Source organism: Trichosurus vulpecula, chromosome 9, assembly GCF_011100635.1.
Source record: "Trichosurus vulpecula isolate mTriVul1 chromosome 9, mTriVul1.pri, whole genome shotgun sequence".
In the NCBI taxonomy this organism is placed as follows: Eukaryota; Metazoa; Chordata; class Mammalia; order Diprotodontia; family Phalangeridae; genus Trichosurus; species Trichosurus vulpecula.
Window position 1 is genome coordinate 122,979,005 of NC_050581.1, and position 243,793 is coordinate 123,222,797.

The 243,793-nt window shown below is 43.7% G+C and overlaps 3 protein-coding genes across 4 annotated transcripts; 2 read left to right on the forward strand and 1 right to left on the reverse strand.

The window, feature by feature from the left end:
• Positions 1-24,341: 24,341 nt before the first annotated feature.
• Positions 24,342-186,767, forward strand: DNAH1 (dynein axonemal heavy chain 1). The gene is made up of 77 exons (XM_036738850.1): positions 24,342-24,500; positions 28,291-28,363; positions 36,873-37,047; positions 37,767-37,923; positions 39,759-39,891; positions 44,819-44,980; positions 45,664-45,916; positions 46,479-46,636; positions 49,110-49,321; positions 52,351-52,649; positions 56,447-56,597; positions 57,542-57,735; positions 60,495-60,720; positions 66,025-66,144; positions 67,995-68,077; positions 68,367-68,508; positions 69,323-69,478; positions 72,076-72,274; positions 74,162-74,415; positions 74,930-75,142; positions 92,766-92,930; positions 93,478-93,599; positions 94,206-94,311; positions 95,184-95,363; positions 96,186-96,326; positions 97,219-97,382; positions 98,784-98,897; positions 100,012-100,200; positions 102,877-102,982; positions 103,475-103,588; positions 104,375-104,524; positions 106,731-106,817; positions 107,025-107,211; positions 109,015-109,106; positions 109,814-109,968; positions 110,237-110,414; positions 111,194-111,388; positions 112,028-112,147; positions 119,999-120,157; positions 120,990-121,097; positions 122,478-122,618; positions 122,769-122,929; positions 124,149-124,306; positions 124,418-124,591; positions 125,192-125,230; positions 126,518-126,696; positions 132,434-132,664; positions 134,348-134,544; positions 136,334-136,469; positions 137,072-137,280; positions 138,701-138,866; positions 139,701-139,892; positions 146,342-146,452; positions 146,586-146,771; positions 148,737-148,928; positions 166,157-166,324; positions 166,712-166,903; positions 167,876-168,007; positions 168,775-168,900; positions 169,221-169,340; positions 171,279-171,428; positions 171,966-172,126; positions 173,465-173,690; positions 173,800-173,995; positions 174,339-174,490; positions 177,365-177,561; positions 178,286-178,430; positions 178,894-179,052; positions 179,210-179,341; positions 179,486-179,656; positions 180,063-180,242; positions 180,973-181,149; positions 182,221-182,391; positions 183,062-183,192; positions 183,971-184,322; positions 185,541-185,775; positions 186,594-186,767. The coding sequence occupies exons 1-77, from the start codon at positions 24,342-24,344 to the stop codon at positions 186,713-186,715; spliced, it is 12,618 nt and encodes a 4,205-aa protein (XP_036594745.1). The 3' UTR covers positions 186,716-186,767.
• A 590-nt stretch (positions 186,768-187,357) lies between these two features.
• On the reverse strand, positions 187,358-201,868 carry BAP1 (BRCA1 associated protein 1). Of its 2 annotated transcripts, none has more exons than XM_036738876.1 (17): positions 201,660-201,868; positions 200,141-200,170; positions 199,253-199,307; positions 198,324-198,456; positions 197,853-197,972; positions 197,386-197,447; positions 197,160-197,302; positions 196,676-196,754; positions 196,196-196,319; positions 195,494-195,641; positions 192,794-192,978; positions 192,140-192,273; positions 191,141-191,619; positions 190,841-190,998; positions 190,507-190,599; positions 190,346-190,418; positions 187,358-189,771 (listed from the first exon to the last, which is right to left on the reverse strand). In XM_036738876.1, the coding sequence occupies exons 1-17, from the start codon at positions 201,694-201,696 to the stop codon at positions 189,638-189,640; spliced, it is 2,187 nt and encodes a 728-aa protein (XP_036594771.1). In that variant the 5' UTR covers positions 201,697-201,868; the 3' UTR covers positions 187,358-189,637. The 2 variants fall into 2 exon arrangements, with proteins under 2 accessions (XP_036594771.1, XP_036594772.1); XM_036738877.1 differs by having other exon boundaries at positions 190,841-190,995; positions 201,660-201,832.
• A 551-nt stretch (positions 201,869-202,419) lies between these two features.
• Positions 202,420-240,555, forward strand: PHF7 (PHD finger protein 7). The gene is given in 11 exon segments (XM_036738817.1): positions 202,420-202,507; positions 207,368-207,577; positions 208,002-208,054; positions 229,886-229,977; positions 230,594-230,719; positions 231,018-231,142; positions 236,925-237,084; positions 237,746-237,852; positions 239,456-239,572; positions 239,906-240,018; positions 240,282-240,555. Coding segments are annotated over 10 exon segments (1,179 nt in total). The 5' UTR covers positions 202,420-202,507; positions 207,368-207,536; the 3' UTR covers positions 240,527-240,555.
• The last annotated feature ends 3,238 nt before the right edge of the window (positions 240,556-243,793 follow it).

The window sequence follows — 243,793 nt, forward strand, 5'->3', positions numbered from 1 at the left end:
TAGGGCCCAGCTGCCTAAAGACAATGGTACATTAAGGCCAGGAACTTCTGAGCCTGACCCTTTGCGGTCCAGAGGACATTTGTTGCTAGGTGTACTTCCAGGCCTCTAGGATGTAAAGGCATCTTAAATCCCAGGCATCTAGGATGTAAAGGCCAAGGCTGAAGATGGATCCAAGTGGGACCAGGACAACCCAGTGACCTCAGGGGGAGGCTGGCTCATTCTTGCCTCCAGTAAACAGACCAGGGAGAGACAAGAAGGATGAAATATGGAGACTGTAAACCATTTACCAAAGGTGTGGTCCAAAGAAACAAACAGAATCAGTTTCCCCCTTAACCAAAGGTTTGTCCGAAGAACAAACAAAATGGTGTTCCCCCTTAACCAAAGGTTTGTCCGAAGAACAAACAAAATGGTGTTCCCCCCTTACCAAAGGTTTGTTCATGAACAAACAGAATGGGGTTCATCTTACCAAAGATTTGAACAAGGAGCAAACAGAATCAGGCTGTACATGTGCTATAACGTGTTTATTTATTCTCATTAAGCCAGAGAATCATGCATTCATGGAGTCAGAAAAATAATTCTGAACTCAGAGGTGTGAAAAAAGATTTTTCTTAGTGTCAACCTGAAAGTTTGGTTAAAAGAGGCAAAAAGCCTAAGCGATATGTAAATTCATATTGTTTATTCCCTTAAAGCTAGCAGAAGCTAGCGAACATGTCCGTACACGGAGACAGAACATAAATTCTGACTGACTGATAAAAGAATGACATTTTAGAACTATCTCAATCTTGTCTATGTACCTCAGATTTATGGTCTCCATATATGTTTAACCATACCAGGAGACAGTAAGTTTCTTAGTTGAATAAGTTATAAATAGAATTAAGACAAGACAATTGACAAAGTAGTTTCAATTGGAAATTATGATCCCAGGATATCTGTGTTTCCCCTGTATAGCATATGTCCCTGGGATACCAAGATAAGAGAAGTCCCACTATTCAAGATAATGTCTGGTTGCAGGCATCCTGTTCTTAATGGTCACAAACAGGAAGAATGCTCCTGATCAGCTTCATCTGGTCTTAAAGTAAATGAATAAAAGGCATTTATTAAGCATTGTACATTACATGCCAAAGTGCTAGTAGGGACCAAATACAAAATGAAGGCAATCCCTGCCTTGAAGGAACTTATATCTCTGAGCAAAATCAATTTGTAAACAGTGATGAGTTGTTGTTTGTCTTTTCTAGTGACATCATGGTTTCTTGACCTGTGAAATAATTGGATTCAAGTGAGGCACAGTTGCCCAAAGTTATTGCTCTCCTAGAATCATCAAAGTCTAGTGGCAAGACAAAAGTCAAAATAGCTGGTCATGTCCCAGGATGAAATGGATGACCTTGGTGTTGAGGGAGTATAGGTTCTGGAAGCCCCCTTGAATTCTCCTTGAATCTTCCCACTTGATGAGGCCTTTGCCTGAGGCCATAAGCCTTTCATTATTGCTAGGCCTGAATCTCTTGTTACTTTTAGCCTAACCTAGCCCTCCATTGTCTGGCTACTTCCCACCCTTGATCTTATCAAAATATCTATGCCCTGTATCTGTTACCCTTAAACTAGCCTCGCCCTCCATTGTCTGTCATCTCCAGGTATCCTTCAGCTATTTCCCACCCTTAATTCCATTCCTGGAGTCTGACCTCTAGTTACCCCACTCCCATAAAGATCCTCCTTAGACTCCTTCTAAAAACCATCCCTAAACCCCTCCTCACATCACCCCAGGACCACCCCTAGATCACTCCCTCAGCCTTTCTGTGTATAAGTCTCATCTTGCCTCCATGAAGGTACTTAGATTCAATCTAGCTCAGATTCATTGTGGGTCAGATTATTCTGGCCAGCTTATCAATACAAGAGATAAAAATGCTCAGGCTCTTTAAGAGTCTACCTAATATGCCAAATCTTTAATAAACTTTGTTTTTCTTCAGCTATAAGAGGGCTTGAGTCGAATTCATACATGCAGGACCTGGCATGTCAGTATTTTGGGGTCCCGAGCACCTGTAAGTCTCACCATATTGTTATACCAGAAGCGAGTGAGACATGCCACAGAGTATAAGTTTTAAGTGGAGAATTTATTTAGCCGGCAGCCATTGGGGCTTCCCAAATCAATGGCAACGTTTGAAGCGAGAGGGTAGTTTATATAGACAATACAGGATTCAGTGCTTAATTATCTCTTGAAGTTTACATATGTTATTTTACAGACTCAGCAAGCCTGTGTTATTTCACTTTTTATGACCATGATACGTTAGAGGAACCTCCTGAATAGATTGTAAATACAACATATCAGATAGTTGACAAAGTGTCAACTTGAATTACAACCCAGGATCTCCTTGTCCAACTTGCCATAACTCTTGAAGCTAGGAAGGCTCAAGATAAGGCAAAAGTCATATAATTCAAGATAATGTCTAGGGCCGAGGCTTCCATCCTTAATGGCCATGGACAGACTGAGGGATGTTTTCAGCTCAGTCTGTTGACTTAAGATAGAGACATCTCTGAGCCCACTCAGCCAGAGGAAGATCATTAGGCATTAGACTTTTCCTGGTAATTAGGTTACATTCCTTAGAAGAGTCTTAGGGGCCCAGGACACTCGCCAAATGGCAGGAACTCAGTCTGTTTTTTCTTATGCAGAATGGGGTTTGCAATTAGGGGCTGGGGGCAGGGTTTTCTCAGCAATAGCTGGCTACTCAGGTATCACAATTTGGTTCCCTGACCTCATCAATGTCTTGGCTGTCTACATGGTCTAGTATCCACTTTCATGGCTGGCCTTTGGAACAAATTGTTCTCATAGCCCCTTCTTTGAGGGGATGGGGTGGGGAATCTTTACATGATTTCAGTAGGTATCTTTCTTACTCACTGATGGGTTTAATGTGTTGATTGCTCAATCTGGTTTAGCCCATCTCCAAGACAGTTTTACCTGGGTGGGGCCACTGCACATGCTACAGTTTCTTGGAGCCTCAAGTGACAGGTATAATTTAAGAAAGTAGGTCAAATTGGCAATTTCAGTTAAGCCAATGACCCCAAGTGAGGGCTGACCTGGTCTTTTAAACTTCCTTCTGATGGGTCTGATAGTACAATCATTTGGATTTCCCCAGGCAAAGGTAACATCATCCTGGCTGGGAAGACATTTTAACGAGGAGGTGGGATGACTCAGCTCCTGCCCCTTCAGAAAAGGGAACCAGTCCTCAGATAATAGGATTAGGCTGCAGACAATGGGAGTAGTGTTTGAGCAGCTTTGATTTAATCCACATGAGTAGTGGGTGAGGTTACAAAGGAACCAGAATTCAGGATTAGTGGGTGGTGAATGAAATTACAAAGGTGGACATTATAAGGATGGGGACTCAACAATAGAATTAAGTACTAAGGGGAGGCAATTATGAGACAAAAGCTTGACATTTAGGTACAGTTCTCTGGGGTGTAAGTGGAGGGTGGAATTCCAAAGATAAGGAATGAGGGAGAGTATTTAACCCAAGCCAGCTTAAGTCATAAAAATGAAATTAAAATCAATTTACAATTATACAATAGCTAATCTAGAGGAGATCTTGCTCCTCCTATTGTTTGCAACGGGCCAGTCCCCAAAGGAGACAGCTTTCTAGAAAAGATTATGACTTCTCTCCCTTTTAGGGAGAACCTAGGTAACAAGGATGTCTTTACTTAATTAATTTGTCCCCTTGGAATTCTTGATCATACCTAATAGACAACTCAATTACCTGAACTGTGGGTGTGTAAGGTAATATTCAATTAGCCAATTAAGCATGCTTAGTAGCCATTTGACCCAGTTTTCTCTTCAAGCCTGACTGTTATCTGGCCAGTTTGGACCAGTTGTCCTGACATCCTTGATCTGTAGCTTCTGCAAAACCACAAACTCTATTCCCATTGGCTGGGGACCCTCATCCTGGTTAATCTTTACTTCTTTGTTTCAGCTAACAATTAATTATTCCGTATGTAAGAAATGGGAGAAGGAGTTTTGTTTCCACAGAACTAAAGGTGTGCTTCCCTGCCCTCCCCCACCCCAGCTTTAGCAGAGACCAGGCCTCAAGGTCGGTCAGGTGAGAGGTCAGAGGCTTGTAAGCATGTGGATACTTTTTGAGAAGGCAGTCTGGGGGATTAGAGAGGCCAAACCCACTTGAACCTGTTCAAGCTTATCTAGGGTCTGGTCTTGGTCAAGAATCCAGGCCTACTGATTTGCATCATTTGCATATGTTAAAGAGGGAAAGTAGGGGAAGTAAAAGAATATAGTTTAATCCTAAACTAAGATAAGGAAAATCTAATTAACTTCACTTTTGCTTCTGTATCCTTATTATCCTATTTATATAAACTGTATAACCTAGGAAAACTATGTAAAAAACAAAGATGGTAAACTAACCATGACTCTAGCAGGAGTGGAGGGAATGGTTACCCCTGCTCCTGCAGCTCTATCGGTGTGAGCGTTCCTATGAGCACTGCACCCGCTCTCCCGGGGAGCGTAATAAAATGCCTTCTTTTGCCCACTCTGGTCCTGAGTTCTTTGGGTGTAAATGGGCAAATCACATGGATTTTCCTAAGGTCAAGCGAAGGGAAGCAACAGGCAGCCGAAGTTCGCCAGGCTTACTCCTGGATCTTGTCTTGGGGTGTCCTGTAAGGGGACATCACATGGGACTTCCGGCCCTGTCTCGGGAGCCTTGTGATCTTACTGCCATCCTAAGGGGCCATCACTTGGGTCTTCCTTAGGGTCTGACCCCTAGGAGGCCCTGTGATCCCCGCAGATTAAGCGGTGGCTACCACTTGGTCTTCCTCTGGGAGTCCTGTGGTCTGTACAGCCTTCCCTAGGGATTATCATAGGGTTCTTCTTCAGGACTTTGGCCCTGCCTAGGAAGTCCAGTGATCCCCAAAACCACGTTTCTCACACGTGGAACTCAAACTCTTCTGTGGAAACCTAACTTTCCCTAACTTTTACCCATCTCTCACATTAGGAAATGTCCACGGTTGGGGGGGCTACACAGAGATGTGGATTTTAGGTCACTGAGTTAACTAGTGATCAGGGTCTGCCACCAATCAATGTCTTGTTTGACAAGATGGATGTAGGGAGTGTAATTATGTCTAAAGTCTAGGAGACACATAATGAGGAGTCCAGGATGCATTATAATGAAGTAGGGAGTTGGTATAGATAGTCTGGTAGGTACCCAATATCTTTATGAGCCAGTACAAAGCCAGTTCAAACTATTGGTTCCTACAGGTGCAGTTTCTCACTGTACCAGGTAGAGAGATAAGTGTTTTGCTGAGGCCCACTCATGGATAATTGCTAGGCATAGTGTCCTTGGGCTGAGGGGAAACTGCCAGGGATAGTGTTTTGAGGCTAGGGAGAAATATGGTCTTAGAATTGGGGTTTGAACACAGGCACCCAAGCACCCATCAGTGACAATCCTATGAGTGTCAGAGCTGACAAGGATCTCAGAGACCTTCATCAATACCAGTCCAGCCTCTTCTGGATCAGGAATCTCCTTTAGAATCTCCTTTACATTGTGAAAAGTGATTTTTAATAATCATTATCTTGGAAATAAAGAACTTCCCCCATCCCCCTTCTTCCAAAGTCCTGACCTTAAGTTCAGTTTTTCTTCAGAAGGACATTACTGATAATGAGATTGCATTGACTCTCCTTATCCTGGTCAAACCCCACCCAAGCTTGCAAGTATTTTAATCTAAGGTGGAGAAGATTTGGTGGAGACCAAGTCTTTTGCCTAGATAGCCCAAATCCTGGGAGTGGTCCGATAGAAGAGGTATTTCCTTTAGCTAGAGATAATTGATGGTGTAATGATTTAAACACTGCTCACCCTAATCCCAAAATGAGCTCAGTTCCAACTTTGGAGCTCCCATGCATATGCATGCTATCTGCTTTGAGAGAAATAAAACTATGGATTACAACCTTTCTTAGACTAAACTCTGAGTAAGGTTGACAATAGATAGTCCCTGATAAAGTTATCTAATTTATGACTGAAGACTTCCAGGGAGGGGGATCTCAACCCAACAATTCATCCCACATATATCTTGTTTGTGTAGAGTTGTGTGTGTGTGTTATCTCTCCCATTAGACTGTGTCCTCCTTGAGGGCAGAAACTGTTTTTTGTCTTTTTTTCTCCACTACTTAGCATGGTATTGTATCTGGCACAGTGTAGGTACTTAATAAACGTTGGTTGACTGGGAGCTGATCATTCTACTTTGTTGATAGATCTCAATGTTAGAAAGTTTATTTTTGAATTGATTATATCAGAATGTCTCTACAATTCCTACCGACTGCTCCTAGTTAGAACTAATTTAATCTCTCACTAGGCATCCCTTCAAGTACTTGAAGACATTTGAAGTTTTCTCTTCTCTCTAGTTGTTGCAAAGAACTGGAAACAAAATGGTGCCCACCAAAATGTGAAGGGCTGAACAAATTGTGTTATATTATTGCAATGAAATTTTATTACACAGTAAGAAATGAGAACTCTTCAAGGTTCAGAGAATTATGAAAAGACTTATGTGAAATGATACAGAGTGAACCGAGCAGAACCAGATCAATTTACATGATGATTGTAATGATAATGAGGAGAAAGACCTCAGAACTTTGAAGGGGTAACCAATTGTAAATTCAAAAGATACTGATGATGTAGCATATCTTGTACCTCTTAGCAGAGATATGATGGATTAAAGGTTAAGAACCAGATAAGAATTTTCCAATACGGCAAATATCTTGATTTTTCCCCCCTCTTTGAACATACATATTTGTTATAAGGGAACGACTTTACTTGGGGAAAGGAGAATGGTTGGGCTGTGATAGATATCGAAGAGGGGTAGAAAAGGCATCAACCAAGCATTTAGTGATTTTAAAAAAATCCCCAGTTCCTTCAACTGATATTTCTGATGGGGTACAGGCTCCAAACAGAGACCTTTTTTTCCTAACCCCTAAAAAGCCCATTTGTCTTTAGGCCCTGGAAGAAACCCCTACCTTGAACTCTCCTTGACTCTTCCCAGTTTGATTCGGTTTTGGCCTAAGGCTATAGCCTCGAATTATCATTAGGTCCAAATCTCTACCGAAACCTTCCCACCCTTGACACTATCCATATCCATGCCTTCAGCTACTTCCCTCCCTTAATCCCATTACCTCACTTTGCCCTCCTTGGACTCCTCCTGAAGACCCTCCCTGAACGCCTCCTCTAGTCACCCCAGATGACCCCTCAATTGATCTGTATTTAAATCCCATCCGGCTTGCAAAAGGCGCTCAGATTCTTTAGGAGTCTAGCCTATGGCGGGGCTGCTGGAGGATCTGGCCAGTGTAGCTGGTCCCTAATAAACTTTGTCTTTTTCTTTGGCTAAGAAGGCTTGAGTCGAATTCTTTCGGTAGGACCCAGTGCGTCAATATTTTGGGGTGTCGAGCACCTCTCAACCTTTAACCTCTTCATTTCTATGGTATGGTCTCTGATGCCTTTTGGATTCTGGTTACCCTCCTCTGTACATAATCCCAGCTTCTCAGTGTTTTAGCTAGAATGTGGCATTCATAATCATTGAGAAACCTGATTAGAAAAGAAGACAGTGGGACCTCCTCCCTCCTCCTGGTTACTATCTATTCTTCTAGTAATGCGGTCTAATAGAAACAGTGATGAGAAGCTTGGAATGAATCTCAGAGACTGTAGGGTCTAATCCCCTCATTTTACAGATGAGTAAACTGAGACCCAGAGAGAAGGACTGGCTCAGGGACCCAGAAGCCAGGCCTTCTGACTCAGTTTCTTTATATCTTAGGTTGGCTTTGCTTAGGTGTGTTACAGCTGGGTCTAAGGTTACTGGGTTATTATTCATTCTTTGTTTTCAAATTGGACCAGTGACATCATAGGCTGATGTCTTGACTTGCCTATAAATTGGATTTAAGTGATTTAGAGTTGCACAAAGATATCAGTCTCACTCTCTCTTCCAGATTCATCCAAGTCCAGGGGCAGGACAAAGGTCAGAATGACTGGTGATGTCCCAGGATGCAGTGGATGACTTTAGCGTCTTCGATGTCTGACCAAACTCTAAGTACTCCACGGTGCCTGCTTCAGTTGCCTTAGACTATAAAAACTGAGGCTCTGAACTTGACCCCCACCCCACCCCCCAAAACACAGAAAACCCAAACCCACTCTCCTAGCTAAGTCAGTGGCATTCCTGCAGTGGAACTTGAAAAGCTCAATTCCCACCCCCCCTTTCTCCTGCCATTACGACCAGTCACAAAAGCCTGGATTGTGAGGAGACAAAGAGATAGGGAAATGAAAGTCCCAGTTGTCTTGGCAACTGTAGTCCAGTCACTGTTGGGCTCTGCAAGGAACCTCAGCTTACTACCCTACTTCCAGGAATTTGGGGGGTGCTTTGTGTTTGTGCCATTGTAATGAGTTCAGAGTGCACTCCAAGAATGTTGGGGTGCCCCCTGAAATGATGAGGAATACACGTGTGGGTTCTATTGTCCTGAAAGAATTCACTTGGACAGTCTCCAAGTTAAAGAAAGGCATTTATTGGGGATGATGCACCTAACCAGGCCTGCTCCCTATGAAGCAGAGCCCCAGGCAGAGCATAGGCAGCAGGCCCTGCTTCCTGTAGAAGGCAAAGGCTGTTATTGGGGGGTTGGGTGTCTGGTTTAAATAACAATTTTATGGAATGGAATAGGGAGAAGGGGGCAAGATAATGGGAGGAACAAGTGTGGCTCCAAAATGCCTGGGATATCAGGTAGTCCAGAGGTACCTTTATCTTACAGATAAGCAAAGAGAATAGGAAAGGGGAGGGGAAGAGTTGTTCTGGAATTGGGGGTGCTTTATGAAAGCACACAGATAAGTCCAAGGTGGGAGGCTTCAATGCATAGTCTTTGATCCCTTTTCTGGCTGGTCACACCCAGCACCTTATCTCATATCTCACATCCTGCATCCTGCTTGCTCCATCTGCCTCAAGCACTCCTTCTACCTCATCAATGGGACCCAAAAATGCTGGGGACAGAGACTCTTAGGGTCAAAACCCTAGCTCTTATGGGGGTAGAATGAGTAGAGTGAGCTAGCCCTTTAGGGCTAGAGGAACACAGAGAGATGGCCTAGTAGATAGGATCTAGGACTTCCCATACCTCCAGCACCTATACCTGCTCTCAACCCCACCTCCCAACAATATCCTCCCTAAAAACATCTCACCTGACCTGTTCCTTGCACAGTAAGCACTATATAAGTGCTTTTCCCTCCCCTCTCTCCCCTTCCCTCCCACCTTTGGACGGATTGGATCAGGGGCCATGCCTAGCTTTGAAAAGAGGTCAGGATCCAGGACCCTCAAAATCCCTCCCGTTCCTACTAGAGGCTTGCATGGGGAAAGGGAAAGGAATAATTCTTTAAGTGCCTGCTATATGCCAGGCACTGTGCTAAGAGCTTCACAAATATTTATCTCACCTTTTGTTCCATTCTCTCTCTCTTTAAAATTTTAAATGTAAACAAAACTTAAAAATGTTTAATTCAGTCACCAGACTACTAGGTTCTACCCAGCTACCTCAGCTGAGGTGGGAGGGGAGGGGGTAGAGGAATATGGTCTGGATGCAAATAAATAAATGCAAAATAAATTCAGGAGGGAGAGAGTGCTAACTATTAGAAGGCCGATGGGAGAAGAGACTTTTCAGGGGAAGCGGTCCTTTCTTGAGGGCTGATCCTTGCAGGAAGCTCCAGATTCTGAGAGGTAGAGCTGAGGACAGAGTGCATTCCAGACTTGTGCCTGAGACCTGGAGGCTGGAGATGGCGTGTTGAATTCAAGGTGCAGTCAGTGTGGCAGGAATTTAGTATGGGCGAAGAGGGAGTAAAATGAGGCCAGAGTTCAGGGGAAATCATTCAGAAACGCAACAATTTAAAAGGTGTTGAAACATGAGGTTGTGTGTATGTTGCATATTCATTCATTCATTCATTCATTCATTCATTCATTCATCACAGACTCTTTGAGGAAGAGACCTCAGGAACCATCTAATCCAACCAGTCTCTGGAATAGAAATCCCCTTTAAAATACCCAGTAAGTAGTTGATGACCTAGCTTTTGCTTGACTGAGGAGTCGGTATTTTATGAAGCATCCCAATACTGTTTTTGGACAGCTCAAATTAATTGTTAAGAAGCTTACATCAAGTCTAACTATACTTCTCTGTAACTTCCCCCAACTGCCCTCTGATGCCGAGCAGACCAGGTCCAATCCCCATTTCCCAGGACATCCCTTCAGATGCTTGAAGGCAATATCCAACTTGATCTGGTAGTTTTAAGGAGGGAAGAAGTATAACTGGGATACTCCAATGTGCAGGGCCTTTGGTTCTTGGCAGTGGGGCAAGATGGAGGGTGAAGACAAGGTTTGGGGCCTCCCATCAGAGGACAAGGCAAGCCACTGAAACTTCTCTACTCCCTCAGCCTCTTCAGCCCAGCAAATTTACATCTTCAACATTTGGAACCCAATTCTTTTCCATCCTCTTCACATATACTACAGTTTCCTTCTCTCTCTCTCTCTCTTACTTTCTTCGTGGGGAAAGGCTGAAGCTGTTCATCCTTCATTTTCAAAGAGGACCAATAACATCATGGAGTGATGTTGAATTGTGCATGAATGTGCATGTGAATGAATTGTGCATCTTGAATTGTGCATGAATGAATTGGACTTAATCGAGGCAGAGTTGCACAAAGTCATCAGCCTCATTCTCTCTTCCAGAGTCATCAAAGTCCAGTCACTGGTGATGTCTTGGGACAAAGTGGATGACGTTGGTGTCTTCGATGTCTGACCAATCGCTAAGCGTTCCATATGCCCACTTCAGCCACCTTCATGGCCTTTGGAACAAACTATTTTCATCTGCCCATTCCACTAGGGGAAAGTCTTCACATGTTTGGTGTAGACACCCCCTTAACTCACTGATGGGTTTGAGGCCTGTGGGTTACCCTCAACTTGGGCTAGCCCTTCTGCCCAGAAGGTTCAATGGAGAGTAGCCACTATGCATGTTGCAGCTTCTTGGAGCCACAGGTTCTTATTCTTATAAGCTTAAAATCCATGAATAAAACATTTACTAAGTGCTTACTGTGAGCTAAGGACTATGCTGGGAATACAAATAGAAAAGTAAGAAATCAATTCCTTATCTAGCTAGGAAATAAAACTTGCATCAGAGAAACTTGCCACAAAAATTAACTACTTCCCTTCTAATCATAGCTATGGGTTTTTGTTTGTTTGTTTTTTGCAAATAAATACATAAAAAAAATAAAAGAAAGGACTAGGAGAAGAGGGAAGAATGAACGAGGTGGGAAGAGAATTAATGAAAAAATGGAAAAGTAAGAAGAGAGGATGAAGGTGGAGTACAGGCAACTTTGTGGCATGAAAGAAGATGAGGGTTCAGGACACTCAGTAATTGGCAAGGCTTGGATGCTGCAGTCAGTAGAGAATGAAGGAGAGAGAAGAGGGAGGTGGGTATCTATGGAACATGAGAACTGGAAGGTACCTTAAAGCATAACGTGGCAGAGCTGGAAGGCATCCTAGAATATGGAATATTGAATTCATTAATTAAAAATAAATGCCTTCAAAATTTAATAAAAATAAAGGCAATCTTTTGTTACTGAATACCTTCTTTCATTTTTGAATGTATCCCTAATCTCTCTGGTAATCAGCAAGCCTTCCCTTGTAAAGAATTTTTAAAAAAGAGAGAGAAAGAAAAATTAGCTCAACAAAAGCAATCAACACATAAGCAAGTCTGACAATGTTAGTAATATTCCATGCCCATAGTCCCCCACCTCTGCAAAGAAGGTAAGAAGGTACATTTTTTTTCCAGGACTAAGCCTGGACTGGATTCATTAGAACAATGCAGTTAGAGCAAATTTATCTTCATCACTTTCCTGTTTCTAGGGAAAAAAAAAATCCTGTTTTTCTCTTTTATTCTCTCCTTTTCTCTCTCTTTTTTCTTCTTCTTTTCTTCTTTCTATTTCTCTCTTCTCCTCTCTCTTTCACTTTCTATTCTTTCCTCTTTTTCCTAGTCTCTTTCATTCCTTCTCTCTTTCTCCCTTTCTTTTCTATCTTTCTCTCCTCCACTCTCACTTTCTCTCTTCTTTCTTTTCTCTCTCCCCCTTCCTCTCCTTTCTCTCTTCTTCTTTCTCCCTTTCTCTCCTCTCTCCCTTTCCTCTCTCTCTCCTCTTTCTTTCTCTCCCTTTCTTTTCTCTCCATCTCTCTCTCTCCCCTACTCTAGAGCCAGAGGCCTACATAGGGCCATACTAGTTTCCATAGCAACATGACTGAAGGTGCCCCATCTTTTAATCACAGATCTATAGATGTCAATCTGGAAGGGACCTTACAGGTTATTTGAATCCAACCTTCTAATTTTACAGATGAGGAAACTGAGGCCTGGAGGAGTTGATTTCCTTGCCCAGGGCCACATGGCTATTGTGTCCTAGATGGGGGTTGAGCTCAGATCTTGACTTCAAATCTGCCATTTTATATACTACAGCCCACCCCCTCCAAATGAAGGTTTTTGAATAGCACTATGAGTCTTCTCTCTTGCAGCTTTCTGGCTCTTTTTCTTCCCCAGTTCCCTGCACCCCCTAAAGCTTCAGGCCTGCTCCCTATTTAGATGTCCAGATGACTTCCTGGTTGAAATCTTACCCATTTTTCCTTTTTTTTTTTTGAGGGGGGAAGGCAGGGCAATTGGGGTTAAGTGACTTGCCCAAGGTCACACAGCTAGTAAGTGTGTCAAATGTCCGAGGCCAGATTTGAACTTAAGTCCTTCTGACTCCAGGGCCGGTGCTCTACTCACTGTGCCACCTAGCTGCCCCTTACCCATTTTTCAAGACTCAGTCCAGGTGCTGCCAACAGGAAAGCTTCCCTGATCCTCTAACAAAGAGTGAGTTTTCCCTGCTCTGCCATGTCTTAATATTTGTACAATTCACCCTCTGCCATCCTTGTATTATTGTTAAATCTGTCCACAACTGATTCCCCCTACCACAGTAGGAAATCCCTTTGAGAGCAGGGACTCTGTTGTAGTCTTCTTGGATTCTCTGCTCCCAACATTAGTTGTTATTTGTTGTTTAGTCATTTTTTAGTCATCTGACTTTTTGTGACTTCTTTGGGGGTTTTCTTGGCAAAGATACTGGAGTGGTTTGCTATTTCCTTCTCCAGTTCATTTTACTGATGGGGAAACTGAGGTCGATAGAGGTTGTCTACTTGAAAGTTTGGTTAAAGGAGGCAAACAGGCTAGGTGATATATAAATTCATATAGTTTATTCCCTTAAAGCTAGTGGATACATGATCATGGAATCAGAAGCATTGCCTGAAACAAGAAAGACAAGGTTTAAGTAACAATCCCAACTCCAGTTTATGATCTCCATATTGTAAGAAAGGAAGTTCTTAGTTGAACAAGACAATTGACAAGGTAGTATTGCTTAGAGATTATGATCACTGTACGCAAATGTCCCTAGAATATCAAGATAAGAGAAACCCCACTGTTCTGGTTGCAGATATCCTGTCATCAACTGGAAAGACACCCCTTGTCAATCTTATCTGGTCTTTGAAATTGCCAACACAGAAAGTGGCATTTTTAGAACAGAGCAAAAGCAGTTTGGATATTTTGGATATTATTGGGGTTCAAATAATCTGAAAGGATTGTCAGGGTTAAGTGACTTGTCCAGGGTCACACAAGTGTCTGAGTTAGGATTTGAACTCAGATCTTTCTGATTCCAGGCCCAGGACTCCATCTGCCTCAAAATCTAGCTCCCCTATATAAGTTCCTTAGCTAACACAAGGAGGTAGGTCTACTCAGCATTGGGGATGGATTGAGGTGAGGAATGCCTAGCCACTTAGTATCCTGGCAGGTCCCAATAGCATCGTCATGGTCTTTGACTACTCATGGGCTCTAGAATATTTGGGTATTTAGCTTCTCAGTGAGGGCAGCAATTGGGAAGACAGAAGTCAAGTCATTAGTCAAATCTATAATTTATTTATTATTTTACTATTTATTTATTTACTTATTAATATTTATTAAGCAGTTACTATGTGCCCTGCAGGGTCCTAAATTCCAGGAATACAAGCAATTTACAAGCAGACAAACAGTCCTTGCCCTCAAAGCATTTACATTCCTAATAGGTAAGACAACTCATAAAAAAATGCTGAAAAGGGGGTGTGTGTGTGTGTGTGTGTGTGTGTGTGTGTGTGTGTGTGTGTAGAGGACTGCAGCCTGAGGAATGAAGTGGAGAGGAATGAAGGTGCTTCAAAATTCAGTCAATGCCTCCTAAAGGCATTTCTTCTCCCCAGTCTAGAGGCATATGCCCTTTCCCACTTGGGCAAACATATTAGCTGCTCCTAATGTTTTCAGATTTAAATTTGATCTTCTTGAGTTAATACTCAAATCCCTCTGAATTTCTGGCTCAAAAGACCAAGCCATTTTGGTATTAATTTCATGATATCATATAATGGTGGTGAAAATGAATAATTTCCTTAAAATAGAAAGGTGAGTCAAATCAGAAAGAAACACTCCCTACACATCACTCAGCGTTTAGGGACTAAACCATGTCACCCTCAGCCACAGGTGTGTTAATAACCTGCCCTTTGGGTGATCATTGTAAGAAATGGGAGGAGGAGTTTTGTTTCCACAGAACTAAAGGTGTGCTTCCCTGCCCTCCCCCACCCCAGCTTTAGCAGAGACCAGGCCTCAAGGTCGGTCAGGTGAGAGGTCAGAGGCTTGTAAGCATGTGCATGCTTTTTGAGAAGGCAGTCTGGGGAATTAGAGAGGCCAAACCCACTTGAACCAGTTCAAGCTTATCTAGGGTCTGGTCTTGGTCAAGAATCCAGGCCTAATGTGCATATGTTAAAGAGGGAAAGTAGGGGAAGTAAAAGAATATAGTTTAATCCTAAACTAAGACAAGGAAAATCTAATTAACTTCACTTTTGCTTCTGTATCCTTATTATCCTATTTATATAAACTGTATAACCTAGGAAAACTATGTAAAAAACAAAGATGGTAAACTAACCATGACTCTAGCAGGAGTGGAGGGAATGGTTACCCCTGCTCCTGCAGCCATATCAGCGTGAGTGTTCCTATGAGCACTGCACCTGCTCTCTTGAGGAGCAAAATAATAATGCCTTCCTCTCCCTACTCTGCTCTTGAGTTCTTTGGGTGTGAATGGGCAAATCACATGGATTTTCCTAAGGTGAAGGGAAGTAACAGGCAGTAGAAGCTTGCCAGGTTTACTTCTGGATCTTGTCTTGGGGTGTTCTGTGATCCCCACTGTGGTGTTAAGAGGGCTACCACTTGGGATTCCTTTGGGGAACCCTGTGGTCTGCATGGTCTTAAGGGGACATCACATGGGACTTCTGGCCCTGTCTCGGGAGCCTTGTGATCTTACTGCCATCCTAAGGGGCTATCACTTGGGTCTTCCTTAGGGTCTGACCCCTAGGAGGCTCTGTGATCCCCACAGATTAAGGGATGGCTACCACTTGGTCTTCCTCTGGGAGTCCTGTGGTCTGTACAGCCTTCCCTAGGGATTATCACAGGGTTCTTCCTCAGGACTTTGGCCCTGCCTAGGAAGTCCAGTGATCCCCAAAACCATGTTTCTCTCACACCATCAAAGGTCCTTTATCTTAATGTCTGTTCGACACATGTGAGCAGGGTCTGCCGCTCCTGCTTTGGAAGGGGTGAAGAATGGGTAAAGCTCCTCTACAGTCACTTCCAAAACTCTGCCTTGCCAGGTGTGAGACAAAGCTCATATCTGTCCAGGCCTAATACCCCATCATCAAAATGGTCATGCTACAGAAGGGAATGGGGAAGGGAAACCTCTTAATGTCTCAAACACCATAAATGAAAAAATGAATGAAATGAAGGAGGAAAGGAAAAGTAAGTCTTTACTACGTGCAAAGTGCTGGTACAAATATAAACAAGCAAGACAGTCCCAGCTTTGTCGCCTCACTCTCTGTGAGACCTTGGACCAGTCACTTGTCTCTGCTGTACTTCAGGTCCCCCTAGTATAAAGAGAAGGCTTAGGGTTGAGGGATGGCAAATCTCCTCCCAGCCCTTAATTGTCCACCAGTGGGCGCTGTAGGAATGCGGAGGAGAGACCCCATCCTTCAACCTCTCCTGCAGCTGAGCCCCGTGTCCAGACACGCGCAGTAACGAAGGGAGATGGTTAGCATCCCGGTTGTGGGAGAAACCAAATGTAAAGGGGGGAGAGTAACCTCTTTTACGGAAGTAATTTATTTTCAGCCACCGCAGACAAGGATAACAAGCAGGAACAATAGTATGAAACAATATTTGTAACTCTCCTGGTTGGAATAGACCTAATTTGGGGTGTCTTTTGGAAGAGCCTCTGCTTGTATAGCGGAGCCCCGCCCCCTACGGACTCTAATGGATCCTCTCCTTAGCAACCGGCGGCCGCGTCTTCCCTTAGAGACAGGCTGAGCCTGACTTGAGCTCCCTCTCTCTTCGGTTGCGGTTGCTTCCCTCGGCTACCCCCGGGACCGAAGCTGTTGCTGAGCTGGTAGGCGTGGGGCGAGCCCCGGTGATTGGTCAGGCAGGCCCGGGCCGCATCTTTTCACTCCACAGTCTTGGGGAGCGGAGTGATTCTGAGGCAGGAGAAGAGGAGGGGAGAGTCTTGGGTGGGTGCCCGGGTTGTCCGGCCCGGAGCAGGGAGGAGGGCGGGCCTGCGGTGGGGGTGGGGGACCCGCGCGGGGGGGAGGAAGGAGAGCCCCTTTAATTCTGCTCGGCCCAGTTCACTCCCCGCCCCCAGCTGAACTTCAGAATTGCTCCTTAACCCAATGACCTTTAATTCAACTCCACTCGCTTCAGTTCGACTCGAAGTGACTGGAATTAATTCAGTAAACATACATTAAGCTCGTACTATGTGCCAGGCACTGTGCTAAGCGCTCAATTACTTCCAGTCACTTCAGGCCAAAGCACTTCATTTCAACACTTCACTTCTCGGGATCCCAGTTTCCTCATAGGTAAACCGAGGGGGGTTGGAGTAGATGAACTGAAGGGTCACTTCTAGCTTTAAGTCTTACGGCTCTTTGAGCCCTTCGGTTTAATTTAACTTTACTTGCCTTCGTTTCTATTTTTTTCCTCTGGTGCCAGGTGTTTCTGGTAAAAATTATTCCTCACATGCCTATATAATGTCCCTCAATTCATTTCCCTGCAGTGGTCCATCCTGCTCACAACCTTGTTACAGAGTAATAGGAATTTAACTCCAGGAGGAGCAGCTGGCCGGGTGTCTGACCTAATAGGTTAATGGGGTAAAGCACTGGCAGTCCAATGCTCTCCCCAATGCTTATTAATGCCACTCAACACCAGAGTGCACTCAGGGTTACTACCAAGCACTTGATGGTTCTCGATGAACTGGCTACCTCATTCTTTGAACTTGACCTCTTTTGTGAGGGACAGCGTTCATCTCTTTGGTTCAGGGTCGTGGTGTCTATGGATTTATTCACTTAAACTCATGGCTGGTTGTGATCCCAGTCATTGGAAAGTTCTTCCCTTCGTGTTGCATTAAAATGACGTTGAGACAAAATACAGCAAACCACAAGAAAGAATGGTTTAGCCATGTACAGTTCTACAAACCTATAAAGGCAAAAGGAACAAAACATAGATATATTAAGATGGCTTATAATGGCAACTGGCCAATGTGGGTTGAGCAAGCCTTAAAACTAGTGTAGATGTTCCCTCTGGGCTTTTTGACACTATTATCTCCTGGTTCTAATCATCCCTTCTCAGTCTTCTTTTCTGGTTCATCTTTCAGATTATGCTCCCTAACCGTGGGTGTTCCTTAAGGCTTTGTCCCCCAATATACTTCTTTCTACTTGCTCTTCTCTGTCAGTGACTTCATCAGCTCCCAGGGGTTCAATTGCCATTTGTGTACCGAAGACTCCTGAATCTGTTGACTATCTGTTTGTCTATCTAGCTATCTCTAACCTCAGTCTCTCTCCCAAGCTCTAATCCCAAATCGCCAGTTGCTTTTTGGACGTTTTAAACTGGATGTCTGCAAGACTTTGTAAGTTCAACATATAGAAAATTGAATTTGTTATTTCTTCCCCAAACACTTGCCCCCCCGCAACTTCTTATTTCCGTGGAAGTCACGACCATTCATTCTTCCAGCCTGCCATGTTCATGACTGTAGTGTTATCCTCCACTCCTTATTCTCCCCCACCACACATATTCAGTCAGTTGCCGAATCATTGTTTTTACTTCTCCCACCTCTCCCATTCTCTCTCAACCTTTTCTACTCACTAGGCTACCTCGGCATTCAGGCCCTCTGAGCTTCTTTCCTACCTTACTGTAGCAGTCTCCTGATTGGTCTCCCTCACTTCAATCCATGCTCCACACTGCTGACAAAGTCATTTCCCTTGAACGCAGGTCTGACCATTTCAGTACCTTATTTGGTAGACTCCAGGGACTTCTTATTGGGTCCAGAATCAAATAGAAGCCCCTCACGACCTTGGCTCAGCCTGTCCTTCCAACCTCGTCACTCCTCCTCTTGTACTCTGTGATTCAGGCAAACTGGACTTTCCTCTGTTCCTCTAAACCCTTCTCTGTGTTTGTGATTTTGCCGGGCTGTCCTCAGTGCCTGGAATGTCCTTTCTCTTTATCTCTGACTCACAGAATCCCCCTCTTCCTCCGAGATGCAGCTGAAGCACTACCTCCTACCTGAATTGTTTCTTGATCCCTTTCACCTGCTCATGGCCTCTTCGAACTACCTTGTATTGAACTGCTTTAAAAAAATTCTCTTTACAGATGTTTGGTAGAAAGACACAAAAAATCTTGTTGCCTTCTCCAATAGAATGTAAGCTCTTTGGAAGCAGGTTTTGCTTCATTTGTTCTACTTGCCTTCTCAGTGCCTGGTGTTGTGCTTGGCTGAATAAAGACTTGTTGATTGATTCTCAGCCGGACTGGGCAGTATGTATGACTCCTTGTTATTTGCTCGTTGTTAACTGAATGGTGGAGCGGTTCTCTGGGGCAGACTAAGCTGTGGAGTCCAAGATGACCATTCCTCTTTCTCCTTCTGTCTTTTTCAAAAATAGTAGGCCAAAATGGAAATGCCCAACCAAGACCCTTGAATTTTCCTGGTGGATATTTCTCAGTCCCTCTAGGCTCCCAAAAGAAGGCACTGAAAGGGTAAAATGGTGAATAGACACAGAACTCTTGATGGGAAAATGGACACTCCATGGCCTGGACTTTTTATAAGAGGAGCCAGAAAGGAGGAGGGGAAGGAGGAGGAGGAGAGAAAACAATTGGGAAAGAAAAAGTGTGCTTAAAATTTTCATCGATATCTTTTGGTTTGTTATCACATTTCTGAATATAGCTCTTTTCTCACTCATCACAAAGCAGCTCTGCTGCCAGTCATCCAAGGACAGATAGGGCGAGGAGGTCTAAAGCTACAAGATGCACATCAGTTAATGGCAAACTCTGGTGAAAGTCTCAACTTTCAGCTCCATTCCTATGATAATCACTTGGTACTTGTGTGGCACAGACCGCTGTTATTCTTTCTGTGGGAATCCCCGTGGGTTTTGGGGATAGGACTACATTAGTCTTCCTGGCTGGCAAAAGTCCTCTGAACTCATATTTGGCTAGCACCAGCTCCAGTGGGCAGTGCCCAACTTGTCGTTTCTCAAAATAGGTCAGTGTAATGTTATCCATCCAAAACTTGAAATCAGTCTCTAGGCTTACAACCTAAAGACATGACTTCAGCTAATTAGTCCAATTTGTGGATGGACTAATGAGTGTAACTGCTCAATAGGGCTTGCATGGATAATACTAGAATTTAGATAGTGCTTTAAGGCTTGTAAAGTGATTTACAAATGTCCCATTTTATCTTCATAACAGTGGGAGGTAAGTCCTTTTATTACCTATCTGCATTTTACAGATGGGGAAATTGAGGCAAACAGATCAAGTGACTCCCCTAGAGGCTAGTAAGAATCTACAGGGGGGAGGAATTTGAACTTAAGTCTTTCTGACTTGAGGACTGGTGCTCTATCCACTGCACCACTTTGCTGCTTTACATGTGAAATTCAAGACCGCAGGGTTTGTATGCACTTGTTTCTCATCCCAGCAGTGTCCAAATGTCGAAAGAGGTTCAGACCAGAATTGCCTCTTCTTTTTTTGCTCCTGTTTTTTTCATAGCCAGGTATTCATGAATGAAACCGTTAAGAGGGCTTGGGATGATAGCATAGTTCTTCATACATTTTTAATAGTAGCTGCCTAATCCTAGAAAAGTCTTTAACTTTCCACTGTTCTTCAGCTGTGGTCAGGTCAGGAGTGCTGTATCTTTTGGGTGCGGATCAATACTCCCTTCTGGACAAGATGAATCCCACATACTTGGCAGAGGCTCTGTGGAACTGGCCCTTGTCAGCTGATAACCTCAGGTCTGCAAGAATTTCTAGCCAAACCCTCACAGTATCTTCATAAACAGGATGACATTATCTGGATACATCAACACCTCAGAGTAGTTCATGTCACCAGCCACCTTGTCCACAAGCCATTTGAAAGTGATAGAGGGTCCAGCAATTCCCTGGAGAATATACCCAAGCTGATGGAATTATGTCGGACAGATGAAGAACACAGGAGGCATAGATTGTCCAGTTTTCTGGGCTTGGAGCCCTACCATGTGGGGAATAGAAGCAGCCTTTTGGATTGGCTTCACTTGTGGATTTGGAACTGGGGGCGCCTTCAAAAGGCCTTAGCTTTGAGGATTGGTGTGCCCTAATGCCAGAGGCTTGAACCCCTTCCTACTGTTAGCCCCCAGTAAGTAGTTACCACCCTATTTCCATTAAACCACTTAACATTAATTAGCTTTTACAAAGGGATATTTAGTGTGAAGATACAGCAACAACAAAAGTATAGTTTCCTCCAGCACCTTGAGGGTATACCTACCCATGTCCCCTTGGTCTTTGGGAAGGTGAGCTCAGTTTTTACCTGTCATTGCATCGGACCCACTAAGTACACATCCATATGTGGCACTGCTGCCTTGTCTCAGCCACTGCTAGGCTGGGTACCCGAGGTCACTCCGTGCTCTCTGGGTCGCTGTTTGTAAAACACAGCTCCCAGACTCCCCAGTGCCTGGAGGCCAGCTCTCCTGATATTCTGAAACTCAAAGATTGGAGCCTCCAGATTAATCTCCACCTAAAATGAAAGAACAAACATCAAGGTGAAGGACTGAAGCCCATCTTAACAAGGCCCTGTCATCTTCAGAGGGAAGAGGCTCAAGGCCTCTTGGATTGTCTCTCGCTGAAAGCAGCTGTGAAGTAGTCAAAACCAAGAGAAGAGGACCATAAGGAGAAACTAGCTGAAGAGAATGAGGCCCCTCAAAGAGGCTGTGGTCCAGCTGGTGGTTGGCAGGTCTGTGCAGGCTCCAAGGCATGTCCTGTACAAGCAGTCAGGACTCTGGAAGCTGGCTCCGCATCTCTTGCATGTGGGCGTTGCCTGTATCTTGGCATGCACAAGTACTAGTAGTCCCTGTTACACCGTCTTGTAGTCATTGCATAGATTGGTTTCCTGCCTCCACTTACCTCACTTTACCCTTGGTTCACATCTTTCCGTGTTTCTCTATATTCACTGTGTTACTTTTTTCCAGTGAAAACAAAAATCAGACTCAAATTTCCTCCCACTTGTGAGGAGGGGGTAGCAGAAAGGCATCCCAAATCTTCCTCTGGTGGAGGCTTGATGAGTGATCCTATCTCAGCGGAGGCCATAGCCTTAGGTGGAAAGCTCTGGGCCCCTCTGCTGGAGGGAGAGAGTGGGCATTTATGGAGATGGCCCATCTTGATAGTGATTGGATACCCCTCTCCATCATGTCCTATTGTAGAAATATAGAGATTAGGATGGGAGAGAGTGGTCTGCTTATCACTGTTGGATTTTCCCTTTGACCCAAGAAAATTATTTGTGCCTGTCGTTCTATACAAAAGCATATAGAGGGAACTTGATTTTTTTCTAAAAAGGGAAGGCATCGATCCATAAAGTTTCACTGTGAATGATTGGACACTATTGACAGATTCATGACTGTACTTCACGAATGTGCCACAGTTGGGGGGGCAGCCAGGAGGCAAAGTGGATAGGGCACTAACCCTGGGGTCAGGAGGACCTGAGTTCAAATCCAGCTGAGACACTTACTACCTATGTAACCCTAGATAAGTCGCTTAACCCCGATTGCCTCAAAAAAAAAAAAGAATGTATAAGTTTCTATGACACTTGACACATCATGCTATAATGTGTGTAGTAACTTGTTTCAGTAGAAAACCTTTTTCTATCCAATGATGGTCTAGGAAGGCTATAATGTAGAAATATAGAAGAGGAAAAATATATCCATTGGATTCTTACAGTCATAGCTTGTGACTGAACCTGTGATTTCATGGGTAGAAGGAAAATTCCCTCCACGAATGCAGGTGTTACAATTATCTCTGCAGTGTGGAGTCTTAGACAGTTTCCTAGAGCAGTGAGTGATGAAGCAACTTGCCCCAGGCCACAGCCAAGATGAGTCAGAGGTGGGGACTTGGGCCCAGGGCTTTTTGCTTCAAGGACAGCTTTCTATTCGCTCCATTTTAGCTTGATCTGGTACTATAGGGGAAAAGGAAATAAGCATTTATTAAGCACCAGTTATGTGTCAGGCGCTGGGCTGCCTTTTCTCAATAGTGTCTCACTTGATCCTCACAACCCTGTGAGGGAGGTGCTATTATTATCCCCCATTTTACAGTCGAGGAAACTGAGGCAGAGGTTAGATGACTCGATCAGGGTCACATAGCTAGTAAGTCCCTGAGGCCAGATTTCAGCTCAGGTCTTCCTAACTCCAGGCCCAACATCCTCTCAACGGCACTACCTTTTAAAAACAGCTAAAAAAGAAAAAAATCTAAAAGTGCCCTGAATGAGCCATAATTGGCAGCTTCTAGGTCCATGGCATTAGAGATTTGTGAGGCCTCATTTCCACTGAATTTCCCTGACCCAGCCAAACACATTACATAGTAAAGAAGTGGACACTTCATTAGACAGAAGGCAAAGTAAGTACCCAGGAGTTAAATACACACACACACACACACACAAACACACTCTGTCCAGAGGGGAGAGAGACTCTTTAGATCACTTAGCACAATACCTGGCACTCAGTAGTCACTTAATAAATGCTCATTGACTGAGTCTAGACTCTAGCAGTCCCCAGCAAGCTCAGCAAAACCCCCTGGGTCAGCTCTGTCTTCTGATCTCTCTCTACTTCCTCTTTAGCTGGAGCTCCTTTAGGTGGGCTTAATATTTTGGTTGGGGTGATTACATTCTTTTAACCTCCTTTCATGTCCAGAAGCCAGAACCAAATTCTCTGGACCTTCACTTAGCTAAGGGGAGGAATGGGATGGAGATGATGACTTCTGTTGTCGTCTGGCAGCTGCATCTTTGCTAGAGCAGTGAAACTCTAGTTCACAGGCAAAAAACTGGCTCAGTTTGGAATGATCCACGTCATTTGAAAACTGCAGTGTATGACTATGAGTCCGTGGCCCCTGTGGTTAGAGGTGGCAGATCTCATTACAGACAGCAGGTGACCTATAAAAGGAATGGGGTGGAGGAGGAGTGGGAAGTGGATGAGGGGATGGTGGAATTCAGCATTTAGCTCTGCCTACCCTGGTCTCTGCAGGCCAGCCAAAACTTCCCCTCATTAAGGAGTCCTTAAGTCTCTGAGAGTAGTCAGGTAATCCTTAGTGATGCTGGAATGAGGAAAAACCAGGGTGAGGCCACCTGGATGTGTGCTAGCGGCCCCTTCCCAAGGTAGTTTCCCGGTTAATTGTATTGTCTAATTCAGTGGCCTTGTTCCACTCCCTCATGCTTCTTCTGGTGCCTGCCCATTTCTAGCAGCACTCAGGGGAAGCCAGCTGCATCTAGAATGTGACCCTTTGAAGACATACTGCATTTTTCCCACTGAAATTTGGTTAGAAACTTCATTTGTTACACCAATTTAAAGGGTTATATGGGCCGATGCTAAGGGCAGTGGCTCCTGAGCAGGAAGCAGGAGAAGACTGCTGAGGCAGAATATGAAGGCATTGGGGTACTGAGGCAGCCTGGGATGGAAGTGAACCTAATGATGACAGTAATAATGATAACAGTATTGAAGCGCTCCGGGGTTTACAGAGCACTCTCTTCCCACAAGGCATGGGGATAGAGTGCAATGCCTGGCACATAGTAGGCGCTTAATAAACATTGATTGATTGATTGAATTTATGAAAGAGGACGCTAACACTCAGAAGGGTCAAGCGATGCTAAGGGCAGAAGAATGACCGGAGGTCTTTTGCTAGAGATCAGTCACCTTGTGGGTTTTCTTCCAGGACCTTTGGCGTCTTCTGTGAGAAGGCAAAATGGACAAACCCGGAAGTGAATATCCCAGGCCCTCCAGATATCCAGATGCTGATGATGATGTGAATTCTCAAATTGACAAGTCCAAGATGTATCCAGTGATTAAAACCCGAGGGTTTTATTCTGATGTTCTTACTCCTGGGACCTTAGATATCTTAGGGGTAAGTATTACCAGCCTTTTTCTTGGCCGTTGCAAGGATCGTGGGCCTTTAAATATCCCATCACTGAGCTTCTCTCTGTTGATTGCAGTGGAGTTCTAGGTCATGTTGGGTGGTTGCCGGCGCTGCTTTGCATTCAGTCTGTGAGACCCACATCCCCTCCACGGCCTCGCAGAGGAGGGATATTGGAGAGTGGGCCTGCCCAGCTGCTTTTTACACTCGAGTTTAGATAAAGTGATGTCATGGAAGTTAGTCTTCTGTTTGTTTGCAGCCTGCATTTCTAGAGCACTTTAAAATGAAAAAACTCTTGGTTTGTCTCTGTTCTCTTAACCCTTCCCTTAGCCTTACAAAAGAAGCAATGCCAGTGATGAGGGTGTCCGGAGAGGAGTCTGCCCTCCCTGCCTGAGATTGCCTAGCTTGTGGGTGGTAGGCCTGGGGCTTGAACCTTGGGTCCATGACTCCAATTGTGCCAAAACCCCATGTGAAAATGGGTTCTTGAGGATTCCCTGAGGCACCAGGAAGAAGGACTGGCATAGGGTCTTTTTGGTAAGCTTAAGTAACAAAGCTAAGAGGGGGAAACAGTAGTTTCCTTCTCTTCCTCCTTCACCTTCCCGTTTGTGTGCTGGGCCTAGTAAAGGAAATAAAAGAAGCACGACACAGTTCCTGCCCTGTTAGGAACTAAGAGTCTATGGGAGCTTAAGAAAAATGCATGCAAGGTCAGATAAAAGGAGAAAATACAGATGTTTGGTGAGGGTGAAGCTGAGCACTGAGCATGTGAGAGATCTGCAGATAGCCAGTGCTAAGAATTGATAGGAGGGACAGGTCCATATTTGCTGGTCTCTGGGAAGCCTTCACAGACTTGAGCTGGCTTGGAAGGAGGGGCGGAAAGGAGGAGGGCTTTCTAGGCAAGGAGAAAGCGTGAACAAAGGTGCAGAGCTAGAAACATGTACAGTGTATTTGAGGGATGGTGAAGAGTAAGGTCTTGCTGGGGGAGGGGTCTACATGCTCAGATTGGATTGTCTAGATTAGACTCTTTGGAGGTTTTTTGAGCAGCGAGTATGGGAATAGCATTTTAGGAAGTCAAATTTGGGAGATTTGGGGTTAGAAGTGGGGGTGCTAGAGGCAGATGATGGGAACTGCCCAGGTCCACCATTTTCTGTTTCTATTCCACAATGCCCATTCCCCTGATTTGATTCTCTCACCCTGTGCTGACACTGGTAAGATTCCATCTTCTTATGTCTAAATTCAGCCATCAGGGAAGTCTGCCTCTAATGACTTCTTAACTTCTAACATCTCTAGGACATAACACATCTGTCAGCTGTTGGGGCCTAGACATAGACTTGGGAGAATAATGGGTTGGGAGACACCCACAGAGACCCAGGAACCTGAGCTCCAGTTACACATTCCACCCTGCTGCCAGCCAGCAAGGAGGTCTTCCTCGCTCTTCCCTGCTGACTTCCTGCTTTCCAGCTTCTCCCGGAAGCCCGGAGCATAGAAGGGTCTTGTAGGCCACCCCTCTAGTGAGTATCTTCCTTTGGGCGTGACTTGCCCTAAGACATCTGCCTTCTCTGGGCCTCAGTCTCCTCTTCTATGAATATGGGGACAGTAGGGCTTAGATGGCCCATCTGGCATGGGCATCCCAAAGGAAGTGCTGATAAAGGATTGTGAGGCGGTGTTATCAGTCCATCGTCAAGGGGTCATTCTTTAGCTTAAGGCTTCGATTCCTGCTGAATGCTAGGGGACCGGGAAAGCCTGGGATAACTTTGGATACCTTATTGGGAAAGAGTTTCTCATCCTTTCCTGAGGAGAGAATTGGGAGTGAGGGAAGAGCAAGACCAGTGCAGAGGGAGGGGAAGGGGAGGAAAGGGGGTCAGTTCTGGGTCTCTCCTTCCAGTTATGTGAATCTGGTCTTCCTCTAGTTCAAGGTTGTTTCAAAAGGAGGGTGAGTCTCAGAGCCAGAAGACCTTGGTTGACACCTAACTCTCACATGTACTGGCTGTGTGACTCTGGGCAAGTCAGTTAAAGTCTGTCAGCCTCAGTATCCTCATCTGCAAAATGGGAATTTATAAGATTTGTACTGGGCAGTTGTGACGGTGACACTATCATACATGTGTATGAGCTGGGGTCAGTCACTTAACCTTTGGGGCCCCAGGAGGGAGGAGAGGAGAGGAGAGGAGAGACGGTTCTCTTTCCCCCTAATTTCTTCCTCCTGGTATACCTGAAAGAGGGTTTGGCATCAATTCTCAGATCTGCTACTCACTCATTGTCACCTAAACCTTGTAAGCCCTCGTTAGCTCATCTTTAGCAGGAGACGATTGAATCTCTATGGTCTGTCTCACATCTAAATTCTATGATGTCATGAGAGATCCAGTAAGATGTTATAAGAAAATGTGAGGAGGGGAGTGAGGAGGAGGGGGAGAGGTCTAGGAGGAAGCAGCACACTGAGAGGTCAGAACAACCAGTAAGGCTTGTTTCTAACTGATGGGGGTTTGGGTTTTTTTTTGGAGGGGGGAGTGGTCTGAAGATCATAGCTCCCACCCTTATTCTCTTTCAATATTTTAAGCAGTTATACTTTTATTTTTTAAATTACCATACTTTTTTTTCATCCCTTCCACCTTTTCCTATCCCCAGAAAAAAAAATACAAAACCCTGGTGACAAATGAGTGCAGTCAGGCCAGTCAAATCCCCCCCACTGGGCGACCTTCACAAATGTTTGTCCCATCCCACATGTTAGTCCATCACCTCTCTGTCATGAGGTGGGCAGCCTTTTTCATCATTAGCTCTTTAGAGTCATGCTCGATCACTATGACATTCAGAGCTCCTGAGCCTTTCAGAATTGTTCGTGTATTACAATACCAACGTTGTATTGTAAATTGTTCTGGTTTTGCTCGCTTCGCTCTGTTACAATTCGTACAAGTCTTCAGGTTTCAATTTGCCATTACATTCTTATTCCATACTTTGTTCATCTATTCCCCAAGTGATTGGCCTTAGTTTCCACTTCTTTGGTACTACAAAAAGGGCTGCTATAAATATTTTTGTACATATAGGCCCATTTCTTCTTTTTAAAAAAGTCTCTGGAATAAATTAGTAAAAAAATTTAAAAATCAGATTGCATGCTGTCTTGGGGAGCGGGTAGGGGAGGGAGGAAAAAAAATTTTAGAACTCAAAATCTTTTCAAGTGAATGTTGAAAACTAAAAAGAAATTAATTAATTAATTAATTTTAAAAAGTCTCTGGGATATAGACCTTATGGTAGAATTGCTAAGTCAAAGGGTATGCACAGCTTGATAACTTTGATAGTTCCAAATTGCTTTCCAGAATGGTGTAATGATTCACAGCTTTGCCAGCAGTGCCCCAGTGTGCCTGTTTTCCCGTAGCCCCTCCTTTTTGTCAACTTTGCCAATCTGCAGGTGTGAGGTGGAACCTCAGAGTTGCCTTAATTTGTACTTCTCTAATTATTAGTGATTTGGAGCATTTTTTTTTCATATGGGTATAAATACTTTTCATATTACTATACTATATATATTGCTTTAGATAATTTCTTTCCTTGAGAACTGCCTGATCGTGAGTAAATAATGATTAAATAATAGATATTATAAGCATAGTCATCCCAGAAGGAACTGTCTGTGGTATTGGAGGCCCAGGGCTTTGGTGGAACAGGCATTCATGAAAGCCTTTTCTTCATGTGTCTGCACTGTAGTTAGTTCTCTGGTCTCTCTGTGGGTCCCATGGGTACCGCACCCCCCCCCCCACCACCCCGTTCTCCAGATGATTCTCAATGTCTTTGATTTCAGGATGTTTGCACCGGGGCCATTGTACACAAGGACCTCCTCCGACAAGCAGACCTTGATCAGTTCACCCCAAATGGTAAGCACTTGTTGCAGGGACTTGATGGTCTCCTGTCTCTGGCATGCTGGGCTGGGGCTGGGACATCAGCAGGGTAGTTCCTCCTACCCAGATTTCCCTGAGCAGAAAGATTTGTTCAAGGCTGTGGCCATACTAGAACTGACGTGGCTGGTGCCTGTGTGCCCCAGGATAGCTCTTGGTGATGAATAACTTCGAGGAACCCAGGGTTGTTTCCCATATGTAGTGATGAGCCTGGCTTCAATTTCTGTCTCTGGAAAAGGAGGAAGTAATCCCCCTGTCTGAACCTTACAAGGGTATGGTGAGGAAGGGGCTTTGTGTACCATGCAGTATGGTCTATGCTGTTGTGATTGTCCTCATGAAGAGGCACCTGCTGGGGCAGGGGGCTTTAATATTCATCTGGATTCACTGATTCATTCACCTTGTCTTCTCAGCAACTCAGTGTCCTGGAGGCTTCCTGACTCTCCCCAGCAGTAAGAGTCTTGGGCAAAGGGAGCCAAGAGTTTGCCCATCCTTGCTGCCTGCAGGGGGCGATGAGCTGCCCCTAGCCCTGCCCCCTTAAATGGCTGCCCGTTGAGTTTGGGGATGGCTTGTGGCTCTAGGGCCCCCTATAACTGCATTCTTAGTTGTCGACCTGGAAGTTTGGTTAAAGAAGGCAAACAAACTAGTTGATAGAAAAATTTATATTACTTATTCATTTATTCCCTTAAAGTTAGCAGACATACATGTATGGCGCCAGACAAAGTCTAACTGCCTGAACAAAGAAATGAGAAGGTTTAAATACAACTTTAGAACAGTCACAATTCAGCATGTTTGTGTTACTCAATTTTATGATCCCCATGAATGTTTAACCATGACACAAGACAAGGATTTTCCTTAATGGAATAGGTTGTAAATACAAGAAGATAAGAGAGTTGACAAGGGTCATTTGAAACTACAACCCAGCGTTTCTGTGTTTTATTTAGCGTTAACATTCCATAACACAGTATATGCCCATAAAATATTAAGCAAGATAGTTTCTTTGGGTTAAGGCTCTCATCCTTAATGGTTAATAGGGGAAAAAATGTTCTTAAGTCAGCTCGATCTGGCCCTGTTGATATAGGAAGAGGCATCCTCTGAGCTTACTCAGAAACAAAGAGGTTGTCTGTTTAAGCTGGTTAATCAGTTCAGTCTCTTCCTCTAGTTAATCAGTTCAGGGTCTGGCCCTTGAAGTTACAAAAAAATGATATTAAATGACATTAAAAGATCATCATTTCCTCCTTTTGGTCAAAGGCAAGCTGAAAGCTTCGCCTATAGACCAAAGAAGATATGGAAAAACAAAAAAAAACTTCTATCTTCCTCAGGAGCACAGTTCTAAAAATCCTTATCTAGGCGGATTCAGGTTCTTTTTCGTCCTGTGATTGGACATGCCCAGAGATGGGGCAGTAATTGCAAACTAATTGTAAACAAGCAGAGGGAGCAAGTTGCAGGGTGGATCAGGTAGGGAGCATAATGGGAAAAATAGAGCAACTGAGTAAATTAAGCTAAAGACATCAAAGATACAGGTGGCAGTTCTTCGTTCAGGTCTGTTCCAGACTCTTGGGGAAAAAGCTGTCTATGTCTGATGTTGTCTTTTTCAGGCTCCTTTGAAAACGGAGGGCAAGGTCTCCTACGGGCTCAGATGTCCACTTGGGAGCAAGGGCAATCTTTAGATGTGACAGAGGGATCAAGGAGTCCGTATCCACAAGTTGGCAGCTATAGAAGTAGTCAGACCTGACAGGGGCTCCCAGAACACATATGATTTTGATAATTGAGAGAAAAACAGCACAACATAGGTCCCAGCCATGCAGGGCTAAGTTCAAACAGTGCAATAAATGGTTCAGTATCCCAGCCACACAGGGCTGAGTTTAAACAAATCCAACAAAGTTTTTCTCACAATTCACAACATTGCACAACTACATTAAGTCAGGTACAGACCAAGCCAAGTAGATGGCTCACAATAGACTGGTATTGAGAGGGGGAAATTTACATGTCACATGTTTTACATTTACACATTAGATAACCAAGAAAACTTAAACATGAACCATACAAAGTAATGCAATCATTATTAACAATGTTAATTAACATTAGGTTCCTTGTATCCCAGTCACCCATTCCCCATGTCCATTTAAGCAGCACTTTTTTTGAATTCCAGATGCCTGATTGTAGTTATCTGGTCCCTAGATATCCTTTCTTTGACAAAAAGGTCTTTTCTTAAGACAGTTCTAAAAGAGAGTTCTGCTTCTCTGGTTCAGATCGAGAAATTCCCAGATAATTCTTGCTTAATATAACTTAGAATAATGACTTAAATTTGGTTCTCCATTTTTGAAGCTTCAGAGTATTTCAGTTTATATTTTATCATCTGCTGTTTCTATCCTTACCTAAATCTTGTACCTGGTATAAGAATCCTTTAAAATGTGGAGGTCCAACCATAAATTGAACTCATCTGCCTTTTAAAATTATCAGACAGATACTTTAATAAAGGAGATATAATTTCACTTTTACTACTATCTTATACAATTTGTGTGCAAAAATCCAAATTTAAGACCTTATTACCAAAACATGATAAATTTTGGAAGTCAATCATATACATCTGTATATAATTCTTAGAGAAATCAATCTGATCCTATTGCTTTTCTCAAAATTTGCTGTCTTTTTTATTAGGCATCTATCACACTACATCTTTGTCTTATTACTTGGCCTAATCATTTCCTCCTTTTGGAGGATGTTATCTCTATATTGTTTTAATTTTTATTATATTGGCCATGAACATAGGTTAAAATTGTAAGCTATACATTCTTTCATTTTCTTTCATAGCAAATTTATATTATCAAGAAGTTTTGTAAGCACAATGCTAAATCTATTAGGTAATAGATGGATATTGGAACATCTCTGAGTTACTATGATTTGATGCAGGGATGAATATCTTACAATTTTAACCTATTTATCTTACAATTTTAACCTATGTTCATGGCCAAATAAAAATTAAAATAATATAGAGATAACATCCTTCAAAATTATCCATCATGGAAATTCAAGCTGTAAATGTGTTTTGGTAAAGATTCTGGATGCTCTTTTCTAGGAATCTGACTATGACAGGGAGGAGAGGTAGAGGAAATTGCTTCTTATTTTAAACATTCTTGCTAAGTAGGCACTAGTTGGGCTGTGTTGGCTGGTCCAGGATGGCGTGGCGGGGAGGGAGAGGGAAAGAGAGGAGCTTAATCACTTAATCACTTGTCTCTGCTCGTGTGCCTCTGCCCTGTGCTGGTCTTTGTGCAAGGACAGCCCTGGTCACTTGGCTCTGCCTTTTTCCCTGGTGATGAGGGCCAGCACTAAGCAGGGGGTGGCAAAAGGCTGAGACATTCTACTCAGATGAGGAGGAAGTAGGAATGGGGGTTTATCCACCACCCGACCCAGGCTCAGTAGATATGTGGCCCGGTGGTTTCACTGCCTTTGTGAGTAGAAGGAAGAGGTCACAGCAGGGAGTCTATTGCTGTGGCCTATGTATCTTCTCCCCATTAACTGAGGCAGCCCAGGTACCCAGAAGGCTATGCGGTATAGGGAAGGGTTTTAGACTTCTTGGGATGTGGGAGGAAGTGAGAGCTTGTGGCTCCAGAGCCCATCAACACCAGTAGGAGGGTCCTTCCTGCCCTGCCTTACATGCTAAGTCAGGTGCTAGAGAGATGCTGTGGACCTCTGGTCTGAACCTTTGAACAGGGGCCTGGCTGGGCCCAAAGGAAAAGGGATGCTGGATTCCAATGTCCTCAGTGGGTGTGGTCTCCTCTCTGCCTCCAGACTCATCTGCCTCCTCCTTTAGTAAGGAAGAACAAGTGATAATCCCAGGGCTACTTTCCCTCCTGCATACTAATGTAGTAAAGATACTCAACGAAAAGGCTTAGGACCCCATATCCCATGGCTTGGGCTAGATGACATCTGTGGTCTCTTCTGTTTCTGGAATTCAGTCCCCTTAGCCACTATATTTAGCTAATTCTCTTTGACTCCTTGTGCTATTTCCAAGTTAGAGTTGATTGGAGGGTGTGATTCCTGCTGCTTGCTTGTCCTGGTGGTGGAGCTCTTCTGGCTCCCTAGTCTCAGCACTTTTGTTAGCTGTCTCTCCCAGTTTTGTGTTTGAAGCAAATCTGATGAATACATGGCCAGTGCCCTCCCTGAAGTCATTGATTAAAAAAAGTTCAACTGCATAGGGCCAAGGACGCATCCCTAGGATACTTCACCAGGGACCTCCACCCACTCATTAATGATTACTCAAATGATATAAAGCTGCCAGTTCTGGATCCACTGGGCTGTGTGCTCACCTCTGCCACTAGGAGCAGAGGAGAGGCTCCATCCAGTGCTTTGCTGAAACCTAGGCTTGCTGCTGGTGGTGCCTACGGCTTTCTCCTGACCAAGGAGATGGTTCTGAATGAACAGGCAGTGGATAGGGCACTGTCTTGGAATCGGGAAGACCTGTGTTCAAATCCTGCCTCAGCCTCTTGTTAGCTTTGGGGCCGTGGGCCAGTGGGCCTCAGTTTCTACATCTGAAGATAGAGATGATAATAGCATATCTCTCCTAGGTTGGTTGTGAGGCCAAATAAGATGATTGTCTGTAAAGCACTCTGTGAACCTGAAAGAACCTTGCACATGGGAATTACTGTTATTACTGCTGCCCTTCCTAAAGGCTCACCATTCCTTGAACAGCACATTCTAGAATTTTGTCAAGAATCACAGTCACACTCATAAGCCTAGAGTTTGTAGACACCCCATTCTTCTTTGTGAAAGTCAGGGGTTTGCCCTTTTCCAATGTGGTGGCAGTGGTTTTGCCTTCTTCATATCCCTACTGCTCAGTCCAGTGCCCCGCACACAGTAAGGGTTTAATAAATGCTTGTTGCCTGCCTGACTGAGAGGCAAAGAGCTGGAATGGACCAGAAGCCTTCGAAGGAGTTCGTTTCCCACCCAGGGTAGTGCTTAATGGGCGGGGAGAGCAGACCCCAAGACAAAGAGGTCTCTCAGACTCAGGCACAAGTCCTTTCTTCCCTCTTTTCTCCATCTCCTCCCTCTCACATCACAGTCATTTCTGGACGTCCTCCTCTCTTCTCCCCTCCTCCCCTCTGTTGGTGTTAAAGACATTTAAGACAAAGCAGAGGCCACCATGACCATCAGGGCTGAGAAGATCATTATATTCTTGGTGATGGAGGTTGATACAGGTTGATCCACCTATTCTGCTTTCTTCTGGTGTTCTTTTCATTGACATGATTGTCACTGAGCCTGGTGTTCTCTGGCTCTTCTTCACTGCATCCATTCACATGGATCAATATGTGGATCAATAAGCATTTATTAAGAGCCTTTTATGTGCTGTCCTCAGGGAGCTTGCTTTCTGTGAGGGGAGACAAAGTGTATACAAACCATGCAAAATAAATACAAGGTAATTGAGGGGTGGAGTGGAAAAGTTACCCAGAAGTGGGAAGATCAGGGGAGGCTACTTGCAGAAGGTGGTGCTTGAGTTCTGAAGGAAATGGGGATTCTGAGAGGTAAAGGTGAGGAGGTACAGCATTCCAGGCTTAGGGACAGATAAGGATAGAGTCATGGGTGTGATGAGCACCTTTCTGGCTACAGGGCAAGGCAGGATGTGGGAAGGGGAGTAATGGATAGTTAGGTTGGAGGGGCTTAATATTAATAGGGGGGTGTAAGATCTTCCCAGCCCATTGATAGTCCTTATGTGGAGCCCATTAAGGGAAGCTTACTTGCTTGCTTGTAGGAAGCCTTACACACCATTTGTTAATAAGCTAATTAGGCAATGAGTCAGGTTGTGATGCTTTCTGGCTCTGAGCCTATTAGCTGAAAGAATATATATTGTGAGAGGTGAGCTTTTGCTTTGGGCGCTTGCTTATGAGAAAGATGTTGTAATTTCCTGGTTGAGACTCTGAGGGGCCATATGTTCAGAGCTCCCCAACTCCTCAGAGGTAAAGGCTTTCTCAATTCAGTGGTGGATGCAAAGCTTTGATTCAGGCAGTAGAGCCCTGTCTGTTGGTCTTTATTTCTATGTAATTTTTCTATGTAATTAAAGAAGATCTTTGACCCCTTTTAAGTTGCTTTCCTTAGTAAAGCAGATCTAAGAGCCTGCACTAGCAGCCATCCTGGGTATGCCAGACTGGTTGCCATTATAAGGCTTTATATAGCATAGAGAGGAGGCTATATTTGATGCTTTAGATAACAGGGAGCCTCTGGAATTTACTGAGTGTGGAAGTGCTATAATTAGATTCACACTTTAGGAAAATCCCTTTGCCAGCTCTGTAGAGGGTGGATTGGAGAGGGCGGAGGCTTGAGGCAAGAAAACCAGATAGGAAGCTATTGCAGTGGCCTAGGTAAGAGGTAATGAGTTCGAGAGTGAGGGCTGTGTGAGTGGAGAGAAACAAGATCTGGCAGTTAACTCAGATGAGGAAGATGAGGAAGACACTGAGGTTGCACACTGAGGTTGGCTGAAACTGTAGTGGTGCTCTTGATAGAAATAGGGCAGTTTGGAGGAGGAGAGTGAGTTCTTTGGGAAAGAGGTCAGTTTTGTTTTAGAGATGTTGAGTGTGAGCCATGGTGGAGGCGGGAGGGGAGCTCAGAGGAGAGATGCAGGCTGGATATATAGATTTGAGTGTTATCTGCATAGAAATAACCATTGAACTCATGGGAGCTGATGAGTTCACTGAAAAAGAGAAAAGGGAAGTATTCAGAGATTTTCTTACCTCTCTGAGCCTATTTCCTCATCTCTACGTAACATTTCCTGTGATAACTGTTCTGCTGTCCAGATGGTATATATTTCTCTGGCATAGACTCTATTTTGGAAATTCCAAAGATGTGGGTAATGTAGGACAGAGTAGCCTCAGGGACTGACTTTGAATGAAATGCTTGAGTTGGCTCTAATGTTGTATTGTGAGGAGAAACATTTAAAAGCAAGTTACCAGGTTTTACAAAAATACCCTAGAAAGATGAAGACATCAGAGATCCTAGAGGCCAGCAGGAAGTCAGAGATGGTACGTGGCTGTGCACTGAGCTGGTGGTGGCCTCTGGAAGAAGATCCTGAGATGGCTGGTGCCAGACCTTGGCGTCTCTGGTGACTAGGCAGCTGAAGCGCTGGACCACAGGTTTTGCCTGGTGAAAGATAAGCCTTGAAGCAAATGCTCTCTCTTTAGAAGTCAAAGTGGATGATAACCATTGACCACCTAGTAAGATGACTAATGGGATAGTGGCTTAACAAGAACCTTTCCCCATGCCACTCCCTTGTGACTTAGAGATGAAGCTTTGATTTCAGGCTCCTGGGTACACTTGAGCCACAGTGATGGCAGGGAGAGGTGAGCTTGAGAAGAGCAGTGGGGAGGTTGGAATATTCAGAAGAGGGTGGATGATTGTAGCCTAGTCAGGCTTCTATCTGCTGTTAATGCAGTGCCTTTCATTTTTGATTTCATTCAGCGTTTGTACTCCAATCTTAATGTGAATGAGGAATTCTTTCAGATGATATGAACTTGGGAAAGATTAAGATACTATGGAATGGGGATGAGGCAAGACAATTTTCATGGGATTAAATCATACCTTTAGATCGTATAGAAACTTGGGCTGATGAACCAAGGTGGCTATAGTCTGAGCATGCTCAATAGGCAGTGAGCAGATTGTTCAAAATTGAAACCTAGTTGCTGCTCATATGGGCATGGTGGAAGGGAATGGGACCATTGTCTAATGGCTGGAATAGCTAGGCACACTCCCCTGCTAGTGGCCCTCCCCTAGAGCTCATGCAAAGGAAGTACGCCTTTAACGTCATCTTTACTCAGTCCAGGGCCAGTGGTTCAGGCTTGGGAGTGGAACAAAATGAGACACTTATAGACCATCTAATGTTTAACAAAAGTAGATTTACTTAACAATAGCATAGAAAGGCTATTCAGTAAGGACTCGGCGTTGACTTTTGGTGGGGTGGTGGGCATGGCCTCCCTGTCTCTGTGTTTGCCATGGTGGCATGCCCAATCAGGAGTATGCATCAGACCTGAAGATCTCTGGGGCTTTGATTCTCAGACCATGAGGAAGCTATGTCATTGTCATGAGCTATGTCCAATGGTATTGGATCTTGAGGAAAGTTTCATTGCCTTTAAGAGAAAAACTAACACAGTCTGTGTGGCAGGGACCTTGGCAGAGGTTGTTCCTACCCTCATGACCTTTATATAGAAAATGAGGGGGGCTGAAACAGATGACCTTTTAAGGTCCCTTTTAGTTCTAAAACTGTGATTTTATAATCTAATGACTTGGGGGGAGAGGGAGTTTTGTATTTAACTGGAATCTAAGCTTTTTTAAGTTAAGCAGAGGTAGGAAACAAGTTTTGCAGTAGCCAGGAAAGATCTGGGACTCTCATGCTCCTCTGTGGAGGTGTCCAGTCTAAGGCCTCCTCTTTCTGGTTTATTGACACTCCATTTCCCAGCCACGGGGCTCAGTCTTCATGTTTAACTCATGCTTTTGTTTTCCCCAGTTACGACCTTCCAGATTCCTGAAGATTTTGAAGACCACTTAACCCAGGAAAGGATTGGGCCTACTACTGAAATCTTGGTGAAGTCAGATTTTCCTCTCAAGGCTTATGAGCCCAAAGTTCAGGTGCCTTTCCAGACCCTTCCTGGCCATTGCCCAAGGAAGATTGAGATAGAAAGGTGACTCCTGGGGCTAGGCACAAAGGGCTATAGAGGTTTGGGGAGGAAGAGGGAGACTGCAGGGAATGGAAAAACACTTTTTTGACCCACAAATATTACTTCAAAATCTGCTCTGATTTTAGTTTTTCAGTTAATCTGAAGGAAAAAGGGGGAGAACTCCATATGCACCCATTTTCTTAAAGAAAAAATCCTCTCGACACCCTATGGCATATATAACCCAAGTTCCCACATTATCCCTGGGAAAGAACTCATCAATAAATACAGGGCATACACTGGACACACCCCAAGATGCTTCAGCTGAGCAAAGTCCTCTTGCTGAGTTTACCAGCATGGATTGGCAAGCATCAAATCTATACAAATGGTTTTTGTTTAAAAAAAATGTCAGCCTCATAATATGGCCAAATTACTTTCATTATTTTAGGGAAAATATCTTGATTTTAGATTAAAAAGAGACTGGGATGAGTGAGTATCTAAAGTTCTGATCACCAGTCCTCAATCTTGTACTCCAGAGATACTCCAAGGGCCCAGTGGACTTGCTGATCCATTTCTAGCCACCTCTGCTTCCCACAGGACTGTATTACTTTGAAAACCCAAAAGGGTTAGCCATAACCCTAGCTGGTCTCCCTTTATGTGCCTTGGAAGGCAGTTGCAATGATGGCCAGCAATCAGTGAACGACTTATGCGGTCAAGTGTCATCTCTTTTATTCTGTCCCATCTAGGAGGAAGCGGCTGTATTTAAAGCTAGACATAAACAAGCTCTTAGCTGCAGAAGGCATAGACTCAAATTTGCTAATGCCCAGACACCCAGATCCCAAGAACATGCAGACCATTGAGCAGAGGAATGACCCTCTCTTCCCTATCTATCTTCCACTACAGGTGAGAAAGCAATACTAATGGCTGAGAAGGGCTTGGTTGGAGGAAGAATTTACCTACTTAGGAAACTATTCTGAGATGATGATGATACAGTAGGCTGGGTGGCTAGAAACCAGGACCTCTAGACCTCTTCAAAAAGGAATATGGCTAGTTAAAGCATTAGCAAGTACTCATGACAGTCGGGGCTTGTAGTTCACAATCTTTCTAATCCCTGATCCTTATGAGATCAAAGACCCCGACACCCCAAGATAGGAGCAGCTAGCTGTGTGACGTACTCCCCAAACTCTCCCAAACTTTAACACTAATTTGAGTTCCCTGACCTTCTAGTGAGAGGAGAACACACACTGTCAGCATAGCAGGAAGTTGTCATAGGAAGAGTTATATATAAATGAGGAAACTCGGAGGCTAAGAGGTTATGTGAACCCCAAGTTCTTGTCTACTCTTTCTATACTCTCGGTGATCTTGTTAGCTGGATTCAAGTTTATCTATGCAGGGGATTGTGTGTACCCAGCCCTTCTCTCCCTCTGTTCTCACAGCACCAATTGCCTGCTGTCTTCACCTCCTCTTCTTGCAGATCAGTTCCAGAATCAGGCAGTCAGGGCACTGTTTGCCACCTCTTGATTGTTCATTCATTCATTCATTCATTCAGTAGACAATACTGAGCGCCTGCTAAGTACAGCGATCTGTGCTTGGCACTAGGGAGATAAAAGTCTGTATTTCAATGGCGCTCTGGCTGGTGGCGGAAATAAGGCATGACACAGATAAGCATAGTACAGGACTTTATTTGGATCATAACTCACTCTGGATGATGGAAGTAATGGCCAAACCTCAAGTTAATCTCCGGAGATGAAGGGAGCTGACAGAGCCTAGTGGCTGCTACGGATTTGTCTGATGGCCGTTAGTAAAATGTGTGCTATACTGTTTGATTTTGAAAAATATACATTAAATTTAGCAAAGCAGCATTAAAATTGCCCTCTTCTGAACTTATTTTTATTTTCTTCTGTGTATTTTTAATGTTTTATTAATGCTTTTTTTCTTTTGAAAATCTCTATTACTTCCCACTAACAATTCTCCCACTACCAGCCCTACCAGCATTTGCCATTTTTATATTTTGTCATTTTTGCCAGGATGGTGTGTGTGAGGTGAAATCTCAGAGTTGTTTTAATTTGTATTTCTCTTATTAATAGTAATCTGGAGATTTTTTTTACGTGGTTGTTGATAGCTGCATTTCTTCTTTTGAAAACTGCTGGCTAATTACCTTTGACCATTTCTTTTGTTCTTATATATCTGTTTCAATTCCTCACATGTCTTGGTTGTAAGTTCTTTATAAGAGATATTTGTTGCAAAAATGTCCCCGTTTAACCGCTTCTCTCCTAATCTTCCCTGTATTGATTTTGCTTGTGCAGAAGCTTTTCAATTTTATGTTATCAGAATTGTTTATTTTATCCTTTTGATTCCCTCTAGCTCTTGTTTAGTTAAGAATTCTTCCCCTAGAAATAGCTCAATAGTTCTTTGAGTTTTTTCTCAGGTGGATTTTGAGCCTGCCTATCAGGTCTAGGATTCTGCTAGCTCTATAAATTTGTCCTGTTTCAGGTACACAATGGAGGGCAGCAGAGGAAGTGTTTGCATCCAGCCATCCATGGCATATAGGGTGGCCTACTGTATGAGTACTGCCCCTCAGATTTCTCTCTTCAGTTAAGCCCTGTTGGGTGGTCAAGAAAGCCTGGCCACATGGTTGTGTTTCCAGGTCATTTCCTCCCCGGTCCTCACTTGTTTCGAGGCCATGAAGGCAGGGGAGATTTCTTGCCCTTATCACCAAGTGTTGGTTTTTCCACTAGGTGTTTGATGATGAAGAGTATGACTGCCGAACCCCTGAGGAGTGGATAGCAATGGGTCTGGAGCCAGGGTGTGAAGACAGAAAACCAGTTCCTGGAAAAGCCCTTTTACCTACAGATGATTTCCTGGGTCATGGTAAGCAACCAGGATGAAACCAGATACCTCGCCAGCCCTTCTGTTCTCTTTGTACTTACTCATGGCCTTGTTAGGAGGCTCAACTAAGATAATGGCTCTAATGCACTTTGCAAATTTTAAGTTGGACTATTAAAGTCAGCTTTATTGTCACCACTGGGCTCTGGGTTGCACTAGGTGTTATATATAGGACCATAGATTCCTGGGTTGTTAGAACGGCAAGGAATCTAAGAGACCCAGATGGTCCAACCTCTCATTTTACAGATAGGGACATGGAGGTAAGAAAGGGGATGTGATCTGCCCAAGGTTACAGGGAGTAGCTTAGACCCTCAGTCTTCTGACTTTGAGAGTTCTTTTTAAGAAACCATTATTCTAGCAAGGTCCACAGTGCTTGTGCTTGTTCTGGGGAAGAAGAAGAGGTCAACAAGACCTCACCCCTGCCTTGATGAAGCTTACTGGCTAGTAAGGAAAAAAAGGCAAGCGTATAAAGTAACTACAATTCAGATTAGAACAAGATTAGTATATAGAAAAATGACAGGCAGGAACATGTTCCCTAAGGGCTGTCAGGACATTGAGGACCATCATGAAACTGTCATGTAAGAGGCCATTGGAAAAATGGCAAACATTTAACCTGGGAAAGAGAAGATGTACGAGAGAAATCAGACCTGTTGTTCTTGGTCTCAGAGGGCAGAAGTAAGAACAATGGGTGGAGCTTTCAGAGAGGCAGATTTTGGCCAAACAATCAGAGCTGTCAGGCAGTGCAGGGGGCTGCCCCAGGGCTTTAGGCATTCTGCCTTGCTGGAGGTCTTCAAGCTGACACATGAGCTGGACTGTGATTAGGCTTGATGACCTGGTCTGATGCCCCAACATTTGCATAGACCGTAGGACGTGTGAATACAACTTAATACTTCCTACATGAACTAAGTGGAAGGCTAAGTCATACCCTTTATCTGCTGGCAAAGGAGTAAGTGTGTTAATAGGATAGTGAAGGGATGGTCATGTCAGTTGTATATATAGTTAGGGTATGGATTTTATTTTTATTTTTAGGCTGAGATTTCATTCTGTTTCCTTCTTAAATTTAACATTAGTATCAAGTTGTTGAAACTTGTATAGATTGTACAGATTGTATATCTTAAACCTTGAAAATAATTATTCAAATGATTTAACTTAATTGTTCCCTATTCTTTGATCCTGGATGTTAGAGCTTAAAGATTTGGTTCTGAGACCACCTTTAGGTACACACACTTTGTGTACTAGCTCTTTTTCAAAGAGCTTGGGCTCACAAATGTTCTTTGGAGTAACTTTGAGCCAGCCTTGGTGATCAGGAATGGGTCCTTTTAAGATGTGTGGATGGATTGAAATGGCTGAGGAAACAAAGGTTCAAGTTTCTGAGCATAACAATTTATTGGCAGGATATGCAGTTATACAACAGATCAGGACTAGGCCTTCTCCACTGGGTGCTGGACCCTGAATACAAAAAGAGACAGATTTTTATTTTTATTGAGAGAGATTTTTATGAAGTAGAAGAAAACAATTAACAGGGTATTAACCAAGATACAAGATTAGGTAATCTGATTTCTAATTGGAAGAAAGATTAGGAACTTTTCCAAGTTGAAAAGGGGAGAGCAAGCAGGTACAATTCCCTGAAATAAGAAAAAGAGGTGTCCTTCCTCACAAGTGTCTGTATTCAATCAAGGGAAAAAGGAAACAGTAATTGACCAGTATGGGGCTAGTTTTCACATAAGACCTGGGTTGCTTGAGAGATATAATTGTGAGAGATATAATTGTATCAATCTTCAGGTCTGTCTGGGTTTCAGATCAGCAGAAGTTAAGGGTCTCTAGGCAACAGGTAGAGGTCTCCCAGGTTGTCAGTCATGCAGGGCTAGGTTCAAACAATGCAATAAAATTTTCTCACAATTCCCACAATTGAATAAAGGTTTCTCACAAGACAGAAATTGGACTAGATCCATAATTGAACAGAAAGAGAGCTAAGCTAGATCCAGAATTGAGTCACAAGATGGAGGCAGTGTGGTTCACTCTAGTTCACAGAGTGGTTCACAGTGTGGTCCATAATTCCCATACTTCTAAGGCAGGACTGCTGAGCTGGCAGAACCACCTACTTGGGAAAAGGTCTTGGAAAGCAAATGTTTTAGCCAAGGGAAGTGAACTCTTTCAAAGACTGCATCTGTAGACCACAGGGCAATGGTGATGCTTTCAGCAAGAGTTTATCTCCCACAATTCTCATTTATCTTGGAAGCAGCCTTGGTCTCTGGAACTAATCACTGGGGTTTTGTATGTCCTCTCAGCAAGACAGCAGTGTGTATGTCTACTTCAACTGGAGGCGCCCTTCTGATGCCTGTAGACCAAGGGTTCTTAGGGTCCATGGAGAAATCTTAGGAGGTCTGTGAACTTGGATGGATTGAAATGGCTGAGAAAACAAAGGTTCAATTTTCACTCATTTCTAAGTGAAGTTTCGCATTTCGTTCATTTATTATTTTTAAGAAACCATTATTTTAGCAAGGTCCACAGACTTCACCAGACAGTCAAAGGGGCCTATGACACAAAAAGGATAAGGACCCGTGCTTTGGAATCCCATGAACTTGGGAGACTCATCAACTCTCCAAACTTGGTTTCTTCTCCAAGTTAAGTATTAGCTCTACCAGGAAATCTTGGGTGCTTTGGGGCCTATTGGTCCACATCTCCAGTTCTGGATAGTTCTCAAGGGGCCTGGAGAAATCTAAGCACTGTCTTCTTATTGACCAACATTCTGCTCCGACTGATCTCTGTCCCGGCCAGTAGCATCTTAGATGCTACGGAAGCAACAGGAGACCGGCAGCGACCCTACAGGCAGCCGTTCCCCCAGATACTCTTGAGTCTTTTCCTCTCTTGGCTCACCAGCAGCCAGACTGGTACCCAAATGGCTGAGGAACAGGTTGGCTGCATGGAAAAAAATTGTATGGAATGACTGACTGGCCATTCTATGAAACAGTCAAAAGGGGACTAGGGCTGATTTGTAGGCCTGCACATGAAAGCTCACCCTGTTGTACGTCCTGCCACTCTTTGTTCCAGAGAACAGATGAGCAAATACATTCATCTACTCTCTCTTGATAGAGAGGTGGATTGGGGCGAGACTATAGAAATGGATGGTTGTGTAGGCTGTCAGTAAAGGTTCTTTAGTCTGCCAGCTTTGCTTAACAATTTTTCTTTATTATTATGGAGGGTTCAGTGTTTGGGGGCATGTTGGTAAATGATCAGTGTAAAAGATAAGACACCAATAAACTTAGGAAAGAAAAATGAAGTGGTTGGAAGAGGTGGCTCTTAGGTTCCTTTGAGATCCACTAGTTTGTGATTCTAACCTGAGGAGGGTTGGGATGGGAGGGAGATTGAGCTCCCTGCTGCTTCAGTTACAAATGAGGAAACTGACCTAGAAAGGGAATGAGACTTACCCAAGTCCATGCTATCAGCAGGAGGTGGGACTTGAACCCAGGGCTTTTTTCATCATACTCTATCTTCTCTGTATCTCTTCTCTCTTTATGACATCCCAGGCTCTAATTCTCGCCCAGCTTATCTCATAGTGAGTTACAGGGTTGTGTTGTGTCTGGAATCTGGTCGAGATAGATGCTGTGATGTGCTGGACTAGGGGCTTTGACTAGGGCTGATGCTAGGACAGGCAGGGACTGGAAGCCTCAGGCAGCTGGTGTGTGGACAGCAGTAGGTAGGGGGCAGTGCCTGGGACGTTAGCTCCTCTAGGAAGAGGGGAGTGAGTGCTCTCTAGCTTGAAGGGAACAGCAGGAAGCTGATTCCAAGGAGACTGGCTGGCTCTGGCCAAAGGGCATGTCAGGGAGCCAATTTTAGACCAGGCAGCCCAAGGCATAGCACAGATACGCAGGTAGGTCTACAGAAGTGTGGCCTTTGTGATCTGAGCACAGAGGCTTACTATCTTCATCCTTCTGAGTGGGGAGAAGCAAGGAGCCAACAACGTGTTGGAAGCCAGTGGCAAAGCTTATCTCACAGTTCTATTGATGATCCTTTGTGTGGGGCCGTCTTCATAACTCCAGAGTACAGTGTTTACTGTTCTCTGTGGAAAGGAGGCCATCAAGCCTGGTGCAGCAGCAAACCTGCCTTTAAAACCGAACAATGACGAATCTCCTATGTCTTATAGTGCCTGCCTAGTGAAAATCCAGGCTTCATTTCTCTGTCTCCTGATCAAGCTATGAAATTTTCCTCAGTCTCTGCTTAACCTGTAGTGACCAATAAAAAATGTGTTCCATGCATAGTGTAGACAAGGACAAACAACCCAGGAGGGTCGAGGAACAGCCTCAGTCAGGTTAAGCTATTTGTCCTTCCCTTTTAGATGACTTGTCCTTTACCTGAACATTCATCGATTAAAAAAAAACATTTCTCAACTGCCTGTTATGCATGAAGCACTTGACAAGGTTGAGGATACAGAGACAGAAATGATATAGTCCCTCCCTGCCCTCAAGTGGCTTATATTCTCCTGGGGGAGACTGCTCGAGGTTCTTTCCTGATGTCGGACTCTATAAAAGAGGAGTGATATGTTCCTCAGTAAATAGGGTTTCCATGTTGTGGGTTCTCCATGGCCCATTTACTTCACTCTAGATGAGCTAATATGCGATGTGTTTTCTTCTCCTCTTCAGAGTTCAGACCAGGTGGTAAAATGGAAACAAGAGCATCCCGTATCTTGTTATCACCTTCCACAACTGTCCCACTGGTGGGGAAAGGCGAGAGAAGGAGAACTGGGTGCTATTTCCCTTCCTTTGCCTCCTTCCTGAGGACTTTGGATGGAAGGTCCCTGCTCCATCCTGTCCCCCAGCCATCCTCACGGCTGTCTCCCAGAGACCAGGCCACCCAGGAGCAGAGATTTCTCTGCCCTGAGCCCAATCTTGGTGGGGGGTCTTTCTCTTTCTAGAGGATCCCAAGAGCCGTCGTCTGACTTATGCATGGAGTCATGTCGGGATTCTGGACTATGACAGCAAGAAGAAGTTGTATTTGGTGCATAAGACAGATAAGAGGGGCCTGATTCGGGATGACCTGGGGAACCCTATCCTGAATGGAGGCATGACTCCAGAAGGTACATATTTGTGGCTTCTTACAGGGCTGATCTTCTAGGCAGATCTGTCTCTTTTCCTGGGCTCAGGAAGAAGATAGCTTTTCCTTTGAACTCCCTAATGTTTCTCCAGCTTTTAGGCAAAGGATCTCTGGGGCACCAGGCCCCTGGCCATAGGTGGAAGGTGGCATCTGAATCCTGATCCCCTGGCAAGTTGTTTTGTGGCTCTTGGGAGCAGGAAGGACCTGGGTGGTCCCCACCCTAGTGGCCTCCTTTTGATTCTTCCGTGCATCCCTACCCTCAAACAAGTCTAGGTCATGTCCATCATCAGTCACTTATAAGCCCTCCTACCTGTATGTGAGTGTGAAGTTTTCAAAGTGCTTTCGCATACATTAACTTGTGGTTCTCACAATAGCCCCATGAGGGTGTCAGGAACAATGAGACAGAGATGGGAAATGATGTGTTCTGAGTCACACGGATGGTTCATGGTAGGGCTGAAGTCAGAGCCCAGGTCTCCACATGGGGGCCAGAGCTTTAGTGGTCTCACTATGACATTGCTTTTCTGAGCAACAGCAAGGGGGTCACTGACTATTCAACCTGGTGGTCTTGAGGCTGAAGACCTAATCCTTAGTTCCTCTTCTTCAGGAATTCTCCCAAGTCCCCAAGGATGTGGTCACACATCCCTCCCATTGTGTGTCTTCCCCCAGGCAGAGCCCTCCTCCTGCCTTGTCAGTACTGGGTGCCCCGGATCCAGTTGCTCTTCTCTGCCGAGGACCCACGTGTGTTTACAAAGCGTGTGGTCTCAGCCAACTTCCTCCGAAAGAAGACCGAGGCACTCCTGCTGTACAACCTGTATGTGGACTGTATGCCCACTGAGGGGCTGAGGATCCTTAGCGAGCAGAGTCTCAACATGATCAAACAGCGGACTATGAGTACCCCCAGGATGCGGAAAGGGACAATGTAAATATCTTCTTCCCTCTGCCCCAGGCGGGGGTGGATTGGGTTCTGGAAACATCCCAGGGCCAGGAGTCACTGTCAAGGATAGGGTGCCTTGAAAGACAGCTGTGTATGGTCAGGGTAATCCTTCCTGGGAAGGGGATCCTCCCCAGGGCTGTGAAGTCTGCACTTAACACATTTTTTAGCACATAGACTTCCAGCCTGACATCATGGATTTGACTGAGCACAGCTTTACAAAGATGGGGAGGGCTGGCAGGCTGGGCCTGGCTTGGCTTGTTTGGAGGAACAGAGAACCAAATCTGGAGCTCAGGACCACACTGTAGCCAGAAAGGAGCTCCCTAGAAGGGAAAGGCAGACTGAATCCACCAAATGTACATCCTCATGTGAGATGCTGAGGCTCGAGTCTCACAGCCTTGGCTTCCAAAGGGAAAGGCAGAAGCATTAACACTTCTTGTTGAGTGCCCCCATCCAGTGCCCCTAGAAGAGCTCCCAAGGCAGTTTTAGGCCAGGCCAGGGGGCAGAGCCCCTCCCCTCACCTTACCACCTTTTCTCTTATATCACACAGGGTCGTGGAACAACTGGCTGCTTTGGCCAAGGAGGCAAACTTGGACTATGAACGGACCATGAACAAGATCAATTTTGACCGGATTGTGGCCTCCAAACCAGAAACATTTTCCTATGTTACTTTACCAGATAAAGTGGAGGAGAAAGTGCCTGAGTACGGTATGGGACTTGATGGATGCTCAGCTGCCAGCAGGCCTCTATATTGATTGGCATCCCTTGAGTCTCATGCTCATTTACCAGGTTCTTCCAGCGGCCCTGGGAATCGAGTTGACACTGCAGTCACATTTCCATCTTTGTTTACTTAGGGGCCATTTCTAATGGTGTAATTCTCATAGCAGCTTCCTCATCCCGTGGCAACCTCCATTGCTTCTCCACAGTCACCCAGGTGGTGCAGGCTCAGGACAAATGGATCTGCAGAGCAGAATTAGGATGCTAGATCATCAAACAGTGCGGGGTGAAAGACCCTCACCAATTAAAAAAAATTAATTTTTAATAAGGAGCCATCTCAGGGTGGGAACAGAAATAAAATTTTATTCAATTCTCACAAGAATAGGGCGTCCTCTGCCAGAACAGATCTAGCAAGGGAGGCAAAGGCACAAGGAACAAAGCACCAATAATTATACCTAATGCAAGAGAATTCCCACCCACTTCTGACCCTTCTCACCCTGGGCTGGGAGGCGGGCTTACAATCTAAGCACAAAAACCTAGACAAAGAACTGGGAAATCAAGGCACAGAAACTCCAATTCCCATTCCCTTAGTTAATGATTACAACTGAGGTGGCATCTATAAATCTGAAGAAGGAGAATAGGATAAGGGGTGGGGGGGGGAATCCTCTCCATTCTTCTACATACTTTTACAGTAAAGGAAAGCAGGTCACAGTGACCCTATTCTTACTTAGCAAATCTTTAAACTAGAACCAGAAGAAAGAACAAAAAGTTTCAGGGTAAAAAAAAAAGAAACTTTCCCAGAGGCTGAGTAGTCAGACTCTCACAGCCTCAGAATTTTCCACTTCCCTATTTCCCTATTTCTTGATTTTTAATCATTTCTAAGTATAGATATGAATAAATATGGATATATATTTATACATATATATTCCCTGCAAAGTCTTCACATTTTATTTTCTCACTACCTCACACAGAACGTATTCAAGAAAAAAGAAAAGTAATTTGTGGGTTGTCCTATGGTGTGGATTATCAATTGTGCCTCTTCTCCCCATCTTGAGCATCCATTCGAGTTGCTGAGAGCCCGTTCTAGACTTATTTGGCAGGTGGAGAAACCAAGTCACAAAACTGTGCATGTGGCAGTTAAGGCCAGACCCAAGACCCCTGCTGCCCGCTCTTTGGTTAGAAACTATTTATCCTTGCTCCCTCTGTGTCAGAGAGGGATTGGGAGACAGAATGCTGGTTTCCACCTGTGTGGTTGTAATATGGCTCAGGATTTGGGGGTGGACCTGAGAGCAGAGCTCAGCTGTGGGCCCCAGGGTCCCTGAATGTTTCTTTCCCAGTCCTTTAAAGGGCTTCTAGGGGCCTCCAAAGAACAACTTTCCCTCCATGGGCCAGTAACTCAATCATCTTAAATAACTTCCCGCCTTGAGAAATCAAGAAAACAAATCCTTGTTACCAACATGTATGGTCAAGCACAACAAAACCTCAGATTTCTCCTACTAGATGTGCCGCCCTCCATAATGGCTCCATTTGCACCCAGACACACATTTGACAAGCACCTGCTGGGTCTAAAGTATGGTCTAGAAAGATTTTCTTTTCATTAATAACTCCTAGAAATCTTCCCCTTCCTCCACCCTCCCCCCATCCTTTTTGAAACTTTAGGAGTTCCTGAAGAGAGGATAACTTGTATTGTTATAGCACTTTGCTCAGGGAGAGAGGAGGTACAAGGATATTTATGCCCATTTTATAGAAAAGGGAGTTGAGACCTGCAGAAGCTGAAGCCCCTAGAAGCTGCCCATAGTCACAACACTAGGAAGTGCTGAAACACAAATGGCCTTATTCTCATTCATTCTTTCTCCCATTAAGCACTTTAATTCTTTGTTGTTGCCTGAAGATTTAGCAGGAGGTCAGTTCTGAAAAGCCAGTAATTCAGGAAGGATGTGGAAGGGAAGCAGGCAGCAGAAACCTGTAAAGACTGGTATAGCCGGGGTGGAAAAGCCTGTTTGTGCCCCATATCCAAGGGTACACAATCTTTACCCCTACCCTTTCTGGCCTGTCAAAAACTGCTACTCAGGCCCTCCCTGCAGCTGGATCATGATGATGGTCCCAGGGGCTCAGATTGGTCTCTGAGCAAGGGTGAGAACCCTATAGGGCCTGCTCTGGTCCTGTATGCTCACTGACTTAGGGAGCAGATCGTTTTGAGGTCTCGCACGTAAGAAGGGCCAAATAAATGTTTATTAAATTGAATTGAACTCTGGGATTCAGTGTTCAGGAGTCTATTGAGAGTATGCTGTTTGCCTTCTCAGTTCTAACTCTTATTCATTTCAGAGAAGATTCAGTTTTCCCTGATTGTCTTTGACTTCCCATCCTTCTAAAGCTAAAATAAGTCTGATCCCAAAGTGCCACCTATGATACTGAGACTCCCTAGGCTACTTCCCTAAGGATCCATCCTCTCTCTTCTCCCCAGGGCGCATTGCTATGCCTGACTATCCCTTCCTGGAACAGAAGGAGGCCTTCACTTTTGTGTCCCTGCTCACCCGGACAGAGGTCATCCTGGCCCTCGGCAAAGTACGGGCTGAGTGTAACAAGGTGACTGCTATGACCCTGTTCCACTACACCCTGTCCAAGTTTGGGCGTCTGGAGGAATTTGAACAGATCCAGTCCCAGATGTTTTCCCAGGTGAGCCAGACAGTCTAAGGAAGTGAATATCAGTGGCAATTCATTCCTCACACATGTGACACACCTGTGTCACCCAGGTTCACAACATACATGTCATCCTTGACTCCTTACTCATTCAGTTTGTTGTCAAATCCTGTGGATTTTATCTTTGTGATATCTCTTGTATATTTGCCCCCTTCTCTCCTTGGACACTGCCTAACCTTGTGTGGGCCCTCATCCCCATACACCTGGACTATTGCAGTAGGTTTTTGGTTGGTCTCTCTGCCTCAAGTCTTTCTCTACTCTAGACCATCTTCCGCTCAGCTAAAAAATTAAAAATTAAAAATTAAAGTATATATCTGACTATGTCACCCTTCTTCCCCCATTCTCCAGCCAGCAAACTCCAGTGGCTTCCTATCACCTCCTTCAGGATCAAATATAAAATTCTGTTTGGCACTCAAAGCCCTTCACAATGTGGCTCTTTCTAGTTGTTTCATATCTCAGACCTTCCACATACTCTGGGATCCAGTGACACCGGCCTCCTGGCTGTTACTCAGATAAGACATTCCATGCCTAGAATTATCTCCCTCTTCATCTCTACCTCCTGGTTTCCTTGGATTCTTTCAAGTTCCAGCTAACATCTCATCTTAATGCTAGTGCCTGCCCTCTGTTGTTCATCTCCAGTATATCCTGTATGTATCTTGTTTGTACGTGGTGGTTTTTCATGTTGTTTCCCCCTATTAGACTGTGAGCCCTCTGAGAGCAGGGACTGGTTTTTTGCCTTTCTTTGTATCCTCAGAGCTTAGCACAGAGCCTAATGTGTGGTAAGTGCTTAATAAATGCTTGTTGATGGACTCTAAGCATACGTGGCTCCTATGCTTATCTCTTTGAACCATGTCTGTTTTCACTGTTGCCTTATCTGAGATCATGAATATTTCTTTTGATTTTAAAAAATTTGTCTGAAGCATAGTAAATCCTACTTTGGCTCCTCCATTTAACTCTGTGAATTCTTATGTTTATGTTTTCCAAATATTTTGTTTTTTCTCCCCAGAACAATTTTTAGTACTTGTTAATTTTTTTTAAAGTTTTGAGTTCCAAATTCTTTCCCTCCCTTCCTCCCCTGTCCTCTCCCTGAGATAGCAACATGATATACTTATACATGTGCAATCATGTAAAACATTGAATGTATTACTTATAAATGTTGCTGAATTCCGCTTTCTAATCCATTCTACTACCTTCCTCTGTTTTATGGGTGAATTCATCTTATTTATATTCACTATTAGGATTGTAAACTTCATAGTTTTTTCTGTCATGGTCTCTTTTATGATTTCTTCTTTTCCTCCTGTATACTATACTACTAAGTTACTAAGTTGTGTGGTTTGGCCTTCATTCTCAAAGAGGTTCCTGACATCAGGGAGATGATGACATGAGTTGCAATTGAATTTGATTTGAGTGAGAGAGGGCTGTACAAGGTCACCAGCCTCAACTTTCTTCTCCAGAGCCATCGGGGTCCAGTGGCCAGATAGAGATCAGGATGCCTGGAGATGGCCTGGAGTGGAGAAAAAGAAGGTTCTGGTCAGCCCTAGCAGTAGACAATTGAAGTGGTCAATTTGTGTTCCTCTGTACCTCCTCTTTTCACTAATCCCACACTCCCAGTTCTGTTTCTTACACTTTCTTTATTTTTCATCCCCATTTTGATTAAACTTCTGAAGATACCATTTGTTTTGCTTCTGACTATTTTTCTACCTTGATATCCCCTTTCCCTGCCCCATCCTTTTTCCCTATGGAGTTTAATGTATTTCTGTACCAAACTCTGTGAACATGCCTTTGTATTTGTGTTTGACTTGACTTTATACAGTTCTTATAAGAATAAGGACATTATTTTATGTCTGCTCCCTTTACTTCTTTTCTCCAAGTTTGTAGACTTTTCTGCTGGTACTTTTTTGCCCCCTTATATGAAATCATAATTTTCTTTTCCTTCTTCCCCATTTCTTCTCTAACATATTCTCTTTTCCCTCCTTCCCCCCATTCTCTTTTAAAACCACAAAATGGAAGAAAAACACATCCAGGTGTTGTATTTGTGTTATTTAATTCTGTGGGATCTTTGAAAACATTGGATTTTCAGGGAACCCTTGCTTCTTCTCTCTCTATTAGAGTGTAAGTATTTCATCACTGTTTAGCTCTTTCCAATTGCTTAAATGTATTTACTTTTCTTGATTTCTCTTGACTCCTGTGTGTGCAAGTCAAAGTTTATTTTTATTAGCACTACTTGAATGTCCTCTATTGTTTAAAGATTCTTTTTTTCCCCCAGTAGTATTTCAAAAAATATTTCAGTGGCATCTCCAGGAGGAGTCCCTCCTCAAGTAGTGTAGTGAACTCTGGGCTATTTAGAGTTAGATTTGAAAAAAAAAGAGTTAGATTTGTTTCTGATTGTTATCTATCTATCTCTCCATCCATTTATCTCTCTCTCTCTCTCTCTCCATCCATTTATCTAACCATCTATCTGTCTGTCTGTATATCCCATTGATCTCTTTTTTGGTAGCTTATATAGGTCTAGTGATTACTAATCAATACAATGTAAGATCTGGAAATGCTATCCCACATTCTTTCCTAGCTTCCCCCCTGCCCCATGATTTCCATAGAAACTCTAGATTTTTTTTTTAGTTCTTTGAAGTGGATTTTGTTGTAATTTTATTTTAGTCTACAAAGTAACCCCCTTTTTTGTTTGTTGAATCAGCATTGTCTGTAGCATTATAGGCACATTATATTGTTATAGCACAAACATAAGCAATGAATATTCCTATAATCATTTAGATCTTCCTTTACTTCTGTAAAGAGTGTTTTGTAATTGTATTTCTACAAGTGTCAATTTGTGTTGGTAATTTGATTACCAGATATTAATTTTGTAGTTATTTTGAATAAGATTTTCCCTCCATCATTTTGTTCTGGTTTTTGTTATTATTATGGGGAAATACTGATGATTTTTGTGGGTTTATTTTGTATCAGGGTTGCTTTCACTTCATCTTGTTTCCTCTGCCTCTTTCCTGCAGGTTCAGATGTTCCTGAAGGACAGCTGGGTCAGTACTCTAAAGGTCGCAATCAGGAGCAGCTTGAGGGACATGAGCAAAGGCTGGTATAACCTCTATGAGACCAACTGGGAAGTGTACCAGATGTCCAAGCTTCACAAGCTGATGGAACTTATCAAGTACACCCTGCAGGACTCCATTCGATTCCTCGTCCAGGACTCTCTGGTCAACTTTACCCAGTTCATCCTGGATGCTTGCTGCAGTGTCCTGAACTGTTCTGAAGACATGGTCTGGGGTCCTGATCTCATCAACAGTCCATACAAGTGAGAAGAGGGAGAGTAGCTCATTGTGTCTGCCTGCTGCCGGCCCAGGGCTAGCGGAGTAGGGGAAGACCTTCGCAAGCGCTATTGATGGTGCCTCAGCCCTGGTGTCCAGAGAAAGGCCCTGAGGTGGGAGTGTGGGAGGAAGAGGCAGCTGTGGTCCAGAGCCCATCGGGTGTGGATGACCTGAGAAAGCACATAAGGCTTCCAAGGGATTGTTAGTAACTGGTAGTCGGCAGTTCAGTACTGTGTGCCTGCTGCCAGAGTCAGGTGCTGGTAGTTCAGAGTGAGATGCGCTAACAAAATCTGGGGAATTGTGGATACCTAACAAGACGTCTCCATCTGGAGCTTTTCATAGTATCTGGTGTACAATGATGTTCTACACCTACACTGAGTTACTAGGGTTGGATTGCTTCTGCTTCTTGGGCTATTGTTCCCATCTTTAGGGACCTTGCTTCTGGTGGGCCTTCAGGGGACATTGGGGTTGCATCTTCAGTTCCTTTACCCCAGGCATTATCTGGGTGGGAAGTCCCCTAGAGCCCTAGATCATGGCCCCTTCTGTACTTTGGAAGTCCTTATTATGTGCCTATAAAGGTGGTGGTGCAGGGGACCTTGGGTAGGGAACCTAGACCCCAGCAGCTGTGAATGCCACACAAATAAGGACTGGTATCAGCTTTGGGGAAGGTACTGGCAGGCATCCTGAGTAGGCAGACAGGAGCAGCATTGCATCCTCAGACTCTCCCCTCCCCTCTTTTTGTGTGTTTGTGTGTGCGTGCATGTGTGTGTATGTGTGTGTGTGTGTGTGTGTAAAGATATTTGTATAATCATAGTGAACACAGGTTGGGGGAAGCCCATGAGTACGTGTGGTCCAGTAGGAAGAACACTGGCTTTGGAAGAATGCTAGATTTTCAGTTGGAAGAACTGTGCTTAAATTGTTGATTAGTAAGCGTGAGACCTTGGACAGCTCACTTTACCTGTCTAGACCTCATTTTGCTCATCTTTAAAATGAAGCAGTCATACTATATTATTGTCTAAAGTGCTTTCACTCCAGAGTAGCAATGTGTGTAGCTCTGCAAGATGATCACAGAAAATAGTCCCAGGGACTTCCTCTCCTTTCTTCTAGGGCTTTCCTGGAAACTCTCTATGCATAGCCTTCAGGGACTTAAGGGTATGTCCCAAGAATCCTGTGGGGATCTGCTCCCTTGTTTGATTGCCCCGCCCTCCCACCCCAGGCCTGTTTCCTTTCAAAAGTGGGTCCTCAGCTCACTCAGTATTGCTCAATAGCTTCTTGGGTTGGTGGGGGATGAGATATTCTCTCGTGATTCCATAAAGCTGAGGAACAAGTCCAGGCCCAGGAGGGGAGAGGTGGAGGTCCTGTATCACTGAGTGGAACAAAAGGCCATTCAAGGCTTGGAATATCTCAGCAGAGTCTTCCCTTTTTCTGTTGAATGAACGAGAAGAAAGCTTTTTGTTGCTGTTTAGTCACGTCCAGCTCTTCATGACCCTGGGGACCACAAGCACACCATTACTGTCCATGGGGTTTTCTTGGCAAAGATACTGGAGTGCTTTGCCATTTCCTTCTCCAGGGGATTAAGGCAAGAAGAGGTTCAGTGACTTGCCCGGAGTCACACAGCTAAGTGTCTGAAGCTAGATTTGAATTTGATTAGTTTTCTTGACTCCAGGCCCCCACTGAGCCACATAGCTGTCTCACAGAAAGCTATCTTATCATTTGATGATGGAATTGGGAATTTCTTAGTACAATTCTGCTATGTGTAGGATAATAAGCACAGGCCCATAGGCCTACAGCCTGTCTGTCGTAACTCAGTGAAATCTGTAACCAGCCTACCTTTCAATGGCTTGGAGCAGAGAAATAAAACTGGCATTGACTTCCCCATGAAAGATTCAGGCTCTGAGAGCGCTGGTTATTCTTAGTGTCTGAATCACAGGAGAAGACTCATGCTTTTAGAAGAGGAGGAACAAAGTATCGTCCAACCAGTCTGGGAGAACAAGGTCAATTCCACACAAACCAAAGGCATTCAAAACGCAGACTGTATCAGCCCCTGTGAAAGGCAACTTGATAGAGCTGCCAACACCCATTGAATTAGTTTTCTGTGCCCGAGGCAGGCTCAGAGAACAAGTCAAATCACCTCGCATTGACTAAGCCTTCTATGTGCCAGGGCATACAAGGAAAGGCAAAAAACAACCACTACTCTAGAGCTCACAATCCAATGGAGGCAACTACATGAAAAAGAACTGTATCCAAACTATAGACACAGGATAAGTTCGGGTAATCCAAGAAGGAAAGACACTAAGATTAAGGAGGACTAAGCAGGACTAGCTTCTTGAAGAAAGTGGAGTTTTCACTGGGATTTACAGGAAACTGGGAGGTAAAGATAAAGAGGGAGAGCACTCCAGGCCTGGGGGACAGCCAGTAAAAATGCCCAGTCAGGTGTTGGAAGGTCCTGGGCAAGGACTAGGAAAGAAAGAGGCCAGTGCTAATGAATAGCAGGGTATATGGAGGGGAGTAAGAAGACTGGAAAAAGAGCAAGGGGCAAGGTGATGAAGAACTTTAAAAGTCAAGCAGAATTTATTTTTGATGGGCTGTACTGCAGAGAGACTAGAGACCACTTGGGCTGTTGGAAAAGTTTAGGTGAAAGGTGTAAGCATAGTGCCTGGCACACAGTAGGCACCTAATGAATGTTTATTGACTATTGAGGTGATAAGGGCCTGCTCCAAGGCAGTGGCAGGGTCAAAGGAAGGAAGGGGCTACACGCAAGAGATGTTATGAAGGTTAAAAAAAAGACAACATGATCTGGCCACAGATTGGATATGGGGATGAGAGAGAAAGGCATAGAGAATGATGCGGAGAGTCTGGATGACTGGGAGGATGGTGGTACCCTTGACAGGAAGAGGGAAGTTTGGAATGGCGGTGGGGGGGGAGGTTTTTGGGAAAAAGTCTAGTTTTAGCCATGTTGAGTTTAAGGTAACTATGAAACGTTCAGTTCAAGATGTCCAGTTAACAGTCGACAGTGTGAGACTGGAGCAAGAGAGCCAAGAGCTCAAGAATTTCAACGAAAGGGATTCTTTCCCAGCCTTGTCAGTCTTAAGAATTTGCTACGTATCCCGCCATTCTTCCATATCCCTGGGAAATTTTCAGGCAGTTATTCAACATTACCTTCTCTTCGTGCAAGTTGTCCCAGACTGGGATAATACATAGGCCACCTGCCTTTTGCTTTGCTGCTTCTCTTTCCTTCTCCAGGCCTGATCTGAAAATGATACCTTTATTTTAGAGGCAGCTGGGTGGTGGGATAGATGGAGTGCTGGTCCTGGATTCGGGAGTTCACAAGCCCGCCTCAGATACTTACTAGGCATGGGACTCTGGATAGGTCACCTAATCTCTGTCTGCCTCAGTTTCTTCTTCTATAAAATTGCGATCATAATAGTACCTACTTCCCAGGGTGTTTGTAAGGTCAAATGAAATTAAATATATTACATGTATATAGCATTATATTTTAACATATATATAAAAATATATAACATTATATGTTAACATATTTTAATTTATAAATGATAAATTATACCTTTTATGTATGTACACATATATATTATTATACCTATACATAATTTAGATTTATATATACATTTAGATACATTTATATTCAATATTTAGATACAAGTATATGCATGTGTGTGTATATATATATGTGTGTGTGTGTGTGTGTGTGTGTGTGTATGTAAAATGTTTTGCCTTCTTTAAAGCACAGTATACGTGTCTGTTGTTTTTATTCTTTTCTCCCTAGGCCCCGAAAGAATCCCCTTTTCATAGTGGACCTGGTTCTGGACAACAGCGGGTCTCACTATAGCACCCCCATGGAGAATTTTATGACATCTTTGCTGAATCTGTTTGACAAGGGCATTCTGGCAACCCACTCCGTACCTCAGCTGGAGAAGGTATGGCTGTTGGTAGCTGGCATGTGGCCAGAGGAAATGGAGTTTGCATGTGTGCGTTGGTATGTATATGTGTTCCAGGGATCAGCTGTGAACTCGGAAGGGCAGCAAAGAATGGTACTGTTAACCTTCTGTTAAGCCACAAGGTTAAGTAAAGATAGTGAGGAAGAAGCCAGTATGTGGGAAAAGATTGTGGGGGGGGGGGGTGCTTGAATTCCCAGAGGCCTTAGGATAGAGACCACAAACAGAGCAGTTCTTCCTGGCGAGGAGAAAGAGACTGGAGAAGAGGATGGATGAGGAAGGTGCAGAGGTGTGTGTGGTTGGAGTTCCCACTGGACCATCTCAGTTTTCTCTGTAAAGTCAGAGGTGAGGACTTCTGCTGAGAGAAAGGGGCCTGAAGCTGATCTTGGGGAGCTTAAGAGAAGGGAGTTTGGAAGGGCTGCTGAGGGATGTGGTGACTGAGTGTCCATTAGGGGCCAACGGGTTGGAGGGAGGTTGTCATTTGGGCGCAGCCCCATCCATCAGTGTCCAGGGGCTTTTCTTTCTTTTCGTATTTGTGGCCCTGAATCAAGAAGTGTATTGGAGAGAGAACCAGCTGTAAAGCCCTTATAGGTTCCTCTTTCTCCACTTGAGGCAGCTTCAACCCTGGAAGAATTCTCTTCTTATGAGGGATCACCTGAGAGGGCAGACCAAGCATGTTGTGTCTGTAGGAGAGGGAGGGACTACATGGTGCGACTCTTCTTTGGGAGCCAGGGCTTATCCTCTCTTGTTTGCAGGAATATTCTGCCTGTCTTTTCCTTCTCCCCTTCCCCTTCCCTCACTTTTCACTGAATCCCCCACTTTCCATTTAGGATGCTAACCTCTCTCTACCTCCCTCCCTCCCTCTCTCTCTCTCTCTCTCTCTCTCTCTCTCTCTCTCTCTCTCTCTCTCTCTCTGTCTCTCTCAGTTTGTGATGGAAGATATTTTTGTCAGCGGTGTCCCTTTGCTGGAGTCTGTGGGGCTGCATGAGCCTCTAGTGGAAGACCTTCGTAAGTCTCTCTCCAATGCCATAGAGAAGGCATTAATACCTCTATCCGCCTATGCCATGGAGTTCAGAAAGCATCTGGATCTGAACAACAAAGATATTCGGACCTTCCTCAGGTACATTAGCAGTTTGGTGTTTGGGGCTGCTGGGCACCGGGTCCTATGGGTCTCCTGGCAGTATAGGCATGTTGTGGAGAGCTCTGGGAGTTATGGGGGTCAGCACATGCTGCTGGAATGTGCATGTCCTTATGTTATCTAAGAAGGTTCATGGTACAGATCAGATGAGATGTATCATGGCATGCCACAGCACTGGCATGCAGGACCAAGTTAATCTTTCCATGGTGCTAATACCTTTGCCATTGCCTATGAAATTATGTAAAATAATGTGTATGGTGAGAAAAATTCTTTCCAGATCCTAGGGCACAGCCTCCTCTGCCTCCATTTGAGGTTTGGTTCTGCCATACAATGCCCATCTGTACTTTTGTAGATCTGAACTTTAGTGTGAGCATTCCCACCAGTCAATCAGGCAATAAACATTTATTAAGCACCTACTATATGTCAGGCACTGTGCTAAGCACTGGGGATACAAAAAGAGGCAAAAGATAATCCATTGCCCTCAAGGGGCTTACAATCTAGTGGGAGAGACAATATGCACACAAATATGTACAAACTGTGTACAGGATAAATAGGAAAAAATTAACAGAGGGAGAGTACTAAAATTAGGAGGGGTCAAGAAAGGCTTCCTGGAGAAGGTGAAATTTTAGCTGGGGCTTGAAGGAAGCCAGGGAAACCAAGCAGTTCCATCCTAGGTAATTCCTGTCCATGTCTTTTCCTCAAGTCCTCAGCAAAGGATTTTTTCAGCACTCTGTAAGCCTTCCTCTAGTTCTGGGGGCACCCACAGGATAATAGAACTTGGAGCTAAAAAGGTACTTAGACTCTAAGCCCTTGATTTAAAAAATACTAATTTATTATTTTTTCTAATTACATGTAAAGATGGTTTCAACATTAATTTTTTATAAGATTTTGAGTTCCAGTTTTTCTCTCCCTCCCTCCATGTGCAATCATGTAAACATATTTCCACATTAGTCACATTGTGAAAGAAGAAACAGAACAAAAGGAAAAAGCCACACAAAAAAGGCGAAAATAGTATGCTTTGATCTGTATTCAGATTCTGTAGTTTTTTCTCTGGATGTGAATAGCATTTTCCATCATGAGTCTTTTGAAACGGTCTTGGACCCTTGTATTGCCAAGAAGAGCTGAGTCAATCATAGTTGATCGTTGCACAGTGTTGCTATTACTGTGTACAAAGTTCTCATGGTTCTGCTCACTTCTGCTCACTTTAGCATCAGTTCATGTAAGTCTTTTCAGGTTTTTCTGAAGTCAGCTTGTTCATCATTTCTTACAGTACAGTAGTATTCCATGACATTCACGTGCCACAACTCGTTCAACCATTTCCCAATTGATGGGCATCCCCTCAATTTCCAATTCTTGGCTACCACAAAGAGAGCTGCTGTAAATATTTTTGTGCATATAGGTCATTTTCCCTTTTCTGTAATCTCTTTGGGATACAGCCATAGAAGCAATATTGCTGGGTCAAAGGGTATGCATAGCTTGATTGCCCTCTGGGCCTAGTTCCAAATTTAAGCCCTTGGTTTTTGAGATGAGTATACTGGGGACCAAAGGGAGGAGGTGACTTGTCCCAGGTCATTTAGGTGAGTCATTAAGGGGCTGAACTGGGATTCAGACCCAGGTCCTAGGACTCCACTGCTCTCCATTCCCTTTGCATGACCATGATTGGAGACCAGCTTAAGGGATGAATTTGTCACCCTCACCAAACTTATAAAAGAATTTGATGGAACTAGCCCTTGTCCACCTTGACATGGGCACAGGTATATGCAGGACACCCAGTACCTGGTAGTGATAGAGATGGGGCAGAAACCATATTATGTCATATTATGTACAGATCTCTGCCCTTAGGAAAGGGGTGAAGGAAAAAGGGGGAGATTGTGCAGAATGGGGTCGGTGATTGGAAGGGTAGCCACAGGGCTTTCCCCAACACTCCAGAAAGGATAAAGGAAGCTCTCATCCATCTGGTTTTCCCACGTCTGCATTTCTTTATAGAGTGATGAGATGAGTAAAGGCTCCAGCAGATAGAAAAGAGAATAGGAAACATCAGGAGTGGCAATTTGGGTCCGATGTCAGTATGGTCGTCCTGGGACCCCTGTGAAGCAAAGTTCCCTCTCCAGCTTAAATTCTGTTTCTAAATGACACCTGCCCAGCATCCACCAATGGATTATGCTTTGTGCCTCTCCTGCTAGCTTTGGTGTGGGAGGGGAACAGATCTTCACCCAGAGGTCTAGAGGAAGCCCTTTCTCCCAGCTCAAAGACCATCTCCTCTTTCCCCACGACCAGTAACAGCCTCTCCCACCTTGGACATTGGAGGTGACATGGTATAGGGAAAAGAAAATGGGTTTGGAGTTACAGAACCTGGACATGGACCTTGAATCATCCAGGATACATTCAACAAGCATTTAACAAGTGCCTGTCCTATGCAAAGCTTCTGATAATTCTGCTGCTCCCTACTTTTGTAATTTTGTCAGCCACTTCACTTCTCCTCTATAAAATCAGGGAGCAGAGATGATCTCTGAAGGTCCCTTCTGGTTTTCAATTTGTTTCATTGTTTTAATAGCACTTTGTATTATAGATATGTGTATTTACATTTTAACCCCACTGCCTTTGATTAGGCTGTAAGCTCAACAAAGCTAGAGACTGTGTCATGGCTAAACTTGCCTAGTACAGTGCTCTGTATAGAGTAGGTGTTTACGAAATGTTTGTAGAATGAGTAAATGAATGACTGTGATGGTACATGTGCCCAGTGACTATGAAAAAGTGTGCCCTCCTGCTGCTGAAGTGAGGGAGGTAGTGATGAGCCACCTTCAGGAAAAGGAGATCCTGGATAACTCTTTGCCTAGCAACATCATCATTGGCCCGTTTTTCATCAACGTGGAAAATACAAAGCAGAACCTCTCCAAGAAACGCAAAGCCCTGGCCACCTCCATGTTGGATATCCTGGCAAAGAACCTACACCAGGAAGTGGACGGTGTGAGTTTAAAATCAGCTCCCTCCCTCCTTCCCTCCACTTCTTCCACCCTATTTCTCCTACCTCCATAGACTTGTTTCAGGAGATAGATGGATATCTTTTTCTATAATGGGGGCTATTGGTCCAATACCTGAGGTAAAGAGTCATAGGAACATGGAATCCTAGCTCTGAAAGGAATAGCTCTAGAACAGGGCTATGATGGAACATGGAGTCTTAGCTCTGGAAGGGATGGCTCTGGAACAGGGCTATGATGGAACATGGAATCTTAGCTCTGGAAGGGATGGCTCTAGAATGGCGATCCAATGATCTTTTGACTTTGGATCTTTTAGCCCCATCCAGACCTGAGCAAAGATATTCTCCCCCGGTCCAGCATTGGCCTGACAACCTCCAATGGTGGGGAGCCCCTACCTCTCAGGGCAGACAGTTTCACTTTTGGGTAGATCTGTTAGAAAATGTTTTCTTACGTGGACCCTAGATCTACCTTTCTGCAATTTGCCCCCATTGCTTCTCATTTTGCTCATTAGACCAACACAGCACAAGCCAAATTCCTCTTCAAGACAGCATCTCGCATCCTTGAAGACAAGCTGCTCCAGGCCCCGACATCTCCTCTTTTTCAGGCTCAGCATCCTTTATTCCTCTACCTGGTCCTGTCATTCCTCTACTCAGGGAACTCCCTCTGTGGGCTCACTGTTGGCTCTAGGATCAAATATAAACTCCTTTGTTGGGCACTGAAAGAGGTTCACAGATTGGCCCTATTCTACCTTCCAAGCGATAAATTACTCCTGCCCTTATGTTCCACCCTCCATCTGAACTGACTACCTTACTGTCCCTCCCTCATGGCATTCCCACCTGCTGGCTCTTTGCCTTTACTCTAGCTGTCCCTCATGCCTGGAACATGCTTCTTCATTACCTCCTCCTCTCAGAATCTCTGGTCTCCTTTGAGACCCTGATCTAGTGTCCCCTTGCCCCAGGACTACCTGTCTTTGGTATGTGTTCTACATGTGTCTGTATGTATGCATATTATCTCCCCCATCAGAATGTAAGCTTCTTGAGGGCATGGACTATTTCCTTCTGGTCTTTGTATCCCTAGTACTTGGCATAGTGCCTAGCACAAAATAGCCAATGAATAAGTGCTTGTTGATTCATGATGAGCGCCTGGTTTTATTGCCACCCTGGGAGCATCATTCTATATACCCTCTAGCTTGTCAGTGTCGTTTGTTAAATGTGCTCCCTCAAACTGAAGGTGGTTCTCCAGATGGGCTCTGACCAGGACAGAGTGTAGTGGAACAATTGCCTCCCTTGTTCTGGATGCAATAACCTCTGTAGTACAGCTTAGAGGCACCTTATTTCTGTTGACTGCCACATCATATTGACTTTGCAATCCCCAAATCAATTAATCAATAAACAAACATTTACTTGGCACCTGTACTTGACACTCTGCTAGGTTCTGGGGAATACATTGGGGGCAATAACATATAGATATATAAACAGATACAAAATAAATCTATACTCAATAAATACATGGTAATTTTTTTTGAGGGAGAGTCCTAACAGGAAGTCAGGAAGGGCTTCTGTAAAGAGGCGCAGTGTGGGAAATGAAGCGTCATGTGTTAGAAACAACACAAAGGCCACTGTGGCTGAATCATAGAGTGTGATAAAGAAAGTATCATAGGAAAAAATTGGAAAGGTAGATTGGGGCCAAGTCATGATGGGCCTTAAAAGCCAGACAAAGGTGTTTGCATTTCATCCTAGAGGCAATAAAGGATCATTGGAGTTTATTGAGTAGGGTCAGACCTGTACGTAAAGAAAATCACTTGAGCAGCTGCATGGAGGATGGATGGGAGTGGGGAGAGACTGGAGGCAAGGGAATGATTGAGGAGTCTATTTCAATAGTCTGTGTAAGAGGTGATGAGTAGGGTGGTGGCTGTGTGAGTAGAGACAAAGACAGATACGAGATGGAGGGGTACAAATGGCAAGATATGGCAGCTGGTTGTATATATGGGGTGAGGCATAGTAAGGAGACAAGGATGATGCTGGGGTTGTGAACCTGGGAGTCTGGAAGGAGGGGAATGCCCTTGACAGAGATGGGAAAATTTGGATTTGGGGGCTTTAAGGGAAAGGACAATGAGTTCCATTTTGTACATGTTGAGTTTGAGATGCTTATGGGACCTCTAGTTTGGAATGTCCAGTAGGCAGTTAGAGATGCATGACAACACTCAAGGAATCATCTAGATAGAAATGTCCAGGAGCTGATGAGGTCACCAAATGGGAAGAGATTGAGGAGGGTTAGAAACAGAACCAAGAGAGCACTATGTCATGGAAGCCCATGAGAGAGGAGAAGGTATCCTCCCACAGGGGAGGATGATCAGCAGTGTTAAATGTTACAGAGAGATCAAGAAGGAGGATGACTGAGAACACACCACTAAATTTGGCCATTAAGAGATCATTCATAACTTTGGAGAGAGTAGTTTCATTTAAGTAATAAAATCAGGGGTCAAATTGCAGAGAGTTGAGAAATGAGAGAAGGGGAAGTGAAGACAATTGAGTGTATACAGCTTCTTATAGAAGTTTGTCTATAAAAGGGAGGAGATATATGATAACAGCTTGATGGCTATAGTGAGGTGGTTTGTTGTTGTTTTTTAAGGACAGGAGTGTGTTTGTTGTGTGTTTGTAGGTAGCAATGAAGGAACCATGGAGAGAAATGGGAGGTATGAGAGAGACAGAAAGGTAGCTAGGTGACATAGTGTTAGAGCACTAGACCTAGAGGCAGGAAGACCTGAGTTCAAATCCAACCCTTGACTCTTAATTGCTATGTGACCATGGGCAAATCACTTAAACTCTGTTTGCCTTAGTTTCTTCATTTTTAAAATGAGGGTCATAATAGCATCTACCTCCCAGGTTTATTGTGAGGTTCATGTGAGATAATATTTGTGAAGTGCTATATAAATAGATGATGATGGGGAGGCGACTATGGGGCAATCTGTTGGAGATGGGCAGAAAGGAGGAATTAGATAAAAGATACACATAGAGGGGTTGGCCCTGGAAAGAAGGGCCATTTCTTCATGAGAGATTGGAGTTGAAGAAGAGAGAATGGGGCATGATGTTATAGGGGTTTTGAGATAGAAAGGGGAGAAGAGGGAGCTCCAGCTGAATATTTTATCAGAACATTCTTTTCTAGATGTTCATTGTCCATCCCTGTAATGTATGTTCTAGGATTTCTTCTAGAACTGGGGTCAAATTCATTAGCCTATAGAGTCTACTTCCTTCCCTTAAAAAATTAGAACATTTGGGGGGCACCTAAATGGTGCATTGAGGAGAGCACTGGCCCTGGAGTCAGGAGGACCTGAGTTCAAATCTGGCCTCAGACACTTGACACACCTACTAGCTGTGTGACCTTGGGCAAGCCACTTAACCCCAATTGCCCTGCCCTTCCCCCCCTCCAAAAAAATTTATAAAAAATTACAACATTTGTCCCTTTCTAGTTGTAGAAAGAGAGTGGCATCTCTCTTGTTTTCCAAGTTCTTTTAAAGATCTCTGGTTGGGGCTCCATAGTCATGCCTGACATTCCTTTGACCACCTGGAGCATAGTTTGCCACAGGGAGCCTGCTCCTTGTTTTGGAGACTCTCCTCCCTTCCTCTTGAGGTTGCAGAGTTACAATGGAGCACCTGTTCATTCTCAAGAATAGCTAAGTGTTCTCTTACTGCCTCCCTACTTCTTTTGGATTTCTTCTTCCTGTTAGCCATTTTTATTTGTACTTTTTAGTCCAACAATTATTCTCTATGGCAGAGAAAACAAAAAGGAAAATAAGAGTTATGTAGGTTTGCCTTCTGTCTGATGTTAACATCTTCCCAACCACCCTGAGAGATCACGTCTTGTAGTGGGTAGAGTGCTAAAGATGACCTGGGTTCAAGTACCATCTCAGACACATCTTAGCTGGGTGACCCTGGGCAAGTCACTTAATCTCTCAAAGCCAACTCAGGCAAGTGACTAAAACTATATATTGCAGAACAGTTGCAGATCTGTATTGGTAGAGGGAGTTTCCTTAGCAAGAAACTTCCTCCTCTGATGAAATTTCCAGTCTGGACAAAGAAAAAAAGCTATCTCAAGTGTGATCTTGTTGATTTCATCTCTTTTCCACAATGTTGGTTTTTAAAAGCCCAATCCTTTATATTGCCCTTAGCACCCTTTATCACGCAGAATTGTTTCTGGAGTAACCCAGAACAGGGATGAGAGCACCTGAGCCATTAGGGAGATTCCAAGCGTCCTGACAAGTGTTTGGGCAGATTGGGGGATAAGAACCTGAAGGAGTCTTCAGTTAATTTTGGCATACCAGGTCAAGAAGGCTAGAAAAGACTTTGAAAAAGTCATCTTGCCGAATTCAGGTTTTCAAATAGATAGGAGTTCTTATCAATTTAATATTCATTCCAGTGATGTAGATTGCTGTGCTGTGTATTTGGACCCTAATCCATGTTCTCCAATTCAGCTTGCCACAAGAGGTCCACCAAGTATATTCTTGAGGTCCCCTCCCATTTTCCTGAGGTTGCAGGTATACTGAACAGAATTATAGAATCCTGAAACGTAGAGTGGAAAGGACTTTTAGAGCATATCTGGGGAGGCTCTTGAAACCAACCTAGTCAACCCCCCTCCTTTTATAAATGAAAAAACAGGCTCAAATGGAAAAGGGATTTGCTCAATTTCACCTAGCAAGTTAGTGGCTGAGCCAGGATTAGGAATCCTAACCACAGGTAGGGCTCCACTTAAAGTGGGCATTCCCTCGTTCATTCGTTCCCCCAACAAACAATTTTTCATCTGCTACATAGTAGTATCCAGTAGCATTGGGTTGTAGGGCTGGGTAGAATCTGCTGAAGACTGTTTAAAGCTCCGCAAAAGGAAAGGCCACGTTCTTCCCTGGATGTTTTGATGATCTAACTACACACTTTCCTAATTGACTGTTTATGGGGATTTATAGATCCCTTATTAATTTGCATTTACTTAATTTTCAGAGATAGAATAAGTTGTTCAGAGAGCATAGAAGGAAGGCTAGTGGTCAAAGGCTGTGACTACAGGGTGTAATGGACAATTTCAAAGCCCAAAGGTTCTATAGGATTAAAATGACTTCCTTCTTTAGCTCAAAAGGGGAGAAGGGAAGTCCTGTGACCCACAAGCTGGTAAGAAGTCCCTTGGAGAAAGTATGGAGGAGGGGGAGGATAGCTCTCTGATTGGGGACTGGCATCTGGACATAATAGCTTTAGACACATTAGAGAGTAATGAGCCTGAGATCTGACTTGGCTTCCCCCTCCTGCAGATTTGTGAAGAGTTCCGGTTCATTAGCCGGAAGATTTATGAGAAGCCTAACAGCATTGAGGAGTTGGCAGAGCTCCGGGAATGGATGAAGGGCATCCCTGAAATGCTGATGGGGCTGGAGGTACTGACCCAACCCCTGAGCCAACAGGGCTGTACTGGAATATCTGAGGTGCTGTATGCCATGGGATTGGACACAGTTATGGATGGGCCTTTGAAGGTGGAAACTTGGCCAAGAATGGCCTAATGTTTGTTTTGAGGTTATTCTGCCCCCAAAATTTCATCTCTAAACCCAAGCTTGACTGGGAACCTGAACAATGTCTTAAGTCTCAAGAAATGGAATGAGCTGCCTGTATCAGAGACTAGTGACCTGAGTGACCTGGGGCTCTGAGAGGTGCTGCAGGAGGGGCAGGCTTATCCTAGGGCAGGGAGGGACTAAAGAGAAGTCCTCATGTCTCCCCTTTCTACCTCCAAAGGGCATATTCCTTACAGCGACTATGGGTCTTGTGGGGTGTGGGGGGAGGTCTTAATACAGGAGGGAATCCCTTGCCTCTTTGCTCTGGGTAGGGTGGAGCAATCTATGGGCCAACCATTCCATGGAAATGCATTGAAGGACTGTTTTAGATAAGATAGCCAGAGCCATCTCTGACTCTACCTGTGAGAGCTGCTTTAATCACAATTTAACACCTCCTGCCATTTCTATCGGGTGCTTTCCTCACTAGACTTCAGTAGAGTGGATGAGGCACATGGTTATTACCTCCATTTTAGGTAACAGGAAACAGAACCTCAGGTAGGCAGTAACTCGTCCAAGGTCGCATAGCTGGGGCTTGAACCCAAGACTCTCTTCTCTGGACGCAGCACTTTCTCTTGTGGGACTATCCCACCCTGTGCTGAGAAATAGGGTGAATGGAGCCCCTGCTGGGCCGGGTACCTGCAAGGTCATGGTTTTGCTCAAAGCGCCCTCTTGTGGCCTAGCTCTTAATCACATGGGAAGAGTTTGCCGTTGGGCTGCCAGTATCAGTGAATACTCCTATAGAGCCACACAATGTTATACAGTCTTTGAATCGCAGAATGCAGAATTTTAGATCCGTAGATCCACCCTGACCTTCCTATAGCCATGCAGGGATAGCTGGCATCCAGGTGGGGAAAGGCAATATTCCTAAGAATACCTAAGAGGTATTCTTTGTTAAGTTTCTGGTTATCACCCTTAATTCATTCACTTTTTTAATGAAAGTGTCTTTTTCCTTTTGTCCTGACCTAACCCATCCACCTTTCTAAAGGGTTTTCCCCAGTCATCTGGAAAGAGCTTTGGAGGAAGATGTCATTTCTTTGTATTCTAGAGAAACTAAAAAAGAGATTGTAAATATGCTTCCACAGAAGGACAGCGACCTGTTAAAAGCTGCACTGAGTGTTAATGGGAGGTCCCCAGCCTCCCAGATCCAGGGCTCTTTCTGCCTTACCACATCGTCTGATTATTATTTGTAGCATTACCCTTAGGGCAGGTTGTGTCTGTATTTAGAAAGACCCCTAGACCTGGACCAGGAGTCTGTAAACTTGGGCTTTAGTTCTGGCTCTGACACTCACTTGCTGCATTATGAGCTCCCTTCCCATAGCTAGAAAATAGGAACAGTAATCGTCCTGTGACCACTGTTTTCCATGTCATCCCCACGATTGCATTCTTCCACAGAATATCCTTCAGGCATTAGGCTGGGAAACACTGCCCATACCGCCAGCTTGTTTTAGTCTGTAAAGCCAGCGGCTCTTCTGGCTACCTTCCTCCTTGCCTGCCCTTTTCTCTCTGACTCTGGACATGGTTATCCAGGCTGTGGACAAGGGCGGAAGCCTCTTTTGGGAGCTGCCGTCCACAGCTCTGTGCCCGGCCCTTAAGGCTGAGTGAGCGTTTCTTAGGAGTGGGGACTTTGCTCTGAGAGTGGCTCAAGCCGATGGGTGCTGTGTTCTTGTTTGTCTCTGCAGGAAAGGATAGTAAAAGTCATGGATGATTACCAGGTCATGGATGACTTCTTTTACAATCTCACCACAGATGATTTCAATGACAAGTGAGTGAGGACTTGGAGCCCCCTCTGCTCGCACCCTCCCCCCTCACTGTGGGCTCTTGGAGCTCGAAGCTGTCTTGGATCCTTCAGACCCGTCCCTTCATCCTGCTCTAAATGAGAAGACTGAGGCCCTAAACGACTTAAGGTCACCTTGCTCATCAGGGGCAAAGCTGGGATTGAAACCTGGGTCCACTTTTGACTCCGAGTCCTGGGCTCTTCTCATTGCCTCCCCGCCTTTTCCTTTGGGACGCCTGCAATCCGAATTTCTATTTCACCCTGCTTCTTCTTTCAGATGGGCCGCGAGTAACTGGCCCCACAAGATCCTGGGGCAGATTGACTTAATTCGGGAAATACACCAAGAGGATGAAGAGAAGTTCCACAAAATTCAGCTTATGGATCAGAACAACTTTTTGGAGAAGCTGGATAGTCTTCAGGTGCTTGTCTGGGCCTCCAGATGCCCCGTGTCCCATGCCCCCTCCTTGACCCTGACATTCCTGCAACCACGCAGGCTTAGCTGCTGGCTCCAGCCAGGTGGCACCAATATGTTTAGAATTACTTTGGTTCCTTACAGTTGAGGGATGGGTTATCCATGCACTTTGTGTACATACTGTCACATAGAAAGATACCCATTCCTTCCATGATAGCATGAGGACGTTTGCCTCCTGCTCCCCCAGCAAACCATGGGGGCCTACAGTTTCTGGGAGTGGTGTACTAAGAGACCCTTAGGCCCAGCCAGGTCTGTGGACCACTCCACTGCCTGGATGTGCCCACAGACAGAAAGTTAGCTCTGTTGCTTGAGGAGCTGAGATTCAGGAAAAGATTTTAGAAAGGACATTGATCAACTAGAATGCCATGTCAGGATCACTTGGAAGAACTCATTTAGTTTGAAGAAGGCAAGATTTAGACCAGCATGAGAACCAGTTTCAAGTATTTTAAAGATTTTCATACGGAAGAGGGATTGACTTGTTCAGGGGAAGAACGAGGAGGAATGGGGGGAAGCTGAAAAGTGGCAGATTCTAGGATAGATTCAGAGAAAAACTTCGTGACAGAATTTTCCCAAAATTGAATGGGCTGCCCTGGGAACAGTGAGTCTTTAAGCACAGGCAGGATGCCCATACGTTGGCCATGTTGTAGTGAGAATTACTTTTTGGGTATGGATTGGACTAGATGGTCCCTTGTGACTTTGAGATTCTGCGACCTTCTGTGGCTCAGAAGCTCTACTTACCATGAGTCTCCTTTTCCCCTTAGTTGGTGGTGGCTGGATTTTCCATTCACACAGAAATTGCACGTGCCCATGAGATAGCCAATGAAGTGAGGAGGGTCAAGAAGCAGCTGAAGGAATGTCAGCAGTTGGCCATGCTCTATAATAATCGAGAGCGGATTTTTGGGATGCCCATCACCAATGTAGGTGACACAGGGGACACAGTCGAGACTCTCCTTCCTACTGCTCATCTCTCTCTACCCTTCCCCCTGCAAAATGCCCTTTAGTAAATGCACATTTCCTTTGATTAAGGATGGAGATACGGGCTCAAAATACTATTTTCTCCTGACCTGCTTTATGAGACATCCTGTGCTCCCTTCTGTGCTATGTTCCTATCATAGGAATGGTTTGTAAATTAATGGAGAGTTTCAGTTTTTCCCTTTTTTTTTTTTGTATTTTCTACTTACATTGTTGTAGTCATTGTATGTATTGTTTTCCTGATTCTGCTTGCTTTATTTTGCATTAGTTTATATAAAATCTATCTTTGACCTCCTTGGGGTGTGTGCAAAAAATATCTGGGAGCCAATCTACCAAGGCACTCTCAAGACCGTATAGACAAAATCGCAAACGCTCTGCAATGGAATGCAGATGGTTTCATTAGGGTGGTATTTCATGCTCAGGACTAGGTACTCCAATATATTACAAATTACATACTGCCTAATTTGTAGATTTAATGCTGTATAATATAAACTGTCATAAAAAATTTTTAAATGAAACTGAATGCTTTAGTAATTATGATGACTGAGTTTGGCCACATAGAAGAGATGTGAGAATGCACACCCCTTCATCCCTTGTAGTAGTGGAGGACTATGGGAGTGAAACAATTACCCAATCAGCCAACAGGCATTTGTTAAGCATTTGCTATTGGCCAAGCTCTATGGTATGGCTTGTGCTAGAGATTCAAAGGCAAAGATGAAACCATTCTTGTCCTCAAGAAACTTTCATCCTATGAGATGGACAATATGTATATACATAAGTGTATACAAAGTAAGTACAAGGTAACTGGGGAATAGAAAGGGTTTCATGTAGAAGGGGTTGGCTGGACAGAGTTTTGAAAGGAAGAGGAATCTAAGAGGTGGAATTGCTTTCCAGGCATGGGAGACAGCCAAGGCAAAGGCACGGAGGTGGGAGACACTGTTGAGTGTGAGAAACAGCAAACGTTTGTTAAGCACCTCCTATGTGCCGGGCACTGTGCTAAGTGCTGGGGATACAAAGCAAGGGAAAAAAACATACTCTGCTTTGAAGGAGTGCACAGTCTGATGGGGGAGACAGTAAGGGAACAAGTATGTACAAACAAGGTGGAGACAGGATGAAATGGGAGAGGGTCAGAGGGAAAGGATTGAGGAGGATGGGGAAAGGCTTCTTGCAGAAGGTGGGACTTTAGCTGAGACTTGGAGGAAGCCAAGGCAGCCAGGAGGCAGAGGTGAAGAGGGGGAGAGAGCCAGGCTTGGAGAACAATCAGGGAACATTTATACTGTTGGGAAATGGAAGGTCTGGGGAGAGGAAGAATAAAGAGACTGGGTCATAGACTGCCTGGAGAGGAGTGAGGTGTAAAAAGAATGGAAAGGTCGGGAGGCACCAGATTACAAAGGGCGGTGATAGGGAGCCACTGGAATCTGTTGAAGAGGGGGGTGATATGGAAGATCAGTTTGATAGCTGAGCAAAGAATGTCCTGGAGTGGGGAGAGACGTGAGGCAAGGAGGTGAAGCAGCATGCCATTATGGCAGTCTAGTTGTGACCAGATGAGGAGCCCCACCAGGGTGTGAGCAGTGTCAGAGGACTGAAGGAGAGTGGGGAGAGAGAAAGGCAGAGTCCTTGGGATCTGACAGGTGATTGCACAAGAATGACCCCTGGGGCTTGGGCCTGGGTGCCTGGGAGGGTGCTGGTGCCCTTAACGGTAATATGGAAGTTGGGAAGAGTGGAGGATTCTGGACTTGTTGAGTTTAAGATATCTACAAGATATAAGAGTTCAAGATGTCCTTTAGACAGCTGGAGATGCGAGAGTGGAGCTCAGGAGAGAGGTTAGGGTGGGACCCAGTGATCTCAGAATCATCTGCATGTTGAGATGATAGCTGAATCCTTGGGGACTGATGAGATCACCCACAAAATAGTATAGAGGGAGAAGAGAAGAAGCTCCAGAATAGAGCCTTGGGAAACACTTGTGGTGAGCCAGCCTGGCGTGGATGGAGCTCCACCAAAGGAGACTGAGAAGGATCAAGCATCCCAACAGGAAGGAGAACCAGGATAGAGCAGTGTCCTTAAAACTCAGAGATATCAAGGAGAAGAGAGTGATCAACAGTGTTAAAGGCTGCAGAGAGGTGAAAAAAGGATTAGCCCTGGGAAAAGGCAATATTATTACAACCTCCCATTTCTCTTTCCTCCTGCTGGAGCAGTAGGCCTTTGTAGGGTCTGTGCCATGTGGAGAATGACATACATTCCAGTTATTTGCTCACCTTCCCCAAACAGGTCGTATGGTCCCAGGGCTTCCTGTGGTGGGCTGCGAACAACTGGGCAGGGTCAAGTGGGGCAATCTGTACATGTCCTTACAGCAGAGAGGTGAAAACAGAAAGTGATGGTGGTCCCTGACTCTCGGTCATCTGGCTGCAGCAATCAGAACCCCTAGAGCCCTGCCCAGGCTGAGCAGAGAGACTTTATGGGCTTTCTCTATAGAAGGAGCCCCTAGGAGCTGTTAAGATGAGGAGTGGGCCCCTGAGAGTATACTGCTTTCTCTCCTTTACAGTATGACAAGCTTTACAAGATGATCAAGGATTTCCAGCCTTACTGTGACCTGTGGACCACAGCTTCTGACTGGTTACGTTCTTCAGAGAGCTGGATGAATGACCCCCTGACTTCCATTGATGCCGAGCAGCTGGAGAAGAGCGTCATTGAGGCCTTCAAGACAATGCACAAGTGTGTGAAGCAGTTCAGAGATGTCCCAGGTAATCCCCGGGCTTGAGACTTCAGGCACACACGATCCTTGTCTTCAGATATCTGAATGAATATAGTAGAGAAGAGGGGCCAGGCTTGGTCTGTGTGGCCGCAGAGGCAGAAGAGAGGACCATGGACAGAATCCTGAGCATGGAGGTCATGAGAGCTGAATCTGGGTCTCAGCTCTGCCAATAATAATAACAATAATAGCTAACGTTTAAGAGCTACGTGCCAGGCTCTGTGCTAAGCAATTTACACACATTATCTTGTTTGATCCTCACAACAGCCCTGGGAGGTAGATGCTGTGACTATCCCTACTTTACAGATGGGAAAACTGAGGCAAATAGAGGTCAAAAGACTTTCCCAGGGTGACTTAGCTAGTCAGTATCTGAGGCTAGATTTGAACACACTGTGTGGGGAGGTTGGTCCCTTTCAGCGCTGAGGGCCCATGTTTCTAGAATCATGGATACTTAAAGCCCCTGTCCCAGGGAAACTGGGTCTGTTAGTGGCGGCACTTCCTTCCCATTCACTCAATCAGAAAGGTTGGTGTTGTCTTTGCCTCTTTGCTTTCCATCAACTGCCTCCACACACATGCAGCCCTGTTGATGCTTCCTTTCCATATCTAGAGTTTTCCTTTTCTCAGTCTCTCTGTGGCGTCCACACTCATGGAGGTCCTCAACTATCATAATGGCCTCTTGATGGATACCCGTTTCCTGTCTCTCCTCTCTACAATCCAACCTTTGCACAGCTGCCATAATAATCATCCCAATGCACAGATCTCCCTATTTCACGCTCTCACCTTTAGTGCTCCCCAAGTAGCTTAATAACAAAGTTGAAATTGGCATTCAAGGCCTTCCATGACCTGGTGCTTCCTACCTTTTAATTGGTTGACCAAAAGGTATTTATTAAGCAAGTACTCAACACATGCCAGGTATGGTGTTCAGCACTAAGAGAGCGCACAGAAAGGTAAAAACAGCCCTGTCCTCCAGGCGCTCCCATTCCAATGAGGGAAACCACATGTGAGCAGCTTGCTCCATCCAAGAGATGCAGGGGAGATGCAAGGTCATCTTGGAGGGAAGGGCACAAGCAGTTGGGAGGACCAAGAATGGTCTCCTGCAGGAGGTGAGCTTTGAGGACAGCCAGTGCCCAGGCTGGACCCCTGGCTGTGAGGAGCAAGAAGCAGGCTGGGGCATGCTCTCATCTCTGCACTCTCCACGTCCATCACACCAGGCTATTTGCCTTTCTGTGAACCCACTCCTCTGAACCTTCGTTCAGCCCTTCCCTACTTCCCTCCCCCGCCTCCTTTTTTTTTTGGAAAACCTGCTTATCCTTTAAGATCCAGTTCAAATGCTGCCTCCTCCATGAAGCCCTCCCTGACCCTCCAAGCACTCTTTCTCTCTAGGATTCTCACAGCACTTTGCTTGTCCTGCTCAGATACACTTCACTAAGCTCTCTGACCATGGCTGTGTGCCTTGTTGTTCTTGTATCCTCCCCGCACAGAGCTGAGTCCCTAAAATGTTGGTGGTTGTAGAATTGCCATCTAAGACACTGCCTCCTGCTTAGGTGGGAATCCGTCCCTCCGGAGACCTCCACATCCTTCTGTGGAGAAGCTCCTGCTGGCCTCCCATGGCCAAGGGCAGACCTGCATAGTCTTTCAGAGACAGACCACTCTCCTTCTCAGGGAGAAGCTGATTAAGAGGGCTCACTCAAGCCTCTGCTGAGGGTCCTCTCAAAGTTGCTCCCTAGGAAAACATGCCTTGGCCAGCAGCCCTCTTTCTGTCACTTAGGTGGAGGGGTGGGCGAGCCCCCTGGGTGGACAGCAGTGTGGTGAGCAGGACTATTGCCCCCAGGGCCTAGCCCCTTCTCCTAACCTCACCTGGTCTCATCTCTCTCTTTAGCCTGCCAGGAAGTAGCCATAGATATCCGGAACCGAATTGATGATTTCAAGCCCTACATCCCTTTGATCCAGGGCCTGCGGAATCCTGGCATGCGGAACCGGCACTGGGAGATTCTCTCTGAGAGCATTAACATTAACGTCAAGCCCAAGGCCAACCTCACCTTCGCTCGGTGTCTGGAAATGAATCTGCAAGATCACATCGAGGCCATTGGCAAAGTCGCAGAGGTGGCTGGCAAAGAGTACGCCATCGAGCAGGTGCGTAGACTGGCCTTGTGCCAACTCCCAGTTACCAAGGTGCTCAGTAACAGGAAGGCCTTCTTGATAATCCAAGCCACCCCATGATAGGAAGGTCTGACTCAGGAGGAAGTCCCTAAAGTACTCAAGCAGTGGGCAGGCTGGCCACTTGGCAGGGGAGTCTTGCACCAAGGAGCAGTTTAGACGAGGTGACCTATAAAGGTCCCTGCCTACTCTGAGGTGGGTAGCCGAGGGTTTGGGAAGAGGTTACAACAACTATGATGTGACAATTCATCAGATGAGGCAAGACTCTGAGGGCCTGATCCCCTGTGAAGGCTATTGTTGGGATGAGATGCTGCTGCCTCTCCTGATAAAGGGCTCTTCTCCTTGGACTGGGGCTCCTGCCTAGAACCAGAACAGCTATGTTTGAAGTCACACGCAAAGGAGGCTGTGTCTGTGATGGACATGCTCCATGTGTGAAGAGATCTGCGTCCTCATGACAGCTTCCACTCAGTTAATGCCTTTCCACTTGTAGGCACTGGACAAAATGGAGAAGGAATGGGTGTCTGTTCTGTTTAATGTGCTGCCGTACAAAGAAACTGAGACATTTATCCTGAAGAGCCCTGATGAGGCTTCTCAGCTCCTCGATGACCACATAGTCATGACCCAGAGCATGTCTTTCTCACCATACAAGAAACCATTTGAGCATAGAATCAACACCTGGGAAACCAAGCTGAAACTAACCCAGGTAAGCCTCCTCCTTGCTTTACTGAGAAAGTCGGGGCCATCCAAAATGAGCTTCCTCTTCTCCAGTTGCCTTCAACCCAAATTACCTCTTCTTCTAGTGGAAACCCTGACCATCCACCTCCTTCCTCCTCCTTTTTTCATCATCTAAGTGGTACAGTGAATGGAGAATAGCCAGGAAGGCCTGAGTTCAAATTCAGCCTCAGACACTTAGAAACTCTGTGACCCTGGGCAAGTAACTTGATTGCTGCCTGGCTTAGTTTTCTTAATTGGAAAATGAGGATAATAATAGCACCTAAAGGAGAAAATATTTATAAAGTGCTTGGCACACAGTAGGTGCTGTAAAAAGAATTATTGCCTTCCTTCCTTCCCTCCCTCCTTCCTTCCCCCCTTCCTTCCCTCCTTCCCCCCTTCCCTTCTTCCCTCCTTCCCTCCCTCCCTCCTTCCTTCCTTCCCTCCTTCCCTCCTTCCCTTCTTCCCTCCTTCTCTCCTTCCCTCCCTTCCTTCCCTCCCTCCCTCCCTCCTTCCTTCCCTCCTTCCTTCCCTCCTTCCCTTCTTCCCTCCTTCCCTCCTTCCTTCCCTCCTTCCCTCCTTCCCCCCTTCCCTTCTTCCCTCCTTCTCTCCTTCCCTCCCTTCCTTCCCTCCCTCCCTCCTTCCTTCCTTCCCTCCTTCCCTTCTTCCCTCCTTCTGTCCTTCCCTCCCTCCCTCCTTCCTTCCTTCCCTCCTTCCCTCCCTTCCTTCCCTCCCTCCTTCCTTCCTTCCCTTCTTCCCTCCTTCCCTTCTTCCCTCCTTCCCTCCTTCCCTCCCTTCCTTCCCTCCTTCCGTCCTTCCCTTCTTCCCTCCTTCTCTCCTTCCCTCCCTTCCTTCCCTCCTTCCCTCCTTCCTTCCTTTCTTCCCTGCTTCCTTCTTCAATAGGCTTCAATGAGAGCCAGTTTTCATTCCCAAATAATAATAATAATAATAGCAACTTATAGCACTTCAAAAATTGTTGTTACAAACTTAGTAATCATTAACATGTAAAGGTAGTGCTGCCTGGTAGCTGGAGAGCCAGCCTCAAAGTCAGGAAGTCTTCAATTCAGGTTCTGCCTCTGAGAGATGCTGACTGTGAGGCTCTGGGTGAGCCCCCTGGCTTCTCTCAACCTTGGTTTCCTCTTCTTGTCAAATGAGGGGGTTGGATGCGATTGCTCCTTTCATTTCTAAATCTTCGATATATCTGAACTTGTTTACTTTTGTCTACATATTTTAAAATTTAATCTTTAATTTTATGGGTGCCCTTCTTTGCATCTCCAGCTTACTTCTCCTCCCCTCCTTTGAATAAGTACGGTCAAGCAAAAATAGGTCAACACATCAACCACGTCTGAAAAGTGGCGCCTCATCTGGTACATTTTCTACATTTTGTGGTGCTTATTGTTCAGATTCACCCATTTTTTACTGTGCTTTGCTTTACTCTTCTCTGATTCCCTCCCTATCTCACATAAATCACCCACAGAAACTATTGTAAGCCTGTTCTTTACTCAAGCCTCCCCTCCCTCCCTCCCCCCACATCTTCTCCTCCTCTTGCCTCTTTCTCCAGAGAAGCCTCCTTCTTGCTTTACTGAGAAAGTCGGGGCCATTCAAAATGAACTTCCTCTTCTCCAGGTGCCTTCAACCCAAATCCCTTGAGATGACTCCCCACTCTCTTCTCCCAGTCTCTGACAAAAATGAATGCTTTATTCCTATTCTAGGACCACAGGATTATAGATTTAAAGACCATCATTTTACAAATGAAGAAACTGAGACCCAGGGAAAATAGGGATTTGCTCAGGGTTGTAGAGAATAAGCATCAGAGGTGGGACTTGACCCCTGTTATTTTTCTTATTTTCTGAACTATTTTTTAAAACTGACCATTTGGAAGTATACAGTTTACTGTGTAATAGTGAATTTAGAAAGCTTGTCTTGACCACTACTCTTAGTAGAAAAGCCTCTAATGTTTCTCTGTTATATATAATGCTAACTCTCAGCCTCAAATGAATATGTATTACTGTGGTAATAAAAATCCTTCTGTTCCATTAAAAAACTGTTTAATATGAGTGTTATATATTATAAAAGGCCCTTTCTATGTCCATTGATATATGACAAAAATAATATTACTTGTTTTCATTGATGCGAATTGTTTACTGTGTTCATAACGTTAAACCATTCTTGCATTCTTAGTTTAAATTCTACTTGATGGATAAATAATTTGGACACACTATTGTATTCTCTTTCCCAGCATTTTATTTAGTATTTTTATATCATTATTGATGGTATTGAATCAGAACTATATTTGTCTTGTTAAATACATTAGAAAGGATGCTCTCTATTTTCAAAAAATAGTTTATATAGTTTAGGGATCATTTGTTCTTTTAATGCTTAATAACATTTACTTGTGAATCTATCTTATCCTGGTGCCTTTTTATGTGGAAGTTTTTTAATGGCCTATTTTAATTTTTTCTTCTGAGTTCTGTTCATTCTGAGTCTGACATATATTCTGAATCCAAATGTGGCAAGGATAAGTAAAAGAAAGAACTGTAGGTCAACATCATTAATAATGATGCAAAAATATTAAATGAAATTTTGGGAAATAGAATATAGCAGCATCTCAAAATGACCAATCAAGTAGAATTAATAGATTTATTAGACATGTGTTTGAATATATATGTATATCTGTAGATAGGCACATAAATACACACGTATATGCACATACATATGTATACACATACATGTATACACACATAAACACATATGGGGGCATGCTTACATCTACAAGAGTACTTGCTTTTTCATTGGTACTAAGAAGTTTCCTCCAGTAGCTCCCTGAGTAGCCATATCTGGGTAAGCCACCAGATGGCACCAACTCTAATCATTTCGCTTCGCCAATGGGACCTAGCTGCTCAATCCTAAAATCCCTTTGTACTTATGCCGGCATCTGCTTGAGAACTATATTGCCTAATTTTTCCTTTCTGTGCCTCAGTTCAGGGTTTTGTCTAGAGATATTAATAATAGTTCAGAAATCTCTCACGATTTGGCCCCCATCCCAATGAAATGGTCATCTTTTTCTCAATTTAATGTGACTCAAAAGAATTACTTACATATAAGTGATAGTGTCTATGGTGCCTCAGATGGATTATTGTGTGCTTTGCTAAAGTAGAATCTAAATGAACAAAGTACAGGGTTGGAGGCCTGGGACAGCAGAGTTGTTCTTGGCTAGAGCATTCCATCTTCCTCCTCCCCCATCAACCATACTAGAGGCATCCAGATCAAATGAGATTTTTTTTTTATTTTCTAATTTATTTAACTGCAAGTTTAACTTTTTAATTTTCCTCTTTTTTCTTGTTAGTATTCATTCAGGGATGTAAAAACTATTTGGGGGATATATGTGTGCCTCCAAGGCTGATTTTTCCTATTCTTTTGGGAATGGTGGTAAAGTCTCTTACTGTCAATGATCTTCTAGCTAATTCCGGACTAGATTTCATACATTTTAATATGTTGTATTTATATTGTTGTTTATTTTTATATATTTTGTTACCGTTTCAGTCATTTTTTTCTTTAACCCAAGCATGCTCAACAAGTCACTTTTTTTCGAGCTGACCTTTATATATAGTATTTTCTTTTTCCCCCATTAGATGTTGAAACAATTTTTTTAACACTGGATTTTTTTAAGTTTTGAGTTTCAGATTCTATTCTTTCCTCTCTCCTTCCCCCCCTCCCCGAGATGGTAAGCAATCAGATATAGGTTATACATGTGCAATCATGTAAAACACTTGTCTATTGGTCATTTTGTACAAGATTCAAATAAAAGAAAAAGAATGAAAGAAAGAAAATGAAAAATAGCATGCTTCAATCTGTATTGAGTAAATATCAGTTCTTTCTCTGGGGGCAGATAATATGCTTCATCATTAGTTCTTTGGGATTATCTTGGATCACTGTATTGCTGAGAAGAGCTAAGTCATTCACAGTTCTTCATCAAACAATATTACTATTACTGTGTACAACATTCTCCTTGTTCACTTCAGTTTTCCAATACCCCTTTCAAAATTTATCATTTCCTTTTTTGTCATATTAGCCAATCTATTAGAGGTGTGAGGGGGTGTATCTCAGAGTTGTTTTAATTTGCATTTCCTTAATCAATACTGATTTAGAGCATTTTTTCATAGAACTATAGATAGCTTTAATTTCTTTGTCTGAAAACTGCCTGTTCATATCCTTTGATCATTTATCAACTGGGGAATGACTCATATTTTTATAAATTTGACTCAGTTCTCTATATATGTGAGAAATAAGGCCTTTATCACAGATACTTGTTGCAAAAAATTTTCCCCCATGTCGGGGGCCGGACGGGATGTGCCCCACTTTGGCACCCCGTACTCCCCGACTACCGCCTATCACTCACCCTGCCCTCGGGTCTTCGGACGTCTCCGGCTCCTCTCGGGGGATGCGAGAGGAGAATCACCAGGCAGAACACCGGAGTCAACACACACACAGCTTTATTGCATGGCGTACCAGAAATCTCACACAAATCCCACTGACCCTCTCTGGGGAGCGCCTTATATTGGGTGTTTCGGGTTGGCTCCTCCCCAGTTCCTCCCCGAGGGTGGAGCTCCTCCAGTAAGAGCCGCCCCGGTACTGACGTGGTGGAAGCCACACGGGCACTGCCGCGTCAGCAGGTCCAGACTCTCTGGCGTCTCACTACCCTCTCGGGGGGCCCAGGCCCCCAGCGCCCCTAACACCCCCAGTTTTCTGCTTTCCTTATAATTTTGATTGCATTGGTTTTGTTTGTCCAGCAGCTTTTAAAGACAACTTTTCCATAATAAAAGCAAGACAATCCTGATAGGTAGTCATCTACAAAAGGGGATAGGCCATTGTGTCTCAGCTCCTCCCTAAGTATTATGATTGGCCCACATTTGAAATGAGTAGATGAGTTACTGAGCATGCATGGTGGTAGCCAAATACTCATTATGAAGGGATAGGATTAGTACTAAGGAGATATAACTAGACCATTCTCCCCTGGGTTCTTCCCTGCTGGCTGGCTGAATGTAGTCAAAGTCACGCATAGTTAAAACATGGGTCATGTGACCACACCAACTGGGAATAGCAGAGGAACCCAGCCAGCACACCAGTCTGGGAGAGAGCTGGGGGAGCGAAATGCAGGAGCAGGAACAGGCCCAGGGTGGAAGTACCAGCTATGGTGGCTATAGAGCCCCAGGCCTCTCAAGCCATGATGGGAGTCTATTGGAGCTACGGGAGACACCAGTGCAGAGCCTGTAGCCATGGGAGCAGCTACCCCAGAGGCCTCTAGCCCATAGCCTAAAGGTTTGAAACTTGCCTTCTTGAACTTCCAGGAGCCATGATAGCCAGGTAAAATGGCTCTCATCCCTCCCTTGAATAATACTACCTCAGGAGAAACAGAGGAGTCAGAAGTGGGGCTTCAGTAGCCTTTTAGTGAGAGAAGTTGGGGAGAGGGCCCTTCTTGTGGTGGCAGAAGGAGACTAGTGCAGGAAGAGAGGTGTCCCAGCAGACCCCACCTCAGCAGAGCAATGAGAATTTACTGAGCCCCAGGGGTGTGGAGCTAGCAAACATCAACACCAGAACCCCAGACTTGCCTTTGCACAGCCAGGGGAAGTGGCAGACACCAGCACAGACAACAGCTGAGACCACTGTGCTGTAGAGCAGTCCCAAGGAAGAGGAGATCTCCAGCAGCCAGACCACACCTCCCCCATACATCACTAAACTAGCACACAAAGCCAGTGAGCAGGCCCACACATCCCATCACAAGAAGCTTGGGACAAAGTCCCCTGAGCCCCAGAAGCACAGATCCACTTAAGAAGCCAGGAGGAATAAAAAAAAATACCATGAAAAAACACACTAAAAAGCCAAAGACCATTGATTCCTATTATGGAGACAGGGAAGATCAAAATACCAATTCAGAAGAGGATAGCATGGATACTATACCCACATCTGAAACCTCAAAGGGAATGTGAACTGGTCTGTAGCCCAAAAAGCATTCCTGGAAGAACTCAAGGAGGACTTAAAAAACCAAATTAGAGAGGTAAAAGAAAAAATGGGAAAAAAGTTCACTGATGAAAACAAATCTTTAAAAAGTAAAATTGGTGAAATGGTTAAGGAGATTCAGAATATAAGTGGAGGAAATGTCTCATCGAAAAATAAAATTGACCAAATGGAAAAGGAGATAGAGAAGCTAAAGGAAGAAAACAACATTAAAAATTAGACATTAAAAATTAGAATCGGGCAAGTAGAAGCTAATGACTCTATGAGACATCAGGAATCAAACAAAATCTAAAGAATGAAAAACAGAAGAAAATGTGAAATATCTGATTGGAAAAACAACTGACCTGGAAAACAGATCCAGGAGAGGCAATCTAAGAATTATTGGTCTACTGGAAAGCCACAATGGAAAAAAGAGCCTGAACAGTATCTTCCAAGAAATCAGCAAGGATAACTGCCCTGGGATCCTAGAGCCAGAGGGTAAAATAGTCATCGAAAGAGTCCACCCATCACCCCCTGAAAGAGATCCCAAATTGAAAACTCCAAGAAATATTATAGGCAAATTCCAGAATTATCAGGTCAAGGAGAAAATACTGCAAGCAGCCAGAAAGAAACAATTCAAATATCATGGAACTACAGTCAGGATCACACCGGATCTTTCAGCTTCTACATTAAGTGACAGGAGAAATTGGAATATGATATTTCATAAAGCAAAGGAGCTTGGACTACAACCAAGGATCAACTACCCAGCAAAGTTGAGCACAATTTTTCAGGCAACGAGATGGACATTCAATGAAGTAAGGGAATTCTGGGCCATCCTGATGAAAAGGCCAGAGCTCACTGGAAAATTTGATCTTCAAATACAAAACTCAAGAGAGATATAAAAAGGTAAACGGGAAAAACCCTTGTTAATCAATAAGGCAAATTATTTACATCCTTATATAGGATTATATTGTTTTATATGTCAATCTTGAGAATAGTGCAGTTATTATGACAATTGAAAGGGATATATATATATAGACTGTGGCTATCAGTATAAAATAACTGATATAGTGATAAAAAACATAATTAAGCGATATAAAAGGATGGTTCTAGGAGAACAGGTAAGGAGGAGGTAGAAAAGGGTAAATTACATCACATGAAGAGGCACAAAAGCATTTTATAATAGAAGGAAAGAAGGGAAGAGAAGAGCAGTATTTGAGCTTTACTCTCATTGGATTTGGTTCAAGAAGGGGATAACATACTCTGATAAGTATAGAAATCAAACTTGTCCTACAGGCAGTAGGAGGGGAAAGGGGAAAGAAAAGGGAGGGGGGTGGTCAAAAGGTAGGGAAGAAGTAGCAAGGGGGAAAAGTATAAGATAAGGGAGGGGAATCAAGAGGGAGGGTAAACTGAGGAAGGTGGCAGTCAAAAGCAAAACTCTGTTGAGGAGTGGAAGGGAGAAGGGAGAAATAAAAGCATAAATGGGGGGAAATAGGATGGAGAAAAAGGACACAGATAGTAATCATAATTGTGAATGTGAATGGGATGAACTCTCCTGTAAAATGGAAGCGGATAGCAGAATGGATTAAAAACCATAATCCTACAATTTGTTGTTTACAAGAAACACATTTGAAACAGAGGGTGGGATACACACAGGATAAAGGTAGAATATATTCTGGTTCAAATAAAGCAAAAAAAAAAACAGGGGTAGCAATCCTAATCTCAGACAAAGCAAAAGCAAAGATAGATCTAATTAAAAGACATAAGGAAGGACACTATATCCTGCTAAAAGGCACCATAGACAATGAAGTAATATCATTATTTAACATATGCACCAAGTGGTATAGCATGCAAATTCTTAGAGGAGAAGTTAAGGGAGCTAGAGGAAGAAATAGACAGCAAAACTATACTAGTGGGGTACCTCAACCTCTCCCTCTCTGAACTTGACAAATCTAACCTTAAAAAAAAAAGAAAGAAGTTGAGGAGGTGAATAGAATTTTAGAAAAGGCAGATATGATAGACCTCTGGAAAAAACTGAATGGGAATAAAAAGGAATATACTTTTTTCTCAGAGGTACATGGCACATACTCAAAAATTGACCATGTACTAGGGCATAAAAACCTCACAATCCAGTGCAGAAAGGCAGAAGTAGTCAAAGCATCCTTTTCAGATCATGTTGCAATAAAAATTATTTGTAATAACAGACCATGGAAAAATAAACTAAAAATTAATTGGAAAGTAAATAATCTAGTCCTAAAGAGTGAGTGGGCCAAAGAACAAATCGTAGAAACAATTAATAACTTCATTCAAGAGAATGACAATAATGAGACAACATACCAAAACTTATGGGATGCAGCAAAATCAGTTCTTAGGGGAAGTTTATATCTCTTAATGTTTGCATGAATGAAATAGATAAAAAGGAGATCAATGAATTGGGCATGCAACTGAAGAAGCTAGAAAAAGAACAAATTGAAAATCCCCAATTAAATAACAAATTAGAAATACTGAAAATCAAAGGAGAGATTAATAAAGTTGAAATCAAGAAAACTATTGAACTAATAAATAAAACTAACAGTTTGTTTTATGAAAAAAAAAACAATAAAATTGATAAACCTTTGGTCAATTTGATTAACAAAAAGAAAGAAGAAAACCAAATTATCAGTATCAAAAATGAAAAGGGTGAATTCACCTCCAATGAAGAGGAAATTAAAACAATAATTAGGAATTATTTTGCCCAATTGTATGCCCATAAATTTGGTAACCTTAGGGAAATGGATGAATATTTACAAAAATATAAGTTGCCCAGGTTAACAGAAGAGGAAGTAAAATACCTAAATAACCCCATCTCAGAAAAGGGAATTGAGCAAACCATCAATGAACTCCCTAGAAAAAAATCTCCAGGGCTAGATGGTTTTACGCATGAATTCTATTAAACTTTTAAAAAACAATTAATTCCCATACTTTATAGACTATTTGGGAAAATAGGTGAAGAAGGAGTCCTACCAAATTCTTTTTTATGACACAAATATGGTACTAATACCCAAACCAGGAAGAGTCAAAACAGAGAAAGAAAATTATAGACTAATTTCTCTAATGAATATTGATGCAAAAATTTAGCAAAAAAATTGCATCAACTTATCATGAGAATAATACACTATGATCACGTAAGATTTATTCCAGGAATGGTTCAATATTAGGAAAACCATTAGCATAATTAATCATATCAATAACAAAACTAGCAGAAAGCACATGATTATCTCTATAGATGGAGAAAAACGTTTTGACAAAATACAACATCCATTCCTATTAAAAACACTAGACAGCATAGGAATAAATGGAGTATTCCTTAAAATTATAAGTAGCACCTACTTAAAACCATCAGCAAGCAAACAAGGATGTCCATTATCACCCCTATTATTCAATTTGGTCCTAGAAATGTTGCCTTTAGCAATAAGAAAAGAAAACGAAATTGAAAGAATAGGCAAAGAAGAAACTAAGTTATCAGTCTTTGCAGATGATATGATGATTTACTTAGAGAATCCTAGAGAATCAAGTAAAAAACTACTTGAAATAATAAAAAACCTTAGCAAAGTTGCAGGATATAAAATAAACCCACATAAATCCGTGGCATTCCTATATGTTACTAACAAAGCCCAACAGCAAGAGATAGAGAAATTCCATTCAAAGTTGCTGTAGACACTATAAAATATTTTGGAGTCTACCTGCCAAGACAAACCCAGGGCCTATATGAACATAATTATGAAACACTTTTCACACAAAGTCAGATCTAAATAAATGGAAAACTATCAGTTGCTCGTGGTTAGGCCAAGCTAATATAATAAATATAATAATATACTAAAAATGACAATTTTACCTAAATTAATTTACTTATTAAGTGCCATATCAATTGAACTACCAAAAATTATTTTACAGAGCTGGATAAAATAATAAGAAAATTCATCTGGAAGAACAAAAGGTCCAGAATATCAAGGGAATTAATGAAAAGAAATGCTACGAAGGTGACCTAGCCATACCAGATATAAAGCAGCAGTCATCAAAACTACTTGGTACTGGCTAAGAAACAGGTTAGGTACACAAGATGTAGTAGTCAATGACTATAGCAGCCTACTCTTTGATAACCCCAAAGAATCCAGCTTCTGGGCTAAGAATTCAGTATTTCACAAAAACTGCTGGGAAAACAGGAAAATGGTAGGGCAGAAACTGGGCATAGACCAATATCTTACACTGTTTACCAAAATAAAGTCAAAATGGGTTCATGATTTAGGAATAAATGCTGATACTATAAGCAACTTGGGAGAACAAGGAATAGTCTATCAGATTTATGGAAAGAAAAGAATTCATGAAACAAGAGAGAGAGCATTAGAAAATGCCAAATGGATAATTTTGATTATGTTAAATTGAAAAGTTTTTGTATAACAAAAGCCAATGCAACAATGATCAGGCAGGAAGCAGAAAATTGGGAGAAAATCTTTACAACTAATGTCTCTGATAAGGTCTCATATCTAAAATATATGGGGAACTGAGCCAAATTTATAGGAATACAAGTCATTCCCCAGTTCAGAAATGGTCAAAGGATATGAACAGGCGGTTTTCAGAGGAAGAAATTAAAGATATCTATAAGCATATTAAAAAATGCTCTAAATCCCTATTGTTTAGAGAAATGCAAATCAAAACAGCTCTTAGGTACCACATCTCTCCTGTCAGATTGGCTAGCATGACAAAACAAGAAAATGATAAATGCTGCAGAGGATGTGGGAGAATTGGAACATCGTTACATTGTTGGAGGAGTTGTGAACAGATCCAGCCATTCTGGAGAGCAATTTGGAACTATGCCCAAATGGTTATAAAAAGGTGCATATCCTTTGACCCAGCAATACCACTTCTAGGGCTGTCTCCCAAAGAGATCACACAAGTGGGAAAGGGACCTGTATGTACAAAAATATTTATAGCAGCTCTTTTTGTGGTAACAAAGAATTGGAAATCAAGGGGATGCCCATCAATTGGGGAATGGCTAAACAAGTTGTGGTATGTGAATATAATGTAATACTATTGTGCTATGAGAAATGGGGAAGATAACGGACTTCATGATAACCTGGAAAGACCTACATGATCTGAAACTGAGTGAGAGGAGCAGAATCAGAAGAACATTGTAAACAACCACAGACATATTGATTCCATGATGATTAACTTTGACGGACTTGGCTCTTCTCAGCAACACAAAGTTCAAAGACAGCTCCAAAGGACTCATGATGGAAAAAGCTATTTACATCCAGAGAAAGAACTATAGAGTCTGAATGTAGATTGAGGCAAACTATTTGCTCTTTTTTTTCTCTTTTTTTTGCTTTTGTTTCTTCTTTCTCATGACTCCTTCCAGTTGTCATAATTCTAATTTAAAACTTGACTATTGTGTAAACAAGTTTAATGTGAAGGCATATGTCAAAGATATATCAGATTCCATGCCATCTTGGGGAGGAGGGGGCAGGGGAGGGAGGGGAAGAAAATCTGGAGCTCAAAAACATGCAGAACTGAGTGTTGTAAACTAAAAATAAAAAAATCTTAATTAAAAAAAACATGGGTCACTTCAGAATGACTGCATTAGTGACTGATCTTGCACAGAAGCATTAAAAGAGCTGAACAAGTGAATTACATCATACTTAAAAGTACCTTTGATAATGAGAGAGTATCAGTATAATAGCTACTAGTATTTAATTGTTAGCATTTATATAGCACTTTGTTGAACACTTGATATATATTAGCTCAGAAGAAGCTATAGATGACTAGAATGAGGAAGAAATTGGTCTTAAATAGTGGCATGAAAAGAATATATTTTGGTGGGGAAAGTTGAAATCATGCATTTTTCCAAATTCACAAAAACTCATCACAATCTAGGGCATAATGCAGTTATAAATTTATCAAGGCATAAATATTCAACACTATATATATGGTTGAAGATAAAATAAATATAGTAATCCACAGAGAAAATGTGATCAAAAGACCCAGGCCTTTATGAAGCCTTAAAAGTGACTTGTTGATCTGAGGTACCACCTCACATACCTATCAGATTGGCTAATATGACAAAAATGGAAAATGATGGATGTTGGAAGGGATGTGGGAAAACTGGGACACTAATGCATTGTTGGTGAAGTTGTGAACTGATCCAACCATTCTGGAGAGCAGTTTGCAACCATGCCCACAGGGCTGTAAAACTGTGCATATCATTTGATCCAATAGTACCCCTGATAGGTTTATATCAAGCAGAGTTGGAATAGCTCAAAAGAAATGCAAGAGGCACAAATTTAGAGAATTCACCCCAAATATTCACATGGACTATTTGTGCCTGATCTGTGGTAGAACATTCTGAGCTCACATTGGTCTGATCAGCCACAGTCAGACACATTGAAACTTGACTCTAGCATAGTGATGTCATTTTGGTCCTCTTTGAGAACAAAGGACAACAGCTAGTATCCCAAAGACATCCAAGGAAAGGAGAAAGGATCTATTTGTACAAAAATTTTTATAGCAGCTATTTTTGTGGTGGCTAAAAATTGGAAATTGAAGGGATGTCCATCAATTGGGGAATGGTTAAACAAGCTGTGGTGTATGATTGTGATAGAATATTATTGTGGTATGAGAAATGACAAGCAGGACGATTTAAGAAAAACCTAGAAAGACTTACATGGACTGATACATAGTGGAGTGAACAGAAACAGGAGAACATTGTACACAGTAATAGCAATAGTAAAACAATGAAGAACTGCGAATGTCTTAGCTCTTCTCAGCAATACAATGATCCAAGACCAATCCCCAAAGGACTAATGATGAAGTATATTACCTGCCTCCAGAAAAAGAACTGATAATTGACTGAATACAGACTGAAGCATACGATTTTTCATTTCATTCTTTTTCTTTTTTCTTTTATTTATTTGATTCTTGTACAAAATGACTAATACAGAAATGTTTTACATGATTGCACATGTATAACCTATATCTAATTGCTTACCATCTCAAGTAGGGGGCAGAGGAAGGAGAGAGGGAGGAATAGAATTTGGAACTCAAAACTTTAAGTGAAAATATTTTTTAAAAAAGCTGCTAGAGATTTGAGGCCCATGTTGATTTCCTCATAAACCATCCTACCAAGGCATTTTAGCCTTGGTGTTTTTTAATAAACTCATTTTAATCTTCTCTTCCCGAGTTTTGCCTCTTTTATTAGGGCAAGGTCCAAACATAGAATTTTCCTTTTAACACTTCCTTTCTTTAATTCTACATTATCTGATATCATAATTTTCAGATTTTCTAGAGTTTGCTGAAGCAGAGTAAATGCCTAAGGAGGCAGTTAGATGGTGCAGTGGATAGAGTACCAGGCCTGGAGTCAGGAAGACTCATCTTCCTGAATTCAAGTCCAGTTCTGTTATGTATATGGAAATGCTCATTTTGGGGGGAAGGGTGTTAAGTTCAGAATGTTCAGTAGTTTTTCAGTCGTGTCTGACTCTTTGTGACCCCTTTTGGGGTTTTCTTGGCAAAGATACAGCAGTAGTTTTCCATTTATTTTTTCAGCTCATTTTTACAAATAAGGAAACTGAGGTAAACAGGGTCAAGTGACTTGCCCAGGGTCACACAGCTAGGAAATATCTGAGGTCAGATTAGAACTCAGGAATTTGAGTCTTCCTGACTCCAGGCCCAGTGCTCTACCCACTGTGCCACCTAGCTGCTCTAAGTTTAAAATAAAAATTATTCATTTAAAAAACCCTATGGGCTATAACTGAGGTTAGACTTGGAAAGATGGACTATTCATCAAAGATATATTTAATGTATATTATATATTTAATATAAATTAAAATTTTAATTTAAAAATTAAAATATATGTTTAATATATATGTTATATATATATTTAATATATATGTTTTAAGTGTGGTTTTATGAATTAAAGAATGTTTATCAAAACCTTGTGAATTCAGTGCCAAATTATATAAAATAAGGAACGGCAGCAAATGCCCATATCACATATTAAAATTTTTTTTAAGATGTAAAAGAAGTTGTAAGGTTCATTGTATAAATCAATAAATTTAATTATTAAAATTTGGTTTATCTTTTACATGCTTTGTTAAATTATTCATTTTGTCAAAAAACAATATAATCTTCCTTATTTCACTAAAATAATTATTTTCCAATGAGAAAGCAATCAAACCACTAAACATAATTCATATCTTTTTCTACTATTAATTTTGTAAGTTTTGTGTTATACAGTTGTTAAGCAAAACAACACCACTATTGTTTTTAGTCCTCTAAATGACTGCATTTAGACAGTAACTGATGACAGTTAGAAAATTGCTATTGAATATAATGCTTACTTGATAGTTCAGCTTTGGCTTTATGTTCTTGTTAATGTTACATGGGAAAAGGTCTTTTAAGGTTTGATCCTTCCTACTATAAACTTCTTTTTAAGAATTTTCTTTTATATTGTGAACTTAAGAGTTATCAACAAATGAAAACATTGTAATACAAGAACAAGAAAAAGGATTGAGAAGAAACTGTTGACTTCTATTATTTATAGCTTTTAAAATGATATATATTAAATTGTATATTTATATAAAATTATATATGTGTGTATATCTATCTATGAACAAGGTAGTAAACAATTGCTCTAAGTTTTGTGTCCCCTTCTGTACTTCAAAGGTTATTTTCCCCCTGTATAATTTTTAAAAGTTTTATTTATCCATATGCATTTTTAAAGGATTAATTTTCTCACCTTAGTCAATAAAGCACCTATCGTGTGCCAGGCATCGTCTTAAGTGCTAGAGATGTAAAGAAAGGTGAAAGACAGTCTTGCTCTCAAGGAGCTCACAGTCTAATGGAGAAGACCACAGGCAAAATATGTACAAATAAACTATTTACAAGATAAATTGGATTAATCAACAGAAGGAAGGAACTAACATTAAAGGGGATCAGGAAAGAGTTCTCATAGAAGGTGAGATTTTAGCTGGGGCTTGAAGGAAGCCGATGAAGGCAAGAGGTGGAGATGAGGAGGGAGAGCATTCCAGGCATGGAGGAGAGCCAGAGATGGTGTGTCTTGGTTATTGATCGAGGGTGGGGGAAGCAGTCTGACATAGTCATACATACTTGTCCTTTAGAATGATAAATTTGATGCTAGACTAGAGTGGAAGGAGGCCAAGCTGCAGACTTGGAGGAGGAGAGGCAGAACAGACAGGGCTTAACCACTGATTGGATATGAGGGTGAGAGGGTGAAGAGCAGAGGATGACCCTCTGCTTTCAAACCTGAGTGACCAGGGGAATTGTGGTGCCCTTGACAGTAATAAGGAAGTTTAGAAGAGGGGAAGCTTTGTAAGGAAAGATGAGTTCATTTAACTTTTTGAGGAAGCTGTTTTGGGAACTGAGTCTTCTCTCTCTTAATTCTAAGTATTCCAGTAGGGCAGCTGAGTGGCACAGTGGATAGAATGCTGGGTCAGGAGTCAGGAAAACCTGAGTTCAAATCCATTCTTAGACACTTACTAGCTGTGGGACCCTGGGAAAGTCACTTAACCCTGTTTGCCTCTGTTTTCTCATTTGTAAAATGAGCTGGAGAAGGAAATGGTAAACCACTTTAGTATCTCTGCCAAGAAGACCCCAAATGGGATCACAAAGAGTAGGATCCAACTGAAATGACTGAATAGCAACAACAAAAATATCCCAGCAACTGTCATTTCTTATTTTGGTAGGAAAATAATGTGTAACTTCAATCTTTTGCAATTTTAAAAATTAAATATTTAATTTAAACCTTACTGGTTAATATCAATTCAACCAAAGTTGCTCAGTAACTATTTTAGTAACTTTTGATGAATAAAGCTTCATAACGACTTTTCTGTCAGTGCCTCAGAGTTTCCATTAGGATTTTTTTTGTCCACTCATTATCATTCACTTCTCCTCTTCTATTCTTCTTGCGCAGTTTTCGACATAACAGTGTTTTTCTTCTCGACTTCTATAAAATCATCTGCTTCCTATTATAGGGATTCTACCCTGTTAGCATCTTGTAGATTCTATTGATTTGCTGTATAATTTTTGTTTTTCAATATTTCTGGTAAATGTGGTTTCTTGAAATATAGTGGTAAGATTATTTTAGACTTTATAGTTTTGGGGAAATGTCATAATTCTTATATTTTCTCTCCTTGAATTATGCTCTAGATCCATCATTTTTTTCTATATATCTTCAAAAAAATCTATTGACAACTGTGTGATATTTGCATTCTTTTTTTGTTGTTTCTACCATTCTGTTCTCTTGTAGAATACTTCTGTTTTTCATTAAATGTGGCATTTTTTGCTTATATCCTCCAGAGAGGTTTCTAAACTGCCAAGTTTCTTCAACATCATCTTGTCTTTGAGATTCCTTAGTTAGTACAATAAGTTCCTTTTTTTAATTCACTTTGTGATATTTTTGCTGATTTCATTTCCACTTTTAATTTCTTCAATGTGTTTATTATTCATTTGTTTTGTTTATAGAACTAGTTTTGGGCTTTTTCAGTACATTTTCTCTCTGGTGTTTTGGCTTTCACTGCTTATAATTTATATCGTTTTTTCAGACTCTCATAACTTTGTTTCTTTGAGTGCTTTTTTCCAAGAACAATTTTATTTTGGGAGATTTGGGTGGTCTCAGCTCTTTTTGTATTTCTTTTGTTATTTTTGATGGGACCATTGAAGAGAGAGGCTCTCTTGTGACTTTCTACTTCTTCATCTCCCTAGAAATCTCCCTTTAATGGCAATACTCTACAGGCATCATTTCATTGGCTCCTCACAAATGATCCCAGGAGGGTCATACAACAACAACAACAAGAGGGAAGGATTTTTCAGGATATTTCTCTTCCATTTCTGAATACAGTGTGCCTATCATCTTTTTAATAAAAGGGCAACAAGATGGCACCGTGGATGGAGTGCTGCGCCTGGAATCAGGAAGGCTCAAATCCCTGAGTTAAACTCTGGCCTCAGAAATCTACCAGCTATGTGACCCTGGGCAAGTCACTTCATCCTGTTTGCCTCAGTTTCCTCATATGTAAAATGAGCTGGAGAAGGAAGCGGCAAACCACTCCAGTATCTCTGCCAAAAAACCCCAAATGGGGTCACAGAGAGTCAGACACAACTGAAAAATGACCGAACAGAAACAACATCATCTTAAAATTATTATCCCCAATTTTTAGTTGAGAAAGCTTAGGGTCAGTAAAGGAAGGTGACTTGTCCGAGGTAACTTGGAAATACTTGATTAGTGAGTGTCAGAGCTGAGAGTGAAACACGTGTCTTTTTTATTCTTAAGTTCTGAGCTAATCAACACAGTTTCCATTCAGTACTTTTGGCAAGGATTTTTAAATAACCAGATGTTCTTTCTCTCTTCTCTCTCTCTCTCTCTCTCTCTCTCTCTCTCTCTCTGTCTCTCTGCATACATGTATATATATGTATATATATATATACACACACACACACATATACATATATATTGTGCTCTCTCTATACACACACACATACATATATATATATGTCTATATATGTGTGTGTATATATATGTATTGCTATTAAAGATTCTCCTGCCCTGATGGCGGATGATTATCTCCTTTCCCTAGGAGGTCCTTGAGGAGTGGCTCAACTGCCAGCGGTCTTGGTTGTACCTAGAGCCCATCTTCAGCTCTGAGGATATCAATAGACAGTTACCAGTGGAAAGTAAGCGCTATCAGACAATGGAGCGGCTCTGGAGGAAAATCATGAAGAACGCCAATGAGAACAGAGAGGTGGGCTTGGTTCATAGGGCACTGGGGATTGTGGATTATCTCCTGGTTCATTGGGAGATGGTGGGGATTGGGGGATGACAGGGGGCAATAGGCAAGCTTCTAGGAGGTGTCCTCTGATCATAGAGTCCAGTAAAGCCTGGGATGAGAAGACATCTCAGAGACCATTTATAACAACTTTCCCGAATGCAGGATACCAGTATTGCCTCTCCAACCAAGATGGAGAAATGAATTTGCAAGGTCATTTGTGCGAAGTCCTCTATGATACCACTGACCTTGTGAGCTCCAGGAGGGCAGAGGCTGAGAGATTCCTGGCTGGACTTTGGATCTCTCTAGTGCTTAGTACTTAATAAGTTGTTATCGAATTCCTCTATTCCTTGCCTCCTGCTCCTGGATGGCAGCCATCTAGCTTTTCCTTGTGCCCCATGGTGGGCCTGTACCTTCTGTCTGGACTCTTTTGTTTACTCGATAATTGAGACCAGTGGCAACCTCTTGCTACAGATTCTGTTCTCTTCTATCTTTCTGCTTTTCATGTGCTTGTGACCTCCAGGTGATTAATGTCTGTGCTGATCAAAGGCTACTGGACACCCTTCGAGACTGTAACAAACTATTAGACCTGGTTCAGAAAGGCCTGAGCGAGTACCTGGAGACCAAGAGAGCTTCTTTTCCCAGGTAAGCCTGGTTCCTTTTCTTCTGGCTTCATTGTTAGGAAACAGCAAAATTTGGAATAAGCAGAATCAGGCTGACCACTATGAATGTCCAGGGCTCAGACAATCAGCTGGTTGGGGTTAGAGTGACCTAAAAATGATCCTTGGGGTGGTTGTGTGGCATTAGGTGTTATAAGCGTGGCATCACCAGTATAGGGCATAGTCACACAGTTGTTCTGGAGAGTCTAGGGCTAGGAAAATAGGAGAAATCCTCTCTGAGGTCTGATTCCCTTCCCTGATGGTGCCTGGTCACCAAAAGCAATTGATCTTTAGGCAAGTCAGAAGAAATCCTTTGGGCATCTTAGATTTGAGGTTTTTGGGTCAAATGTACCAAAAGTTATTGAATGGTTTTCCTGCTTCTATATTTGCTGGAGTCCATCCGCTGCTTCTCTGAAGTCAGCCCTGAGGATCATCAGAACATTTTGGGCCCTTTAAGGCTTCTAACAGGGATCTGTTTTAGAGATCAAAGGTCTAGATAGTGACTTTAGGATCTGTTGTTCGCCCCAAAGGGATCTAAGATGCTGACCCTCTGTGACATTCCCTGTCTCTGCCTCTGCCCCTTCTTTTGCAGATTCTACTTCTTATCTGATGATGAACTGCTGGAGATCCTGTCCCAGACCAAAGACCCCACTGCTGTGCAGCCTCATCTTCGGAAGTGCTTCGAGAACATTGCTCGGGTGATTAGGGCTGGGGCCTTCTTTAGGCAGCCTGAGGCTTCTTATCCTTTATAGCACAAGAGAGCCTGGGAATGGGGCATGTCTCTGTTGAGAAGAAAAGCCAATAGACCTCTCCCCATGTGTCCTTTACACAGTAGTGAGGGTAGCAGAGGGGAGCAGGTGCAATTTGAACTCTGGGCACCTGAACCAAAGAGACAGGAAGGAGCCTGGGTATAATCTTTGGTATTTACAGAGTAAAGAGCCCTCTGGGCCTCCCTGTAGCATGGATGTATGGTACAGTACTGAGATCAAGGGAAAGCCTGGTCATAGGAGGTATACTAGTAAGAAGCAGGAACCGCCCCCCCACACACCCCGCTTTCCACCTTTGTCTCTGTATGAAAAGAGATTCATAGCTGGACCCTGCTCTGTAATTCTCTAATGCATATGTGACTTGGAAGGGATGGCTTTCTCTCTCTGGGCATATTTCTCCATCTGTAAAATGAAAGTTTTGGATAAAATGGGCCCTGAGGACCCTCCAAGTTCTAACATTCCATGGTTTTTTGATCCTGTGATTTTCCTGTTTCTGGCTTTGAGACTAAAAAAGCCTGGGTTCTATTTCCTTTCTGACTGTTGAATGAGGAATTCAGGCTATCAGAACTGGGAAGTCAAGGCCATAGAGCAAAACAGAGCTGAAGATGGCCCCCAGCCAGCATCCCTTGTGGCCAAGCTCTGGTGGCGCAGTGGGCTCCCAAGCTTTGCTTTAGCCCAAGAGAAGCCAGGGACCTTAAGTGTGGGCTGAGCAAGCGTGGTCCCTTAGGCAAGGCTCCCCTGGCCTGGGAATGGGAGAAGCCACCATCCCTCCTCACCTTCTTTTCCCCATCCTGCCCCACCAGTTGCTTTTCCAGGAAGACCTGAAGATCACTCACATGTACTCTGGTGAAGGAGAAGAGGTGGAGCTCTCCTTTTCCATTTACCCCACTGGCAATGTGGAAGACTGGCTCCTGGAGGTGGAACAAAGCATGAAGGCCAGTGTGCACGACTTCATCGAACGGGCAATCCTGGCCTACCCTAATGTGAGCCCCCATCCACCCCGCCATTGCCAGCAAGAGTGCCATCTCCAGTTCAGGGTTTCCTCCTCTGCCTGGGCTGTGCCAGCTGTTTCATCCTTAGAGCTTTCATTGATGGAGGAAGTGGACAGTGGTAGTAATAGTAATAGTCAGAATGATAACAATAATTAGGAGGAGGAGGAGGAGAGCTCCTAGTCTTATGACACTTTGCCATGCTCTTTTCTCCCAACAAACTAGTAAGGCAGGTAGGATGGAGATCTTTATCCCCTTTTTAAAGCTGAGGAAACTTTCCCCTAATAAATGTCAGAGCTGGGGCTCAGACCCAGGGCTTCCAACTCCATGACCATGCCTTTACCACTGCTCCATGATTTTAGAGGTTTCTTGAACACTTCCCTCCAGAATCTGGAATGTTTTTTAAAAAGGAAACTCTAGAAAGTTCCCAGATTGTCAGGGCAGTGTCACGGTACAATGCATTTGGAGTCAGAAGACCAAGGATCGATTTCGGCTTTGCCATTTACTTATTGCCAACATGACTATGGGCAAGACACTTTATCACGCTTGGCCTCCCTCAGTTTCTGCATCTGTAGAATGAGGGGGAGGGTCAATCCTTTCCAGCTTTAAATCAAAAACTGGCTTTCTAAACTTTCAGAGGATGAAAGCTCCCAAACAGTCTCAGGATGAGCCTACTTCTCATGAAGACATGGTGGTGTAAGAGTGAAGTGGTCGGTCACTCAGAAGGATCAATGCAGAGCTCAGAGGGTCTTTTGGGGAGGAGGGCTGGTGCAAAGCCATTGATCCTTGAGTAGACAAAGCATGTTGTTCTTTCAGACCCCGAGGACTGAATGGGTCTTGAATTGGCCGGGCCAGGTGACCATTGCTGGCTGTCAGACTTTCTGGACAAAGGAGGTATCAGAGGCCCTGGAGGCTGGGGACTTAGAAAGCCGACTCTTCTCACAGCTCTCTACTCAGGTAGGAGAGCAGCAGCCCTCCCCTTAGCCTCACACTCTTGGGTAGGACCCTCTTCTCCACTGGCTGTTGTGATGTGTTCCCCCCAGAAACATTGGGAAAGGACCTGCCTGCTCTGTAATGACAGTGGTACTGAGGGCTCGCTCTCTTTGAAAGCAAATATGAGTAGCTATTTGACCTACTTCAATCCAGTTCAGCACACGTTCACGGAGATCCTACTCTATGCAAGGCCTTGTCAGGACTATGGGAGATACAGAGATGAAAGTAGTATACAGACCTGTTCAGAGAGACTTTCTGAAGTAGATCAAGAAGCCACCACAGTGTCTGGCCCAGACTCAGCACTTGATGAAAGCTGGTTGCCATGTACTGGGATGAGAAATGGGTATATGGAGGTCTTTCCAGTTGAGGTCTGAACCTTGGGAAGACTTTGAAATCTCTTTCCATGGAGAATTTTAAGAAAAGGACCATCACCCATGTATCTGAGCAGTGAAGAGGAAGCTAGCCCCTTAAAAGCCTTTTCCTCCCAGCCCCAAATTAGTATTGTCTCATCCACATAGGAGAACACTACATTTCTTTCCAATCTTCCTTCCTTAGCCATCCATTGTCACAAATACAAACCAGTGAAGTTCTTGGCAGGGATTTGGGGAATGCCAAGATGTGCTTACATTTTCCCTTAATTCTATAGTAATAGCACCAGTGGACCAAGCGCCCTGAATGCCTCCTACCCACCTACTTGTCTGTCTGTTGACTCCCTTTTTCTGTCTTCTTCTGCTCCCAACCCTAATTAGCCTGGACGCTCCAGAAATAGAGGTGGGATATATGGCTAGGGTTGGTATTTCTTTGGGAAGCAGGGAAGTAGCTGAGGGACCTCATGTGTCTCCCCTTCCTCCCTCAGCTGCAGGATCTGGTGGCCCTTGTCCGAGGAAAGCTGTCTAGGATACAGAGAGCCATACTGTCAGCGCTAATTGTCATTGAGGTCCACGCTAAGGATGTGGCTGCCAAACTGATAGATGAAAATGTGGTCAGTGTGCATGCCTTTGAGTGGATCTCCCAGCTAAGGTAAATGACTGCCTTTCTCAGCTTGACCAGCTCTTCTTTGTTGTCATGGTGAACTGAGCAGACAAGAGAGAGTTGGTAACAAACCAGCAAACAGGGTGGATACAGGTGGGGAAGGCTGGACCACAGGAGTCAGGGTGTGGCTGAGGGAACAGGTTAGGGGCTGGGCCAGGCAGGAGAAGGGGCTGGTGACAGAGCCAGAGGCAATGGTCAAAGCCAGGTAGGCAGAAACCAAGAAACCAGGGAAACTGAGGGGGCAGGACAAGACAGGGACTGCGCCTGTAATTTCACTAATATAAAGGAACCCACTTTACTAGAGCAGATTGACACCTTCTCTGAAATATAGAGAGATGCCTGGAGCCCTGAGAGGCTTGGTGACTTGCTCAGAGTCACTCTGGTTCTCCTGGCTCTGAGGACAGCTTTCTAGCCACTAGGTTGTGATGCCATCCTTTTTTTAATTTAAAAAAAAATCTCAAAAAAGCTAACAAAACCTGGAAAACCCCAATTTAGCCATACAATGCAGTTACCAATAATAAGTTTATCTTCTTAGTCCTCCCCATCTGACTCTGTTCAGTTACAATAAGTATATAGGTTGTTCTTGCGGTCCTGCTTTCTGTGCCTTGCATTGTGTCATCGAAATCTTGCTGTATTTCTTTGTCTCCCTTGTAAGGGTACTGGTCGTCATACCAACATTTGTTTGGTTACCCCTTGGCTGAAGCTTCTTCCATGCTTTGTACTAGGGCAGAAGCCAGTCTTGGGCATAAGCTGCAATGTAGCCATTCCCCATGTCCATCAGACCCAGACAGCTTCTGCCCTTCTTAGCCTTCAGTGCCAGTCCCAACACAGCTATTTAGGGTTCAGGGGGTCTGTGATGACTGCAATTGGTGTAGTTTGGAGCCCCTGAGACTCTCCACATGGTAACAAAGAATGCTCAACGTGGCCCGAGTAGACCAAAGCTAGAGCGCAGGAGCAGGAGAAGGAGTGAAGGGGCAGGGGCTCCACCCACAGATGACCTAGCCCGGTGCCTCTGCAGCCACCTTGCTCATTACCAGGAGGATCTTTACCCTAGTGAGGAATGAAGGAGGACCAGAAACTCTCAGAGAGAATAGGACCATACTTTACTTCTCTAGATTTCTTCCTGTGGCTCAGAAAAATGTAGTGATGCACCTGAACCATAAAAGTAACTTAGTCCCACTTTGTACCCCTGGTTTGCATAAAAATTGTGGAAATTTACCTAGTATATCATGTCATCTGACTGCCAGCCCTAGTTTACCTGTGCACCCCAAGAAGTCAGATCATTCTGTGATGTTCTCACCCTCGCTCCTTCCCTGAAATAGCCACCCTTCCGCCAAGATGCCCTTTTCCTGCCTCCTGGATCTCAACTCAGTTCTTTTAAATCTCCAGGTACTACTGGACCAAGAACGACTTGTACATCCGTGCAGTCAATGCTGAATTCCTCTATGGCTATGAGTATTTGGGCAATAGTGGGCGCCTGGTGATCACCCCCCTCACAGACAGGTGAAGGAGGCATCTCCTAGCCCTGTGTCGTCTTCCCCAATTCCCCTTGGCAATAACCAACCCGCTGCTTTTGCCGGCTCTTACACTGGATGCTCAGAGGCTTCACATCACTTTATAGAACAACTTCGTTCATAGAAACCTGGCATATAGGGGATACTACTGGCTGAGTTCAGCCAAGACCTAGTGAAGCTTGTGGCTAATAGGATCTGTGGTGCAGATGGAATTCTTTCTAGCTTGGGGAACAGGGAAAAGGAAAAAGCAGAAAAGTCCCAGCTCAGGTTAAGGTCAAGAGCTTGGTGTTCCAAGACAATCAGAAACCAGGCAGACAAATCAGTGGGCAGAAGACAGTAGCCAAAACCAGACATGCACAACGATGCTCAAGAGAGAATCAGCTGGGTGATAATGTCTAGGTTGCAAGCCTCAGGGGATTGGTATCATATGCTAAGACAAGGGGTCACACTAGACAAAGAGTGATTTCAGTTTATGTGTGAGAGTTTTAATTCTAGCCATACAATGCCAGGCTGGGCCTTGTCCTCTAACCTTGACCAGCTCCCATTTAGCACCAGAGTCTCTATGTCATCGCCACCTTCATTGACCTCCGTCAATCTGTGGGACAGTAGATGTCCTCCCCCCAACTTAGAGAGTCTGTGATTCCAAGATTTTGTGTCTTATCTTTCCTGGGCTTCAATTTCCATCCATCTAGTGATGGAGTTGGATCAGATGGTCTCTGGGGATTCAGCCAGTGGGGACCCTCTGTAGTTTCTCTGATGTAGCCTAGCCATGCAGTAGCTGGGAGTGAGCCAGGATAGAGCTTCTGGGAGAGGCGGTGTCTCTGGGGTGGGTGTCTTAAGGAGTAAGAACAATGGATTGGAATCCTAGAGGGAAAGAGCTGGCCCTGCCTAGTGCATTTCACGTAAACTCTGAGTGTTTGCTCCTCCTAGCTGTGTGGCCAGGGGTAAACTGCTCAACTTCTCTAAGAGACAACACTGGTGGCATTTACTTCCCACAGTGGTTGTGAGGAACAGATGAGAAAGGTGGACAACAGACTCTGCAGACCTCAAAGTTCTCCATCCATGTCAGCTATTATTCTTTCTTTCCTCTTTCCTTCATGTAGGTGTTATCTGACTTTGACTGGGGCCTTGCACCTCAAATTTGGGGGTGCTCCTGCTGGCCCGGCAGGGACTGGGAAGACAGAAACAACCAAGGACCTGGGGAAAGCCTTGGCCATCCAGACAGTGGTGTTCAACTGCTCTGACCAGCTTGACTTCATGGCCATGGGCAAGTTCTTCAAAGGTCTTGCTAGGTGAGAGTCCTATTTTGGGGAAGGAATGGGGGTAGCAGCCACATGGGAGGTCTGCCCCTTGGGACTTTGGCCGAGAAGGCCAAGCATTTCTATCCCAACGATGGGGAGCCAGAAACAGCAACCAATGAAGGAACCATTGCAATAGGCAAAGGGAGGGGAGGGGGCGTGGAAAGGAGACTTGTGAAGGCCCTTGGATGTAACATCCTTCACTCTGGGAGCTGCTCCTTGGAAGAGGGATTAGACTAGTCCTGCTGGGCCCCAGAGGGCAGAGCTGGGACCAATGGCTGGAAGTTGTTAGTGCTGTCCAGAAGTGAAAGGGGCTTCCTTGGGAGGGAGTGTGCTCCTCTTGCCCACAGTCTTCAAATAAAGAAAGGCCTGATGACCATTTGCCAGGGTGGTCATAGAGGGGACTCTTCTTTAGATATGGGATGGGCTAGATGGCCTCTGGGATTTTTTTTCCAGTCTGGGATTCTGTCCTTTTGATTGATGTCTGCGATACGTGTGGAAGAGATGGCATGCCAGGTGATTTTTAGTGGTCGTTGGGCTGTTGCCATGGCTGGAGGAAGCTTCCTCCAGCTGGCAGGACTTCCCCTCTTTCCCGGCCCCAGCACACGTGAGAGTGTGGAACCGAAACTGTAGCAGGCCATTGTTCTAGGTGACCGGGCCTTGTGTCTTCCAGGCTCTGTGCTCTGTGTTGAAGCTACAAAGATGGAAAAGACAGTTTCTGACCCCAAGAAACTTATAGTCTGATGAGGAGGAGGACGTGAAGCAGGAGAGGGTGGAATGCGATCAGGCACCACATGGTTGTCTGGTTCTGTCGGAGAGCAGAGTGTGTGAAGGGCCAGACAGCGGGCAGTCAGGCCAATCCTCGGCTCCCCCGTTCGTAGCCGTAGAAGGAAGGTCTGTGAGCAGGGGAGCACAACGGACAGACCTGGGCGTCTTTACGCCACACTCTTTTTTAAGGTTTGCCAAGGGCTTCCTGTGTGCTGTGTCATGTGATCCTCACAGGGTTGTTGCGAGGTAGGTGCTGTTATTATCTCCATTTACAGATGAAGAAACTGAGACTGAGACAAGCTAAATGATTTATCCAGGGCCCCATGGCTAGTGTCTGGGCCAGGATCTGGGTGCAGATCTTCCTGAAGCCAAGGTCCTCCATCCCCTGTGTCCTGGATATATAGGCTTGTATATTTGGATTACTGCTGGGGGCCTTGTGAAGGACAGCTAAGGGCAGTGGACAGAGTGCCAGGCCTGGAATCAAGAAGACCTGAGTTCAAATTTAACCCCAGATACTTAGAACTGGGTGACCCTGGGCAAGTCACTGAACCCTGTTTGCCTCAGTTTTCTTATCTGTAAAGTGAGCTGGAGAAGGAAATGGCAAATCACTTTGTATCTTTGCAAAAAAAAAAAAACAACCCAAATGGGGTCATAAAGAGTCAGACACGATTGAAATGACTGCACAATAAAACGTCTTGTGAGGGTGAACTGGACAGGAGAGAGCAGAGAGACCAATTAGGAAGTTATTACAATAGTCAAGGCCAGAACTGTCCTCTTAGTGAATGCCTTCTAGCAGGCCAGTCCTGCCTCCTTGGGGGTATGGGAAAACTTGGGCCCAGAATCATTTGTCTGCCCTGGTTGGGTCCACAGGGAAGCTCCTGTTCACCTGCCTTTGACCCTGAGTGGAGGCTTCTGGCTCCTTGTCGCTCTCTTCCTGGCCTCACCCAACCACCAGCATGAAGAAGGAGAGAGCCGAGTGCTTAGTTGTGTCTGTGTGCAGACAGAGATAGTGGTGCTGGAAGAGAGAGATGTGCGGATAGACAAGAGAACCGGATTTCTCACCACCCTCTATTTTATAACTAGCACTTCGTTAGCAAGCATAATTAGTTAAAAAGGAAGTCAACAGTCACTCCTCAGGGGCATGTTCTCTCCTTCCCAGCTCTTGCTAGTGTCCTGGGGTCTCTGTCTCCCCCATTCCTCTTCCTTGGTTCTTGCCCCCAGTTGCAAATATTTCTCATCAAAGCTCTGGCCAAAGAGAGAGTTGATAAGGGCTAGAGTTAGAATGATGGCAGAGTGAGCGGAGAGAAAGAAGGAGATTTGGGTAAGGACGAGTTGGCAGGACTTGGCAACTAGTTTGTGGTTGTGGGGGAAGGACCAAGTCCAAGATAACTCCGAGGTTACAAAGCCAAGATGGTATGCAATCTAAAGGTCAAGGGAAGCTGAGGGGCTTGAGCAGGCTTGCTTGAAGATTGGTTTTGGAGAGGAGTTTCAGATATTTACTAGGAAAGTCTTGTTGCAAAACCCTTAGAGACTTGGCAGCAGACCCCATGGCTTCTTCCCCATGCTGGATAGTCAGCAGCAAGAGTTTGGTATCCCAGGCTACATAAGTCAATAACTATAAATCAAGTACCTACTATGTACAGACTGCTGTGTGGCCATTGCGAGGGGTAGGAGGTTACAGTGTGTCTGAGGAGACAGTCTATGGTAAGACCCAGGACAGTGATCTAGGACACATCATTGTGCCTGGATCACTGCGGTCTGGGAGGTGATGGACCTCCCAGCCAAGAGGGAGACCTCTGTTCAGGCTGGTCCTTGCAGTCCGAGCTGAGCCTCAGGTCGGGGCAGGGCACCGGGACTCTGAGTATTGACGCTGCCCACTTACCAGGCTTACTTTCTGCTTAGCTCCGGGGCATGGGCTTGCTTTGACGAATTTAACCGCATCGATGTGGAGGTGCTGTCTGTGGTGGCTCAGCAGATCACAACCATTCAGAAAGCTCAGCAGCAGAGAGTGAGTAGGGCCAGGCGGGGGGAGCTGGCTAGCGGCCTGTAATCCCACGCTGCCCTTCAAGGAGGCCCGACCTTACTGGCATCTTAAGATCTCTTGTCTTTTGGGGGATGTTGGTTACAAACACCTCACTCACGTCCCCAGTGAAAGGGAATTTGGTTCCTCTGCTCATTCTGCAAGCACTAGTGGAGCGGCCAGTATGTCCTGTGCAGAACGGGGGCAGCTGGAACAGCTGGAGGATGTCCTGACTAAAGGGGCTCCTCCGTTTGGATAGCAATGGGTTTGGAGCTTCTGTATTAGCGTGGGAGAAGTGTTTAATGAACCTGAGTATCTCTGAGTATCTCTGTGCTCTTAGGAAGGGGGAGGATGGCTGATGTTAGGTGGCTTGCCAGGCCACAAGGAAGGGCCTATGCACTCCTGGGAGTCTGGTGGCGCTTCTCTGAAGCTGTTCCAAGGCTCCCTTCCCCAGGAAGACTGAGTGTGGTCTTTTTGTAGGTTGATCGATTCATGTTTGAAGGGGTTGAAATACCCCTTGTTCCCTCGTGTGCAGTGTTCATCACTATGAACCCAGGCTATGCTGGACGCACTGAGTTACCTGACAACTTGAAGGTAAGTGTCCTAAATGCTGGCCCAGAAAGGCAGTGTGGACCGGTGGGTCTGGGCTCTAGTCCTTGCTGTGCCACCATCGAGGGGCAGGCCTGCACAAGATACCCGGGGGTGGTGGCTGAGCCATCTGTGGGACGGGTCAAATGCAGACCCATGTTCTTCTGATTATATCATCTCCTCCTCGATAAACTCTGCTGGATCCATGCCACCTCCAGGATCAGCTATAAAGTCCTTTGTTTGGCACTTAAAACTCTTCACACCCTGGCTGCTTCCTTCCTTTCCAGTCTTCCTGCACCTCGCTCCACCCCTCCATACACTCTGTGCCCCAGCAGTCCTGGCCTACCTGCATCTCTTTGCATACAACACTCCACTTCTTATCTCTGGGCCTCTGCCCCAGCTGTCTCCTGGGCCTGACATGCTCTGCCATCCATCCCTGGCTCCCTTCAAGACTCTGTCCAAATGCTACCTTCTCCTCCTCCATTAGGATAGGATCTTTTTGAGCACGGGGACTGTTTTTGCTGTTCTATGCTTAGGACGGTGCCTGGCACACAGTGAGTGCCTAATAAATGCTTGTTGCTTGATTGGTTTGTTTGGGGTGCTTCCCTTAAGTGGCACGCCTTCCATGGTTGGAATGGGCTTTCAGAAAAGTGACGTTTGCAGGCCCAGGTGTAGAATAAGTTTCTTCACCCACCTGTGCTTGTGCTCTGGGACCTGCTGGACAAGAGGGGACACATAGGGCGGGAGGGTCAGCGACCACCATGATGGTGTTCCTCCTTTGTGCTCACTCAGGCTCTCTTCCGACCTGTGGCAATGATGGTTCCAGACTACACCATGATTGCTGAGATCTCTCTCTACTCCTTTGGGTTCAGCGATGCCAAGGTCCTGGCCAAGAAGATCACCACAACATTCAAGCTGTCATCTGAACAGCTTAGCTCCCAGGTGAGGCCCTCCCTCCCTTACCCCCATCTCAGAGTTCACAAGCGTTCTTAAGGAAACCAAGTTGAGCTTGTGTCTGGGTCCAGTTTCACTCCTCAGGCCATAGCTGTCCTGTCCCAGAGAGGATGACATGCACTCCAGAGACTCAGCTTTTCTCTTTCAGGAGGCCAGGCCAGAGTTCAGAGCAGGCAGCACGGTAAGACTCCAGGCAGGCAAGTTATGAGGTGAAGAATATGCTAGTTCCAAATATGTCAGGGTGAGGACAATCAGAGCACAGCCCTTAAAGGGAAAGCCTGATACCCTCTTCTAAAGTGAATCTTGAGCAAAGTAAAGCTCAGTTAAAGGGACAACAACTGCTTTATTTTGTATACAGGTAGGTAAGTCCTAGGTACATGGTTTAAGTTCAAGTAAATTTGATTGCGTTTAACTTGGTGATCAGACTGTGCTCGAATCCCCAGCTGATGTGTCTCTACCTGTTTCCTTTTTCCAATTTTTAAAAGGCAGAACTTTCAACAAACATCACATTATTTCCTGGTATATTTTGCTCCTCTCCTCAATATCCACCTTGCACTGAACTCACACTTGTAAGAAAAAAGAACCAAACAATTTAACGAGCCTAACAGTGTGTGCGATGTTCTGCCCTTGTAGGCTCTGCCCTTTCTACTGAGAGAAAAGATGTGTGTTTCCTCCTCTCTTCCCTGGAACTGCTTACTCTGAGTCTAACTGCCTTTTAACTTTTTCTTCATTTACACTATCATAGTTGTTGTGTATGTTGTTCTCTTGGTTCTCCCTTCTCCATTCTGCATCCCTTCATTGAGGTCTTCCCGTTTTGGTCGTAACTCTTTATATTTATCATTTCTTACAGTGCCACAGTACCCCATCACATTCACAGACCCAACTTGTTCAGCCCTTCCATGATCATTGGGCACCTGCCGACTTTGCTTCTAGTTCTTTTGCTACTACAGCGAATGTTGCTATGAGTACTGGTTTTGTATGGGACCTTTCTTTCGGTCTTTGATTTCTTTGGGTTATGTTCCCAGTGGTGAGATTGCCGGGCCAAAGGGTATAAAGAGTTAAATGACTTATTGTATCATTCCAAATTGTCTTAAGAAATGGCTCCATCAAGTATTTTCATGTGCCTATCTCTCCATAGCCCCTGCAATGTCGATTATTTCCATTTTAAAAATCATCTTTGCTAATTAGATAGCTGTGAGAGGAAACCTCAGAATTCTTTTCATTTGCATTTTTCTGCAAATTATGAGTAATTTAGAACATTTTCCCACATGATTATGAATCACTTGAATTTCTTTTTCTGAAAATTATGTCCTTTGTCCACTTGAATGTTACTTGAGGTTGAATTAAGACCACTTGTTGTGTGTGCTGTAGGAGTATGACATCTCTGCATCTCTAGGAATCCTGAGCCTAGTGATCCCCAAACCTTTGAGCTCAGGCTTCTTCCTGAGCTCCTCTGAGGTCTTTTAGGACCCCAGGTCCAGTTCCACCTATCTATGCTTTGTGACACCATTAGAGTAATACTCAGAGAATAGGACTGTGACCATCTTCTAATGAATGGAGAGAGTCCTCTAGGTGTACTTCTCCAGGATTTTCTGAGATAGGCCAAATACTAGACCGTTAAAGAAGAAAGAAATTAAATTCCAGTTCAACAAACATTTATCAGGAATCTACTACGTGCAGAGCCCCATAGGAAATACTGTATTTAGATAAAACATGGTCCCTGCCCTCATGGAGGTCCCAGTCTAGGAATAAGACACAAAAAATGGACTAGACAGAAACCCCAGGTAGTGGTAATATATGACATGATAAATGAATAAAAGAGCTCTTACACAATGTTGTGTGAAGTCTGAAGGGAGAGCAGGGAAGGCTTCCTAGAGGAGGAGGCAGCAGCATTTAAATTGGGCTTTAAAGGATGGGTAGGAAGTCCTCCTAAAAGCTGACATTTTTCTCATAACCTGTAAGTTAGTCCATGCAAGCACAATTATACCTACTTTACATGTGAGGAAATGGAGACTCCGAGAAGGAAGTGACTTGGCCAAGATCACACATTCCTTACGTGGCAGCATTAAGATTTAAACCCTGGGAAAAGAGGGATTGGCCTAGATGGTCTTCAAAGGATTGGGTCTGTTAGCTTCTTCTTTGACCATAAGATGTCTTCAAGAGTCAACATGATTCCTTCTCCTTGTGGCAACAGGATCATTATGACTTTGGGATGAGAGCTGTGAAGACTGTTATCTCTGCAGCTGGCAATCTGAAGCGGGAGAACCCAACTATGGATGAAGTAAGCATCAGTGATTCAGGATGGGCCCTGACTCAGCCTTCCCCCTCGGAGCTCTCTTCTGTATGGAAGAATTCCTCTGGGGAGACATATCAAGAGAAAGCCAGTCCCCAAAGAACAGAGACAGAACTTTTGCGATCTGGGGCTGCCAGGAGTGGGTGAGCAGGGAAAGGTGCTCCCAGAAGAACTCTGATCTTGGTGTTGTTGCAGGAGCTGATCTGTCTCCGGGCCATCCGGGATGTGAATGTGCCCAAGTTCCTGCAAGATGATCTCAAGCTCTTTTCAGGCATTGTATCTGACTTGTTCCCTAACATCAAGGAGGAGAAGATAGATTATGGTATCTTGGATGAAGCCATTCGCCAGGCCTGCTTCCGGGACAATCTAAAAGATGTAGATGGTGAGTGAACCCTACTGGGGAGGGGCAGGATGGGGTGTAGCTTCCCAGAAGTAGCCATGCTATGCCATTCTTGGGCAGTACAAGATGAGCTAACCCTGAGGCCAAGACATCCCCTAAATCACTTAACTCTAGGTCTGAATATGTGATGAATACTCAGAAGTATCATTGCAAGAATATTCCTTGTATTGTCATCAAACAGTATTACAGTATTCTAGTCATCTGTCAACAAGCACTTATTACATGTTTTCTTTGTGCCAAGCAGTGGGGATACAAAGAAAGGGAAAACCCATGGTGCCTACTCTCAAGAAGCTCACATTCTAATGGGGTGGGCAACATGCAAATAATAACAAACACACAAGATCTATAGAGTGTAAATGAAAGGCAGTCTCAGAGGGAAGGAACTAGTGCCTGGGGACCTGGGGCTGGAGGTGAGGAGGGAAAGCATTGCAGGCATGAGGGACTGCTGGTGAAAAGGCGCTGAGGATCAGCAAGGAGGCCAGTGCAGCCGGATCCAACAGTGCACAGAGGCAGGAAGGCGCCAGGTCGTGAAGGGCTTTAAATGCCAAACAGAGTTTTCTGTGTGATCCTGGAGGTCATAAGGAGCCACTGGGGGTTATGAGTAGGGGAGGTGACATGGCGACGTTTAGGAAGATCCCTCTGGTAGCCGATATGGAGGATGAATTGAAGTGAGGCAGGGAAACTAATGTGAAGGCTTTGGCAGTAGTCCAGGTGAGGGGCCGTGAGGGCCTGCCTGTACAATGGCGTGGGCTATGTGAGCTGGGAGAAGGGGATGTTGTGAGGTTTAAAATGACAAGATTTGACAAGAGCTCGGTTGTGTGAAGTGCGTGCGAGGGGAGTGTTGAGGATGATGCTGAGCTTGTGAGTTGTAGGGGAAGGGGGAAATGACATGTACGTAGACCTACTATGTGCCAGGCTTTACAGTTATGATCTCATTTGATCCTCACAACAACCCTGGGAGGTAGGTGTTATTATTATCCTCATTTTACATATGAGGAAACTGAGGCAAACAGGTGAAGTGACTGGCCCAAAGTGACACAGTCAGTAAATGTCTGAGGTCACATTTGAATTCAGGTCTTCCTCACTCCAGGCTCAGCGCTCTATCCACTGTGCCACCAGATGCCTCAGTTTGCATGCCTGGGAGTCTAGTGGTGCCCTCTGTGTTAGTGGGAAAATTGGGAAGAGGGGAAGATTTAGGGGGAAAGATTAGAAGTTCTGTATTGGAATGTTGGGTTCAAGACACCTATAATATATTCAATTTGAGATACCCAAGAGGTGGTTAGTTTGTAATTCAGGACCAGGAATCAGAAGAGAGATGAGGGGAGATGTGGAAATCAGCTGCATAGAGAGAGAGCGAGGAGCCCGTGGGAACTAATGAGGTCACCAAGTGAGATATTATAGAGGGGGAAGAGAAGGAGACCCAGGACAGAGCCTTGTCCACTGCGATTAGCAGAGTTTATTCAGCCATTTATCAACCATTGGATATTGAGGTTATTTCCAGTTCCATTGACAGATCATCCTATCTGTATTTTTGAACAGCTTCCCCTTTTTGTCTGTACGACAATACTCAGCTTCTGTGTGCAAGGATGACTGGCTGACTTTGACATCATAAGATCAGAGATTTATTGCTGTAGGAGACCTTAGTTTTTATCTTGTCCAATCCCATTAAAAATGACGCGTGAAGTGGTTTGCCCAAAGTCACACAAGTGGCAAATAAGAGAATCAGGAATCAAAGCCACACCCTTTGATTCCAAGTCCAGCTGATCCTTGTCTTCCTTCCTCCAGGCTTTCTAACCAAATGTATCCAACTGTACGAGACCACAGTGGTGCGCCATGGCCTCATGCTTGTGGGGCCTGCTGGCTCTGGGAAGACCAAGGTAAGAATGGTCCCATGACTGAGGCAGGCTACCCTCAGGTCCCCTGGGCTTGGCTGAGAGCCAGGGGAACAGGAAGACCCTGCCCTGGGTTCATCTGCTGTCGTGGTCAGCAGCTCTGACTTCAGAGAGTGTCAGTCATCTCATGTTGTCCTGGAATCACCAACATGTGGTCTTAGCAAGGAGCTGCAAATGGGCTCAGAAACTCTAGCATCTCCCATATTGTTTGTGAGTGTTTTCAGCCTGTTCACCCTCGAGTGAAAAGAAAAAAGCCTTTAAGGGATGGCAGGATGAAGGAACCATTGGAGTTGTTCCCTCTTGCAGATGCTCCTCCAGGGTCAGGGGAAGGGCAGCCCAAGAAATTAAGAGACAGAAAGGACCTAATGGGTCCCCAGCTCCCTGCCGAGATGGGCATACCCACCTTGGCATTGCTTAAGACAAGAGTGGTTTGGAAAGACACAGAGCTGGTGAAGGTTCAGAGAGGGTTGGTTAGTTCTGCCATAGCAGCAGAAGCCAAGTGCTCTTAGAGGTCTTCTACACTAGCTCTGTCACTCTCCTGATGGGGAAACTGAGGCCTCCTGAGAAAGGGACTTGTGTAAAGTCCCCTGAAGAGAGGAGGCAGACTCTTAGGACACAACTCAAGACTCTTTTTCTCATGTACCTTCTGCCTCTTCAGAGTTAGACTTTCTCCTGCATCTCTGTTTCACCAGTGTTACAAGGTCTTGGCAGCTGCGATGACATCCCTGAAAGGCAAGCCTTCCATTAGTGGTGGCATGTATGAAGCTGTCGAGTACTATATCCTCAACCCCAAATCCATCACCATGGGCCAGCTCTATGGGGAATTTGACTTGCTAACGCATGAATGGTAAAGTTCTGTCTCATCAATCCTACTTGGGGTTTGAGGCCCTTTAGAAGGGCAGCTGAGCTCTCTCTGGAATTGTGTTTCCCAGTAAACCAGAGCCCCCTCCTAGCAGCCTGGAGAGCCAGATCTCCTGCCTCCCGCTTCCTAGTTCCTTCACTCCTCCTACCCCCTGCTTTTTCATCATTCAACCATGCCCAGTCATGCAACATCCCATCTTTCCTGACACACATGTACCCTATCCCTTCCTCCCATCCTCCCTTGCTTTCCACAGGACCGATGGGATTTTTGCCTCTCTCATCCGGGGAGGGGCCATTTCCTCCAACACAGACAAGAAATGGTACATGTTTGATGGCCCGGTGGATGCAGTTTGGATCGAGAACATGAACACTGTGCTGGATGACAACAAGAAGCTGTGCCTCAGCTCTGGGGAGATCATCAAGCTCACAGAGGTGCCTTTTTCTTTCAGGCCATGCCGGGAGGAGTCGCTCGCACTGCCTACGTCAGCCCCCTGAGCCTGGGTCCTCTGAGCTGATGCTCACAGAGATCTGCACCTTTGGGCTTCATCTCTGTAGGGCTGGCGCTGGTCCCCAGTGACACATCTTTCTTATGAGCAGTTCTTTCTGTCCTCCCCTCCTTTCCTATCCATGTTCTGTCTTGTCATAGACCCCTGGAGTGGTGCAGCAAGACTAGGGAGCCACATGGTGCCAGCCCCAAACTCAGTGTGGGCCAAGAGGATCCCCTGAGAGTCACTTTGAGAAGAGTATTCTCTATTCATATCCTGGGTAACTCATAGCAGTCTTCAGGCATGGCAAAGTACCCTTAAAGCCGCAACATAGTGAATGGGTATATGAGGGAGATTATTCTACTTTTTAGATAATCCACTTATTTCTGGGCTTCCATATTTCCATAAACTGAAGGGAAGCTGGATTTAACTAGACTGACTCTAAGGTCTCCTCTTCTAGCTCCAAAATCCTATGAACTTCCAAACCAGGCCGACTTCCACCCCAGCACCTTCCTCCATTTCTGATCCAGAGTGGCTATTCTTCTATCATCTTTTTGCCAGCAAGATGGTGGATGCCATCATGAGGCCTCTTCCTTCTTGCTGTACTCATTCGCATTTCTGTCTAAACCGTTTCTGTCAGGGAGCAGAGTCTCACCTTAGAGCTGCTTAGAGCTCTCGGGGAAACCCCACTTGTGACAGAGCTTCTTTTGAATTTGTTGGTTACAGTCCATGACCATGATGTTTGAAGTCCAGGACCTGGCAGTCGCCTCTCCTGCCACTGTGTCCCGCTGTGGTATGGTTTACTTAGAGCCCAGCATCCTAGGAATCATGCCCTTCACTGAATGCTGGCTGAGGAAGATCCCCAGCATCATGATGCCTTTCCGGGAGAAGTTTGAAAGCCTGTTCCAGAGGTTTCTGGAGGTGAGTGAGGGCTCTCAGGACAAAATCAGCCTCTGGACCACCTAGAATGTCTCCTATTTGTTCAGCACCAAACTCTCCAAGAACAGGATACTCCCACTGGCTCTGCTGTCATTCCTCAAACACAACACTACTCCTGACTCTGTAACCCCCATGCCTGGAATGATTTCCCTCCTCATCTCCACCTTCCAGCTTCCCTGGTTTCTTTCAAGACTCACCTCAAATCCCACTGTCTTCAGAAGTCTTTCCTCAGTCTCTTTAGACCCCCAAATGCTAGTGCCTGCTTCCCTCTGAGATTACTTACCATTTATACCATATATATTTTTTATATACAGTTTTTTTATGTGTTGTCTGCCCTTAGACCAGAGTGAACTTCTTGAGGCCAAGGGTCTTGTTTTTGTCTTTCTTTGTATCCTTACCACTTATCACAGCTCTTGGCATATAGTAAGTGCATAATAAATGCTTGTTGACTGACTGACTTGATTGACATCTGGTTAGCATGGGAAAAGCCCATTCTATAAGAACCACTTTACAAGGCAGAGGGTGGACCGAAGCTCAGGAAATAAAATTAGAAATTCCTAAGGTGACGGTTCCCTGTACAAGACAGACATCATCCTGGCTTCTCAACTTGGTCTTTTCCAGGAGTCTATTAAGTTTGTCCGAGAAGCAGTGAAGGAAGTGATTGCCTCCACAAACAGCAACCTGACCATGAGCCTCCTCAAGATCATGGACTGCTTCTTCAAGCCGTTTTTGCCCAAAGAGGTAGGAAGACTGTGGCTCCTTGCCTCCCATCTCCCAGATCACCTCTCCTCAGACAAGAAGGATAAATAGAGAGGAGCCATTCACCCAGTCCACCAAGGGTTAAGTCTAGAATAGGACATCATAGTATCATGGGGAATTTTTTGTTTTTATTTTTAAAATATGTTTTGCTAATGCCTTTTGTCTTAATATTACAGTCACTTCCTGCCCTGGCTCAGTCCCAAACTGTGAAGAGACAAGGGTTCATAGGTACTAGTCTTACTGGAACTCGGAAAAGCAGTAGATGAGGGACCTCAGGATGAAAGAGACAAGACGTTTTATTGGCCACAGCATAAAAGTAGGGTGACATTGGAAAGATAATCCAAACTTCTAAGAAAGGCAGGTTGACAAAGATCTGGGCTACTAAAGGCATAAGACATAAGGAAATCATAGACCACTGAGTCATGGATTTGGAGCAGGAAGTGACCTTGCAGGCCATCTAGGCCACGTCATTTTACAGTCAGAGAAATTGTGGCTTAACGAGGTTTAGCAGCTTATCCAAGATCAAGCATCAAGAGTGGAATATGAACCCAGGCCCTGTAATTCCAGAGCCAGTGTTCTTTCCACTGTACTGTGCTGCTTGCTTGAATCCTCAAACAAGAATTCTCTCCTCCTTGGGACAGGGCTGGGTATCACAATATTCAGGGCTATTCAGCCCTATTGCACATCGACTGTACCTGAGGCTCTTTCCTTCACAGTGTAAGATGGGTGTGTGACCAAATAATATATGTGTTTCTACATGGGTTGTTCAAAATGGGATTCGTGAATGGCAAGGATAGATATGCCTGAGATTTCTGCCCACCCCTTGAGGAATCAGGAGACAGGCCCTGAATGAATATTTTTTTCTGTAGCCTCCAAGAAGGGTACCACACTAGAATTATGTCTAGCTACTATTATACATATTGTTGGTCTGTAGAGTGGGATTATTTCAGGGAATTCAAAACAAAAGGCACTTTCTTAAGAGGGCAGGGTAGCCCCAAGTGTATATCTACTAGCTTAACCCTTCCCATCAAAGACTAGTTACATCACAAGCAGTGAGCAATGAATAAACCTATTTATCCCAGCAAACAGAAATAATATTCACATAGTACTTACTATGTGCCAGACACTAATCAGAGAAGTTATACAGATTGGAATACACCAGAAAATACACAATAATGGATGAGCTCTTCCCTGGGATTAAAACAAGGTAGGGAAGAAAACTGAAAATCAGAGATATGTTGAAGAGCTGTCTTCTCTTACATGTCTGCAGTTTCTAAAGTCTGTCTCTTTCTTCCAACTATGCATAAGAATGTACAATGCTCCCAAAGTAAATGAAAGTCCAGTTGTAGTAGTAAAAGTTTATTTCCATCTTGGATTAAGGCCGAGCATGTTGTTGTTATTTATTACGTGTAATTTTTATTGTATCATAATCTGAAAAGGATGCATTTTATATTTCTACCTTTCTGCATTTGATTGTGAGATTTTTATGCCCTAATACATGGTAAATTTTTGTGTAGGTTAGGTGCCATGTACTGCTGAAAAAAAGGTATTTTCCCTTCTTTCCCCATTCAGTTTTCTCCAGAGGTCTAGCATAGCTAAATTTTCTAAAATTCCATTCACCTCCTTATCTTCTTTCTTGTTTATTTTTTGGTTAGATTTGTCTAGTTCTGAGAGGGAGAGGTTTAGGTTCCCCACTGGTATGGTTTTGCCATCTATTTCTTTCTGTAACTCACTTAGCTTCTCTAAAAATTTGGATGCTATATCACTTGGTACATATATGTTTAGTATTGATATTACTACATTGTGTATGGTACCTTTTAGCAAGATATAGTTTCCTTCCTTATTTTTTTTCATTAGATCTATTTTTGCTTTTGCTTTGTCTGAGATCAGAATTGCTACCCCTGCTTTTTTTTACTTCAATTGAAACATAATGGATTCTGCTCCAGGCTTTTACCTTTACTCTGTGTGTATCTCTCTGCTTCAAGAGTGTTTCTTGCAAATAACATATTGTAGGTTCTGGTTTTTAATCCACTCTGCTATTTGTTTCCATTTTATGGGAGAGTTCATCCCATTCACATTCACAGTTATGATTACTGTGTATTTCCCTCCATCCTATTTTTTCCGCTGTTTATATACTTTCTCTCTCTCTCTCTCTCTCTCTCTCTCTCTCTCTCTCTCTCTCTCTCTCTCCCCCCCCCCCTCTCTCTCTTTCTCTCTCTCTCTGTCTCCCCCCCCCCAACCCCTCTCTCTTTTACCCTATCCTTCCTCTGGTTCTAGGATAACAGGGCAGTTTTCCTTGATGATTTCTTGAAAGATGCTATCCAGGCTCTTTTTTAAATCATGGCTTTCAGGTATTCCATTGATTCTTAAATTATCTCTCCTGCATCTATTTTCTGGTCAGCTATTTTTCCAATGAAGTATTTTCCATTTCTTCTATTTTTTTTCATTCTTTTGATTTGGTTTGATTCTTGATGTCTCCTAGAGTTATTAGCTTCTATTTGCCCAATTCTAATTTTTAAGGAATTATTTTCTTCAGTTAGCTTTTGTACCTCTTTTCCATTTGGCCAATTCTATTTTTAAGGAGTTGTTTTCTTCAGTTTTTTTCCCCAATTTGGCCAATTCTGTTTTTTTCTAAGGAATTGTTTTCTTCAGTCAATTTTTGTTCTTCCTTTTCCAAGCTGTTGACTCTCTCTTATACAACTCTCATTTCTTTTTCTAGTTTTTCTACTACCTCTCTTAATTTGACTTTTAAAATCTATTTTGAGCTCTTCTAAGAAGGCTCTTTTGGCTTGAGACTAATTCACGTTCCCCTTTGCAGCTTTGCATGTAGGCATTTTGACATTGTTGTCGCCTTCTGAGTTTCTGTTTTGAACTTCTCTGTTGCCATAGTAGCTTTCTATGGTCATTTTTAGCCTATTTCTTGACTTTTAAAGTTGAGCTCTGCTCCTGCGGCGAAGGGGCCCCTGTCGCAAGCTTCTTGCACTGGGACCAGGAGCCTGGTCACTGGATTTCTGCACCAGGGCCTCAGGTGCTAGCAGCTTGCCCACTGTGCTGGGATGGCTCAGCCTAGTCATTCCTCCTGTACCAGGGGTTCCAGGGCTGGCAATTTGCCTTCTGCAATGGAGCTGGAGGCCTCATAGCTGGCCTGCTGTGCCACTGGCCTGCTGAGGCAGGACCAAGGGGTCTTAGTTGCTGAGCTGTGTTGTGGCTAAGAGCCTCCCACTGGCTTGCCCAGATCCCATCTGCACTGGGCTGTGATTCCTTTTTACTCATGTGAGACAGACCTTTCCTGAAGTCCTAACTTATCTTAAGCTGTAAAATTGTTTCACTCTGTCTTTTTGTGGTTTCTGTCACTCCAGAATCCATTTAGAGGCTTGACTTAACATTGTTTTCAAGGGAAACTAGGGAGAGCTCAGGCAACTTCCTGGCTTTTCTTCACTATCTTGGCCGACGGGTTTGCATATTGTTGTTCATTACTCCATGGAAAAAAATGTACAGAGGGAGATGAAAAGTAAAAGCTATGATCCTTGACTCATAACCCAAAAAGAAAAGAAAAAGCCCTAAATTCCAGATAGTGACAAAGTGTCTGTGAAAGCAAATGCCTTCTCTCTAGGGAAAGGCTGAGTCCAACAAGGAGAGAGAAAGCTCAAGTGGAACATTCCAAGATTCTTATATTTGGTTTGCGAAACTTCCCATGACCCCATGCACAGAAGGTTCTCTACGACTCTTCCACTCATAACTTTCTCCTACCACCACTCAATGACTCAGGCTGCCGCTTCTAAAGAGCAAACTCCCTGCCAAAATGGCCTCCTAAATAGGAAGCAGGCAGCCCAGCTCCCCAACACTCCAGCAAAACCTTGAAGTTCACAGAAGACCAAATAATTATCAAGAAGTCCAGTGAGAAATTACAGTAAGTAACTTCTTTGACCATATAACTGTACAAAAAATCCTCCAGAAACACATGGGCAATAGGGAAGGTGTCCCCCAAACAAAGTGAGTGCCAATGTGGCCAGAGATGGGCTAGCAGGTAGCTTGTAAAGTCTCTGTCTCAGAAGCAGCAAGAGCAGAGTTCCCCTGAGAAAATTCAGAGGGGGGACGTGTCAGAAATCCCTGAAAACTTGGTAAGACTTGGGAATGGGAGCACGTAGGGACCAGTAAAGCTGCCCCAACCCTTATATTAGCACTGTCCAGACTCAGAGGCCCCAACATTCCTAACAGAGTCCAGAGATAACAGACAGAGCCCTAAAGAGCCAGTGAGTGGAACCTTAAAGATCTAGAAGGATCTAAGGCAGTGAAGTAGAGGGCAGCACAAGGACCCAGGGGACTCAAAGTGAGACCAACCAGGGTTGATTGTCCTACCCAGAAAGGGTAGGAGCAAGGGATGAAGTCTGGCCCTGGCACAAAGGCCCAATTCAGGAACTAAAGCTAGAAAGAGAAGTATATCAAACAAAACATCAACCAGCCTCAAAAAAATGTGCAAATCTAACTCTATGACAACCACAGAGACTCAAAGGAAACAATGGATTTTTGACAATACCTAAAAGAAATGACTCAAGAGATATAAAATTAAATAAACTCTCTCAAAGAAATAATTAGAAGGAGAATAAGTAGCTTAGAATAGAAAGTAGTAAACCTCACCCAAGAAATGGAATCCCTGAGAACTGGAATAGACCAAACAGAAATTAATGACTACATGAGTCAGCAAGAAAGATGAGAACAAAATCTAAAGACTGGAAAAATGGAAGAAAATATTGGACATAAAAAACAACTGGTTTGGAAAATAAATCAAGGAGAGCTAATTTGAGAATCATCAGAGTTCTAAAAACTATGGATAAAGAGAAATCTGCACACTATGTTTCAAGAAATAATAAATGAAATCTGCCTCCTAGGGCAAAGTAAACATAGAAAGATAGAAAGTGTCCTTGGCACTTTTAGACAGATGGTTCAATATCAGAATCTGATACAATTTTATTAGTGAAAATGGTAAGAAGGAAGAGTTATTACTGCTTTGCTACAGCACCCTAAGGACCATGGGACTTAACCACCTTACTTGCAGCTGAACTCTTAAGTGTTGTCTTAATAACTAATAATAAATGTCATAACAAATAAATGAGTTCAAGAATATGACAATAACCTGAATGGAACCTCAAAGGGCAAAATCCAAGGAATGTCATAGTCAAAATCCAGAGCTGCCACCACAAAGAAAAATAATGCGAACATCCAGAAAGGAGGTCAAGTGCCAAGGACCCACAGTCAGGATCATGCAAGACCTGGCAGCTCAACTGCAAATGAGAGGAGATCTTGTAATACAATATTCCAAGAGGCAAAAGTTATATGCTTACAACCAAGAATAACTTACCCTGCAGAGCTGAGCATAATCCAATGCTATGGGACAGGGGGAGGGGTGCAATAGATGTATAGTGGAATAGTAGAATAGTAGATTTTCAAGCATTTATGATAGAAGGACCTGGTCAGGAACTCAAATACAAACATGAGGCTAGAGAAACATGGGAAGATAAATTTATTCAAGCAGTTGTAAGGGAGCTGTATGATGATGTAGTGCTAACATTCTACTAGGGGAGAAGAAACAAGTGTCCCTTTGGAGTCTTAATATCTTCAAGTGTTATTGAGGGAGTAAAACAGGAAAACAGGGATATATTGATTTTGTTCTGTGGGGAAAGAGAAGGGTGGATACAAAGAAGAGTATACTAGTGTGGAAGAGAGAAGGAAGGTGGGGGAGCATGTCATTTCTTGTCATTGGGGTTCATAAAATGAATATACAGGTATAGTGGAAGGGGTGGGAGGAATGGTCATTGAGTGGACCTTACTTCTTATCTGAGATGGACGAAAGTAGGTTGAGTATGCACAAAAACGGTTTGGAACAGAATTACATCAAATTTAACAGTGAAACAAGTGGAGAAAGGGAGCAGGATTTAGGAGAGAAGATACCACCTGGAAGGGAATGGTCATAAGCAGAACAAACTTCCTGATCCTGAAGGTAGAATTAAAGGTTGGGGTGGGGGTAGAGGGTGGAAAGAGAAAAGAATAAGAACCTAAGGAGATAACTTAGATTGCCTTTTGTACATATGGGGAATGGATGAACTAATTGTGGCATGTAAAGGTAATGATATATCCTTGCATCACAAGAAATGAAGAAAGAGACGATTGCAGAAAATCCTTTGTGGTATGAAGTGAGCAGAACCAGGAGAACAATTTGTACCAGTTCAGCAGTGTCATAAGGAAAAACAACTTTGGATGACTTAAGACCTCTGATCAACGTAATGACCAGCCATGTTTCCAGAGAACTGGTGATGAAGCCTATTACCCATCTCCTGGCAGAGGGGATGGACACGAGGGGCAAAGATACACGTGTAGACATGGCTGCTGTATGGATTAGTTTTGCTCAACTGTGCTTATTTGTCACAAGTTTGGTTTTTCCTCTTCCTTCCCCTTGGTCATTGTGACATTTTTAAAAAGTGCAGTGAAGAAGACCAAAAGGAAAACAGACAAGAAAGAGAGTTTTGAAAATAATGTGTATAATTTTATATGTATATATACACACATATGTATATATAAAACCAAGCAGCATACAATGGAGAGTCACCATTTCATGTAGAACTTTTTTGCTGTGTTATGTGTACGGAAATGGCCTTTTTTAATGTTTAAGTTCAGGATAAAAAAAATTAAGAGTGGGGCTGTATCCTTTCTCCTTCTTTTCTCTCTTCTAGTATTTCTTCTCAAAAATTTCAAACAGCCTATATCCAGTCCATGAGAGGCCAGAAACCCTCTTACTTCCATAAGAAGTCTTATCAGGAGCACTTTAAATACTTCCAGGCACATGCATCTTCAGATACAGTCTGGTTACCTGGTTGGGCTTGACACAGTTGAGTATAATGGTCACCTTTTATCTCTATCCCTTCATGTTTCTATCCTCAGCCCACACTGGAGCTTCCTGCTGGTCACCAAAGCCCAATTCTTTCCATATGGTATCTCTTGGTCTTGAGATTGAAGGCAAGTGAGGTTTCTGGGAGCCTTCATCCTGATGCCTCACAGAATCCCATGAGCCCCCACTCCCAGAGTTGCTCTGAGCCTCTCCCTTTCTAGAGCTCACAGCTGCTGCTCAGGGTCCCTTAATGACTGCTTCCTTGTTCTGGACCCTTTCCTAAAAGTTCCCTGTTTCCATGAATCTAGGATCTAATCAACCTGTTTTCTGATCCCCAGTTTTTCAGGCTCTGTCTTTTAACCTGCCCCCAACTTAGTTCAAATATTTATGCCTCCCTTAGCATGCCATTACTTAGCCAGCATGGCAATTAATTTTTGCTTATTAGAGCCATTAGAATGTATATATAAACCCCACGATTACATTCTCATTGTTTTTGCCTCAGCTATATAGGTGGTATACTTAAATACACACATTTTAAGGATTTTTTTTCACTGCACATGGGCCTTGGCCGTGGTTAGGAAATGATTATTTCATATCTATGCCTTGTAGGACATACAAGATTGAAATTTGTACCTAGAGAATCAGAGGGAGGAGAAACCTTGGAAATAATAGAATAATTTTACAGAAGATAAAGGGATTGCCTCAAGGTTATGCTATAAGTTAGTGGCAGAATAAATCTGGAAAAATCAATAAGTAAACTGAATATTGGAGTTGACCTGACGATGAGGATTTTGCCTTATTTTGTCTGCATAGTTTGTGCCACAGTCTGAGCTATGTATATGTTATTCTGTGGGGTCACATATGGATTGTATGCTGGTCTCTGTGTGGGTTACATCCTGAGATGTAGGTCTGTTACATCCTAAGCATCTTCCATTTTCCTGTCTCTTCAGGGTGTCAAGAAATTGCCTCATGAGAAGCTGATTCGAATCCCAGAGCTGGTAGAGCCTTGGTTCATCTTCTCCCTGATATGGAGTGTGGGAGCCACAGGAGATGCCAATAGCCGCAAGACCTTCAGTGCATGGCTCAAGACAAAGATGAAGATGGAGGAGGTGAGTAGTAAGGGAAGAAGAGTCCCCTGGCACCCCACTGCAGCCAGGCATGCACACACCCAAGCCTGCATACATGCATACCCATGGATAGAAAATGAATGAATAAAAAGCATTCATCAAGCATTTGCTTTGTGCCTAAAGCTTTGCTGAATGCTGGGTTTAAGGAGAAAAATGAGAGAATCCCTGCTCTCTCAGAGCTCATGTTCTATTAGAGGAACATAAGCTACAAAGGAGGATCCAGCTGTAGGTCACTTAGGAAGCAGTGTTGAAACAGATGATGATACAGTTTTCTAATCTTATTTCCACCGATAAAACCATCACCGTTTCTGGTGCTGAGCCACTTGACAGGCCAAGGACTTTGGTGATGAGAGCTTTTTGGGGGGGGTCTTCAGTATCTGTGGTTACAGAGGGCATAGGGGCTACAGCCCAGGCCAAAACAATTGCCAAGTCACATCTCCATAAGGACAGTGGTTGTGGGGACTGAGATGGAAGCAGGTCCAGTGGGGTGGGAGAATGTTGCTGCTCCCCAGGCTTTTGCCCTTACCTGCCTATCTGTGGCTATTGTCAGTAGCTGGTATTGGTTGTAGGCAGAACACCAAGTCCGTTCTCCCCAAGGGTTGATCTTCATATGGATGACCATGTGGGGCCAGGCTTGAAGCAGAACCAAGGGGCTGGGATTGGGCAGGGGTGGGGATGGGGGTGACTCAATCCCAGGGTTTCCAAGACTGGGCATTGCTGTTCCCAGTGCTCTTGGGATTACCTGTCCCTCAGTGGCAATTGGTCAGGAAGGAGACCAAGGGCCAAAGTCCTATGTATACCTTTTCTCCCTTAGGTAGGCTTGCTCTTTCCGGAAGATGGCTTGGTGTTTGATTATCGTCTAGATGACTGTGGCATCAGTAACTTGGAGGATGAAGATGAGGATGAAGATGAAAACAAAGAGGTGATGGCTTTTTTCCTTTTTGGCCTTAGAGACTAAATCTGGGGCAAAACCTCAAGGGGTAGAAGTGAGGGAGGTGTCAGGGGAAGCACGTGCACCCCTTTTTAATTCACGTTGGTGTTCCTTAGGTATCTGATGCTACCATACCCAGCTCAGGGGCAAGGCAGCTTCAACTCCTAGTTAGGCCCAGATAAAAATCCTCCTTGACTAAGACTCAGGATTTGGGGTGGTAGACCATGACTACATTCAATTCTTCTACCGTGTGGATCCTTAGGCCTGGCTTTTTTCTATCACTCAGCACTCCTAAACACTGCAGATGTACTTAGGGCGCACACACCCATTTAATGAACAAACCAAGCCTGATATCACTAAGAGGCAAGCCCCCTGGGAGAGGCAAGCCACAAAAAGAAGACTGGTAGGACAGGACTGCTGCTTCTTGGTATCTGAAGGAGTAGAACAAGGAAGCAGAACCAGAAGGAAGGACTAGTTAGAAGCATCAGGGAGGCAAATTTCAGCTCAAAATTAGGAAAAATGTCCTGACAAACAAGCCTACGCAACAGTAAAATGGAATGTTTCTAGGAGGTAGAGGTCTCCTCACCACTGGAAATGTTCAAACCAAGGCTGGGTGGCCTTTGGTCAAGAACGTCCTAGAATTTCCTGACCTGGGTGGTAGTCCCTTTGAATGATAAGCTTCTTGGATTTTGTCAATGGTCCTGGGATCTCATGATGTAAGTATTACATCCATAGGTGCAGGTCATAGCCCAGCCTTTCTCTCCATCTTGTAAAATTCTTGTCCGTGTTCTCCCAGAGTTGCTCTACAGAGGAGCTACTGAAAAGTCAGAATATAGTCCAAGGCCAGATGGCAAAGACCTTTGGGATGACCTCATAGACTTCATGGTTGAAAGGCTACAATGCGTGCTGCTCCCTGAGGAAAACACAGGAAAGTGGCTAAGCCTTAGATCCAGAGGCTGCTCCCTTAGAACCAAGGCCCATGGACCAGTTGTATTGCAGGAGAATCTTAAATCCGATCTTTCACGTCTTCTCAGTCCTTAATAGGTTCATGGCTGTTCAGCTGTAGCTTGGCTGAGTCTTTGTCCCTCCCCTGCTGCTCTGTCCCAATTCATGGAGCTGTCTTCTAAAAGCTTGGCATAGAATGGGCATGTGAGCATTCTATAGTATTCATGCCCCATAGCTCCCCAAGCCTTTCTTCTGTCAGACAGTTGGTCAGCTAACCTTCTTAGTCCTTAGGGGTCCAGTGCTTGGGGAACATCCAAGTTTGACCCTCAGCAGGGAAGGTACTGTCATTCTAAGTTCAGATATCTCTGCTGCAGAAGGGGATCTAGCTGGCCAGGCCCAGTGTCTGAAGTAGCCTGTGTCTTCTAGGTGAGCTGGGTGAAGTGGATGGATATATCAGCACCCTTTACCATGGTTCCTGATACCAGCTATTCCAACATCATTGTGCCCACGATGGACACTGTCCAGATGTCTTACCTCCTCGGGATGCTCCTTACCAACAAGAAACCGGTGAGTCTCCAAACTGCTCCTTTCTTCTAGAAGTAGGGGTGAGAATCATTATCTCCAAGCTTCACCTACTCTCTGTCTGAGTGCTGGCTCACTGAGGCCTGGCTCTGGAAGGTCTGGTCCTGCCTCATTTCTTTACTTCTCTCCTTCTAGGTTCTGTGTATTGGGCCCACGGGCACAGGAAAGACGATCACCATTTTTGACAAGCTCCTCAAGAACTTGCCTTTGGAATACATCACCCACTTCCTGACGTTTTCAGCCCGGACCTCGGCCAATCAGACCCAGGACCTCATTGACAGCAAGCTGGATAAAAGGCAAAATTCCTTTTTTGGCTCTGGCCTCTTTGTTCCTCCTACAACCCTTAAGATTTCACTGCGCACAGCTATTATATCTGATAGTGGAGTGCATAGAAATACTCCTGTAAAATGATAGGAAGTGGAATGAGTTTCCCCACGGTCACTGTCCCTTTGTACCCAGAGCATCAGGTCCTGGGACAGTGGGGCTACGGGAGATGTCAGAGTTATTCCAGGGATCCTCCCCCTCACTGGGCTGGGGTTGATTCTCCTGAGGGATAGTTGTAGGCCACTTTTTAGATTTTAGCTAATCGTGGTGTTGAGTCATTATTCATTTATTCAACAACTATTTATGAAACACATACTGTGTGCCAGGCCCAATGTTAAGTGCTGCGGCTGATACAGGGAGGCAGTAATAATAAACTGTGCTTTTAAAAAGTAGCTTCTGTACATCAATTCATCTCACAGCTTGGCTGCCCTGTGTGGTAAATAATACAGACATGTATAGGAGGAAGGAAAATGAAGCCCAGACAGGTGAACTAACTTGGCTGTGAACTTGGCAGAACCAGCCCAGGAATTCAGATGTGCCAATGACAGATCCAGGACTCTTTCCGCTGGACCACACTTACGCATCCAAACTTAAGATCTGGTCCCTGCCCTCGGAGGACTTAGAGTAGAATTGGGGGTAGAAGGGATGGGGCATGATGTAGCAGAATGGGGAAGAAAAGATTTGGAGTTCAGAGGACACAGGCTCCAGCTCCACAAATGGTTGTTGAATAAATGAATGAATGAGGTGGTCCTGGAGACAGAATTAGTGCTGTGGTTGTTCAGAGAGGGGAGACGTTAGGATGGGCTGAGCTGGCCAAGGAAGCTTCCCTCTGCCTCCAACACAGACTGGCCAAGCAACTCTGGGCAAGTGACTTGACTTCTCAGTGCCCAGAGGCAGCTCTCTGAAACTATACACAGCATTTGTTGTTCTCCTTTGACAAAAGGAGTTTCCTTAGTGGCAATTCTCCACACTGATAAAATCACAGGTCTGGAATAAAAAAGCAAAACAAAAAATAATCAAAGATTTTGCTGAACAGATGCTTTCTCATGAGTGGCTGAGGACCTTTATCTAACCCTCCTGGGTATGTGGAAGAACAGTCAGGACTAGTTGGATACTTGTTGAATTGGTCCCAGGTGGCATCTGGGGGCTTCCACCTGGAATCCTCCTCATAGAAGCCCTTCTCTTCTGCAGGCGAAAGGGGGTGTTTGGGCCCCCCTTGGGCCGCTACTTCATATTTTTTATTGATGACCTGAATATGCCTGCTCTGGAGACCTATGGAGCCCAACCTCCCATCGAACTCTTGCGCCAGTGGATGGACCACGGGGGCTGGTATGACAGGAAGATGATTGGTATGTGGCCACCCTTTTCTTGGTCATATGAGCTTGGTTGGAAGATCCAGCCCTTATGGAATTCCACAGTGGCTTTTCCTTTGTCCTCTGACACTTTGTGATGTTCTTTAGGTACGTTCAAGCAGCTGGTGGACATTAACTTTGTCTGTGCCATGGGACCACCTGGTGGGGGCCGGAATGCCATCACTCCCCGTCTTACCCACCATTTCAATTACCTCTCCTTCATTGAGTTGGACGACTTGAGCAAGAAACGCATCTTCTCCACCATTCTAGGAAGCTGGATGGGTGAGTATCAGGGATGGACGCCTCCAAGACCAAATTTGCCCTTTCCACCCATGTCCTGGGGAAGGTAGGATCATCAGGTGAGACAGAATGAGGGAACCCAGCTCACGGCTTCCCTCAAACTCCAACAGGCATTCACCTATGAGGGAGGCTGAGCATTTGGAGGTAAAAATGAAAGCAGACCGAGGCTTCTTACCTTTCCAAGATAAAACAAAACCAGAAGAAGTAAAAAATAATAATTAACTGATTGAAAAACCTTCTTATGAGTTTTATTAATAGTGGCCCCAATCTTCCAAGTAGGCTTTAATAAATGGCAAGTGAATGCCTTACTTCCCTTGTTTGTCTTTCATAATCAAACATTCAAAAGCTGGTGATGGTTGAAGGCCGAGCATTCACTCCCAATTCGATTCCTGAGGGGCTACTGGCCTCTGGATGGAGTAGGTCTGAATTACTGCCTAGAGGGGCAGTGATTTCTAGTATAGGAGATAGGTGGATGTGTATTTCTTATTTCTGTCCAGTTTGGAAATGCATTCTTCATACTAGTTGAGATAGCCAGCAGCCGTGAGACACATGATTGAAAAACCTCCTCGCTTTATTTTATAGCTGGACTCCTTGGAGAGAAGAGTTACAGAGACCCTGTACGTAAGTAAAGGCCTGAACGACAGAGGCCCCTGTGAATGAATGAATGAATGAAATTTAAACAACAATAACAATTTATTAGCCCCTTCTGTATGCCAGACTCTGTGCTGGCCACTGTGGGTACGAATACAAAGGGGGGTAGGAGGGCATAGGTAAAGGCTGTACATAAATATAACCCTTGCCCTCAAGGAGCTTACATTCTAATAGGTAGAAATAATACACGTAGTGGCACGGGCACCAGGGGAAGGAGCTTTAGTCACAAAGGGCAGTGAGTGTGGCTGTGGGTCAGTCGTGCCTTTTCCAGAAGCAGTGGTAGTCTTGACTACTGTTCCCAGAGCAAGAGCTAGAAGAGGGGAGGGGACGAGGGTTGTGTTCAGCTCTTCTCTTTTGGGCCCTTGTCAGTCTTTTTTGAGGATACGTGAGGTGTTGATAAGACTTGGCATCTGAGTGAGGGAGAGAAGTTGAGAATGACCTCAAGGTTGTGAATGTGGCTGGCTGTAAAGGTGGTCAGTCAGTCAACTAGAATTTGTTAAGCTCTTCAGATGTACCAAGGATGTCCAGAGGGCAGCATGGAGAGGAATGAGGGTGGCTCCAAACAGGGTGATGGCTCAAAAGAAAGGGCATATTAGAGAAGGCTAGGTTTAGTTGGTGAGGAAGAGGATGAGTTCCATTTTGGACATATTAAGCTTGAGGTGCCAGTGGAACATTTGGGTAGAGAGACCTAGTAGGCAGTTGGCATTGTGGGATTAGAGTTCTGGAGAGAGATGGGGGCTAGAATATGGATTTGGGGGTCATCTGTGGAGAGATGATCATGGAACTCAACAGGAGTTGATAAGATCGGAGAAGGAGGATAGGAAGCAAAGAGAAGGCCCAGGACAGAACCTTGGGGTTTGGACACCTGTGGTTGATGGGTAGGTGGCAGACTGAGCAGGAATGGTCAGACGAGTCTAAGGAGAACCAGGAGCAGGCAGTATCCCAGAAGTCAAAGGAAGTTTCAGGAGGAAGGGAGGTGGGGGTCAGATATTCTATGCATAGAGAACTATATGAGTAAAGACACCAAGGCAAGAGAGCAAAGTGTGTCTTTAGTTGTATTGAGTTGTGTAGAGAATAGATGAAGGAAAGTAAGGATTGGAAAAATAAAAGGCATGAGATTTTGGAGGGCCCTGAATGTAGGTAAAAGAAATCTTCATGGTGAAGAATGGCCAGGGCCTGCTCTGTTCAGACAGTGAGAGGGACTTTGTCAGTCTTTGGGTCCACCCTGACCACCTTGCCCTCTTCTCTCTCTAATAGCGGGAGCCCCTGCAGTGGCAGACTTGAACGAGCCCCTCGTTGCAGCCACTATCCAGGTATATGCCACCATCACTTCTCAACTCCTGCCCACTCCAGCCAAGTGCCACTACACTTTTAATCTGAGGGACCTCTCCAAAGTCTTCCAGGGCATGCTCATGGCTGAACCCTCCAAAATCCAGGTGAGGGCCCCTGTGCTGAAGCAGCTTCTTCCCCTGCCCCATAGAGAGTGACATTGTACTTTTAATTCCGCTTAAAACATGTTTGCAGGAATTCTAGAAGGAAAAAAGAAAAAAAGATGGAAAAGAATTAGAAGACAGCTAAATCTTTAAAGTAAATCATTACCTTTCATTAAGTAAATTAAATAAAGTACGTTAAATGACCTTAGGGGCCATGCAGTGTGGCCTAGTGGAGAGCTTGGTAGGCCTGGGTTTGAGTCTCAGCTCTGCCACTGATTTGCTGTAACTATGAGTCTCTCTTGTCTTTGTGTCCCAATTTCCTTATCTATAAAGTCAGGAGGTTATACTAGTTTCTCTTTCACATTATCAGCGAACATCCATGGGCCCAGGAAGATGATGAAAAAAATGTCATTTCTTGGCTCATGCTGGTTCCTTCCTCCACACACAAGTCTTTCTCCAAGGCGAGGTGACCCTGAGTTTTCAAAGCCTCTCTTAGCAGAGCATAAGCCCTAGAAATGTCAAATCGAACTTCAGCAGTGGTCTCTGTGCCCATTCTGTGCTCACTCAAGAAGGGCCAAGCTCACCTAAGTGCAGAAAGACTTATCCCTAGAATGATGACTGCCAGCTAATGGGAGGTGGGGTGGACCATAGCCATCAAGGTGTAGGCTCTGTGGGTGTCTTTCCCTAATATCTGTGACTTGGTGTTTAAAAATCTGTTGGTAACATTTCTGTGGAATTGGCTTCCTTTCTAATCCTTCGTATTTTATTTTATGCCTCTAAAAACACAATTCTGAGAGGGGGTCCATAGGCTTCACCAGACTGCTCAGAAGGTTCCTGACACACTCACACAAAGGTGAAGGACCCCTGTCATAGAGGGTTGTAATCTGTACCAGTGGGGAGACTAACCACCTGGGCAAAATCCTGAATCTGTTCAAGTATTGAAATTATTCAATCCACAAGTGATTTAATGCTCACTGTTTGCCCGGCACCAGGCTAAGGACAAAACTAGTAACTATATAATAGTGGGGAAAACGGCAAACCTTATAACATATCACTCCTATGATGTCATTCCAACTGATAGCTGATTTGCAACTAGACATGGGGGAAAGGTCAGGAGAAAAGATAATTTATAATAAAGTCAGAGAAGGAGATGATGTTTGAATTTGTTGAGGCATGCATTTTTCCTCATGCTGCGTTTTAGCTTCAAGGTCAAAAGACACAATGTTCCTGTAGCTGCACGGTGCAGGTTTATTCAGGAGGGGATGGCAGCCGACAAGGACAGCCCTCCTGGCTCAGTTCTTTTTTTTTCCCTTCTGTGATATATAAAAAGTTCAAGAGACATCATTTCTGAGTAATCATTTTATTAATTATACCAGCAGATAATTAATAAAAGGGGTCAGTAGCATTCTCGAATGCCAAAGACCCCTCATGGAACCCACTCAGTGCTTATATGCCCTTGAAAGAGTGGGCGTTCTCATACACAGTAACAGCGATATTGTGCAATAGCCAGCTTTGTTAGACTTAACTCTTCTGAGCAACGCAAGGATCTAAGACTATTCCAAAGACTCATGACAGAAAATACTATCCACATCCAGAGAAAGAACTATGGAGTCTGAATGCAGGGCAAAGTATTCTATTTTCTCTTTTTTTGTTGTTATTTTTTGTGTTTTCTTTCTCATGGTTTTTCCCTTTGGTTCTGATTCTTCTTTACAACATGACTAATGTGGAAATATGTTTAATATAATCATATAGGCAAAGCCTTATCAGATTGCATGCTGTCTTGGGGAGGGGGTGCAATAGCAATGCTATTTGCAGCTGCTGTGGAGGTATAAGACCAATAACACCAGCACACAGGAGGGCTACAAGCACAGGTTCTTTGATCTGCTTTTCTAAAGGAAAGCAACTTTAAAGGGGTCAACAATCTTACTTTAATGAAACATGCGTGTGTGTATGTATATATATATATATATATATATATATATATATATATATATATATATATATATATATATACATATCTCATTCACTTAGTTCAGGGGGAAAATCAGCACCGTGAACTTCAGAACGAATACAAACAAATTACAATTAGAAATAAAGACCAACAGGCAGGGCTTCTAACTGTCTGATTCAGGCAATACATACAGTTACCAGAGAGAGAAGCACCAACATCTGGGTTTTGAAAGCCGGGAGGCTCCTTAACGATCACATGAACACTCTTCCAATGAGTGAGCTCCAGAGCAAAATGCTAACCTCAAAGTATATATACCCTTTTTAGATCTAGAGAGTATCACAACCCTCTGACCCAGTGCCTAATTAGCAAAAGGTGCAGGCCTTCCTACAAACAAGGCTCCCCTAATCAAGCTTCCCTTAATGGTCTCCACGTGAGGCCTATTAATGGATGGGGAAGATCTTCAAATTGTATTAACATTATGGGGGGGAATTTAGAACTCAAAATCTTACAAAAGCAAATGTTAAAAACTAAAAATAAACTAATTAGAAAAAAAGAGTGGGTGTTCCCGAGGACGGCAATCAACTCTGACTGGTTAACAGTTAATGATAATGAATATTATATAAAGAAGTGGACCCGTTCTGATGAGGAGCTGGGGTGGGGGGGACCTGACTTTGATCACTCTTGCTCTCAGACCACCCCCAAGCCTTGGGCAGTCTAGACAAAGGATCTACCCCCACCCAAGCCTGAGAAGTACACAGTGGGCTTCCCTGCTTAGGTGGGGTCTGAACAGACTGAGGAGAAAGTTAATCCAATCTCATCATCAACAATGTCCTTCAGATTCTGACTTGACTGAATAGAGAATGAGGAGATAGGAAGGGAAAAAACCCAGGATCTCTCTTTTATTTGTTATTTAATAAAAAATTATCTCACTTCTATCCCCCAAGACAGGGTTGACTTAGAAACTGATCTGTGGCAAGAAAATTATTATTAGGGCAAAGAAGGCACAGAGTTATGATGGTCATTTCTGCAGAGGCCTAGAGCTGACTGGCATTGGTGACTCTCTCTGATTCTCCCCTGGGGCAGGGCCAAGTGTTTTCAGCATCTTCCCTGTTATCTTTGTGCAATCCCCAGAGAGGAAGGAAGAAAGAGAGAAGGCCTTCTCTCCCCTGCCTCCCCACTTCTCCATCCAATGGCCGACTACCCTCCTAGCACAGAGTGAAAATGTAAATACCAAATAATAACTGTTCTCTTTTGGCCAGAAACCCTGAGGGTCTTCTTATCCCAGTGTGATTTTTTTTGTTGTTTTGATTAAAGGGGTCATCCCTTGATTAACTTCTTTTTTAATTTTTTAATTCTTTTTTTTTTGAGGGGGAAAGCAAGGCAATTGGGGTTAAGTGACTTGCCCAAGGTCATACAGCTAGTAAGTGTGTCAAGTGTCTGAGGCCAGATTTGAACTCAGGTCCTTCTGACTCCAGGACTGGTACTCTACTCACTGTGCCACCTAGCTGCCTCTACCTTGATTAACTTCTTAAAGAGGCCTACTCACTGAATGGGCATTACCTTACTCAATGTGAGAACCTGAAAAGACCTTAGCCTGAAAGGGCCAGGGTCTCCTAAGGCATCTTGAGCCATCTTCAGTCATCCTGGTGAATATCAGGCCATTGAACCCAGATGGCCCTGGAGGAGAAAGTGAGTCTGGTGACCTTGCACAGTCCTCCCTTACTCAAAGTCAACTACAAGTCGTGTCATCATTTTCCTGATATCCTGGTCCTCTTGGAGAATGAAGGACAAACACAACAACAACTTCTCTATCCTCTGAGTCACACAAATTCATTAGATTTTCTGGTTCACCACACCTCTAGGCTCTCCCTCTTCTCTGGAATTCATGCTGCAGAAGTTTGAATAACTTGAGAAACCTGTCTGCCTTGGAGCTCCCATGATACTTTGTCCCAGCTTTTCTTAGGCAGTGGTCATCCCTTGCCTGGCATCTTGATCTGTGTCTTCTCCTCTCTGTTATGATCTGAGTTCCATGAGGGAGGGACAAGTCAGAAAATCTTTGCCTCTCTTGAGCAGCTGATATAGGACCCTGAGCACACTGGGATCCAGGAATTTATACTGAACTGAAAGTAAGATTTCCAACACAGCCCCACCTGGACTTGATGGGGGGCTTGGTGCCTGTGCTTGGACTCCAGTTCCAAAATCACATCCAGTTCCAAAATCACATCTCTCCCTAGCCTCAAAACACTGTCCCTAGCAGTTTCTCTCTAGTAAAACAGGACAGCATGCCCTAGTAAAACATTCATCTCTCTTCCAGTGGCCAGTTGTACCTATAGAATTTATTAGTTTGACCAGTTGTGTATGTGCTGAACTGGCTGTGTACTGGGTCATAGAGATATTTACTACTCACTGACCTATTATATGTATGCTAGACTTAGACATATGTATACTCCCTTACATTCATCTTATCTAACAAGACATTGGTGGAAGCAGCCTGGGTATTTCCCAGTCAGCCCTGACCGTTAGTTGACTTAGTGACGTTTCAGGCCTAAAAACATACCTCCATGTAGCCCTCCCTTGGGCTATTTTCCAGTGAACTCTGGGTAAGATGCCTGCACAGTAGATACAAAAAGTGCATGTTCCTTTAAGAACTGACCACCCCTTAACCACTCCCTAAACCCACCACAGAACACCTAATTAACATATTTGGCACATGTTTTACCCCAAAATATCCTATATAAACTTTACCTGCACCACTGTAAGGTTGCAGGTTCCCTAAGAACTCTTGCCCGCTGAAAAGCACAATAAGTCTTTGCCACCTTGACTTAAAGAGTCCTCAAATTCATTCCAGATGGCCCGACCATTTCCAGTACTGGGGTCCTTGAGGGGTACTCCCTCTCAGCTACCCTGAATGGGAATTCCAGTCTTGGGGTTCCTGGACTTCGTCTCCCAACCTTCAACAGACCTACATTGACTATCCCTGAGTACCCATAAGAAAATTCCAATTTTCAGTTACTCCATTTAAAAAAAATTTGTTAAGCACCTACTGCGTGCACAGTCCTATACCAGGCTGGGCTATGGAGCACAAGAAGGAGACATGCCCCCTGCCCTCAAGGGGCTCATGGTATAATTGAGGTATATTTCTCTTGAAAAGAAAATTTGCAGTAGTAGACGGTATATGATGAGGGCCAGCTGAATGCTTGAGATATTGTGTTCTAGGAGATGAGAGGAAGAATTCAGGGTTGGAGTCACAGAATGGGGTGGGAAGCTTTCTGGAGAAGAGGGGGATGTGCAAAGCACATGGATGGAAATGAGCTTGGTGTGCATCAAGGTGGAGGCTGGGGGAGAGGACAGTGAAGTGGAACCCAACTGGAGCCTTGGAAAATGTGGCAAAGAAGCCAGATGGGGGTCTTGAAACCCAAAGATTAGAGCAATACTGGAAAGAGGACTAAACTTGAGCCCTCAAGACCTAGCCTCCAGCTTACTAGCTGCATGACCCTTGGAGTCTCTTTACCCGCTTTGGACCCCAATATCTTCAAATATAAAAGAGGGAATATTATTATTTTCACTATCTCCCTCTTGGGGTCATTGTGAGGGGAATGCTCTGTAATGCCATAGAAATGTGAGCTAGTGTTATCTTATATCTTGCTTTGCTATGGTCTTTGTTTTGTCTCTGGCCCCAGGATGAGCTGCCTGGTGACCTCTCCTTGCAGAAGAAAGTTCCCCTACCAGTCAAGAGGGGAGTGCAAGAGTGTCCATAAGCTCCAAGCTTATTCCTGTTTGCTTCCTCAGGACAAGGTCCAACTGCTGAGGCTGTGGTACCACGAGAGCTGTCGGGTGTTCCGGGACCGTCTAGTTAATGATGAGGATCGGACCTGGTTTGACAAACTCATGGAAAGCAAGATGGTGCTGTGGGATACCTCCTTCTCCGAGGTCTGCCCCTACCAGCCAATCTTGTATGGAGATTTCATGATGCCAGGGTCTGACGCTAGGATTTATGAACTGATTGTTGACCAGGAGAAGGTAGGTGGAGGACCCAGGGGTGGGTCTCCTGTTAGCCTCCATCCTCTAGAGGCTCTCCTCCTATCCAAGGTGAGCCCTGAATGCTGGCTAAAGCAAGTTGAATTGATTGTGGGCAGGGCCTGATTGTCCTTCCTAGGGTCTGACCAGCCCTTCCCTAACTCTGCCTCCACCAACACCAGACTCCTCACCTGGTCTCATGCTATTTGTGTCAGTAGGAGGAAGCCACTCTCCTTTCCCTCCCTCCCCCCCAGTCCACCATAGCACTCCTTGTCAGAGATATCATAGAGGAGATCCGTGGTCAGGTATGAATTCCACTAGATGACCTCAGAAACCCCTTTTAGCAGTGGATCCTGTGATTTTATAAGGCCTGGAGTGACTTAGTGGTATTATCCCAGTCTTATAGAGGGCCAAACTGTGTCCTATAGAGGGAGGTGGGCTCAGAACCAGCTAGTGAGTCAGACTGGATCCCTCCTTGAGTACTCTGCCTCTTAGCTTCTGTAGCTTCTTGGTTATTCTTAAGAGGGTCCCTAGCAGATGTGGGGGGGGAGGGTAGTGAAGAGTAGTTTTTTTTGACCTGTGTTTCATCTGAGTTGGTTTCCAAATCTTTTGGTTACTCCAGGGCATGTAGGAAGTGGGAGAGGGACTCTGAGCTCCTGTTTTGGGAAAGCCCCAGGTGACACTCCAGGTGGGAAAGCAGTCCAGCCCTGCCGAGTCTTAGTGCCCACTTGCTCTGGTTTCTGATGAGCTGGGGGTAGGGTTTAGGGGCCTTTTTAACTTTGGCTCCAGGAATTTGGGAACATAATCTCATCTCATCTCCCCTGGCCACCTGTTTCCCTTAATCTTGCTACATGGATGGTTAAAAACAAAAGTCTCTTTTGGAAGGAGCAGCATCCCACACAAGAAAGTCCCATAGGAAGTTAAATATGGTCAGACTTAACACAGGCCTAGAGTTGCTTAACACTCTTTGGAGGCCTGGGTCAATTCTTCCCCCTCTGGTTACTCTGATTCTAGCTGTCCTCCTCCCTTGCTATCCCTGTTCCTTGCCACCATGACCTTGGTGCTTAGAGTTGTCACATCTCTCATGCTGTAGGACCCCAGGCTCTAGAGCTAGAGGAGATCTAAGAAATGATCTGGCCCAGCTCCCTCATTAGAGAGAGGGGAAAACTGAAACCCAGAGAAAGGAAAGGACTTACCCAAGGTCATACAGGTAGTAAGTGGCAGAGCCAGAATTCCAATCAATGCCAAAGCCAGTGCATTTCCCCCTACACTGTCCTACCTCTAGCCAGAATTTTCTCGTTCTTTACTAGGATGACAGTCACTAAGGACAGTGCTGGGATTTTTTTGTTTGCTCGTTTGTTTATTTTTTCATTTTGCATTAAGGCAAATTTAACATTATTCCGTAGAACATCTAAATTACTCCCAGTCGCCCTACTTTCAATCCCCACTTCATGTCTATCTGAAACTCCTAAGTGATGGGCCAGGAAACTTGGCTTCTAGTTCCAACTTTGAGCTGTGACCTCTAACAAGACCTCTCTCTGTTTCCTCTCTGTGCTTGTGTTGTGCTGATTGAGCACAACTCCCAGTCCCTTCACTCTTATTCCAGCCAAGGCCTCCCTGGTGCTCCTGCAGCGCAGGGGTTCTGATCTATGACTTCTCTCTTGCTTGTGCCCATTCTGGCCCCAGATGCAGCGTGTGATTGAGGAGTACATGGAAGACTATAACCAGATCAACACGACCAAGATGAAACTGGTGCTCTTCGTGGATGCCATGAGCCACATCTGCCGCATCAGCCGCATCCTGCGCCAATCACTAGGGAACGCCCTCCTCTTGGGTGTGGGAGGCAGTGGCAGGAACTCCCTCACACGTCTTGCCTCTCACATGTATGAGTCTGCTGGGCTGGAAAGCGGAAGAAAGGGCTACAGGAGTCAGGGGGAGGGGGGGAGGGGCGGGTCCCTTGTTCTTCCCTATCACAGTGGTGGAACAGAAAGGGCTGGGATGGGGCTGCTCAGAAGACTTAGGCTTGAGTCTCCGCTCTGCCACTTTCTAGTTGTGTGACCTTGGGCAAATGCCTCTCCCTCAGTGAGCCAAATGAGGATAGTACTTCTTGTACTATCTCCTAGCAACAATGTGAAGAAAAGGCCTTGTAATCTTTGAAACACCATGTCATTTGGGTTGCTGTTCTTACTGTTATCACTGTCTTTAGCTCTGTAGCTACAGCTTCTACTCCCTTCTTCCTCAGCCCAGGAAAAAGGGAAAAGAAGCTGGATAATCAGTTCATCGACAGACTTGGGGGTCCTTGTTAGTGCTTGTCCCTGGCAGCCCCACTCTGACCACTCACCCACTCACCACTGCTACCACCACTACTCAAGGGAAGAGAAGGGATGTTGGCCTTTGGCCCCAGAGGTGGTAGTAGTGGTTCTGTTCAGGCGTAAAGAAACAAAGCTCTCCCAACAGATGTCCAGATCACCTTTCTAGCTCAGATTCCATAACTCAAGGTACCGTGGAGTTCAAGAGCCCACTGCTTCCTTTGCTAGGTGTTTGCACTTTGTCCCTTTAGGAATATATTCCAGATTTTGTCAGGAATCAAAATCAGGCTCACTGGCTTTGCAGACAGCACTCTTGTAGAAATTATCATGTCAGCCCTTTTCAGCTTCGGTGGCGACTCAACTTTTTTCCATACTCTTTCAAGGATCAACGTCAGTAGCTTAACAATTGCATATAGTTCTTTTAATATCCTTACCAAGGGCACTCAGTCTTCTCTTACCATCTTCCATCAAAGTCCCTCCCTTTGGTGAAGGAATTGGGGTTAGGGAGAAATGGAGTCAAGATTCCAGGTATGTGGGACAGAGTGAACAGGGACAGGGACAGTAGGAGGTATGGCATGGAGACACAACAAGAGATAGGGCAGGATTTTACACATTATTTGATGATAAAGAAACATTGAAAGGTTTTGAATGGATAATTGACATGATCGAGCTATGCATTATTGCAAAGATGACTGGCATGTGAAAACTGGTTTGGAGGGAAGAGAGCAAAGACTACTTAAAAGTCTGTTGCAAAAACAATATATCAATAGAAGAAAAAAATTTTAAAGTCTATTACAATAGTCTATGCTAGAGATAATGGGGACCCAAAGTAGGGTAGTGCCTCTGGAATTGGAGAGAAGGTGACAGAGATATTGGGGAGATAGAATTGATGGGATTTGACAGCTGACTGGCCATTTAGGACAATGAAAGGAGAAGGTACAAATGAGTAACCCTGTGGTCCTGGAAGGTCATCTTTGCCTTCGTTTACATCTATAGGTTCCCTTTCTTCCATTTCATGTCTTTTTGGGGTAAAGGGCACAGAAAAATAAGGAAATAAACCCAAAAGAAGCCCCCAGGAATGCCTAATATAAGGTCTTGAGCTGCCTCCCTTAAGCTTTTGCCCACTAAAACTTGCTCAATAAAAATAAAATTTGGTCCTTGAAATAATAGAGGTAAGAGGTACTTGGTTATATCAGTGTTTGGGAAATAACTGTCTGTGCTACAGTTCATATGTTTCCTGCCCATTTGTGGAGCTTAGGATGATCAGAGGGGTTTCCTGGGTTCCTTGGCAGGGGTCCAGCAAGGGGAGAACCCCGCTGAAATATCAGCCACCTACCTGCCTCACACACCACATTCTTTCCAGGGCTGAGTACGAATGCTTCCAGATTGAGCTGTCTAAGAACTATGGGATGTCCGAGTGGCGTGACGACGTCAAGAAGATCCTGCTGAAGGCTGGGCTCCTTAAGCTCCCTGTCACCTTCCTGTTTTCTGACACACAGGTGCCATAATGAGACAGGACAGGTTAAGGAATAAACATTGTGCTTGGAATAGTAGAGTGAAACCCAGAAGGAGTGAGACTGAGCCTCAGGACTAGATTTGGGGGTACTCCACCCCATCCCCTTCCCCAGAGGCCAGACCTTCTTCTCCAGTGGCGTGTATATTGAAATGAGAATACATCCCCCGAGTCTGCCATTTTTCAGAGATGGAAACCGAGGCCTCCAGATGCCAAGTGTTTTATCCATGGTTTCCTGATTAATTAGTGGCAGAGTTAGGACTGTAATCCAACTCTCCTGACTCCCATGCAAAGGATCCTCCCATATCCTTGTCCTGCCTCATGGATGAATGAGGTGCCAGCTAAGCTTTCCAAAGCCAAAAAAAAGCTTGTTGCCCAGAAAGGAGGGGCAAGTCTGTGGGCTTAAAAGCTAAAGGTTTGCTTCCTCCAGGGGACCCTTTTCCTAGATCTTTGTGCCTTCTCCAGAACACAGACACCCTGAGATCTGAAGCAGGAGTCATTTGATCAGCTAGTATCACCTCCAGTGGAGTACGCCCGAAGAACTTAAGCTTTTTTCTCTCTCCTCTCCCCCCCCCCTCACCCCCTTAGATTAAAAACGAGTCCTTCTTGGAGGATATCAACAACGTCCTGAACTCTGGGGACATTCCCAACCTGTACTCTCCGGATGAGCAAGACCAAATCCTCACCAGTATGCGGCCTCTCATTCAGGAGCTGGGGCTGCAGCCTACCAAAGCCAACCTGATGGCCGCCTACACAGGCACTGTGCGAAGCAACATTCACATGGTGCTGTGCATGAGGTGGGGCCCATCCCTCTGCTCCTACCACCATGGTCATGGGAATTGAGCGAGGACACCACAGGTCACTGGCACGCCTAGATAATCCACACTTCACTTTAGTGTCTCTACCTCACCCCCCGTACCTCATCCTACACCTTTTCCCAGAGCTTCCAACTTAGGGCCACAGTGACCCCTCATTGTCCCCCAGCTTTGTCCCATTTCTGTATCCCTTTGAGAGGGTTTCCACACTGGACACTTGGGCTCTTAGTTTGGGCACAAAGCCACTTTTCTCTTACGGCCTCCAATGTTTGTAGCCTATATGCCTTCATTTCTCGAAAGACGCATCTACTGAGGTTTACTATGTACTGGCAGAGTCTTGTGCTCAGGGTTTGGGGAGATATAGACATTAATAAGCCATGATTCCTGCCTTCAGGGAGCTCCCAATCTTGTATTGAGGGGATCAGACAAGTGTACACAAAGTAGGAAAACAAGGACAGGGGGCAGCTAGGTGGTGCAGTGAGTAGAGCACTGGCCCTGGAATCAGGAGGACCTGAGTTCAAATTTGGCCTCTAGCTAGCTGTGTGACCTTGGGCAAGTCACTTAACCACAATCACCCTGCCTTCCCCCCTCAAAAAAAAAATGGAAAACAAGGAAAAATGTGATAGAAGAGGGGTGCAAAATCAATATCAGGGTTCAAAGGAAGAGGATATCTTTTCTGACTGTAGGATCAGGGAAGGCTTTGTGAAAGAAATGGCATCTGAGCTGGGCCTTGAAAAGTGGATGGGTTGTGGTTTGGTAGAGGTGGTAGATTCCAGATCGTCAACAGCATTAGCAAAGAGTAGAAGTGTGGGGTGTGTTGGAGAATGAGTTATCCACTTTGGAACAGAGGCTATATATACAAAGCAGACTGAAGAAGTGTGAACTCTTGTTGGCTGGGCAATAGAAGATTTCAAATGTCAGGCCCAGAAGTTTGGGTTCAGTTTGATAGGAAATGGCCGTGAAAGATTTTTGAGCAGGGATGATGACATGTATATTTCAGTATCAGAGCTGTGCTTTAGAAAAGAAAGGCGTGTGTAAGATGGGTGCAGTGAAGAAGGTTAGGGATCTGGAGTCAAGCAGGCTTCTTAGAAAGCTAGGATAGCAATCCAGGTCAGAAGTAGAGAGAGTCCGAACTCTAGAGATAGCTGTGGGGATGGAAAGGAGGGGATGTATCTGGGAAGGTGAGAGATCCAACCAGTAGGACTTATTCCACATCTCTTTAATCCATTTTCCAGAAATGAGTCCAGCTTCTGTAATCCCCAGGACGGACCTAGTTCAGTGAAGGAATATCCCCACTCTATCTTACTGTGGGCTTCGTTTTTGTTTATAGTTTGTATGGGCTTAAGCATAGGTTGACTCCCATAGCTCTGGGCTGATTTCTTAAGCATTGATTACTTCCCAGCCCTCTTGGAGAGGTTTTTCGAGCCCGCCTGAGACAGTTTCCCTCATTGGTCAACTGCTGCACTATTGACTGGTTCAATGAGTGGCCATCTGAAGCCCTGGAATCTGTGGCTTCCAGATTTCTGAAGGAGATCCCCGAGCTGGACAACACAAATGAGGAAGGCCTGGTAAGTTGCCTCCTCGTATCTCTGTCTTGGGTTTTCTTCATAGAAGGAGGTGGCTCCTCCTTTCTCTGATGTCTACTCAGAGAAATCCCTTTGCAAGGGTGATGCCTAACCCAGACTCAAGATGTCCTTGTTTCAGGAAAGAGAGAGCCATGGTAGTGATAGTGTTAAGATTGAGATTTTTTTCTTCCAAGGTTAAGCAACTTTCTTCGAAATAGAAGGCAACATAATGCAGGGGAATAAGGAGCCCTGGATTCTAGTTCTGGCCCTATCTTTTACTTGCTATGTGACAGTCTTTGCCCCTTTCCAGTCCTCAGTTTCCCCCTCTGTGAAGTCGAGGAGAGAAGTTTGGATCAGATTCTCTTTAAGGTTCCTTCTAGCTCAGATAGTCTATGTTTCTGTGGACCCTACCCTACCCTGTGTAAGGTAAAGTAAACTTGACTTTGAACTAATAACATAATACAAGAAGGGGAGTGACTTGCTCCAACTCCCATGTACCTGTCTTCAGGGACAGCTCTCACCTTGGAAATAGCCTCTTCCCTTCCAGGAGATGCAGTCCCAGCCTAAGGTAGGAGAGAGGAAGAAAATCTGCCCTCTAGAGCTATTCCATGAGCTAGTGCATGTGCAGAGAACCTTTATGGATAAGCTCACCAGCTAGATAGCATCAGAGCTAAACCCGCCAGTTCCCACCTCTTCACTGTTCTGCTTTCGGTCTCATGGGTTTGGCAAAACTGTGTGGGTCTTGCAGTGCCCTCTACCTGTAGTAACTTCTACTTGATGCCCTCATCTCCTAGGGAGGGTTATAAATAAGCTGGTGAACATCTCTGATCCCTGTAGATCCAAGTGTGTGTCCGCATCCACCAGTCTGTGGCCAAAAAGTGCATTGAATACCTGGCTGAGTTGGCCCGTCACAATTATGTCACTCCCAAGAGCTATCTGGAGCTACTGAATATCTTCTCTGCCCTGATTGGACACAAGAAACAGGAACTAAAGACAGCCAAAAACCGGATGAAGAGTGGCTTAGATAAGGTAGGTCCTTTAGAGAGGACATTTAAGTGTAGCCCTTTAACAGATGAACCCTTTTCAGGAGACAGAGGCCTAGTTAGAGTCCACCAGTCATCATGCATGCTGTTGGCCATCACTTAGGGAGGTATCAGCACTCCCTGGGCAGTTTTTTGAGTAGTATGTCTAAAATTTTGATAGGTAAAAACTGGTACTTGAGCTTGGGTCAACAGCTTGGCTTCACATTCTAAAAGTATATAGCTATTAAAACCACTGGGAAAACTGAAAGGCAGTCTAGCAAAAATGAGGTATACACCAACATCTCATACGATATACCAAGACAAGCTCCAAATGAGTACATGATTTAAAGACAAAAGGGGGACATCATAAACAAATTAGAGGAGCATAGAAGAAATTATCTGTCAGATTTATGGATAGAGGAAAAGATAGTGAAGGAATTAAAATGGCCAATTTTGATCATATAAAATTTAAAAGTTTGTGCACAAATAAAGCCAGTCCATCTAAATTTAGAAGAGAAGTAGGAAACTGGCAAAAAAAAATCTTTAAAGCAAGTTTCACTGATAAAGGTCTTATTTCTAAGATATATGGGGAACCGATTCAAATTTATAGGAATAGTAGCTGTCTCCCAATTGATATATTTATAGTCAAAGAATATGAATAGTTTTCAGAGGAAGAAATCCAAGCTATCAAAATCTATATGAAAAAAATGCTCTAAATCACTAATAATTAGAGAAATGCAAATTAAGACAACTCTAAGATTCCACTTTATACCCATTAGATCGGCAAAGCTGACAAAAAAACAAAAAGGAAAATGACAAATGCTAGAGAATTGTTAACTGGTCTAGCCATCGTAGAGAACAATTTGGAACTTTGCCCTCAAAACTGTGCAGACCCTTCGACCCAATGGTGACAGGCCTATACCACAAAAGGATCAAAGGAAGAGGAGGAAAAGGGAGGGAAAGAATTAGTAACATTTGCTAAGTGCCAATGACATGCCAGGCATTGTGCTAAGCGGTGAGGTTACAGAAATAGGCAAAAGATGGTCTCTGACCTCAGTGGAGTTCACAACCTAATGGATATGTAAGAGAAGAGAATGCAAATAATGAGAAACTGAGGGGATGCCCATCAATTGGAGAATGACTGAACAAATCCATCGGTTTTCTCTCTGGAGGCAGATAGCATTTTTCATCATAGGTCCTTTGGAACTGTTTTGGGTCATTATCTTGATCATAATAGCTAAGTCTTTCACAGTCGATCATTGTTATTTAATATTGTTGTTATTGTATACAACATTCTCCTAGTTCTGCTCCCTTCACTTTGCATTGGGGCATATAGGTAATAAATAGCATATATGGCATAGTGAAAAAAGCCCTGAACTTAAAGTCAGGAGACTTTAAATCTATTCATCTCTTTAACTTCTTTCTTTTTTGTTTTTTTTTTTTATTAGATTTCTGAGATGGGATAGTTGAAGTCCCTCAGTAGTAGTTTTACTCTCTATTTCCTCCTGTAATTCATTTAACTTTTCCTTTAAGAATTTGCATGCTATACCATTTGATGCATATATGTTTAGCATTGATATTACTTCATTGTCTATGGTGCCTTTTAGCAAGATATAGTTTCCTTCCTCATCTCTTTTAATTAGATCTATTTTTGCTTTTGCTTTGTCTAAGATCGTGATTGCAACCCTTGCCTTTTTTACTTCTATTGAAAAATAATAGATTCTGCTCCAGCCCCTTATTTTTGCTCTCTCTCTCTCTCTCTGTGAGTGTGTGTGTGTGTGTGTGTGTGTGTGTGTGTGTGTGTGTGTGTCTGTTTCAAGTGTGTTTCTTGTAAGCAACATATTGTTGGATTTCTAATCCATTCTACCATCTGCTTCCATTTTATGGGAAAATTCATCCCATTCACATTCACCATTATTATTACTAATTGTGTATTTCCCTCCCTCCTATTTTTCCTATTTATCCTTCTCTCTTTCTTTGTTTTTACCCTATCCCTCCTCAAAAGTCTGCTTTGCTTCTCAACACTCCCTCCCTTAATCCACCTTCCTTTCTATCAGCCCCACCCCCTTCTCTTGTCCACTTCCCCTCCTTCCCTATAGGGTAAGATTTCTACCCAACTGATTCTCCCTTTGAGGCAATTCTGATGAAAGTAAGGTTCAAACATTGCCTGTCACCACTACCCCCCACCAATTTTCTCCTCCATTGTAAAAGTTTTTTGTTTCATGCCTCTTTTATGTGAAATAATTTTCTCCATTCTTCATCTCCCTTCCCCCTTCTCCCAGTGAATCCCTCCTCACTTCTTAATTTTATTTTTTTGAAATGATCTCATCATAGTCAACTGACACGCATGCCTTCTGTCTATGTATATTTCTTCTAACTGCCCTAATAATGATAAAGTTCTTAGGAGTTGTCCTCTTCCCATATAGGAATGTAAACAGTTTCACCTTATTCAATCCCTTATCATTTATCTTTCATGTTTACCTTTTTATGCTTCTCTTGAGTTTTGAATTTGAAAGTCAGACTTTCCATTCAGCTCTGATCTTTTTTATTAGGATTGCTTGAAAGTTCTCATTCGTTAAATGACCATTTTTTTCCCTTGATGGAAAATATACTTAATTTTGCTGGTTAGGTTATTCTTGGTTGTAATCCTAGTTCCATTGCCTTCCAGAATATCATTCTAAGATCTCTACTACTTTAACCTGGAAGCTGCTACATCTTGTGTGATCCCAACTGTGGCTCCATAATATTTGAATTGTTTCTTTCTAGCTGCTTGCAGTATTTTCTCCTTGAATCTGGGAGCTCTGGAATTTGGCGACAATATTCCTGGGAATTTTCATTTTGGGATCTCTTTCAGGAGATGATCAGTGGATTGTTCAATTTCTATTTTACCTTCTGGTTCTAGGCTATTAGGGCAGTCTTCATCGATAATTTCTTGAAAAATGGTGTCTAGGTTCTTTTTTGATCATGGCTCAAATAGTTCAATAATTCTTAAATTATCTCTCCTGGATGTATTTTCTTGGTCAGTTGTTTTCCCAATGTGATATTTCACACTTTCTTCAGTTGTTTTCATTCTTTTGACTTTGTTTTATTGTTTCTTACTGTCTTACGGAGTTGTTAGCTTCCACCTGCCCAATTCTAATTTGTAAGGAATTATTTTCTTCAGTGAATTTTTTTTACCTCCTTTTCCATTTGTCCTCTTCTGCTTTTAGGGAGTTCTTCAGTGAATTTTTGTGCCTCTTACCATTTGGCCAATTCTGTTTTTTAAGGTGTTATTTTCTTCAGTATTTTTGCTCCTCTTTTTACCAAGCTGTTGTTTCTTTTCATAATTTTCTTGCATCAGTCTTATCATCACATCACAATTTTTCTTCTACCTTTCTTTTTGATTTTTTAAAATCATTTTGAGATTTTCCGGGAATTTTTGTCGAGCTTGTGTCAAATTCACATTTTCCCCCTTTGAGATTCTGCTTGTATGTTTTGACATTGTTGTGTTCTGAGTTTGTGTCTTGGTGTTCCTGTTACCATAGCAGATTTTTATGATTAGGTTCATTTTGGTTTGTTTGCTCATTTTCCAGTCTATTTCTTGACTTTTGACTTTATGTTTAAAGTGGGCTCTGCTCCCAGGGTGGAGGGGGCACTGTTCCAAGGTTTTTCTCGTTGCTGTTTTCAGACCTGGTTCTGGGCATCTGTAAGTTTTTAATGCTTCCAAGATGGTTTGATCTAAAGACAGATGTGGTCACTGTTCTTTTTGCCTATGCTCTCGTCTTTACCCCAGAAGCAACTTTGTTCCCCTGTAGTCACAAGTGCTAGTGCTTCTCTTGGCCCTGAAACTGAGACCAGAGCCTCTACTCCCTTATAAGTGACCACAAGTGCTCTTTTCCACTTTGAAACTGTCACCAGGGCTCCTGTTCACCTGTGGTCATAAGTGCTCCTCTTTACACTGGAGCTGTGACCCAGAATTGCATATGGGCCGTACAACAGAGTCCTGAACCCAGCTTGAGCAATCTCTTTCTGACCATTTATCTGACCCCCTTGCCATCTTCGGGCTAAATGTTCCAAAGGGCCAGCTGCTGGTGGTGTTGTGGCACGGCCTGTTCTGTGCTCTGGGCCTGCCATTACCCTGGTGTCACAGATCTCTCCTACTGACCTCCTAAGTTGTCTTGGGCTGGAAAGCTGTCTTACCCCAACCTTTTGTTGGCTCTGCTGCTCTAGAATTGGATTTGAAGCATTTTTAAAAGTTGTTTGAAGGGTAATATTGGGAGAGTTCAGATGGGTTTCTGCCTCTACTCCACCTCTCCTTTGTTTTCCATCCCAGGGTTTTCTGAAGAAAGAATTTCATAAACCTTAAAGCTCTCTGTATCTGTGAGCTCTTTTCTCTGTGTAGAATTAGTAGTTGTAGCCATGGAAATGAACGAGATCGCAATGAAGAAAGTGTAGAGAGAAAAGAGAAGAGATACAGGGACAGATGCTTGGAAAACACCTGCAGGTACCTTCCTTGGAGCCAGAAAGACACAGCTATGTGATGTTGGTCAAGTAACTTAAGCTCTTGGTGCTCAAAGCACCTCACTAAGACTGGAAGTTGCAGAGAAAGGGCTAACTTGCAGTGGTAAAAGGAGTTTCTCCACCTGGAGGTTCCCTTGTGCACCAAGGCAGATCAACAATTCTTCGGCAACTTAGCTTCAGACAGTTGCCTGGGGCACTTCCAGGTTAAGAAACTGGCCAGGAGTTATGAAGCCAGGAGGTCAGAAGTAGGACTTAAACCCAGGCCTGACTCTGTGGCCAGCTTGCTGCACACTATGCCATACTCTGTCTTGACCTGTCATAGACAAATGCTCTCACCAAGTCATGTAGTCTAAATTCTGAATTTGTACTGGATTCCCATTAGAATGTAAATTCCTTGAGAGGTGGGACTGTTGTTCCTTTCGTTTGTTTCACTAGCATTTAGCACAGCTTACTAAAGTTTGTGGATTGATATGTTATATCCCCCAGGAGAATATAAGGTCCTCATAACAGCAACTTTGTGTCCATGAAGCCCCAGCCTCACAAAGTGTCTTGCATATAGTTGAAAGTTAATAAATCTTTGTTGGAAGCCTATTCATTAAAGTGTAACAAAAAATAAATTAAATTAAATTTTTAAAAAAGGAAAACCTATTCAATTATAGGATTTTTCCCCTATAAAAACAGAACAGTCTCCTAAAGCAGCTAAGTATAGTATTATTAATTCTAATTGCCATTATTAATTTTTAATACTTAAAAAAATTTTACTTCCAAATTCTCTATCCCTCTAGACTCTCCCCCACCCATTGAGAAGGCAAGCAATATATGAATTATACATATGAAATCATGCAAAACATATTTCCATATTAGCCATATTGCAAAAAAAAGGCTAGAAAAAGAAATAAAATTCAAAAATTATGCTTCAATTTATACTCAGAGTTCTTCAGTTCTTTCTCTGGAGGTAGATAGCATTTTTAATTATGAGTCTTTTGGAATTGTCTTGCATTGTTGTATTGATCAGAATAGTAAATAGTAATAAATAGTAGTAAATAGTAAAAATAGTAAAGTAAAGTAATAGTAAATAGTAAAGTCTTTCACAGTTGATCATTGTTACACTTTTGCTATTAATTGTACAATGTTCTCCTAATTCTGTTCACTTCACTTTGCATCAGTTCATACAACTCTTCCCCAGGTTTTTCTGAAATCATGTCCCTCATCATTTCTTATACTTGCTAATACTTTCTAATTACTATTCTTTATAAGGTAAATGTCATAAAATTTAGAGCGAGATAGTGAATACAATTATCTAGTTATATACAATGAAGCCCCTTTCTCCAGAATCTTTATCTAATCTTAAGAAACCAGACCCTCCTACCAAGAACAAAATCCATGCCCAAAGACTACCAGGAAGTCTCGTAGACCTGAGGAACAATTCTAAGGTCATTTAATCACCCCTTTCTCCATCTCTATCCCTACCTTCTTGAGCCCCGATCCAGCCCAGGCTAGGGGAGAACTTATCTACCTGTACATCTTTCCATTTGTTTCCCTAATTCTCAGAGACCTCCAAGGAACAAGGAGATCATACCTTTCAGTTATGACCCTGAAGCTACAGCTGAGAGTACCGTTCCTCAGTGTACTGGCAGTTCAATATTGGTTTCACCATGTGTGTCCTTGGTGTAAACAGCTAAGAGCTAAGGCAATTAGGCGAGGAGAAGCAGTCCTCTAGTACAAAGCATGTTTATCATTAGGGCTTCACATAGCACCCCAGTGGCCAGGGCTTCTCTTCCACAGAGGAGTTGAGCGCTGGCTAAGCTAATGCCAAGCCCTCAGGGCTTCACCCTTTCTCTCTCCCAGTATCTATTCCCAGATAGCACTGGACCCCAAACACTGTCCCATTCCTCCATCTCTATCTGAACACTCAGCTGCCTTGGCACTAACTCAGAGGTTTCCTTTCTTGGGCAGCTGCTTCGAACTGCAGAGGATGTGGCCAAGATGCAAGAAGAGCTGGAAATAATGCGCCCGTTGCTGGAAGAAGCTGCCAAAGACACTGTGGTCACCATGGAGCAAATAAAGGTGGGGAAAGGAGCCAGAAGAACATCCCCATCCTGGGTGCCCTTTCTTGTCCAAGGTTCCCCTCCCAAGGCTCATGTAGCTGGATCCTCCTGGCCCTGCCACAGTCCTTGAGAGTCTGTATTCTGCTCCCCAGGCTGACACAGCTGTAGCAGAGGACACACGGAATGCTGTGCAGGCGGAGGAGACGAAAGCCAATGAGAAGGCCAAGAAAGCCCAGGCCATTGCTGACGATGCCCAGAAGGACCTGGATGAAGCTCTCCCAGCCTTAGATGCTGCCCTGGCTAGCCTGAGGAACCTTAACAAGAATGACGTGACTGAGGTGAGAACAGGCAGGACCTGATGATGAGCTTCTCCCTTCCCCCTTGGATCTATCTGATGCAAATCAGCTGGACAATGTCAGAGCAGAGAGGTTGGCTCTTTCTCCTCCCCTCAGGGTAGGAATTCTTGGGGAATTAGACAGAAGGAAGCCTCCTCAGCTTCTGTAGCATCTCTGATAGGATATGTGCCTGGGCCCAGGAAGAAGGGGACTCTTCCTTCCCCTGGCCTGCACCATGCCCATTCCTCAGCAGCCCTTCAGAAAAACCTGGTCCTGCTGCCTCTTGGGCCTCAGCTTCTTCTCTTGGGGAAATCAGGCTGCCTTACCTTCCCTGAAACCCTAGGTCCCCAAGGGGTGGGGGAACTCCAAGCTGGGAACTCAGACATTTTGCTGCCAGGTGGCGCAGTGGCTCCTCCCTGTCCTCTAGTATTTATTAAAGGGTGGGCTCCTGGCTGCCTCATTAAGTTGTAGGCAAAACAGGCTCAGAAACATAGCCCTGGCCTAGGGACCAGTGGAAAAGGACATATGCACAAGGTCTTAAGTGAAGCTGGCCTCAGGTTAGCTACAGTAGGTTCCCCTGCAGTCTTGGGGACTTCTGGTCCAGACCCCTGGCAGGAGCTGGGGGCAGGGGACACTAGGACAAAGCAGGCTGGGGCCAAGGTGAGTCTGCTCCATAAGGAAAGATATCTCTCTGAAGGAGACCTGGGATTCCTATGAGAGCCCTGGGGGTGTGATGGAGCTCAGCTCTGAGAGTCTGCCGCCCTCACCCTCTCCATGCCAGGAAAACCTTGGTCAAGTCAATAAAGCAACTGATTCTTTATCCTCTCCCATTGATTCAGTGAAGCTCTTATACCCACTCATCTGATCAATTCACTGTGGATGTTGTAGGCTAGGAGGGGCTTGCAGGGACCTCTTGGAGACCACAGCTGACCTTTTGGTCTAACCTAGGAAAGTGTCTCTAATGATAAGAACTGAAGGGAACCCTAGAGGTCACCTTATTCAGCCCCTTTATATTCCCATAGAGGAAGCCCAGAAAAGAGAGGCCCTAGTAAGTCACTTGCAGAAATAAGACAGGTCTTCTCACTCTCTAGGACAGGGCTCTTTCCCCACTTCACCTTGCTGCTCTTTTAGGCTTCAGGGGGACACATTTGTGGATAGATCCCCCTTCAGAGGTGGGTCACCTATGGGGAGGACCAGGCCCAGCAGGTATCTCTGTGGGCTCAGGCAACAAACAGCCCACTCATTCCATGCCTGGGAAAATGGCAGTAGTGCCCAGGAAAAGGTACAGCTGTGAGGTAACTGCTTCTTCTTCCCTCCACCCACTCTGCAGGGCAGCTCTTATTCTCTCTCCCCCTTCAGTTTAGTTTATCTCATGAACTTGTTCTGTGTCTAGGCTGGGTGCAGTACTGCTGAGACGAAGCAGGGTAGGTCTTCTTTGTCCTGTCATGGGTATAAGACCACTACCTAATAAATTAAATAGAATATAATGAGTACGAGGGTTTCATAGAAAGCCAAGAAGACTCGTATGAACTGAGGAAAAGTGAAATGAACAGAACCAGGAAAACAATTTCTACAACAAAAATATTATACAGACAGACAACTGTGAAAGATTTAGGAACATTCATCAATGAAATGACCAGCCATGATTCTAGAGGACTCATGAGGAAATAATGGTACCCATCTACTGATAGAGGAGTGATACAGATGTAGATGCAGAATGAGATAAATTTTGGAGAGGGTCAATGTGGGAACTTGTTTCAATATGCGTATTTGTTACAAGGGTTTGGATTTTATTTTTTAATTTTTAAAATCTTTTAAATGGATGGGGGAGGAGGGAGAAAAATGAATGCTTGTTAACTGAAAAAATATAATAAAATTTTAAAAAATAATAATCACATGAAGAAATACAAAGTGATGCCTTATCTTCACATATTTTCTCTTCTGCCTCCACTTCCCCTCCCACCCCAGGTTCGTGCAATGCAGCGACCACCACCAGGAGTGAAACTGGTCATAGAAGCTGTCTGCATTATGAAGGGGATTAAGCCTAAAAGGGTACCTGGGGAAAAGCCAGGCTCTAAGGTGGATGATTACTGGGAGCCTGGCAAGGGGCTGCTCCAGGACCCAGGCAAGTTCCTTGAGGGCCTCTTCAAGTTTGACAAGGTGAGTCAGTCAGATTCTCAGCGGACTGTCTAAACTATTCTGCAGTAGCTGAAGATCTAGAAATGAGCAGGGTGGGCATGGGGAAGGTGCAGTGAGTGCCAGGACAACCACACTGGGACTTCAGGGAGAGGGTGGAGAAAGAAAGGTCAGAGCTCTGATCCCAGGAAGGCACTGCTGGGTGGTTACTTTCTTCCCCTGGCTCCAGGGGGCAAGACTTAGAATGAGTAGGAAATAAAATGGGTAGAGAGACATTTCTTACCGGCCAATTGTGTCTTTCACTGTGTCCTCATTTCTTGGTCTTTGTATTTCTCTCTTTTTTGTTGTCTTTCTGTTTCTATCTCTCTTTTTGACTCTTTCTCCTTTCTTTTTTCTCCGGATTATTTAGTACATGTTTAATAAATGCTTGTTGAATTGAATTTTGGATCTTTGATCCTGGGGAATTCAGATAAGTCTCGCCTCGGTTTTTAGAGTCGGTTGTGACTGCCTGTGATAGAGGGCAACCATAGATGCCTACCCTCTGTGGTCCCTTCCACTGCCTTATCTATGACTTGATGAAAGCTAGCTCTTGAGGGAAAGATAATCCAACATAAGAAACATTTGTTAAGCACTTTCTAGGTACAGGGCACTGGGAATGCAGAGACAAGAAAGAAGCAATGTTTGCCCTCAGGATTTCAGCAGTGGTGGGGAGTAGGGTGAGAGCTAGCACCCTGGAGGCATCAGGAAAGGCCTCCTGTAGGAGGGGGATCCTGGGCTGTGCACTGAAGGAAGCTAGGGGTTCTCTGCAGCAGATATGAGGAGCAAATGCATTCCAGACATGGGGGGGACCACATCTGCAAAGGCAGGGAGGCAGGAAAAGGACTGATGTGGATGGGGAACAGACAACAGGTCAGTCTGACTGCAATAGAGAGTGGCTGAAAGGGAACTCTCTCTCTCTCTCTCTCTCTCTCTCTCTCTCTGTCTCTTACACACACACACTCTCACACACACACACACGTACTCTTTTTCTCTTTCTCTCTCTCTCTATATGTGTATACATTCATATGTATGTATATATACACATATAAATTCAATTTTATTTGTTTTCAGTTCTAAATCTCTCCCTTTCTCTTCCCCCTCCCTCACCTATTGAGAAGCAGAAAACCCAAAATCCATTGCACGTATGTATAGTCATGAAAAACAAATTCCTACATTAGTCATGTCCAAAAAACATAGGAAGGAAGGAAAGATGGAAGGGAGGAAGGAAGGAGGGAAGGAAGGAAGGAAGGAAGGAAGGAAGGAAGGAAGGAAGAAGGGAAGGAGAGAAGGAAGGAGGGAAGGAAGGAAGGAGGGAAGGAAGGAAGGAGGGAAGGAAGGAAGGAGGGAAGGAAGGAGAGAAGGAAGGAGGGAAGGAAGGAAGGAGGGAAAGAAGGAGGGAAGGAAGGAAGGAGGGGAGGGAGTAAGGAAGGAAAGAAGGAAGGGAGGTTAGGAAGGAAAGAAGGAAGGGAGGGAGGGGAGGGAAGACATGCTTCAATCTGCACTCTGCGTCCATCAGTTTTATCGTGACTCCTTTAGAGTTGTGGCTGGTCATTGTGTTGATGTTACTAAGTCTTCCAAAGTTCATTATCTGTCCAATATTGTTTTTATTGTATAGATTGTTCTCCTAGCTATGTTCACTTCATTTTATGTCAGTTCGTACAAGTCTTCCCAGGTTTTTCTGAAACTATCTGCTTCATTTCTAACAGGACAGTGGTATTCCATCACATTCATATACCATCATCGGCTTAGCCATTCCCCAGTTGATGGGCACAAAGGAGAGCCACATAAAATAGTGTTGAAGAGGTAGATAGGGGCTGTATTCTGAAGGGTTTTGTTATTTATCTTCATGACAATAGTCATTAGCCATTTTTGAATAAGGGTGGGGGTGGGGGTGACACAGCCAGACCTGTATTCTAGGACTGTCCATTTGGCCGCTGTGTGGAGGTCTGATTGAAGTGGGCTGAGACGGGAGGCAGGGAGACCGAGTAGGTGTTGTGATTGCCCAGGTGACAGTGTTGGAGCTCTGAACAAAGGCAGAGGCTGAGTGAGTGGAGAGAGGGGACAGATATGAGAGATGTTGTGAAGGGAGGATCAAGAAGACTTAGCAACTGAGGGGCTCTGGGTGTTGAGAGAGAAGAAAGTTAAAGACGACTCTAAGGTTCCAAATCTGGATGACTGGAGGCATAATGCTGCTTTCAGCAGAAGTAGGGGAGTTTGGGAAAGGGTATATGGAGGAAATAGGAGTCCTCTTTTAGATTTGAGTTTGAGATACTTATGGAACATATAAATAGTGACTTATACCAGGCAGTTGGTAATATAAGATGAGAATTCAGGGAGGAATTGGGGCTGGGTATATAAATTTGGGAGATATATGCAGAAAGATGATTGAACCCTTATAGAAGCTGATAGAACCATGAAGAGAAGGTATAGTTGTGGCAAGCAAAAGATGAAATGACTGAGGAAAACAAAAGTTCAATCTTCTTACCATATTCAGCTTATTAAGCAATGCCCCTTCCTCAGCTTAGAGCTGGACCATGAATACGGGGGGAGACAGACTATTATACATCAAAAAACAATCAAATAAGGCCGGTTGACTAAAAGGAGAAATACCACATTAGGAAATCTTATTTCTAATTGGATGAAAGAGATTTTCCAGGTTGTGAGGAGGAGAGCAAACAGTTTCAGTTCCCCAAATTCAGAAAAAGAATTATCCCATTCCCCTCAAGTGTCTGTAAACAGTCAAAGGAAGATGGAAACAATAACTGATCGGTGTAAGGCCAGTTTTCAGATAAGGCATGTAGGTTGCTTGAGATGTACTGAGAAAACTCCTTGCACCAAGCTTTGGATCTGAGCAGGTTTCTAGTCAGCATAACCTACATATTTGGTAAAGGTCTCTAAGCAGCAGGAAGAGGTGGTCCAGCTTTCAGCCATGCAGGGCTAGGTTCAAATAATGCGATAAGGTTTTCTCTCAATTCTCACAACTGAATAAAGTTTTCTTACAAGATAGAATTTGGACTAGACCCATAATTGAGTAGAAACTAAGCTAGCTCCAGAATCGAATCACAAGTTGGAATCGTTGTGGTTCACTCAGTTCCCACAATTAACCACCTGATGTCCTAATCCCCTCAGTTCCCTCATAGAGAAGGAAGAAAAGAGTGCCTATTCTATTGGGGGATGTAACATATGAACAGATAAAGCAGAGGACTATGCCCAAGCATGCTCCTGAGATGTCTCCGTAACATTGGCCATTGCAGGCATGTAGAACAAACAACCTCTACATAAACATGGAGATGAGAGGTGGAATGCTGAGTTTGAGGAATATGGACTCAGAGACGGGAGTGCTGTGAAATTAGGATGGAAAAGTGGGTTTTCCTAGTCTGTGCTTATACCTGTGGGTGACAGGGAAGATCAAAACACAAACTCAGAAGAAAACAACGAAGTCAAAACAGCTATATCTAAAGTCTCAAAGAAAAATATGAATTGGTCTCAGGCCATAGAATAACTCAAAAAGGATTTTAAAACTCAAGAGAGGTAGACAAAAAAAATGAGAAGAGAAATGAGAGTGGTGCAAGAAAATCATGAAAAAAAGAGATAACAGTTTGGTAAAGGAGGCACAAAAAAAATACTGAAGAAAACAATTCCTTAAAAAACAAAATAGGCCAAATGGTAAAAGGTGCACAAAAGTCCAATGAAAGGAAGAATGCCTTGAAAAGCAGAACTGGTCAAATTGGGATGGGGGGTGGGGAATGTACAAAAATTAACTGAAGAAAAAAACTCCTTAAAATAATTTCTTAAAAATCAGAACTGGGGAGGTGGAAGCTAATGGCTCTATGACTCATTAAGAATCAATCAAACGGAAACAGGGGGCGGAGCCAAGATGGCTGCTGAAAAGCAGGGACTAGTGTGAGCTCCCTGCCAAGTCCCTCCAAAAACCTATAAAAAATGCCTCTGAACCAATTCTAGAACTGCAGAGCCCACAAAATAGCAGAGGGAAGCAGGGCTCCCTCCCAGGACAGCCTGGATGGTTTCTGGGTGAGGTCTATCCCGCACGGAGCTGGGAGCTGAGCGGAGCAGAGCAGAGCAGAGCCCAGCGTGGGCTGCGCCCGGACCAACCAGACCAGGAGTCGGTGGAGTGTGCCCTAGCGCACAGAATCAGTGAGCTGCAGCAGTTACCAGACTTCTCAACCCACAAACACCAAAGACAACAGAGAAAGTTAGTGGGAAAAGCTGCGAGAGTGGAAGGAGTTTGCGGTTCGGCCACTGCCCTGGGGCAGTGGAGGTGGGGCAGCTACGGAACTATAGCTGCAGTTGCTTCTGGCCCCAGGCCCACCTGGTGGGAGGAATTAAGTGGCGGATCACAGCAGGAGTGCAGAGCCTGCTGAAGATCTAAGTCCAGTCCGGGTTGGGGGTTCTTGGGGAAGGAGGAGTGCTGGTGTGGCAGAGCTGGCACATCCCCCCAAGTGTGGAACATAGAACTCTTTAGTCTACAAGCAGTCATACCCCACTGAAAAACTCAAGGGTCAAGTTAGTTGGCTGGGAATATGGCCAGGCAGCGAAAACACACCCAGGTTCAGTCTCAGACTTTGGAATCTTACTTTGGTGACAAAGAAGACCAAAACATACAGCCAGAAGAAGTCAACAAAGTCAAAGAGGCTACAACAAAAGCCTCCAAGAAAAACACGAACTGGTCTCAGGCCATGGAAGAGCTCAAAAAAGATTTAGAAAAGCAAGGTAGAGAAGTAGAGGAAAAATTGGGAAGAGAAATGAGAAGGATGCGAGAAGACCATGAAAAACAAGTCAATGACTTGCTAAGGGAGACCCAAAAAAATGCTGAAAAATACACTGAAGAAAACAACACCTTAAAAAATAGACTAACTCAAGTGGCAAAAGAGCTCCAAAAAGCCAATGAGGAGAAGAATGCCTTGAAAGGCAGAATTAGCCAAACGGAAAAGGAGGTCCAAAAGACCACTGAAGAAAATACTACCTTAAAAATGAGATTGGAGCAAGTGGAAGCTAGTGACTTTATGAGAAATCAAGATATTATAAAACAGAACCAAAGGAATGAAAAAATGGAAGACAATGTAAAATGTCTCATTGGAAAAACCACTGACCTGGAAAATAGATCCAGGAAAGATAATTTAAAAATTATTGGACTATTTGAGCCATGATCAAAAAAAGAGCCTAGATATCATCTTTCAAGAAATTATCAAGGAGAACTGCCCTGATATTCTAGAGCCACAGGGCAAAATAGAAATTGAAAGAATCCACCAATTGCCTCCTCACATAGATCCCAAAAAGAAATCTCCTGGGAATATTGTCACCAAATTCCAGAGCTCCCAGATCAAGGAGAAAATACTGCAAGCAGCCAGAAAGAAACAATTTGAGTATTGTGGAAACACAATCAAAATAATCCAAGATCTAACAGCTTTTACATTAAGAGATTGAAGGGCTTGGACTATGATATTCCAGAGGTCAATGGAGCTAGGGTTAAAACCAAGAATCACCTACCCAGCAAAACTGAGTATCATGCTCCAAGGCAAAATATGGATTTTCAATAAAATAGAGGACTTTCAAGCTTTCTCAGTGAAAAGACCAGAGCTGAATAGAAAATTTGACTTTCAAACACAAGAATCAAGAGAAGCATGAAAAGGTAATCAAGAAAAAGAACAAGAAAAAGAAATTGCAAGAGACTTACTAAAGTTGAACTGTTTTGTTTACATTCCTACATGGAAAGATGATGTGTATGATTCATGAGACCTCAGTATTAGGGTAGCTGAAGGGAATATGCATATATATATGTACGTATATATATGTATATGTAAGTGTGTATGTATGTATATAAGTATGTGTATATATATAGAGAGAGAGAGCAGGCACAGGGTGAGTTGAAGATGAAGGGAAGATATCTAAAATAAATAAAATAAAATTAAGGGATGAGAGAGGAATATATTGAGAGAGGGAGACAGGGCGGGATAGAATGGGGCAAATTATCTTGCATAAAAGTGGCAAGAAAAAGCAGTTCTGTAGGAAGGGAAGTCAGGTGAGGGGGAATGAGTGAATCTTGCTCTCATCAGATTTGACCTGAGGAGGGAATACCATACATACTCAATTGGGTAACTTACCCCACAGGAAAAAAGGAGGAAGAAGATAAAAAACGGGGGGATGATAGAAGGGAGGGCAGATGGGGGTGGAGGTAATCAAAAACAAACACTTTGGAAAGGGGACAGGGTCAAGGGAGAAAATTCAATAAAGGGGGATAGGTTAGGAAGGAGCAAAATATAGTTAGTCTTTCACAACATGAGTATTGTGGAAGGATTATACATAATGATACGCATGTGGCCTATGTTGAATTGCTTGCCTTCTTAGGGAGGGTGGGTGGGAAGGGAAGAGGGGAGAGAATTTGGAACTCAAAGTTTTAAAAACAGATGTTTGAGAACAAAAAAAAAGTTTTTGCCTGCAACTAGAAAATAAGATACACAGGCAATGGGGCATAGAAATTTATCTTGCCCTACAAGAAAGAAAGGGAAAAGGGGATGGGAGGAGAGTGGGGTGACAGAAGGGAGGGCTGACTGGGGAACAGGGCAACCAGAATATATGCCGTCTTGGAGTGGGGGGGAGGGTAGAAATGGGGAGAAAATTGGTAATTCAAACTCTTGTGAAAATCAATGCTGAAAACTAAATATATTAAATAATAATAATAATAAAAAAGAATCAATCAAACAAGAAGGCACTAGTAGACTGAGAGGGACAGGAGAGCTGGGCATTTGGAATGGCACCAGACCACACCAACTGGGAACATCAGAGGAACCCAGCCAGCATGCCCATCTGGAAGAGCACTGGGCAGGCCAGACACAGGAACAGAAGCAGGCCCAGGGTGGAAGTACCAGCTGTGGCAGTGATCGAGCACCAAGCCTCTCAGCCCAGGATGGGGGTCTGTCAGAGCTATGGGAGACACCAGCGCAGAGCCTGTGGCTGTGGGAGCAGCTACTCCAGAGGCCTCCAGCCCATAGCCTAAAGGTTTGAAACTTGCCTTCTTGAAATTCCAGGAGCCATAATGGCCAGTTAAATCTGCTCTCCCTCCCTCACCCAGAGAATACTACCTCAGGAGAAACAGAGGAGTCAGAAGTGGGGCTGAGGGCCCTTCTTGTGGAGGTGGAAGGAGACTAGTGCTGGAAGAGAGGTGTCCCAGCAGACATTTTGCCTTTGCACAGCCAGGGGAAGTGGCAGACACCAGCACAGACAGCAGCTGAGACCATCCGTGCTATAGAGGAGTCCCGGGGAAGAGGAGACTTCCAGCAGCCAGACCATCCCTCCCCCACACCTCATGAAACCAGAGGCCATAGCACACAAAACCAGTGAGCAGGCCCAGAGATTCCAACACAAGAAGCTTGAGACAGAGCCCCCTGAGCCCCAGAAGCACAGATCCACTTTAGAAGCCAGGAGGAAAAAAAAACCACCATGAAAAAGCACACCAAAAAGCCAAAGACCATTGAATCCTATTATGGAGACAGGGAAGATCGAAATACCAATTCAGAAGAGGACAGCATGGATACTATACCCACATTTAAACCTCAAAAGGGAATGTGAACTGGTCTCTAGCCCAAAAAGCATTCCTGGAAGAACTCAAGGAGGACTTTAAAAAACCAAATTAGGTAAAAGAAAAAATGGGAAAAAAATTCACTGATGAAAACAAATCTTTAAAAAGTAAAATTAGTGAAATGGTTGAGGAGATTCAGAATGTAAATGGAGAAAAATATCTCATTGAAAAGTAAAATCAACCAAATGGAAAAGGAGATAGAGAAACTAAAGGAAGAAAACAATACATTAAAAATTAGAATTGGGCAAATAGAAGCTAATGACTCTATGAGACATCGAGAATCAGTCAAACAAAATCTAAAGAATGAAAAGCAAAAGAAAAGATGAAATATGTGATTGGAAAAACAACTGACCTGGAAAATAGATCCAGGAGAGACAATCTAAGAATTACTGGTCTACCGGAAAGCCACGATGGAAAAAAAAAAAAAAGCCTGGACAGTATCTTCCAAGAAATCAGCAAGGATAACTTCTCTGTGATCCTAGAACCAGAGGTCAAAATAGTCATCGAAAGAATCCACCGATCACCCCTTGAAAAACATTCCAAATTGCAAACCCCAAGAAATATTATAGCCAAATTTCAGAATTATCAGGTCAAGGAGAAAATACTGTAAGCAGCCAGAAAGAAACAATTCAAGTATCATGGAACTACAATCAGGATCATGCAGGGTCTTTCAGCTTCTACATTAAATGACAGGAGAAATTGGAATATGATATTCTATAAGGCAAAGGAGCTTGGACTACAACCAAGGATCAACTACCCAGAAAAACTGAGCATAATTTTCCAGGCAAGGAGATGGACATTCAATGAAATAAGGGAATTCCAGATCTTACTGATGAAAAGGCCAGAGCTCACTGGAAAATTTGATCTTCAAATACAAAACTCAAGAGAGACATAAAAAGATAAACAGGAAAAAAGCCCTTGCTCATCAATAAGGCAAATTAGCTACATTCCTATATATATATATATATATATATATATATATATATATATATATATATATATATATGTCAATATTGAGAATAGTACAGTTATTATGACAATTGAAAGGGATATACATAGACCGTGGCTGTCAGTACAAAATAACTGATATAAGGATAAAAAACATAATCAAGAGATATAAAGGGATGGCTCTGGGAGAAGAGGTAAGGAGGTAGAAGAAAAGGGTAAATTATGTCACATGAAGAGGCACAAAAACATATTATAGTAGAAGGAAAGAAGGGAGGGCGAAGAGCAGTACTTGAGCTTTACTCTCATCGGATTTGGTTCGAGAAGGGAGTAACATACTCTGATAAGTATAGAAATCAAACTTGTCCTACAGGCAGTAGGAGGGGAAAGGGGAAAGAAAAGAGAGGGGGGTAGTCAGAAGGGAGGAAAGAAGTAGCAAGGGGAGAAAGATAAGGGAGTGGAATCAAGAGGGAGGGTAAACTGAGGAAGGCAGCAGTCAAAAACAAAACTGTTGAGTAGAAGGGAGAAGGGAGAAATGAAAGCATAAATGGGGGGAAATAAGATGGAGAAGAAGACACAGATAGTAATTATAACTGTGAATGTGGATGGGATGAACTCTCCTGTAAAGCGGAAGTGGATAGCAGAATGGATTAAAAACCTAATCCTACAATATGTTGTTTACAAGAAACATATTTGAAACAAGGGGATACACACAGGGTAAAGGTAAAAGGCTGGAGTAGAATATATTGTGGTTCAGCTAAAGTAAAAAAAAAAAAACAGGGGTAGCAATCCTAATCTCAGATAAAGCAAAAGCAAAGATAGATCTCATTAAAAGAGATAAGGGAGGAAACTATATCCTGCTAAAAGGCACCATAGACAGTGAAGCAATATCATTATTTAACATATATGCACCAAGTGGTACAGCATGCAGATTCTTAGAAGAGAAGTTAAGGGAGTTACAGGAAGAAATAGACAGCAAAACTATACTAGTGGGGGACCTCAACCTCCCCCTCTCTGAACTTGATAAATCTAACCTCAAAATAAACAAGAAAGAAGTTAAGGAGGTGAATAGAATTTTAGAAAAGGCAGATATGATAGACCTCTGGAAAAAACTGAATGGAGATAAAAAGGAATATATTTTTTATCAGCAGTACATGGCGCAAACTCAAAAATTGACCATGTGGTAGGGTCTATAAATCTCACAATCCAGTGCAGAAAGGCAGAAGTAGTCAAAGCATCCTTTTCAGATCATGATGCAATAAAAATTATTTGTAATAAAGGACCATGAAAAAATAAGCTAAAAATTAATTGGAAACTAAATAATCTAATCCTAAAGAATGAGTGGGCCAAAGAACAAATCATAGAAACAATTAATAACTTCATTCTAGAGAATGATAATAATGAGACAACATGCCAAAACCTATGGGATGCAGCAAAAGCAGTTCTTAGGGGAAGTTTTATATCTCTAAATGCTCACATGAATAAAATAGAGAAAAAGGAGATCAATGAATTGGGCGTGCAACTGGAAAAGCTAGAAAAAGAACAAATTGAAAATCCCCAATTAAATACCAAATTAGAAATACTGAAAATCAAAGGAGAGATTAATAAAATTGAAATCAAGAAAACTATTAAATTAATAAATCAAACTAAGAACTGGTTTTATGAAAAAACCAATAAAATTGATTAACTTTTAGTCAATTTGATTTAAAAAAAGAAAGAAGAAAACCAGATTACCAGTATCAAAAATGAAAAGGGTGAATTTATCTCCAATGAAGAGGAAATTAAAACAATAATTAGGAATTATTTTGCCCAATTGTATGCCCATAAATTTGACAACCTTAGGGAAATGGATGAATATTTGCAAAAATATAAATTGCCCAGGTTAGCAGAAGAGGAAGTAAAATACCTAAATAACCCCATTTCAGAAAAAGAAATTGAGCAAGCCATCAATGAACTTCCTAGGAATAAATCTCTGGGGCCAGATGGTTTTACATGTGAATTTTACCAAACATTTAAAGAACAATTAATTCCTATACTTTATAGACTATTTGGGAAAATAAGTGAAGAAGGAGTCCTACCAAATTCTTCTTATGACACAAATATGGTACTAATACCCAAACCAGGAAGAGTCAAAACAGAAAGAAAATTATAGACCAATTTACCTAATGAATATTGATGCAAAAATTTTTAATAAAATATTAGCAAAAAGATTGCAGCAACTTATCACAAGAATAATACACTATGACCAGGTAGGATTTATTCCAGGAATGCAAGGCTGGTTCAGTATTAGGAACACTATCAGCATAATTGATCATATCAACAACAAAACTAGCAGAAGCCATATGATCATCTCAATAGATGCAGAAAAAGCCTTTGACAAAATACAACACCCATTCCTATTAAAAACACTAGAAAGCATAGGAATAAATGGAGCCTTCCTTAAAATTATAAATAGCATTTACCTAAAACCATCAGCAGCATTATATGTAATGGGGACAAGCTAGATGCATTCCCAATAAGATCAGGGGTGAAACAAGGATGTCCATTATCATCCCTATTATTCAATTTGGTACTAGAAATGTTAGCTGTAGCAATAAGAGAAGAAAAAGAAATTGAAAGAAGTAGAATAGGCAAAGAAGAAACTAAATTATCACTTTATGCAGATGATATGATGATTTACTTAGAGAGTTCTAGAGAATCAAGTAAAAAACTTGAAATAATAAACAACTTTAGCAGAATTGCAAGATATAAAATAAACCCACATAAATCCTCAGCATTCCTATACATCACTAACAAAGCCCAACAGCAAGAGATAGAAAGAGAAATTCTATTTAAAGTTACTATAGACACTGTAAAATATCTGGGAGTCTACCTGCCAAGACAAACCCAGGCCCTATATGAACATAGTTACAAAACACTTTTCACACAAATAAAGTCAGATCTAAATAAATGGAAAACCATCAGTTGCTCATGGTTAGGCCAAGCTAATATAATAAAAATGACAATTTTACCTATATTAATTTACTTATTCAGTGCCATACCAATCGAACTACCAAAAATTATTTTACAGAGCTGGATAAAATAATAAGAAAATTCATCTGGAAGAACAAAAGGTCCAGAATATCTAGGGAATTAATGAAAAGAAATGCTACGGAAGGTGGCCTAGCCATACCAGATATTAAACTGTACTATAAAGCAGCAGTCATCAAAACTGGCTAAGAAACAGAGTAGTGGATCAGTAGAATAGGTTAGGTACACAAGATGCAGTAGTCAACGACTATAGCAATCTACTCCTTGATAAACCCAAAGAATCCAGTTTCTGGGCTAAGAATTCACTATTTCATAAAAACTGCTGGAACAATTGGAAAATGGTAGGGCAGAAACTGGGCATAGACCAATATCTTACACCGTATACCAAAATAAAGTCAAAATGGATTCATGATTTAGGAATAAAGGCTGATACTATAAGCAGTTTGGGAGAGCAAGGAATAGGTTACCTATCAGATTTATGGGAAAGGAGAGAATTCATGACACAACAAGAGATAGAGCATATTACAAAATGCAAAATGGATAATTTTGATTATGTTAAATTGAAAAGTTTTTGTATAAAAAAATCCAATGCAACAAAGATTAGGAGGGAAGCAGAAAATTGGGAGAAAATCTTTACAACTAATGTTTCTGATAAAGGTCTCATATCTAAAATATACAGGGAACTGTATTTGAGAAATGGTCAAAGGATATGAACAGGCAGTTTTCAGAGGAAGAAATTAAAGATATCTATAGGCATATGAAAAAATGCTCTAAATCACTACTGATCAGAGAAATGCAAATCAAAACAACTCTTAGGTACCACATCTGTCCTGTCAGATTGGCTAATATGACAAAACAGGAAAATGATAAATGCTGGAGAGGATGTGGGAAACTTGAACACTGTTACATTGTGGGAGGAGTTGTGAACTGATCCAGCCATTCTGGAGAGCAATTTGAAACTATACCTAAAGGGCTATAAAAATGTGCATAGTCTTTGACCCAGCAATACCACTTCTAGGGCTTTATCCCAAAGAGGTCACGCAAGTGGGAAAGGGACCCATGTGTATAAAAATATTTATATCAGCTCTTTTGTGGTAGCAAAGAATTGGAAATCAAGGGGATGCCCATCAATTGGGGAATGGCTAAACAAGTTGTGGTATATGAATGTAATGGAATACTATTGTACTATAAGAAATGGGGAAGATACGGACTTCATAATAACCTGGAAAGACCTACATGATATGATGCTGAGTGAGCGGAGTAGAACCAGGAGAACATTGTACACAACCACAGATATATTGATTCTATGATGACTAACTTTGATAGACTTGGCTCTTCTCAGCAATCCAAGGTTCAAAGGCAACTCCAAAGGACTCATGATTGAAAGAGCTAGCTACACCCAGAGAAAGAACTATGGAGTCTGAATGCAGATTTAGGCAAACTATTTGCTCTCTTTTTTTTTTCTCTTTTTGTTTTAGTTTTGTTTCTTCTCTCTCATGATTCATTTCATTGGTCATAATTCTTATTTACAACTTGACTATTGTGTAAATAAGTTTAATGCAAAGTTATATGTAGAAGATATATTGGATTCCATCCTGTCTTTGGGGGGAGAGGGGAAGAAAATCTGGAACGCAAAAACATGCGGAACTGAGTGCTGTAAACTAAAAATAAAAAATCTTAATTAAAAAAAGAATCAATCAAACAAAATCAAAAGAATGAAAAAATAGAAGACTATGTGAAATATCTCATTGGAAAAACAACTGAACTAGAAAATAGATCCAGGAGAGATAATTTAAGAATTATTTGACTACCTGAAAGCCATGCTCAAAAAAAGAGCCTAGACATCATCTTTCAAGAAATTATCCAGGAAAACTGCCCTGATGTTCTAGAACCAGAAGGTAAGATAGAAATTAAAAGAATCCATTGATCACCTCCTGAAAGAGATCCTAAAATGAAAACTCCCAGGAATATAATAGCCAAATTCTAAAACTCCCACATCAAAGAGTAAATATTGCAAGCAGCCAAAAAGAAACAATTCAAGTGTTGTGGAGTCACAGTCAGGATTACAAAAGATTTAGTAGTTTCTCTATTAAAGGATTACAGGGTTTGGAATTTGATATTCCAGAGGGCAAAAGAGTTAGGGTTACAGCCAAGAATCACCTACCTAGCAAAACTGAGTATGATCCTTCAAGGGAAAAAATAAACTTTCAATGAAATAGAGGACATTCAAGCATTCCTGATGAAAAGACCAAAGCTGAATAGGAAATTTGGCTTTCAGATATAAGCCTCAAGAGAAGCATAAAAAGGTAAATAGGATAGAGAAATCATAAAGGATTCAATAAGGTTAAACTGTTTGTATTCCTACATGAGAAAATGATATTTTTAACTCCTAAAACTCTCATTATTAAGGCAGTTAGAAGGAGTATACATAGAGAGAAGGGATAAATATGATGGGATAATAATCTAAAAAAATAAGGGTTGAGAAAGAGGAATGCACTGGGACGAGAGGAAAGGGAGAAGTAGAATGGGGTAAATTATCTGACATGAGGTGTGAAAGAGCTTTTACAGTGGAGAAGAGGTGGGGAGGGTCAGAGCATGTGAACCTTACTCTCATCAGAATTGGCCCAAAGAGGGAATAATATATACCCTCAGTTGGGTATGGAAATCTGTCTTACCATACAGGAAAGTAGGAGGGAAAGGGGATAAGAGAAGGTGGAGGGGAGGGTGCCTGACAGAAGGGAAGGTGGATCAGAGGAGGAAAAAGAAGCAGAACTTTTGAGAATGGACAGGGTGAAGGGAAAGAGTGAGTAGGATAAATGGGGAAAATAGGATAGAGGGAAATATATAGTTGATAATCATAACTGGAAAAAATTTCTAGCAAGATTCTCTGATAAAGACCTCATTTCTCAAGTATATAGAGAACTAAGTCAAATTTGTAGAAATAAGAGCCATTCCTTAATTAACAAATGGTCAAAGGATATGAACAGGCAGTTTCTAGAAGATGTAATCAAAACTACCTAGAGTCATATGAAAAAATGCTCTAAATCACAATTGATTAGAGAAATGTAAATTAAAATAACTCTGGGCTACCACACCACAATTGGCAGAAATATGACAGAAAATGATTGCTTTCAGATTGGCTATATGACAGAAAAGGAAAATGGCAAATGTTGGAGGGGATGTGGGAAAATTGAGACACTAATGCATTGTTAGTGAAGTAGTATACTGATTCAAGCCTTTCTATAAAGCAATTTAGAAGTATGTCTAAAGGACTAGAAAACCATGTATACCCTTTGACCAAGCAAAGAGATAAAAAAGAAAAAGACCTATATGTATGAAAATATTTATAGCAACTCTTTTAGTGGTGACAAAAAAATTGGAAATTGAGGGGATGCCTATCAAATGGGAAATGGCTGAACAAGTGGTGATTTATGATTGTGATGGGATATTGTTGTGCTATAAGAAATGACATACAGGATACTCTTAGAAAAACCTGGAAAGACTTACATGAACTGATACAAAATGAAATGAGCAGAACCAGGAGAACACTGTATACAGTAACAGGAATATTGTATAATGTGAATAACTTCACTATTCTCAGCAATGCAATGATCCAAGACAATTCTGAAGGACTTATGATGAAAAATGCTATCCATCTCCATAGAAGGAACTGATGGAGTCTGAACACAGATCAAAGCACACTTTTCCTTTATTTTTCTTGGTTTTTTTGTCTGTGTTTTCTCTCACAACATGACTAACATGGAAATATGTTTTGCATGTTTCCACATTATAACCTATATTAAATTGCTTGACTTTTCATTTTGGGGGGGTGTGAGTGGGGAAGAAAGGGAGGGAGAGAATTAAAACTGAAACCCCAAAATGTTAAAACTTGTTTTCATATGTAATTGGGGGAAAATTAAATATTAAATTTTTAAAAATGCTTTGATGGATCCAAAGTGCTCCTTCCTGTGGAGCTGAAATCTGCTGCTATGTACCTGTCCCATACTCATTGGTCCCAGTTCTATTTTCTGGGGCTAAGCAGAACAAATCTAATCCCTTTTCCCACTCAACATCCTTTTAGTTTTTTGAAGACAATGATCTAATCTCCTTTTCTCCATGTTAAACATTCCCAGTTTCTTCAGCTGTTCCTTGTGACATGGTTCCAGGTCCCCTCCCCAACCTTTTCTGTATAATGAGAAAAGAGGACTTGATTAGTTAAAATTCATGTCGTAGGGACTAGTTTATTCTGTGTAAGGAGGGACGCCTGTATTGAGCAGTCTCCCAGGTATAGTCTGCAGACCGTTGTTCTCAGTACGACATGGCAAGTGAAGATTACAGAAACAGGTCTTTTGTTGGGAGAGTTTGGAAGAATGAGAAGATCTTTGTGAATGCCTAGGGTGAAATTGATGATGGGAGAGTATTCATCTTTTCACAGGTTACGAATTTGTGAATGGCTTCCTAGCCTGACTAGGTCTTGGTGACCATCAACAACTGGCTAACGGTCAGTCAGCTAGCATTTATTAGGAGCCTACTATGTGTCAGGCACTATGCTAAGGCACTGCAGATGCTAGGTGGCACAGCGGATAGGGTGCTAGGCCTAGAGCCAGAGAGACCTGAGATCAGACAGAGGCCAGCTGTATGACCCTGGGCTAGTAGCTTAACCTCTGCTTATCTTAGTTTTCTCATCTGTAAAATGGGGATAATAATAGCACCTACTTCCTGGGGCTGTTGTGAGGATCAAGTGAGTTAATGATTGTGAAGCACACAGTACGGTGCCAGGCCCGCAGTAGGCACTATACAAATATTAGCTATTATGATAACTATTATTGAGCTGTGGTACAGATCTTCCAAACCTGATAGTGAGGTGAAGCCCCAGAACTAGAGGGAAGCCCAGTGGAGGTCATGAAGTCCAAGTAACATCTAAACATACGATATCTCCTGCAAGAAGTCATTCTGTCTCTGCTTGAGGACTTTCTAGAACGGGAAACTCACTACTCCTTGAAGCAGCTTGTATGACTTTGAGGCATCTCTGGTTGTTCATATCAGGTTAACATTCATCTGCTTCTGTTTCTGTCAACAGAACATCACAAGAGCCTTTCTCTTCTTCCTGAGGCCAGTCCTGAATGGCCGACCAACTTTTCAGTACTACTGCTCCTTGTATACTATGTTATCTGTAAATTTCCTCTTTTTCCTGGATAAACCGATATCCACGATTGAAAATTTAAAAATGTGAATGGCAGAGCAAGAGAAAAATAATTGAAGGTAGTAGTAATTTTGAGGGAAAGAGCCTAGACGTACTGGGTGAGAGTCACATCACTAAGAAGGCTGTCATCACTTCTGACTTGACAGGTCAGAGCTTTAAGCCAAAGATAAATATCTCCCATTACTAACCTCAATCCGTATTCCTTTACTCAGGGTATCTATCCCTAACCACCATGCACATGTGCATAAACCTCCTAGGTCCCCTTCTAACAGATAGTCCAAGAAAGAGAAAGAGCTGGGGGTGAGGCAGGGACCACTGCCCAGTCAGCCCCAAGCTCCATGAGGTTACCAGAACCAAGAGCTTTCTTCCAAAATCTTCTTCTAGGTTCTTCTCTTTGGTTCACTTGCTGATCCTTATCCCCATGCCCTCTGATTTCAGGACAACATTGCTGACTCTGTGATTAAAGCCATCCAGCCCTACATTGACAATGATGAATTTCAGCCCGCAGCCATTGCCAAAGTGTCCAAGGCATGCACGTCTATCTGCCAGTGGGTGCGAGCCATGCACAAATACCACTTTGTGGCTAAGGCTGTGGAGCCAAAGAGGGTGAGCAGGGGAAAGGGAAGATAGAGAACAGAACTTGTAGATGGTGGCCATCTGTGAGTGGAAAGGGCTGTCCAGCCCATGTGGCCAGCCTCTCCAAACCCTCCTTGTTCTCCCAGCTGGTGCTGTTTCAGAGAAGCTTAAAACAGCATAGTTGAAAGGGGTCCTTTTTGATTGTCCAGGCCAACCCTTTCTTTGTACAGCTTGTGAAACTGAGAGCCAGAAGGGGGGACATTTGCCCAAGGTCACACAGCTAACCCGTGCCAGCACAGGCACAAGAACCCAGATTTCCTGATTCCCAGCCCAGGGTTCTTTCTTCTGATTTTTCCTGGCTGTTAGCAAAGGTCATACACGCTCAGATTTACTCCATTTCACTCTGCTCCCCCTCAGCAAGCCCTGCGTGAGGCCCAGGAAGACCTGGACGCGACTCAGAAGGTCCTGGATATTGCAAAAAGTCAGCTTCGAGAAGTGGAGGATGGCATCTTCACCCTCCAGACCAAGTACCGAGACTGCATTGCCAAGAAGGAAGAGCTGGAGATGAAGTGTGAGCTGTGTGAGCAAAGGATGGGCCGTGCTGACAAGGTAAGGGGCTACATCCTGTCCTCATCACCTCATGAGCCTCAGGACAGCTTTAGGGAGCCCAGACTGGAGAGGATGGTCATGGGCCAGGCCATTATTCAGGTTTGGGGCTAGAACAAAATGAGACCTTTGTAGACCATTAAATGGTCAACAAAAGGAGAATCATTTAGCCATACCCTGGAAAGGATATTCAGAGAGAAAACAGCATTCCTTTAGGCAGGCAGAACACTGCCCCCCGCCCCGCCCCCCAGTCTCCCCTTGAAATACTTGTGATGAGAAGAGGATGTGGACCTGGGCATTGGTTCCTTGTGGGCCGTTGTCCTGTGAGACTTGATTGGGAGCAGCTGCCCTTCCCCCCAAATTAGCCCAGCCCTAGTTGCTGTTACTCCTACTCCATATGTAGTTTTCCTTCTTTTCTACCCTACTCAGCCCCAGGTACAATATTCTTTCCTTCTGGATACTTCTTAATTTCTTTGCCTCATTGTATTTATTAATTAGCCCTCTTTGGATTACTCTTTTTTCCCCGTTTTCTCTTAGTTTTCTTATATTTCATTCCTTTTCCCTTCTTTTGTTTGTTGCTTTATTTTATTTGATGCATTTTTTTGGTGACTGTAGGAAGCAGGGCTTAGTTTTGGCCTTAGTTTTAGTTCACTATCTTGCCATACCTTACTGGCCTCACTTTCACTCAGCTCCTAGTTCTAATCTGCCTTCAAACTAGATTTATCCTACCCATGCCCTTCCTGTACCCTCTGTCAGCTGTTGGTCTGTCCCTGTAGCAAAGTTCCGCCCCCTTTATTCTCAGGGGCCCATGTGCAGTGGTGGCAGAGAGAGCAGTCATCTTTCCTAAGGGGCATCAAGGCATTTGCCCAGTGGAGATCTTCAGGGCAGCCTGTGGAGAATGAGGAGCAGTGCCCTGCACTCTAGGACATAACATCACGATCTTGTATGTAACCCACTTGGCCTCCTTTCCCCCAGCTGATCAATGGACTGGCTGATGAAAAGGTGCGCTGGCAAGAGACGGTTACAAATCTGGATTACCTGATTAACAATATCTATGGTGACATCCTGATGGCAGCTGGCTTTGTGGCCTACCTTGGTCCCTTCACGGTAAGGAAGACCAGGAAACTAGCCTCTGCTCAGACCATCTTCCGCATCCCAGGCCTGACTCTTGCAAGCTATCTAACTAAAACACAACCCAGACCTGACCCAGGCCCTTGCCCACCCCGCCTGCTGATGTATGACAGAGAGAGAATAACCTCTTTGAGACATTCTAGGAAGAGACAACCTTTAAGTGTGCTTCAAGTAGTTTTCCAGATATCAAACCAATCCCCAGCCTGTTCTGCCTTCCAGTCTTACCTGGATCACTGAGTAAGTGGTGTTGTTTGAGGTCACTACCATTTATCTGTGTCTGATCTCCCACAGTGTGGAGGATCAGCCGATTAGAATGCTATCCACCACTCCAAGCCTTGCTGCCTGCAAGGATGGACCATGAGTGGGAATCCCAGATGACTCCAGGGTCATCAGACATCCCCAGCTCTGGTGGGCTCTAAACCTGTGACAGATATTGTCCTGGCCTTTCAAGGACACTGAATCCCCCTCACTCTTTTGGACTCAGGGTAAACATGACCCTTTGCAGTTCCTCTACCTCCGAGCAAGATCTTAGCAAGCTCTCTTGGATGAGCCCCTCTCTTAGGTCTCACAGAAAGATACTGGAAGGTTGAGCCTTCCTGGGTTGCTGTTAGGAGCATATTTAAATCATCACCCCTAGAGAATTCTCTGTTGAGCCCCTGGGCATTATTCCATGAAGAATGCTAGGTATCGTTGCTCCAGTCCTGTCACATGGGTGCAGGTCTGAAGTCTCTGTCTCTTGGCAGGGGCAGTACCGAATATCACTGTGTGAACTGTGGTTAGAGCAGCTCTCAAGATTTGAGGTGCCACACACTAAGGAACCAACCCTGATTGGGACACTGGGGAATCCAGTGAAGATTCGGTCGTGGCAGGTATGGCCAGAATGGACCCTGCAGCACCCTGAGGGCTGGCCCAGCTAGAGATGCCTTCCATACAAGGCTGGGCAGCCTGCAGTGGGTGCCATAAGCACATTTTGAGCAGAGGAGTGATTGAATTGTGATCACATACAAACATGTATGTGTCTATGATCACATGGGCACAGAGACATGCTTTTCCTACAGGACCCTGCAGGGTATTTGGGAGACCAGTCTGGGAAGGGTCATGAGCAGCTACATGGTCTTGTGCAGGGTTTGGTGGCTGGGGATTGCCCAGTGTAGCAAAGTCACAGACACCAAGCTGATCTTGCTCCCAGATTGCAGGCCTCCCCAATGACACCCTGTCTGTGGAGAATGGTGTCATCACACAATATTCTCAGCGCTGGACCCATTTCATTGACCCTCAAGGACAGGCCAACAAGTGGATCAAGAACCTGGTAAGTAAGGCCCAGTTCCTGTCACTTAGAGACAAAGGAGAAGGACAGCCTTCTAGGGAGCACCCTGTTCTCTTAGCTTAACTATTCTATTCTCTTCTCTCTTTATTTTGAACTCCACATTGACTCCTGCCCAATTCCCCCATCCCCATCCCCATCCCTACCCCCACCCCCATTAGTAAAAAGAGAAAAATAAAATCTGTTACAAACATATATCACCAAATGAAACAAATTCCTACCTTGGTCATGTAAAAAAAATACGTTTCAGTCTGTACTGAGTCTATCACTTCTGTATGAGGAGGTAGATTAGCACGTTTCATTATGAGCCATCTGAAATTGTGGTTGGTCAGTGTGTCGATCAATTTGTTCTCCTGATTCTGCTCACTTCACTTTGCATCAGTTCATATAAGTCTTCCCATGTTTCTCTGAAACCATTCCCTTAATTTTTTATAGCACCATAGTATTCCCTCACAGTCATATATCATAACTTGTTCAGCCATTCTCCAGTTGATGGGCATCCCTTTAGTTTCCAATTCTTTACCACCATGAAAAAAGCTACTATAAATATTTTAGTGCATATGGGCCCTTTTTCTCTTCCTTTGATCTTTTTGGGGTATAGACCTAGTAGTGAGGTCACTGGGTCAAAGAGTATGCACAGTTTAAAGGCTTTTTTTTTTTTTTTTGGCATACTTCTAGATTGCTTTCCAGAATGACTGGACCAGTTCACAGTTCTACCAACAGTGTATTAATGTACCTATTTCTCCAAAGCCCCTCCAGCATTTGTCATTTTCCTTTTTTCTGAACTTCGCCAATTTGATGGCTATGAGGTGGTACCTTAGAGTGATTCTAATTAGCATTTCTCTAATGATTAGTGATTGAGAGCATTTTTTCTTTTTTGGTTTGGCCATTGATAGCTTGGCTTGCTTCCTCTGAAAATCATAGATGGCTTTTTTTTCACTGAGGTTGGTTCCTCGAGGCTGGAGGAGCATAGCCAAGGCTGTGATCATGTGACCTGAGACTTTATTACAGTTTCAAGGTTGAATTCCTCTTAGCTGGCCTTGCACAGGACATCAGCAAAAAGGAGAGTTAGGAATTCTTGGAAGCTGGACACAGTGGCCCTGTCTCTGGTGGGAAAGCTGAAGGAAACTGAGTCTGGGGGAAAGGTGACATGTGAATATGGGACTGTCATGCAGATAGTTCATGGGGCTAATGAGGATTTGGGACTTCCCTGCTAATTTGAAGGGCGGTAACTCAACTGCTGTCAACCCTCTCACGTTTGTCTGGACATCCCATTGGCACTGGCCTCAGGCTCTCCTAGATTAGCTCCTTGAGTACACAGCTTATCCTCAGCGTTGGAGTGTAAGCTCTTCAAAGGCAGGGGCAGACTTTTTTCATCTCCATGTCTTTTGCCCTGTGGGTAGGGACAGGGAGAGTGATTTCAGTGGTATAGAGAATTCCCAGGTGAGGAAACTCGCTCCACCAATGCAGGTCAGCACCTTCTCTACCACTTCTAGTCTCAGGAAGTTACCTAGAGCCCCAAGGTGAAGTGACTTGCCCTGGGTCACATAGCTTCCAGGCAGGACTTGAACCCAGGACTTCCTGTCCTTTAAGCCAGCCCTCTGTGCGCTTACATTTATACAATTCAAATCGCACATAGTTCTCTCCTGAGCTGGTGATTCTTGGGCCTCCTCCTCCTTTCCTTCTCCCCAGAAGTCTTTGCAGCCCTCAGCATTCTAGAAACAGGAGTCTTTTCTTGCATCAGTGTGCTCCCTCCTGTGTGCCTCTTAAAAGCTTGAGAAACGTTTATTGGATGAAATTCTCCTCCATCAAAGAGGCCAGACCAGAGGAAAGGGGACTGCTCACCCCAGGCTGGCACTTCCCCCTACGTCACAGTCACATTCAAGGCCGTTCTTTGGCTTGAACTTCCCTCTTGTGTCTCAGGAAAAGGATAATGGTTTGGATGTATTTAAGCTGAGTGACCGGGACTTCCTGCGCAGCCTGGAAAATGCCATCCGTTTTGGAAAGCCATGTCTGTTGGAGAATGTCGGGGAAGAGCTCGACCCAGCTCTGGAACCTGTGCTCCTGAAGCAGGTAACACGTTGGCTCCAGTTCTCCATCAGGTAGGCTGCTTAGTTCATAAGCACTCACAAAAGGGCTCAGCACTGGGGGTGTAAAGCACAGGCAAAAAACAGGCCCTGTCCACAAGGAACTTCTATTCTGATGGGAGAGACAGTATGTAAATCCCATGGTGCACAAGATAATCTGGTACGGGAAGGCACCAGGAGCTGGAGGGATTGGGACAGGCTCATGCAGAAGGGAAAATCTGAGCAGCTGTGTCCTGGGGAGGGGTGGGGTAAACAGAAGAAAGGATCCGATGCAGAACCATTGGGGGGGGGGAGCTTGAGGGGTGTGTGTGTGTGTGTGTGTGTGTGTGTGTGTGTGTGTGTGTGTAGGCGGGGGACCTAGCTAGTTTGAGAGCGCTTCTAGTAATGACCTTTCACTTCCCCTGACATGGCAGAGTCCCAGAGCCCTGCCCTCAGCCAGGGATGAATCCATGAGGCAGAGTCTGTCATCTCCCTCCATCTTCTAATTGGATCCTCTCTATCCCCACCCCCTTTTCTGTCTCAGACATACAGGCAGCAGGGCAACCTTGTTCTGAAGCTTGGGGACAGTGTCATCCCTTATCACGAAGACTTCAGGATGTACATCACCACCAAGTTGCCCAATCCCCACTACACGCCTGAGATCTCTACCAAGCTCACACTCATCAATTTCACCCTCTCGCCCAGGTGAGCAGCAGGGAGCCTGCGGAGCCTTCATCTCATGGAGCTGCGGAAGGAGAAACTCTCTAGGGCCAGTCCTCTCCCTGGCTTCCTTTCTTTCTCCTGGGCACTGTCCTTGGCCGTTTGGTCAGACCTCCAGGCCTGGGTGCTGAGTGTGCCAGTGTCTGGTCTCTGATCCCAGCAGCCCTGCATCCCCCGGGGCAGAACCTGGACGAGGTGTGTGGGTCCCTTCTGTCAGGTTTAGAAATCACACCTCCATGGGGTTTCTGCCCCACAGGGGAAGCTTTGTGCTTTCCCTTTGATATGATCAGCCTGATCTACCAGAAAATCCAGCTCCCATTTGTGTGTGTGTGTGTGTGTGTGTGTGCGCGTGTGTGTGTTAAAAAATACCTGTGTTTATAAAAAGCATTAAAAGTGCCACTCGTGCTCCGTGGGTGGGGGTGTCCCAACTTGGGAGATACCTACCCTCCTTGTCTGTCATCACTCTTGCCAAGCAGGCTGTCACCTAGTAATCTGTGCTTCATCAGGCTCAGTTGGCCCTCTCCCTTAGCATGTATGTGGCCCAGGGAGATAAACCGTCAAGTTTCTCTACATGCCAGCTGTTGTTTCTAATATCACCCTCACTTAGGCCCTCACCCCTTAGTATAAAAGCTTCCTTCTCTTTGCTTTCCCTGCCTCCAGTGGAGGCCCCACTCCACTCCATCACGCCTGTCCTCTCAGACAGCTGCAGTGGCTAACAACAGAATAATTTTCAAACACCTTAGCTCAAGGCTCTCCTCAGCCTAACTCCATCCCTACTTTGGCAAGCTTATTCCCCTCTACTCTCTAGCATGTAACAGCCAGGCCAAAATCTCAAGTGTTTCAGGTATATGGTATGTTCGGTCCAATCCTGGTGCTTTGCCTCTGTTCCCCTCATTAGGGGTACCCTCTTCTCTCCTTTCTGACTAGTCTCAACCCCCTCCTTTCCCATTGCCAGACCATGAGCCACGTCCACTAGGAAGGCTTCCCTGGCCCCATTGCCTTTAGGGTCTGGGGCACGAAAGCTCAACAGTCATGAGTGCGCTGTTTATATTGTTGCTCATCGTTTCATATGAGTAGGTCTTGTTCCTCTAGCTAGGGGCCTGGGCCCCCCAAATGCAGAAACTGTTTCTTATTCTCTTTGCCTCCTGCAGTCCTGGCCCAGGCTGGTCACATGCTGAGTAGCAGAAACGACCAGTTATTTGATTAGAAGTTATTTAGGGCCCATGAGACAGATGGGTCTCTGATGAGGTTTGACATGGCCCAAGCCTTGGCTGCCAGGGGTGAGGAAAGACCCACTCTTACAAGTCTGGTCCTTCTCTGCAGTGGCCTGGAGGATCAGCTCCTGGGCCAGGTGGTAGCTGAGGAACGGCCTGACCTAGAGGATGCCAAGAACCAGCTGATTGTGAGCAATGCAAAGATGAGGCAGGAGCTGAAGGACATTGAGGACCAGATCCTCTACCGGCTTAGCTCCTCAGAGGGGAACCCTGTTGATGACGAGGAACTCATAAAGGTTCTGGAAGCTTCTAAGATGAAGGCTGGGGAAATCCAGGTTGGTGTCTGTGCCCATTCCCTTCCTCTGCTCCCCCTCCCCCAGCTGCCATACATATGAGTTCTGGAGCCAGGTCTGAGCTCATCTCTTCTTCCTTTGCCTGAGCCAGGCCAAGGTGAGGATTGCCGAGCAGACAGAGAAGGACATTGACCTCACCCGCATGGAATATGTCCCAGTGGCTGTCCGCACTCAGATCCTCTTCTTCTGTGTATCTGACCTTTCCAACGTGGACCCCATGTACCAGTACTCCTTGGAGTGGTTCCTCAACATCTTCCTCTCTGGCATCTCCAACTCAGAGAGGGCAGGTACCTCCTGGGCTCTGCCCCCTGGTTGTCCTCCTGAGCTTCAGAGCTCAGCTATCACTCTTGGGATCAGGTGGGAGGCCCTGATTCCCTAACCCTAGCCCTCCCCTGCCCTTGAGGAGGTGGGATGGGGTTGCCTGCATCTGCCCTCAGGTAACTCAGAAACACCCAAGTATTTAGTCCCTTGCCTACCTCAGGAGAGTCCTACAGGATCCTACCCTGATCTCCCTTGCCCAGCAGACACTGGGGAGGCTGGATCAAGGAAGGAGGTGGGGGTGCTGGCCTGGCCTGGCGAGGGGCCTGCAGTTCACTTGTACTCACCCCTCCTGGGGTGTGTCCTGTGCAGACACCTTGAAAAAGCGGATTTCAAACATCAACCAGTACTTGACCTTCAGCCTCTACAGTAATGTCTGCCGCAGCCTCTTTGAGAAACACAAGCTCATGTTTGCCTTTCTCCTATGTGTACGGATCATGATGAATGAAGGGAAGATTGACCTAGTGAGTGAGGGATCAATCAGAGGCCAGCCTAGCCCCATCACATCCTCACTTTCTGTTCCCACCTCTCTCCTTCCCATCTGTCGCTCCAGCCTTCTGGGTCAACTAAAGGGCCTGGGAGTTGAGCTGTGGCCATGAAAGCCTCGTAATGCTTGTTGAAGTGGACCACTTGTGGGCAGTGACAAGACCAGGGGAGGGACAGGTCCCTGTGTGCAACCAAAGTGGAGTGGAGATGACCTGAGGTAGCCTGCAATCTGAGATCCCTGTTAGTTCCAACTCCTATAATACAAAAGCCGGTCCCTGGTCCCAAGGGGTTTATGGTCTAGTTGGGGAGGTAGACATGAAGAGCTGACACAGACTACCTGATTATGTGAATTAAGTGCTATTGTTGAGGGGGGAAAAACCAGGGATTCAGGAATCCCAAAACTAAAGTTCCCAGGACTGGAGTTCCCAATTGAGGGGGACTGCCTCTCAAAGACCCGAGTACTGGAGAGAGTCGGGCCGTCTGGAATGAATTCATGATCTCAAGCATTCTTTAAGTCAAGGTGGCAAAGATTTATTATGCTTTACAGAGGGCAAGAGTTTTTAGGGAAGCTGAAACCTTAGAGGGGTGCAGGGAAAGCTTAAATATGAGATTTAGGGGTGAAACATGTCAATTAGATGTTTTGGGGTGCAATTAGGGAGTAGTTAAGGGGTGGTCAGTTCTTAAAGGAACATGCACTTTTGCATCTACTATGCAGGAGTATTACCCAGAATTCACTAGGAAATAGCCCAAGGCAGGGCTACTAGGGGGTATGGTTTTGATTGTGAACTGTCACTAAGTTAACTAGAGGTCAGGGCTGACTAGGCATATCTAGGTGGCTTTCATCAAATGTTAGACAAAGTAAATGTAAGAGAGTATACATTTGACTATATCTAGGATACATATCAGTAAGGTCACTAAGTAGTGAATATGGTCATGACCCAGTGAACAGCCAATTATCAGTACACAGGGAGTCAGTCACAGCTGCCTACTGTGAAAGGAGCAGAGATAAGTGTGTTGCTGGGGCATGCTGCCCTTGAGCTAGAGACAGTATTTTGAGGCTAGGGAGAGATGTGATTTTAGAACTGAATGTGGTTTTGGAATTGGGGTTCAGGCACAGGTACCCAAGCAGAGGCTGTTAGAATTAGGGTATTAGGGTCCAAGCACAAGCACCCCATCACTATTTAATATCTTTGAAAATAGATAAGGGGAAGGGTGATTTCACTGGTGGTGGGAGCTCCCAGGTGGGGAAATTCCTTCCATTACAACCTGGCTCCTTCTCTGCACCTTGCAGTCTTAAAGAGTGGTCTAGATGCTGCACCTTGCAGTCTTAAAGAGTGGTCTAGATGCAATACTTCTTAAAATGCATGGGGTCATGACAAATTTGGCAACAGTAAAAGGTTTCTGAATGTGCAGTGACCAAAAGTTAATTAAAAATCAAACCTATAATGAATCTGAGGTGTTTCTAGCATTATGCCACTTCACTGCAGCCTTGGTTCTAAACACACAGCATGTGCACTTTGCTCTGTGCATGCCCTCAGGCCATGAAACGCCAAAGAATACTGCCAAAACATAAAAAGGGGTCCTAAGTGGAAAAAGTTTAAGAAGCCCTGGCCCAGAGAGTGGCTGTGCATGCTCTAGTTAAGTGACTTGCCCAGGGACCCAAAGAGTATATGTGTCAGAGACAAGACTTCAACTCAGGTCTTCCTGTGACCAACACCAGCTCTCTATCCACTACACAGAACTGTTTCTCCCAGATAAACGTATTCTGAAAAATATTCAGGTCTGATCTAGTCCAGAACTGTGATTACATTAGTGTAGAGAATTTCTAGTGGGGAAATCCCACTCACCTGATGTAGATCAGAAGCATGTCTTTCTCAGACTCACCTGCCTCAGATGTGGCAAGTCTGAGTGGTTTGCCTATGGCCACACAGCCGGTGAGTGACAGGGGCATGAATCCAAGCCCAGCTTCCTGATTCCTGGGCTTGCTCTTGGTGCGCTACTCCAGGGGTTGGCAGACTCAGATTAGGGCTTCCAGGACAAATCTGGTTCCTTGCCTGTTTTGATTTGGCCTCCCAAGCTAAGAACAGTTTTTATGTTTTTAAATTCAACTTTATTTAAGTACAACTGAGAAAGAGATTTATTTTAAATAAAGGTGTACTTAAGGTTATATCTTAAAATAGAAAAAGCCATTCTTGGTTCTTTCTTAGTTGTGTTTAAATAAAGTTTTTTTTAAAGTATTTTAAAATGTAAACACTCTTGTTAACTTGGTGCTGTAAAAAAAATCAGACCAGAGGTGACTTGGCCCTCACTGCACTAAGCCACCACTGAAGCATAAGCACACAAAATGGAGTCATTATGGCTGCACTCAAGTATTATTTGAACCAAATTTTAGGGGAAAGTGTGGTTTTTGTCTGTACCAAGATGGTAGGCTGAGGACAGGGCTTGGAGGACCTTGAATGTTGAAACAAAGGGAGAGTTTTTACTTTCTTCACTGTACAGAATGGATTAGAGAGAAAGGTGACCCCAGGGGCAGTGTGGGGTAGTGAAAGACTCTTGAACTTGACATCAAAAGACCTGGGTTCAAAACCTTGCCCTTCCACTCCACTTAGCTGACCATGGGCAATTCATGTCTCTTCTCCCAGGCCTTGTGTCTCTCCTCTGTAAGAGTTGGGGGGTTGACTTTAAGGTTCTCTTTAGCTCTGTTTGTTGTGATCCTAAGTCTCACTGGAGGAATTTCTAGGAGGAAGGGAGACTGGTTAGTAGAGTGCTACAAAAAGCCCACAGCCATGTGATGGTGGGAAGAAGAGGCGTCGGGCGATGGGCCCCTAATGCTGGCTTGCTCTCACCCCTAGGGGGAGTGGCGTTATCTTCTCTCAGGGGGCTCTATTAAGGATGTCATTGAGAACCCGGCGGTGGACTGGCTCTCAGACAGGGCATGGCGGGACATACTGGCCCTCACCAACCTTCCCAAGTTCTCCACCTTGGCAGAGGACTTTGTTATTCACCTGGATGACTTCCGTAGGATCTTTGACAGCCCGGAGCCCCACCGGTGAGTACCACTGAGCCACCGGGCCTGAGCCCCGGCCTTCTTCTGGCACCAGGCCAGCCACTCCTCTGCAGGCTGGCTGTGCCAGGGAGCTAAGGGAGCAACTGAGAACCCACAACTAGGTCCTGCAAGCCCTGTGCCTCTGGGCCCCAAAAGGCTTTAGGAAAGGTATAGCAGTAACTTGAAGGATGTGTACTACGGGTAACTTGGGGTGGTCTCTGAGCTCCCTTCAGTATCACCTACATGCAGTACCTCAGGGGGAGAGAACCACCCTTTTCTCTTCCCACCCCAACTCCCTCCAGCCATGGGGATACTCAGAGAATACATTCAGCAGAATGTGGCAGTTCTGCCAGCCCAGGGCTAGGTCAGGCAGCCTTGCTTCTTGCACATCTGTTTGGTATTTTAGACTCCCCAAAGCATTTTCCTATTCATTCTTTAATCCTCACAGCAACCTGGAAGAGAAGCAAAACAATGGTTATTCTCCTTTTTGAGAGATGGAGAAACTGAGGCACAGAAGCACAGTGACTTGCCCAAGGTTACATAGCAAGTCACTGACTAGGCTGGGACCCAAATCCAGGTTTCTGACTCCCACATGCCACATTGATTTGCTCCAATGGGGGCCCTCTCTGCCTGGCCACATCCTGCCCCTGCTGGGGTCTTTGCACTGAGGGCCCAAGGCCTGCGGGGCTGCCCCATGAAGACGGTGGATGGTATCTCTTGTTTTCAGGGAGCCCCTGCCAGGCATGTGGGAAGAGCATTTAGACCAGTTTCAGAAGCTGCTGATTCTGCGCTGCCTCCGAGGTGACAAGGTCACTAATGCCATGCAGGACTTTGTGGCCATCAACCTGGAGCCGCGCTTCATTGAACCGCAGGTAGGCTTCAGGGTCAAGCAGGCTTCCCTACCTCCCTACCTGCCCAGACACCTCTGCCCCCGGGTGCCTCCTCCCTGCATTCCCCTCTGGGATCCAAGTCTTGGATGAGACTACTTTCTTACTTGGGGGACTGACCTAGCCTAGGATCACTAGCTGAGGGTACCCGGTCAGACCTGGAGCCCAGGTCCTCCTACTAGACCATCCTAGATGCCTCTCTTCCCTTCTCCCCACCCCAGGAGTTCAATCTCAGGCTGGCAGAGCCATCAGGGTAAGAGGCCCCAAGAGGCAGAGCTGCTCGGAGATGGCACAGCAGCAGCATCTAGGCCACTTTCCACCCCAAGCCAGCTGTCCTGGGCCTGCTGAACCCTGTCAGAGTGGGACCTCTAGGCAAGCAGAATCCCTAGAGACAGCCTGGAACAGCTCCTGCTCAGCCTCTGGGGTCAACTCTTGCCTTGGTTTACAGACAGCCAACCTCTTTGCCGTGTTCAAAGATTCGAATTCCACTACCCCGCTGATATTTGTGTTGTCCCCGGGGACAGACCCCGCTGCTGACCTCTACAAGTTTGCTGAGGAGATGAAGTTCTCCAAGAAGCTCACAGCCATTTCCCTGGGTCAGGGACAGGTACTTTCCAAGTCTAGACAGTCAATGCCTATGCCCTTCAGCACTCTGTTCCTTTGTGACATGAGGTCGGGCCCCAAGGCTAAGTCAGGGTGGTGGGGAAGGGCAGGGAGGGCTCGATGGGGCTGCCAAGAATGACTCTGAACATTCCCACCCCCAGGGGCCTCTAGCCGAGGCCATGATGCAGAGCTCCATGGAGAGAGGCAAGTGGGTCTTTTTTCAGAACTGCCACCTGGCCCCCAGCTGGATGCCCTCCCTGGAGAGGCTCATTGAGCACATCAACCCCGACAAGGTGAGCTCTAGAATGTCCTTCATCCATGGTCTATGCTGGGCCCTGGAAAGAGGGGGAGAGGTTTGGGTAGCTGCCCTCAGCCTTGTCCCCATGTGCTTAGAAGACAATCCACTGTCAGAAGTCATTTCACTTTTGTGGGCGCAGGTACACCGGGACTTTCGTCTTTGGCTCACCAGCTTACCTAGTAACAAGTTCCCAGTGTCCATCCTCCAGAATGGCTCCAAGATGACCATTGAGCCCCCCCGGGGGGTGAAGGCCAACCTCCTAAAGTCATACAGTAGCCTCAGTGATGACTTCTTGAACTCCTGCCACAAGGTGAGGTCACAGCTGATTTTGCCCCTGCCCTATAGCTCCCACAAAGCTTAGAGCCAGTGCCCCCAGCCTAGGCTGTTACAAGGGCATCGAGGACAAGTGATTTCTTAGTAAGGGATGCTATTAAGAATCATTCCGGGAGCCACAGGACAGTTCTGCCTTCTTGTCCTGGCCCTCCCTCTGACTTGCTTTGAACTTGGACAGGCCTCCTTCCTTCCTGGGCCTCATTTTACCTAGCCATAAAATGAAATTCTGTTGATTGATCCCTCAAAGCCCCTTCTGGTTCTGGAGTTCTGTGACTTTGGAGGATGTGAGCCTTCTGATCTGGGGTTCCCAGAGGCCACTGTCCTGGAAGTGTTGACTCCTTCCTTCTGTTCCCCTCCCCGGCTTCCTCTCCTGTAACAAGTAGCAGTCTGAGTTCAAGTGCCTGCTTCTGTCCCTATGCCTGTTCCATGGTAATGCATTGGAGCGGAGGAAGTTTGGGCCCCTGGGCTTCAACATTCCCTATGAGTTCACGGATGGAGACCTGCGCATCTGCATCAGCCAGCTGAAAATGTTCCTGGATGAGTATGAGAAGATCCCCTACAAGGTGAGCTGGGAGCAGAAAGCCCAGGCAGTACTGGGAAGGGAGCTGAGGACTGCTGCCCAGTGCTTGTCACCCTCGCCATCTAGACTGGGGAGGGGGATCCTGTACCATGCCAGGCCCCCAGAGGGTAGGGAGAACCCCACACCCACGCCTCCTCCCAACCCAGTGACTGTGCCAAGGCAGCCAGGTAGGTCAGAGCACCAGATAGATCAGAGTTAAAATACTAGCTGTGGGGCCCTGGGCAAGTCACTTAACCTGTTTGCCTCAGGTTTCTCAACTGTAAAATGGGGCTAATAACGGTATCTACCTCCTTAGGGTTGTTGTGAGGACCAGATGAGATGAAGGGCTTAGTATAGTGCTTGGTATATAGTAGGTGCTCTATAAATGCTTATTCCCATCCCACCCACCCCACTCAGCTGTGGAGTGAAACAGAAATGGTACCTTATTTGAGCCTGGCTGAGAGTGATAATGGAGGCGGTGAACTAGCATTTGCTCAGGCCCCACAGACCTCCCAGGGGAGTGCCCCTGAAGGGGGATGCAGGTCAGCTCTGGCACATTGTGCCATCTCCGCCTCCTCCCTAGAGCCCTGGCAGGGTTTGGTTTACTAGCCCCTGGAAGGGAACGCTCCAGCCAGGCAGAAGGCACGCTGGGATGGGGGGCAGGACAGGCTTGGGGTGAGGCCTGGTGCTCCCTCCTTCCTTTGCCCTCACCTTGACCCCGCTGGTCAGAACAGGTCCTCAAGTACACAGCAGGCGAGATCAACTATGGGGGCCGTGTGACCGACGACTGGGACCGTCGCTGCATCATGAACATCCTGGAAGACTTCTACCACCCTCGGGTCCTGGAGCCCGAGCACATCTACTCTGAATCTGGCATCTACCACCAGATTAACCCTACCTACGATATCAACGTAATCCTCATTCCCTGCCCTCATCCTGGTAACCCCTGAAGTCTGTGACACGCTTGACATTGGAACGTCAGACTCCTCCCGTTGAAGGGGGCAGTTCATGCAGGGATGGGAAGGGTCATATTAGATATGGGGAAGGAGAGAAGTTTGTTGCAGGTCCATGAGTGCAAGGGTCCTGAGGCCCTCCCCAGGGCTCACCAAGCAGCTTCTCCAGTACTATAGAGGACAGAGCCGGCCCTACGGGGCAGGGACCAGGGCCCAACATGCCTGCCACTTGCTGTGGGAGCTTGGAGAAATGACTTAGCTCTGAGCAAACGCAGCTTGCCTTTATTTGCAATAACAGCTGAATGGTAAGAGTTCTTCTCCAGTTCAGAGATAGGCAACACCTGGTCCAACCATCCCAACCCTAACAATCCTCGAATATGTGGAAGCAACTTGGGCTCCAGTGTGATCCTCCCAAGGCTCCAGAGGAGAGAGAGGTTCCCTCAGGTTCCTCTTCCCAAAGGGGGATCTCCCCAGCTGCTTGGACGGAGGAACGTCATCTATATTGGACTGTGACCCTCTGCCAGGTCCCAGTCCAGTAATAAGATTTCTACCTTTATACCCAGCCCTAGACATGGCTGTACCATTAGGAAGACAAAAAAAAACATGTTCTAGCTTCTGGTCTGGGAGAGACAGAGGTGGAACAGATATGAGCCTGGCATGGAGTGCCAGGGCCTGATGGAGGTGGGGCTGGACAGAGCCAGGCAGAGAGGGGGGCTGCAGTTCACCCCACACCCCCAGGAATATCCCCATCCATCCAGGTCTCTTCCTTCAGTTTGAGTTTGGCCCAGCCCTGTTGTGCCTGCTCTTCCCAAGGTCAGGATCTGAGCCATTGTCCACTCTCCCCATGATGTTGTGACATTCACTCGGTGCATCCTGGGAGTGAGTAATAGAGGAAAGATTCCAGCCAACTTCAGCCCTCAGAGAGTTTCAGGTTCAGTATAGTGCTTGTCCAGCTCAGGATACAATAGGCCTGATTCCAGGGTGCCCAGAGATTCCCCCCACCTCTCTCTCTGCATCCCCCTCCCACAGGGTTACCTGCAGTACATCAAGAGCCTTCCACTCAACGACATTCCCGAAATCTTTGGCCTGCACGACAACGCCAACATCACCTTTGCGCAGAATGAGACCTTCGCCCTCCTCAACGCCATCATTCAGCTGCAGCCCAAATCAACCTCCACAGGTGGCCAGAGCAGAGAAGAGGTCAGAAGCTCCCCTTCCAGAAGCTTCCCATTCCCACTCCCACCCACACACTCCATGGAAAACTTGGCCAGTCTAGGCAGCCTATGAGAAGAGACAGTGGCTATGTTCCAGGGGTGGGGGCAGGGAGGAAAGCATGGTTGTGGTTTGAGTCCTACTTTCAACTCGTTAGGGAAATGTTTTGTTGAAAGTTTCCCTTTGTAACATAAACTGGGTAACTTTCATTCGCATATTGAGCCTCTTATGTTTAGGGATAGAGACTGTGCTTGTGATTTTGTAAATATATTTGTTCATAAATAAATAAACGTCTGGGAGAAAAAACTCCCTCTACCACTTGGCACCCAATAACCCAGATGGGGCCTTGATCACTGGGGAGTTGGGTGGCTATTGTGAGCTGCTTTGGATGTCAGATTTTACAAACAAAATTCCTCTTCCTGGGCCTTGGCTTCCTTCTGGGTACCACGAAGGTGCTGATTGAGGTTTCCAGGAGCCCATCCAGCTCTTATGTTCTCTGAGCCCTCCATCAGGGTAGATTTTCTTCCCGATGGAGCAGGTGGAAGTAAGGGCAGAGGGAGCCTGAGGGCTGCTGTCCTAGAACCTGCAGCCGGGGGCTTGAGGAGCTGCAGCTGTGCTGTAGTCCAGCCTCTCTCATCCTCTGTGGGTGGACCCCTAGATTGTGGAAGACGTTGCTGGGACAATCTTGCTGAAGATCCCAGATCCCATCGATGTGCACCAGGTGATGGTAAAATACCCTGTGCTCTACGAAGAATCCATGAACACAGTCCTCGTGCAGGAAGTGATTAGGTAACTGCCCAGCTTTCCCAGGCAGGAGGAGGGAAGGAGGGAGGGAACGAAGGGAAGAGGAGAGGGAGGGAAACCTAGCCCCTGTCAGGTACCCCTGAGAACCTGGGCCATGCTTTCTTTATGCTCAGGGAAGACAGTTCTGAAGCTGGCTCTGTGCCCATCTCACCACCTCAGAAATAGGCAGCATGGGAGGATGCAGTGGAGAACGGGGGAGGGCCTAAGGTGGAAGTAGTGGGTGTCTAGACCAGACTGGCAGCCTGACTTTAGTTAATTCCCTGGCCTCATATTGCCCATCTATAAAATGAAGACATTGTACTTGATGATCCACAACTGTCTAAATTCCATATACAAACTAAGTTTTGTTTGGATTTTTAAGCACGCTGGAGGAAAGTCGAGGCAACTTCAACCTTGTCTGTAATTACTTAATAAAAGTCATTAGATCAGAACCTCCTTCAGCTGAGGTCAGTCTACCACTGCTGAGATCATAAGAAAAGATCAAAAGATCATAAGCCAAGAAAACCTCTCTTGGCTACCAAAGACTAACCTAAATTCCAGACAGATACAAGCTGTTTCTGGCCCTGCTGGGTCTGAGCAAGCCTGTGAACCATATCTGTGTTGTACCCATGGCCCATCTGTCTTGTAAGTCTCTATGAGGAAGGTAAATGACTCTCCATGATCCAGACCTGCTACTAGAGAAACAAGGCCTTACTTGGGGAGGGCATGGCCCCTTCTGGGTCCAAAGACTATAGGAAACCCTTCCCTATGATCTGCCCTTCAGATACAACAAGCTACTGGCTGTGATCACAGAGTCTCTCAAGGATGTGCTCAAGGCATTGAAGGGACTGGTGGTGATGTCCTTACAGCTGGAGCTTATGTCCACCAGCTTATACAACAATGCTGTGCCAGAGATTTGGAAGGGCAAAGCTTACCCTTCACTCAAGCCTCTGTCTTCTTGGGTCATGGACCTGCTGCAGCGGATTGATTTTGTAGAGAAGTGGATCCAGAATGGCATCCCCCCTGTTTTCTGGATCAGCGGCTTCTTCTTCCCACAAGCCTTCCTGACGGGGACCTTGCAGAACTATGCTAGAAAGCGTATCATCTCCATTGATACCATCTCCTTCGAATTCAAGGTTAGTGAGCAAAACAAATTCTCCAATTAGCTGTATCCAAGAATAAGTCTTATTGTGCGCCACCTCTCTTTCATGAGGTGGGCAGCATGCTCCATCATCAGAATCACAGTTGGTAATTATGTGGATCAGTTCTTAAGTCTTTCAAAATGTTTGTCCTGTCTTTTGTCATTTTTATCACAATAGTATTTCATTAACATTTACATATCATATTTCATTTAGACATTCCCAAATTGATAGGCAGCCCCCACCTTAGCTTCCAGTTCTTTGCTACCACTGAAAGAGCTGCTCTATTTTTCTTCTCTCTCGTTTCTTCTTTTCCTTTTTAGATCTTTTTTCTTTCTTTAATCTCTTTGGAGAATAGGCCTTGTAGTGGTATGAATCAAAGGGTATGTACAGTTTACTGACTGTTGGGGCATAGTTCCAAATTGCTTTCCAGAAAGGCTAAACTAATGCACAGCTTTATCAAGAGTGTATTAATGTGCCTATTTTCCCAAGTCCCCTCCAACATTTGTCATATTCCTTTCTTGTTAATATTGCCTCTCTTTTAGTGGGCCTCACAGGTGTTTTTAACTTGAATTTCTCTAATTATTAGTGACCTAGACTACCATTTTTTTTCATATGGCTATCGATCACTTTGATTTCTTCCTTTGAAAACTGCCTGTTCATATCCTTTGACCATTTAATCAACTTAGGAAGGGTTCTTATTTGCATAAATTTTTTACATGTCTTGTAAATGATAGCTTTATCAAAGGAACATCCATTCTACAAAGATTTTTCCCCCAGTCCCCTGTTTCTGAAAGGGTCCCTTTTTCACACAGAACCAAGAGTGGATCAGAAGATAAGCAAGTGGGGTAAGGGGTAGGGTATAGCACTCAGATCTTGAGGAATCAGGAGCCTGGCAAGCATTGAAGGAGTGTTGCAAAGCCCACTAGCGAACAGGTGGCAGGAGTAAGTGTGAAGCTCTGTCTTGCCTTAGCCTCAGAGCTCTTTGGCTGGTGCTGTTGGCAACGACCAATCCCAGAATGACCAGCCCAGGCTATGGAGACAATGAGATGCCTGGAAGAGACACAGTTCTCAGCATGGCAGACAAATTCACCTCCCCCAATCTGTCAGGATTACTGCAAGGCTCTCCCTGGGCTCTGTGTTCTGTTCCAGGATGCTATTTAGACAACATCCCATCCCTCACCCCACTCTGCTGATATCTCCCCCAACCCCTAGGTAATGGGGAAGTCACTGAGTGAGCTGATCACAAGGCCAGAAGTGGGCTGCTTCATCCATGGCCTGTTCCTGGAGGGGGCACGCTGGGACCCCAACAGATTCTTCCTGGCCGAGTCTCGGCCCAAGGAGCTCTACACAGAGATGGCCGTCATCTGGCTGGTCCCTGTGGCCAACCGCAAACCCCCAATTAGGGGCTTCTATGTGTGCCCCATCTACAAGACTCTGACCCGAGCTGGTATGTACTTGCCTTCCCTTTCCCACCTTCACAGAATGAAGAGTGTGTGTGTGTGTGTGTGTGTGTGTGTGTGTGTGTGTGTGTGTGTGTGTTGGGGGGAGGGGGAAAGGAGAGACTGGGGCTGAGAATACACAGCTTCTGTTGGCTTCTCCGCTAAAACATTCCTGTCTCCTCTTCTGTGACAAGTGATTGGACCTGACCTCCAACAGTTCCTAGGACAAGTTATTGGAAGCCTCTCCCCAAGGCCCAGAGACCTTGGTAGTGATTGGGACAAGTCCGTGTAGGTGGGGCATGCATGTGAATGCATCGTGAGCCCTGAGTGTTACAAAAGCTTACTTACTTTACATTTCCTGTACTGTTAGTGCTTATGGTGCTTTTAAGACCTGGAGAAGTGCTTTGTGTACTATTATCCATAGAGGGAGATGGTATAAATATTACCAGGTCTGTACAAATGTTAGCCACAATTGTTATTACAGATGAAGCACCTGAGACTTTAGGGACCACAGAACTTCGTGGCTGAAAGGGGACCATTTGGGGTCTTGTCTAGTCCCCTGAGGCCCAGAGAAGGAAACCCATCTGCCTTAGGTTAACATAAGTAAGCAAGCAGCAGTTCTGGGATCCAAGCCTTTTTTTTCCCCTCTTCTATTAGAAAAGAGAATCATTTTTACGTTACCTGTCTCAGGACACCTATACTATAGTAGTAGCAGCTCTTAGTGTCGATCCTGGATGGCCTATGGATCAGTCTAACAGGAGGCAGGCACAAGAATAGCCCTGGGATCCTTGGAACAACAGCCTGTTTCCATTGGTGTTTGTTCTAGGTACACTGTCAACCACTGGCCATTCCACCAACTACGTCATAGCCGTGGAGATCCCCACTGACAAGAATCAGAGACACTGGATCAAGCGGGGAGTAGCCCTCATCTGTGCTCTAGACTATTAGGCCCAAATAGGCCTCCAGCTAGGCTCTTAGCCCAGCCCAAGGCTGCAATCACCCAGAGCTAGCCCTTACCCAGGAGAGCCCGGAGCTGTGTTCTGGAACAGTGAAGAGCCTGTGGCCCACAGAGGGAATAAAAAAAAAATTTTTTAATGTCATCTACCTATTTATACTCCTGCCTGTTGTGGGTCTCTCTGCCAGTCAGAACAGAGGTTACAGAGTGGGGGCCTTGCCAACAGCTCTGGAGTACTGCTGGCTCAGCGGGAAGCCCCCTTCTCTCCCCTCCCTCCAGGTATGCTGTCAGAAGTCTTCTGCCCAGGAAGTTAGAGAGGTCAGAAGGAACAGGGCACATAGGCACCAAGACTTTTTCCAAATGGAACCCTGAAATGATACAACTGGAAGGGATCTCATCTTACCTGAAAAAGGAGGCGGAGGCCCAGAGATGATGGGACTTGCCCAAGGTCACACAACAAATCAGTGGTAGAGCCAAGACAAGAACCCACCCCAAGGTCCTGCTACTCTTTTCATGCCACTGCATCGATGCTGCCTGAGTCCTGGCACCACAGACAGTGCCCAGAGTAAATGCTTGCATAGCACAGTGCATGGTTCCTTATTCAGCAAACATCTAACCAGCCAACACAGAGCATGTAAGTTACAGGAAAACTTTATTCGTTCAGGCAAGTCTGGTATTTACAAGGATAGACAGGCAAAGGGCTAGAGGTGGCCTGAGCCCCACCCTGCCCAGGTCTCTTATGTACAATAGCTTCAGTTCAGCCTTCCCCAAGACACCTACATTTTACTTCAAGTTGATTCCTGTCTTCTAAAATTCAGTGCAAGCAGAAGGAGAACAAATTCATCTGCCCCACCACAGCTTAAACAGCAATTGTGGTACATAACAAAGGGACCTCCACTTTCTCCTGGGGGCCCTTAGGGAGGAAAAAGGCAAGGGGCAGGGGTGGGGTAGGGGTAGCAACAGCTACCTTACGGTCACAAAGAGGAAGCAGAGACTCTGGAGTGTGCGGAAAGGGCAGAGACTGGTCCCCAAATGGTCTGACAGAACTTAGCCTCTAAATCCTCTTGGGGCACAGGATGGCTTAAACCCAAGTGGAAAATGCCCATAAAATGGAAGCATCTCAGGCAAGAGGCCAGCCCTCCCCTACTTCACACTCCTATGCCAGGTCCTAAGCCCTGGAAGGAAAGAGGAATAACTCCCACACAAAGTTCCCTGCTCCCTTCTCTCTAAGCAGCGAAAGCTGATAAGACACCAACTAACTTCACTCTATATCCTGAAGCCAGGCAGCTGTTGGACCTTCCTACAGTTCAGAGCCTGAGAGAGCTTGCTTTCAGAGAGCTAGACCTACCCTCCCTTCAGGCTTAGCTGAGGAAGGGCATCTCCATAATACTAGTGGGTGTGGGGGCATGGTGCATCGTGCTCAGAATCTCCACCAGTCCAGGTCCCCACTCACTCTGGAAATTGAACACTCCCCTGCACACACAATCCTATTAGAGCAAGCTCAAGGCTAGGAAAGCTACCAAACACTTTGAAAAGAAACATTCTTCCAAAAGAAAAGGCTTTGGGGCACCTTGGCACCATTCGTTTCTGGAGCAATGCCTCTCTAACCCACAGATCTGTCCAACCAAATAATATCCAGTGCTACTTCCCAGGGCCTTTACAGGACAAAGTAGCTGGGTCCAAGAAACCCTGGCACCTGCCCTTTTATCTGCTCCCTCTTCAGGCCATGCCAGGGAAGGAAGAACAACTTGTAGGAATTAAAACCTAAAAACAAACATCTCCACTCTGCTAGAACTTTAAAAAAAAAAATCACTCTGGAGGCCATGTAGCCGCTCAGACCAATTCCATAACAAAGCTGCTCTATGTGTTCCCATGGACCCAGAGTCCTGCCACTCCCTACCCAACCTACTACTCATACTGATCCTGAGCAAGCCCTGATTTCCTGAGTTTGGAGTTCAAACAAACAGCAGATGTGCAAAAGTGCAGGCCCAACCTCTCCAGGAGACAGTTGGGGGCTCTCACTGGGAGTGCTTGTGTGGTGCTAGGCTGGGCTCAGAGCCTGGGGTAGATGGGGGAACCTGGGCAAGAGCAGTTCTGGCCCTGGTCACACACCCAGGAGGTAAGTGGTTGTGACCCTGAAGTCCCAGCTCTGCCCTCCAGCTCCCCAGGCAGGGTCTAGGGGAGAACACACACATAGAGAACATGGATGAGGAAGAAGCCAGGGGAAGGGATGGAGAGCCAGGTCTGGACAAGGCTATGTCCAGAAGGCTGCTGTGTAGGAGGCAGTGGTATTCAATACAATGGTGGCAAGATTAGTCAGAACCAAGAAAAAAATAGACATTTCTGATATATAAAATATATATTCTGCTGTCACCGAGGCAGGGAGTCAGGGCCCTGGCTGTCAATGGGGTCTGTGTACCCCTTGGGGCAGATGATCCACAGCCAGCTGTGGGTGGGCTCAGATGACGAAGGGGGAAAAAGGGAGTGTTCCCACTGGTAGGGTTCCCACTACACTGACTCCAGCTGCTGCTTCCTGAGTGGTCCCTGCACTGACTTTGTGGTAATCTCTGGCTAACCTGCCCAAAGCCCACCCCCGAAAGGGAACTTAAGCTGCAGGCAGGCCAACTGACTTCAGTATCCCCAGGTCAACAGGGAGGGGAGTAGAGGAGGCTGACAGCCATGTGACCAAGAAGTCCCCCTTATTTCTAAAGGGTCAGCGGGAGGTCTGTAGTGCGACCGACACACGGGAACCTTCGCCTGTCCACTAGGGAATGATGTTCCCACTTTAAACTGTACAGTAATACTGGGTCCAAGTGGAGGAGAGTAGGTGGGGGCAGCTCATGGCTGCCTCGCCCTCAGAACGCCCTCTAATTAGGGGAGCACATGGAAGGCCCAGCCCTGGGCCAAGACATCCCTCATTGCCGCTTGGCCTTGTAAGGACGGGAGCGTTTCCGTCTGTCAGGCTTCCTCTGTTTGTGCAGCCGGCCAATGCTGACACCCTGTCGCCGTCGCACGGAGATGTTCTGCTCCACAAGGTTGGCCAGCATGCCTAGGAGAGGGCACAAGACTGAGTGGGCAGCCTGTGGCCAACCAGGTACTCTCTAGCTCCCACTATGCAGTCACCTACAGTAGAAGAGCCAAACACATAGTAGCCCACAACACTCCTAGGGGTGGCCCAAACCATATCAAAATGTAATTGGAAAATACTTGACAAAACAAATAAAAATACAATAGAACATAAATAGTTACATTTTAAAACTAAGTCAATATGCGCCTGCAGGGATCCTGGATCTGGTTTCTACTTGAGTTTGACATCTACAAGTGTGTTAATATAGGACATCAGCTGTCCCAGGAGATTCTCAAGCCCATGCAGGACAGGGAACCCAAGAGCTGGGCCAGAAAATAGGCCCACTCTGTGTGGGCCTACAATCTGCACAAATTTTAAAATAATACCAAAAGAATATTTGTTAAGATGCAGACCTGCATGGGACCAGGGACATGGGCCCCTGGGCCTGAGAGAAGAGGTTTCATTTTCATTCCAAAAGGTAGAAGCATCTCCCAATAACAAGCTCCCCACATCCCCTCCTTGTCCCCTCTGCCAGGGGTCAGCACTGCCACCTCACCTTCCTGAGCCAGCATGGAAATAAATGTGCAGATGAACTCATCATAGTTGTGTGTTCTTCTCTGGTCATCAATCTGTGAGGGAAAATAGAAGAGGAGGACAGTTGGCAGGCAAACTGAAGGCATCAGAAGTCACCCCACGAATGTAGCACCAGCAGCTCACCTTAAATTTTTTCCTCTTCTCCACCTCCTCCTTGAGACAGGCTTCATAGTTGGCGATCTCGGCTTCCACACACTTCAGAAGTGCCAGCAGCTCCTGGCAAGACCAAGTGCTCTGGTGAAGTGGCTGCCCAGGGGCAGGAAGGGGACTCCCTGGAACCTACCATCCTTTGCACCAGAAGCAAGGTGCAAGGCTCTTGACCCCACCCCCTGCCACCCATTCCAGGAGTGGCCACTGCTAGCACCAGGAGAGGAAGGAAAATGGCAATCCCACCTGGCCCTGAGAAAGGTGCCCACAACCCCAGGCAAAGGGAAAGAGGACCCAAGCAGACACTCACTTTAGGGGAATACTTCTCCCCACACAGCTGCTCAGGGGGCCGGCTCAGCCCGGCTTTCTCTCTGTCACTTGGCTCAGGAGCCTCCTTCTCCTCCAAGGTGACATTGATCTGGGAGGTCTGGCTCTGTTTGACAGGCGGTGATGAGCCTTTCCCACCTTCTAAGAGGAGCACACACATGAGAAAGAGCTAAAAGCAGCGCAAACTTCCCAGGTGCCAAGGATTGTAGTCCTCCCAAACATTCTACTGATTGACTGATTAGGTCTAGCTTCCGCTGGCCCCATCTCCCAACCTTTCCCTCACCTGTGATGGTGAGAGGGCACAGCACCCCATCCTCAGAGAGGTGTAGAAGGCCTGTGCTGATGATAGGCCCCAAGTCTCGCACAGCCCGGTTGTAGCGCATACAGTCCACTCGCAACAACCCATCATCCTCCCCAAAAAGCACCTTGGAGATGTGGGAGGTGACAGGGCTGGATGGGCGGGTGGGGTTGGCAGAACGGATGGGTGACCGGAGTGGTGAGTTGAAGGCGCTCCCAATCTCAGAAGCTGTGTCAGTGCTCTCATTGCTGGGGGTGGGTGAAGGCTGAGAGTGAGAGGGCACGGCCACAGCTGGGCTCCCAGCACCACCACTGGTCTTGATAGACAAAGGGATTGAGAGGTCTTTCTGGGATTCTTTGAGCTTCTCAGCCAGAACATTGATGGTGTTGGGCTGCAGAACGCAGAGCTGCCCATCAGAGGAAGCAGCCAAGGGTTCCTGCTTGACCTGCCCTTTCCGCTTGTACCTGTTCAGGCCCAGAGATGGAAAGTGAGCCTAGGGAGAAGAGTAAACCTGTCTCCTAGAAGCACTTCCCAAGCTATCTGTCCACTTAGCTGACTGACCGGCAGTCTCCAGAAAGACCCTCCCCCAAATCCCAAGCAGTAAATTAATAGCTTTTAAGGGAGAAGAGGAAACTTAATAAAGTAGCTTGGGCAATGAGCCTGTAATCAAGAACTGACAGTGTGTGACCTCTAAAGGCCTCAGAGAGCTCCCTATGTAGTCTCTGAGTCATAAGATGGGTTTTGATCTGCAATCACATGTCCTTCGTGTATTTAAGGAAGGAAGAATAGCTGACCACCTCTTTACACCTCCAGCCTTAGCACAGATAGGACATGTGAAGTGGTATACATGGCTACTCTCCAAATATCCCATTCTCAGGGGACCCCTGGCAGCCCCACATTCTCTCCAGAACACTGGTCAATCACACACAGAAAGCAAAGGGCAGGGGTTTTCAGCATTTCATGCCCTTGGGCAAAAGCAGCTACCTGATAGCAGAATTTGTGTTCCGAACATCTTCCTCCTCCTCATCATCATAGTCATCCTCATCATCTGAGTACTGTTGTGGTGGACGAACTGGGACCCGGCTGCGGCCTACACCTGCTGCCAGGTCCTCTTCTTCCTAGAGGATACAATCCCAGGGTCAGTTGAAAGGGTGGGCAAAGCCAAGCTGGGAGCCTGATGGCCTCAAAGACAGGCTACATGTTGTTCCTTTCCCATCCCTAGAACAAGACAGGGGCAGATGCTCCTTCGGTTTGTCCCACACAGCCCTTCTAAGGAAACAGAATATCCAAAGACTTTGCCTTAGTTCCACTGGCATTTAAGGCTTAATCAAGAATATATCCTATGTTCTTAAGGTCGCAATTCTGGAACCAAACAAATATCAGGAATTAGGGAAGACTTGGATTTCCAGAAATCCTCCTGAACTCCTGAAGTTCTGTAGTGGCCAGAAGACTCTCAACATCAAGCTAAGAAAAATTTTATGACCAAAAACAGGAAGACAAGATACTCTTAAATAGCTACCAAGTCCCAGGGTTAGTGAAGAATCACCTGCTCAAAGCACTTTACAATCAGTACCAAGGACATCTGTGGCACTAAGTGTTAGACTAGAAACAGGTACCTGTTCAGTCCTAGGTACTTACTTGCATGGGAGACTTGGCATAGTTGTGGTTATCCAGGAAAGCTGGGAGCCGCTGAACGATGGGACTGGGGTTTGCTGGAACTCCATTGAGGTTGTTGACTGGAGGCTTCACCATGAGCTTGGGTTTGCTGGGTGGGCTATGTGTGGGGGCTGGCTGGCAAGGTCCCGCCACCTCTTCAGGGCCATCTTAAAGGAAGGAAAAAGAATATAAATAATGTCTTTAGAACCAAGGTATGAAAGGTGCTGGTAGGAAGAAAGGGGGAACAGACCTCCAGATCTCAAACTATATAATAACTATATAATAAGGCAGCAGTCAATAAAACTCTTTGGTGTTGGTTAAAAAATAGAGGCAGAAAAAGATCAGATAAAGACTAGATAAGCAAGAGTCAGAAACAATGGAACTCAGTAATCCAACGTTTGATAAAACAGAAATCATAAACTACTTGGTGAATTACTCCTTAACTGATAAAAAAACTGCTGGAAAACTATAAAGTAGTGTGTCAGAAATTTGGCTTAAATGAACATTTACACCATATTCCACAATACATTCTAAAGTGATACATGACCTTAGTGCTAAGAGAAGCAGATCATACACTTCTCATAGATATAAGGTAGGAGATGTACTCTTAAGTAAATAAGATAGAGGCAGCTACAAAAGATAAAAAGCTAACTTCAATTACATGAAACTGAAAAGCTTCTGCACAGGCAACATCAATGCTCCTAGGATAAGACAGGAAGTGGGGGGAAAAAAAACCTTTGTATTAAATTTCTCTGATACAGGTTTAGTATCCAAGACATATAAACAATTCATAGATATATATGACCAAAATCCATTCCCCAATAGAAAAATGGTCAAAGGACAGTTTCCAAAAGAACTGCAAACTATTCACAACCACATGAAAGAAGGCTCCAAATTACTAATAATGAGAGAAATTCAAATCAAAACAATCCTAAGGTTTTACTTCACATCCTGCAAATTGGCAAAGATGACAAAAGATGAGAATAATCAATGGTGGAGTGGCTTTGGGAAGATAGGCACTATGGTGCACTGTTGCAGAGCTGTGAATCAACATAACCATCTTGGAAAGCAGTCTGGAATCACTGAAATGTAATTACTAAAACATCCACAGCCTCTGACCCAGAGATTCCATTATTGGGCTTCTGTAAGGAGGCCATTGATAAGAAAGTCTCCCTATACACCAAAATATTTATAGCAGCACTCCCTGCGATGACAAAGAACTGGAAATAAAGTAGATGCCCAGTGACTAAAGGGATGGCTAAGCGAACTGTGGTACATAAATGTAACAGAATAGTACTGCGCTGTAGGAAATGATCAACGTGATGAATACAGAGGAATAAGGAAGGATCTACACGAGCTGATGCAGAGGCAAACAAGAGACACAATGACTACAACAATGTAAATAGAAAGAACCACGCCCCCAGAAATCAGAAGTGAGCAATGCAAAATTATAAAGCAGCAACAGGACTTGAAAGAAAAGCCACCCCCCGTGCAGAGGCAGAGGGCCACAAGGGCCGCTAAGGGCACGCGTTTTCAGACTTTCTGATGTATGATCAGTGATGCTCATCTTTCCCCCTCGTTTTTTGTCTTAAAAAGCAACCTATTTACTATATAGGACGGTTCTCTGGGAATATTTTTAATATTTTTAAAGGCAATAAAAAAGGTAATATTTTTAAAGGCAATAAAAATTTAAGAATTGAAAAAAAACAAAACCCCAGGTCCTAGCACTTCCTAACACAATTAGCCCCTGTCATTTCCTCCCATCTTTCAGACTTAGCTACCAGTACCATCCTTCAAAACAGAAAACAATCTCTATGCCTTTGAGAAATTCCTGGATGTGCCAGAGAGGTCAGAATAAAAGGGAAATAAGGAAGAGAGAATAGGAGAAGAGAAAAAGGAGAAAAACGAAGGAATGAAAGAAAGGAAGGAGTTTATATGGTGTGAGGGACACAGAGGGTTAAGAGTGCTACAGGCTGCTAAGTGCTTGTCTATCGCATTTTTTATGTTGGTCACTCATTTCTAGAACATTCTAAATCAAGGATGCGGGTGTCTCCCAATTTTCTACAATTCCCCAATTCTCCATGGGAAGAGAAAGGCTGCAGGGACCCAGGAGGCCAGCCCGGGGCTCTTTAATCAGTATGCTGTATGCTTCTAAGTCATTGGCTCAAATTTATAACTGGAAGGTACCTTAGAGGCCACTGAATCCAACTCCATTTTACAGATGAGGAAATTGAGGCCCAGAGAAATTTAAATGCCCAGGGCCATACAACAGCTAAGTGTCTGAAGCAGGCTTTGAACCCAGTTCCTCTGACTCCAAATCCTGTATTTCTTTTCCACACTACCATGCTGTCTTTCCATCAGAGCACTAAGTCCCTGTATACAAGGGTCCCTTGAACTTTGTTGTTTTATTTTAATGCTCTGATAACTGCATGTAATTGGTTTCCTTTGTAATCTTATGTATTATATTTTATACACTTAAAAACATTATTTTGAAAAGGTGCCCATAGCTTCACTGAACTGCCCAAGGGGTCCATAACATCAAAAAGGTTAAGAGTCCTTATTCTACACCAACTCTGAAGCAGTCAATTCCATGCCAAATCCAATCTAACTGAACCCCTTCCCAAAAAAGGAGTTAAGCTATATTCAGGCCTCCTGGGGTCCTGTCACTCAGGCATCTCATACCTGTTTGGGACCCCTCAGAGGCCAGTGGGGTCTTGCTCGTTTCAAGCACCAGAGAGGGCTTGCAGGAGGCCGGCTTGGAGTCCTCAGGGGGCTGAGACTCTTGGGACTTCTGAGTTTGAATCAGTTCTGGCTGAGTCACTCGGATCAGCTGAAACCAGAATAAGGAGGGCACTGAGCGATGGAACTAACAGAACCCTATATTAGCAGGGACACAGACCCACTGGACTGTGCCCTCTCACTGTTCCTGCTGAGTATACCCTAGGGGAACAGCGCAGCCAGTGGTTACCTAATCATGACACCATGAAATGGGAAGACTAATGACTTCATTTTAGCAGCCAGTCCTCAACCCAATTTAAATCTTTCCCATTCTCCAGGGAGTCAGAAAGGAGAAAGGAAACATCCAAGGCTAAGTGGAAGAAAAGAAAGGATAGAGATGAGAGCATGGAAAAACCCATCAATTACTTTAGCCCCCAAATAATCAAGCTGCTTGAAAAAAGAAAACTGTACAAGGACGTTAAATCAGAAGAGAAAGAACACATGCATAGAAAGAGGGCATGAAAAGAGAATGAACACAAAGATGTCCAAGTGTGGCTCTTAAGAGAATAGGGATGGATTAAAAGTACTAAGAAACAAGACAAACACCAGGGGCTAATTCAGTCTATTCCCAACAACAGAATAGTTTGGGAGTGTGGCCTTCCCTACCTGCTGCAAGGCCTCCAACACTGTCTGTCGGTTCATCTTCAGGACGTGCAGCTTAGATTCATACTTGATCCTGCGGTCGGGCACTACCGCCATCAGGTTAAATCGGATGTCATGATATGGCTCCCTGTGGTCACACCCACCGGCCACCTGAGCTTCAGGTCTTCTGCAGTCACCCCACCCTCTGTGCCCCTTCCCCAGCCAGATGACCAATACAAATTACTCCATGCCAGAAACTTTAAATCAGTGTCTTGGGATCAGCCAACAATTAACATACATTATGCCTTGATATGGGGCAAAAAAGCAAGCCAGCTTATCACAACGGGGTTTTTTACACTCTCACCCAATCCTTTAGAATTCCATAATTATTCATGGGAAAGAGAAAGGCTGGAGACATCTAGGAAGCCTACCCAAGGATGCTAAGGAGCAAAGCTTCCATCAAACTTCCCAGTGCTATGCCCACCCACAAATCTTGGCAGTTACCCTGCTGTGGCTAGGCCAATCCGTTCCATGATGACTCGGCGGGCTTTATCTGTCCACTCTTCATCTTCCCCCCAGGGCCCTGGGAAGAATAAGGATGGGAGAAACACGGTAAAACTCCAAGGCCAGGAATCTTGGAAAGTAGTAAACACAGAAACCAAGTGCAATGGAGGGAGTATCTGGGCAGCTCTGCAGGTACATCTGGCTGGTTTACCATCAAAACCCACAGTTATAACAATGTGGTTTGCTATTTTTGGAGAAGGGTACATTATTCTCTGCTCAACTGAATAACTTTACTACTAAATGTCTAACAATCATATCACCAATCCTGGAATCTAGAATAAGTGAGAAATGAAATTGAAACCAAAAGCCTGACAAATTTATGATGGTCAAAAATCGAGGAAATCTACTCAGGTTGTCTAACCGCAGCAGGAAATATCAGCACCTAGATCTCCCTGTCCAAAGGAACTCAAAACATGAATCCTACCATGGTCAATGGGGTACACTTTCAGTCCATCTAGCTCAAAGAGACGTCCCTTAATGGGGACATAGCTGACAAAGTGGAATGCTTCCATCGTCCGCACAGCGCTAATCCCATTCTGCTTCTCTGGCAGGTGTCGTGGCTCAGGCCTGCAGAGGAGATGGATTAAGAAGGTTAAGGAGACCTTTTCCCCTCCTAATGACTATTTTGTCCCTTATTCCATTACACATACCTGGCATGGCTGTTATGTGCTTTAGCCAGCTCTGGAGCATTCCCAATGGCATATCCCTTGCTCTATAAAGAGAGTAAATAATCTCATGTCATAGGCTCTATGTGGAAAAGAGGCAGAGATACTAATACAGACCAAGGCAAGAGTGACAAACCCATTGGAGGCTATAGTCAGAAGACCTCAATTACAGCCCAGGCACCTTACTCATGATGTGGCTTTAGGCAAGCATTGCTTAACCTCTTATCTGTAAAATGGGCATGGCCACCATATGCCCTACTCAATTCTCAAGGCTACCTGGAGATTCAATGAAGCAACAGCACCAAATACCATGAAAAGTCACCATATCCATTCTTGATATGAAAGAACTTCACTCTCTTCAGAGAACAGCAGAGAAGCCCCAGGCCAAGGCCCAAGCCCTGGCTGGGCACTGCACACAGGTCAATCTAGTTCACCCATGGCCCTGCACATACCTCTGGGCTGAAGCCCGTGGTGAAATCCTTCATGCGGCTCAGCGTTGGGCCCAGGTCCACATTGCTGCAGTTCAGAAGGACACTCAGTAAGGCATGAGTGGCACAGGAGTTGGGAATCAGCTGCAGAACCAAGAACAGGCACTTTTATACATGATATGCAGTTTGTTCCAGCCTCCACCAAACATAGACCAATACAGCACTATTGATAAAGATGGCACACAGAAAAAAGTAGTGTGTGCTCTAGTGAACTGATCTACTTAGAACTCCTTGAATCTCAGGCAGAGGAACATCCCCTGCCTTGCCCCAATTAAGAAGAGAAATCCTCTTGGTCAGAGTGTTCACATAATAATAACCCCTGGATTTTGTTTATTTTCTCTTAAAGCAGAGGCACTAACAACTCCCTAGTGCTAAACTATCCTGTGACCCTTGGGCACAAAAACTTTTCCCTCAGAGCACAGAAAACCAACTAACCTGATGGGCGAAGAACATGTTATTCACAATGTCATCGTCGATCACAGAAGTCTCGTCCACCAAGGTAGAGACCTTGCGTCGGGACCGGCGTTCTTCGATCCATTTGAAGAGGAAGATGAAGCCATATACTGGCCTGGAGGAAGAAAGAAAAGGAGCTATCAAATATGTCTGACTGAGGCTCCCCTTTCCACCATTTTTCTTTTCTTCTTCTTCCCCTCAAACTGCTTTGCCATTCAAGCAAAGAAGAGAGACTTCGAAAATGGTACTCTGTGCTAACCTATCGTGAAAATCACCAACTCGGCCTAAGTTAGCACTAAGTATATGTACTCCCTACAGATATGCCACAGCCTCTGTTTTATCTTTAGAATCACAAGAAAGGCACCCACCCCCTCCCCCAACCAGAATGTCATAATTCTATGCCATAAAAAAGGGTAAAAGTAATTCATTGACCATCTTGGAAGAGTGAAAGCCCCAGGGTAAAAGCGAGACAGAAATGCATAAAAGTTCTGTTCCAAAAGGAAGTTAGACCAGTACCTCTCCTATCACTGGACCCTAGCACAACAACCCAAAGTAAATAAAACAAGTCCACACTCAAATCAACTCCTTTTTTCCCTAGGGAGAGACTTTCAGCATTACTATCATGATCCATTTTCTGATATAGGAGTTAATTCCTAGTATTACAAGGGTTTCTGTTCTAGAGCCAAAAAAAAGGCACCTAGGCAAAGCCTTAGCATCTTAGAAAATAAAACATTTAGCACTGTGAGGGAAGCCAGCCACCTAAGACTGGGCCTTCTGCGGGAGCTCACTACCAAAGGATCTTAGGACTTTCAAAATCCCTTCAACGAGACATAATCAGAAGAACTGACTTAACAGACACTTTCTCAAACTATCTTAGGCCAATGACAGAGTCTAACAGAAAAGTAACTTACCCCTGGCATTTGCTCTGAAGATCATAGATCTCCTCAACTTGTACCCCTTTAACACCTATGGAATACCACAAACATTTATTGTACAACTTCTGTGTTCAGTTCTAGAGATGCAAAGCTAGATACTCTAGGTATTTCACTAACACAGAGCTTACAATCTAATGGGATAAGGGGGCATAGAGAGGGAAACATACAAATAACTGGTGAAAAGCATAGATCTAAATACAATGCTGACATCTGAAGAGGGCAAGATCCGTTTTAAAATACAGGTGAGGGAGTTGGGGAGGGGCTAAGCTTCATGGGAAAGGTAGTACTTGAGGAAGTTTTGACTTTAGAGAGAATTCCCAGGCATGGGGGATAGCAAAGCATCAAAAACGGGAGAGAAGAGCACAAAAGTCTGTGTTGTAGAAAAACAGTATACATGAAAGGGATTATATGCAATAATGTCAGAAAAACCTATTGGGGCTGGTTTGAGGCAGGCCTTGAATGCTAGGATAGAGTTTTTAATTCATGTGTAAGACAAACGGAAGCCACTGACAGTTTAGAAATAGAAAAATGACACAGTCAGAATAGAAAATTAGGGAGGACATTACTAAAGCAATGGTGTAGGGATGGCCTGGAAAGAAGACAAAAATGGAAGCATGAAAACCATTTAGAAGTCTATTACAGTAATCTACATGACAGTTAAAGTTCTTTTCGCCCAGGTTAGTTGTAGTATAAGTGAAAAAGGGGATGGGCTACGAGATTTTGCAGAGGTAGAACTGACAATATCTGATGACTGATCATATGAAGGAGAGATCAGAATCGAAGGAGGAAAAAAAGGAGTTACTTGTAGACCAAGGACAAAAACACTGTAAGAACTGACTCATCTTAGTGAAGTTTCATACTTACCAAAATCTTCTACCAACAGGGTGAAAAGGCCTGAGTTGGAAAGATGGGAAAAGGCAGGAGACAGCAGAGGGAGAAAGAAAAGAAAAGCCGTCATTTTATGATCAAAATGGTGCCACTACATTAGTGAACTGTTAGTAAAAGAAAGAAGATGGAGCCATGACCCTCATTCCCTCCAGCTAGAGGTCTCTGTGATGTTTCCCATGTCTTCTTTTGTAGTGGATACAGCACCCCCCTGCCCGAAACTCTTCCCCCAACTCCTTTCCTCAAGCCCTGAACTTAGGAAGACAGGGGTTCAAATCTGGCCTGAGATACCAGTTGTGTTACCTTGGGCAAGTCACTTAAGCTGTTTGCCTCAGTTTCCTCAACTGTAAAATGGGATGGTCACAGCACCTCCCCTCAGGGTTGCTGTGAAGACTGAACGAGCTATTTGCAGAGCATTTAGCACAGTGCCTGGCACACACTATACCTAACTTCTCTTAATACCAGTGCGAGGAACCCTCACCCTCACAACTATCTTCTCTGAGAACCGATATCCGGATCAAGAATATCTTTGTACTGTATCCAATGAGCAAAAGTCACCACAGCTGAAGGTTTTCTCACCACCTAAGGTCCCACTAACCAAGACCTTGGTCACTCGCCTCGAAACTATGCACCCCACCAAAGCCCACACCTCGTGGCCCTGTATCCCTGTGTTCTGCTCTATACGGAGCGGCACCACCTTGGGAGTCTTATCCTCCAAACAGAAGTCAACGACGGGATAATGGAACCAAATAAGGCCGAAGTGATCTCGGGCTGCCCAGAGGGTACACCCAAGGCTAGGGTCCCAGGGTCCTGGTGGAGACCCCAGCGGGAGTCCTCTGCACAGGCCTGGCCACCGGGTCAGGGAGGCACGCTGACCGGGTGCAGAAAGCTGAAGGCGGGCAGGGCGAGCGGCCCATACACCGCTCTTAGGTGTGGGAGGGCCGGGCCTGGCTCTGCTGGAGAGCAGAACGAGGAACAGCTGGACCTAGCTGGGGGGCAGGCTTCAGCTCGACTCCAGAGCTCCGGGCGGTTCTGGAGTTCTCCAAAGGGGGAACGCGGGGGAAGTTCTTCCAGAGTCGCAGGGGCACTTGTTGGGGTTTTTGCACAAGTGTCCCCCGCACACGTTCAGGGGGAGCCTGCCTTCAGAGCTGGGAGGCGCTGAGCCTTCCTCTAGGCAGGCTTATTTTACGGAAGACCCTGAGGCCCAGAGAGGCCGGGCACCTCAGAAGCCCGCTCCTCCGGCTGCACCCCACCGCCTCCTGCCATGACCTCGGAAGTCCCCTCGGTCATTCCACAAGGCGCCCGGCCACCAGGATCCCCCTCGCCCCGCCCGCCCTAGATCCAATGTGCCCGCATTAGCACAGAGGAAACGAGAAGGGCCCTTATTTATTTACACCCTACCCCAGGCCCTTTCCCCCACCCCCACTCAGGGTCCTCCCTGCCAACCTTTCCTTCCCCTCCCCCAGCCCGGCCCCGCCCCCCCTTTCATGGCCCTCACCTGGGTCGCTCTCCAGCTCCAACCAGCCTTTATTCATCTTCCCCTGGAACGGCCCCTCAGCGCCATGTCCAAGCTCCGCCGCCGCCCCTGAGAGCCCCGCACTCAAGGAAGCCCGGCCGGCACCGGGCCCCCACTCTCAGACACCCAGACAACGGGCCCAAGAGCCCCGTCACCCGCGCGCGACGCGACACGGCTGCTCTGACGTCATCGAAGAGCGACGCCGCGCACTGTCCAATTCCTCCAATCCTGCTTTCTTAAGAGGACGCCGGAAGGTAGGTGGGCGGGCAGGCCCAAGGGGGCGCTGTGCGGACCCGCGACGGCAGGACGTGCTCGCCACCGGCGCCGCCGCCGCCCACGCCGCCTTTCTCGGGGGGATCGTGAGGGAGCCGCGCCGCGCCGCGCCGCCCCGCCCTCGGCCCCGCCCTTCCCCTTCCCCCTTCCTCCTGCTGGGTGGCGGGGAGGAGGGGCGCGGGTGCTGCGCGTGCTCGCCGGCCTAGGCTCCCCGCCGTTACTGGCCGTTGAGGGAACTCATGAGCCCGCCCTCTGTCGCCCCGCTTCCCAGCCTCCGCCCCCCCGGAAGGCGGGACCGGGGCCGAGCGGGATCGCGGCCGTTACTGGACTTTAGCTGACCCGCCGCCCGACCTATCGGCCCCTCCCGGCCCTCCCTTCTCTCCCTCACCTCCCTCCCTTCCGCCAGCTGTCGGGCGGCCTGGTGGCTGGGGCGCTGCGGGCGGGGGCCTAGGCGCGGCGGGCCGGGGTCGGGCCCTTGGCGGGCAGGCGCGAGACCCGGCGGGGGTCTGGAGCAGCCAGTGCTCGGGGGGCAGCGAGGCCCTCCTCGTCCCTCGGAGGTAGATGGAGGGCCCCCCCTCCCCGCCGGGCCCGGGATGGAGGGAGCAGGGCGGCCTAGGAAGGCAGCGGAGACATGTGCGCGAGTGTCGTGTGTGTGTGTGTGTGTATGTATGTATGTATGTCCGTGTGTCCGTGTCCATGTGGAACCTCTCCCCCTCCTTCCCAGCCCGTCGAGGCGCCTTAGTGTCGCGGACTGTTTTGCCCTGGGTCTTGAATGTGTCAGAGGCAGCACTTGAACCCAGGTCTTCCAGACTCCAAGGCCGTCAACTTCTCTGTCAGAGGAGAAGCAAGGGAAGGGAGGTGCCTGCGTAGAAAGGCGGGTTCTGGCAGTGACTAAGCGGGGGAAGGCAGGCGAGAAAGGAGCGTTTGATAAACGCCTACTGTGTGACAAGCACTATGCTAAGAGCAGGAAGTACAGATGCAAGCAAAAAGAAAGACAAACCCCTGCCCGCAAGGACCTTACTTTCTAAAGTAAGGTAAGGAGGTAGTTGGAGAAAAGAGTCTGAAAAATTGGTTCTCTCCCTTCCCCCACCTCTTTACAGTTGCTGGCCCTGGAAGAGCAACTTTTATTAAAGTTCGATTTGGGGGGAGCCTGGAATATTTTGTTGGATATTGCCCAAATGATAGAAAAATTGGCATTTCTGTATTCTTTGCTGATTAGTTTGTAAAGGTAATTATGACATTTGCCTAAGAGATACCAAATACTTTGGAAATAAGCCATTTGTGTAAAAAACCTAGGGATTTGTCTATCAAATTTTTTGTTTTCAAGGGTTGTTTTTTTTTTTTTGTAAGACCATTGCAAAGAAAGAGCTGCAGTTCAAAGAGGAAGGGTATGGCTTTTTGGTTTAGAAATTTTAGCAGCTAAAAGCATATTCAAAAGTTTTTGGATATTTGTGTCATCTTCTGATACTCCCAGTGCACAGTAATTCCTTCCAAATATAAAAGATTTTGGTCCAGCTATGCAGAGAGGTAAAATTTTCAAGGTTTTCAATTAACTGGCACAGATGTATCCCAACAATTGTGTGCCTCTCATCCTCCGCTTCAGTTCATCTGAACAAGCTTCTGGCCATCAGCAGAACCTGGATATCTTACTGGCTCCAGTTGCTAATAAGCATTATTCTCCCATTCAAATTTTCCAATTTGTTGTTGAGAAATGTAACCTAAGCTCAGCCTTCCTATATATTACTAGTCTTCTTCAGGGGTTGGCAGAGGAGATATTGTATAAGAATGTGAAAACATGTCAGAAAAGAACAGCCAGGCTTTGGTCTTCATTGGAGCAAAGGTGATTTAGTTATGATGGTTATTTGGGCAGAAATGCTGATAATTACACAGTTGCAGCCTTCCCAGAGAAGAGAATATTCATTCAGAATGTAGTCAAGGAAACGTTACAGCATAATATCTCAAGAGCCCCAGCAGGGACACTACATTTGGTCTCAGTTTTCTTCCTTCCCCTTTCCCCTACTTTATTCACCTTGATATGTGGAAATTGTTATCTTGTACTAAACTGGACATTGAGGACATAGAAGTGAAGGAGCTATAAAAAAATTTCATTTTGCTTTCAGTGACCTTCCTCTCACCTTGAATCTAGAGAAAATTTCATTACTAGCCAAATTCCTGAGCCCAACTTGTAAGGAAAAGAACCAGGAAATAGTTTGGGTTATGGCATGTCAGAGAATGGCTCAGTCCTTCACCACAGGGAATTAACTGTCCTAAGGGGACATAGTCTGTTCCATTCTGTTCTTGTGGGCTTGAACTCTCTCTATTCAGCAGACATTTCACAGTTGCCTTTTAGGCAACTCAACAAGATAGGGCTCCTATTCGGTGTTGCAAACTAATAGAGGATATAAGACATTTGAACAGTTCCACTACAAAAGCTAGTGTAATAAGTGCTTTTAAGAATGGTATAACACTGTTATGAGTAGTCAGAGGAAGTAGATAAATTTTCATTTCCCTCATGGGAAAGACTTCATGAATGAGGTATTTGAATTGAGCCAACTAGATAGAATTAAGGGTCCAATAGTTTTTGAGTCAAGAGATTTCTTTTATTGGTATACTATTCAACAGATACTTGCTGATTACTTGATTTAATGGTTCTCTGGAGTAGTTAACACAAATAACAAATATAAGATTTTATGTGGAGTAGAAATGGTAGAATCACAGAATTTTAGTTGGAAGGGACCACAGCAGCCATCTAGTCCAACTTATACCTGAAAGGAATCCTTAGTATAATGTACCTGAGAAGTATTCATCCCTTGAATACCTTTAAGGAGAGGGAATCTACCCCATTGTTTTTTCCTCTAGATCCAAAAAGAATAAGTCTAACCTCTTCTATATCACAGGCCTTCAAATTTTTGTCTGTGAAAATGTCTCCTTGAGCCTTCTCTTCTCCAGACTAAACATCCTCACTACCTTTAGCTGAGCATCAACAGACTCAAGGCCTTCTGTCCTGGTTTCATCTGGGTATTTTATGTTATCATAGTCCTTCTTAGACTATGGCATCTATACCTGATCACAGGTGAAATCTGAGAAGAGTGATTGCCCCAATATGTTCTGCTCCCTTATTCCTGAAAGATATGACTCTAGTATCACAGTTCAAGAGAGCAGCATTAGCTTTTTTGACTCATTTAGTCTATAGTCCACTAAAACTCCCAAATCTTTTTCAAAATGTTTTCAACCATGCCTCCCCCATCTTGCACTTATGAAGTTACTCTTTTGTACCTAAGTGTAAGACTTCACATTTTTTCCTCTTGAATTTCGTCTTTTTAGATTCAGCACAATGCCCCAGGCCAGTGGTGTTAGACTCAAGTAGAAGTGCAAGCTACATTTTGACTTAAAATACCACAAATGAACAGCATCTATGTTTTGTTTTTTTATTAAACATTTTTCGATTACATTTTAATCTAGTTCTAATGCATTCTGCTTTTTCTAGGGTGTCAAGATTTTTTAGATGCTGTCATCCATTGTGTTAGTCGTCCTGTCCAGCTTTGTGTCATCTGCACATTTAATGAGCATGCCCTTTATACCTTTATCCATGTCATTGATAAAAACTATTAAACAGCACAGGGCCAAGCACACAGATCTTGGATTACTCCACTGGAAACTTCCTACCATGTTGACATGGAACCATTAACAACTACTCTTTGAATTGTGTCAGCCAGTTCTGAATTAATCTAATTGTTTGATCAGCTAGTTTATATTTCTCCATCTCCACAAGAACAGCATGAGATACTTTGTTAAAAAGCCTAGTTATCTACAGCATTGCTCTCATCTACTAGCTTAGGAAGCCTGCCAAAAAGGGAAGTGATGTCTTCTCGACCAAACCCTGCCTTCTCTTTGTGATCTCATTTTCCCAATCTAGACATTTGCTCTTCTCCAGTCTTAGGGTATTTCTCGTATTTTCCATGATCTTCCAGATATTACTGATAGTGAATCACGATCACATCTGCCAATCCTTTCAGTGCTAGAGAATAGAAGATTAAGATGTGAATTCACCAAGGGCAAACTAGACGCTGTCATTTTCTTCATAGTTATCTTGAATATCGTCTCCTCACTAGGCATTTTCAATGACACGGACATCATTTCCAACACAAAAATCATTATCCTTGGCAGAGGAAGAAAGAGAAGTGAAATAGGAATTGAGCATTTCTTACTTGTCTGTGTTGTCAGTTGTCATCATCACATATATCTCAAAGGTCTTACCCCTTCTTTGATCCTATTCTCCCAATATAAATGAAAATACCCTCTTTGTTCTTAGCACACAAAATGTCCCAGTACATTTTGAACTTCAGCACTCCTGATTATGTTTTTAAAGGATTGTGTCATTCTCTTATATTCTTGTTGCCTGGCCTTCCATCTTCTGTATATAGTTGGTTTGGTGAGATCCCTGTGCATCTACATCAGTCTCCTAGAACAAATCCTATTTTTCTTCTTCATTAAAATTGTTTCCCTTACTATCTTAAGAACTTCCCTTTTATTCCATAATGTTAAGGTCAAAATAAGGTAAACTGAGACACAAATTCTGAGCATGATCAATTTATTAATAAGGTGTGAAATTATCAATAGATTCTTGGGTTCCTCAGAAAAACTTAAGACCCCAAGGTGGGGAATGGCTTCTCTTTTTATAGTTTTTAGGGAAAAAGCAGAACAGGACTTTGTAGGCAGAAGAACAAGTGTTGATTGGTTAAAAGAGCTCGATATCATATACAGCAAAATCGTTATGATTGGTTACAGAGCTAAGGCATGGGGGACAAAATTGGGAATGGGGGCTAGCAACAACCCCTCTTTCCTTCCTGTGACTAAGAAATGTTTATTGTTTCAGTCTACCTACAAGGTTAGAGATATTGTACCAGACTTCTTTGGATAACTAACCAGACATCTTTGAAGGCTAGCTTGGTGGTATAAAGATACTAGACCAGTGCATTCTTCAGGGATAGAATAGCGACTGACAAGAAAACTGGATTTCTAAACTTAAACTCATTACAGGCCAGCTGAATATCTGAACTAAGTTCAGAGACAAAGAATCATGACTTAGGCAGTTACTGGACAAATTCAATCGACTAAGTAGGATTAATTAAAAAAAGACACTGAATCAATCTGATTATTTCAATAGTCTCTCAAAAGAAAATGGTGCAGTCTTTGTAAAGGAGGCAGTGGGGTCAGTAAGCCTGGCTTCAAGTTTTGGTTCTGCCACTGACTATTTCTGTGGACATGAGCCAATCACTAATTGAAGTTTCCTGTTTTGTGGAATGGAAAGAATGTATTTTCTATCTCATGGTGTCATTGTGCAAATCAAATGAGATGCTAAGTGTAAAATGTAACTGTAAAGCATTGTATAAAATAAACTGTTTTTATTGTTACAGGACTATGAACAAGGATGAGATCACGTGTGTTGGAAGGTGCTGGATTTCATTCCCCAGATCCTATCAGACCTGAGAACAATTGCTCTGAGGCTTGTTAATATTTGTAGCTGGAAGAGTCTATTTTTAAAATTACAGAGAGATTCCAGATTGGAAAGGGAAGCAGTGGTTAATGAGAATTGTGAACAGAAAGGGAAAGACAGAAGGACTGAGGTAGAGTTGGACTACTTCAGCAGATTATTGGCTATTTGTCAAAGTGGGCTGTGGATTATTTTGAAGTTTTTCAGAGGGTGGAATTGGGGGAGAGGGATAATAAAAGGGTTAGATAACAAAAAGAAAAAGCCTCTTGCCCCTAGAAACTGAAAATGGCTCAGCATAATAGGAATTTATTTAGTCTATTTTGTGAAGGTTGACCAACCATGGATTGAGGGAATGGGGCAGAAAGGAAAAATTAGGAAGATGCTGTGGGCAGTAGTTACATTTTATGCATTTTCTAAAAATATGAAAAGAAGTGATGACATTTTTCAGAGTTTCTGGTCTTGTTTCTGAGATAGTGGGATAGTGAGGGAAAAGCCACAGAAGGTAGAGAAGAGGGACTTCAAGGGTTACTTTATATTTTTTCCTTGTTTTTATACAGAAATCCAGTTATGTCTTGGTGGACAGGACAGATGCAGCAGTCTTCAGGGCCTGGTAAGGTGGGCAGAGAGACCTGTCCTTTTAAAATTACCTTTCCCTGGAAAGTCAGAGTAATATTACAGGATTGATTCTGGAAGCAGCATGATATAGGGAGAAGAGTTCTAGATTTGGAGTCAGAAAGTCCTGTGTTCAAATACTCCCTCTGGCACTTACTAGCCAGTGCTTAGCATGGTGCCTGGCATGTAGTAGGTGCTTAATAAATACTTCTTGACCAGTCATGGACAAATCATTTTAACTTCTCTGAGCTTTGTTTTCTTCATCTTTAAAATAGGGTTAACATCTACCTCACAGGGTTCTTGTGGGGATTGCATGTGATAATTTATGTTTAGAGCTTTGTAAACCTTTCAGCAGTTTATAAATATTAGCTATTATCATTTGCAGGAGCTCAAAGTTTTTCCATACATCACCTCCTTGCCCTTTATCTCTTTCTTCACCCTGCCATATGGAAAGGATAAACACAGGCAAGTTAGAAAAAGTTGTTCCGGTTCTACTAGAGCTCAAACTTGAATACATCTCAAATTCTGTTCCAGCTTTCACTACCAGATCCACTTTCTTCCCAGAATAACAACTTGTTCCTCTAAGCTACTCCGGAGCTAAGAATCTAGAATAAATTTTAGCTCAAAAATGTTATAATTATAACTGACAACATAGCATTTCAAGATTTACAAAACGCTATATATAAATTAGCTCTTCCCAATAACCTATGACTTAGATACTTAAAGACATTACTATTTTCACTTTCAAATGAGGAAAGTAAGGCATAAAAATGTTAAAAGATAACCCGTTGTCACACAGCTAATGAATGTCAAAGGCGGGATTTAAACCCAGAACTCTATTGATTCCAAATCCAACGTAAAACGGATGAATTTAAAGAAGCAACAGTAACAAAGAAAAATATATTTAAGAGTGTTATAGCAGCAAGTAAAAACAGTTGCATGTAAAGCCTCCATCCCAAATACCCTTTTTGCCAAAGTAGTCCTTTTTCTAAATCCTCTAATCCCTTCTATACTGGGGTATAAAATAATTAGATTCAACCTTCCACATTTAGTCAGAGCCTTAGCAAGAATTTTAGTGCCCTGGGCAGGCAGCACATACAAAAGAGTGCCCTCAAATTAACTTTGTAATTTGTGATGTAAAAATAGTACAAAAAGCAACTTAATACAAAATACGCAGTTAATCAGTTACACATTTAATTTGTGCTTACATATGCACAATGTGAAATTGAACGCATAAAATGACAAAAAGACAACTTGAACAAGAACAAAAAAATCACAAGTACTGGTACAAGTCAGATTACAATTTGGAATTGCTAAACAGAAACTAACAAATTATTTTAGAGAAAAAAATACTAACAGTAACAAAAGAGAACGTTCTGTAATTTCCTTCCCCGTTTCCATACCTTTGAATTGTATTTAACCAGAATGGCTCCGTTACTCATGTATCATTTCTATTTCTGGGTTAAAAAGAAAATCACAGTACAAAGAACACACAAAATTCTAATAATGAAAGAAAAAACATACATCATTCTTTTCTCACAATTTGACTCTTCAAGTTGTAGCAGAACTATTACTTGGTTTAAATTGATTTTGTTTGTAATTTGCTTTTTTTTTATTGAGTGTGGCCATATTAGATTAATTTTCTTGAGCAAGAGAAGATCTTAAGTATGTTTTTATTAATTTCAGTTTACTGAAAGATCTCTCACATGATGCTGCAGTTGCAGGTAAGGTTAAAAGTATCCTCATTGCTGTTTCTAGGATTGTGTAAGATTCAGTGAGTCCATGTCCATGTATTATTTCAGTATGCCTGATGTTGCTGACTCCAGAAATGGACAATTACTAGTGTCTGATGTTTAAAACTTTCCATTTCTAATGAAATATCTGTAGAATTTAAATTATTGCTATAATTTTTGCCACTTGCATTTTCTTGGCTCATAAATCTGATGGATCCATGGAGAAAAATTTGCTTCCAGAAAGAAATTTACAATCTGTGGTAATTTCATTTTGTCATACCTTTAATCAAATTATATAAAAAAAATTATATCCAGCATCTTTTTAATTTTAGCCTTATACAGTTACTGGGCTGAAAGATGGCATACTTTATCCTGTGACTCAGAAATGCACTAGTTTGACTTTCTGTCTACAACATAGAACTCTGAACAGATGTCCCTACTTTAAACCATTATCTAAGTGTTTTGATGTGCAGTTTAATGGATTTTCTCATATATCTTTTTTTTGTTTTTGACCCATGCGTCATTCTACTCCCCTGAAACACAGATATATTTTTATTTTGCAAGGCTTTGGTTATTTTGTCACTATGTCAATATCAGCCATGTAAATAATATAAAAATATTTAATTTGCATACTATGTCATAGTAACAATGATTTCCAGGTTCTATATTGGAACATTTGCTATTACACAATCCAGGACTCTGTGGACTTCTTTAGTTTGTCTTTACAAAGCATTTAAGACATTAGCTCCCAGGAATCATGATGTCTCAATTGCTATGCACTTTCAAGGTTGTTTTCAAGACAAAAATCAACATAGTCTTGCTTACTAAATGAGCCATTCAAAAAATTTTAGGTCTTTTTATCTAGTCTCTCAAAGGATATCATCACTGGACCTATAGAAACTCAATGAATAACTTAATGTGTACGAAATTAAAATAACTGCCTAAACATTATTTTAAATGCCAGACTGTATGGTCATAGCCCTGTTCTTTATCTCTTTTTATGCGAGTACTTTTGAGATTTGGTATATTTGTTATTTTGTCTGTTGCAGCTGTTTTCTGATTTACTTCAATGAAACCAATAAAGCTTTTTCTCAGACTGAGTCCAGCATCAAGATGGATACATCTCATAGTATGACTCGTTTGTTTGTGGTGTAAATTGTCAGTTAAGCTGAATGTTAGAGAAAACTGGTTTTCTTCTTACCACAAATAATTTCCCCCAATAAATGGAGAAATCAACTTTGTATTTTGGGTGACAAGAACGTTATAGTTCTTTTTTGGTAGTCCATCATGTGATTTTTTTTTTACAACACTATCATAATGACTCGTTAATTCAGGCAGATTTAGGAGTTTCCAGTTTGGGGATTACTGATTGTTTTTTAAGTCCCTCTAAGAGGAAGATTATTTTTGTGCCAAAGAGTAAGATTTAAAATAACTTCAAAATAAGTTGTCATTTTTGTTTCTTAAACAGAGAAGCTTTTTCAAAAGCATCATCAATTAACAATTTTTTCTTTTCTAAACCTCCCCATATCTGGAATTTATCTTGATGATCTGCTATATTTCATGAAGTTGGCCCAAATATATTTCTAGACATTAAACTCCTTTAATTTATTGCATATGTTTTTTGAAAACAATATACAAGTGAATCAAAGAGTTCATCTAGATTTCTGGGGCTAACCAGCTATGAGCACCGTCACTATTAGAAAGTTGAAAAGAAAACCAAGAATCAAAAAATATACAACTACCTTATCATTCTCCTTGGCTGGATCATCCTCAGTGTCCCAACCCCTAACCATGAGTACTCTATGTACTCCCACACGTGGAGTAGCTCTGCCCTGGTCCTTTCTTTTCTCTCATTGTATCCTCTCTTGGCAATCTCATCTCCCATGGGTTCAGTAATAAACTCCATGCAGGTGACTCCCAGATGTATATGTCCTGCTCAGTTTTCCTAACCCTCTCTCACCAAATACCTATTGGACATCTCCACCTGAATGTCCTATAAGCATCTTAAACTCAACGTGTTCAAAATGGAATTCACTGTCTTCCCCTATGTCTCTATTTCTGTTGAGAATGCCACCATCTTTCCAGTCATCAGTGTTCACAATCTCAAGCATCCTTAACTCTTCCCTCTCCCTTAACTCCCCGCTTCATACCTGTTCAGTTTCCAAATCTTGTGCTTCTCTCTCCCCAACATCTCTTGTTTCCATCCCGTTTTATTCATTCACACAGCCACTACCGCAGTTCAGATCCTCATTGCCTCTCGCCTGTACTATTGTAGCAGCTTCTAACTTGTTTGTGTCTTCTCTTCCCTCTCCAATCAGTCTTCTGCACAGCTGCCACAATAATACTGCCAAAGTATATGTCTGACTGTGCCACTCTCATGCTCAAGAAACTCGAATGGCTACCTATAACCCCTAGAAATCAAAACAACTCAGACTTCTCAACTTGGCATTGAAAGTCCTTCATGATTAGCTCTGGTTTATTTTCCCAGGATAAGCTAATCCTTCTTGCTGCTCCTACCTCTCTGCCCTTGTGCAGGCTGTCCCGCCATACCGGGAATGTACTCTTTCCTTACTCCTGCCTTGTAGAATCCCCTCTTTCCCTTCAAGGCTCATCTTATGTGCTGTGTCTTCAGGAAAGTCTTTCCTTATCCCCTTAGTTATTTGTGTTTATTCCATTTCCCTCAAATTAGCATTTGCTTTACAACTGTGTGCACATATCCTCTCCCCAGAGAATGTAAACCCTTTGAGGGAGAAGACTTCCATTTTGTGTATCCGCATTGTCTAACACAATAGTTTTGCCATAGAAGAGATTTAATAAGTACCCGCTGGATGGGGTTTTATCTTGGGATGTAGAATTTATCAAATCAGAAATCTGGTGTGGTCTAGTCCAGGATTGATTAGCGTAATTCTTATGCAATTTCAAATCCTGCTGTAAGGGAAGGAAATAAGCATTTATTGAGGACCAGTTATGTGCCAGGCACTGTGCTAAGTGCTTTACAAACATTATATCATTTGGTCCTTAACCCTGGGGAGCAGGTGCTGTTATTATTCCAATTTCAGAGTTGAGGAAACTGAGGCAGGCGGAAGTTAAGTGACCTGTCTAGAATCATCCAGCTAGTAAGTATGTGAGGTTGGATTTGAACTCAGGTCCACTTAGCTGCTTCATGAAGGAGAATATAGGTAACAAGAATTAAACTGCTGTTGGCCTTCACCTAACCCATTATCTTTGAATTTAAGATCTTCTTTTGTGATTTGTACATGTCAGATACTGATTCTAATAATACAAAGGACTTCCTTTCTTCCTCTTTTACTTGCTCTGAATAGGATTTGTTCATTCAACATCAGTACTGAGGCTCAGATTTGGTGATTTTTCCATTTTAACAAAGCTGAAGTTCTGCATCTTTATCTTATGATTAAAAAATTCAGAAGCAATCTCTTTTCAAAGTTGTCTATGCAAAATTGACCAACTGTTTATTTTAACTGGCATTGATGGTTGTGGGTGTGCAAGTCTCCCTAGCACTTATTCCTTAAGTCTTCTTAGTGGGTTGTTTCTCTTGGCTCAGACCTCATCCACTGGAAATTCTTTAAGCTACTGAAAATCACTTTTAATTAGATTAAAAGCAAAACAAATAATATGAAAAATGCAGCAGTTGCTTCCTAAGGTCAAGGTTCTCCACTGCCACCCAATTTCTCTTATCTTCCTACTCCCTGCCCCACCACTTCCATGTCCATGGGAGTGGAAGGCCAACAATTCTGTTACTTCCCATAAACTATCCTCTCTCTCTCTGTCTCTGTCTCTCTGTGTGTCTCTGTCTCTCTCATTCATGAAAATAGTTTATGGGCCTGGCAGCTGCTTTGGGCAGCTCCATGTGCTAGTTTATCACACCATGCTGATTGCTCTGACTCAGCAGAATAAGAACAAAGCTCTCTACCTACCTGCCCTAGTACCTTACTGTGCAGGAGAGTCATTATTGTGTACCCCACCCCAGCCTCAGGGATGGCATCTGAGTTTGCGTGCTCATGACCAGTCATGTTAGTTCCCCAGTCCTCCATCTTCTCTCCCCCTCATTAGTCCTCCAACTAGCTGACTGATCCAGCTCTAGTTTCGCTGCCTTTGGACACTAAGCCTTTTGGTCAGAGGGAACAAATGAAGGATTTTACTTCTATAAGTCATTGGGGAACATCATTCAGAGAAACCTAGGGTCGTAGCTATTTTGAACAGAACCTTATCCTTCACTAGTAAAAAATATGCACTTGCTACAAATTATGTAGGATACAACAGGACATCTGTAAACATGCATTTTTTAAGTGTATACATATAAATATATAAATGAAGAAGCTAGGTGGCTCAATGGATAGAGCACTGCGGCTGGAGTCAGGAGGACCTGAGTTCTAGCTCTGTGACCCTGAGCAAGTTCCTTAACCTCTGTTTGCCCTAATCCGCTGAGAAGGATATGGCAAACCACTCCAATGTTTTTGCCAAGAATACCCCATGGACAGAATTGACATGCTATGATAGTCCATGAGGTCACGAAGAATTGGACACAACTGAACAACGACATACATGAATGAGAATTTAACAATCACTTGTAGTTGTTCCAAATACCAATACACATGCAGGTAGATATCTAGTACCTATTATTCCAATGAATTGCTTTCCACTAGCATGAGTACACGTGGAAACAAAATATATAGCACATAAATCCAAAGCGCATGTGACCACATTGTATACCACAGATCAAGTAAACAACTTTCATGTAGTCCTGAAATAAGGCAATATACGATAGGGTTAAAGTAATGAAAGATATACTAAAATATAATACATGTACTTTAATAATACATTTATATATGTATAATTTATACATGGCAACCACATAGGTGGTTATAAACAAGGTATAAGTTACATGTGAAACTCATGATACACTATATTTCACTTTGACACAGGACCAGTGTCTAAATAATGTCACTAGAAGGCAGGGCTGGAGATGCCAAAGCTGGGTAAGCCACCAGGTGGCAGCTGAGGCTTGAGCAGTACCCGTTCACTCACTAGTACATACGTACACCCAGAGGAGACTTGACTTCCCCATCCCTCAATTCTCAACCTTTCAGTGCCATCTCACCTAGACTAGGATAAGAAATAGAGAAGTTATCCTAATTTATCAAAATGACTCATTTTGCCTTTGGAAGAGATTCTAATCTCATTCCCAATTTCCTGTGAATAAATTACCTGAAAGAATTATTTTTCCATATTATAGATTAGGATACATTTACTGAATAATTTTTCAAAGATAACTTTAAAACTCCCAGACAAATGAATTTAGCTCATCCTGCTATGGTGCAAAATCTTCATTTCATTCCACCCAATCTTTGGAACCTATATCAGATTTGCCCAAATGCTGTTTCTAAAGAAATACTTCCACATCCTACTTTCAAGGCCCCCAAGTGAAAAACAAGATTCATCTCACTGCCATATGGTCATGGCCAATGAGCTAAGCAAAAGTCTTCTACTCGAGCTTCAATGCAATGGTTCCCAGAGCTTCCAAGGTCAAAAGTAATCTAATTTCAGGAAGCCCTGCTATGAACCCTATCAGTTTCCTGCTCAGCATGTTGTTATGTGCTATTCTTCCTCTAACTTGTTTTGGGCATATCTCTTGGGTATCTCTAGCATTACCCAGAGCTGCTGCCAGGCTCAGGGTAGGGGTGACAGGTCGTCAGTCTAACAAACAGCTACCCACATGCACCATTTTGCAAGCTCCGCATATATCTGCAGTGTGTCTGGCATGTTCCCACCATAACGTATACTGCTCTCTTTCTGTCTTTTAAATAACTACGGTTAACTAGATCAGACTGCAGCAAGGATGGAGAATGACATCACTGTAGAAATGTCAGAACTATATGGCCAATGACCGAGTTAATTTATGATGGTCCCAGGGCTAGCTTCAGTGTTAAACTGATTATCTCCCTGTTGATGATGAGTCAAGGATTCTGGACACTGGCTCAAGGATGCCTACTGTTTATTCCTAATCAGAGGTCTTCTGAGCTGAGGCCAAAGCTTAGGCTGGCCCTATGACAAAGATTATCCTGATGATTAGAGAATCATAGGCTAAGCCCCTGCTGCTGACCTCCTTACTGCAGTCAGAGATTTATCATCTGCTCTGTCATACCCTTCCTCACCTTCCAGCTTCTGCTTGGGGAATGATAATTTATCAACAAGTATAGACCTCCTACTGTATGCCTTGGCACTGGGGATACAAGCACAATAAATGAAACAATCTATTTAGAGGAGCTTATATTCTAACATTATATAATGTGAATTGTTATTTTTTTGGTAAGCAAATCAGAAGTATGACTGCTGAAAAGATCATGACAATATACTCTTCTATGGCTCCACTTAAAATCCTGGGGATACAAAATAAGAGTCTATCCTAAGGGAGTTACTTTCGTCTCCCTCCTCTCTTCATTCCCTTATATCGGCCTAAGCCAGCCCTACTCTTTTTGTATCCCTAACCCACTCTACTTTCAGTTTCTATACTATGGAACTACTTTTTCTATTTTGGGGCCTAGAATCACATTCTGACTTGCAAGGCAGGTTCCCTTGAGGATGGCTACCCTAGGATCAAGATATTCTGGATCTGCATCCCTGAAACTAGAGTTCAGCAGCTCCTGCTGACATACTTACCTTTCAGCAGGCAGCCAGATGACACAATTAAGTCAAAGACATTTACTAAAATGGCATAGCAACAAAATACCTCCCCCATAAACCTGAGGTACACTCAGCACCAGCAGGGAGAGTGGACACATAGAGGCTGCAAGTAGGAAGGCACAGACATAGCGCACATGTGACTGGCATATCTGAAAGGAAGCACATGTGAGGAACATGTATGATCAAGGCATGTGAGGAGAAGCAATTCATTCTTCCAATACTATAGGACTGCTAATGTATTCACACTGCTCCCAATGACCTTGGTCTCGAGCCTCTGCCAGATGCTACTCTGCTGAACACTGCCTGATGTCACTCCACTCTGCTTCCAGACACTGCTTGGCTGTTGTCACAACTACCTCCTGCTTCTGGCTCTGTTGAAATCCTCAAAATGGGGACTCCCAGCCCTTTTAATAAAAGTAGATCCTTATCTGGCTTTGACTTTCAAATAGAATGTTCTGCAAGAACCATGGGCACAATTTTCCTCCTCCAAGAAGCTATACACATAAAGACATCTCTTTCTAGAAGATTTTTACCTGCAACTCTTAAATTTGAGAACTCTTGAACTTGGAGTATCCACAAAACAACTACCAAAATTGGTGCTGTACCAGAAATCTCCTTTTTCTAATAAAAGGCTAGATTCCAGAATCATGATTTTTAGGGAATTCAGATTCTCCTCTATACAGAAGGTTGGTGATCAGGAATGAATATTCTTGAATATATATATATGTAATGTATATAATCTATGTATATGCCCATTTCTCCTATAACCATGTCTGCCTCACAATCAGTCACTGCTGGGGGTAAGGTGGAGAACAAGAAGTCCCTTCTCCTCGTGTTCTGGAAGAGGTCCAAGAGAAAAGGTGAAGAGGGAATCCTCAAGGATTGAGACCTGTAGAATGGAGCCAGCTTGCTTTTATAGACCACAAGGGTCATAGCTGATCCCAGTTTAGCCAACCACTAGGATTTGTCTTCAAATTGATTGAGGAACTTGTTCAATTTGAACATGAGTTAACAATGGTCTATTGTGTTACCAAGTTCAAGAAACTTATTATTTGATTCAGGACTCCCTTGATTATCCTTCATACTCTACCTCTTTCTGTCATGCTTTTTACATCTTCTATGCAGTTATGACTCTCCACAAAAGATACCTTGCCACTCTTTTCAATATTAGCTGTACCTTCACTCATGTTCCCCAGATACGCTGAGCTAAGAGAAAGAGTAAGCATTCTTGCTACTCACTTTTTTTTCATACCCTGTCTCTATTTCCATCACTTAGCACCTGCTCACTTTTGACTTTTACTCACTTTATCTGTCGTGGTCAGACAGTCCAACCAGTAGGCTACTGCAATAGTCTGGGTATGAGGTGATGAGGCCCTGCAGCAGGGCGGGGGCAGTTGTCACAGAAGAAAAATAAGTACATATGAGATGTAAAGGAAGAATCCACAAGATTTAGCAACAGCTTGTAAATGGGGGCAAGAGAAAGTGAGGAACCAAGGATGACACTTAGGTTGTGAGCCTGGATTACTAGGAGGTTGGTGATATCCTTGACAATAATAGAGTTGTGAAGAAGAGAGAGCTTAGTATGAAAGATAGTCATTTCAGATTTGGAAATACTGAGCTTACCTTTAGAGAATCTAGATCAAGATGTCAGATAGGCAGTTGGAATCAGAGATGCAAGATAGAGGCTAGGAATGGAGAAGTAGATCTGAGAATTGTGTACAGTTAGAGATGGCACCAGATGCAATCAACAAGCAGATTCGTATAGAGGGAAAAATAAGAGGGCCTAGGACATTAGTGGGCATTACCTTGATGAAGGTCCATTAGAGGAGACTGAGGAGAGGTCATACAGGTAGGAGGAGAACCAGGAGAGAACAATGTCATGAAAACAGAGTAGAGAAAGGATCAAGAGGATGATCCACAGTGTCAAAAGCTGTATGGAAAGGTCAAGAAAGAAGAATTGAGAAAGGGCCATTAGATTTTGCAGATCTAGAGATCACTGACAGCTTGGAAAAGAGCATTTTTAGTTGAATGGTGAGGTCAGAAACCAGACTGCAGAGAGTTAAGAAGAGAGAGGAAAGGAAGTGGAAGCACTGATTATAGATGTAGGAGTCTAGCTATAGAAGAGAGGGGAGATACAGGATGATTACAGGATTGGAGGGATCAAGCCTGGGGTTTTTGAGGATGAGGGAGACATGGGTGTGTTTGGAGGTGGTGGGGAGTTATCCAGTAGACAGGTTGAAGATTAGTGAGTGAGATGATGGAGGGAGTAATCTGCTGGGGAAGATGGAATGGAATAGGCTTACTTGTGCATGTAAACATGTGCCTTAGCAAGAAGGGTTACCTCTTCGCGTGAGATCACTGAAGAATGAGAGAGTGGCAGAAGACTTGTGAGTGATAGGAGATGAAGAGGAGAGGGACATCTTGTCAAATGGACTCGGTTTTTTCAGTGAAGTTTGAGACATGGTTCTCAACAGAAAGAGTGAAGGGAGGAAGAGTCATGGGAGGTTTGAGAAGCTATAAAGATGTTTGAGAGAATTGTTGTGGGGGGTGAAATAGTGAATCAATTAAGGAGGTATTTCATCCACAAATGTTTCACCTCCATAATCTATAACTTTGAAATTCTTCTATCTGGCAGCTGTTAAGAGGACAGAGTATGGGGTTGAGGTCAGAGGATCTGAGTTCAAATACTACCCTTGACACTTAGTACTTGTTTTACCCCAGACAAGCCATGTAACTTCCTCACCTGTAAATTGAAAGGTGAGTTGTTGGTTTTTGAGAGCCCTTTAGGCTCTAGATCAGTGATCTTATCACTATAAACCAGTGGTAGGATTGAAGGTGTTATCATGGGAGGCCTTATCCTCTTGCCCACTACAGTGTTAGATCTTTCTCACGATCATTTAACTGAAGCTTAGGAGGACAGATTCTTGTCAGAGTAGCTATCCCTGTCTGGGCAAAAACTTACTGTTTGTGGTGGGGGTGGAGAGGGAGAGCACATCTGGTTTCACTGCTCATTTTTCTCAACCACAAATTGAATAGCTACTCCAACAAGAATCTGCTCCCCTAACCCTCAGTGGCCCAGTCATCAGGAAGCAAATTCAGTCTCTGAAACCTAGTCAGTAAATTTCTTGATTAAAAAAAAACAACACAAAACCCTGCTTTATATGACCATAATACCCTATATCACTATATTTCCCTGAGCTTCATCTCATGTTAAATGTATCTTCTCTCCTCATTCCAACATCCAGCTCACTTCTTTTTAAAATGTTGACCCTATTGTTAACCAGTTCAGCTTTACAGTCTTCTGCCCTTGAGTCTCTTCTTCACTTGTCCTTCCACTGTCTCTTTCCAAAACCTAATCTATTATTTCTACCATACACATAGAGTCCAGGCCTTGAGTCAGGAAGATTCATCTTCCTCAGTTTAAATCTGTCCCCTCAGACATTTATTAGCTGTGTGACCCTGGGCAAGTCATTTAACCCTCTTTGCCTCAGCTTCCCATCTGTAAAATGAACTGGAAATGGAGAAGGAAATGGCAAACCACTCCAGTATCGTTGCCAAGGAAACTCCAGATGGGATGACAAAGTCAGACACAACTGAAAATGAACAACTACTTGTGCCCTTCCTACTCCTTCCCTTCCCATCTCCTCCAGGTACTTGCTTTTTTGGCCATCCTCTCTCACCCTAATTTTCATTCTTTCCATATTTACTTGCTTCTTCCCTGCAGTCAACTACAAGTATGCCCAGATTTCCTTTATTCTTAAAAAAAAAGCCTTCACTTGAGCCTTGACAGCATCCCCTGTCATCTTATATCTCTTCACCTCCAACTCACTTCTCAGCCCCCTTGCTTTGTGGCTTTGTCCACAGCACTTGACTGACATGTTTTTTCCTAATTGCCTCTCAGTCATCTTTCTTAATCTCTCTAAAATATTTGTCACTTTACCATCTCCACTTTATAATACTCTTCATCCTGGGTTTTTGTGGCACTACTGTGTCATGGTTCTCCTCCTTATCACAGTCTCCTTTGCAAGAACATTGTATGGGTCCCATCCCCAATGTACAAGTGTGCACCAGAGGCTCTGACCTGGATCCTCTCTCTCTCTCTCTCTCTCTCTCTCTCTCTCTCTCTCTCTCTCTCTCTCTCTCTCTCTCTCTCTTTCTGAAAGATCTCCTTCCCTCCCTCCCTCCTTCCCTCCCCTGAGTTCTAACTACTAGGATGTTTCATAGGCATTTCAAATTCAGCATGATCAAAACAGAACTCATTATCTTTTGCCCTAAACCCTTCGCTCTCTTTATCCTCACTTCTGTCAAAGGTATTACAGTCCTTTGAGTCACCAGGTTTGGAGCCTGAGAGTTATCTTTAACTCTTCACTCTCACTTATGATCTCTTGTTGATACTATGTTCACAACATCTCTTGCTTGTGTCCCCTTCCCTCCACTCATGATGACTCTGCTCCCTCATCACACATAGCCTTGGTTGTGGCAGTAATCTCCTAATTTTTCTCCCTACAATCTAACCTTTCCTCCCTCCAGTCTATCCTCTATATAGCTGCCAAATTGTTACTCCTAAAGCACAGATTGACCATACCATTGCTCCGCTCAGGAAGCTTCAATGGCTCCTTACCAACTCCAGGAGAACAATGGAAAAGAGGACACAGTTATTCCTATTTATTAATGACATGATGGTTTACTTAGAAAACCAGGAAGGAAATTAATTGAGACAATAGCTTCAACAAAGTAATAGGATATGAAGGCTTGCTTTAAGCCAGACACTGCTAGGTCCTGCAGATCCAAGTACAAAGAATAAAGAGATCCCTATTCACAATGAGCTTATATTCTTACATAATGGAAACAAATATAAAAATATATACAACATAAACATAAACTTCACAAATACATATTTGTGTATGTATATATGTACATATATAGATGCACACATACACAGAGTAGTTAAATACATGGTGGTTTGGGAGGGAGGACACTAGCAGCTAGAGGGATCAGTAAAGGCCTCATTTAGCAGATGGTTCTTCTTTAGAAGAAAAGAGGGGTTTTCTGAGATGGAAGCAGGGAAGGAAGGCATTCCAAGCATGGGGGTAGCCAGTATAATGGCATGGAGACAAGAGATAGAGTGTCTTGAGTGAGGAATAGGGCGTAGCATTTTCTACATAGCAATTACAAAATCTAGGAGGAAATAATAGGGAAATCTCATTCAAAATAGCTACAAAATTCATAAGCTATCTGAGTCAATCTACTATGCAGACTTAAAAGTTTATATAAATAAAGTTGTAAAACATTCTTTAAAGAAATAATGACAAATAAGTGGATAGTCATTGCTCATGGTTGGACCATGATAAAAATAGCAATATTTAAGTTGATTTAAATATTTAGTGCTAAACCAAACTACCAAAGGGAGAGGTAAAGGAGAAAAAGAATTTTTAAAATTCATTTGCAGAAACAAAAGGTCTAGAATCTCAAGGGAAGAATAGAAAATATGAAAGGAAAATATCTCTTCCAGATCTGGAATTATATTACATTCAATAATTACCAAAACTGTTTGGTATTGGTTAAAAATAGAAAAGTAAATTATTGGAGGAGTTGGTCAACTAGTGTTTATTAAGTGCCTTCTATGTGCCAGGCACTGTGCTAAGCACTGGGGATACAAAGAAAAGTAAAAAACAGTCCCTGCCCTCAAGGAACTCACAGTCTCATGGGGAAGAAAACATGCAAACAATTATGTGCAAATGATATATACAGGATAAATTGTGGGTAGTATCTGAGGGAAGGAACTATGTTTAAGGAGGTCTGGGAAAGACATCTTACAGAAGGTAAGATTTTAGCTGAAGGAAGGAAGAGGAGGGAAGCCAAGAAGAAGAGGTGAAGAAGGAGAGCATCCTGGCAGGGGGACAGCCAGTGAAAGTACCCAGAGTTGGGAGATATGAAATGTTTTGTCTAAGGAACAATGAAGCTAGTGTCAGCAGATGTCAACAGAGTAAGTACATAGAGGCCCATAAGGTAGAAAGGTAGGACAGGGCAAGATTAACAAGGACTTTGAATGCAAAGCAAAGGATTTTATATTTGATCCTGGAAGTGATAGGGAGCCACTGGAGTTTATGGAATGGGAGGAGGGGATAGTGATATGATCAAACCTGTTCTTTAAGAAATCACATTGACAGCTGAGTGGACAACCAACAGACTTATAGTAGTCCAGGTGTGAGGTGATAAGGGCCTAAACCAGAATGGTGGCAGTGTCAGAAGAGAAGGATGTGTATGTGTGAGATGTTATAATGATGAAAATGATGGGACTTTTGAACACTGATTGATATAGGGGAGGGGGTGAGAGAGAAAGAGAGTGATGACACCTAGATTGCAAGCCTGGATGACTGGAAGGATATTGTGGTACCTTCAACAGTAATAAGGAAATTAGGAAGAGGGGAGGGTTTGGAGGGAAAGATGACAAGTTTTGGACATACTCAGTTTAAGATGTCAATGAGACATTCAGTTCAAGATGTCTAAAAAGCTGCTAGAGATGCAAGACTGTAGGTCAGGAGAGAAGTTATGGCTGCACAAGTAGAAGTAAGAGTCATCTGCATAGATAATGATCTTTGAAATCGTGGGAAATGATGAGATCGCCAAGTGAATAGAGGGGAAGAAGTAAAGAGGGCCTACAACTGAGCCTAGTGTACCACCCCACCTCCACTTCCCCACCCTGCTTATTCTATTTTTTTTAATGATTACTTTGTTTTTAGTTTTCAATATTCACTTCCATAAGATTTTGTGTTTTAAATTTTCTCCCCCTCCCTCTCCTCCCTCCTCCCCAAGATGGCATGCAATCTGGTATAGGCTGTACTTAAATGTATTTTCACATTATTTATGATGTAAAGAAGAATTAGAACTAATGGGAGGAACCACGAGAAAGAAGAAACAAAACAACAAAAGAAAAGGAGAGTAAATAGTATGCTTCCGTCTGCATTCAGACTCCAAAGTTCTTTCTCTGGATGTGAGTCTTTTTCCATTGTGAGTCTTTTGGAGTTGTCTTAGATCCTTGCATTACTGAGAAGAGCTAAGTCTATCAAAGTCGGTCATCGAACAATGTAGCTGTTACTGTGTGCAATGTTCTACCTTGCTTATTGTCTATCAGCAAGAATCAGGAGCCATCATATTCAGTAACTTAGTGTTCAATATACCTAAGAATAATAAACAACTTAGGGAAGAAATATCTATTTAATAAGAACTGCTCAGAAAACTTGAAAGCAATTTAGCAAAAATAAGGTTTGGACAAGCATTTTATACCTTATAATAAGTTCTAAATATTCAACTTATTATATACAAAACCACATATACATAAATTTAATGAAAGTGGATTGCATTGTCTTTTACAATTATGGCTAGGCAAAGGACAAAGGCAATCACAAAAAATAAAATAGGTAATCTTATTTGCATGAAACTTTAAAGCTTTTTGAACAAATAAAATGCTACATCTAGGATAGTGGAAACTACCAATTAGGAAAAAATTTACACCGAATATCTCTAATAAAGGTACAACATTCAAATTGTATAAGGGATTAACACAATTACATAAGACCAAGAGCCATTCCCCAGGAGAGTTGAAAACTATTAACAACCATAAGAAAAATTACAGTAATTATTATAGAAATGCAAATCAAAACAAGTCTCGAGATTTTACCTCAGATCCAGCAAACTGACAAAGATGACAAAAGATGGAAATAATGTTGGAAAGGAAGACAGACTAATTCCAATATTGGTAGAACTATGAACCATCCTTGAGAGCAATTTTGAATCGTTCTTTTAAAAAGAGACTAAAATGTCCATATCCTTTGACCTAGGGATCCTACTGTGAGATATATACCCTGAGGAGGTCAAAGAAAGCAAGGTCTCATACATACCAAAATATTCATAGTAGTACTTTTTTATGGTAGCATAGAACTGAAAATAAAGTAGATAACAATCATTTGGAAAATGGGTTAACAAATTGTGGTACATGTATATGATGGAATATCATTGCACTCTAAGAAGAGATGAATGTTAAGAATTCAGAACAAAAAGAAGATATGTGAATTGTTGGAGTTCAAAGTTAGCAAAACCTGAAAAACAACATATACAAGGACTAGAGCAACAGAAATGGAAAGAACAGTGAAACCGAATAGTTTGTAATCATAATGGCCAGGCTTGGACCTAGACAGAAGTTGAGAAAATACAACTTCTTTACTTCAGTTCTAAGGTGGAGGACTACGTGCATGGAATATTGCATATCCATCTGATGTGGTTGGTATGTTGGTTTTGCCAAACTGCTTTTTTTTCTATTTTCTTTTTAAAATTTCTGTTACAAGGGAAGGCTCGCTGGGCTGGGGATGAGTGAGGGGATCGCATTCCGAAGTTGGTTGTCGTCCTTAGTTCTCTAAGAGGACCAAAATGACATCGCCATGCTAGAGTCAAGTTTCAATGTGTCCGACTGTGGCTGATCGGACCAATAGGAGCTCGGAATGCTCTACCACAGGTCAGGCACAAAAAGTCCGCGTGAACATTTGGGGTGGACATTCTAAATTTATGCATCCTGTGTTTCCTTTGAGCTATTTCAATTCTGCTTTGCTCATAGAGCACCTTCTCTGATGGGGGAGCACTGTGCTGAACAGTCCTATGCCAGTGTTTCCCATGTCGCACAATTCCAAAGTTCTTGAGAAAGACCCTGAGAGTGTCCTTGTATCGCTTCTTATGACCACCATGTGAACACTTGCCCTGTGTAAGTTCTCCATAAAGTTCAGTCCAGCTTTGGTAGCTTCTATACTAAGGAGCATCTTGAAGAGGTCAGACCCTCTTACATCTACCAAAGAATATGGGGAGTGGGGAGTGTTATTCTCCCCCTCCCTTGTTGACATAGAGAGACTGGACTAGCACAAAACAACAGATCCAACCCATAGCAGAGAGAAGCACACCAAACACAAACAGAATCAGATTCAGAAAGATATCCAAAGAAGAACATAATCTCAAGGCATGGAACCCTTTGAATCAGAAAAGAATGTTGTTATAAACTCAAGAAAGGGCTTCCAGTAACCAGGAATTAGGCTTACCTTTTGGCCACACATATTCTTTGCACATGTATCTTAATATCATTGTACTTTAAACTGTCTTCCCCTGAATTCTGAGAGTAGTTTGCCACTGGCTTTTGGGGGGGGGGGATTTTGAACCAATTGTTCTTACTAAATTAATAAATACACTTTTAAAGGGTATTTACTAAGCAAACAGGTGTGCTTCAGATTATCAGGTGTGCGACTACTAGAAACCCATGGACCACAGACAGACTCTAAGAGTAAAGTCATAGTTAACCTTGGGAGACCCAGCCTGCGAGCTAGAGTGGGATTTGGGGAAATAGCCCCAGAGGGTATTCTGCATTCAGATACTAGAGAGACCATATGCTGACTCCACTAAGCCTTATGCTCATGCTTCTGGGTCATAAATAAACTTTTAAGGACCTGATCTACTGCCTCTTGCATGTACCAGTAGTGGTTTATGCAAATCCAAGTAAGCCCCTTTTCTTATATGCTAAGTCTTTCCCATGATCCACAGTGGGAGGAAGGAGGGGAAACATGGTAAAGCACTTTGTAAGATGGAAATCTGACAGTTTCTTGGTGGTTTTACTCATTTTATTTTAATAAACTATGTGGTTACAATGTGGATCGCCTGTATGATGTAAAGTTAAAAGGTTGTCTTCTCAAGGGGAGGAGAGTGGAGGGAAGGGAAGAACTTGGAATTCAAAATTTAAAAAACAATATTAAAAATTTGTTTTTACATGTAATTGAGATGCTGCAGTAGGGAGTGTTATATCATTTATCCATCAGATGGCACTACATTCAACCAACCCAGTACTTTTGTTAGAACAGATTCTGTGCTATAGGATTCTTGCTGCCCAGCAGATGGCCTCTCAGCTTAAAAACGCTTAACTTCCCTCACCTCTACCCTCCATTCCAAACTTGTGTAGATTATGGCACAGGCATAACTGCCTGATTCTGTATTTTTTTAAACTTTTTTCTTCTCTGATGTGGGAGCTCTGGATTTTCGTTATGACATTCCTTGGTATCCCTTTCATGAAATGATTGGTGGAGTCTAACTTTGTCCTTTGGCTCTAATAGATTTAAAGTTTTCATTTATGATATACTTTGCCCTTTGGTCCTAATAGAACTGTAAAGTTTTCATTTATGATTTTTGAAATATAATTTTGTAGGCTATATTTTTTATTTTGGTTTCCAGAGAGTCTAATGATTCTTAAATTATGTCTCCTTAACCTGTTTTCTAGGGTTTGATTTTTTTTTAAATACCAGATATAGTACATTTCCTTCTTTTTTAAAATTTTTTTATTTTGTTCTCTCATGGAGTCATTGATTTCTATTTGTTCTCTTCTAGTTTTCAGGGATTCCATTTCTTAGATAAAGTTTACCCCTTCTAAGCAAATTCTTCCAATTCTCAACTCATAAATCTGAACGCTTCAGGCTAGATTGTTCCTTTTTGCCATTCTGATTGTAGTGTTTCTCAATTTCACCCATATATAAGTCAGATCGTTTACAGGGTGACATAATAATTTATTTCCTAGACAAGTCTTTAACTCTCAAAGATTCTTCAGACGTGGCCAGCAGGTGATAGCTACTTTCTTCTCAGGTTTGTACTCACCCTCTGCTGAGACAGTTTGACCCAAATACTTGACAGAGGCACTAAAGAATATTACTTGTCATTTGACAGATTCAGATCATCTAGGTAACCTCTGAATGATGAACTGTCATCTTTATCTAGACCTGTTCTGAGGTCTCCTGGTCTTTAGACCTGTCTCATGACATTTTCCAGACTCCAGCTTGTCCTTTCCCATTCAGACTGTACAACTCTAGCTACATATATTGTCTTCTCCAATTAGAATGTAAGATAGATTTATAGCCAGTATAACTGCCTGAACAGAGGCAGGCAGCCCAGCATCCCTATATCTACTCCAAAGTTTCAACTAGTGTTGAAAAGGGGAAGAGGGAGAGGGGGTAGAATTAGCTATTTCTCATAATTAGGGTATATGAGAAAAAAACTATACAAATATGGAGGAAAGAGCGGGAGGAATACATATTAGATGAACTGCATTCTTATCTGAAATGGACAAAGGAGGGTTGAACATATTCATATACATACAGTTTGGTGTAAAAATGTATCTCAGCAAGGAAACAAGCATGGAGGGATGGAGTTGATGAAGAGAGAGGAATATATATACATACATATATATATGTATATATATGTATACACACACACACACACACACACTGAGGAATAATGACAAGCAAAACAAAATTCCTTATCCTAAAAGCAGAAAAAATTAGGATCTGAGGGGGTGCTTTAGATTGTCCCCCTTAGGCAGATAGAGAATAGCTGAACAGATTGTGGTCTGTGAATGTAATGGAATAGAATTGTTTCATAAGAAACGAGGAAAGAGATGCTTTCAGAGAATCTTGAATACTATGAATTGATGCAGAGTGAAGTGATCAGAATCAGGAGAATAATTTATACACTGAATAACTCTGAAAGGTTTAAGAACTCCAATCAAAGCATTGACCAGCCATGTCTGTAGAGGACTTACGATGAATCATGTTACCCATCTCCTGACAGATGTGTAGTGTATAGAAAATAAAGAGAAACATTTTTGAACATGACCACCATATGGATTCATTTTGTTTGACTATGCTTGTTTGTTATAAGGATTTTTTTCCCTTTCTCCCTATTAAAAGGGGTGGAGAGCAGTAGCGATACCACTCCCCCCCCCCCAAAAAAAAGAGCCCTTGCAACATTTTAAAATGCACAGAAGAGGATAGAAGGAAGTTCAGAAGATCAAACAGGACAGTTGTGAAAGAAATGTATAGAATTTATTGTATGCTTATTTTTAAAAGCAAGCAATGTGAAATGGAAATTCATGGTTTCATATAGAATCTTTTTGTGTCGTATATATGGAAATGTTCTTTTTGGCGTTTAAATTCAGAATAAATTATTTTTAAATAACGTAAACTACTTGAAGGCAGCAGTCGTCTTACTTGCTTATATTTGTATCTCTAGCTTTTAGCACAGTATATATATATATATATATATATATATATATAGCACATATACTTAATGAATGTTTTTTCACTCATTTATTCATACATAATTACACACATATCTTCCAGCTAATCAAACCTTTGAAAGGTCTTTTCTCATGCTCTTCTAACATTTTTCAAAGATCTTACAGAATCCAGCTATAGCAATACCTCTATTGTGTTGCCAACTATTTTTTCCATAAGCCATGGAAAAGTGAGAGATGTTTCTAAAATTCCTTAGGGCGTGTGCTCAAATTAGCGGAACCCTGTAGGGCAAGAGAGTCAGTGTGGTAGAGAGGGCTAGATTCAAGCTCTGCCTCTGACGCTGGACGTACAGGCACCTCTCTGAAGACTCTTAAGTTGCCAAGGAGTCGTCAGGTTACATGGGTAAAGAACGTAACAAGAATTCCCTCACCACTGAAATCCCAGGCTGGTGCTAAAACGACGTCCTACCGTGGGTGTTACTCAGCAAGAGGCCGTTTGGTAACTTCTTAGTTTAATTATTCTTGCTGATTAAGCGCAAAACTGGGTTGTTTCTCTGCGTAGAAAGAGTGCATTATTGTTACCTTGCCTTTCTGTTGAGAATAGTTGTGTTCCTAACCCTTGGGGGGGGGGGCACGGGTATTGCTTAACTGCCTTAAAAAGTTGTAAGTGAAGACTGACGGCTGTTTATCTGAAGCTAGAAATTGCTCAAGAGCGGCTGCTCTGCATCGGTAGAGGGAGTTTGTTCACCTGGAGTGCCCTATATGCCGGTGAAATGACAGGTCTGGACTGAAAGGGTTAGAGGGCGCTGCTTGGAGGGCAGTGTGCAAGAGTAGATAGAGAACTCGTGTCCAAGTCAGAATGATTCATGTTCAAATTCTGCCTCTGATACAACCTAGATGTATGTCCCTGAGAGAGTAACTTTTCTCCTCAGTGTCTTAGGCAACTCTCTGTAAGTTACAGATCTTCAATTCATATAAAAATACTGCTGTCTGCGTTACTAGAATTTTTTTATCACTACCTTCCTACACCATTAGAATTCTAAGTCCAAAATTGTGGAGGTTATTGGAGAAGTGGTCATTGTGTTTTAAAAAATGCGCCAATAACACATTTCATTTAAAAAAAAAAGAAAAGAAATTGCACATGTGTTAAAAAAAAAAACTTCATCATCAGGGAAAAAAATGCATGTATTATTTGTTCTCCCCAAATGGAGCAAAATCCCACCTACTTTGTCCTAAAACTATGGCTCTTCCCTTGAGTCAAATTTGCATTCTCGGCTAATTCTTCTTGCCTGATCTCTTCTAGTTTGCCGAATGTGCCTCCAAGAACCAGGAGATCCTGAAAAGTTAGGGGAGTTTCTGCAAAGAGATAACCTCCATATCCATTATTTCTGTCTTGTGAGTATACCCCCTTCCCTCCCTTAAATTCCCAGTGGCTTTTGTTTGTTATTGCTTACTTTGTTCAGTTCTCACCTGTCTCATATGCTAGACCCCATTATACTAGATTTTTTTTTCTTGCTTCCTCAGTTTATTTTTTTATTTTTTACTTTTTTGGAGGGAGGAAGGCAGGGCAATTGGGGTTAAGTGACTTTCCCAAGGTCACACAGCTAGTAAATGTGTCAAGTGTCTAAGGCCAGATCTGAACCCAGGTCCTCCTGACTCCAGGGCCGGTGCTCTACTTACTGCACCACCTTGCTTCCTCAGTTTAAGTAGTGGTGGAAAATCTATTAGCCTTGGAATTACAAGACTTGAGTTTGAGTCCTATGTGACATTTTATTAGTTATGTAATGAGGAAATGATTTGACTTCTCTATGCCTCAGCTTCTCATCTGTGAAATGGGTGTTATAATACCCATGCTGGAACTGCCCTCCCACAGGATTATTTTGAGGACAGTGCTTTGTAAACGTTTAAGTGAGATATAAGTGTGTATGTGCATCATTATACACCATTATATACAATAATTATAAACCTCACCACTACATCCTGCTGTCTTGCTCTTCATTGATGATTGTAGTCTGTCTGTTCTACTGCCTTCTAGATCCTCTCCAGTGGGCTGCCCCAGCGGGGCCGGGCCAGTGATGGCTTCCATGGATTCTTACCTGAGGACATCAAAAAGGAGACAAGCCGTGCTGCTAGGAAGGCTAGAAACCCTGAAAATACGGGCCCCTGCCCTCTTTTGTGTTCCTTTCCTCCCCCCCACCCCGTTGGGTTCTGGGTGCTGGTTGAGCACAGTGCTTTCCCCAACTGCTCCAGATTGGGGGCTGGAGGTCCTAATCGAGGAGCACAGACAGGCCCTGGAGCTTTCCTAGGGTCCCCACCACCACCTCCCACGTCAGGAGAGCAGTTGCTCTCTGACACTGCCATTCCTTGCAGATGTTTTGGGGGCTGTGGGTTCTCTTTTCTGGGGCTGTGAGCACTGTCTGGGGTCTCAATTACAGACCTGCTTTGTGTGCAAGAAAAAGGGAGCTGCCATCTTCTGCCAGAAGGAAAGGTGCCGAAGAAACTTCCATTTACCCTGTGGCCGAGAGAGAGGCTGCATCTCGCAGTTTTTTGGAGAGTACAAGTGAGTATTTGGGAAGCAAAGCCAGGGCTGCCCATTTAGTTTGCCTTAGCTGGGATGAAGATGAAAGCAGGTTATGATGGGCCCAGTTTGAATCCATCCTTTAGTTTGGTTCAGCATTGTTGTTTGGGGATGATGATGATTCAGACTATGGAATGAGCTCCCAGCCATCAGACTCTTGGACAGCCCACCCTCAGGGAGATGCTCTCAGATTTCTCCATAGGTTCACTAATCGGCATGTAGCAGTCACAGGTAATTGTCACGACCTCCACATGGGGGTTGTATCCATTACACCAGACAAATAGGTCACATGCAGAAACATGTAGCAGAGTTGTATACAGGAGGCCAAATATGAAAGTCATGAAATATGTATCTCATAGCATTACGTATCAGGTTATTATAGTATACGATGTCGTACATTGAAGTCACATACAAAATATACACTGTATATACTCCATGAATGGACATTGTTTGATTACAGATAGACGTGTATAACCTTCTTTCTCATTATCCATGGGACATCATATATCAGCCAGATCACTGGCCCATCCAGCCACTCCTATGGTGACTCACTGTACATTCTGCAACCTTTGTATCCTCAGACCCACTGACCTCCTGTGTCTCAGTCAAGCTATAGTTGCCCACTGCTAACTCTAGCAACTAATGAGGCAGGTTCTATATGTGGTTTCTCTTCCTTGGAACTTTCATAGCTGGAGTATCAGGCAGAAAAAGGGCAGCCACTGAATCCATCCTATCTCTCTCATTTCAGCACAGGCACAGGTGGTAAGAAGGCCTGTGGTTTTCTATCCCTTGAGAAGGTACCAACCTATAGGTTCCTCATCATCTAAATTGTTATTTGGAACCTTTTCAGGGACCATCATCTGGCTCCAAATGTCCATTTGCAATTGGTAGATGGGCCATGCTAGGACTTCTCCATTTCTTTTCTCCTGGTTTCCAGGGAGTCCAACTAATTCTACCCTGTGGGTAATATATCATTTTGGATGGGCCCTGAACATTCTTTGTGGCTTTGTTGTAGATTAACAAATTTCCTAGGTTGTGGAGTACTTAATATGGGATAGCTCACTACCTTGTGCTTTCTCTGGGCACCAAGACTTCATAGCATGCCTCTCCCTTCACTGGAGTTCTTGACAGAGTTGTACCATTACTTGTTCCTTTTGGAGCTTATCTAAGCTGAGTCCATTGCTTAATATTAGGCCTTTTAGGCCTTCTTCAGCTGATCTACCAGCCAAGAAGCTTACTAGTTGTGAGTCTGCTCATCTTCTCTATCTTCTGAAATTCCAAAGGATGGATCAAGAAACAAATGTGGCTGTTACTCAAACTTAAGCAGGCATAGATGGTGTCATTCCTGGTGACATTATATACATGAACTCAAAAGGCCACATGCTGACTCCACTGAGATTTCCACTCAGGCCTCAGGGTCCTCAGCGTGTTTAGCAGGTACAGTTGAAACAGATCCCTTTGAAGGTGGTAAGGTACAATTCTAGACTTCTTTTAACTCTAATTACTACCAGAACTTATACCTCCTTGTTTAGTTCGTTTTCAAGATGTCAGACTTAATCAGAAGTGGAATGAGGGCTCTGATATGTAGTACTCCTCTTTGCTATATCAGATTCAGTGTGACTATCTTGTGGTGATACCAATTCAAATCACGTGTTGAATCCAGATGTGATCAGTGATGTCTCTATGCTCTGAGTTCTCTGGAAAACTTTGGACTTAGCCCTTAGCTTTTTGGAAAATATATTCCTAAGGACACACTCCGTACATAGAATATCATGTTTTAAGTAACTTGGAAACTTCACAAGGATTAAGTGTTTCCTTCTCTCCCCAACCTTGAGTTATGAACATCTGGCATCCTTTGACAACTGTTTAAAACCAAATTGGCATCTTCAGAAATGGGGAAATACAGGACCTGGCTAGTTTGGCTTTGTATGTCAATAAAATGCTAGTGAGAATCAATAAGACAGTTTTAAAAAAACATTTTTATTGGTATACTTGGTTTTTATACCATCTTCATTTCTGAATATATCCTCCCCCAACCCCTTATCCAAAATATCATCCTTTATAGCAAAGAATTTCAAAACACATCAACCACATTTGTTAGTATATGCTATATTCCACACCCATAGCTCCCTACCTATTCTGCAAAGAAAGGTAGGAGATGCCTTTCCTCAACTCTTCTCTGGGCCCAAGCACGGTCAGTATAATTACACAGCTTTTTGTTTTTATTTTATTGTTCTTAGTTTTTACATTATGATAGCCAGCATTTATACTATTTTCTTGGTTCTGCTTCATTCTTCAGTCCATATGAGATTTTTCATGTTTTTCTGAAATTCTTTCTATTTGCCTCTCTCCTCAGTGGAGATACTCCATCACATTCATGCACCACACTTTGTTTAGCCATGCCCCAGTCAATGGACATCGACATTGCTTCCAATTCTTTGCTACTACCAAAAAAATGCTTGGAATGTTTTGGTATGAGATCTTTTTGTATTTGATCTTTCAGGAGCATGTGCCTCCTAGTAGAATCTCAGAATCAGAGAACATGAACGTTTTTAATTGTATTTATTTTGAACATTTTACTCACTTTTAAGCATACTTCTTAATTCAAAATTGCTTTCCAAAATAATTAGACCAATTCACAGTTACATCAACAATGTGTTCGTGTTCCTGTCTATTTGTAGTATCTCCAGCTTTGACTATTTCCATCTTTTGTCATTTTTGCCAATTTGCTAAGTGTGAGATAAAACCTCAGCCTTTTTTCAATTTTCATTTTTCTGATGATTAGTAATTTGGAACTATCTTGAATATGGTGGTTGATAGTTTGCGCTTCTTCTTTGGACCACTTTTGTTCTTGGCTTTTGGTCTTAATGTTTCTGTTAACTTTCTATACATCTTGCATATCGTACCCTTCTCAGAGAGCTTTGATGCAGATTTTCTTCCCGGGAAGTTTTTCTTTCTTAGCTCCATTGTTTTTGTCCAAGGTGGGTTGGAGGGAGCAGCAGGGGTGGGAGGACAGGAGGGGAGCAGTGGAGTCGAGAAGACTCCTGAGTTCAGATGTGGCCTCAGACATTTACCTGGCTGGGTGACGCTGAACGAGTCACTTCATCTTTGCCTGCCTCAGTCTCTGCATCTATGAAATAGGCATAATAATAACACCCATCTCCCAGATTGGCATGAGGATAAAATAGAATTTAAAAAGTGCTTTGCAAAACTTAAAGCACCATATAAATGCTAGCTGTTGTCATTATTATCGTTACTATTATTTGTGCAAAAGCTTTGTAATTTCATATAATTCAAAGGCTTTGTTTAGTTTAGAATTTACCCCTCCCCCATAAAAGCTATTTTTTTCATAGTATAAACTTTAAAAAATTCCTTAATAGTATTTTTCCAATTACATATAAAGATAGTTTTCAACATTCATTTTTGTAAAATTTTGAGTTCAACATTTTTCTCCCTCCTCTCTCCCCTCACCAAGACAGCAAGCAATCTGATAGAGGGGTATAACCTTTTATTTTCAGTGACCACACCATTTTTAGCTTCTTCCAAGCAGTCCACTGTGGGCTAAATTTGAATTATTTGTTATTCCGTTTAAGGTGCAATCCATAGGAAACATTTCCAATTGTATGTTAGCAAATAGGTGTGTAGAACATATTTCATTTGGATGTGTGCCCAGGGAATTTTATTTGCTTAAGGAATATAGTTATGGAATAAATCATAAAGGACATTATTTTATTCACCCAACTAAAGAAACTAACATTTAAATAATCTTTAAAAAGTAACTAATTGAGAGAATAAACAAGGAGGAAACAAAATTACTATTTTTTGGTGATGATATGTGATGGTTTACTTAGAGAACCCTAGAGTCAAGTAAAAAACTAATTGAAACAACTTTAGCAAAGTTGCAGAATATAAAATAAGCACACATGAATCATCAGCATTTGTCTGTTACCAGTATAGCAGGGAAAAAAAAGAGAAATTCTGTCTACTTTCCCAGACACACACAGGAACTGTATGAGCACAATTAAAAAACACTCATTATGCAAATAAAGACAGGTCTAAATAATTGGAGAAATATTAATTGCTCATAAGTAGACTGACAACCTATAATAAAAATGACAAAATTTACTTATTCAGTGTCATGCCAATCAAACTACCAAAGGATTGCTTTATAGAACTAGGAAAAATCATAACAAAGTTTATCTGGAAGAATAAAAAAAAAGTTAAGAATCTCAAGGGAATTAATGAAATAAAATGGGAAAGAAAGGAACCTAAGAATAGCAGATCTCATTCTATACTAACATAGCCATAATTGTCAAAACAATTTAATGCAGATTTAAAAAGAGAGGTTGATCATTGAAACAGATAGGTACATAATATACAGAAGCAAACAAGCACAGTAACCAAGTGTCTGATAAACCCAAAGATCCCAGGTATTGGGGCAAACATTCAGTATTTGACAAAAACTGTTGGGAAAACAGGAAAGCAATCTGTCAGAAACTTAAGTGTAGACCAACTTCTTGCACCATATAACAAGATAAACTCCATTGGGTACATGCCTTAGAATAAAGGTTAACATTATATAAACAAATTAGAGAAGCAAGGAAGAAATTACCTGTCAGATCTATGAATATGGAAGAGTTCACAAACAAGATAGAGAGCATTGCATTTAGCGTACAGGTTAAAATAGACAATTTTGATTACATAAAATTTAAAAGTTTTTTACACAAGCAAAACAAATTCAAATAAATTTAAAAGACAAGCAGGTAAATAGGAAAAAAATCCTTGCAACAAGTTTCTCTGATAAAAGTCTCATTTCTAAGATATATAGGGAACCGAATTAAATTTATAAGAATGAGCTATTCTCCAAATAATAAATGGTCAAAGGATATGAATAAGCAGTTTTCATAGAACTACAAGCTGTCAATAGCTACATGAAAAAATGCTCTAAATCACTACTAATTTCAGAAATACAAATTTAAAACACCCATTAGATTGGCAAAGTTGACAAAAGGGGAAAATGACAAATGATATTAGGGCTGTGAACTAGTCTAGCCATTCTTCAAAGCAATTTGGAACTGTGTCTAAAAAACTGTTAAGCTGTGCATGCCATTTGTCTCAGCAATACCACTACTAGGTCTACACCTGAAAGACATTTTTTAAAAAGAAGAAAAGGACTCGTGTACAAAAATATTCATAACAATTCTTTTTTTGGTGGAAAGGAGTTAGAAACTGAAGGGGTGCCTATCATCTGGGGAATGACTGAACAAGTTATGGTATATGAATGTGATGGAATAGCGTTGTGCTATAAGAAATTATAAAGGGGATGGTTTTAGATAAACTTGAGGGGACTTGCATGAATTGGTAAAGAGTGAAATGAACAGAACCAAGAGAACAATTTAACAATAACAATATTGCAAAGACAAATAACCTTGAAAGACTTGGGAATTCTGATCAACACAATGACCAACCACAATTCCAGAGGATTCAAGTTAAAACATGGTACCCACCTCCAGATAGAGAGCTCAGTGCAGATTGAGAACTTTATTGTTTGTTTGTTTGTTTGTTTGACATAGCCAATGCAGGAATTAGTTTTGCTCGACTTAAAATAAAAATTTACCAAATTTTACCTTAAAAAACTTGAAAAGTAAGACACATAAAACCAAAAAAAAATTTTAAACTTCATAGAGTATGCTTAGCAACACCTACCATAGCCCCTGTCCCATACTCCTATTGTTAGAAACCTAGTTTGGTTCCTCTGTTACAGATCATTTTGTGAAAAACATCGCCCAACACAGGACATTCAACCAGAGAAACGGGCAGAGGAGGACTGCATCTTGTGTTGTGAAAGTTTATCTGGAGGGAATGATGATAACATTCAGAGTCCGTGCTGTAGTCGTATGATATACCACCGAAAATGCATACAGGTGGGGAGGTTTACCTGCCTCAGGCTCCCCCTGAGGCCTGTACCACTGTCTGACCTGGAAGCAAAAGCATCCAAGTGAATGCCCAGGTAAACATCAGCCTTCTCCCCAACTCTGGAGGCCTGTGTGGTTTTGGCCCAGACCTAGTAGTGTAGACAGGAGTCTGGTCAGGCCAGGGATCAGTCTTAGGAACTTCAGACCTTGGTCTCTAAGATCCACACATAGCTGAACTGTTTCCAGGACCATGCCAAAAATTTAAGGGAAATGCTTACCCGGACAGATCCACAGGAGAGTTCCAGAACCAGCTCAGCCTCCAAAGATAAAAAGAACAGGAACTATAGCTGTACAGGTTGTTATTCCCATTAAGGACCACAGTTGCACAGGCCTCCAGGATTAGGGATGAAAGCTGATATTAGCTAGGGCATTACTTGGGCACCCTTTTTTCTAGGTCAGAGAGTTGGGCTGCTAACATACACACTTCACTCCACCCAAATTCTCTTAAGAGTAGATCATAGCTAAGATCCTCCCCATTTGTGACCAGCTTCACCAAGTCCCCAAACTAGATTTTCCAGTAGTCTCTCTATCATTGTTCTAAGGTGGTGGTTCTAGGGTATGTATATGTATGGAAGGTGTTCATGAGTCTTTACTCCTGTTTCTTTTACAGAAATATGCCCATTCATCAGCAAAGCATTTCTTCAAATGTCCTCAGTGTAATAATCGAGAGGAATTTCCTAAAGAAATGTTAAGAATGGGAATACATATCCCAGACAGGTAACAGGAATTCTTTAGACAGATACCTTGTAGAGGAGCAGATGTCTCAGTTTTGTTAGAGATTAGGAGGTAGTATAGGCATATATACTGCATTGAGAGAGGCTCTGATTAAAGTGAAGGAGCAACTCTTTTGATATTATTTGCATGGTGACTTAGAATTATTAGATTTCTTAGATTCTGGGGTGATATTAATCACGACAAATGGGATAAGTCCTCTATTCCCACTCATAGGGGGTTATTGGTATAAATTCTGTTCTTCTCCCAGCCCGTCTCCCAAGAACTGTACTTTTTTTTTTTCAGCAAGCGTTTACTAAGCTCTCTCCCAGTTCCTCCCCCACCTGTCTGACTGATCCTTTTCAGTCTCCTTTGCTGGATCATCCATGAAACATCCCACCTTCTATATGTGTTTGTATCCCAAGGTTCTTCTCTCCTCTCCCTTCCCCTCTCTTCCTACATTGTTTCTCTTAATGGATCCTGTGAGCTTCCACGGATTCACTTATCATCTCTGAAGATGACTCCTAAATTGACAAACCTATTCCTCATTTCTCTCCTGAGCTCCAGTCCCATATCACCTACAGCCAGCATCTCAGTGTAAATGACCTATGGGCCTTTCAAATTCAGTATGCACAAACAGAATTCATTACCTTTTCCCCTTATCCTATCCCTCTTCCTTCTCTGTTCTTGTCCAGAATGCTACCATTCTTTGAATCATCCTGGTTTGCAACTTAGGAGTCATCCTTCATTCTTTAGTCCCACTGACCCTATCAGAAACAAACAGTTGCCAAATCTTGTTGAATTTTCCTTCACAAAATCTCTGGAACTCACACCACCCTAATTCACCCTCATCCCTTCTCCCTTGGACTCTTGCAATTGCTTTTTGATTGGTTGCTGAACCTCCAGCCTCTCTTCTCCAGTCCATTGTCCAAACAATTGCCAAATTGATAGTTCTAAAGCACAGATCTGTCATTCCCCTACCCAAAGAGCTTTGTGGCTCCTTATTACCTCTAGGATACAATATAAACTTGTATTTTTACATTTAAAGCCATTTATAATTTGGCTCTACCCTCTCTCCACACTTGCATTACATTAAGCATGGTTTCTTCCCGCCTCACCGACCTATTGGCTGTTCCCTATCCTACCTCTTATCTCCTTCCTCCATGCCTTTGCACTGGCTGTTCTTTGTGCCTGGAATGTCCCATATCCTTCCTTATCTCTGCCTCTTAGAATCTCTAGATCAATGCAAAACCCAACTGAAGTTCTACTTCTAATAGGAGGCCTTTCCTCTTCTCAATCCCAAATTACTTTGTATTTACTTTGAATGTATTTTTATATTTATTTGTGTACGTGTTATTTCTCCCAAGTCAGAATGTAAGCTCCTAGAGGGTAAGGACTATGTTCGTTCTTGTCTTTGTATCCCCCCTGCCTAGCACAGTGCCTTACACATGGTAGGCACTCAATAAATGTTTGCTGAATTGCATTGTTTGCTGTGTGTATAGCACCTTGCCTCACTTCAGCTCCTGGCTCCTGGCCAAGTGGTCAGAGATTCCGAACCTTTGATTGTACACCAGGTGTCCCTTGTTCACAACTTCTTCTCTCTCTGCAGAGATGCTGCCTGGGAACTTGAGCCAGGAGCTTTCTCAGAATTATATCAACGCCATCAACACTGCGATGCTCCAGTTTGCCTTTATAAAGATGGAAGAGACAACTTTGAGAATGAGGGGTAAGTAGAAAGCTACTTTATGGCTAGTTGAGTCCCTTGTGTTCCACATTTTTTGAAGTTTATCTCAACACTAGTATCCAGAAGCATAAAATTCAACTCATTCCCTAAGCTTCACATTCTCTCCCAGGATGTCCATTAGAGAACAGGATTTTTAGGTTTCATGCCCACTTCAGTCACTGGCACTCACTTAACTGTCTTTTAACAGATCTCTTTAGCTCATAGCGCTATTTCACTTTTTATTCATTGGTGAGATTAGTAGCCTAATACATTGTCTTTCCAATCCAGTCTTAAGAGAGGATACCACTAACAACCCCTTTTTGGTTCTCCATGTAGGAAGTGGAGCCTCATTTTGTGTACTACTTGTGGATCCCAAGGAACCCACAGAAGTTGTTCCTTTCTTAGGATCAACTCTAAGAAGTGGGAATGTGCAGAGTGTATATCAACAGGTATGACCAAACATCAGAATTCTTTTATTCTGGGGCTGGGATAAATTTTGGTCTGAACAAAAAAACCAGCAAGTAGGACTGTTATTTACTGGGAAGGAAACAAGGCCTGGTAATAAGACCAGCGGATTTAGAGTTCATACTCCTCAGTTTTGGAACTCCTCAGTGGCTATTGGGGAATTTGTTGACTAACTTTGGAGGCTGCAAAAATTGGACTTTCATTTCACACATCTCTCTTAACATAGGCTGTATATTTAAAATCTTAGGTGAAATCCCTGGTTGCAGTAAAACCATAAGTCCCAGAAGGCATTTTTACAGAGAGACTGGGCAAAATAGTTCCCAGGAAGAAAATCCAGGGCCTTCCTTAAGAGAAAGGCCAGGACCCTCCTTTTTACAAGAAAGTTCAGAACTCTCCTCGCCAGAAAAGGCAGAACCTTCCTATTGGGAAAGGAGATCCACATGGCAAGCGAAGCATGTCAAAATCTCCAAACGCCACAAAAAAAAAGAGTAATATCTCATCAGGAAAAGATACAAGCACCACCAGGTAGATCTGTCTTTTTCCTTAGCATTTGCTGAGAAATGGGACTCCTGGGTTCTGGGAAGAGGATGGAAAGCTAGCACTGAGAAGAGCTGACCAGGAGATAGGACACCTGGATTCTGAGGGGAGGGCAGAATTAGGAGAGAGAGAATTCTAGGTTCAAAAATGGCAGCAACAATATTCCTTATATAGATTTTTGCCATAGAAGTTATGGCCATCAGAGTACTTCTGATTTTTTTCTCCCTTACTTTCAGGACTTTCTTTCCCTTCTTTTCCTACTGTGATTTCTCCTGAGTCATTCTGATCTCATCTAGTTCCCCTCAGTCTTTTCTTACTTCAAACTCTATATGTTAATATGTAAATAAACTTCATTTTTTTTAATCACCATTGAGTATCTCCATATGCTTTGCTTTGGGATTTGGCTGGGGGCCCCTTCCCTAGAGGGTAGAGTATGAACAGACTAGTTCTTCTAATCCCTAAAATTTAATGGATTTGTTTTAGTTCTGGGGACTGGAAGGATTCGCATTCCTTTGAAGGCTAGCACTTTCTAGAGGAATATGCTTTAAAGTGGTACAGACCACTGTATGACATTGAAGTAAACACTTCATCTCTTCAGAGGAATATGTCAGCAAACTGCTGAGGCATATTTCAAGTGATCTTTAATAGCATGCCTGTGGTCTTAGATATAAGCAGAAGTAAAATGACACTATCCCAATAGAATCAAAGTACATGCATCAGAGTAAAGTCACCCAGCATCATTTCAGGTGGTCCTCAAGGTCAAAACTATTTTCGTAATAATACTGAGATGTTTTAATTTCTAAGGCAAATATTGATAAATATAACCAGGGATGTGCTGGTAAATGTCTAACAAGCAAATCTTCAAATCCAGGACATACTTTTAAGTTTAATCTGCATTGTCAACATTTTCTCTATTATATTCTTGAGTCTATATAATTAACAAAACAAAGCAAATTCTGATTTGTGGTGCTTGCCAATTTCCAAAGTATAGATGCTCATGTTGAAAATTTAAGTCGGATCTCTTAAGCTAGTTTGAGCTTACTTCAACACAGTTATGTAATCAAAAGCTCTTTGGAGTATCCTCAATAATTTTTAAGAGTATAAAGGGATTCTGAAACCAAAAAGTTTGAGAACCACTGCTCCTAGTGGCTCCCTATTACCTACCTCCAAGATCAAATAGAAAATTCTCCACTTGGCATGTTAAGCTCTTCACAGCCTCGCCCCTTCCTATCTCTGTTCGTCTTATACTTTCCTCCACTCTGTGCACCCTATGATCCAACTACATTGGTCTATTGGCCATTCCACACACACAGCATTGCCAGTTCCTGGATCTGTGCATTTGTACCATCTCTTATGTCTGAAAATCTCTTCCTCTTCTCCTCCACCTCCTGGCTTCCCTGATTTCTTTAAGGACTCAGCTCAAATCCCTTCTTCTGCAAGAACGTTTCACCAGTCTGTTGCTATCCCAGATCCCTTCAAGCTAGTTCCCTCCCTCTGAGATTATTGCCTTCCATTTACACTGTGTGAACATTTTTATGCATGCAGGTATTTGAATATTGTCTCCCCTTTGGAACTGGAGCTCCTTGAGAGCCCAACATGTTCTTGTCATTCTTCCTATCCCCATTGCTTTAGTCACAGTGCCTGGCACAGAGCAAGTGCTTAAGAAATCCTTATTGACTGACTGGCGTGACTTTGCCTAGCTAATGAGCACTGCACCCTCCCCCCCCTCCCCCTTCCCCCCCCCCCCCCCCCCGCCACCATCGAGGTTCTCGTCTCAGTTCACCATGCATTTCATTCAAAGATTCAAAAACTTAAGAGTGCTGCGATCATCATGTGGTTTATGTATGTAAAACAAAGGGGAAAGGGAAATAGAACAAACACTACTGTATAAAAGTGTCCACTTCCACTCGTCTCCTTTCACCTGTGAAGATTGGAATAGGGGAAGATAAACCTACCCTTGTCTCAGGACTATGGATTAGAAACAAGAAAAAAAATAGTGAAGACAGTAATTAAAATCAGCTCTGCTGCTCAGCAACCCACAGAATTCATGGTAGTCTGTGTCTCAGCAGTACTGGGTCTTTTCTCTTTTAGGGTCCTGGGTGCGTCCCTCTGTGGTCCAGGATTGCACCAGCATCTAGTCATCTCACTTTGATGGTACCATGACTTCTGGACAGTGTATTCATGATCTCTGCACCTCCTTGTGTGCTCTGGGCACTCCCCACTCACTTCAGCAGGTGCCCCCAACACAGAGACCTCATCCCCTTGAATGGCTTCTGGCCCCAGAACACACACAGGGCACGAGAGCTTTGTCTGTCCTCTCGCTATCATAGTGTTTGTGCCTAGTTGTTTGCATGTTATCTCCCCAGTAGAATGTGAGCTTCTTGAGGGGAGGGACTGACAGTTGCCTTTTTTTGTATTCCAAAGCTCAGCACACTTCCTGGCACATAGCCAGGGCTTAATAGATGCTTATTGACCTTGTAGGTATATAAAATCAAAACACAAATGTCATGCAATCACATGATGTGTAACAGAATTGGATATATTAATATCCAGGATACATGCAGAAATAAATTAATATCTAGCAATAGTGCATACATATCAGTCAATCAGTTAATATTTATTAAGAGCTTATTATGTGTCAGATCCTGTACTAAGCTTTCGGGATATAAAGAAAGGTAAAAGAGAGCTCCTGCTCTTGAGGAGCTCACAATCCAATGGGGGCGATAACATGTACATACCTACATACAAACAAAAAAGTACAAATAGCTAGCATTTAAGATTTGCAAAATTCTTTACAAATATCTGTTTAATTATCATAACAACCATGAGAGGTAGGTGCTATTATTATCCCAGTTTTGTAGATAAGGAAATTGAAGATACACGCAGCTAAGAAGTTTCTGAGACTGAATTTGAACTCAGCTCTTCTTGAGTGCTTTATCCACTGTGCTGCCTAGCCGCCTGTCATTGCATACTAAAATACATATCAAAAAGCCTATGTCAGTAATACATGTAAAACACTGCATATCGGCTGTTGTAGACCAGGCCTGACTCAGGCTGCCCTGGTGGTTCAGGTTTGGTATTGGAACAAAATAAGGCACTTATAGACCACCTAAGAGTTAATAACACAGCCAAAACATGGAAAGGAAATTCAAGCAAGAATGTAGCATCATTCATTTGGGCGTAGATCTCTTCTCTGCGTCGGCCGTATTGGTGCACTGGTCA

Coding starts and splice junctions, on each gene's coding strand:
- DNAH1 (XM_036738850.1), top strand. CDS start 24,342: ATGGACAAACCCGGAAGTGAATATCCCAGGCCCTCCAGATATCCAGAT. Junction 120,158..120,989: donor CAAAGATGAAGATGGAGGAG/GTGAGTAGTAAG, acceptor TTTCTCCCTTAG/GTAGGCTTGCTCTTTCCGGA. Junction 124,307..124,417: donor GTATGACAGGAAGATGATTG/GTATGTGGCCAC, acceptor GATGTTCTTTAG/GTACGTTCAAGCAGCTGGTG.
- BAP1 (XM_036738876.1), bottom strand. CDS start 201,696: ATGAATAAAGGCTGGTTGGAGCTGGAGAGCGACCCAG. Junction 199,308..200,140: donor CCTGTTGGTAGAAGATTTTG/GTAAGTATGAAA, acceptor GGTATTCCATAG/GTGTTAAAGGGGTACAAGTT. Junction 192,979..195,493: donor CTCTGAGGGGTCCCAAACAG/GTATGAGATGCC, acceptor CCTTCCTTTAAG/ATGGCCCTGAAGAGGTGGCG.